The sequence below is a fragment of the Lates calcarifer genome, linkage group LG12 (genome assembly GCF_001640805.2).
Source record: "Lates calcarifer isolate ASB-BC8 linkage group LG12, TLL_Latcal_v3, whole genome shotgun sequence".
Lineage (NCBI taxonomy): Eukaryota > Metazoa > Chordata > Actinopteri > Centropomidae > Lates > Lates calcarifer.
The window spans coordinates 19,281,174-19,566,979 of NC_066844.1; the positions used below are offsets into that span (position 1 = coordinate 19,281,174).

General features: G+C 40.5%; 18 protein-coding genes and 8 non-coding genes across 38 annotated transcripts in view; 18 read left to right on the forward strand and 8 right to left on the reverse strand.

Annotated features, from left to right (window-relative positions):
• Window positions 1-4,481, reverse strand: part of LOC108889424 (adenosine receptor A1) — a 7,806-nt gene extending 3,325 nt beyond the window's left edge. The window contains exons 1-2 of the mRNA XM_018685864.2: window positions 3,530-4,481; window positions 124-418 (exon numbers count right to left, since the gene is read on the reverse strand). Of these exons, the coding sequence (XP_018541380.1) occupies window positions 124-418; window positions 3,530-3,870 (636 nt within the window). The 5' untranslated portion in view covers window positions 3,871-4,481. The remainder of the gene's footprint in view (window positions 1-123; window positions 419-3,529) is intronic.
• Window positions 4,482-26,804: 22,323 nt separating this feature from the next.
• On the reverse strand, window positions 26,805-34,843 carry LOC108889417 (zinc finger protein 285). 3 transcript variants are annotated; one of them, XR_001961985.2, is made up of 4 exons: window positions 34,504-34,843; window positions 32,433-33,357; window positions 30,505-30,652; window positions 26,805-28,588 (listed from the first exon to the last, which is right to left on the reverse strand). XR_001961985.2 is itself a non-coding variant. In XM_018685855.2 (3 exons), the coding sequence occupies exons 1-2, from the start codon at window positions 34,682-34,684 to the stop codon at window positions 32,438-32,440; spliced, it is 1,101 nt and encodes a 366-aa protein (XP_018541371.1). In that variant the 5' UTR covers window positions 34,685-34,843; the 3' UTR covers window positions 26,805-30,652; window positions 32,433-32,437. The 3 variants fall into 3 exon arrangements, 2 of the variants coding, with proteins under 2 accessions (XP_018541371.1, XP_018541370.1); XM_018685855.2 differs by having other exon boundaries at window positions 26,805-30,652; XM_018685854.2 differs by lacking the exons at window positions 26,805-28,588; window positions 30,505-30,652 and having other exon boundaries at window positions 30,828-33,357; window positions 34,504-34,842.
• Window positions 34,844-36,177: 1,334 nt separating this feature from the next.
• gnl3 (guanine nucleotide binding protein-like 3 (nucleolar)) lies at window positions 36,178-40,764 on the forward strand. The gene is made up of 15 exons (XM_018685859.2): window positions 36,178-36,280; window positions 36,479-36,537; window positions 36,724-36,864; window positions 37,049-37,168; window positions 37,254-37,334; window positions 37,440-37,575; window positions 37,680-37,783; window positions 38,258-38,408; window positions 38,625-38,712; window positions 38,841-39,018; window positions 39,142-39,284; window positions 39,506-39,642; window positions 39,910-40,049; window positions 40,310-40,379; window positions 40,477-40,764. The coding sequence occupies exons 1-15, from the start codon at window positions 36,268-36,270 to the stop codon at window positions 40,575-40,577; spliced, it is 1,662 nt and encodes a 553-aa protein (XP_018541375.1). The 5' UTR covers window positions 36,178-36,267; the 3' UTR covers window positions 40,578-40,764.
• LOC127143151 (small nucleolar RNA SNORA47) lies at window positions 37,960-38,096 on the forward strand. The gene has a single exon (XR_007814376.1). It is a non-coding gene; the product is annotated as a small nucleolar RNA SNORA47 (small nucleolar RNA).
• On the forward strand, window positions 39,343-39,416 carry LOC127143148 (small nucleolar RNA SNORD19). The gene has a single exon (XR_007814373.1). It is a non-coding gene; the product is annotated as a small nucleolar RNA SNORD19 (small nucleolar RNA).
• Window positions 40,765-41,518: 754 nt separating the features above from the next.
• glt8d1 (glycosyltransferase 8 domain containing 1) lies at window positions 41,519-45,899 on the reverse strand. Its single transcript, XM_018685851.2, has 9 exons — window positions 45,302-45,899; window positions 45,003-45,101; window positions 44,604-44,814; window positions 44,378-44,495; window positions 44,186-44,270; window positions 43,871-43,983; window positions 43,573-43,739; window positions 43,327-43,439; window positions 41,519-42,866 (listed from the first exon to the last, which is right to left on the reverse strand). Exons 1-9 carry the CDS (start codon window positions 45,315-45,317, stop codon window positions 42,682-42,684), a joined length of 1,107 nt encoding a protein of 368 aa, XP_018541367.1. The 5' UTR covers window positions 45,318-45,899; the 3' UTR covers window positions 41,519-42,681.
• A 106-nt stretch (window positions 45,900-46,005) lies between these two features.
• On the forward strand, window positions 46,006-47,284 carry spcs1 (signal peptidase complex subunit 1). Its single transcript, XM_018685852.2, has 4 exons — window positions 46,006-46,166; window positions 46,611-46,670; window positions 46,808-46,894; window positions 46,992-47,284. Exons 1-4 carry the CDS (start codon window positions 46,020-46,022, stop codon window positions 47,115-47,117), a joined length of 420 nt encoding a protein of 139 aa, XP_018541368.1. The 5' UTR covers window positions 46,006-46,019; the 3' UTR covers window positions 47,118-47,284.
• Window positions 47,285-47,513: 229 nt separating this feature from the next.
• Window positions 47,514-54,726, reverse strand: nek4 (NIMA-related kinase 4). The gene is given in 17 exon segments (XM_018685850.2): window positions 47,514-48,044; window positions 48,520-48,653; window positions 48,741-48,958; window positions 49,049-49,140; window positions 49,315-49,424; window positions 49,692-49,758; window positions 49,965-50,036; window positions 50,038-50,130; window positions 50,361-50,498; window positions 50,640-50,690; window positions 50,782-51,447; window positions 52,129-52,273; window positions 52,500-52,654; window positions 52,998-53,105; window positions 53,188-53,385; window positions 53,486-53,752; window positions 54,414-54,726. Coding segments are annotated over 17 exon segments (2,700 nt in total). The 5' UTR covers window positions 54,501-54,726; the 3' UTR covers window positions 47,514-47,945.
• A 1,592-nt stretch (window positions 54,727-56,318) lies between these two features.
• On the forward strand, window positions 56,319-93,960 carry camk1b (calcium/calmodulin-dependent protein kinase Ib). The gene is made up of 12 exons (XM_018685842.2): window positions 56,319-56,477; window positions 62,382-62,495; window positions 80,115-80,246; window positions 85,237-85,311; window positions 86,545-86,683; window positions 87,844-87,970; window positions 88,354-88,429; window positions 88,654-88,766; window positions 89,307-89,385; window positions 89,603-89,690; window positions 90,052-90,181; window positions 90,344-93,960. Exons 2-12 carry the CDS (start codon window positions 62,410-62,412, stop codon window positions 90,439-90,441), a joined length of 1,143 nt encoding a protein of 380 aa, XP_018541358.1. The 5' UTR covers window positions 56,319-56,477; window positions 62,382-62,409; the 3' UTR covers window positions 90,442-93,960.
• Window positions 93,961-103,523: 9,563 nt separating this feature from the next.
• Window positions 103,524-114,544, reverse strand: ccdc3b (coiled-coil domain containing 3b). Its single transcript, XM_018685861.2, has 3 exons — window positions 113,727-114,544; window positions 109,752-109,926; window positions 103,524-105,297 (listed from the first exon to the last, which is right to left on the reverse strand). The coding sequence occupies exons 1-3, from the start codon at window positions 114,083-114,085 to the stop codon at window positions 105,004-105,006; spliced, it is 828 nt and encodes a 275-aa protein (XP_018541377.1). The 5' UTR covers window positions 114,086-114,544; the 3' UTR covers window positions 103,524-105,003.
• A 244-nt stretch (window positions 114,545-114,788) lies between these two features.
• trnar-acg (transfer RNA arginine (anticodon ACG)) lies at window positions 114,789-114,861 on the forward strand. The gene has a single exon. It is a non-coding gene; the product is annotated as a tRNA-Arg (tRNA).
• A 359-nt stretch (window positions 114,862-115,220) lies between these two features.
• On the forward strand, window positions 115,221-115,293 carry trnar-acg (transfer RNA arginine (anticodon ACG)). Its single transcript has one exon. It is a non-coding gene; the product is annotated as a tRNA-Arg (tRNA).
• A 290-nt stretch (window positions 115,294-115,583) lies between these two features.
• On the forward strand, window positions 115,584-115,656 carry trnar-acg (transfer RNA arginine (anticodon ACG)). The gene has a single exon. It is a non-coding gene; the product is annotated as a tRNA-Arg (tRNA).
• Window positions 115,657-115,995: 339 nt separating this feature from the next.
• On the forward strand, window positions 115,996-116,068 carry trnar-acg (transfer RNA arginine (anticodon ACG)). The gene has a single exon. It is a non-coding gene; the product is annotated as a tRNA-Arg (tRNA).
• A 290-nt stretch (window positions 116,069-116,358) lies between these two features.
• On the forward strand, window positions 116,359-116,431 carry trnar-acg (transfer RNA arginine (anticodon ACG)). The gene has a single exon. It is a non-coding gene; the product is annotated as a tRNA-Arg (tRNA).
• A 4,196-nt stretch (window positions 116,432-120,627) lies between these two features.
• vamp3 (vesicle-associated membrane protein 3 (cellubrevin)) lies at window positions 120,628-130,750 on the forward strand. The gene is made up of 5 exons (XM_018685849.2): window positions 120,628-120,793; window positions 126,341-126,419; window positions 128,000-128,158; window positions 128,463-128,514; window positions 128,694-130,750. Coding segments are annotated over exons 1-5 (309 nt in total). The 5' UTR covers window positions 120,628-120,791; the 3' UTR covers window positions 128,711-130,750.
• Window positions 130,751-131,842: 1,092 nt separating this feature from the next.
• per3 (period circadian clock 3) lies at window positions 131,843-146,799 on the forward strand. Of its 2 annotated transcripts, none has more exons than XM_018685825.2 (22): window positions 131,843-132,004; window positions 136,042-136,464; window positions 137,422-137,582; window positions 137,677-137,795; window positions 138,130-138,328; window positions 138,643-138,694; window positions 139,119-139,270; window positions 139,481-139,559; window positions 139,683-139,789; window positions 139,935-140,091; window positions 140,321-140,429; window positions 140,707-140,829; window positions 140,931-141,039; window positions 141,147-141,258; window positions 141,362-141,501; window positions 141,613-141,777; window positions 141,904-142,155; window positions 142,243-143,111; window positions 143,256-143,448; window positions 143,902-144,091; window positions 145,131-145,281; window positions 145,368-146,799. In XM_018685825.2, the coding sequence occupies exons 2-22, from the start codon at window positions 136,178-136,180 to the stop codon at window positions 145,488-145,490; spliced, it is 3,849 nt and encodes a 1,282-aa protein (XP_018541341.1). In that variant the 5' UTR covers window positions 131,843-132,004; window positions 136,042-136,177; the 3' UTR covers window positions 145,491-146,799. The 2 variants fall into 2 exon arrangements, with proteins under 2 accessions (XP_018541341.1, XP_018541343.1); XM_018685827.2 differs by having other exon boundaries at window positions 137,425-137,582.
• A 98-nt stretch (window positions 146,800-146,897) lies between these two features.
• LOC108889402 (matrix remodeling-associated protein 8) lies at window positions 146,898-157,552 on the reverse strand. The gene is made up of 12 exons (XM_018685828.2): window positions 157,294-157,552; window positions 156,496-156,522; window positions 156,082-156,387; window positions 154,972-155,073; window positions 154,746-154,879; window positions 154,439-154,618; window positions 153,177-153,318; window positions 149,442-149,600; window positions 149,331-149,355; window positions 149,157-149,242; window positions 148,996-149,067; window positions 146,898-148,908 (listed from the first exon to the last, which is right to left on the reverse strand). The coding sequence occupies exons 1-12, from the start codon at window positions 157,343-157,345 to the stop codon at window positions 148,886-148,888; spliced, it is 1,308 nt and encodes a 435-aa protein (XP_018541344.1). The 5' UTR covers window positions 157,346-157,552; the 3' UTR covers window positions 146,898-148,885.
• Window positions 157,553-158,340: 788 nt separating this feature from the next.
• Window positions 158,341-158,412, reverse strand: trnae-uuc (transfer RNA glutamic acid (anticodon UUC)). Its single transcript has one exon. It is a non-coding gene; the product is annotated as a tRNA-Glu (tRNA).
• Window positions 158,413-159,083: 671 nt separating this feature from the next.
• Window positions 159,084-162,822, forward strand: psma5 (proteasome 20S subunit alpha 5). Its single transcript, XM_018685829.2, has 10 exons — window positions 159,084-159,202; window positions 159,496-159,546; window positions 160,068-160,134; window positions 160,255-160,381; window positions 161,217-161,284; window positions 161,373-161,480; window positions 161,626-161,684; window positions 161,784-161,886; window positions 162,127-162,213; window positions 162,465-162,822. Exons 2-10 carry the CDS (start codon window positions 159,518-159,520, stop codon window positions 162,540-162,542), a joined length of 726 nt encoding a protein of 241 aa, XP_018541345.1. The 5' UTR covers window positions 159,084-159,202; window positions 159,496-159,517; the 3' UTR covers window positions 162,543-162,822.
• A 446-nt stretch (window positions 162,823-163,268) lies between these two features.
• LOC108889404 (sortilin) lies at window positions 163,269-180,126 on the forward strand. The gene is made up of 20 exons (XM_018685830.2): window positions 163,269-164,603; window positions 170,676-170,738; window positions 170,855-170,928; window positions 171,042-171,144; window positions 171,288-171,449; window positions 171,638-171,711; window positions 173,060-173,109; window positions 173,186-173,313; window positions 173,750-173,894; window positions 174,361-174,516; window positions 174,732-174,844; window positions 174,928-175,030; window positions 175,126-175,294; window positions 175,433-175,617; window positions 175,712-175,901; window positions 176,041-176,157; window positions 176,401-176,509; window positions 177,285-177,397; window positions 177,496-177,622; window positions 177,714-180,126. Exons 1-20 carry the CDS (start codon window positions 164,295-164,297, stop codon window positions 177,726-177,728), a joined length of 2,505 nt encoding a protein of 834 aa, XP_018541346.1. The 5' UTR covers window positions 163,269-164,294; the 3' UTR covers window positions 177,729-180,126.
• A 428-nt stretch (window positions 180,127-180,554) lies between these two features.
• On the forward strand, window positions 180,555-187,854 carry mdm4 (MDM4 regulator of p53). 4 transcript variants are annotated; one of them, XM_051074528.1, is made up of 12 exons: window positions 180,555-180,761; window positions 181,307-181,394; window positions 181,487-181,561; window positions 181,736-181,869; window positions 182,539-182,588; window positions 183,029-183,093; window positions 184,305-184,401; window positions 184,489-184,649; window positions 184,843-185,025; window positions 185,149-185,217; window positions 185,313-186,421; window positions 186,505-187,854. In XM_051074528.1, exons 2-11 carry the CDS (start codon window positions 181,323-181,325, stop codon window positions 185,880-185,882), a joined length of 1,476 nt encoding a protein of 491 aa, XP_050930485.1. In that variant the 5' UTR covers window positions 180,555-180,761; window positions 181,307-181,322; the 3' UTR covers window positions 185,883-186,421; window positions 186,505-187,854. The 4 variants fall into 4 exon arrangements, with proteins under 4 accessions (XP_050930485.1, XP_050930483.1, XP_018541347.1 ...); XM_051074526.1 differs by having other exon boundaries at window positions 180,556-180,761; window positions 184,828-185,025; XM_051074527.1 differs by lacking the exon at window positions 180,555-180,761 and adding an exon at window positions 180,827-181,064 and having other exon boundaries at window positions 184,828-185,025.
• A 7,713-nt stretch (window positions 187,855-195,567) lies between these two features.
• Window positions 195,568-198,101, forward strand: myog (myogenin). Its single transcript, XM_018685841.1, has 3 exons — window positions 195,568-196,367; window positions 197,019-197,118; window positions 197,243-198,101. Exons 1-3 carry the CDS (start codon window positions 195,834-195,836, stop codon window positions 197,359-197,361), a joined length of 753 nt encoding a protein of 250 aa, XP_018541357.1. The 5' UTR covers window positions 195,568-195,833; the 3' UTR covers window positions 197,362-198,101.
• A 103-nt stretch (window positions 198,102-198,204) lies between these two features.
• ppfia4 (PTPRF interacting protein alpha 4) lies at window positions 198,205-252,648 on the reverse strand. The gene is made up of 30 exons (XM_018685840.2): window positions 252,230-252,648; window positions 251,740-252,040; window positions 217,131-217,232; window positions 216,746-216,910; window positions 215,984-216,058; window positions 215,312-215,383; window positions 213,658-213,879; window positions 213,026-213,160; window positions 212,134-212,268; window positions 211,859-211,942; window positions 210,959-211,090; window positions 210,739-210,801; window positions 209,753-209,844; window positions 209,513-209,642; window positions 208,875-209,050; window positions 207,926-208,154; window positions 207,727-207,762; window positions 207,521-207,642; window positions 206,980-207,095; window positions 206,808-206,889; window positions 206,596-206,677; window positions 206,211-206,411; window positions 205,615-205,677; window positions 204,144-204,170; window positions 202,549-202,724; window positions 202,231-202,328; window positions 201,440-201,615; window positions 200,724-200,792; window positions 200,448-200,634; window positions 198,205-199,751 (listed from the first exon to the last, which is right to left on the reverse strand). Exons 2-30 carry the CDS (start codon window positions 251,995-251,997, stop codon window positions 199,708-199,710), a joined length of 3,549 nt encoding a protein of 1,182 aa, XP_018541356.1. The 5' UTR covers window positions 251,998-252,040; window positions 252,230-252,648; the 3' UTR covers window positions 198,205-199,707.
• Window positions 252,649-257,032: 4,384 nt separating this feature from the next.
• On the forward strand, window positions 257,033-261,840 carry tmem183a (transmembrane protein 183A). Its single transcript, XM_018685860.2, has 8 exons — window positions 257,033-257,250; window positions 257,557-257,646; window positions 257,735-257,905; window positions 257,993-258,152; window positions 258,524-258,704; window positions 258,802-258,882; window positions 259,015-259,170; window positions 260,211-261,840. The coding sequence occupies exons 1-8, from the start codon at window positions 257,187-257,189 to the stop codon at window positions 260,394-260,396; spliced, it is 1,089 nt and encodes a 362-aa protein (XP_018541376.1). The 5' UTR covers window positions 257,033-257,186; the 3' UTR covers window positions 260,397-261,840.
• Window positions 261,841-262,598: 758 nt separating this feature from the next.
• The window catches only part of tfeb (transcription factor EB), a 28,061-nt gene continuing 4,853 nt past the window's right edge, over window positions 262,599-285,806 (forward strand). For 2 of the 7 annotated variants that reach the window (XM_018685846.2, XM_051074203.1), the window contains exons 1-7: window positions 270,697-271,006; window positions 272,965-273,056; window positions 278,047-278,151; window positions 278,613-278,792; window positions 281,235-281,333; window positions 281,536-281,724; window positions 282,463-282,552. In XM_018685846.2, coding sequence (XP_018541362.1) covers window positions 270,871-271,006; window positions 272,965-273,056; window positions 278,047-278,151; window positions 278,613-278,792; window positions 281,235-281,333; window positions 281,536-281,724; window positions 282,463-282,552 — 891 coding nt within the window. In that variant the 5' untranslated portion in view covers window positions 270,697-270,870. Of the gene's footprint in view, window positions 262,848-270,688; window positions 271,007-272,964; window positions 273,057-278,046; window positions 278,152-278,612; window positions 278,793-281,234; window positions 281,334-281,535; window positions 281,725-282,462; window positions 282,553-285,806 lie in introns of those variants that run through there. The other 5 variants (XM_051074204.1, XM_018685844.2, XM_018685845.2 and 2 more) reach the window with 5 other exon arrangements.

Genomic DNA, 285,806 nt, shown 5'->3' on the forward strand with positions numbered 1-285,806 from the left:
AGCATACAAATTGAGCTTTAGTCTAATCAGTTCACATCTGTTTTCATAGCAAATTGTCTTTAGTTTGCTGCATGTCCAGCAAAGTGACCAGGTTTGCCCTACACAAGAGGAAGAAAGTCTAACCTTCTTATTGAGCTGCTTGTGAATCATGTAGAAAATCTCAACATAGATTGCCAGCATGAGTAGCAGAGGGGGCAGCACCCAGCCAAAAAAGTTGAAATAGACCATGTAGTCCATGCTGATGACTGTCTCAAACTCGCAGGTCACCAAGAGGTCATCAGTGATCAGGGAGCCATTGTCACGGAGAAGCTGCAGGTTATTCCAGCCCAACATAGGCGTGAGGCCCACTATGATGGACACCAGCCAACACAACAACACGGCTGTGCCGGCTCGCCGAGGGGTCACGACCCGCTTGTAGCTATGGCAACAGAAAAGAAGATGAAGCATTGTGGAAAAAAAAAACTCAGGTAGACAGACACAGAGTGTACTATTTCTGAAAATGGACATGTGTTTATATATATATATTATTATATTATCATTATTACATTATTATAGGCAATATAATACAGCCAACCTGTTAATGGGAGGTTACCAAATCTTTGTGTGTAACTGTGTAACTTTTGTAGAACAGTGTCCCTCATTGCAGCACAAGTACAAGACAACGGTAGATGATAAAACATGGTGCAACTGCAGGAAAAGTGGGAATGAGTAATAAAACCAATACAATGGTTTAGTACAAAATTGCTAAGGTTAGGTAACATTTAGCAACCATAAGTTACTGATCATACCAGACCTATCAACAAAACTCCACAGGGTGTTGAACTGAGTGAAATATTTGGGGTATTCGGTTTGTATTCCACAAAATAATATCATAAATTGTTTTGATTATTTTGTGTCTTTTTGATCTGTCTGTGTAGCATGGTAACAGATGACACACTAACTGTTCAATCTTATTTGTCTGGGAGTCACTTACAAACTCAAACATCGAGCAGAAACCAGCTAAGACATTTCTGCCTTTCAGAAGAGGAAATCTCTGGGAGTTGTTGCCTAACATAACTGTCTGCAGTTCTTTGGTATTTTAATAGGATGTCACCAATCCCATCTCTCCCACACAACTGTCTGCCTTTGGACAGCTCCATGAATTAGTCATTGTCAAAGGGACTATGGTAGACTGTTCAACCCTTATACCTAAACAGTAAGAGCTGACTCAAAGCTGGTGAAAGAAGCTCTTTTCTCCTCTCACCTCTCACTCTCTTGCATATGTGAGACGCATTTTTTCTCTCTCTCTTATCACGCCGGCCCACTGGCTAACACGGAAACACACACCACAGGAGAAGTTGCCAGAGCCAAGCTTTCATATTTCTTCTGTTTTCCTCCCTCGTTTTATCTCAGTTGTCATTGCCTCACACAGTCTGTCATATAAAGAGCACACACACTCAGGGTTTAGCCAGGGTGAGGTAGACACAACACAGGACGAATGAATGAAAGGATATTTAAAGAGACCCTGTCTGGAGTAGGTCCTCCCAAATGTGACATCAGTTTTTATCTCGACCTGCGCGCTCATAACTCTCTGCACAGCTGCTTGTAAAGCTCGGCTGTCTGTCTGCATACAGATCAGCTGTCTGTCAGACAAAAATGACTCTCTAGATTTACCTGTTGTCCGTCTATCTATACTTTCCTGTAGGATTTTGCTCCTTGTCTCCCACCTGCAAAATCCCATCCTCCAGCTAAGCTCACTAGCAATACTTGGGACTTTTTCAAATCTCTGACAGACCACCCTTATTATGATAGTGGGCTTCCAAACCAACTCTGCTATAAAAAGCAATCAGTGCTTGTTAAACTGTGTCCCTCCACAGTTTCAGGGGTGGTTTAGGGAGGGGAATTTGATTTCTGGCTCACATTATCACTTTACCAGAAGACAGTAAAAAAACAATTCACTGGTGTTTGAACCTGTCCAGATGGGGGTCTCTGGTTAAAATGGCTTGTCAGTGAGGTGGAAATAAATGTTCTAAGATTTGTGACTATAAAATCTGGTTCTTTGTTTTTCCTTTCTGGAAAAACACCAGCACCACGTTTTATACTGGTAATTTCAGTCATGAATAAAAATATTTAAGAACTTCATACAAACATGATTTAAACTAATACTTTTACAGTAAAAATAAAGCTATAATGCAGCTTTATTTTATTTTTTTTAATAATATACATGGTTCTCTACTTCATCCTGTTTTGGAATTAGGCACATTTTTAAAAACTTGCTGTGTATTCCCTTATATTGTCACTACATGCAGTACACATTCATCACTATCTGAGAAAAATGGGCTTTGAGACCCTGCAGAACACTGATAAACAACAGTTAAACCTGTAGTTTTTATATAATTCAGGATATATTTCAAATGTGTCCTTTGTAGTGTTATTTTACTCTGTATTAATGTCTTCTCACTGGCAGAGTGCAGTGTGTGTACATGTTTTGTGTGCTGGTTGCCAGCTTAAGAAATTATGCAATCCATCAACCAGCCACCATGAGCCTATTGACCAGTCATGCATTCTCAACCAGGCTCTGCCAAGCTTATTGTCAAATGAGCCAACCTGCAGTGAAACTTGAGTGTTACTCTAAGTTAGATTAAACGGCAAGGCTAGGCAAAAACAAGAGTGCAAAAAAATATGAAGATATTCACAATTATAAAATCTCCTGTTCTACTCATCAGACCAAAATGCCGGTTTATACCATAATGTTGCCTCTTACCAATTCAGACCAGAAGGGATTAAGACCCAGCATGACATGTATGACCTTTAATATGCTTCTTGCACATGTTTAGTCTGAATGGGAAACAGCTCAAGTCCTCAGAGATGTGAAATTCAGCAGTTTTAAAAGCGCCAAATGGGCTTGGAGCTTCCTTTGGACCTTAAGTATCTCAATGTAAATACCACATGTATAAATACAATAAAGTGTCTTTTCGTACACTAAGATTATCTGTCTATCTATCTATCTATCTATCATGTATAAACAACCCTTTTTTATTTATTGGTTTGGTTTGGGAAGAGGACATGGAGTATATAAGATTGTTGTCTTCTTTCTGGTTCCTTCCAATCATAATATTTGTATACTGTGACTTTAGGGGAAATTATAGGTTGGAAATTTAAACTTAAGAAATTGAAAATAAATAACGGATGGATGAATGAATGAAAATTTCCTCCTATCGTAAAATCAGATAAGAAAATGTCAGAGTCTTAAAAAAGACTGACGTTATCACTAACGCTGTAATTTCCACCAGAGATAGGACAGAGATGTCAAAGCAGATTAATGCAGCCTGACATTAAGGTTACTGTAAACTAATTAAAATGACCAGATAGTCTTTTATCCAACATGTTACAATCATTTCTGGATAGACGCGAGATTAAAATCCTGCACATGACACTGTAAGGACCGTTTTGGTTGAGTGCCCTTGGTCCAAATCGCGTCCCAGACACAAAGGCTTTCACTAAATGAGACAAGATATTGAAAACTAAAGGAATTCACCTTTAGGCCTACCTCATGGGGATTTTGACTCTCAGATAGCGGTCGATGGCGATGGCCAACAACGCCAGGATCGAACTTTGAGTGAGGACGAGCACTGTGCAGGCGACCAGCAAGCAACTGTAGAAGTGCGTCTTGAGTCCGATGCTGATGGTTATGGCGAGGGGTATGACTAGAGCCCCGACCGCAATGTCAGCCAAGGCCAGGGAGACGATGAAACAAAACGTGGTGTCTCTCAGAGACCGGTTAATACGCACAGCCCAGACGACCATGACGTTCCCGATGACCGAGGACACGGCGATCACCACCTCCATCCCGATGTACACGGCTTTAGAGGCAGGCAGACCCGAAGTCATGATCACGGATGCTGCTGGGTGAGTGAGCGCTCAACGGAGAAACAGCCGAAACACGTCGTGGGAGTTCCCTGTTTGAGTTTGTGGGTGTCGACTGAGACCCCTTGACCGAGACATCGCATGTTTTATGTCCCGCAAAGGTAAAGAAAGTGTCTGTTGCTCTGAATTATTCTGGGATCTGTTCCAGGACATCGAGCTGCGCGCCAGACGCAGAACTTAGTCTCCATACGCTCCGAGGCGTTGATTCCGAGAATGAAGTGATTCCCTGGAGCCCTGCTGGCAGGACTGACCAGGGACGGATCAAAGATACTGTATGAGTCACAAGCGACTTCCCAAAAAACGAATTAGTGGTGTTGCTCTCCTCAACGTCAGGCGTGTGTCAAAGGTCGGAGAAATACACCCAAATAGTACCAAACAGTGTCCGTTCTTCAGAAATTCGAGTTATTTTTATCACTGCACCACCAGTCACTCCATTAGCTGTTATCCATCTGTTTGGATCTGTTGGCTCACTGCAGGCACGTATTTGTTCATGGATTAATAATCCCAGTTTAGAAACAGTGTGTTACAGTCAAGCAGGGAGTTCAGATTATTATTAAAACCTCCTTAAAACCACCTCTTCTCTCTGCAAAGTCATGTGTAACTGAAAGCTCGCCCTCTACGGGAGCAGACAGTCATGAGAGGGGGGGACGTCAAACATTAATTCATATGATAGGTGCATCTTTTCACATCAAAATGTCCACAGCTGTCATTGTTTAGGCTCACTTTCATGTGTTAAAAATACTTATTTAGACCAGGAGGCTCCCAAAAATGTGATTTTAAAGGGGGATTCACCAACAACCTCTATATACCTATACCTCTCTATATTCTTATGTTTTCCTCAGAGTGACTGTAGTTACAGGCTGTCACTCTGGGGAGGACACACAGAAAGGAGACAGTATGAAGACAAATGGTAATGTGCTTTGTGTTGGAGGGAGACAATACAACAATACAGGACAACATCAGTTTGTTATCAGTGGCAAACAGCCACACTTAGCTGCACGACAGATGCTCACAAACAAACCTGTATAGATGCAAATGAGACTGCAAACACATAGGAGGCATGCAAAACTTATTGTAAACACACACTTCATCTGTGCTTGGGGCACTTGGAACAAACTCAGTCTTTTTCTCCAAACTACAGCTCAACACTCAAACAAACTGTTACAGTAACAGACACAAAATGATCAATGTCGAGGTCCCTTTCTATCACCTTGACTACAGTGAAGGACTTTCCCCTGACAGAGATTTATGTCTGACTGTATCCTCAGTCAACCCCTCTGTGACTTTCATCAAGATCACTCTGGATGAAAGCGTCAGAGCTGTTCAAACCAGGGACACCGAACTTATGGCCGCACTGGCCCAGATTTACCTTGATATCCTGGCAGCCTCTTGCTGATAAGTAAATACAACAATTCACTCCTCCTCAGCCAAAGACAAATTAGGAGGGGGTGCTTGCAATCTTTTGGCTTTATGATGTAAGAATGTGCACTCACAGTGTTAAAGGTGCACTCACAGTTTTCACAGTCAAAATGGTGAGAACTTGGCCAGACTGGTGGTAAAAAGCCTCATATGAGCTCATTATAACCCAGTTCTCTCTCTCTCTCTCTCTCTCTCTCTTGTCTAAGTTGTGATTGACCTTAAAACTGATGTTGAGACTGGGCTTGCTTATATTCATGTCAATACAATAATAAAATTTCATCCCTTTGATGTGTAGTATGTCTATTTTATTTCTTGTGAAGCTCAGTACTGAACAATAGTAAAACCGACTTGGACTAACCCCCCAGCTAGAGAGGCAATGTGTTAAAAGCTCTCATAGCTTTCAATAAGAGAGCTTTAATTTATTCATTAGAGAATATAAATATATAGTACAACAGCATGGAACTAAATACCTCTTCAAAATAAATTCAGCAAATGGTGCCAGGTGTGCCAAGTTTTGAACAAACTGAAGATTTTCTGACCCTGCAACTGAAAGACTGTACTGCACAAGGCTGAGTCATACTAGCTTGCTTCCTTTTAATGATTTGAAAATAATGACAATTAAAACTCTATTATGAATTATTATCACTAAATGACCTTTAGTGACCTTTAGTGAGAGTTCAGGGCTTCAAGCACATCATCCATGATATAATGTTTGGTTTTAAAATGAACAAAACTATGAGAGTGATGGTATGATGATAGGTAATTATTCAGTTCTATTTTCAATTTCCTGATGAAGTATTTGCATGTATTTTTGGCCACTGTAATCAGGATAATTTAAAAAATAAGATCTGTGCAACATTTATAAATAGAATAGAATAATTATTCTAGATTAAATTTAAGTGTTTCCTTGTAAATGAGGGCTTTGCCTCTCCCTAGCAGCTTTTGGGTGGTCTGTATCAGTGGTCGTCATCACTATGACTCTACATTAACTGAGGTTTTTTACTGTATATGTCGAGAAGATTGGTTCAACATATCTGAATGATGACACAAACTCTCCATTTCCATGTTTGGCCATTTATCTTAGTATATCCTGTGCTGCAGCCACCATCCCACTCTGTTCAGTGAGACGAAACACATGTGAATGTGCTCGAAGGGAAACAGTGTAGACATACTTTATGAAAAGTGATATGATTCACAGTGTCTGCTGACCTTCTGCAATTATTCACATCAGAAATATCATGAAAACTCACACAGATGAGCTTATAATTAACAATTCCTCACTCTATGACACATAAGCTCTTCTGAGAAATATAAAATATTTATTTTTTTCAGCAACAAAGAAATCAGTTTCTTCTGCACACATGTTCATATGTACAACAGCATTGCACAGGCAACAACCTCTTTTGTTCATTTTAATTTCTCCCACTGATGTTCCCTCCTGGCCTTCAGTGCTGTGTAGCACACAGGCCTAGAGTGAGACTAGACTAGACTAGAAACAGGGTACCACAGTAATCCCAGGAGTGACAAACTGTATGTGGAAGCTGTTTTGATTAAGACACCATCAAGGCGAGGACTATTTTTCTCAATCGCCCACTTCAGGTGCAGACTGTCAGCCCCAGTCTGCATCCCCACCACTGAGCCAACAGGCGCAGGTCGGCAGAGCGAGCGTGCAGGCTGGATGAGGCTGTCAAATAATATTACACTGCAACACACATCTGATTCAGACAGGTGCTCCTGCTTTAATCAGATGTGTGAAAGGAACTATTGCAGACAGAGTCGCAGGATAAAAGAAACAGTGATGCAGTGCATTTAGAAATGGAGCTAAGGTAATATACAGTGCACAAACACTCTCAGGTGATGAGTATTGACATGATCATTCCGCTCACTGTTTATTTATTACCTTTGTTGAATCCATGATTGACATAACATCCTTTTCCAATGCTGGGTGCATGGATATTTCATTGGACTGAAAGCTAATATGATCTTAATGTGAGTGTGACTGTGTTATAACCTCATCAAATTACATGCATTACATCTGTAATACAGCATTGCTACTCATTAACAGTCAGTCCATATGTTGCACTGACACACTTATTTAAAAGAAACTTTTCTAGTCAAAATAAAAAAATTGTTTAATTTAGCAGACACGCAAAAATTAAACTTGAGTTGAAAGATCACAATGTTAATAGTGGAAGAGGAAGAAGAGGCCATTGTTAGTGCTTGTTGATAATGATGCTGATCTGTTCTCTTAAGGTATACTGACTTATAACTGTATTTCTAGATCTGTTTTTCACTGTACACATCAATATAAAACAATACTTTATTTCCAAAAGCAAACTTTTCTCTGGCTTTCCAAGAAATGAGCCTCCACAGGCTCTGTGAATGCTTCCCAGCTTGCAGTGAGGTCCATTGTGTTGAATCTGTGCAGTGGCTGTTGAGGCATGATAATTTAGGGGAGAGAACGTGCAGCTCCTCATCTTCCCTCTACAGCACTAAATGGAGGGAATTGTTCAGACACTTCACATCACGAGCGCTTCATTTGCTGACCTGCAGGATGCATCACAATATGAGCAAAAACTGAAACGTGCAAAATGTTCATTTCTGGAGTCAATGTTTGTGCTGTTCATCCAGTCTCATCATATAATGAGCCTAAAATCTTTAATATATGAATCATTATGTTGGATTATCAGCTTTGTCTAGCTGTAAATAACTACAGTCTGTGCAGGTGAGACAAAAACACATATCTGATAAAAGTATCTCACTGATTGTTTTCTGATCATAATTAATTGTATATTTGTGAGGAACCTCCAGAAGTATTGCTGCACAGTAGCTGCTGTGCAGTGTTAAAAGTGACCAGATAGGAAACCATCAGCGTAATTCTGAAGACAAATCTTAATGAGAATTTATTCAGTTGTCTAGAAACAATTACCAAACATATTTTTTACAGGTATTTTTGCAAGTTTAATACAAATCAAGTTTACATTGGTACATACAGCCTTCAGGAAATAGCCATATCCTCATAACAAAAGCTTTCTGACACAATTTAATCCGGACTAGCTGCCTCTGTGACAGTATACCACTCCTCTCAACCTGGGGTCAGTTAGCATCTTTCCAGTGAAGCAGTACTCAACAAAATACGTCAATAAGAGAACAACAAACAAGGGCAATACATGCATTTGCGATGTTTGTATGTGAGGAAAGTGGTTTGATCCATTTACATCAACAAAGCTTAAAGTGGGTTTGATTTATTTGCAATCTGAGAATTTAAACATGTTAAGACTCCTCAAAGCTAACGTGTTACATTCTGTATGAGTGTATCTGATGATGAAAATGTCAAGTCAGCCAAAACTTAATTTTAAAGGATAAGCAAAGGGATCCTGGTTGATTCTGGTAGATGTGCAAAAAGTTGGCAGAAGAAAAGGTAATGGACAACGATAGTCTAGAGTCTATGTCTGAAGTGCTGCATTGTGACAAGACCATTATCAGTGAAGAAAAGTAAGATAATGAGGGTTTCGATCGTATTATATAGCACAATATGTCTGAAGAGTTTTAATGGGCATCTTTTGCTTTTTTAGCATCATGAAAATGCTCTTAGCATTTTTGAGAGAGTGCTGAGTCACTGTTTATTATGCTTCAAACCTCCTTAAACAGACATAGGTGTGAGAAAGAAAGACTGAGGTGCTATCTTATGATAGATAGCTGTCCAAAATGATTTTGAGGAAGCTAGTTGTTTGTTTTTAAAAGTGAAGCAAGTACCACAATAAACAACTATACTTCCTGTTTTTGCAGTAATATTTTGCAACCTCACTTTCTCATGCAAACCTAAACAATTCTTTAAATAATTCACAGTCATCGCTTTCTCACTAAACACTGAATCACCATCTTATCACGTCAGTCATTACGAAGCAAATTGCTCTGTCCCCTGTTGAGTTTGTACGCAAAGCTCAATGGTTTGCTTAAAATTAATCCTGAATCTCCTGAGACCCCAAGCTCCCATTTGTAGAGAATCAGCACAGCCCTCAGAATTGCAACACTGTACAACATGTTTTCTTTAATCCACTGTTTAGTTAATAAATGCCCTCTGTCTCTTGAATGTCAAAATTATACAGAATACAAATTGATGATTTTTTTATGTATTATCATCCTACTGTTGATATTCAGTATGGAGTGTGTTCAATTTAACTATGTCATTGCTTTCCTTGGAACTGATAAGACCTTTTTAAGACCTCTTTAGTACTGCAGAGAATGAAATTCAATACCCTTTTCATTGTCTGTCAAAGAATGAAGACAAAGTAAATTATTGTTATTTCAAAGTAAATGGTGTTTACAGTGGGAGGTTTGAAAAACCTGTAGCCTGACTGGCTGGCAGGCAAGTTTTATTTGGTGGGTAAAATTGCCCAGAACAGCAAATCAAACAGTCCTTTTAGGATTTTCTTAACAAGGATTCAAGTAGAATCCCCATTGCTGCTCTTCTGATGTCTCTTTGGTACGCCACATCAGTTGGTAACCCATGTGTGCTGTCAGTTCTGATCCTTTAATATCCTCCTCTACAATATGAACTAAAAGACTTATCATCACAATTGTTCCTTTATCACGGGAGTCCTGATAAAAGTAACTTGCGTGTTTTCAGCATTTCTTTGTTGTCACTATATTGTATAGGTTTTTCAGTGGAAACAGTCCTTTCAGCGAATGGGAAGAGAGCTGACTCCTCAGATCAGAACTCAGAGGTCCACCTACATCTGAAGTACAAGGGACTCTCATTTGAGGACAGCAATGTTCACATTTTGGCTAAAGACAAGTAGTTTGAAAGAGGAGTGGAAGAAGCCACCTACATCAAAGTGGAGCAACGGTCACTAAATAGAGTGCAGTGTTGAGACCCCTACCCAGGCAGCTCAACACCCATTCACATCACAACTCATGTGACTCTAACAACTTACATGATGGCCAGGTGGGTCAACAACTCTGAAGGTGTTAACAGCCTCACGAGAGCTTAAATGTTCGTGACTCTCCACCAGTCACTTAGACCTGACGCCTTTTGTATTGGCGAAACGTTTTCAAGAAAATCAAGCAGGTCCAGTTGCTGTCCTATATAGAAGTACCATGATCTGGATGACTGAGATTCTTCACAAACAGTCCTTTCAGCCATTGACATAATGTTTTTTACCTCACTCGTTTGACATGATGGAAAAAAAGGCCATTTTTTCCATTCATTTTTAATGGCCCCACAAAAATAATCACAGAAAAGTTTACTCACTCAATGAAAAAATTCATGATTTGTTTATTGCTCATTAATTCCCCACGAAACTAGATGACTTCTAAGCTCTACAAAATTTGACTTTTGCCGTGACAGAAGCTATGGGTATTCCAGAGGGACGCATTTTAGTCTCCCGAGGCTATGTTGACATACTGTTCAGAGTGTTTCTGCTTTCTTGTTGCCTGGAATTCAGTTGGAAATTACTTTGTTTTGGCCAACTAGTGTGAGAAAATACCAAATGCCAAAATACCTTAAAAAAATACTCTTTTTTTTTTTTTTTTAGCTTGCATCATTAAGAAACAAAGTATGTATACAGTATGTTCTCAGTGTTGCAAAGGATATAAAATTACGTTCTATGACTAGATCAGTAGTGGTGATATTTTTTAACCTCTTCTTAAGAAATTTAATGTCCATTTGCATGCTGCAGCTAGTAAACCTAGAGCAGACGAACATAAATCAAGCCAGAGAGTCTGATAACACTGGAGGAAACTGACCAAGGACATAAATAGAGACGGCAAATGCTCATTCTTCTTGTTGAGTGCTGTAGCAGTACAGTAGAGTCTCTGTGAGAAGCTGCCACATTCACTGAGTAGGAAACTTTGTTAGGAATTCTATGTGACCTTGACTGTCACAAGAATACAGGTGCCCACAGTAATCACCATTCAATACTGAAGGAGAGGAGTTAGCAGGCAGATAGCTGCATCAAGCTGGATTAGAGTGACGATGGAGAGGAGATTGAAAATGTCAGGGACGGGAAGAGCAAACTGGTGCGGGGCAGACGGTGAGTGAGGGAGATTGTTGATAGCAGATCCTTGTTTGTCCTCTTACGGGATATAAGCACTGTAGAACTACATGGTCTGAAAAACTCAATCAGGTTAAATTGATTCTTTATTTGTGAACAGAAAGGCTTTATATTTTTTACAGCCATGGTACATAAAACATTGGCACTGCAGGTGCGTCCTCAAGCATTAGAGACAGAGCAAAAGAGCCAGTGATGCGTGAATGTTTGAGGAGGCACGAGAAGCTTGATAATCCTGAGAGGAATGTCTGCTGTTGAAGTCATGGAAATGCTGAAAGATATGAAACATGCCTGGGTTGTCAGACCTCACACTAAAGCCGTGTTTTATATTTAGCATGTTTTTAACCCATTTTAAAGGGGCATTCCACTGATTTTATTTGAATGTGATGTACTATTCAGCCTGTAAAAACAGCTGTAGAATGTATTCTGTGGCTCTAGAGGGGATATCTATGCATGAAAGTAAACGCATTTTTCTCCACAGGGGGCCAACTAGTGTGAGAAAATACCAAATGCCAAAATATCAAGCCATAGAACAACTTTTTTTTAGCTTGCACCATTAAGAAACAAAGAATGTATACAGTATGTTCTCAGTGTTGCAAAGGATATAAAATTACGTTCTATGACTAAAACAGTCTTTCTTCACAGAAAAGGGGCGGAGAACCTCCTTTGCTTTAACACATTACTGAGATGATGTTACCATCTTTCAAGTTTGACTGTTCAATTTGAGAAAGATCAGAGAGAATCATATATCTGCGCTTGGAGTCTCTACTTCAAAAGAGGCTTTAAAGGAATGTCTGGCAACACACCCAGAACACCAGCATGTTTGTGAACATGATTATATAGGAGAAACTATGTTCATTAGAGTTTTCATTGGATGCTAAATCTTAAGACACAAAACTTAATTATTTCCATCAAGCCTAATGCTTAACAAAGCTTCATCAATAACATGTTAGCTTAAAAGATAAAAATGGGGAAAAAATTATAGTATCTTGATAAGCCTCAATGGATTCTGGTTAGATCAGATGCACAAGTCTTGAATAGTTTGGGACTGAATTTTTTTTAGAATTTCCCAGAACTCCAAGGGTTCACAGCTGCAACCCTGATAATATAATCTGATTAGTTTTTATCCATTTTGGAATCAGTTCTGCACGTGTTTTGACTTGTGCGTTGTATTAAATAGAAAAGCAGTGATGTTCCAGAGAAGAGATGTCTCTTCAGTCTTACTTGGAGGAATTAAAGAGCAAATCAAAATGTGTGTCTTTTCATTTTTTTAATCCACAAATTTCAGTTAGATACTTCTTAATTTTGCTGATGAGGACTACAAAACTACAGCCATGCTAGAGAGTATATTGTTCACCTTGTCAACCATTTTAGTTTAGCATGCTATTGGACAAATTAAAATTTTGACCTAATGATAATTCTGTACTCCCATTTTAAGGTGAACCATCCAGTAGAACCACAAATATCAGCCTCATAGTGGTGCTAGGGGAAAAGTCATTGGATCACCAAAGTCACTGGGATTCATGTTACAAGAACTATGAATTTAATGCCAATCCATCAAATAATTGTTGAGATACTTCAGTTTGGACCAAAGTTTAGTTTTCATCAGTGGGGTCACAGCATGTGTTGCATGTAATCTCTGTGCCTCTGTGGGTCTCCTCTGCATGCTTCAGTTTCCTTCCACTGTCCAAAGACATGTTAACTGAAAGATCTAAATTGCCTGTAGGTGTGTATGTGTTTGTCTGTTTAAGTGTGTGCTTGTCCTGTGATTGATTGGCAACCTGCCCAGGGTGTTTCCTCCCTCTCCTCCAGTGCATGCTAGGATAGATTCCAGCCCCCAGCCCTCCTGACCCTAGACATACTATACAGTTTATTTTAATGTTCAGTCCTTTACATAGTGTGTGTTTAGCAAATAAACAGCAAGACACTTCATCATTTAGAGTCCAAAATGCCTTGCCTGGTGGCTAAATTTCAGACTTTAAATCTTCATTAAATATGTATTTATTAATCTAACTACTCACCTTGAGTACAATCAAGTTTTTTGTTTCTACACTTAAGCAACTGGTACACAGTTAATGGAAGATGTTCTTTCAGCTGAGCTGTTAAATAGACAGTAATGCTGAGAATGTTCAATAATATTTTTCAACACAATTTATTTTTCACAGCCACTGTTTTTTTTTTTTTTTGTTTGTTTGCTTTTTTTTTGTTTTATTATTATTATACCCACTCAGGATACAGGTTGTTTTATGTGTCAGGTTCTGGTAAACAACACGGTAATTATGCATCTTTGAGCTGTGCTGTGTTTACAGTGTGTCTTCAGGGGAAGCTGATCCCTTCAGGAAAGCACAATAATGAATAAACACCAGCTTTTAACTTGCTTTTTCTTTTTTTTTTTTTTAAAGGTTGTTTGTTTGTTTCACATTTTCATGCACCTCAGGCCTCCTTATCAACCCTGTGTCCTTATATACTACTAATTTGTTTTGCTCAGTATCATTTGAAGAGACAGGCTGGCCTTGGTGGAAGCTGAGGTAATGTAATAAATTTACCAGAAACATAGTTAATGATTTAGGAGCGAACAACTGGCCAGCTGCCAGGAACTAGAAACCAAAGCATCGAGCTTCACAGCTTTTAGCTATTTGTCAGTGTAATTCAAGTAGTTAATTTAACATTGGCATATGATGAAAACACAAATTTACTCATCGTGAGAAAAGTGAAGTCATGCATTTCAGTATATATGTAAATGCTGAGCTCTGAGTCAAGGTTGAGTTAGTGCCCAGTCTGACTTGGTAATGACATTCACCAGTGATCTCTCTGGGCTGTGAAAAGCTCATGTTTTGGATCAATGGTCTGTGAAAAGGTGATCTTTAAATCCCTTCAAATCCGTTTTCATGTGTTTAGTGAATACCTCCTGACAAAGATAAGAAACGTAAACACACCTAGTTGATCATAATAATTGTTCAAAGACTACTGATTATCACAGAAACATGTCAACATTAGCTTCAGATCAAGAGATTAGCAGCTCATTAAAAAAACACTAATAAAAATGCACCTCTCTTTTCTGCACTGTAAATATTTGTGTTATTTTACTCTCTCTTTTTCTTGAACTTGTTCTATCTTCTTCACTTGTTTTTGTCTATTGTAACAGTGCAGGTGTCTCTTCACTGCTTATATAACATTCTATATCTCATATCTATTTTGGTGTACTCACATAGTATTCTCATTTTTAAACATTTTCCATTGCTACAATTTTGTGTTATTTCCAAAACAAATGGGGCATATTTGCTCATAACATTGAAATTATCCCATGTGTCAATGTTGCATTGAGCCTAATTTTTACCTGAGTGAACCTCTTCAGTGAACCTCTTCCACAGCACTCATCACACAGCACTCATCTGACAGAACAGAGTGTTAGTCGGATACAGACTGGCAGCTGAGCCCTCACTGGTCAGCTCTTCTCCTGATGAGAATAAGGAGTGTGTGTCCTCTGTTCATTGTTAGTCTCCCTAAGCAGAGTGCACCCCTGGTGACTCATTCATCAGTCCACTCCATCTCAGTCTCACAGAGGTGTGTGAACAACAAACATGTGGATGATGGAGGGAGCAGGATACATAATAATCAAGACTCTGATAGCCTCAGTGGGACCTGGCAGATTATTTGCAGCAGGACTGCCCACTTGTATTGCACATATTATACAGTCACAGCAGTTGGGATATCATCATCACCATCATCGTCATCAGTGTGATAAGAGAGATTGTTGGTAAGCCAAAGATTTTACAGAGATGCATACAAAGTAAATCTGGGCAGCTGTAGCATGATTCACTGTGACAGTTGGCTGTTAGCATTGTGTTATCAGAGGTTTTAAATGGTGGGTTTTAAATAATATTTTTCTGTGTGTGTGAAAACAGTAACTGGCTATAAAGCTAAGTAAAGAAGCACAAAACAGTCAACTAGACAGCTAAGAGTAGAGCGCTGTATGAAGTGAAAGCTAGGGCTAGCTGAGAGCAAGCTAGCCTTAGCTGAAAGATATTTTTTTTCCCTTACCGCTTGCCGTAAGTGAAAAATATAAACTTTTACAAACCAACGTCAATTCCCTTTGTTCCACAGCTACATGTGCCTGAAGCTAAACCACAATGATGAAAAAAGGGGTAACTAGCCTAGCTTTGCAGAGTAGTGGTAACCTTTTCCACTTGCATCCACTAAAGCTAGCCCAGCCTTCACCAGTAATTTTGGGGTTAAAACTGTCTGAAAGTTCAAATGAAAGCATTACAACCTTTCTCTAGGTGACAGTTTGACAGCTAGGCTGAAAACTTTGAACCCCTTTTCTCAACTCCAACTATAGTTGGTGCTGTCTGCTTTTGTCTGGGAGGATAAATCTCTTGTCTACTTTCCTCACTGAGTGAATCACTTGAATTCTGATATCTGAGATGAAAGGTCAGGGCAACCACGATTTCTGTGGAATCTTTAACCTCATGCAGTTGACCTTGAAGTTTGACAGGAGAGATGACACCATGATCTGACAATAGGTTTTGATCATGCAGATGAAATGTGATGAAATGCTTTTCCAAAATCCTGTTGGCTTGCAGGGGTGCAACTATTATAGAGATTGCCTTTAATTTGGAGAGTCAGTATGTTGCCACATTTGCTCGGGGCAGCACACAAACGCTAACCTGCTGAGTTAACACCCCCACCCCAAAAGTAAAATATATCTGGAGGCTCATAAATGCCCATAGCTATTACTATGGGTGTGAGTAAGTGTGATGAACCAGCAACTTGCACAGCATCTTTCTCTACACCAATTAAGATCATACACAAAAAACTATAAAAGTGCAATAACAATGCTGGTTTTGATGATGCCTATTACATCATCTGTGTTTGGCTCATTGGGAAGGGAAAGTGGCCCAGGCCAATCAGCCAGCCCTGCTGGGCTTTGTAAAGGCTCGCTAATGCCTGCCAGCCTGTTTCTTGTTTGTGGTTGTAGCAAATATGAGGTCTGCTCCTGTGCTGTGTCCTGGAAAATTGAAAGGATCTGCTGCTGGTCAGTAGTATCAGTATGGAGTAAAACATTTATTCTAGTCTTACTTGTTTCTATCATTTAGCTTTGGGTGTCAAACTTCTCTCAAGGCTTTTACAAGTTATTTTTTTTTCTATTTATTCAGTTATAATAAGTGCATATTATCCCATTTTATACATTTTTAAGTTGTCTGAACAACTTAATTTTCACCCTTGACATTTCACTATAATATCCAGTCATCATGTCAACATTTAAGTGTGCATACATAAATTAATAAAGGTAGATTTGTGTTTAATTCATTCATTCATTCATTTGGTTCATTATCACACCTTCCCTTCCCTAGCTTTCTCTTGTTCTAGCTTCATTATATTGTTTGTACGCCTGAATGAATTTTAAAAGCCTTGAACACTACGCAGTATGATCAGTTTATTTGTTATGGGGATTATTACTGACTGTGTGAAAATAATTGTATATTGTCATCTGTGGCTGTGGAGAAGCTTTGTTTCTCTCCTCTGACATGGGAGCAAACAGTCTCTTTTGTCAGCTGATAACATCTTCACCTTTTCATACTAGAAGAAGTGAGAAAACACGTGCCACTTTGCTTGCTACTTTATTCTGCTGAGCTTGAATTTTTGTTTGTTTGTTTGCTCTGTTTTTTTTTTTGGTGTTGAATATTTATCAGTGTTGTTTAGAATGAGGCTCAATGGCATCTCCCATTATTAATGCCTAATCTGAACATCATAATATTATTATTGAGTGACTTCATGGCCATGCATATAAAGAGAGACAATAAATTAATTATCAGAGGAATAAAAGTGAAGAAACACAACAGAGACTTAGGACCTCCATGAGTGTGTGCATGCTTTCTGCATCAGCCAAGCTCTCACGGAAACCTGATCAGTCAATGAAGCCACAGCAGCCCTTTGACCTCAACAATCATTTTAAAATAGCTGGCACCCAGTCTCTCTTTTTTTTTAAAAAAAACTGGCGTGACAACACATTGCAATAAAACAAAAAACATTCCCTCCCTGCCAAGCGAAGTTCATGTTTTTGCATTCCTTAAATAGATTTCTGGGCAGTTTCTGTACCACCCTGTCTCTTCTCTCTCCCTTTCTCGCCCAGAGTGAGCTATGAGGCTGTGGTTTACCTTGGCACAGTCCATCTATCATTCTGATTAGTCCCCAGGTCATGAGTTTGCTCACAATAAAGGATACCGGGCATTAGTGGTTAAGATGTAAATAGATTTATATTCTGATTGATTTTGTTTTATTTCATCACTGTGCCTCCTGAAGTCTTAATCTCTAAACTGTCAGCCACAAGGCTTTGAAGTTCCAGTCTGTGACACCTCTGAGTCAGATCGTCTGAGGTGTGGACGTTCAAATCATAATGATGGAAAATTATAGCTGTCTTACTAGAACTTACAGCTGTACAAATTAACATAACCAGTATTGTAACTTGTGCTGCAGTTTCAAATTCACATGACCCGATCTGTCAAAGTGAAGGCATTTACGACTATTTATCCCTGGAAAAGAAAACAAGTAATTTACCTACTTTACAGATTAATTCAGAGATTTCAAAGCCTATACATAATGAACTTTTTTGGATGACATTCATCAAGCTTTCTCATCTCATGTTGCTGTTCAATTCAGTTATGGCTAAAAATAGCTATTTTCTTCTCCCTAAGAACAAATTACAAAACTGTTCCTGCTCTGTGGGTGCACCTTTATAGCCCTGCTGCTGCTCCAACATATTGCCTCTTAGCTTAGTATGAAATCCTGTCGCAACCTTTCTCCCCCTCAATGAAAAAAGCATAAAGCCAGGTTAGTTTTTTTTTTTTTGACGACGTCGCAGCAATGTCTATTAAACTGAGCAAATGGTTCTAACATTCATGTGGAGCAATGTATGAAATTAGACTACAGACATGGTTAATGAGACTATCACATTGACAAAACAAGTTCAAAATTCTCAAGAAACAGCCTGATTGACAAATGATTTGAAGATGTTGCCATTTTGATTTGCGGCCACATGAGGGTCTCAAGAGGGCAATAAAAACAAGCTCCTATACCAGATTGTTCCTTAAAGCTTTATGATACAGCATCAGTTATGAGCACATGTTAAACCAGTCAGAAAAATAAAAACATTTTTAAATTAAATCAATAAAATAGAGGCTTACAAGCTTCAGCTTCACAAAAACAAGTCTTTGTTTCTCCGTTGCTTACTCTAATACCACAGACTTTTCATTTTAATCAGAGATGTATGCAAATCAAGTTGTAATACAAACAAAATCTTGCTATGCATTACAATATCTCTGCTCAATCACACCTCACAAGGTCGTTCTGTGCACAGCATCTTTTAGCTGAAATCTACTAGGGGCTGCCAGAATATTAAATAAATCAGGCTCTAGCCCCGAAAAAGCCTTTGACATTATATTCCCCTCTAAAAGATATTGCAGGACGGGATAGATTAATAAGCTCATCCCCTATTCATTATGCATTTTAGTACACCATGTGATTCATTTTGATCATTCTAAAAGCTGCACTCCAAACCTTTTACTGATTAGAGCTTTGAATTGTTTCTCTTTGCTCTTTCTTTCACAGGCAGTTCAGGCCGTCTGAAAAGAAAACACACATTCAGCACCAAACATAGACAAATGAATGTTAATCTTCTGTGTGAAACCCAGAGTTACACATATCCCAATAAAGTAAGCTGTCAAAAAATCAATTCTGTATTTTCTGACTGTAAAAGAAAAGTTTGGCATTTTTGGGAAATAAACTTATCCATTTTCTTGTCAAAAGTTAAATGAGGAGATCAATAGCACTCTAATAGCTAGATATTATTGTATTAAGCTTGAGCAAATAGCTTAGCTTAGCATAAAAACTGGAAAAAGAGGGGAAACAGTTTGCCTGGCTCTTAATGAAAGAAGAGCCACCTACCAGCATCTCTAAACCTCACTAATAGAGACTCAAAGTCCTGACATCATGCCCTGGCTAGCCTCTGCTCCTCCTGCTATTAATGCCCATGTGTACAGTTGGGGTGGTTGGTTGGTGTATAAAGCATAAAACTGGAACATCAGACCCCAGACATACTTACACTCATCCATAGTTCTGTCTGTGGCAAGTCCTGTGATTTGCAGCCTGCAGTTCCTAAATCCAGACAGCTGGGAATGATACTGTCAGATACTGTTCTCCCTGTGTTCAGTATGAAAGGAAGATCACATTTCTGTCAAATTCATACTGGTGATTTGTTTCCACACAACAGCTTGGGTTTATGCAACAAAACCCCTTGGGTTAAGGCTAGGAAAAGATGTGGTTGTTTCTCTTGTCACTATGGACTTTTTCTGTAAAAAAACAAGACTGTGATCTTTCCCTAGCCTTACCCAAGTGCTGTGAGTGCATAATTATAAGAAAGTGTAGTGATGCTGTAGTCACTTCAAGTGGATAATGTACTGCAACACTGGATATTTTGGAAGAAACAAGGGTACTTATGTCATCATTACTTGGTTTCCATATATCCATAACATCCTCCAAGGTTTACATAGAGTAATATGAACTCTTTAGCTGTAATCTCTGCTGTCTAATAACTTCTATGCCATTCAGTCATCTCTGTCCTGCTATCATTTGTTTTAACTCACTGCAGCCTCCACTATGAAAAGAAATATAGAATAAGCAACAATAACAGAAAGTTTATTTTTTTAATTCCTTATCTAGATATACGGTATGGAGTGAATCCAACAACATACTGCTGAGTAAGGTTACAGTATGTTCCAGGGCTGGTTATTTGCATTGTTCCAAATGTCAGTGGCATTTTGAATGAGGTTTTTTTTTTTTTTTAATCTGGACAAAAAAACAGACATTTTACTTTACTATTAGCATGTTATACCATATATTGTGTAATTCATACAAAAACAGAAAAGTAAAAATGGCATGTTGTAGTTCTACAGGGTTAGGGTTATTTCATGGAAACGCCAGGATGTGACCATGTGTAGCCAAGATAATTGCTTTTGTAAATGTCGAACCATTATTTAAAATCCAAACAGTACTGATTCAGCTCATGCGTACAGTTGGCTGGCAAAAGCAGCAATTTTACTGAAGGTCAGTTTCATTAACTGCTTATCTAAGAGACAGCTGCATCAACACGCTATCTTGAGTCACCATGTTATGGCACTCTGATGTGAGATTAACGTTCGGCAAACTCAGCCCACACAAGTCCACACTGTCAGCAGACAGTTACTGTCCAATATAGGCCTTAGTCCCAGAGCTCTGTCCACCTACATTGAAGAATCTGTCTGAGCTGGTTGCACATGTGTGTCAGAGAATATCAGAGTGACGCAATCAGTGAACCGAAATAAAATGTAATCATGGAAGTTAATTAGAATATTTTGGTAGGAGAGAAAAGAGAAACTGTATTTGTCATAAGAAATTATTTCTTAATCAGTCAGTTTGTCACAACAGATTATTAGTGCAATGAAAAGAGACTAGCTCTTATCTCAGTTTGCTATCTCTTTGTTTTATCTCTTTTGTTGCTTATAATATTCTCACTGGGAATAATCCAATCAAACGATCAAGAAAATCTGAATCAATACAGAACATGAGCAGAAGTCAGACAGAGGGTAAACAGACATTTACCTGCTGGAGTTTCTCTCTACTTCAGCTCAGCTCCCTCAGAGTTTTCAGTCACTCCTAATTCTTCTCTCATCTGCCCCCTTTATTTTACCTCCCCCTTCTTCTATTTGTTTCTATTTCTTTCCTCTGGCTCAAGTATTGACTCAGACAGACTGAGAGCTGAAGCTCATTGTGATGCAGCACACAGCAGCAGCAGCAGCAGCATCAGCATCAGCGCTGGAACCGAACAGCATCCTCACTAACTGAACTGTTCGGGTGACCTCCATGTGTATCTGCAGTGTATATGGATGTCATTTATCATTTTTTATCTCTATATTTTGAGTCAAAATACCCACAGAGTCACAGATTTCTGACTTCCTGTGGACAGAGAAGCTTGTGTGCACCTGTCAGCAGAAAACCATTTAATCAAAAAAGATCTTAAAGGGTTTCAATTAGGTTGGTGAAGCCTCACATCTTAACACAAAAGGTTAGTAGCATCTCGAGATTAAAAATACATGAATGTCACTCACTTAAGCAAGCTTTACTGACAGCATACCATCACTTATCTACGTAGGTTCAAAGGCTTTCTGTTATGTTTATATTTCAAAGGATCCTCCTAAATGTCAATAAATGGGCTCTGTTGGGGCCAAGAGCTTATCTAAGCTACGTGGATTTTTGGCATGTTGACATTCTGATACAACAAAGTCTTTTTAGAGCTTGAGATGATGTGTCACTCAGCCACAGTTAACTTGTGAAAACAGAGTTAACATTAAAGGAATAGTTCAATGTTTTTGGTTTTCTGGTTTTCTTGCCGAGAGTTAGATAACAAGATCAATATCAGTCTCATACATGGGCAAAGACATTTTATGCTCAGTTTGTTCTGGTTGTTAGACTGTGTCAAACCATCAGGAAGTCAGCTTTATTCTGATCTGTATGCAGCCATGGGAGGTGAACGGTCGCTGTCCCTGCCAAACATTTTTGGATATTTGGGCAGCAGAAGTCCATAGATGACATTTTCTGAACGTCGCCGATTAACATTATATAGCAGCGAAACTAAATGTCTGTGTCCCTCTCTCCCCAGGACTTGCAGGACACGAAGAGGGCAAAGTACATGTAATATCCATCCTAGTGACCTTTAGATTTGAAAAGGTTGATTGGAAGAAGAAGTAAAACATAAATCGTGTCTTTGTTTATCTACACTTTTACAAAAAAAAAAAAAAAGATTTATCTCAAGTGAAGATAAGGGAAAATTAACATTTCAAAGTTAAAATTCACCTGAATTCTAAAAAACAAGGGGGTGGGGGGGGGCTCATTACATTTCGCCATATGCAGTTTGGAGCTCATGGCAGAGGCCTGGGTGGTTACACAGAGAAAAGACAGGGCTGAAACCCTGTTAGTCTGGACAGCTGTGGGCTCCAGAAGTGTCACTGCTGTACACGTGGCGTGTCAGTGCTCTGACATTTTTTGGTATGTCACTGCCTCAAAGAACAGCCGGGCTGTTCATGCAGAAGCACACAGCCATGACTGACCGCTCCTCTCTGAGGAGCCAAAATGCTCACTGACTCAAAGGCCTGCGCTAGTCTTGCCTCAACTTGCGCCTCCATTTCACTCTGACATTTTGCTCGACCCCATCTCAGTGACTGACCAGACCTAAATGTAGAATTACCTCTGAGGATACGCTCCGGGATATTTGTATCGATGTGATCGAACTTACACTGTTAACAAGGCTGTTTTTACTTTGTCAGCTTGTCACGTTTTCACTGTCTACTCTCGATAAAAATGATCATTTTAAAATGTTCTGGAGTTTATGATAATGTAACTGTTTTTTTTTTTGTGGGTGTGTATGTTTTGATAGGTCCTCTAGCTTCTTAGGAAATACTGTTCTGACTAATAGGCTAATATGTTTGTTTTATAGATCAAACTCTCTTTTTTAATCAACTGACTGGAAAAATATGCATCTGTCATCCTTACATAAATGTACCTTGTAAGGGGACAAAAACATTATTCTTAATTAGCCAGAAAAGATGCCATTTATCAGCTGAACAATTTAAAATACATTCAGTACAAAATGTAAGGAATCACATCCTGAATCGTATATCCATGTTATATACCCCATATACTTTAGTATAAGGCTAGCAATCGGGTCTGTATATTTGCGTTATGTGGCAGCTGGAAAAAGAAGACGAGAGATCTCCTGGAGATAACAGCAGGGAGAGTGAATACATACAGCATAAACAAACTGGATTATCTCCACTCAGGTTGTCTGAGGACTCTATCCTGAGCCAAGGTCACTATAAACATGTTGTTGGGCAAGTTTATTACTTCAATAGAAATCTCACTAGAGCTCTCCTGCGGTAAAGTACATTGATGTATAAGGCATGTGTGCCTGGAAATGATACAGAAGACTTTGAAACTACGTAGAAACGATGGTTATTTTGATCTTATCAGTTGTTTTGAATATTTTCTAAGTAGCCTCTAATTGCATTTCATGCTGCTCAGATGTATGAACCCTCCCTGCAAGCATGATTAAATGAAGCCTCACCGGTGGAAAAGCTGCAGTCTCTAAGACAACGGTTCATAAAGACTGTATGTTATATTTGAGAATTAGCTGTTTCCTAAAGTTCATGATTCCATATTTCAAAAGACAGATGAGCCTTTATTTCACAAGACAAGACTTAAGATAGGTAGTATCTGCAATTTTGTTTCAACTTTCTTTTACAGGGGCAAAATAAATGAAATAACATTTTATCTCTTTTTGGCTTTATGCCAATCAAGTTATACATATTGTCTTCTAATCATCATTCAGCTCTCAATAGTTTTTAAGAACCCAGCTTGTGGCAGGATGCTAGAGAAAGAGTGCAGTAAATCACTTCTATCACTTATTATGCCCCTAAAGTCCTTTATCCTCTCCTGGAGTACAGCCAGTTCGTTTAATGGGTTAGTCTATTAATCTTATTGATTTTCAGGACAATTCTTTCATCGGGATGAATAACTTCTAGAAACAACAGAAGAACCCCAGGGACCCGAGTGGGGCACCCCTGATCCTGATGCATTCATTCAAGCCTGTACTCTCTGAACCTTGGCGCCCCAGCAGGGTCAAAGCACCAGGGTTGTTAGCGAGTATCCTCTATTATGAAGCCTCATCTCTAATGAGGCCCACTAAACTCAGTGCCCAGTGAACCAAGACTCCCTCACCCTCTCATTTGCTTTCTCTCTGTTTTTCTTACCTTTTATTCACTCCCTCTCTTCCCCTGTAAACAAAAAGTAGTAGACAGTCTAAAAGTAGACAGTATTACAATAATTCCAGTAATTTATCTACCTAAATTAACTTCAGATAAACCTCTGCCATGGGAAAAATGACTATTTATTTAAGTTATTTTTGACAAGCTTCACATACTCAAGTTGTATTACTTGACCAGAAATTGCTTGTCATGACTAAAACTGATAAACATCTCAAATTAAACAACATGCTGAAGCCAAATTCAATATTGTTAGGTAAAATGATAAATGATATTAAATACCAAGAATTTTGGTTGAAAGGGAAACTAAAGCTGGATCAGACCAGAGCAAACACTTGGAGGAAGTTGTGTTAGTACAAACAAATGACTGGCTTCTGTGAGTGACTCATATTAATGTGTTACATCCCTCCCTCACATCCTGCACGTCACTTCAGTGAAGCAGAGAGGCCATAAAAAATCTTGTTAAAATACAGGTTTTGTAGACTATGAATACATATCCAACAAGTGGTAGACAGCAACATGGACCAATAAAATGATGATCTTTAAGGCTCCCTTAGATACTGTTGCTACGCCCATAGTTTTTCAAAAAAAATAAAAAAAAATAAAATAAAATAAAATGTCTGTCTGAGATGAAAATTATGCCTGGAAGATTTTATGAGGTGTAGCAAGCTAACATAAGCTAACTCTGAACCATGGCTGAAAATGCTGTCATTATATGTATCATTACATTATACAGTGCTAATAAAAATGACACTAAAGCCTCATGTCCCAGGCAAAAAGTCAGCAGTTAATGACCATGAGCCATTTAGAAGAGCTGGCACATAAAGGAGAGGCATTGTTGATGTATGTGGGGTAAAACTAGTTAGCCCCTGCATTATGGTTTAATAAATAAAAAAAAAAAAAAAACATTATTATAATATTCTAAAATAATGGGATGTTAAGAATGCTTTGAAAAGCAAACTTAGAGTGTGTGTTGATGTCTGTATTTTCAAACAGTATGCTTCACTTTCACATGGGAAAAGGATTTCAGGATGGAGAACACCCGATGAGTTTGTCAAACATAATCTAACACAAGTTCAGCTAGAGTTCCTGGAGTGCAAACTTCCCAAAACCAAATAAGCAGCAAGACTTAGCTGTTATCATTACTCTTAGTTCTGCTATAGTAGCATTGTGGTACCCACATGGTGGATGTTCCTGTCTAAAAACTGGCTTTGTAACTCTGAACAGCACTGAACAGGCTCACATAAACTGTGACCTCAATAATATTGTAGTTTGGTAATGATGTGTTTCTTGGTTTTGGAAATAACGGCGCTAGGTAATAAGCTAGTTAGCCAGGCATGCTAACGGTTGCAGCTAACGTTAGAGAAGATAAACACACAGTTAGATCACTCTGTAGAGCCTCATAAGTGCTGCTTTAACATTTTGAAATGTGGAGAAACCCATAGCTTGACTGGTCTGCCATGTTAGAGTTGCTAAACTATGATTTCTAAACTGCTGTTCAGGGACAGGTTTTGCTATGTCAAATTTATGCTTTTTTATATGTGAAACAGCCATAGTACTCTACAGATCTTTATTTGTATTCATTTATCTGGTTTTGGAATACAACCAGCAACCCTCTGTGAGTGTTTGATATGCCTTATTAAACTCCAGGTGGTTATAAAGAGAGCCTGATACCACCTCTGACAATGTATGTCTAATGCTTATTTTTGTCACTCCCTGTTGATTTGCCATCCCTCACAACATCATAAAAGACTGAAGCTGGGTGATTTATTTTGCCACTTACAGGCGATCACTGCCAGTAGGCGGAAAAACACACAGATTTCCCTGTTTGCCTGGATAGGGAGATCAGAAATATGACTGTGCATGTAATCCTGGAGACTTATGGCCTCAGACAGTGCATGTGCACCAAGGCCGATGTCAGCATTAAAAGACCGCTGTGAAATATGATGACAGGGCCAAGAGACAGCCAGGCTGCTGGGGAAAGTGAGAGTGGAGGAGGAAGTGATGGATGGGGGGAGAGGGATGTTGAAAAGGTGTGGAGAGGTAGAGAGGGAATAAATAAAAAAGATATTATCAGCATTATGTAAGGAAAGAGGTGAAGATGAGGTTAAACAGAAAAACAGGGGTAAGAGCAGAGGAGGATGAAAGGACGAAATCCAGACTCAAAAGTTTAAATTGGCTTCAGCTTTACTAGCTACCTTTTTGTATTATTTGCAACATATCAGTGTATCTGATCTGTTGGACACCTGACTGAAAAACCACAGATGCTTGATGCTGCATTCTTGTCTTGAATTCCTGTTATATTTGTTTCACTCTTGGGAGCCTTTGAACAACTCCAAACCTGGCAGCAAAATGAAGAAACAAAAGTGAAGTGGGTACTGCACTGTTGATGGTATTTGTGACCGAGGGCTGTAATCCCATTATGGACAAATTAATTTCCTGTGATGCTTATTATGAATTTTCCAGTAGATTATATATAGTAATTAGTTCACATGCCAAATCATATTAGTGTAAAGCCACATTTTTTTTTATAGCACAAGAGACTTTGGCAAAAATGACAAAAGGACAGAAGGACTACTCAACAATTAGTCTTTGATTTTAATCTCAAAAACTGCTTTGACACTTGCTTACTCATACAAATCTCTCTTACACCAATCTGTTCTCTTCCCAGTTGCAGTTTAAGTGAGACAGTATTCCAAGAAATATTATCAGTCATGTGAACAGTCTATTTCTGTCACCTTAATCTGAACTCCTTGTTATTGTGAAGCACTTGCATGGTGGTGTTTTTCATGTCCACACTTGACTAAAAAAGAAAGAGGGAAAAACAACGCATTGCATGATACACACATTTGAATGGAATTTGTGAAACTTGTGTGTACACACTGTACAATGCCCTGTGACATAAAAAAACAGACACTGACCAGTTTTCTTGTACTAGTAAAATCATTTTCACAATTTTTAGTTAATTTGTATGACAGATGGATACATTTATTACACAATAACACAATTGAATCATCTTAACATGGACAAAATAAATCAGTTATCGCCATTTTAAAGAAATTCATTTTAATAGGAATCAAACGTTTTCATTCCTGATACTGATTCCAGTCCCTTAAATCAGAATATCTGACAACTCAACAAATAAATTTCAAATCTGTTTGCCACAAGATTGCTGTTGCATTTACACCAATCTTCCATAAAGTTCAATTTTAAAAAGGAAACTTATCTACCTAAGAGATATATCCAACACATATTTTTTTAAAATAATTATGTTATTGCATAACATATATATCTACTTCATTAAGTATCACTCTCAGTGTGTAAAAATCTATAATGTTCTGTGCAGCAACTTCCACATTTGACCTGTGACCCCTCTACACTGAAGCACCTTGCTTCACATTAACTACTGAGTACACTGGCTACACATCTCTGCCTTACTGACTACACATTAGTAGTTACTGAGGAAGCATTACTGATGCACCTACATCTTTTTCACTGGCCCTCAAATCACATAAGCTCCTGCCAGCACACAATATATGCTTTTATTTTCCACAGAAAGAGGCAGTGTTGCATCTTGTGATAAAACCAGGATCATACAGATAAAGGCGTAATCCAGCCGTCTCCTCTTTGTTGTGAAGAACAGATCGATGTGTCAAAGGGAAGTCAGACAGAAGCTGCAGGATATGTTAGATGTGAGAAACTAATGGCATGTGATTTATTTTAGTTATTTATTTATTTATTTTTTTTTACATGAATGTGTGTGCACGTCTCTGATACCACCTGACATAGCTTGGAAATTAAAACAAACCAGAGACATCATGTTTTCCACTCTCATTATTTGATGGATTAGTTTATCTTCACAAGGAAATAATATATCATCAGTCCAGATGACAAGTTCTTTATTTGTACTTGAAAACAGGGAATTGTAATCTGTGAAGTGTGGTTTTCTATCAGGTTTTCTGTCAATATGTTATGTTGGTGGTGTAAATTTGAGACCCAGCTTCATTTCAGCTGAGAGCTCTGAATCACCAACTGTTAGTTCATAAGCATCTGTCCAATGTTTCTGAGAGAGGTCTTTCCATGATCCATCTTGACATACACAAACATAACTTACAAAACAGTGTCTCTTCTGCCTTAAATTATGAAAAAAACTCTATATGGAGGGAATATATATATACACTGTACAGTGAAAGACTGTTTACATACACAGTGTTTTCCAGCAAATAAAAGCACAGACTGTACTGATAGAAACTCTGGTCTCCTGGACAGCTCTGGAGTGGCTGCATGCAGGGCAGGGCCACAGGCAAAAAGTGTACAGGCTCCCTTGCAGGCTACACTGAAGAGATGAACACTGCTTCCCTGGAGTGAAAGAGAAGTCGATAGATGTCCAGAAAACTCATGTATCTGACACACAAAGCTGGTGTGCAAGAACAAACTGAGGCAAAAACAGGGACAGAGCAGCAAATTCATGTACGAGTAAAAAAAGTGCACACACGCAACTGGTACTGTGTGTTGTTTATTGTCCATGCCTCAGGCCTCTGAGTGGAAGGCTTTCTTCTCTTCTGTCCTGTGCCTTAGATTTAATCCTGGAGGATGACATTCATCTCTCATGTCTGCTATGTCCAACCTATATGCAGCTACTCGCCACGGAGCACTTCATATGTATGCCAGCCTCATGGGTTATGAGTGGCTACCCTCCTAGAATACTTAAACTGGAGATCCATCAACATTTGAATGAGATCCCAGGAGAACACTCTTGTCTCTCCGCTCACTCAATCAACCAACAGCTGTCGGACACTGAAACCCTCCTGTGCTCATAAAATATCAAGGCTCTCTGCTATTTTTAGATATTAAGAACATGGTGATTGATCAAACGTCTGCTTCACAGGAAGTCAGGAAACCACTGTGTGTTTCTACAATTATTTTGGATAAAACTGTCAGTCTACATTGCCTTTTTCAGCTGGCTAGCTGCACGCGAATTAAATTAGTTTTTCCATATGTTATTATTGTTAGTAGTGCTGCTCTCCACTGAAAGCTTGATTTTCTTTTGAAATATAGTGACTTTATTAGGTCTTTTTGGTTTCCAATATCATATGCATCTTTATTTTAATGGCAGGTAAAGTATATTGTGATTATTATAAGACTGAGGGACAGAAAAGTATCTGATTAGATCAAAGAGCAAACGCTGTCACTGACCGAATGACCGAAATTCATCTGAACGTACATCAGGGTTCTGAATTGATGGCACGTGACTGGGTAATGTAATCGTACGGTAACAGACGGTAGCGTGTTTAACCGGATTGCTTTATAGTCACTATATTGATCTGCATAAAAGGGAAAGCTACCTCAATAACTCCTGTTTGTTTGATATGAACAAAATATTGTATATCAGCTACATCTCTCTCAGTCCCCTGGCTTCTTTTCACTGGACCTCCTGGCTGTTGCTGCTGTGTGTATCCACCATTTCCTGCCCACACCTTGAGGAGATGTGGCATCTCAAAGCAAATCACAAAGCAGTGTGCAAGTTCAATCTCCTACAGAAGGTCTCCTTGATTTTGTGATGTTACTCTCAGTATTCGTGGCTGCTGGCAGACACCTTTATTGGCAACACAGAAACAGAAAGCAATGTTATGACTGTGATTAATATCACAGCCATAACATAAGGCATACATCATGAAGATGTCATTGCAAACATATTGCAGCCGGTTCATAAACCTTGTTATGGTTTTCATTGACTGTCTGCCTCTTCCCTACTCCAACATATCAAACTAGAAAGCTGCGATGTGTAATAGAGTGTTCCAGTACAAGGCTGCTTACAATAATGATAAATGTAAATTATGTGCTGTTACAAATTAGGTTAACTGTAACATGTTGGTAAAGTTGTTACAGTTTCTAGTTGTTTCACTGACAATTTATTTGATTTCTTTAGGTATAAAAGTAGACATAAGAGTTTGCCAATTACACTGATTTTATTCTTTTAGAAAAAAAAACTATATTGAAAATTTTATAGAATTATTTCACCTCACACAATTTTTACATTTTTGTTGACTGTCAAGTACTCGCATGAAAACCATTAAAATGGAAAGTACCCCACCAGGTGTTGTATATATGTTACTACACAATAAAACATGAGTGGATCCTTTACCAGGAACCAATGTTTGTTTTTACACACTCCAAATCAAGATACTTAGTACCTGCTGACGTGTGCTGTGCCTGAGGATTTTGTGTAGTTTGAATATTTGTGAGATTTTTTGATGTATAGCAGGGGGACTTACATTACAGCAATTGAAGAAAACGTGCAACAGGCGTTCTTCGACTTGTCACAGTAGGAAAACGTGGGGAAATTAGTTGATTTATGGCAAACCAACCAAACTCTTTTCTTAAAGTTTACTGTCCCCATTATGTTATTATTTTAACACTTTCCTGAAATGACAGAAGAGAAAAAGGTATCGTGTTAGTTTTTGGTAGGCATTACAACGGAGCTGAAATTTAAAAAAAACAAAACAAAAAACAAATTGGATTCTCAAAGTTTAACTTCATACTGGACAAACTCCTGTTTTTGTCCACTTAAAACAATAAGTGACAATAACAACAGATACTCAATGACTACTTTATTAAAAAATAACATTTAATACGCAATGATACAACACTGTACATTAGAGTATGTGTGCAGGGGAACAAAGGTGTCCCAGAGAAGACTGTGAGTGAACGGTTGCTGGTCAGCTGTGAGGACGTGCTGTAGTTGTCTCATGCTGCATTCATCACATGTAGAGGGGATAACTTGGGCAGGACTTGGCATCCTAAGTAACTAACTGAGCTCTGACACAGTCTGAAGGTTTCATTTTATTTAGTTCATCTTTTTTTCCTGCAACAAGCAAGGACAAATCCAATAGGAAAACTCACAAACCCTGAGTTTCTGACTTACATGACAGCTGTGTTAAGTCAGATGTTAGTATTTCTGGTGTGCCCTCATGTTATGAATGCAACATTAGTCCTGAGAGGAGAAAGGTAACTGTAGGGTCTACTGTTCAGGAGAGGGAGTGTATCAGTCCAGGATGGGCAGAGGAAGTACCTGATTCAACCACAGCTGAGGCCACTCCAAAAATACCTCATGTGTAAATGACTACTGTGGTGGAAACAAAGTAAAACAAAAATCTTTGCAGACTGAGACCCCTGAAAAACCACAGACACGTTCCGCTAATACTGTATGGCCCTATTATAGAGTGAATTTCTGCATCGTCTTGGAAAGATGCCATAGTGCATGTCATTTAAAAGAGAAAAAAAGACATCACAATATTCCTAAATGTATGGTAGATTGAGACTAGTGGTATTTTACAGAACATCACATTATTTCACAAAATAGTGGAGCAGTCTCACTATAGATTTGTCCATATTTCAATGGACAACATGAAGCACTGACGATGTGAGATGGCAGTATTTAGCTCTGCAACAATGTTACAGCACTGAGAAGAGGTGAAGATAATGACAAAAAAACAGAGACAAGTGCCAGATCAGACTCCTCCTTGTAAACCAGTCAAGTCCACAGTCTGTGGGGGCTTCTTGTTTACCTAATTTATTTTTTATTTTTTTAAATTGCTACATAAAAAACAAAACCCTACTGGCAGTGCTAAGACTAATCCAGATAATGCACAGGCTTTACTTGTCAGACGATCAATTCTCAAGTTAGAAAATGAAGATGATTTCACGCACATACTGATGCTTAATTTTAGGCCCCACAATAATGTTTTCGATTTTAAACTCAACTGTGAATTTATGGATATGAAGTGACTGGTTAATAATGAGCCGAGACTGTGCTGAACATTGTTGCATTTCTTAATGCATCTCAGTTTCAAGGCATGTGTGGAAGACTTCATCATGCTAATTATATGACTAAGGAAAGGCTAGATTATTTAAAAAGGCTAGCTAATAACCCAAATTGTGTCTTAGAGATTTAATACTCAGTGACAAGTACAAAATTAAGTAAATGACATACTAAACTGGCTAATACAAATTCTATTGAGGGACTATGGCGTGGAGAAGTATTAGGTTAGATTAAAAAAAACTTCTCTAAGAGTTGCAGAATCCCTAGTTCTTGGAAAGTAGGAAGAAAAAAAGCCTTATTTTAATGGCAGCGTTTTCAGCTTTTTGTAGAAAAGTTTCCCACATCAATATGATTCACAAACTGGGTTGTTTAACAACACACCTGCATCATTGCCCTGAGAAATATGTTCCCTCACGGCTATGGGTCTGGAGATGCCTTTTGATTTTGTCAGAGCGACTGAAGCACTTGCCACACACAGGGCAACTGTATGGCTTCTCCCCCGTATGGATCCTCATGTGTACTTTCAGGTGAGCCATCTGTGTGAACCCCTTTCCACAAATCTGGCAGCGGAATGGTTTTTCTCCCGTGTGGCTACGCTGGTGCTCCTGGAGTCTGCCGGAAGAGCTGCAGCATTTCCCACATACACCACAGCGGTAAGGTTTTTCCCGTGTGTGCACTTGTACGTGCACATGCAAGTGGCCAATGTGACTAAACGCCTCACCGCAAACCTTGCAGCAGAAAGACGACATGTGGCCCTGTAGTGGGGATTTCTGATGGGGGCAGTCAACAGCATTGGCTCCTTGGTTGCGCATGTGAGAGGCCTGGGCTCTGTTAGCTCCAGTTCCAGTTCCCTTAGCACCAACCATCTGTCCTCCATTCTCCACCCCAATAATGTCAATGTTGTTCTCATTTGAGCAGTTTGGGTTGACCGGCGCGAGCGGCTGAGCGCCTGTGTTGGAGGAAGTAGAGCCTCTGTGGCCTCCTCCGCTCTCCGCCTTCACGTGCCGGGAGGAGCCACGAGACCCTGGATCTCTCTCTCTGTTCTCCACACCCTGACTCTGAGGGAGGTTGGACGTGTGGGGGCCTTCCTGGGGGTATTCGTTTCCAACACGTGGAGGAGTGAACATGTTCTCTGGTGTGCTGCAAGAGCCATGCCCCCGAAGCTGATCATCTCCCTGGTTGGGGCGGAGATCTCTTTTATCCTTAATCTGAATAGGAATACGCTCTTCATGTCCCATGCTGGGACTCCACTCGCGCCGTGGATGCTCGCCATCCTCCTCGTCCAACAGCGCCATGGACGGACGATCTAAGAGACACAACATGAAGAAGAGCTTCACCTGAAAATGTTAAGTCCACTGTAGCAAACACAACTGCATCTGTGGTGTAGCTCAGCTGTCAGGGCACATGGATTTGGTAACTGCAGTGTCCTTCAGTTAAAAATCCCTTAACCACACAACGTTTTCTATTATAAAGAATAAAGAGCTGAACTCATTACTTTGTCATCTAAAACTAACAGATAATGATCTTAATAGAAGCATAGCAGCTGTGGTTATATACAACATGCCTTAATTCTAATGAGTTGGTTAACATGCAGTACCAGTGTTTTCCCCCAGAAAGAGATGGTAAACAACAGACACACTCATTGAATATATGACAGTTGCTGTGCATAAAAGTACATAAGCCAATTTATCACAATGGTTAATGCTTCATTTCATAAAAGTGCACTACTTTTTATGACAGTCACAGATGTTATAATATCAAACAGGGTCACCCAACAGTTCAGGAAATCTTAAGCAACTCATAAGTAACTCATTAAATCATAGCAGGTGACATTATTTTCACTGCTAAGAAAAAGACTGATGTTAACTGAGAGTGTAAGTGAAGAAAATATGTACAAATAGACAAAAAATTAAGAACCCATTAATTCTCTATGAAACACAATAACTAATGTCACCTTTGGAAGCCCTTTAGCAGTAGTTTCAGTTGCAGGTATATATAGATGAACATTTTTAAAACTGGAGTAAACAACACTACAACTTAACTCTTTGGTACAACGCCTAGTGCGTGTTATTGTTATTATCAGCGTTCAATAGTATCGGTCACTGTCAAACAAAGTTAGTGCAATGTCTATGTCAACTTGCACACAAGAATTCAGATGTAGCTGAATGCTAACTGCTAGTGTATGCTAGACGGCTAACCTAGATGGCTGGCTAACGAACAAAGGTTGCTAACGCGCTAGCCGCTCCACAACAACAGCAGCTAGCTGTTGTCAACTAGCTCACTAACGGTTAAAGTTAACTTGTTTGGAAGTGGAGCAACATTATTTTAAGGCAATTTATTGCGCAGTTATATCTGCCCTGTATGCAGTTACTTCCATTGCACTACCTAATGCTACCCCACAGACTCGACTGGCTGGACATAAACTGCATCGTTAGCTTTCAGCGGAGCTAACCTGGCCATATTTCAATTCCAGCGTCTCGCAGCCTGCGTCTTAGATGGTCGTTCTCCCGCTCCCTGATCGCTATCTCCTCCTGGTACTCCAAAATCGTGTCCTCGACAGACTTGTAAATCTCCTGCGCAGCAAGCATGAGACGCTCAGTCAAAAAGACGTTTAAAAACTGCAGTTTGGTCATTTTCTTGGGTTGCACGGAGCTCTTGCTATCATCCAAAATGGACCAAAAAAAAGATGCTCGACCAAATCACGTGACCCTGAGTTGACTCTTCTTCTTCGCCCTCTCCTTCCACATCTTTGCCCCCATCGAAGACTTTCTGTGACCCCGCACTTTGTGGGTACATGAACAGTTTCAGTCTTGACTAAATAACTTTCTAGTTATAGTAGCAAAGATGGGGGGTGTGGGCTAATCCTAGTTACAGTGGAGGAACACAACTCAGAATTTAGTTTTAACACCTGCTGCTCTAAAATGGTACAACAATACAAATGTTGAAAGGTACACTATTTAAAAAAAAAGCAAAATATTGCAACAAAGTGGCGATATATTTCATGCTAATACATGTCTTAATTATGTGGATTTTTCAGCACATAAAAATTAAAAAGCTGTTTAATGAAAAACAAACATAAAATTCATCAGTACATTTATTGTCAGTATCAACACCACCCCCAAAGTCTGGAAGCAGATTTCAGAACTGGCTAGAATATGTTGGTTAGAGAAAACTGAATGAATGCATCAGACAAGTAAAAAGATATTGAGACATGAAAAGTAAATGGGACACAAGCTGTCATCAAGATTAATAGAGGAAGCAAAACACAGTCATGGTTTGTGCAAGTGTAAACAGTTGCTTCTCACTTTTTAAGAAGAGAGAGTGAGCACAAAGGGACACCCCGTTGCAAGCACCCACTATAAGTTTTGACATTACTGCATGAAGCCCGAACAAAGAATTCTGCACCTCTGTGTGAAAATATGCCTTCTGAGTAATAATAGAAGTCCTAAGTATAAACACCCCAGTATGGCATGTAGCTACATGATACACACACATGGCCTACATTTACACTGTGTGTGTATAATGAATGGATTACACTCTATACTGTATCATGAACTCACTCAACATTGGAGAGTACAGGAGTTCAAGGGAGTTTTTTCTGTCATTGCCTTCCATGATGAAATTACAGTTTCATCTCCAATCATGTGCAAAGTTATCATATATAAAACATGTAGAGAAAACAAAATGCCAAACAGGGAATATCAAATTTAACAATAAACTAAGAGCAGTTAATACCGTTAAAATACAAATGTCATCATGTGAATATCATGGTATAATATCTAAGCAGTGAGGAGTAAAATTAATATATGCTAATAAAATATATGTGAATCTGCAAAATAATGTTAGAATATCATGAATGCTATGATGTCTTCAAATTACTTTTCAAAATAAGTTAATTTTACCATGTGAATTTACCACCAGTAAAGTCTCTAGTGGCAAACCTAGAGGACTGCGTCATTTCACTTGATTCAATGTTAAGTTCACTCAGAAAAGAATGGCTGTATGAAGAAACCTTTTAAATACATACTTTTAAATACTTATAAATACATAAAATAACAGCATCACCACATCCATTATTGCATTAATACTCCAGATCAGGAGGTGGCGCAACATGAGCTCCGCGCCGGCAGAAGCGGAAGTGACAAAAATCTCACACTTGTGCACTCCTCCACGTGTGTAAGCGTTTCAGTCACATTGGCAGGTCCACCACAGCACCATGAAACGACCGAGTAAGTAAACACGTATTGCATGTTTCAATAATATATGAGTTTATTTAAAAAAAAAACAGGTATTTTGAGGCTTTATTGTTCGGTTAATCTACCTGGTTAATAAGCTAAGTGCTAACCGCCGCCGCTGTTTGGTCTACACTAGCTTCGTCTTTAGCCAGGTGTTCAGCTAACTTTCAACTGCTTTATTTTTGTCTTCAGAGTTAAAGAAAGCAAGTAAGCGGCTCTCATGTGCCAAGCGTTATAAAATACAGAAGAAGGTGAGTGTTCTACATTTTTTAAAGTTGACTTTCCATCATGACGTGATGGAAGATAAACGTTTGCAGCGTAATGGACGATGAGGCCATTACACTGCATTTCTGTTGGCTACTCCTACTTTCTAACACGGTTTGACTCCTTTTAATCTCCACGAGAAGTTCAGTCGCATATCTGTGTTTGATTTTTAGGTGCGGGAGCATAATAGAAAGTTGAGAAAAGAGGCAAAGAAGAAAGGAGTGGGCAAACGAGTGAAGAAGGATCCCGGTGTGCCCAGCAGTGCTCCCTTCAAAGAGGAGGTCCTCAGGGAGGCAGAGCAGAGGAGGCTACAGGTTGGTAGCCATGAGCCCTCTCATGCAGTTTATCACAATAATGAATGCAGTGTTACCTCCCAGACTAATGCATAAAGCTTATCTGGACTCTGTAAGTCAAGATGCTCCTGGGAAATAGGGCTGGACAGTGTGTTTGTGTGTCTTTGTGTTGGCGTGGTCTTTTAAACAAAATCTCATCTCATAGATTGAGGAAGAAAAACAGAGGAAGAGACAAGCCAAAATAGATGAGCGAGCCCAGAAGAGGAAGAAGGAAAAGGAGGCTGCAAGTAAAGAAACCGAACCCAAGGCCAAGAAGGCTCGGCAGGTAAAAGGAAGACACAGCAGTCGTCAGTTCTGACTTTCATCATTTTAATGTTCCCCAACTTACTTTTTTGGTCTCTTTAAAATAGGATGAGAATGGGAAGCATCCAGAGAAGCGCACTGCCCCAGACAGAAATTCAAAACAGTTCCTTTGCGGTGAATTAAATAAGGTAGGACAACCCAGTCTGAGTAATTTTTTTTCAGTAGAAAGAAACTGCCTCAATGCTCTTTAGAAATTCATCTGTTAATGCTCAATCTGATCTCTCCCTCCTCAGGTAATCGATGCATCTGATGTAGTGATAGAAGTCCTAGATGCTCGTGACCCTCAGGGATGCCGGTGTCCACAACTGGAGGAGGCGGTGCTGCAGAGGAGCGGCAACAAGAAACTGCTCTTTGTTTTAAACAAAATAGGTAAATGGACATGAGATACTGCAGATTTGTGGTCTGTTGTGAATTTTGAGTAGATTGACTATACCTTAAGTCATGTTTGTTATGTGGGATTTTCTGTGTTGTAGACCTGGTACCAAAGGAGAATGTGGAGCGGTGGATACAGTGTTTACAAAAGGAGTTTCCGGTTTTGGCGTTTAAAGCATCAACACAGATTCAGGACAAAACAGTGGTAGGAGGTGCATTTTACACATTAGTGATCAAAAACCAATGTATATAGTGCTGTAAAGAAACAATGTTGCTCTCGAGTTGAATTGCCATATCAAATAAGTGAGAGGTCGACCACAAACAGGTGGATTTACTTGATAACTGAGAAATAATTGATGCTAATGCTGTGCCAGTGAAATATGGAGGACTGAGAAGGTTGAGCAGCTTGTGTTGTGCTGTTATAACTGGTTATAACCTCCAAGAGTAACAAACAAACCACAAAATTTACTGGCTCTGTTGTAATAAACAGAGCTGATGTGTGTGTTTGTGAACACAACTAACACTAAAATAGATATATTTTCCCAACATCTATATGTTGTATTATTTAGACAGTGGGAGGGAGCTTCAGACACTTGAGATACAAATTAAAAAAAATTTCAGTGTTAATTTGTGGACGTACACTTAAGTAATTTTACTCATCTGGTTCTGTCTTGATCAGCGAGCCAAGAAAAGGAGGATAGTGGCCTCTAATGAAGTCCTGGACAGATCCAGAGGAGCAGCCTGCTTTGGAAACAGCTGCCTCACTGAGCTCCTCACAAGTTATGCAGCTAAAACAGAGACTGAAGCTTCACTCAGAGTGGGCATAGTTGGTAAGTATAGCTTTTCTTGGTCTAAAACTACATTTTATTCCCTATTCTTTCAGCTGTAGCTTTAGATGAAGTTATATTATACTTATGTGAGGATTTCAGATCCTTTCCTATCTCATGCAGCTCTGTAGCATAGAAATACTATATTGTTTCTGGGTTCTTTGTGTTTGTTCAAACTACTTTGTCTTCAGCTTTGACACAATCTTGTTTTACCCACAGGTTTTCCTAATGTAGGGAAGAGCAGCCTCGTCAACAGTATGAAAGGGATCCTGGCCTGCAATGCCGGAGTCAAGAGAGGCATCACAAAGTAAGTCCTGATCATAACTATAGCATTTTCTGTATGACAATAACTGATTGTGTTACAGTTTTAAAAAAGTTGGTTTGCATCATATTCCTTAGACACTCCTTTTCACTGACACTCTCACAACCCTGCAGGTCCATGCAGGAGGTGCACATCTTAAAGAATGTGAAGTTAATAGACAGCCCCGGAGTCGTGGCTTCGCCGTCCAACCCACCAGCCTCTATGGCTCTGAGGAGCCTGCAGGTGGAGGAGGGCCAGGAGAGTGTGCTGGAGGCTGTTAGGACTCTGCTCAAACAGTGTGACAAGACTCAGGTAGGAGGAGTTTCCATCACAAAAGAGAGATGTTATGGAGCATGCAAACTGATTTGATTTATTTGGGTATTCTCCTGGAAATGAATGAAGGCATTTTAACTAATCTTGTCTTCACTGTTTCAGATCATGCTTCAGTACAACATCCCAGACTTCAGAAACTCTCTGGAGTTTTTAACCTTGTTCGCCAAAAAGCGTGGTTATCTACAGAAGGGTGGAGTCGCTAACACGGAGCAGGCAGCCTCAGTTTTCCTTGCTGATTGGACAGGGTGAGTTTGTATTTACCTAAAGGTTTGAGAACTGATGGGCAGTTGCAGTGCATCAGTGTGGAAATGAGGACAAAACGCAAGTCTGGATTTCATTATGAAGACTTCTAATCCAACTCTGATCCAAACACTGTGCCCGGAAAACCGCAAATATGTGAATATAATAGAGAAGAGCTTGATCGCGATTCATAAAATGTAATGTTTCTGTCCTGATGTCTTCACAGAGCCAAGCTGAGCTACCACTGTAAGGCACCAGAGAACAACAGCCTCCCCTCATACCTGTCAGACGCTGTGGTTGCTGAGATGCAGAGCGGCTGGGATTTAACTAAACTGAAAATGGGCAACGAGGAAACTCTGAGAGGTACTGGCATGAAATTTGAAATATTTAGATAAACATTTTGTCAAGTTCTCTCGAGGCTGATAGAGGTTTTGAGTTAGTGATGATGGATGACCTGTTTTTCAAAATACAGCAGCACTGATGGTCAGTCAACTGTATCCACTTCACACTTGATGTGAAGAGCACAATGGTCTCCTGGGCCCACTTATTTGGCTTTCAGGCTCTAGACTTGTCCATGTTCTGTGAAAGAAACAATGTACTCACTCTTGTGTCTGTGTTTCGCTCTTGTAGGTGTTAAATTCCCAAACCAGGCCAGCAGTATAAGCTTTGTCTCTAAAGGCCCGACTGCAGGTCTGCTGAATGTCAACGACATCACTGAGGAAAAACCTGTTGCCAAGGCCACAGAGAGAGAAACAGTGCAGACTGATGAGGTAACTATAGATGGAATTTAAGTGGAAGTGTTTTGGGGAGAACATTCAGATAATACAGCTGCTTCAGATAATGCTAGCAGCCGGGTCTGAACCCAAGCATGGAAATGAGGACAAAAATGCAAGTCTTGATTTGTTTTTGAAGACTTCTAATCCAACTCTGATCCTGCTGGCTGGACCTTTTTTTTAAAAAAAAATAGTAATCACTGTGTATCCTGAGGATTGTTGGAATTTAAATAGATGAAACATCTGTTTTTTTGCAGCCTGAAGAAACTGCTGAGGAGGTAAATAAAACAGAGGAGCAGGAAAAACCACAGAAGGCATCACTCAAAAGTAAGTTCTGTTTTTGAAATACAGTTCCTTTAATTTCAGTATTAGTAAAATCCACACCCGGTAGGTCATATTTTTACATCTTGCCTCGTCTTTGCAGAAAAACCCAACAAGGTGCAGTTCCAATCTGTCCCCATTGACATCAACCTCGCTGCAGCTACATCAGATGATGCCTATGACTTCAACACAGATTTTAAATGAACTTTGCCTGCACACTGTTCCTGTGCTCACGTGGTATGATGGGAACACAGACCTGGACTTGTCAACATACAGCACATAACGATGCTGATGTATGGAATTGCTGTCAGGGCGCTTTTGACTATCTCTGCCTATCCCAGTGCTGTCATTTATCACTGGTATCAAACTGGACATAAGCTAGTCTTTAATGTGTCTTCATGTGGCTATGGGCCTTCCCTCACTGCTTAAACCTGGAAGACACTGAAACAGTTTTCCAGACAAGGACTAATCTTTATCCCAAGACTACAGTTTTCAGTTGATAGCACTGAATTTTGTCTGTCCAAGGTTAATCGTTGTCCAGGAATGGACTCAGTATCTATTGTTATGTGGTTATATGTTTAATCACTGACTTCTCCCTTCAAATGTCCAGAGGTCATTTGTAATATTTTGTGTCATTGCAGAATAATGTATATAGGAGACTTACTATACATGTAATAAACCCTCTACAAAGCCCACATCTTCTTACTGTATTTTCTCCAAAACACAAATTTAAAAGAGCTGAACAGGTTTATCTTGTAGCAACATTGTAGCAACTTTCTTTCAAATATTTCTATTACCGTAATTTCCAGACTATTGAGTGCACCTGACTATAAGCTACACCCACTAAATTTAAAAAGGAAAAAAAAAAATTACATATACAGGCTGCACTTGTCTATAAGCCGCAGGTGTCTAGATGTTTTTGCGGCATGAAGCCCGTTAGCCTGTAAAAATCAATTAATAAATTAGCCGCATCATTGTTTAAGCCGCAAGTTTCAAAGCGTGTGAAAAAAGTAGCGGCTTATAGTCCGGAAATTATGGTACTTCCCCTTCAAGGTACTTCTGCAGAAAACTGAACTGCATGCAATTTTTGACAGATCTCGAAAAACACTAGCTTTAATACAGATAACTTAAATAAAACCACAAGATTTAAATGATAAAAATGTAAGCTTTATTTCACGTACATAACAAAAGTATTTACACCAGCAAGGTGAATGCATTTTAAAGTCCTGACAGTGAAGGGATAAAGCATGAGAATTTTGTGCAAATGTTATGTTCTTGTGCTGAGGTGCAGTTTGCATATAAAGTCATACACAACCACCCTGTAACAGCATGGGAGGCAGTACAATATTAAAATAGTGTTCATTTATGGCATAGCTATCAATAGCTGGGGCACCATTAACCTGACTGCATTTAATGATTTATATTAATAGGCATCATTTAGAGTACTGGGTTTTTAAAGTGAGAAAAATTTCAAAAGCATTTTTGCCTAACTGTTGGAAATGCTGAAGTGAGCACAGACCACTGTTAAAATATGTTAAAACTAGGGTCTGATTAAAAAAAATCTTATGTGCAATCGAAAATAAAAAAGTTCATTACTTTTCCACAGGAAGTACTGAATTGAGGTAACAACATGATGCATTTGCATGGCTAATAGGATTATAATTCAGACTGAAAAATCTTGAGCCTTTTCATGGCAGTTATAAACTGTGGGGCAGCTGTTCTACACCATTATATCTGAGGTAACTGTATAAAACCATTTAGTATTCAAATAAAGGAATCATTCAGTTGCATGTAAACATACCTACTTAAGTCACAATGACTTTGGCAATGATTGCGTAAGTTGTACATGGTAATCTTGGCATACTGTTAAAGTATCACATGACTGCTGACTGGGACTGATGCATACATTTCTATTAAGGTCATTAAGGTCATACCGTTCAGATGCCACACCTCGCTGATGATGATCAGGATGAAACACTGGACAGAGAAGACAGTCTGCTCCTTTTAAGCAAAACTGTCCGGTGTCAACAGTTTTTCAATCAGATGTTTTCGAGAAATGTGAATCAAAGCAATCTCAAGAGCGACAAGGTGTATATAAAAAAAAAAAAGAGGTCAATTCTTCGTGTTCAAGGGAAAATGAGACTACACAGGTTTACGTGTTCAGAGAATGGTGGCGCAGTATTCTTACACAGGGGGCTGGCAAGTGAAAAGGCCTGACTTAGTTCCTGAGATATCATGAGGCGTGGTCCTGCTGGGACAGGGCTGGCTTGGCTGGTCAAGAATGCTTCCTGAAAATCCATTTTTCGGTTTAGTTGTCCCCTGTGTGTCTTCGCACAGGATGAAATTTTCCTGTGGGGTCTGGAATGAACCACTTGTCCCACACATCAGAAAAAGAGGATGCTCTCCCCCAGGGCTTGTAGTGTCCATTCCAGTGGAGGAGTTTGGCAGCTTTTACAAACTGTGGGGAGTAGCGGTTTCCAGCACCGGTATTGCCTGGAAAACAAAGTTCAGCCATCATATGATTCACACTGAATTTGAAAACAGTCAATTAGACAAGATTGATCCAGTGGTATTGTAATTAAAGGAATATACCACCCAAAAAAGTCATTTAGTATCTTGTAATTCTTGTAACTAGCATCCTTCACAGAAAATGGAGCTACCAAAATCAGTTATTTCTAGTGCACTTAAACTGGAAAATGATGATAAACTGCCATGAGTCCTTTATCTTTAGAAACTCTCTAAAAGTTTCTCAAATTACTCAAGCAGCACACATCTTAGGAATTCACTCATCACACTCACAACCAGTATTGTGGGTATGTATACACAGACATTTCACACAAACCTCCCAGATAACAGTTGTACACATGTTAAATCAGTGTGATTTACAGCAGCCACTGGTTTCCTTGAAAAAAAATTCTCACTAGTTTTCTGTCAGTAATTAACCAGAACTTACCGAGGTGCCTGACATGCCACATGGGGTCGATGGTGGAATGACGTTTGTAGAAAACAATGAGGAGAGGAGGAGTGGTGATACTTTCTGCCAGTGTTTTACTGTACAAATCCTCCCTGGGGACAAACAAACAAATTTAGTTTTAATGCTAACAGAAAGAGTCCCGATGCAACTAATTCAGTTTTTTCCCTCCTGGTTGTCTAAATTTAGCCATATCCACCCTTCATTTCACCATTGTAACTAACTTACTGCATGTTAAGCTCCATCCAGTGCTCCAGCCGCCCGGTGATGTTCTGGTTCCTCCACTCAGTCAGGTTGGCGATGATGACCCCGGGGTTGAAGGAGCATGTATTGGCCCTCATACCCAGCTTCTTGATCGCCACCTTCTTGAAGTCCAGGAAACCTATGTAGTTATTCTATTGGAAAAATGTCTATTATGTAACCGAGTGCTACTGTATTGTGCAAGAAATATTCCACATTCAGATACTGTAACTTTTTTTTTTTTTTTTTTACACAACTGAAAGCAGCTTAAGTAAAAGATGCACACCTGATTTCCAGCTCCTCGAACGATACCCTTAGCAGAAGCTGAATCACAGTCATCTGAGAAGGCAGCTGCATGTCCTGGCTTGAGGTTGGTTTCATAAAGCTCCTGAATGTCCCCTGAGATCCCACACAACAGGAAAAATCCATTTATCAATTCCCTTCCAGACAATCTTTCTTTTACTATGATAACATGAATACTTTTGGGTTTAAGAGTGAAATGGTGCATGGAAAATTTTGTACTGAGTGGCAAGTAGCCGTAAAATAGTCTTCATTATGTTTACGGCCAAGGTAATTCTCTTCCTTTATGGTGGTGTCTTACCTTGTATAATGATATCATCATCCAAATAGATGGCTTTCTCTGCCTCGGGTATGTATGCAGGCAAATAAAACCTTGCAAAAGTCAACTGAAAAATAATCCATTAGAACATAGTTTGCATGAGATAGGTGACATGGGAAAACAATAATGTAAATATTTAGTCAGCGGCAGAGATAGTACATTCTGTTGTCTCACCGGTTTTGCAACCTCAAGCATCTGAGGATCTTTGGATATCTTCCCATTGAGGAGCTCAGGCTTGAAAATAACTATCTTGTATTTGACATTTTTTAGCTTTGTATTACTCAGCCACACTCTGTTGGTAAAACAAAAAAATGGATGTGTCAGACAAAGGTTACTTAAGTCAAATAGGCCCAAGGAAATACAATATATGTTGCAAGACAGACTTGCTTCAGTGTCTTACTTCAGGTGGTCCACTGTGTCATTCAAGGTCACAATGGTGAAGACAACATTGGCTTTACTGTTCTGGTAGATGCTGTTCATGGCAGCAATTACAGCACCGAGTCTCTCCTCAGCGGCGGTGATGAGGACAGGGATCTCCTCTCCTTTCCTCAGCGTCTGTAGTCTGATGTCTGGAGAGAACTCGGCCTCAAAAGGTAGAATCACCCCTGCATCTGGGTAAAGACACATTTGGAGATTTCATCCATTGCTTCCGTGGCTTCATTTGAATGTACTGAACTTGTCTGATGGGATATACACAGCACCAATACACTTGATATCCCGAATGGAAAACCCAATCCGTCATGTAGGTACAGAGCAGTGGACGCTCAGGATACTACTCCCAGTACAAAGATGAACATACCTGGGTTTTCCTTGTGTAAAAAGTCACTGAGGTTGAGGAGATTTCGTTGAACAATGATCAGGAAGGCTACAGCCAGCAGCACAAGGATGACCACGTTTACTGAAAGACACATTTAAGAACTAATACTTGCAGAAGCGCAGGTACACAGGCAAAAAATATACAGTGGACTGTGAAATCCACAGAGATGATAATTTAACAAATTAAACTATTGTTTTCCATTCACAATGTCCTATCTAGTCATGATGACATGCATGTTTTAGAACGGCAAATAAGCAACCGTTTCAGCAAAACTGACTTACCCCTCCTCAGTGTCATGACAACAGCCACATTCGTCTCTCCAGCGCGTTTGATGAAAATCCAAAAAAACAGGTAAAAGTTGATGGGAGTGCAGCCCGCGATGTATCAGCTCGCGGACTTACCAGGACTGAGGTAAACCCAGCGTCTTTGGTGAACCCTAATTGCTGCTGCTGCACCGCTGCGTGGCGTCCGCATAAGCATAAAACGACACCGTCTGTAAACCAGTTGGCTTTAAACTATGTGTTAATACGCTTAAATCTAAAAAAAGTATACAGCGCAGGTGAAATCAGCTCTGACAAGAAACCAGATAAGACAGCAAAAGTAATTAACGCGAAAGCCAAACTGCCAACTCAACATCAACAAGTTTATCCTCTATCGCGGTTGCACGAAGAAATAACTGCCTATGCGTTTGCCTGATTATAAAATTGCATTAGCGTGTAGTTTCTGGAAGACAAGCAATTATTACGAGTTACATTTCATTATTTACATATGGTTTAATGACTGGGAATACATAACAATACGTGTGTGTTTCAAACATAATAGCTAAAAGTGGCTATACATACTGACAGGCAAGCGGGCACATCATTTAGGCAGTCAAAGCTTTCCACGAACACTAAACCAAATTTCTCAACAGACCGCAGGACTTGAACCGATCCCTTTTATTTATAGATCTGTGGACCTGCGCAGTTAACACAAGTTATAACACCCGGGAGTACCCGGATGGGTCTTTCACAAAACGACGTATCTTTTCTGAGACCGGAAGTCAAACTGCTTCGGTTTGTAACCGTTAGAACCAAAGTCTGTCAGATTGATCTCACTTCAAGTGGAAAGATGCTGGATATATTCAAGTCCATTCCCACGCACATGGTAAGATTTAAACAGATAAATCGTCGTGTAGCTGTTTAGTTATGTTAGCCGTGTTTCATTCATGCTTTTGAGTCATGCTAACGCTAACCTGTCCAAAGTTAGCTGGTGGATGCTGTGGTTACAATGGTAACAGCTGCCAAATAACGTTGTATTTTATCATCCGAAACCAGCCAGCAAAGTTTGCTAATGCAGCAAAGTCACACACTAAATGCACAAGCTCTCTAAGGTGTCAGTAGCTGTTAGTTGTCGGGTGGTATTTCTGTGAATATATAATTCGCTAATATGATTAGTGCAACTATTTGAACAAATTCATCAGGCAACATGTAGATTTCAATTGCAAGTCATTGTTCACAGACGGACCCATTACTCATGCTAACCTTAAACTCTGCTGACTTTGTGTCAGGTGTTGCACTCAGATGTGTTTGGTATGTTTTTGTGTTACAGGATTACAAAGGCCAGAAGCTGGCTGAACAGATTTTCCAAGGAATAATACTCATCTCAGCGGTAAGTAACCATGACACATGCAAACTAGCAGTTCAAAACATCCCACTAGGATGACATTGTTTTTTGTTTGTTTTTTGTTTTGTTTTGTTTTTTACCCGTAGTTATGTTCACTGATTTCCCATGCACTTTCTTTCCAGGTGATTGGATTCGTGTATGGTCTGATTATTGAACAGTTTGGCTGGACAGTGTACATAGTCTTGGCTGGCTTTGCCATATCCTGTGTGGTAAGTTTTTGCTTGCTTTGCTTTGTGTTGTTGTTTTCTTTGTTTGAAACAACAGATAACATTAAATATATACATTTTTCTGCTTCTTTGTCTTTAGTTGACCCTGCCCCCGTGGCCTATGTACAGAAAGAATCCCCTGTCTTGGCAGCCAGTTCTACCAGAGACCAGTGGAGAGTCCAGCCAAAAACCTCAGGAAAGCCTCAAGAAGAAGAAGCACAAATAACTCAGAGCTACCAGTGCCCAGCTGTTAATACATCTTTTTATATCAAAAGAAATATGTTTTTCTCATGGTTCATATTTGAAGCATTTATGAAGAAAACTTTGTTACAGTGTTTATTAGTAATAACTAACTAATACTTGTCTGTCCAATAATAAACATCTGATACTCTATATTTTATAAATGACATGATTTTTTTTTTCTGTAACTGAAATGCTTGTTTTATTTTGGTTCTCAACAATAAGGAAAATACAGTAGGTGTAAACAACAAAAAAACACATTTAGGATTTATTAGAAATAATTCAAATGTTAATATCTACAGTGTATCTATATTACATTATTTTGTGTATAAGAAAAATACAACAGAGCAGCATGAGTGAGATGTCTTCAAAGATGCAGCATAGATGAAACAATTATTCAGAGTTTGTCTTGAATTATACAGCAAATAGAAAGACAGTGCTATAACATGACTTAAACCTTTGCATAGGCAGGATTAATTTCAAATCCTGTGTTTGTGCTAAAATGAGGTGAACAATATTTACATATCCCTCTAGATGTCATTCCATATGACTGCCTACACAGGGTCAGCTGTACTGTGGCAATTCTATGACAAAACCTGCAATCAAATGATATGCAGGTTTCATGCAAGCAGGAAGAGTAAGGTGAAAATACCTCACAACCATGGCGGTATTTTGGCAGGACCAATTTTCACTTCAGTCTCATGTATCATGTTACGCAAGAACTGTTGAAATGTTTGCATCTTGTGAGCAAGTTCTCACAAGTAGTGTCATGACAATGTAAATGTGTACTCTCCCCTCCACACATTGTTCCTCTCTAAACCTTGAAAGCAATATCCTCAAAGAATTTCAGCTGCCTCACCATCACAGCATAAGCTTGGTACTTCTCATCCCCCATCTGGTCACGAAGGCACAGCTGCGGTAAGAAAAAAGACACCAGCTGATGTTACTTAGGAAACAGGGCAGGTGAATTAACTGCTTGGGTTCTAGGCAAACTGTTTTGCACAAATTAAATACACTGTGCATGGGTGAGTAAATCTGTGATATGAAAGGAATATGAGTTCAAGTTAACATCATTTTGAAGTGGGTCTCATTTATTAGTGAATAAAGGCTTTGTATCTATGATTGCATATGAGAGACCTCTATTATCTGCTTTACTTCTAATGTACTTCCTGGTATAGACATGCACAATGTATTTCGCTTAGTGAAAGTAATATCCCTGAGTATGTGCAAAGCACTTGGCACAAATGAAGAAACCAACACATTGCTCCAGCTCCTAATTACAGTTGCTGCTCCTGACCACTTGTTACTGAGAGTTTTTAGCAGTTATAGCAGGGGTATAATACAGTATATGATTTAGTATGTTGTGTTTTACTTCTTTAAAACCATACTTCTCTTTTGGTTTCATCCTCCTCCTCCATGATTTCCAGCACTCTGTCCAGCAGCTTGACCCCCAGGCCCTTCACCACATCTGTTCTCAGGTGTTCTATGGCTCTCCTTATCTTGGCTGGACCAGATGTGGAACCTTTCGGAGACACACAAATTTGGTAAAACACAAGGAAGTTCCGGAATGAGTGACTAATGACAACAGAGTTTGATCATAGTATCTAACCTATTGGTATTTCACCAAGTGACAGGTTCTCCGCTTCATCTCGAGCCTTCCCATGAATCACCAGGGTGTCCCTGTACTTCCTGTTCAGTTTAAATTCTGGAAGAGCAGTAGAGTCGAATCTGCTTCCATCCACCTTGCTCGCACCTTCTCCAGCATCCATTCTCAAAGTCTGGGTCATCATGTGGACCAAATCCTGCATGTCACTGGATTCAGTCTTCCTGCAGATGACCCATAAATCATTGATTATCCAGTGAAGTGACTATTTTTAAGTATATTTGGGCTGAGGTGAGTTGCATTTGATTTCTCACCTCTCTCTGCAGTCTCCCTCTGAACGCTCTGTGGAACTAGTAGATGAGCTGTATTCTTCGTCATCAGACCTTTGCTCCAGCACCTTATCCTGCTGTAATGAAGCATATTCCACTGTTGTGACAGATGATTTGACACAGACTTTTGACTTAAATTCACTCATGAGGCATGCTCAGCTTTTTTTGTTTTTTTTTGGTCATATTGGTAGAAGTCATTTTCTCAGCTGGATGAAGTACAACTGAATGTCATGGTGGTGTGGTGTCAGTACCTTAATGTTGGTCCCAGTGATGTCCGAAACAGATCTGGTAATTGGGGCGCTGTAGAGCTCAGTCTTGGTGGAAGTGACATCATAAGATGCCCTTCTTGCAGCTTCAACACCTGGGGAGAGAGTATAGAACTAATCAAGGGGAAAAAAAACAAATAACTAATCCTTTTTGATTCATAATGGATCAAGTATTTCCCTTAAATTGTGCATCTACACATTTGTTTCTAAGTGTAATTACGTGTATACATGTGTATATAAGCAAGTGCATTTTCTTGAATTACTTTTTTTCTCTATTATTTAATTCAAACCTGTAACTTAAGTTTTACTGTTTTTTATAGGTTTTACCATGAAGTTGTAGCTTCAGTTAAGACAGTAAGTACCTGGCTGACCAGCGCTGTCTTGGGACTGCCTCAGCCTCCTTCTCTCTCTGGCAGACAGAGGACGATCCTGAAAATAAAATTGATCCATGTGTTATGAGATAGATAAACTGCATTTGCTGACTTCAGCAAGAACAGACCACTTGTCCAAAACAATTAACCAAGAGTAGAAAAGCTCTTGGAGGAAATTATTTTAGGCAAAATGGTTATTCAGAAATATTTACATAGTTGAGCAGTAGTGTGACTTATACAGTATGAGTGGAAGAGCACTCTCACCTGTGGCAGTGGTAACAATCCCTCCTTGTAGGAACTAATTGATGTAGTGGTTGCAGCTGCATCAGTTTTCTTGACTCTCCATGCCCCTCCTGTTCCTCCTCCTCCCCTCCATGGCTCTGCTCTCAACAGGAGGTGGAGGTAAAGGTCTCGGAGCAGCCACCTTAGACTAAAAGAAGATAAAAAAAGATACAAGAATTATTGAATTAACCTCTATGAATCTGGAGGAATATACAATGGGGACAAAAATGTTTCTCTTATGTTTCTCATGTTATTGTTACATTGTTAGAATTATATTAAGTTAATATTACATTATGTAATTCTATGACTAAAGTGCTTTTAACCCTACAAGTGTCTGAGTTTCAGCAACCTAATATTGACTCCAGTATCGATCTTAACCTTGTCCTGATCCCCATGTGTCCACATTGTGTGTCTCCCTCTGTGCTGCTGTGATATAGAAGGTTCTGATGAAAACTGTGGGGGAGTTTGGTATGGGGTGGTCTGACCTGGCTCACTGGCTGGTGAGGGGGTTTCCTCCTGATCAGGTTAAACAAACAAACAATTATTACACGATTACACAATTCCTCTCTCTTGTCCCATTGGGTGTTAGCAGCGTTACACATGGGCTTTATTCTGGCAGGAGTTCACATGAATGAGGGCAAGAATTTTAATTCTTACCAGTGTTGGAGGGAGGGGCTCTAACAGTTTTTCAGTAGATTCTAAGTTGTCCTACAAAACATAAATTAACACACATAAAAGCAAACAACAACACTTAATTAGAAAACAGTAAAAGTATTGCTCTGTTGTTATCAGCACTTACTTGGATGTCTGAGGTATATTGGTGTTGTGTTGGAGCTCCCTTTAGAAGGGTAACGGTGTCACTTTTATTGTTCATATTCTCTTCTGCAACTGCTCCGATATTTTCTATATTAGATTTGTGTGCAGATCTCCTCTCAGGAATAGAAAAAACTGCTCCTTTCTCCACTTCTAACTTTGGGTTCTGCATGTCAGCCTCTTGAAGTAATTCCATGGTATCATCCTTATTATCCACATCTGACATCTGCTTCCCCCCGGCGACAAAAAATGTATCCCCAGGGTTTGGCGTGGCCTGAGGCTGGATGTCTAACAATCCATTGGGTGCCCTTCTCTTGTCTCCTCCCCTACTGCCAGTACCCGATATGGACTTCAGAGGGGGCTTAACGGGGGAAGGAGGGGGAGAAGGATCTGGTTTCCCTCGTCCCTTGCTGTCTTTGTGCACACTGGGAGTCACATGTTCATTACCTGCCCGGTGGTGCACCTGTCTCTTCAACACGTCCTCATCCTCCTGCTCTTGGACATCAATATTGATGTTGCTGATGGTTGCCAGGGATGAAAGGCTGCCTTTGAGAGCATCGGGTGAAGAGGGTTTGGGTGATGGAGGTGTTTGGACTGGGGTGCAGTCGGTGGCACCGTTCCAAACTTTATGTTGTTGTGATTTCTCTTCTTTCTGCGGATGAAGGGAAAAAACAAAAAACATAGTAAACACTGATGATTCCCTGTCTGACATGAGAACAGAGGAGACGGGGTGAACAGCTTCAACTGTGTAATAATCAGAGCAATCCACAAGACTGTTTTTGACATCTGACTACACATTAATGGAACCTGAATTAAATGTCATGTATGTGACTGATCTGTTGATTCTGTGTCAAAATAAAAAGTATTTTTAAAATGCCATTTAATCCACCTACACTTGCTTACAGCTTGTCTACTAAGGTCAAAAACTGAATCAAAGATAAGTTTGAATAATGCTTTTGAGAACAAACAAAGAAATGTAAATTAATTAAATATCCTTAATAAGATTAATTAAGCTCACAAATATTATACAGTTTGTCTTTGCCTAGGACAGCCAAATGCAAGCGGCAAATAAATGCTTTCCACTTTACTGGGGGAGCATTTTTGCAAAATACTGAAAAGTAATTGTAGAATATAACAAAAAACATATTTATGTCACTATTTGTCTTAAACAGTAATATATATCAGAAAATAATATAATCCATTTCAAGTGAGTACACAAAAATGTAATACAGAGTGACCGAGAAGTAACATGTCATTAAATAATAATAGAGATGATATTAAACATTTAACACCTTCTATATAAAATCAGCCTTGCTATTGGTCAGTCACTCACCCGTTTCACCCTGGCAACAGGTTCAGGCTGAGGACTTGGAGGCAGCTTCTCAGGTTTTGGCTGAGATGACACCACAGACGATGCATTGTTGGCCCTACAATCACCACTGCCACTCACAGCTTTCTTTCTTGACTTGGCAGTTTTTCTGGTGTGGAAAGGAAAACAAAACAATCATAAAACCAGCTCAAATCTTCTTTTCTAATGCATGCAAGAAGCACCAAAAAAGGGGGTGGACGGAGACATGTGATAGTTGAGGTACACTGACAAAGAAAATGACAGTAAAAGACGCTGGGTAAAGTTTTGACATAAAATGACTTCCTTTGAAGAATTCATAATTAATAAAAAGGAGGACCGCTGTCAGTGACACCTACTCTTTGGTGGCCTCAAGGAACATAGCAATTTGTTTTTTGATATAGGGCTGCCGGAGGATAACTTTGACATCAGGCCTGTCTTCAGGTCTCTTACACAGCATGCTCTTGATTAAATCTCCCAGCTGGGGATCATATCTACTGGGCATCTGTGGCAGCTGATGAGAAAGAACCAGATGAAAAATGTTATGAATTACTGTCAATATACTCTACAGTAATATTTCTAAAAAATGGGGGTTCAGAAAAACAACGTGCTGTCTAATTGGACAAGAATCAAGTATTAAAATCCTGGACAAGATTATTGAAGTCACCAATCATTCCCACATTTATTACTTGGGGGCAGGAACAACCACAGGCTGTGATCGGAGCTTTAAAAATGTCAGAACTCTGCTGACATGATCACAAAATGAAGTCAAATGTATTGTGTAACTAATTATAGTTCAAACTTGGCTTGAATTGCATACCAAATAAAATGCACATTTTTAAAGAGATGAAACCCACCTTTCCTTCTACTATACGATACACCAGTGAATTCATATCCTTGGCGTTGAAAGCGTGTTTAAGTGTGGACATTTCATACACACAGCAACCCAGGGCCCATACATCTGACTAGAGAAAAAAATACATCCAATGAAAAGCAACTCTCATCCAGAAATAAACTACACACATTAATACCAGATAATACAAATACCTTGTGGTTATAGGGTTTATTGGAGAAGAGCTCAGGACTCATGTAGTAAGGGGTTCCTATGAGGGTGCTGGCCATATCATTCTGGTTCTCCAATACTCGTGCAATGCCCAGGTCCCCAACTTTGATGATGTTGGTTTTTGTCAGGAAGATGTTCTGTGTTTTAAGGTCTCTGTGAAGAATGTTCCGCTCATGCAGGTACTGTAAAGCAGAATTACTTTAAACATGCTGTATTCATGTGAATAAAAACTTATATTTTGCTTAACCTGGACCCCACTTTCAATACAGCAATATACTGTACCTGGAGTGCCATGGCTATCTGGACAAACCACTCCACCACCTGCCTCTCGGGTAAGAGTTCCCCTTTCTGCTGTTTAAGTCTGTGATAGAGGTCACCACCTTCACAGAAACCCATCACAATGTACAGTTGGCGGTCATCTCCTTCCCAAGATTCCCTGTATGTCACAATGTTAGGGTGTCGAAGCTGGGACAGAAGCTGCGCCTCCTGCTCTGCAGCGCGTCGCTCTCGCTTAGTGGAGGTGGTTAAATTCAGCTTCTTTATAACATACTGAAACAGAAGCACAGCGCAAACTCACTTACCGAGTTACAAATTAAGGAAATCCTACAATCTGTATCATTTGTGGACATGAAAATTTCAGAGATCAATATGCAAGAAAGAGAATGTAAAGTCACCATGAGATGGACAATTATTTCCAGTCAGATGCCAATGCACTGAACTCAGATTTCCTCACATTCACATATTCACATTGTTTTAGCAGTTAATGACTGGTGTAAATCCGGAATTTAAAGATTTTGTTAATGTTAGTGATTCACATATGAATGGGTACATGTGTACACAGCCATGAAACGTTGACACGGGCACTCCTCAGCGAATAATAAACAGCAGCCAACGTGGCGTACAGTACTATCAATTAATTATGCAATTACAGTTTTCTAAGGTTTAACTGGTTAAATTAAATAGCTCCTCAAATCTTTTAAGGACTTTCTGGGGGACTCTGCGCTTTTTAAATCTCAAACACAATGCTCAAGAGCGTAAACAAATCAGTGAGGATGTTTTAGCTAAGTTTGGCTAACTTTAAGCTAGCTCTTTGTAGCGTCAAATCTGGTCGTTAAGTGATGTAAAACGACTACAGAACGTTTGTGAAAAAAAACTAAAGGTTGCGTATTTTAACTGCTTGTGTTGAACCCTATACCCTCTCGCTTCTTACCTGTTTTCGGTCTGATTTGTGTTTCACCAGGTTCACCTCCCCATAGCTCCCCTTCCCAACGACCCTGATGAAAATATAATTATTCATCACTCCTCATAACTCTTCATAACGCGACCTGAAACGCTGAAACGTTACACGACGCTCCCTGCGATATAAACAGCGTTATTTCGTCTCATACTTCAGCTGCAAAGACGAGGTAAACATACGAAAAATGTTCAGAAAACTTGGCGCTAGCTGAGTAGCAGCGATGAGATTTTGAAAACGCAGGAAATCAGAAGCAGTCGATAGTTTTTCGTCACTAGGCAACTGGCGGCTCACTGTCGACGATGATGATGAGAGGGTCCAGCTGGACCTAAACACAGCTGCGTTTACAGCACAGCGCCACCCAGCGTCCACATCTAGACATCTTTATTACATGGACATTTTGAAGCAGTTTCATAAAGAGACCATTACTTTCGCTCTTTAATCAGTAATTAAGCTTCTGGTTAGACTTGAATGACTAGTTGACGACTAAAGTAGACCGTTCACCTTTCCAAACATCACAAGAAATCATATTTACTGTGGGTGTGTCACTTTATCAATGCTTAATTGAATCCTATAGAAATGCTCTGCTTTTACTTGGGAAATTCTTTAGTTTTACAAAGGTAGAACTTACAATAACTGGAATCTACCTTTGCTTACCGGGAATCGTAATGACAGAATATTGCATGTTATTAAAAGGTGGAGCCCTGGTTGTAATAATAACAACACGTGTAATTAATAATTTCAAATATGCCTAAAAACGCGGCACTTAGATGAAATCTTCACTGATATAAATCATCTGAAATAACTTAATGACATGTCAGTAACGTTCACCATGAAGAGACTCCAAACTTTTCAGTACATGAACATGAGGAAAAAATAGCAAGTGGTCACTACAAACATCGCTTTTAGTACCACAAACAAACAGATCTATCCACAAGATCTAACAAGAAGAACAACTGTTTAATGTTTTAATCTCATAAAGGATATAGGCAACTTTTTGTCAGTGGAGGACAGCTACCTTTTTCCACATAGCTTATTGTGCCCGATGAATACACTGGCCATGAATTGGTTTGGGGTCATGTAATCCACTAGATGGAGCACTAGACAACCACAAGTTGACACACTGAGGGAAAAATCACTGAGTGATATGCACCTGGTAAGATGAATGGACATGAAGATGTCAGCTGTGTGGCCTTTACTGTGGCTTGTGGTCTTTGGCTCTGGGTTTGGTTTTATTTTGTTCTTAAACAATATACACATAACACACTTATCCACACAATATACACAATAAAAATCACTAATAGCTAACACAGATTCAATAGAACATGGAGTATGGACATCAAAAATGAAATAAAATAACAATAAATTACATCAAATAGTCTAAGTGAATAAGAATAAATTGGATCAACACAGGCATAAAGCATGACACAGGATAAAAAAAAACACTATAACTGAATGAACGGGCCTTAAAGAGTACCTGCTACTGAGGAAGAAGGAAGTAAAAAAAACCCTCACTCGGGATCAAAAGAAAGTTTGTAAAACCGTATCTCTTGCTTTGTGATGTAGTCCAGAGTTGGGGAGACAATGCAACCACTGCAAGACCTACACCATCATTCGGGCTATGAAATATAAATACTGTCATTAGATAAATAAAGTCACCACTGCTGATGTGTTTAAAAGCGCTGTAGTAACAACGAGACTGGTTTCGTTTTCAGCAGGGGGTTATTTACTGTACCCACTGTCAAAGCTGCACACTGACACCAGCTCACCTCCAAGGCTTTCATTCTATAAGTACAGCACAGGGGGAGTTACGGATGAGGAGAGTCTGACCAATAGCGTAGTAGAACTGTTTACCTGTGCGCCATAGCTCGGGCGTTGATTGGTCCGTTAGCCGTCCTGCCTGAGGTGACGTCAGGAGAAGCGCTGCTGGTGAGGCTGCCAAGTACAGATTCAGTGTGAGAAAGCTTTGTGGTGGAGAGAGACACAAACGGACGGACGCTGGACCTCGGCTACGGGACTTCACTGACCGCTACATTTCAGGTAGGAGCGGCCTCTGCTAGGCTGTCATGACACAAACTTTAATGTCTGACTCTTCCTCAAAGGCCAGAGAGATGTTGGAGCGCGTTTTCGTGCCAGCCGGGTTTTGACAGCTCGTTTTTCAAGCAACATTCATCAGTGACTAGCGTTAGCTATCGTTTACCGGCGCTTTGCATTGACTTTTCATTCTTTTACATGAGGACCCTTTGCGTTGTAACGTTAGCCCGAGAAACGTTTGTAATGACTTTAAAACTATAACTCGTTTTAGCGTTACTGGAGGAGGGAGCTGCTGAAGTTAGCAGCAGCAGCCGTTAGTCAGGTTTGCAGATGCACTTTCATTCACATAGAAGGGACCTCTGTGTAACTGAAACTGCAGTTTCGAAGATCAGATACTATCATGGTATACTGTATATTACTGACTGAAGTCATAGCTTACTTGTCTTTTCTCCATGCAGACCGACACAACCAGACTGACCTCTGAATTACTGTAGATTAAGACAAGCTTATGCAGTATGGTCTGACCATCTCCAAATAACTCCAGATTATCTTGAGAGAGCCCTGGCAGTGTTATTGTCCATATTTTAAGCAGAAATGGTGCAAAGGTTTTCTCAGTAAACATGACATGATGTGTATTTTTCCACTGCTTTCACTGTGCGTGAAGTGCCTTAAAAGTATTTTTAGTTTTTATCCTTTCCCTCATTTCTCATTTCCCCTTCTCTTTATGTTGCTCTGTCTATTTCCCTCTTTCTCTCTCTCTCTCCCTCCCCTCCCTCCCTCTCTCTCTCTCTCTCTCTCTCTCTCTCTCTCTCTCTCTCTCTCTCACACCTATGGGATCTTTTTTAAGGAGAAGTCTGCTTATCAATTAATAAGCTCACTTTGAGAGGAGATTTGTGTGCGTCATTGACAGCAGCTGACCAATTGGACTGCTGTCAGTAAATCTCTCTGTTTGCCAGTCAGCCAGTGGGTGCATGAGGTTGACTAATAGAGGAGGTTGGGGGTGGTGGGGTGGGGGACACGCAGTTTGGCAAGGCATTTGACATCTGGTAAGGGAGCGATGGTGGAGATAAGTTGGATAGTTTTCTGACTCCTATTATAGTTAATGTTGACAGATGTAAGAAGTAGATAAACAGTGAATCACAATCTGCCTCTGCTCTGCTCTCTGTGTGATTGTGCTTTTAAACACACTGCACTTGGCTCGTGGGAAAAAAAACTTGCCCACCACTGTGGAGCCCAGGGATCTTTGTCAGTTCAAACCATTTGATCGTATGAATCATTTTTATTTGTTGCGCTAAAGATGTGAATGGAATTTTGTTTTGCATCTCATCCCGGTTTTGATGTGCATATCTCTGCTTGTCTACGGATTCCTGAGAAACCCCAGATTTCCAGACAAGAGACAATAACAGATGTAAGTAAGGGCAGGCCAAAATCAATATTTGTCAGTGTTTAAAGACGAAAGAGAAACAACTTGTGAGTGTGTTAATTTGTTATTAACGCTTGAACATAGACACGAGCTACACACTTTAGAGAAAACAAGTGGATTTGTCCAGAGATGTGTTCAAGAGCTCAAGTTTTAATTAAATATTTAGACATCTTCTTTTTAACATCAGCTGCAGAAGTTTGTCTGTTTGTATGTTTGATTCTCTGTGCGTGTTTGCAAGTGTTGCCAAAAGTTTTAACACCATTGCACTAAATTTCACGCTCACAAAACCACAGCTACCTGTCATTTTGTCATGTTTAATTGTGGTCGTGTGTATATGTGTGTGTGTGTGTGTGTGTTTCTTCTGTCCACTGCATATCACAGGAATGGGAAACCAGTGAGTACAGCGACTCTCTCTGTGTATACCTTAAACAAGGGTGAATGCTGCATGTCACATAGTACTAAGGGAATGTGGTTATGGTATTGTGTACCCCCACCCCACACCCTGCTCCCCCCAATCTCAAGCCTTTTCAGTCCTGTTGCTTCTTGGATTCTGAGCAGCTTGATCTTCACCCACTGGCCAAAAGTCATGTCATCAGTGGACATGGACAGGCTGTTTTTGGCCTTCTACATGCTCATCCAATACCTGCATGCATGCGACTCTCCTCTACTCTTCCACATTTTTAAAAACTTGCCCCTATCTGTTCCTGCGTGTCTTAAACTTGAACTTTATACTGCTGTTTATAGCATTCGCCTGTTTGAAAAACAGGCCTCCTTGCTCAACTTTGAGAATGTCCTTCAAGCGCTAGTGGCTTGAAATGTGTTGTTCCAGATGTGATGTGGAGTTGCCTAAAACCATATCCAGTTGTTTGTGCCACTGAAGTGAAATCCAAGTGTTATGAAGGAGATTTAGATTTAGGTGCATGTTGGTATTTCCTGGGTGTAGAGTTGCTACCTGTAGATTTCTAAAATGAACACGACTGGTGACAAAGCAAGGGCTGATGAATTCATAGATTTTAAATGACTTTGATGTTTAGATGACTTTGATGTTCAGTATCACCTATTCTCAGTGCATGAATTAACATGAATCTCCATGAATCTCCATATGAGCAAGGTGAGATGCTACAAACAAGCAGTATGTAAAAGGTGTTTTCTCCAGCCTTGGTTTCCTTAAAACAGTCTTGTGCTGTTGCGGTTATTTTTAGCCTAAATAAACTCCTTAAACACAACAACTGTGACATCCTGCTGAAATAATGCTCATCAGATTGTGGAAATAAGTTTAGAGCTGCACCTGTTATTTTTATTCTTGATTTATCCATGTTGATACATCTTTTCAACACATCAATTAATAATTTAACCTGTAAAATGCCAAAAATAATAACATAGCTCCTTCACAGTTTATTAGAGCCTAAAGTAATTGCCGAAATTGCCTTTTCTGACCATTTACTCATTTGACAGATGCTTTTATCCAAAGTGACTTACAAGTGAGGCAACTTGAGGTTCAGTGTCTTGCTTAAGGACAAACAGACAGGAAGAGCTGAGGATTGAACCACCAACCATGCGATCAGTGGACAAACTGCCTCTACCACCTGAGCCACATCTGCTATTTTTGTGTTTAATCAATGTGAAATAGAGAAAATCAAGCAAATCCTCAGAATAAAGAGGCTAAAAACAACAAATGATTAGCATTATTTTCTTAGTAAATGATTATGAAGTAATTCCGTATCGACCAGCAAAGCAGTCGGCCAACCTCACCTAACAACCAGACAATAGAAAGAGTCCCAACATGCCAGAGCATACAAAAATCACCCTTTTCATTACACAGAAATGGTTGTGTAGTTTTCTATCTGTTCAGACATTGATTAGTACTCCCTGACCTACTCCAGATCATTTTTCAATGAAAACACTGGAGGAAAAAAAAATCATGCCTGGTAATGGATCCTCAATTTCCACAGAAAGAGACTGGTGTCAAGTTGAAGATGTTCTCAGGAATAGAGTTACAGCCTACGATGTATTGTTTGTTTGTCCCCTACTGTAGTTATTAGACTCAGTGGCCACAGGATGGAAAAAGCCTTTACATTTGACTGGACTTCCTCTTACTACTTCCTCTAAGCATATTATTTTGCATAGACTTTTTTCATAATTCAGAGATACTTCCTTTTACATCAAATGCTTTAAATGGCATTCAAAACAGAGGAAATTATGTACTAGAGAATGACTCATATATGCATTTAACTGTTAACAGTGAGCTTTGTTCCCAGTGCTTCTGGTTACATTGTTCTGTAAGTTTATATCAGATGCAAACAAGTTGTACCTTCAATCATGAATGGTCAAAGTACTACCACTAATATACACTGTGTGTGAACTGATATGGCTTTTAAAATCAGGCAGTGCCTGTTCAATGGTCATCTGGAAGCATAGCTAATGAATTGTACTGTATGTAGTTTATACCTGATCACATTATGTCATTTTTTTCACTGTAGTCCTCTGATCTTTTTGTGCAGTTTAAAAAAAAAAAAAACTAAATATACTGCAGCCAGCCATTGAAGTGACCAGAATGATTTCCACCTTAGCTGCCACCTACCATTAGACACTAAAGCAATTTAGTTTCTCAGATACCATAGCAGTTCCTTTGGGTTTCCATGACAACTCATATAAAGCCGACTTCTGACATTAGTGAAGGCAGCAACGGGGCCACTACTGTGTGTGTGTGAGAGACATGGCACATGTGAAGAACGGTCTGTGAATCTATGCTGGCTTGTGCATGTATGCACCTCAGTGCAGCCTGAAGAAGCCATATCCAATTAACATCTATTCTGATATAACTGCAGTGTCTATCGCTTAATGCCACACATGCACACAGTTAAGCATTTAAATGAGCTGACTGTGAACTAACTGGGAGACGATTAAGTGTGCTATTATATCACCTTTAATAAAACAGCACTTGTACAGTCAGTATAACAATATGTTACATCATCTCCTATAGACAGACTGTGAAGTTGCCAGGCAGGCAGCAGGAACAGAGGAGGAGTGAGGCATGCTGATATGAACAGGGCTATTTTAGTCTTCGTGGTCTTGAGTTATAGGCACTTTCTGGGTTTAGAATGATGATAGCTGTGACAGCAGGGTCCTCTATGATCACTACCACTCTTGAGAGTATGGTGAGGACAAACATCTGGATGTTAACTTCTCTTGAGAGATTTGAACAAGTGACACAAAGGTGAACAGGAAGCAACCAAAGAATTAACATTGTTTGTACTGTTTTATAACACAGGTTAGCCATGTATTTATACTTTATACTTTGGCATATCTGATTACAAAGCTAATTTGTAACACCTCACTTAAACTTGAGTATTAAGCTTTGTTTTGGCTCTGTTCAACAATGTGCTTCTTCAAACAGAAGCTCATCTTAAAGTTTGAGTCATCAATATCACTGCTGCAACAAAGTAAGCAACAGAGAAAACTTTTCTCAGGAATTTGTCATCCTGAGTTACGTGATCTGGACCCAGAGCAAACTGTTCACAACCAGGGCTTTACGCAGCTCTGACACTGAGCACTGTACAGTTGAACTCATATACTTCTAGAGGGTGAGACTGTAGTTTACTTATTAACCTAGTTGTTACTGGCCATGACTTTTAGCCCTCTCCACCATAAATACCACCCTTGTTGATTATAAAGATACATAACTTCATAACAAGTTCAACTACAGGAATGAAATCTCTTACATTTAGAGCAGATCCTCTGCAATATCTGCTGTGTTCAATCCACGCCATAGCAGCAACCACTTTAAATGACATACGCAGGCTGAGACTGATGTTGAATATGCTGTGTAATATGATATGTTTTGTGTGTGAAAATGATATTTGAGAGGAAGCAGGGTTTACCACATTCTTTAGTCACTTTAGAGACACGGAGTTGTTGCAACTCTCAGTTTGTCAATAGTGGTGACTTTCTGACAAACTGTAATACTGTAACTGGCAAGTTTGGGATGATTCCTCGCCTGAAAGTGTGAAATACAATCCTTTTGAAACTGAAAATCTTAATTTGATTGGATGCGACATTTAGTCAGGTTCTCTTGCTGCAATCCTATACACAAGAACAACATAATAATGGCCTCACACAGCAATGATACTGGCCACTAACTAGCAGTTATTACACATGGTTATGTTAAAGTACTTTGAATTACCAATAAATATGCTGTATGAATATACCTACCTTGCTTACAATGTTAATAGATGGATGTTTTTTGGGCTACAGTATTTCCCAACTGGCACTGTGTATTGCATAATATTGATGTGTCAACACAAGTGACAAGTGACAAACACTAATCTCAGTAATCCATAAGAAAATATATATATTCACATTAAAACAATCAACTTAAAGAAAAGTGAGTATTATAATTGTGGGATTCTAATTACTGCAGGTAAGGGGGTGGAGGTTGTTATAGTGTTGTTAATGAGCATTTCCTCCTTATCCCCTTTTTCCACTAGTATTGTTTCTGGTCGTAACAACAAGAAGATGCCACTGGGTGACGATTGCCATGCCTGGAAAAAGAAGACCACAGATGTGAAGGAGAACTATGACTTCAAAGAGATCTTGGGAACGTAAGTGTGTCAGTGCCAGCGGCAAAAAAAAAAACCTTTGTGTTTCAGTTTTGCATGATGGCTTTTTCACACTCTGGGAAACACTGCCACGATTTGAATAAAGGGTGTGCGTTTTTTACATATTTAATGATGCATTTCATTCGTATTTGTCAGATGTCCTCTCAGATGGACAAAAGATGGAAAATTTGCATTTGTTTTGTTTCCCAGATCCCAGTGCTTTTGTATGGAAGTGAATCTTTTACATCATTATGCAAGTATTTGGGTGGATAATTATTGCTGCTACAGTAAATGACTGTATATCTCAGTTTGGCAAGGAGTGATGGGTCATGAATTTATTACTGTCTTGTCTCTTGACAAGGTTCTGGTGTATTTGTATAGATGCTGCGGTTGGACGTATATTTATGGTCTGACCATTTTTTTCTCAGACCACCTCTTACCACAAACAGCTATTTTTGTGCTTTAGTTAAAACACACAAAGACTTTATTAAAACTGTTTCCTTCAGATTCCACATTCATCCAGTGAAATCGTTTTGGGTGCAGGAGGTGTCTGCAGGATTTGTCCTGAGCACCACTGCACATCTTGTGACATTTTTCTTTGGGCAATACTCCAAACACCATTTCTCTGAGTAATCAGAAGGACATCAAAGGAACAGGATTATTTGGGAGCAGTCAGTGTATGGAGTCTCATGTAATTTGATACAATAATCCTGTGGTAAATTTTCAGCAATAAAATAGCACTACAATATACCTCTGTGAATCTTATAATGCTCACTTTCATTGACACTGTGTTGATTTACCTCTGATACATTGTCAACAAACCAGTCACAAAGCATTACATTACGGGCTGATATTCTGCTCCCTGCGTGTAGATGGAACATTAGAAATGCCTGTTAAGGAAATGCAGTTCACAGCGAAGCAGCACCACTAAATATACAGCCTCATAAATTACCATGGAGTTGAGTCAACACCTCTGACACTGTGTCAACGAAAACTGAACATGATACACTCGACAAAGATAAGAGTTATTGCTGTGCTGCTGTTTTGGCTTATATTAGATTCTACTTAATGAACTGGTAACTCTCAAGGATCTCTCAAAGGACAATGACACAATTAACTAGACCTAACAAAGTAACAATAAAATTTATAAAGCTGCTCTGGCCAGAAGAATTGTGTCACTGTGAAACACGTTTTACAATACTAAACCTGACTGATGTTGCTGCTAAGTGGAAAGCATGACCTAAGAAATCTGTTATCCTGTCTTCACTGTTCCTTATTTCCAACACCTTTAGTGGGAGTTTTTGACTTCTTTTGGCATTAGTTCCAATCTTCAACTGCAGCCACTCTGTCTTTCACTGTGTGCTAATGTGTGGTGAGTAGGGAGAAATTGGACAAGGGGGAATGGCTGGTTTTTCACTGTGAGGCATGAGTTTTATTTTTGTTTTGAGGGCAAGAATTTGTTTTTGCTGTGTTAGTCTTAATGCACACCTCTGTCAGCATGTTGGGAAGTAGCTCAGTTAAGGGGCACTGGTCATTGTTTCCAGTCTTAGGTGCATGCTGGGACGAGTGCTGCTCAAGTCACTCCTGTTTAGGTCTGTTGTGGAGTAATTCATTTCAGTCAAAGGCTTTCAGCCTTCACCTGGCTCTAAAGTGAAAAATGTGGATGGCGGTGACCATGTAAGATAGTGTTTGCCTCCTTGCAGGACATTAGCAGGTTAAATCCCATTTCTGAGAAGAGCGTTACTGCAGAGTACTGTCTGGGTATTTTGCCCTGAGTTCAGTTGGCTGTGTCTTTGTGCTGTGTCTCCTTATTTGCTGCTCTGCTTTTCTTGATACTTTGGAATCTCTCTTAAACCTCTTATGTTTTGAGGACATTGTATGTGTGTGAGCGTGTGTGTGTGTGTTTTCCATTTGTCTCAAAATGGTCATGCTTGGTTTTTGGAAAGCATGGTGGCATGCCTATTGCTTGTCATCTGTAGAACCTTAACTCATTCCCTGCATCTCCCATGCCTGGCTTATATGGCAGTCTATGCTGTATTTATGCAAGTGAGTGGGAACACCACTCTGATAGCTATATAGTACACTTGTCTAAATCCAAATGCAATTTGGCACTCAGAGCATATTCCATCAACAAGGCAGGACCGCTTCTATCCTCCTGAGTTCCTCCTGGGGTTGACTTGGTCCTCCTGTCTAAATGGTCCTGCTATCCATCCCGCAATGAAACATCTACCCAGCTTTTGGATCAATAGCAATTTGGATCCTACTTTGTTCTCAAAGAACAAATTGCTCTCAGTGTGCACAGCAGTTAAATATCACTTTTAATCCTACTACTCTTTGTCTTATGATTCTTAATCATAGATGGAGAGTGTCATAAGGCAGGATGTTTATCCAAGGTGTCTTACTTGAAGCACCTTTTACATACACCCACATCCTTGTTAGTCTAGGATTAAGATGTGTGAACACTAAGTGGATCCAAGGTGAAACCTAAGCTTGTTTTGTGGTCTTATGAAACCTTTCTTTGCCTCTTCACTTACTGATGCAGAGGGTGGAAAAAAATATTGCGAGGACCTAATGAAAAGGACTTTTATCACAGTCTTAATCACAAACATTGCTAGAGTCAAGTCAGTTGTGGCAGCTAAATGGCCACTTACAAATTTTCCTGTATTTATCTTTACTCTAAACTGTGTAATAAAGGCAAAGTCCCACCCAAACAAATGAGTTACAAATGCCAGATAATCTGTGGCAAAATTGTTCAAAAGAGTTCAAAAATGCACAGTTACTTCAGTTTTAAGGGGATCAGACTTAAAATCTGTGGACAGCATATACCTAACACAGACAAACAGCATTACAAAAAGTAATAGTTGACAGTTAAAAGAAGGTACTAAGGGTGACTCATAATGCTAAATTCTAAGCAATCTAAATATTGCCTCCACATTAAAAATTGGTTCCTGAAATGTCTTTTTTTGTTGCACCCTACATACATAAACAAAAGTGGAGTATTATGCATAGGTAAATACAGGAATATCACACCAGATTAAAGTTGAATAAGTGTATAAGAACATCTGATATAGGAGCATATATAAAAATACTCTCCTATCTTTTCAACCCTGTCACTGTCATCCCTCCAGTTTTCCACCTGCCCCCGGTTTGGTGCTGAGCTTGTTTATGGAGAGATCACCAGCTCACCGCATCACTCAGCTGTGTGCCACATTCATTTTGCCATTGCTGGATTGTTGTCTTGGTAACAACAGGAGACACTTTCCATAATGGACTCAAACAGTCACTATGGAAACAAAGTTTTTGATTTGCTATTAATAATCCACCACCGGGTGCATATGTGTGCATTGTGCAAGAGATAAACTCGCTCTCTTTTTTTTTCTTACAGGAAAACACTGTAAGAAAAATAAGACACATGTATGCACATTTCTATGTAAATGCGCTCATGTTTATGAAGCCTCCCTCGTGATATTTTGACCATGAAGTGTAGATGCCTTCAAATTTTCATCATGTCTTAAATATAGAAGCCTGTCTTGAACTAATGCAAAAAAGTAATTGATTAAATACAAAATAATGTACAGTACACTGAAAAACAGAGCCAAATCAACACACCTGTCCTTCACAAACAAAGTATGAGATCTGTTATCTTGTTTCTACATTTAGATGTAATAACAATGTTTTCAGTGCATGTTAACACATGGAAAATACACCATCACAAACAAATAGTTTTTACATTTGATGATTTCTGTCTTAAGTAACAGAAGTATCAGTGATACTGGTGTTCTAAGTTGCATACCGGTGGCATGTGGGGGTTTGTACTGCGTATCCCCAGCTGCAGCCACATGTTTTTGTAATTAAACCAGACGGGGATTAATAATGCACAAACAGGCAACAGCACTTTCACTGCAATCAACTCAAATCCTCTCTCGCCTTGCTTCTTTTCTCATTTCTGTTACTTATGTTAATCCAACCCCCCACCCCCCTCTGTCTCTTTCTTTCTCTTTTTCTTTGTGTTTGTGTCTTTGTCCAACCCAGCCCAAAACCATATCGCTACTGTCAGAAATCCAGCTACATTTTGGCTCCCTGTGCCTGTCACCTGCTCTGTAACTGTTTCCTGGCTTCACACTGTGTTCGCTGTGGAACGGGGGATCCCAGCGTGTCCTGCTGCCCTTTGATTTTCAGCTGAAATTAAAGCCTTCATTATGCAGGTAAACTAAGGACACACAACTAAGTGTAAGACTGAACTATTGCTCCCCTTCAGGGTTCAAAAAGACATAGTGTACAGTCAAACAGCAATCTGCTCTTAATCATTTCAAGAAGGGCTCTAAATAAACCCTTTTTAATGCCATGTCATGCATACACACACACATACACGTACAAACCCACTCGTCCAGATCTTTTTGCTTGTAAAATTTGGACTCCCTTGGCTTCCCTGGTGCTTCCCCTGGCTTTATTTCAAATATCGACTTACCCTGCACTGTCCAACGTATGTTGTTCAGTATGCCATCACTCAAACCCTGGTGGTTACAGCCTCACAGGTCACATATTTGGAAAGTCGATATTGATATTTCCTGTTTAAATGCTGTAACTCTGTTATATGACAACACCAACTATTTTTAGCGTCCACTCTGTCCTGTTATTATATGTCCTGTACTACTTTTCTTTCCATTTCGAACAACTACCATCTCACAGGTCCATCCATCCATGGTCCTCACTGCATTGTCACAGTTTTTTCTCCATGTTTCTGCTGTTTAGATGTTGATATTTTATGTTAAATGCCTGGAAACAGCTCTGTCTTTTTCCTTTTTTTTCCCACACTCAGCCGCTGGTTTCAAGATCTCTATCTCTCAATGACAAACTGCACAAATGGGCCATGTTGCCTTCTTCTGACATTTAAATGGTTGCACATGTTCACATGCCGCGAGCAGTAAGGGGAAATTCTTTGCATTTTCAGCCCAGAATACATTGCAAAACACAAAGGGGATGGAGCAACAAGGGAAAGAATAGGCGAGCGTGGCGTAATCTTTTAAAATCATTAGGGCTAATGGATTGGACCTGCCTGTCTCTGTCACTCATGTCGAAGTGACCCAGTGCCCTGTGCCCTCTCTGGTCGTATGATCAGCCATTGGCCACAATTGATTGTCGAAGAACTGTGTGTGTACGTGTGGGTGAGGGAGAGACAGAGAGAGAGTGGAAGGGTACATAACAACAAAACTTGTTTTGGTATTTTCAAGAGCACATAAAGTACATTTGTAACTGACGGCAAGTTGTTGTCCATCTCTGTGTTAAGTCTTTTTTATTACCTTTGCCTCCAGTGTCCCCATCTCTCTCTCCCTCTCTCTCTCTCTCCACCTCTCTGAATGAACACTTAGCACCCACTGGTCACACATCTTCCTCCAAAGGAAGGAGCCCTCTCGCCCTCTCGGCTGTTATTTTTGATCTGACAGACTGAAGATCTCTCATTCAAACTTTTCTCAGGCTTTCTTTCTTTCTTTTTTTTGCGTATCATGACTTCAGAGTGACCTTATCTTCCTTGTTGCCTGTTTATCCATTTCATTGGATTAAAGACCACAAAGATGAAATACTGAAGGTTCTAGCGCTTGATGTTTTCGTTGGACAACTATGCTGAAGCTCTGAATGTTTTTTCTTGCAGGTGCTTTAAATCTGTCAAACCTGCTGACAGGTCAAACCTTAGACCCAGAATCAACTCAGATTTTTGTTAGTTTATGATACAGAAATTATAGCCTGGGCTCAGGCACAATCTGGTAGTCAAAAGAGGAAACCTTTTGCTCCACTTGTTCCCTCATACCCGTGCCTCACGGCTACATTACACAGGCTTTAACACTGATTTGCCACTCTCTCTGAGGGCTCTCTGCTTCTGAGTGGAAAGGTTCAATAACTCCACACTCACTGGGGTGTATGTGTGTGTTTGTGTGTGTCAGCGTGTTGTGTTGCGTGTAAGTGTTAGCATGTGCACTCATACTTGCAGATGCATTGTGAAGGACTATAGGCTGTGTGAGGCTGTGACTCTATGCCTTAGTGTTAAATGCACTAAATTAAATTATGACATGAAGAATTATTTATCCAGTGCAGCTGGGGACTATCTAACCTCTCTCATTTTACATTTTACTTCATCAAAACCAGTATATTGTACCATTTCCAAGTGTCTGGAGTCAGTGGAGGAGATGAGCACAAATTCTGCTGCATGTCAAAAGCAGAAGAACTTTTTGCCTGCCAGAACAAAGTTTTTCATTTTTAGCTATAGGTCACATTCAGTAAGACAGGTTTTTAGGTTTTAGTTTAAACTCAAACAGATTTAAATTGTTAATATAAATTGATTATTGACTGAACTTAGAAGTTATCCTTTTTATTAAGGTGCAATATTTGTTCACATGTGCAGTATCTGCATGGCTCTTGTCATAGGTGCAATATCTTGTATCTTGTATGGCTCTTGTTTTTTTTCTTCTTGTTTTACTAGTCCCTTAATTTAATTTAATTTAGTGTTTTCGGTGTGCTGCTGCTGTAACTAAACAATTTCCTGTCAAGGATCAATAAAACTATTCTATTCTATTCTATTATGGACAAAATGTATTCAAAGAAACAGTCATTCAAAAAACAAAATGCATGATGTTGCTATTATTATTTTTAGTTACATTTAAGCAATTACTGTGTCTTTTTTGCATGATACCAATAAGATAAACTACATTACTTTAGAAGCCTCTGAATTTGCTTGGTTACTTTGCTGTCTACCTTCCTGATCTCCAGATAGCGAGCCTGTGACCACCCATCCCTCTGTCACCACGCTTTAATGTCAGCAAGCACTTCTGAAATTTAGTTGAGGTGTAGACACAGTGAGGAACCAAGAAATGGGATTTTAGGGAAATTCAGCACAGACTGACTTTTTTTGTTTTTTTTCTGGGGGTACTATTTTTGTGTCCTTCTTCATTATTCAGTGTTTGTATGCTGAGTCAGAATCAAATGAATTCAGAATGATGATTAACAAAGTAGTTCAGACAAAAGGAAACAGCCACCTTTATGGAGCAGATGAGTCTCCCAGCATGAGAGCTGTCCCACTTCATCTATTTTTCATCTGTCTCTCGCTCTGTGCCTCTCTTTTTCTGTCTCTGTCCCAACTCTCCCTCCCTCCCTATCATTTAATACTTAATCATATTCATCCCATTGTATTCCTGTGATATCTCTTATTATAATCTCAGTTGTCTTCATCTTGCCCTAATCATGTCTCTGTTTCTCTTCAGTGATCTCCCACATATATACCACTGCAATGGCCTTTCCACAGTTCTTGGCTTTGCTTTTCGTAGCTTTTCTTTTGCTATAAGGTTTTATTGTGTCTAAACTGTAGGATGAGGTAGAGCTAAGACTTCCCCTCATTGAAGGGGAGGAGGCACACAGCGGCCTGCTCCTCTTGGACCTCAAAGCACAGAACAACATGTCACTGTGTCTGCCCTGGTAATTCTGTCTCAGCCACTGATAAGTCTATACAGGAGTTATGAGTAAGGCTTATGGCACGCTACTTTCTCTCTTTCTCTTCATCTGTCTTCTCATGTCTTCTCCCTCCTCTTTTTGATTAAGTGCACAGACATTCTTTGTGCTCAGAAAGTGCGCAGATACCCTGCTGGTCACCTTTAAGTTATCAAGCATAAGAAGACACATTCCAGAAATAACAATCAAGAGAGCTACCAGTTCATTCCGAGACTGAATACACAATTACTCTGACACTCGCCTGAGTTTAACCCTTCTTTTGCAAAATGACAACTTGGAACTATCTCCAAGTCTGACTCCAAGTCTGACCATTTCCAAGTCCAACCCAATCCTGAAAATCCATCCCTGCTTATGGCTCCCTCAGCCCTTCAGCCCTGCCCTGACCTAATTCGTCTCAGCACAGCACAGCTCAGCATGGCATAGCCTGCAGTTCCTGGAATACACACACACATGCACACACATGCACACACACACACACACACACACACACATATATATATGCCCACTGTCTGGCCCACTTATGCATCTCCATCTGCTCACAGCAATATACCCCCCCTTTAACAATTTTAAGTACACTTGCAGGCTTATCATGTACATCTTCCCACAGTCTTTCTGCATTGTTATAATCCTTTATTGCACATATTCCCCGCATGACAAGCTGTCCACATATCAGCAAACTGGTTTGAAAAGACTTCACTTGTGCCTTTTATCTCCAGTCACAGAAATCCTTAGGGAAGCATGTTCTTTACTTTGCGGCTTAATTACAGTCCACTGTACCATTTGGTTAGGGATTTTGTTTTGTGTGTGTGCATTTAAAAAGAGTTCCTTTCAGTAAGTAGACATAATACGGGGATGTTGGATCTATTCTTCTTTTGAATGGAAAATATAGCACTTGAAGCTGCATTAATTGATACCACTAGACGACTGATGTGTTAGCAGACCATTGCCTGCTCATTCGCCACAGACCAACATTAATTCTGACAAATTTAAGTCGAATGTCTCTTTAGAATTTCTGTTTAGCTTGCTTGGTGTTTGATATTCTTTAGTAGCGTCCTGAAATCAACTGCCCATTTATGAAGTCAAAACAGCGTTAAACACTTAATGTATGTATGCCTAGATTTATAGCTGTTTGCATTTTAGATGCTAACAAATGGTAAGCAGTATATAAAACGTGAAAATGTGTTTTGTGGATGGCTCATAGTACCTGATGTACACACCAGATGTCCTAATGTAAATTGTTAATCATTCCCCCACTCAGATTTACAGAGGGACAGAAGTGTTTGTGAATTAAGTTGGGGAGTAGGAGCCCAGTGTCACTGTCTACTTTGCCATCACCATACTCCCACTGGAACTGATAACAGTACACAAGCACTTTAGGGGCAATATTTGTCCAGAGGTATTAGATTGATCACTTTACTCCTGCTACTGCACCTATAAATTGCTCATTTTATAGCTGGCCAGTTTTATGATATGGTCAAGAAATGTCCTCTTGGTGAGTCTTCATGTGAAGTGCATTGAGGTGTTCAGCCAGTGGCCCAGTTACTGGCAGTGAACCAAACATACCTGCACCATGGCAACACACATATTAAGGGATTATTAAGATGAAAGTGAACAAAACACGATGGTACCAGCAGATTATGTTTGTTATCAGTTAAATGTAAACTAAATTAATCCCTTTTTTATTATAGTTATAATAGTTGAGGTGTAATGATACATTCATCCTATTCAATCTGAACCATTTTCAGTTCAATATGCATCCAAAGCAGTAATCAACACCACAAGAATGTTTACTACTTCAGATATGCAAGTATACTTATGCTCAGAGTGATTCAGCACCATTGTGATGTTCCCTCACCTGTATATAGTTTATAGATAAATTAAAGCAATGCTTACGAATTGTCTTTTTTGTAGTTTTTACTGCCCAAACACAAATGTTTGATTGGCTTATTTTTACATAAGAATAATGGCCCACATGCCACTAGGGCTGAACACAGCATCTGGAGGAAATCTAAGTTAATGTTAGCAACTTCATTCTAACAGTTTCTCTCATCTTCTCTTCTCTCTCTCTCTCCTTCTCAGTTCAACTGGGTATGTTGCAACTTTATAATATTACAGCAGCGGCAATGATTTGCCCGCAGTGGACTGCCACAAGAAAATGTATATAGCGGAAACACTGCAGATTTAAAGTTGGTGTCTTGGCCACAACTCAGTTATCTCTTGCTGACCTGCTGACATTGTCAGCCAGTTTTAACTTATCATAACATCTGTAGTTTCCGCCTTAGATGTGTCCTTTCTCGCGACTAGCATGCAGCACTGAGCAGGTAGAACTCACCTGACATTGGGGTGGAGGGTATCGGAGTGACTCACACTGCCTACATCACGCTATCGTTCTGCCCTCCATTTTCATCAAGTCTCTCTGGAGACTAAGATTTGGTTGTAAAGTTTACAGCCTGTTGCTCTGTTGCTCCTGCGGTGCTCTGTGTGTGAACTGTGAGGCAGCTAAAAAAAAAGTGTAACAACTTGTCCACTGACATTCTGGTGTAAAAATAATTGCCGTCTTTGCAGTTTGCAAATCGCATTAGTTCAAATCGCGATCTCAGTTAAAATTTGAGTTCAGTAAAAAAGTGTTATACTTTTATAAATAAATGTAAGGTATTCAGATTCCTGAAATTGATTTGTTTTTTTTTTTAATTAAATGCCTTAAAATGACTCAGTAAATAGTGTTTCCTTAGATAACCCTTAACCTGAAAACCTGCATATGTTGATTTTTTTTTTTCCTACTTGAGGGAACACAAATGTTTGCTTGTTTACATATTCAATAGACACAAGGGAACATTAACAGTCATTTCAAGTCTTGTTTCTGGCCACCTGTCAAATATTTATTTTTCCTATAGCTCTGTTTTTGGTGTCCACCAACTACCTGGGCGAAATATCTATTTTTTGATTTGGAATTTTTGTGCTGGAACAGTAAGTGTACAGTGAGTTTTTAGAGGTTGGTTGCATTAAACACCAGCTTGCTGCTTCTGGAAACTGTGCTGATGAGAGTGATGAGAGTGAACCAAGACTGTAAAATTGCAGGCTGATGAGCCCAAGACAGTAAGCAGAGAGACCTTAAAATGCTCTGTAGAGCTGAGGTCAAAAGTTGTGTCAGGTTGATAATTATCTGTGAGTTCATCACTACTGGCAACCCCTTTCACAGTACACATTGTTCTTTGTTAATAGAAATGTTGATCATAGCAGCTTTAAGGTCTTATTCTCTTACAATTATATAACTATATAAATCCAGCTTTTGCTTATACTAAATTGTTATAGAATGAGTGAGTTCTCAAATATAGAAAGCGATTGTGGTATGGTTGTGCAGATCCTCATGTTTCGAGGGCCCACAGAGCAAAGATGGTCTTTTTATGTTTCAGGGCCAGTATCACAGTTGGGTAGCTCTCAGCTCTGATTGGACCAGATGGTCCTTCCCTATGTCTCTCTGACCTTTCCACAGTTACCATTTTGTCATCTGTTTGCATACCTTCTTGACCAATTTCTCAGCAGGACAGATGGTGCAATTGGTTGGAGTTGGTTTTATCCGTGTCCATGTAACCACATATATCTGTTAGCACATGTTTGCATTTAAGTTGTGACAATGTGTCTGTTGCGTGGGAGTGAACACAAAAGTATGCATGACAGCATGTGAGATTATAATTCCTTGGTTTAAATTCCTTCAATGCACTGAGTGAAGCATCATCGGATACACACATGAGAACGTTCCTTTAAGTGACAGAAACTAAGCAAGACCAAGTCTGTATTTTAAGCAAGCAACTTACTCAGAGACAGAAACTGGTGTAAAGTGTTTGGATACAGATTTTGTACACAACAGCACTATGTTGATGCTGTCTCAGTTTTGTGCAAATATTTAGTTTGTTTGAGGCGACACATTTAAATTTTGTTCCTGCGTGTCTATATTTAAACTCTTGTGTAAAGTATTTGCACAGGGAATTTCTGAGAACACGCCCTACTGTGTGGACAGTTACAGTAAGCGTGTCTTTATTGAGGTGTTAGTGGCTAATAGCTGTGCAGTGGTACTGTGTGTGTTTGTGTGTGCATGTATATCCTCTTCCTGCACACAGGTCTCATGGTGGTGATAAAAATGTCCTGTTAAGAACGGGAGGAACAGGAACAGCTCAGTAAACACAGTTGTTTACCTTATAATCCAGTTGAAACCTTTGCTAGGATTAAGTTTTCAGCAAACTCTCCACACTATTCTGAACCCATCAAATATTCGTCACAATTATACTCGTCATTTTCTGAGCATGCACTGTGTCACAGTTTTTCTCCATTAGAAGATATGTTTTACCTTTTCTTTCTAATTTTCTGGAACAATTTGGCAGGCGATTCGTAGAGATCTCAAATAATACATTTGCATAAAAGGTATTGAAAAGCTTGTGGCACTAAGATTAGTGTAACATGTGTCTCACTACTGGATACATGCAGCAGATTTCTTGACATTCCATACACTACTCATAGGAGTATAGTGCTTTTCTACAGTACAGTCTAAAAAAGCATTTGGATGAGTGAACCTATTTCCTATTTGCTCATGTAAACTTTTCAGCAGTGTCTTATTTTTTTTATCAAAAATGAGCTTGAGTATTATTCTCCTCTGCCTCTTTTTCATGTCCCTCATCTCCATCAATGCTGTGTGAAAATTATTCTTATCTCAGAATTGATCACTCAGACAAAACAACAGTGAGTTCTTACTGTAAGCAAATGTCATTGACAGTTGAACTAAGCAGACCATTGCCATTGCCACTGTTGCTATTATTATTATTAAACTCAGAATGTACATTGTCATTGGAAAAAATGGCTTGTTTTATGGATTGTGTTGCACAGTCCACAATTTGTGAAAACCACCTTTTAAGGTAGGTTATGGTATTTTACTCACCTTATTGAGTCAGTTCACTGACTTTGTTATTTTTTTCTGCTTGTGCTAGAGTTACACAGCATCTTATGCCAGGGACACGCTGCCTGTGTTGCATGTGCATGGCGATGACGTGCCACAGCCACTAAGCATGAGTTGCACCTGTGTTGCTGCTCAAACCTGTTAACATGGCAGTGGAAATGAAAAGGAAGTGTGTCCTCAGCATTAGCATTCTGCAGCTAATTGGACACTTGCAACACCCCTGTTCAACAAAAGTTTTACAGTCTAACTTTTAAAGTGAGGTGTTGTGTGAGGTGAGCACTGCAGCATTGCCCATTGAAAACATTGCCCTACAGTTCACTGACAGTCAGAAAGAAGAAAGTACAGGAAAACAATGTCCAGTGACATTTGGTGACAGGGAGTCAGGGGTAAAAGGTTTCTCTTTTCGACAATGTTCTGTAGCCTCTGTCTGCTGTGTAGCTGAGCTTGGCTTGTTGTTTCACTTAATTTGTAAGTGCAAGCGATGATGTGCCAGATGTTCAAACAAATTAATCACTTTACACTCCCTTCAACCAGTGAGGCCAACTCATCAGATTACACTGGTTCCATATAAATATTTAGAATAAAGTTATCTGACACAGTTCATATAGATAAAATTTGCTACAGGGTGTCATTTTGTCACTTGACAAAGATGTCACGCTGGTAGCAGTTTGCAAAATGATGAACAGATAAGCGGACTATGCATAGTAAAAGACACATTAGTGTTCTCAGATTTTCTCAATGTTTGTGTGAACCACTGTTTGACACTTCCCCAGAGCCCCTTGGTCTGTCATTGGGTGCATGGAGAATGTCAACTAAATCCTCCAGATGCTGCAGAGGAATTTGCAGCACTGACAACCTCCTCCGCACAGCTGGAATCCCGCCAAAGCTAATGGCCTTTCTGTGGCAGTTTTACTTTCTTGTTGAGATGTGACCACAAGGCCTCACTCCCAGGATAATTGTTACTTTGATCAGGCAATGGGCTCAGTGTTCTGTTAGCTTTGAGGTTAATAACACTAGAGATGCATGTGGTGTGATGTATGTGGGTCACTGTGTATAAAGTATGTTATGGAACCAGAGATTAAATATACTTTTTGAACACTGCAAATAAGTTTCATATAGTGTTGCTTTTACATCCACCTAAACATAGTTGTACACCAAACCATTATGCTGTTTACACAAAAGTAAATTTGACTTGCATGTCAGAGAGTGCATGCAAAACAGTGAAACCACCTCAGATAGCCTCTTATTTGTCATAACTTTAACTGTTGGATTGTCAGCAATCCTGAACAAGCAAAACAAACTGTTTGCTGAATTGTGGATATCAAAGGCTACTGTTAAAGAGGCATATAAACAATTAAGTGACACTGGTTGGTGAGAAGTCACTATCATTTGTCACTGCTGTAGCTTATAATGGCTTTTCTAATAGTTAAAAACATCAGTTTCTTCTAACAGTCATTTTTTCATTGGTTTAAAACAATTGCTCAGGCAAAGTGTTGAAACTACAGCCATGACTATAGAGTTTGTCATAGTGGATGGTGGGACAACAAAACATAACTAAAACCTGGGGCTGTGAATGAGCCAAGAAATATATGTTTGTGTGTATGATGCAAAATAAAACAAACATGTTTGAATTATTCCAAATTAGCGGTTTCCCAGGTTGGTTTGCTTTCACCATGCCACGCTCAGCCAAGTTGCGATGACATGTATTTCCACTATAGCCTCACAGCACCGTGTTGCTGTGGTCCTGCTTGGTAGCATGGCTGACCATGGTCTCTTCCCCTTTCCTGGGTCTTCAGCAGCTAATATGTGTCTGTGCTGGAGACAAGAGTCAAAGCTTGAGAGGAATCTCTGTGATTTGTAGTTTAGTTTCACTGCTGTGATCCTGTTTACAATTGTTTACTGATAAAAAAAGATCAAATCAACATGTGCAGATTCTGTGCTATTTAATCAGCAGATCAGTTTTAGATATTGAAGGCAAGAATAGCACAAACAGTAACAGCCACAGTGAGCTGAAAAGGGCAGCAGGCTCTTACTGTGGTTTGTGATCAGCACACCTCCAACATGCCACCAGTAACCACCGACACTGACTGTCCTTCCTCGTTTGTAAATGATAATGTATCTGCAGACCTAGTGACTGGATGGTTGTGTTTCCTCTCTGCCCACACATACTGCTGTCTGTGGCCACAGAGATACTGTACTACACAAACTGATAGCTGACACGCACCCCTCACACACAAATAGATACATATACAGCACATATAGTATATACACACACTCTAGAGTTTGCAGAAGTGCACAAGCAAGTACTGGTGTAAATTCTGATTAAGGCTTATATTGCAGTTTCCCACATGTTTTAGGGAGACAGAGACATGTCTGAACATGGTGATACTGCCAACATCCATTGGCAGCCAGTGGGTATACTGATTAGATAATGGCCTGCTCCAAAACAAACATGCATTTGTTCGGCATAAGCTGATGTAGAGTGAGTGACTACTGGGTAGCACAACCTAAGAGGAAGTATGAGTGAGATCTGATATGCAAACTTCCTCGTAAAAATGCCACCGCATTCATCCACAACTATTGTTCTCTTCTGGTTAAGAAAGAGAAAGAGTTTTTTTTTTTTTTTTGCGTTTTTTGTGGTTCCTCCTTTGGTTAGAAGGGTGTGGTTCCCTCAAAAACTTTGGAAGGGAGCTTATTTCAACAACAACAACTGACATACTTCAGCTTTAAGCTGATTTCAGACAACCAGGTATATAACAATATTTGAGTTGTGGTGTGTATCAATCCAGTGCAATGCTTTTGAATTACAAATGTTTTTCTGCGAATTAATAAAGCTGAGAACATTTTTATTGGCCCTGTGGTTGGCACTTGCTCTGTCTGGAGGAGGCAGTTAATTCAAGCAGCAAGGAGGGCGAGGTAGCAAGGTTTCATTTCAGCTACTAAATACATTTTTATTAGTAGATTTATTTTTGGTGAACTTAGGTGACTTCAAATAGAAATGTAAGATTTTTTTTGATATGTTGATCCTGTTGATTTTGTGGTTCTGACTAAAATCATCTGACAATTGTAGTAGCATTAGTTTTTCCTAGTGTCATTGTTTATTGCACATTGCAGTTGTGTGTAACTTAAAAAATATATTTCCCAGCTCAGACTTTGTTCTAAATTGTGTCCTACCTTTATTTGTCATCCATGAGACTAAAAACCATGAGTGTGATGTTGCGTTATAATGTCATGTCTCAGTTGCAGTAATTCCCAATTTCAACTTGAAAATAGTTTTTACGTTAATATGCAAATTGTAATTAAGACTGACGTTAACATCTCCGATTCATCCAGCTTGGCACTTGATAATATGGAAATGCCTGAAAAGCAAACAAATGTGGATGCCTCATGTCAGCCAGTTCACAGCATTTTTAACCCTCAAATGGCCAACTCTGCATACACACACATCCGTCTTGAGTGTCCTGTTGTCATGAACGTTTGCATGAGAATCTCTCCCATCTCTACAGTCTATCCTTAATGACATGAATGCAGCATAAGGTGTTGGTTGTGGGATACACAGATGTTTTGCATTGCAGCTAATTACTGGAACATCTATATATACACTTCAGTGGTCCTTCATTCTCTGTTGGCCCTGTATGCCTCAAGGGTCTATGACCAAAAGTGTATGTAGTAAAATAGAGAAAGCAAATTCCAGTGTGTGGAAGCTCTTCCTCTTGTTTATTGTAGTAACAGTGAAATACTGTCAAACAAAAACAGTAGAATAGTATCCATATAAGTCAAAATTATACCCCATCACAGTTTTAAGCAGCTGTGTGTTTTTGCCTAATCCCACAGGGACTTTTATGCATGTAATAAATCTGAAACCACTCCTTCTGTAAACTTTATTTACCATTGCATAAACAGAGTTGTTCAGACTGAGATGTTAGACAATAAGCTGTAGCGGGGCTGAGCCTAGAGGTAATGTAAGCTCTAATGCTGCTTTACCTTCAGCAGCAGTATTACTTTCACAGTTTGCTCACACTTGACTGAAGCAGTGTTCCCGTTAGAAGTGTTAGAAAGTTCCTGTACTTCCCAGTGTCTCATTGCTGTTACACTACTAATCTTAATAGTGTGGCATTGGGTTAAAAGCTAAAATAGTGGTTCAGGAATCCGATATAGTTATTGTACAGCTTTGGCTCTGAGTCAAACATATCTGGACCTCAGCCAAAAAGCCAGAGGTCGTAAGAAAAGCCTGTCTCTATTCTTAAACGGGTCATGGGAATGAAAAAATTCTTCACTACTTTTAGTTGTGTTGCTCTACTGTTATTATTATTATTGTTATTATTGATTTTAGTTGTAGGGAGACATCTAGAGAGAAAAACAGAAAGGAATGTAGCTGTTTAACACAGAAGCCATCAGGGCAGATCTAGTTTATAATTCATTCATGCATATCACAACCTAAGCACAAAGCTGTTGTGCATCTGCGCACATATGACAACATACAGAACTAGATGGTTAAATATATGTATGTTAAATACCTGGTGTGTCATAGATGAAGATAGAGAGTCCACATATATACACTAAAATATAGTAAAACATTGCACTGCATGAGCGACATTCATATACACACAAATTTATCAAACATTTCACAACACTTCACCTGAAGCTTTTTCAGTATTATTATTACCTTATTATTATTACTAGCATGTTGAAAGCTAATGTGAAACAGAATGTCACATTTTACTGTGTGATCCACAGAATGATAATGTACACTGTGGCCATCCAGTTGATTGATGGGCATCATGTGGTTGAGACTTAAAATCTGAAGCAGTTTTGTGCTAGTATCAAGATTTGTTGATTTGAGATAAATCTCAGCTTTTGATGTTGGTGTTTCCAAATCATCCCACTGAATTGTAGCCACTCCAAAACTTGACTCAGCAGCACCCAAAGACTTCAAGGAGGAGGCTGAAGGTAAAAATAAACACTGCCTGCTATCAGTAAACTAGAATTTCTTCCAGTGCTTATATGTTAAATAGCCAAGTTATCAGACAAGTTTGGCCAATTTAACATCAAAGCAGGAGTTTGCTTTTCTGCCTCTCTCTCTGCAGTGTCACAGATGCACACGAGGAGCTCTCCTTAAACACCTGGTGATAAATGGACTTGGGTCTGACATAATGACCTGTGTATTTGTGTTTCAGGGGAGCGTTCTCTGAGGTGGTCCTGGCCGAGGAGAAGAGGACCCAGAAGTTGGTGGCTATCAAGTGTATCCCCAAGAAGGCATTAGAGGGGAAAGAAAACAGCATTGAGAATGAGATAGCAGTCCTGCACAAGTAAGTGGACTTCTCTGATTAAAGCAAGCAAGAATAGACCCTATATTTCTTCATGACGCAATATAACATGACGGTAACACATTTTTGAACCAGTCTTTGTTGAAACCACAAACCTTTAGTGATGTCCAGCATTAGCCTGCATCTGAAATACTATCTACAAGGTTCAAGATGGTAAATTTTTCATCACTGTATCTCCATTACTGCATCATGTATGTTGGATCACATTACTAGATATCATATATGTTGTTTATGACTGTTATAATATGATCTACTGTGATGCATGTAATATGCATCATGTCTTACAAGTCACTGTAGTATTTGGATTCTTATATTCCAGCAGTAAAGACACAGTCTCTCAGTAGGTAGAGTTTAAAGGCCCAGTGCCCCCAAAGAAAACTGCAATTGGTGTATATTCCATCAGAGTAACGTTGGTTATACTTGGACCCAGTGCAATAAAGGTGAATTCATTTTTTCATACATGGTGCTCAAATGGGATTTTGAAAAATTATTAACAACTTGTGTTCAGGAAATAATGTCCTGGTTAATCTGGAAAAGCCACATACCTCAGTATGATGAGTTTTCAGTGGCGCTACTTTCTACTGAAGAAATAAACATTTTAAAAACAACATGGATAAATGTGGATTAACCTGAGAAGCAACTTCTGGAAGGAGATACTGCTGGTGTCATTTTTTAATGCTGTATCATTACTGTAAACACAATAGTATTCGCTTCCATTGTATTGTGATAACAGAGTGTTTGGGTTTTTGTAACTTGGGTGAACTTACCACAAATAATAATAATAACTATACACGTATCAACCAGTCTATTTAGTATTATCAACTTAAATTAGCTTTTGAAGTTCATGGTGCTGTGCAGCTTGTTTTGTGATCTGCCCTAAGTAATGCACCTTTAATTCCTGTGTGACTTATCATGTTGCAAAAATACATGGTTTTGCTTGTAATATGGAATCATATCACATTAAATGTTCACACCTACAAAAACTACTATACATAATTGCTCTTCACCCAGCTGATGCACAAGACTTCTCCTTACCTGTGCATGGGATATAAGGTTTTACTATATTGAGACAAAGGCAAGTGACGATAACACTCCTGGTAATTGTGGAGCGTTTCAAATGTACTTCTCTTTAGATGTGGGGAATTACAGGCCATGGTGAAAATGGCTGATCTACATTGGGTCCCAAGTTATTTTTAGAGCTCTTGTTGCCTGGGTTACGTGAGACACACAACTCTAGCCAATATACAGCTATGATCCCTCCTGAGGTGAGGATGGTGGAATGAGAAAGCAGTTTGGTTACAATTCTGACAAATGAAGTAAACTGAGGTAAACTTGGCCTGAAAATCATGGCCTATTTGCTCTGTCTGAAGTTTGTATAGACTCATACAGAGATTTCATTACTCATTTTAACTCGTCATCTTCAAGTCCCCCTTGACACGCAGAGCAGGGGACAGAGCGCGAGTGGTACTTTGAATAGGTGTAATTTAAGCAACAATAGTGTCATATCTGTATCTGTAATATCAGATCTTCAGACTGAAAATATATTTCCTCCCTGTGGGTTTTTCCGTCCAGTTAAAGGTGTAGTCACAGCCACTTGTTTGAATACAGCAACAAGACCCAACTAACAATGAAGAGTAATTTATCATGACCCTGTGGAAATGTTGATAATCAAATCCCACTTTTGTGTCAACAGTGTACTACGCCCATAAAATGAAACTATTCTTATCTTTTTTAATGCATAAATAATTTAACCGTACATTTGTACAACACTGTGACGTAAACCCGCTCTCTTGTTTTTGACCACAGGAGACAGCTGGAACACATAAATGTTATTCTCTAAGAAACACTCTGAGGCCGCTCTATTTCTGCAGTTCCTTCCTGTGAGGCCTTGGCCAAACTTGTCATCCTGACTTGTCTTAAATGACTCTTCTTTACTTGTCTTTATTTAGTGTTTCCAGTCTGCATAACGCACTTGAAACACTGTTTTGATTTAAATTCTACAAGTTTATTTATTATCACTTTAGTGTCTAATGGCTCTGTTTGTGTTTGTGGGCAGATACAAAGCCAGAAAATCCTCATTGGACACACTCACTCACCTCTTCACTAGTCTAATTACTGTTTGTAAGATGGCTGCCCAGCCTAATGGTAGTTTGATATAACGCTAATGTAGCCATGTGATATCATCACATCAGCTAGCTGGCTGTTCATCCTCTTCCTGTCTCATCCAGACCAAACATTTACTCAAACGCAGACGTGCAAATACAGTGACTAATCTCACACTGCTAAGTCATTTGTAGCCGTGCCAATCAGAAGAGTTGGTATGTGAAGACGCTGCAAAGGCTCTGTTTAAAATCTGAAAAGGCTTATTAAAATAGCTGTGTGGCTTACCTAAAAAACATTTTTGAGCTAGAAATGTCAAGTGGATCTGTCTCAAGTAATTGTGTTTCTCACTGCAAGTCCATTGTTCATAATGTTTCTGGCCTGAAAATACTACTTTCACTGACTCCATTGTTAAGAGGTCAGGAACTTGCCTCTTAGGAAGGAAGTTGAGTTGTGAGACACTGGGCATTTATTACTCAATATCCTGAAGATGTTAGCCTATTTTATGTCTTGTTCTATACATGCACATGAACCTAGGCAATTGTTTCACCACTTTCTGCAGTAACCTCAATTCTAAAACATCATGTAAAGCAGTTTTCTCTTGGAGAAATCTGATGCTCTTCACTTCAATGAATATATCTCTCCTGACCTGAAAATTTCATTATCTCTGTGATTACTCTAAGAGAGATCAGAGGTTTCTGTGAAGAAACACTCCACAGAAACCACACTTTCCCAACACAGGAACTCTTAAGATCCTACACATATTGTAAAAAGTATTCATTCATTCATAGCCCACTAACTGCTTTTGGGGGAGGGGGAAACATTTGTGTCACAGCTGTAAGGAAAACAAATAAAATACAAAATGCCAAATGTGTAAAAAATGAAAAATAAGAGTGATGCCAGATGACCTGAGGCAGTTAAAAATTCACAGATATAGTCAGGCACTCATCCAACACTTTCCTTAAACAAATCAATAGAAATGTGTTATTATTTGAGAAACTCAGCAGAATATGGATTTAAGAATCACTAGATCTGCCAGTTTCACCCACATGTTAGATGCAGTTGTTACTGTGTAGACAAGGCTGTTCTCTAATTTGCTGACTTCTATGTTCTGATGCCTTCTGAGACCTACGGGTGCTGACAGAGGTCAACAAATGACTCACCAGACCTCAACAGACATTTCAGCACTCTGACAATCACCATGACCAGTATCCACCATGTCTAAGTTCATCACCTACACGAACACACCTGCACAGAAATCCAGCTTAAATGCAGTAACTTGACTACATGTAACTGACCTTCTGTAATTGCGTGTGAACGTGCCTGCTTGAGCTCACACACATTCACACGTGTGTGCTCACTCGGCAGATATAATCCATCATTCACCCTTCACTGGGTCCATCTCTCCTTTCTCACTGAGCTAAGCAGATGCATGAAGGTGTCCATGCACCGTTACAATCTGGATAAGAGTCATTGCTGTAATCCAGCGTGAGCTGAGGCTGACACATACAGTTACCTCCAGTACAGCTCAGACACGTGGCTTTGTGTTGACATTGTCTTCCTGCCTCTAAGTCAGCCCAGTAACCTTTGCGTGCACAGTACTAGGTACTGTAGGTAGTACTGAGGTAACCTAAATGAATTGGTTACACACAAACACACAGAATGCATGAAAAAAGAGAATATAAGAAAAGTTAGAAATCTAAATGCGTTAAATGCGTCCCGTAGAGTTTTTGACTGCTTGTCATGCTATGGAGCGATGTTTTTACATGTGGGCCCCCATTTTGTTTGTATTGCACACACACATGAGGACATATATACAGGGTGCGAATGGCATGTTCCACATCATGTCATTGATTTGATGCTTTTCCACTGCAAATGCATTAAACACACTCATTCAGACTCCTCAAGGATACATACAGTGCATTTTGGTGAGTGACACGGACTGTAAACATAACTTTTATTTGTTAACAAGAAAACTCACAGGTGGGAAAGACACACACATGCATCCAGGGCTGAATATGGTTTTACATTTTTTAATACTAATGCTGATGTGTCACCTGAGTTTTGATATGATAGTTAATTCAGCTACGAAAAATGTATATATATACACACACACCATATATATATACCATACCTTAAAAAAACGATTTGGAGTTGTTGGTTTTTCCTAACAAAAGAGCACACCTCTCAACACAAGCAGAAATACATAAATTTGTCTAAATTGGCAAAATTTATGACATTATGTCCCATATATCCTATGATTGCTGTGTTTCCTGGTGCAAGAAGACGCTTATTCCTGAAGGGAGGAGAAAACCTCAGAAAATGGCTCTAACAGAAATGCAAATAAGCTGCTCATTAGTTCCTCCAAATACTTTAAAAACAGGAAATGATAAATAACCAAAAAATGCTTGTAATGTTATTCATCATCAAATGTTGATATTATGTGACCCTTGACTCATTTTGTTATACTGCACATGCCAAATTGAAACAAACATTATGTGTGAAGAACATGTGCTTATGGGACAGATGTTTGTCATGGCACAGGTACAGTAAGAGCACACACTGGTCAAGCAGAGCAGTACAATACCCATCTTGACCTGGTGAGTCATTTTCTCACCCCTGTCAATGCACCCACGGGTCTCAAGGGGCAGCAGAATGCAGAGTTTGGCCAGTTAGGGAGCTGCATGCCACCACACAGTGTAGCCTCCTCTGCAGCCAGGAAACAGAACATGTGACTGTTGGATGATCTGGGATCATACACTGATGTACCAACCTTATCTTGTCTAGAGAATGACTGGTAGAGTTGTGGGTATATAAAAAATAAACAACTTCATTTCTCATCTTTTTTTTTCTTTTCTTTCCCTTCTCACAGGATTAAACATGCCAACATTGTATCTCTGGAAGAGATATTTGAGAGTAAATCACACCTCTACCTTGTCATGCAACTGTGAGTATTCACATATGTGTGGGTTTGTGTGATCTGTCTTTGTGTGATGTGTGTTTCAAACTCCCTACTTGCACTATCTCCCACACACTGCATGTCACATGCCATTAATTGCACTCTGTAACACACTTACATGTGCGTGAACACGTACACACAAATATACTTGCAAGCAAACACTGTACTATGCCTACTCATGAGTACCAGTGGGGAGTTCGCCCTCACACCTGCAGCCTGTCAGCCTCCCACCCACCTCTGAAATGTCAGAGAGAGCGAGCAAAACAGAGAACTCAGGATCATGAACGCAGTTAACTGAGAGGCTCCTGAAAATATCAATCATTTATGTAATAATCACAGTCATTTGCAAATCAGAGACATAAAAGACAGAGGCAGAGATGGGGAGGGGGTGTACATTTATAAAGGGAAGCACCAGTGGGGAATTCTTGTCTTGAGTACTTGTGTTTCTCAAGTTATTTCAAACCCTTGTGATACAGTTGTCTTCCCTCATAATAGAATTTACCTTGCAAAACATTTCGTGTTCCCCCCTGATTCAAGGTTTTACACTCACACATTTCATATAACACCTAATGCTTCACCGTGGTAAAGGATCTGCTTTTTCAGTTTTTATATTAACTTGACCCAGCAACATCAAAACGATGTTTCAACAAGATGTAAAAACTTATGTGGTAGTGGCACTGTATCATGAGGGAACTGAAAGTATGCAGGCAAAGTGACACGGGGGGAGGTACTGTTGTCTGACCAAGCTATTAAACACAGAGGCCGAGTCACTTTTTAGACACATACTTGGCTTTTCTTCTTCTCCAATCCTTTATTTCTTCATTGTCTCTGTCATTGTCCGCCTGTCCTTCCCTTTTCTTTGAAGTATTTCCCCTGTTTACGCTAAGTTAAAAATATCAAGTGTGTTTAGTGTGTCTGTGTAAGTGAGTGGTTGATAGTGGAGGCTCAAAGAAACACACCCGGTATGCAGATGTTCTGTACGCAGAGTGAAGTCTCCATCTAGTGGCCTCTGAGTCTAATATCAAGCAGGCATGAGCACACTGTATGTGGTTTTACTTTTATGGATTTTTAAAAAACACTCAGCAATGGTCTGTTGTTCAAGCATACTTAACACTCCTTTTCATATTTTTGTCACCACTCCTCTCCTGCATTCCTCAACCAGTCAACAAATCTTCATTCATTTCTTCACTTTAATGAACAAATCACTCCCTCTCCGTTTAGGGTATCTGGTGGGGAGCTCTTTGATCGCATCATAGAGAAGGGCTTCTACACAGAGAAAGATGCCAGTAAGCTCATTCAGCAGATTCTGGACGCTGTCAAATACCTCCACGACATGGGCATTGTGCACCGTGACCTCAAGGTCAGTTGAGAGTCAGAGATATGATTGAAAAGTTAGCCTGTATATGATTTGTATGCTTTGTTCATGAGCTAACCACACAAGAGTAACCACAACTCACAAACCCTGTTATCCCCCAAACTGAACATGTTTTCAAAGTGTGTCTGTGTAGGTTCTCAGTCATCCAGGTCATGTGCTAAAGCTGAAGGGAACTGGACTTCTTTTAGATTACTTGAAAACGTTTCACCTCTCATCCCAAGACACAGTTCTGAAAACTAGTTGGGGGTATTTAACCTCTGGGAGGTGGTTCTGGGAGTTGTGAACCCACCCTGACGTTATGCGAGTCGTTAGGGTCACATGTGCCCAGCTGTGACTCGTTGGTGGGTTGTTGTCCCACCCTGACATCATGTGAGTCGTTACGGTCACATATCTCAAGGTGTGAATGGGAGTAAAATCACCTGGGCAAGGATCTCAGGACTGTGCCATAGGTGGCTGAAAGTTGGCATCGTAGGCCACCACCTCTGTTTAAAGATGGACATTCCAGATGGACAAAAATGGCTTCTTTTACTCACCTTTCAAACCATCTGTCTTCTCTATCCACCAACTTTCAGCCAGCTATAATGTAGTCCTGAGATACTTGCCCATACTTTATCCCCCATTCACAGCTTGTGACACGTGACCTTAACGACTCATGTGATGTCAGGGTGGGGCAACGACCCACCAACGAGTCACACCTGGGAGCATGTGACCCTAACGACTCACATAGCAACAGAGTGGATTAACGACTCTTGAGGACCACCTTGTAGAAGTTAAACACCTGGGACTCCCCAACAAGTTTTCAGAACTGAGGAAGCCTTTCAGATGAAAGGTGAAATGTTTTCAAGTAACCTAAAAGAAGTCCAGTTGCCTTCAACTTAAGCACTTAAATTTTCAAAGTATCTGTAATTTTCCACTATACTATGGCTTTGCTGAAACAAACATTGACTTTTGTCCTGTCTTTGTAATCCTGTCTGTACAAGCATATAATCCTTTTAGTGAGATTAGTAATTACAGTGTGTTTATTTGTGCATGTGGCGGTAGTGGAGGAGTTTTGTGCCTTTGTGTGTTTAGGAAAGATATGGCATGCTTTTTAAAAAAATCACTACTTTATTTACATCCCCCCGTTGTGTCCCCTCTCTTTGTAGCCAGAGAATTTGCTGTACTACAGCATGGACGAGGACTCCAAAATCATGATCAGTGACTTTGGTCTGTCTAAAATCGAGGGCTCTGGCAGTGTGATGTCGACGGCCTGTGGAACACCTGGATATGTTGGTAAAGACAAAATACTGTCTAAAATGTAAAAAATCTGTCTGTTAATTTATCACTTTTTCATGGCAGAAAACACTGTACCATGCAGTATTAGCACTGTGCCAATATAGTGCTATATTACTTGAAGTGTATTATTGTTTTTATACCACAGTTTTACTACTGATAGTTGTGAATGACATATCACATACACATAACTTTTAAGTGACTCATTATCTTATATAAACATTCAACAGCCAAAGTTAATTATGGCTAATTTTGGTTTTGGTTGGCCTACAGTAGCCAGCAGTAGTTTGTAGGATGCTAGAGATTTTAAAAAGGTAAGATATAGTAACTAACATGGTATTTTTTTTAATCATAACTGAAATATCTTGTCTTTATTGTTTCAGCCCCTGAAGTATTGGCTCAGAAACCCTACAGTAAAGCAGTGGACTGCTGGTCTATTGGTGTCATAGCCTATATTCTGTAAGTACACTTTTAAGACACAAACACAGCCTATAATGGCCACAATATTTTAATAGTTATGTAATCTTTATTTTGTTCCAGATCAATCATGATTCAGTCATAATTGCCTCCATGTTTTACATCCAGGTGCTTAACATTAGTATTAGTATTGCTAATCACCTAGGAGGAAACATCCTGTGGGTCTGTGTGGAAACATGACACCTGTCCCCTCTTATGTGTCCCAGGTTGTGTGGTTACCCTCCCTTCTACGATGAGAACGATGCCAAACTGTTTGAGCAGATCCTGAAGGCAGAATACGAGTTTGACTCTCCTTATTGGGACGATATCTCTGACTCAGGTATCAATCATCGGAAATTTGCCATTTAAATTTGTATACATCCTTTTTTCATCTGCTTATTGTAGGGGGTCACAGCGACAGCAGGGAACAGGGTGATAAACTTGTTAATTCCCCCCAGCTCTTTCTTGTTCAGAGGGTGATGATGATGTTTCAGGTTTTCCAAGCCAGTAAATATTTGGTTTCCTACCAATCACCTCGCAGGTGTTGAGCCCACAAGCCATGGCAATGATCCCATGCTGATTTTATTCCCAGTCCTGGCCCTGAGCCTGGGTCCTTGTTTCCCTGCTCTGGGCAAGGATCTCTCCAACTTTTAGGACAAATTATTCAGTTGATGCAGCAGCCAATTTTCTGGCACACCGGAATTACCTCAAGATGTGTTTTGTCTTGTTTTTCAGCATTAGACATTATTACATTAATAAGCTGTATCCTGTCTAACTGATGTTGTAGCATGGGCCTTCATTAATAAACAGACTACACCAATTCTTTGCAACTAAAACATCACTGATAGTGTGTTTTTTTAATCTCTCTTGTTCGTTACAGCCAAAGACTTTATAGTCCACCTGATGGAGAAAGACCCCAACATACGTTACACCTGTGAGCAGGCTCTGCAGCACCCCTGGTACTGGTCCTATACTCCTCTATCACAGGGCAATCACAGACTCACATTACAAAGAACACATTTCTGATTAAAACCATGATTATCCAACTTCAGGGATTTGCCTAATGTAACCCTTGGTGCTAATGAATGAATGTTACTGTGGCTGACTTCTGTCTATTGCAAACACACACTAATGCACAGACACACTCTTGTGTTTCCTGTCTCATCTCTTTGTCAGGATTGCTGGGGACACTGCCCTGGATAAGAACATCCATGAGTCTGTCAGTGCCCAGATAAAAAAGAATTTTGCTAAAAGCAAGTGGAAGGTGAGTCAGATATCCAGATTATTTTGAATACACTCTTTTTCCTTATATGCATAATGTATACTGCATTGTTAATATCCCTTTTAGTATTCATGAAGAGAATACAGTCTAGCTGTAGTTAAAGGTTTGGTCTCGGTCTGAATCACTCATTTGCTTTACTTTGCTACAGAAGTCGTTCAAAGTTCAAAGGCCTGCTTTTTTTTCATTTTAATTGTGGAACTTTTTTATTAAAAACATTCAACATTTAGGATGGTCAAACATCTTTAGACTACAGTTCAGGACCCAGATGGTCCCAATTGGTGTCAAACACTTGAGATTCTGCTTTAGCTGATGTTCAGATGTGTCTGTGGCCTTTCCTCTGCAGCAAGCATTCAACGCCACAGCGGTGGTTCGTCACATGAGGCGTCTCCAGCTGGGCACCAGTCATGAGGGACCCAGCCCCACCCTGCCCAGCCCGTGCCGAACTCATCTGTTGATGCCAGAGGAAGATGCAGGTGCCAGGATGTGGTTTTAGTTCCTTCCCTCTGAGTTATTTGTTTATCTCGCACACACACAGTAACGAGCAGTGTAAATATAGCGTCACGTGTAATGTCAACACGTGTCTCAATTCTTTCTCTCTCTCTCTCTCTCTCTCTCGCTCTCTATCTCTCTATCAGAGGCTTGTTGCGAGGGAGGGTGCTCCCAGAACGTTGACGGCGGGGCAGACCCCCTGTCCAACTGCACCTACCGCTGCCACCCGACCAGCAGGGTGTGATCCCCCCTCCCCCCTGCACCTGCTCCACTTAACCCATCTAATCAACCCCAGTGACTTTCCAATTTTAATCCCCCCTCGGTGGAACCAGAGGCACCATCTCCCCCATTATCTGGTTAGGAATACAGCGTCATTCCAACCTCTCGCCTGCAGGGGGAGCAAGCCTGTCCAGCCTGAGAAGGAAGACGTGAAAAGGGATGAAAAGGAGGAGGAGGGAGACTTGATGATAATGATGATGATGAAGCACCAGAGAGGGTCTTTTCTTTTTTACAGACTGGGCTGGTAGTTTTGGATGAGTTGAATAATGGGGAGACGACGATTCAGAGGAGGGGAAGACAACCTCCTCCACCGGCTTGTCAGGTGGATTGTTTTTGCTGCAGCAGGACAGAGCTTGTTGGACACTGATTTTATTCATGGTTTTTTATTCAACCTGTCTCTTTGTTTGTTTTATTGTTTTATATATTTTTGTGTCGTCCCTTTTATCTTCCTCCTAGACTTTGGAGTGTAAATCCAGAAACAATATCTGCATGATCAGGAGAGAATTTTTTCCCCCATGCATGTTCTGTTATCTTTAAAATATACCCTGTTGCAGAAATGCAGCATTGCAGCACCATGCAAATGATGGAGTGTTGTGTGCAAAGTTTGTTGAGGCAGAGAGGCATAGAGCATTTTGATATGTTGCAGTATTTGAAAAGAAACTGAGTTAAATCTTGTAATTTTACAGATCTGCATTCTATGTCTTTAAGTCGTGCTTTTAGACAATCAGTGACATAATAGTTTATGCAATGAAAACTCCATCAATCTACTATGTAGCCTTTCTTGTGGCGATATAGTGTTTCCATGCAATGGTTAGGCTTTAAGTAAAAAGGCTTCTCCCCTTCTCTGTTTTCAACCCCAAACCTCTTCAACCACTCGAGCACAGGGATATATCTTTGTCTAAGGTGCCTTTAGGATATATAGTATGATGGGTTTATTTTCAGGTAGCTGCTGAAGTGTTTTGTCTTTTTCTGCAGCACAGACTCTTACTGTAACTTCATATTTTTTGTATGTTATCACATTTTCAGCTTTAAAATGCAGTTTTATGCTTTTTGTCTCAAAGTTAAAGTACTGTAATCTCAGAAGGGAGGCATGTGCACATACAGTACCAGTTGCCATTATTGTCAAGCACGTTTTCTTTTCCATAAAATACTCTAAATGAAAACATTATTACATTATGGAATGGGTAAACCAACAGTAATATTTTGAAAACCTGTCTGGGGAGCATCATTTATTTTTAAAAAAAATCCATCAAATAAAACTTTTTCAGAAATATTTTCTAGTATTTTGCCTTCTCCATCTATGACACATATTAAAGAATTGTGTTCATGTATCTAAATACATTTTGTGCAAAAAACAAACAAACTTGCAAACCTGAGAAAGCATTGATCAGTGTGCTTCGCTATTCTCAAGACTTGGCTGATTTAGTAGGATTTGGTAGGTTGTGTGAATGCAAACAAAACAAAATTTGATATGCATTTCTCACGATGTACTGTACTTGCACCACCATCACAGTCATTTTCTCTTTTATTGGCACATTTCCTCCACATGCAGCCTGTTTAGAAAGAACCTGGATTAAAGAATGTGAATATACATCAGATTGACTCACTTCATCTTTACTGTACATCCATCACTGCTTTCTACGCTGATAATCACAGAGTATGTGCTCTGTATTCATTCAACATTAGTTCACTCATTTTACTTTACTAGGTGCACATAAATAAACATGCTTGGCAGAGTTGGTTCTTTTATTGGCTTTTCTAAAGAATCCAATTATTTAAGGTTTTTTTAGTGGAGAAAGGCATCGAGGAACAGATGCAGGGGGGGAGCTTTACACGCATTTGTTTGAGTCTTGTGTTTTGTTCTGGAGCCTGTTTTAATAACTGTCCTTGATAACTCACAGGGCCACTGATGCTGCCATCCTCCATGAGCTTCATCCATCCTCTGATCACTCCGTCCTAATCTTGAAAGTATCACAGTTTCTTTATTCACTCTCTCTCTCTGATACAGCAGTATAAACATCTGGTACTGATGTGATTTGGTACTGATTACGTATTTTTGCATGATGTGGCTTGAAATTTGTGAATCCCATGACTAACAATGAATAGTGTGTACACCACTTGTGATAATGTTACAGTTGCCATGAGATGAGCTGGTGAAAGGAGAAATTTCTGTCAGATGTTTTACTCTTGCACAAGTTCAATATTCTCTTGAAACCGTCATGCAGATGAAGTAAAGAGCAACAAAAACTGTAATAATGTTTCAACATGTCAAAGCAAATTCAATGTGCTGCTTCAGAACGTATTTTTGAGCTTTATTCTGCATCTCTATTGGGTAGGCTTTGTAGTGTATTTGGACAGTAATGTAACTGGTGACTCCAAATTGTAAAGCGTAGTTAAAAGAGTGATTATTTTTTCAGGGAACGTTTCGGTGTGAATTGTTTGTACATCATGAGTTACTGTGACAGTGAGACACCCAGAAAAGCACAGGAACACTGACGCACAGAGGCAGTCATCGTCCACGGTCTTATTAATATTGGCAGACTGAGAGTATCACAATTAATCTCCTGATGATGAAAACAACTCTGCTAATTTGATACATTGCCACAAATGCTGATCATTGGCCATGTCTCCTGCACCCTCATTTCATTTAGCTGTGCTTTGCCTTCTGATGATGATGGATTTTATTGTATTAATATAGTAAGTTTTTACATATTCCAGATGCCCAAGTAGGTTCAATGCACTCTGTCCCAAAAGTACTCGAATTACAAATGTTTCCAACAAACCCTAAAAGAAAAACATATTTCAAGGCAAAAGATAGTGAAAAATAGAAAGAGAATTGTTAAAATGAACAAACAAAACCAATTTCAAAAACTCTCCGAATGTTTGTTCTTTCTTTGCCCTTTGTTGAGGCAAAGAAGCTGGAAACGGAAAACTAAAGATTTTTACATTCCAGTGCAATGAAACAAGTGATTATGAAATACATAACCATATCCCATTACCTCACCACTCAACCACCTTGGTAGGAAAATAGCAGGGGTGACACTAGAATTACAGTTGAGGAGAAGAAGCCGTGCTGACCTTGCCCTCAAAGGTGCTTAACTACAGGGTGTTTTGATAACTTGCCACAGCTTTTGCATTAAAAGTGATCGTTTTTACAGCACACATATTTCAGTCGTGGATTTTGCAGTGCATCAGCCTGAAGGAAAGAGATGATTTGTGTGAGGGCTTCTTCTTTGATTGCTCATTAATCACTTGTAGAGAATGACCGGTGTCTGGTGAGATTTGTTGTACAAATGAGTATTTGTACCATAAATATGTTGCCTTTTAATAAATGCTGTTTTGGGCTACAGTACCTACTGTATACACAGATGCAATGCATCATGGGTTTCTGAAAAGTGACTACTGCTCAGTGTGAAAGCCAGTGACTTGTGCTTGGAACAGATTTGTAAGTGAAATATACATTAAAATCCCTGTCTATGCATTATGATACTGTCTGACTCCATTTGTACAAGAAAAAAAAAATGGTAAGCTTGTATTTTTATCATGCACAAATGCAACAATACATACTGAAAAAAGCATATTTTTAGCAAATGTATTATTGTGCAGAAATAGAAATAGAGTAACAAATACCAGTAATGCTTTAATTTCATGTCTTTATGTCTATCAAGACAAGAATAAAGGATAAAACTTAAGAATGCAAGGGGAAATTGAAGCATCAACACACAAGATGTGTTCTCTCAGGGTATCATACCTGTGATTATTACCTTTAAATGAATATAATAAATTAACTTTCAACTTAGTGCTTTTAAATTTGTAATTTCATAAGAGCTAAATCACACCAGGTCATGCACTCCACCTGAGCAAAATGCTGAGATTAAGCTTTAATAAAATGATATTTCTGTGGCATAAAAACATTTTGCATGGTAAAATAAATGCCAGATTGGATTCTGGTCTTAACTAAATTTTGACTTATTATGTACTGTGTAGCATTTTAGCTTTGTAGGGCAGCCTTGACATATCATGACATTTTTTGTTCAAGTCCCTCTCATCCTTTGTCAGAAAACAGAAACATATCATTTAAGCTATTATACAACAGCAGTGATGCTTTTCTCAATGGTGAAATTCTGCAACTGTTGATCTCATGAAATAGTTTTGTGGCTTGAGAGGTTTGTCATGAATGTTAATTTCATAGTCTGCTACATGAGGCCTCTCTCGTCCTCTCCAAGGAATGCTGGGTAATTGAGGCTTGTGGTTTGGCTGTTAGAGGGTTGCGCTGGAAAAGACCACAGAGCAGAGAGAGCAGAGAGAGAGAGAGAGAGAAAGAGGGAGTCTGGTGGTCGACCTCATTCAGGAGACAGTAGACAGAGTAAAAATTATGCGGTCAAACCAGGAACAAGGGACTGATTCAAAATAATGGGAGCAAAATTGCATGAATCACAAGGTAGTGAGTGCTGAAAGATGCAGGCAGTGTTTAGATGTGGACGAGTGGAAAAAATGAAGTGAAACATGGCCAAGGCACCGTGCGGAACAGGACAACTAAACCAAGGATGGGACCAGAAGACAGTGGGCCTACATCTTTGAGGCTAATATACATGTCTTTCTGCCTCCTCAAAACAAAAGCAGCAGCTCGCTGATGAAATTTGCGCTTAGTCCACATCCTCTTCACAGCACGAGTTTAGAGAGCTGTTGCCCATGCTTGCATGGAATGTGAAAGAGAGACTTTATAAATATGAGCCAAAAGTGAACCACACTGCTATGACTGAGTCAACTTTGTTGTTTGCAAGTTGATTTATCTGAGCAGTGTCAGTAATTTAAACCTTTAACGAGCACTGGGAGCAAATTGCTGATTTAGAAGTCTGCAAAGATTTATTAACTGGTTAGTGTCACATGGATGATGCACAAAATCAGTGGCACACCTGCTATGAGTGTTGCATGCAAACTGTGCTACAATTTTAGCAGATCTGCTTTAAATCTTCTGGTCGGGGGTGGGTGGTGGGGATTACATATTTGCATAAAATGTCAATATGTTTTCAAAATTTCATATCAATCCACCCACCAATAATTGCTGAGATATTTCAATGTGAATCAAATTTGTGGACCAATAATTAAAAGAACAGTTGGTCTTAGTGGGTTTCTGACCAGCACTGCTGCCCTACAGGTCCACAAACCTTTGTCACTTATTTCCAAGGTGACCTACTGTGTCTAGCTTAAAATTATTCTCCAGTAATTATGAAGATAACTGATAACTGTAGGTCATCGCAAATGACTGTATGTGAGTTAATTATGGCATTTTTGTGGGAAAAAAAGTACATTAGAAAGTCAAAAATCTTTCCTAAAAACCTTCATTATTCAAGGTTCATATCAAAGTGTTGAGTTGAGGTTCGAAATGAAATGTGCTGTGTGCACACTGAACACACAACACTGCTCTCCTGTCTGTCAGCAGGAATTTATTGTGCTAATATCTGTCAATGCTCTCAGGAGATTTATGTGCCCATTATGTCCACGTTGTCCTTCAACAAGTGTATGTAAGGAGAGTTTCTACAGGTTGTTTTCACTCTTTTTCCACTTTTTACTCCAAAAATTGAAGTAAATATTTGGTATATCTGTAGTAGGCTGGTCTATGAAGCCACTGGGCAAAGGAAAATTTTTAACAAGTGGAAAAGTTTGCCATTTAAAAAGTATTTACCTAATTATTACCAAAATCCTGGATTAATTGCAGTTTGTATAAGGATTAACTAAATGACATTTCAAGTGAATCAAATAAGTTCATGATAGTTCTGTATTATCAACTACTGTTTAAGTGAAATTGTGCAGGATCTCTGATATGTCAACCCTACCTCCAAAAAACTGGGTCTATATACAGCTAATTCATTTCGCCAGTTATGTTTTGGTGGAGACTGTTACACTTGCATACCACCCACAAGCCGTACATGCATGGTTGCACATCTGGTTGCAATTGCACAATGTATTAAATAATTGCGGCATTTTATGTTAAATGGTGCATGGAAGAATAGCAAATATGAAATGTCAAACACAAAACGAATGATGTTTTTGTTATGTGCAATATGGTGAAGAAAAAAAACGAATTTTTGCTTTTACTCTTCAGAGTTCAGGAGTTCTGAGCAAAGAGCTCTTTGTAGTGTAAATGGCTGAATGGCGACAGTTGCTTTACAAAGCATCTCCACAACAATTTAATCAGTTCTTCCACAGCCCATGGCTCAAATTAACAGCAAACTTCACTGAAATCTGAGTCGAAACAGACAAACAGATAAATGGAAACATAACCTCCTCTGTGGAGGAACCAACAAATTCAATGACACGCTATGTCTAGTCAGATATGCTGTTTATTTTCATGCAGGAGGACATCCAGCTTTTAATCTCATCAGGCACTCACTGCATGATGAGTGTGTAACACCATATGACATGCGGGATACAGGTAAACTATGAAGTGTGTGTGCGTGTGTGTTTTGAAAGATGCTGAGGTTTTGCAGAAGCTTTGAATAATTTGTTAAGTTTTGCTTTTCTTTTTAACAAGACTCTCTTTCCACAAAGGCTTGCACACACACACACACACACACATCTTACAGGCCAACATACACACTGTGGCATGCAGCCTGGGAGCTTGACTAACAAGTAGTTGTATGGATGGATTTAGAGTGGCTTTTTGGATAAAATACCAAATAAACACACACAACACACACCACACACACACACATAGAAAGAGAAAGAGTCATTCCACCCTCTTTAGCTAATCACTGACATCTTTTCCTTGTATGTCAGTTGTGCATTTGTTTTGGATGCAGCGTCAGATAGCTCAGAGCATCTTGGCCAAATATTTTCTTTGGACCGAAACACGGAAAAACAGACAAAAATCATTAATGTAAAAAGATTTTCCAGCTCCGTTTCTCCTCGGTCCCCGTGGCCTCACATTGTTTTAGGAGTAAAACCAGGTTGTTTGAGTTTGAACGAGTCAAAATCCCCCGAGGTGCTGGAGCACTGCGGAGGGCGAGAGACTTTGACTATACGGTGAGATCACCCTCCGCTTTGTGCCCTGGAGATGAGTGATGTGCAGTTTGCGAACAGTTCGTTCACTGTGAATGACTCATTACAGCAGAAGTTAGCAGGGAAAGACAATGTGAAAGCGTTTTTTTTTTTTTTTTTTAAAGAGATTCAAAGGCTGGGTTTTAAAAACCTGAATCTGAATCAGAGATCTCAATACATGGACTGAACGCTCAGCCATCATGGAGCATCAGCACAGAGTACTGAAGCCAAAGCGCTGCAGTTTATGAAAAGTTGCAGACCCTCAAAGTCCTGCATGACTGTGCAAACCACAATTGGTAATAATAAACAGGATGGAGGGTAGGATTAAAAAACGAGGGATGGAGAGTATCTGGCAGTATAAGGAGAGCCACTAATTTTCCACTTTTGGGAAACTTCAGCCTGCAATTAGGATCAAACATTGCCAGAAACTTGACATCCATGTTACTTGCATTAGTAGTACATCTGATACCGGCCTGTGCTGGGAGTTTACCCCCCGACTCTGTCTGTCAGACGACGGCAGATGAAAAGGAAAACACGCTGTCGGGAGGAAAACATGAAAAGAGGCAGGGCAGATGGAGAGGAAAATTATCAAAGAGTGTTTTTTTCCACACCTTTGCACATCTTAAATGGGATTTGACTGATTTTGTAGGGACAATGGATCAAAGAGGACCTCAGGCAGGATACGGAGCGGAATTCTGGGTCATCCAAGGTCACACTGGGGGGTCAATGTCGCTGAATATGCCAACAGAGAAATGTGTGAAATGTGTGCGTCCATGTGTATGACTTCCTGTAACCCAGTTTCATTCCTTCGTTCTTCCTGACCAGGTCACCGGTCAGTCGTATATCTGTTTCTGTTCATGTTCTCACTGGTTTTTAGTCTTGTTTACACACTAAGAGCTTGAAATTACCCTTTCTTAACATCTTGGCTCCCAAACCCTTCAATCAAACTGGGATGTCTGTACAAATAAGAGAGGTTCTCTCAGTTTTACCACTAGACAATATATCTAACAGACAGAGGGTTACATTCTCAACAAAACCCAGCTTGAGCAAACACCCAGAACATTTTAAATTTATTCCAGTCCCATCTACAAGTCATTCAGCACACACACAATGTGTATTTTGCAGACTGCAGGGTTGTGCTTATCAAAACCTTTTCTCAGGGAGTAATTTATGTCCACATAATATGCTCAGGCTTATTATACGGGATAGGTTTGTACTGAGGTGCAAGGAGTGCTGTTGATCAGGAGAGCTGCAAATGAAATCTGCTCTAACATGCCCGGTGACTCATGTCAAAGGGAGCTTCAAAAATATCGATTTCAAAACACCTTTTTATTATAACCATCAACAAAGATAACATTGTACTGAGTATTTCTCTGCCTCACCCCATGCATGCTAATTATTTAATCATTTCTATTTTTTGATATAAACTCACACTTTACTGATGCTCTAGCTTTACATGTCAAAAAATCATAATATGCCTCTAGAATGTAAAGGTAGTTCCACATGAACCGCACAGTAGCTGTATACGTATATGCATATATGTATGTATATATACAGTACATTATATAGCATATAACATCTGGAGTGGTGGCATAATGGGGCAGGGATTGCTACTGCTGTCTTAGCACTAAGAAGTAAACTAATGGGATTATAAGGTAAAAATTTATGGGATTCAGTTACAGTAGTGATATAGACTGTAGAGCACTGCCAATAGGCAATGTGTTGTAGCTAAGACTTGTATATACACTGATCAGCTGCAACAGCAGGTGAAGTCAATAATGTTGATCATGTCGTCACAGTGCAGTGTCCTACTGGGAAACTGCAGGGAACAGCACTCCCTGATGGCAGCGTCCACCTCCAGCAGGACAATGCACCCACCACACCCCAAAAACTGCTCAGAAATGGCTCCATGAGGACACTGAACTAGCTTCCAAACTCCCCAGATCCAAATCTAATCGAGCATCTGCAGGATGTGCTGGACCAAGCCAGATTCATAGGGGCCCCACCCCACAGCCCACAGGATCCAAACGATCCGCTGCCAATGGTCCTGCGTCCAGGCCCCAAAGCTGTTTTTGTGACACGAGAGGGATCCACACAATATGAGGCAAGTGGTTTTAATGTGGCTGACCAGTGTACATCTCATTGAGCTCCACCTCCAAATCTCCTCATCATTCAGTCATGGCTCAGCTTAGTATAATTCAGCTCCTCTTCAGTTCTGAAGAACTGATGAATTCATAACTACTCACATCTGAGATGCATGCAACGCCTCAGTGTTTATCAAAAGTAGAAACATCCATCACCAGTGACCAGTACACAACTGGTGGATTTAAAAAACAACAACCCACAATTTGTTGCTCCTCTCTCAAAACTATGTAAAAAACGTAGAATGCAGCCCAAGATTGAAACACAGGAAAGCCTCAACTCCTGAGCAATCACTAAAAAACGATGTAAACATCCGGGCTGGAAAATATGGCAACATAAACCTAACGTCACAAAGTCTAACCATTATATATAAAAACAGCTCTAACAACAAACACATGAAGTCCTGAATTCCTCCTGCTTGTCTTGTGGGCCACAAGTGAAAGATGGAGGGGCAGTGCAAGGGATGGAAAGAAGTAGGTTGTTAGTGAAGGTACAAACTGCAGTCTACCTTTAGCCAAGTGGGGAAAAAAGAGAGATGGAAAGAAGAGAAAAATGCCTCAACTAGAAGAACTTTTTTAGTACTGAAGTGAAACTTTGTGTTATGGTCTCTGGTAAGGAATTGTGAACATGAGAAATAATTTCCCAGAGTGAAAAAAACAACAGTCCAAATTCTCAAGTGTGAACCATGCCCTTTTTTGCATGCCATAACTGAGCCAAGGAATTTAATCTGGTGTTATGGTCATTATTGTGGCCTTAAAGTAAAATACTGAGCTCACTCTTTTTGGCACCCCAACATATTGCATTTGCCTCTCTGGGGTCTCAAAACTAAGCTTACAGTGCAGGGTTGGGGCTGCATCAGCAGAGGTCTCCAAGGGCAAACACACACATCAGTCATCCTTATTGAAACAGACGTGGACAGGCAACAATGAAAAATCACCTCCTCATTGCCAGAGTAAAGCTGGTCAAGTGTAAAGAGGCGATGAGGAAACATTTCCACTCAAATTGAAGCGATGTTCAAGGAGATGCTGGGTAACATTCACTTTGAAGCAGAAAACTGAATGAGAGAAGTGCCAGGAAAGTACAAACTGAATGAGAAAAGGTACTGCTAGGTATTGAATGACAGATTCTGCTCACATGTAAGTCCCCTTTTAAACCACACCAGCAGTTTGGCTCTGGGGTGGGTAGGTCGGTCTACTGCTTTGGTCCAAAACATAATATCTCAACAAGAATTTGATGGATCACCTTAAATTCACGTTTCCAAGAGGATGGATCCTATTGGTTTTGGTGATCCCATGACTCTTCCTTTAGTGCCTCTGTGTGGTTTACATTTGTGATTCACACCCTCTTCTAGGACAAATCATTATCCCAGTTGAAATGTGTATCTCTTTATGTTAATCTGAATTTAACTTCGACCCTATCATAATTACCAAAGAAAAGGAGGAGAAGTGGCATTTGGTATATAACTGAATACCCCCAAAACGAATGATAGTCCTAACAGCCACCGCTGTAGCGTACTTCATGCTAATGTTAGCATGCTAATACGTTTAACACGTAAGAGTTTGTAGCTACATGCTAAACATCTACATGTTAGCGTCGTTATTGTTAGCATGGACTGTACCAAGTGTGTGCTCTCTGAATACGGCACAAACTGGAACTGCTCTTTTTTAAATTCTGATAACGACACAGAGATAGTGGGTTTCCCACAGGACACATGCTTTAAAGGAATGCTAAACCAAAAAGAGAAATGATTTAGCTAACTACTGGTTAGCATCGTAGTGATACAGTCAACGTAAAGTCACTGATATCGTTGTGTGCTCAACCAATATTTCTGCAACGAATTACCAAAAACCAGTACAACAGAAGTATTTACTAAGGTAAGCCCTCTTTGAAATAACATTCATAAAACACATTGTAAAGTACAAGTATTGTTAGGGAGCATATTACTAGAAAGTCTACCATGGTACTGATTGTCCGACTATGAAAACAAAATTAACAAAAAGTAGAATTTTAAAGATGGTAATAGTAAAATATAGGAGTAACTAAAACATAATTTAACAGTAATAGTTAAAGTCAATGGCAAATATAATAATTAACATTGCCATGTTAGCATGCTAGCTTTAGCTCAAAGCACCACTGTGGCTTGTTTTAAAAGAATTGGGGTGACTGATTCAAAAAACAAAAGAGCTGCGCTTCTTTTCTTAAAAGGAAACACTTGTTCTCCAATAACAGACCTAAGCAATTACCTACAGTAACAATGAGGCCAGTGGCAGGTTAGAAAGCTCAGTTAGAAACTTCTCTGGTGGATTTCTTCATGTGGAGCGAATGAATGACAAGAGTATAAAACTAAGAGTAACTGCTTGAGATAATAGAACAGAAAGGGGGAAAGTTGAAGAACATATACTGTATTAACAAATCAGATACGTTGGGATTATCAATACAAAAAAAGAATGATGAAACCAGAGCAGCCAGAGAAAGTAACAGCATTTGAAAACATAAAACAGGGCAAGATAAATAAACCATGTCCACAGATAGCCAGGTCCTCTGGAAGGGACCACCACTGTGCAGACCCATTGCTTGACATCTGTTTTGCAGCTTGGCTGTGCACAGTGGTTTATGTTGAGAAAGCAGTGTGTGTATATCATCTTTGGCCCAGGTCCATGGGATTTTGACAGTTGGCTGCAGGCAAGGTTGTCTGATACAAAGGTTTCACTGGGCGAAGAGAGAGCCAACGAGGAGACAAGATGACAAGTGTGGAGCTGTTGTCTGCAACTTTGCCCCAAGAGGTCAAATGATAGGTGGGAAAAATGCTTGTAAATGTCTCCTTCATATCCTATTTCACTGCAGAACAATGCTGCATGAGAGTCCCCGACAAAACATGCTTAAAATGTGTCAATTTTTGTATTCCTTCTCTCTCTCTGCCATGCAAACCCTGCCCCTCATTCCCTTGCTTTTATGCGACAGCACCATATGGAAGAAATTTGGTTCAGTTCTCCTGGAAATTGTGTTGAAAATTTCATCTGCCAAGATGATTTTGCGTCTGACATGGTGCTGTGTTCTTTCTAAAAGCCGGACCTAAACTGGACAAGAGCTTGAGAAGTAAAGGTCAAAGTAGGGCCATTTTATTTTTGGGATTTATGTTGCTTTTGTAAAGCGGTGATTTATTAGCACTGAATCACACTTAACATATTGTGCTTGCCAGAAAGCATTTATCATTTCTGACTTGAGTACGTGGGGGCGCAGGAAACATTACAATCGAGGTTTGAAACTTTTCATTACCCCTCTGCATCACAGCTCTCTCAGTAGTCGCTTTCTTATGCTGTTTGGCCAGACACATTTATTTTAAAATATTGATGCTGCAGATGAAAGTAATTTTAAAACATTAAATAATGTTAGACTGTTGAGTACACCGGTATCACCATACACAACAGAATTGGTTGAAACTTGTACATGTGACCCATTTCTGTTGCTAATAGGACAAGTCTGGAAACACAGTGAGATAAAAGGATGTAATCATTTACACACCCAGATTACAAATCATATACTCCCATGTGTCACAGCTGTGACTGTGTTTCGTCCCTTTACCCACTATAGCGAATGTGGTGCTGCACAGGAAGTTGCTTTTACAACTTTAGACAGTATTGATTTGATTTTTATTGTTTGTTTTATGTGTTGAAAGTTTCTTGGATTCAGATGTTTTGATCACTGCACAAGAGGAGCTGCTCTGCAACTCTCAAGTGGGCTATAACCTGAACTTATTACTTTTTATACTGAAATTGTTCATTTCTTTTAAAGAGCACTGAAAAGCAACACACAGTACACTCGCATGTTATTCAGATGAAATAATCAGTGACAACTAAAAACCTCTGCATAGGAAGTTTTGTAAAACATCATTTATTTATTAAAAAAAACTATGATAACTGTTACACAAATGATTATGCTATTGGCAAAGCAAACCAGATGTTTATAGTTTGGAGAAGCAAAAATAATAACAAAAGTAAATATAGAAAGTATAATGAAGCAAACTCTCATTTCTGACACAGAAAAAGCCAATCCTGTACAGAGCCAGGCTCACTGGCTGTACTTAATGAGTGCTCAGCACCCTGTTTTCAAATACAAAAATTACACTTTCTGTCATTCAGTTTGTATGAACGGACTTGCATAAAGGAGAACTTGAAAAAAATGCACTCTTGGGGAAATAATTCACTGACGTTAAAGAATCACTACACTTTGGGATAATTTCTTTGGGAATAAATAGATCAAACAAGTAAATGAGAAGCAGGCAAAGGTAGAGAAGAATGATGATGTAACAGTAGGTCTTACAGCTTTTAAACTGACACAGCTGCTCCTCTGTAACTATACACTCACATACACAGATTCTGAACGCTCACTACTTGTCCACTCTACTTTATTACACTCAATGCAGTTATGTAAGAACTGGTTATTTGTGTCCCTTTAACTTTTGATCCCCAGTCTGATCGTGACTCATCTCCAGAGTGGAAACTTTAAATGATAAACTCCATCCTGTGCTGTTCAGACTGAAAGATGAAACAAATTTCTACACATATGTAGGTTGGATCTAAAGCATTTTAATGATAATATTTCTGAAATAAGAAATGTAATTCTAATATTTCTACAATGCATAATGTGTCCAGCACAGAAAAAAACAAACAATTTATCAAAAGAGATTTCCACTGCTTTAACATTGTCCACATATTGTTCTAACAGTGCATTTGCCAGCTTTGAGTTATGAATTATGTATAATGTCTGGAAAATGATTGTCCTGCCACTGAATTAAACTAAATGACACAGATAAAACCCAGGGGTTAAGACAGGTAACAGCAACAGTTATTCAGTAATGATTATATTGGACTAATGGGGCGAAATACGAGTTAAGGAGATTTAGATAAAGATCTCTTTCTCCTGTGAAACCATTTAAATCCTTTATCTCAGAGGCAGTTAATCCTTTGCTTTAGTTTGTCTGGGGACACAAAACAGGTCAAGTGAATACCCCTCTCCACACACACACACACACGCACACACACACACACACACACGCATGCACGCACACAGTTTATTGAAGTGTATGGATAAGGATGTAAATGGTCATGAATGGTCTCTTTGTAGCTGACAGTCTCAGTGTCACAGGTCAGTGTTACCAGGAAATAAAACTAAACCAGGTTTGTTTAGGTGAAGTTTCTTACAATTAGTAATTTTTTAACTACTTGCTGCTGTTGCTGTCACCTCCCCCCAGCTTTTCACTCAGTATCCTTTCACTCTGTTCTGTCACTGATGGTTCACAGAGAGCAAAACTTGGTTTACATACAACAATAGGAAAAAAAAGTGTCTACTTTTTTAACTTCTTGGAAAGGACCTTTTTGAGCGGAGGGTTCTTCTGGTCGTGGGTGGTGTCCTGATTCGGGTGAGTCTGGGGCATCTTTGAGTCGTAGAGCTGTTTGAGGTTGAGGGTCTGTTGCTCCTTCGTGTTCTCGCGTTGGGCCTGGCGCAGCTGACGTTTCATGGTCTTCACCTTTTCCCTCAGGTGGCCGTTGGCTTTCTCGAGGGTGCGCACCTTCTGGGAGAGAGTCCTCACCCTCTCCTCCTCCTCAAACAGAGCCTTCTGGACCGTGGAGCATAACAACTGTAAAAAGGTAAAAGATATGTTTGTTTATAAATTTGGAAAAACAATGACTAAGGCCACTTCAGGCAAATGTGATTAACTTTTTATATGTCAAAGCACTGATCATTCACTTTCAGGTTACTTGCAATTTACTGCTCCAAGAAACTCTGCAAGTTTTCCTTCTAAATTTCATCCTGCTTTGCCATTTGAGTGAAATCATACTTGGAGTTTTCTCCCATCGTGCCTCACACAAAATCTGTCAGATTTAATATATTTTTGTTACATTGATGACGTAGCACCCGACAGATCTCCTGTTTTTGATACTGGATTCCCTTTGGGTAAATCAAATGAGAGAATGCTTCTGGTGTGCTCTTTGGGCTGACAACCAGTGCCAACAGCTCATAAGTCTTTCATAATATTCCACTGTTTGTGTATGAGTGAGTCAAAAAGGAACTTTTTTGGGGCTGCTCGTTGCCTAAAAAGAAAGAGAACGGAAGGAAAAGTCAAGAAATTAATCATTAGGTATTTTTGAGATTGTAGCTTTTCTGTCTTGCTGTGGAACAGTCTGTGGAAATATATCTAAAGAATTTATCCTGTACCGCCTGCTCTTTATGCACCAGCCAATTTATATAAGCCAAAAACAACTTACACTGTAGTTCTAGATAGGGACTAAGGGACTAATCGGAGGTAAAGAAAACAGTCACATAACATTTTCTCTCTATTTCAGTGCGACACCACTTTGACATGAAACCCAACATGCCTGTGAACCTGCGACAGACGATCCGAAGGCCTAGACCTTTCCTAGGTGCAAAAATCACCTCCAGATGCGTCTGACTGCATGCCTGTCTGCCCGAGTGTGGATTTCCTCCACGGCTCCTAATGCTTCCACATGGGCCAGTGTGAAACACTGATGTAAATTCCCTGCCATCAGATAACAACCACTGAGAGTTTTGAGGAAATGTTAAAAATGTGCTGCCGGCTGCCGGCCCACATCACTGGTTAGTACATTACTCGCTGTAATATTAGCTGCAGACTTCTTCCCATGTGCTCTTGCATACATCCCATTGGGATTTGAAAGGAGTATGAAACTTTATAATGCAAAAGATGGAGTGTAGGACCAGAACAACCAGGTTATGTAAAACTGAAAGTGTAAAATGGCTGATCACTTTCACACAAACATGACACCTTCAGTCGGTTTCTATCTCCACATCTACACTGCTGTTTCAGGCTAAGCTGCAGCGTGGACGAATACTTAAGTAATTGCCCTTGAAAAAGTCTGGAGCAAAGAATGTGACCCAGATGCACCATTTAAACCTGACTCTTTTACTAATGATAAGCCTTTCTCCTATGTACATAGTATAAAATCTATGATGGGAATGCTTTTTTGGTACCACAAGAAAAGGTGTGTTTCCTTAGTCAGCTCTGGTGCATTGTTGCTGAAGCAGTAATCAACCAGGTGAAGCATGGGTCAGGCCTCCAGAGCAGCAAAGAAAGAAAGAACCACTGGTCATTTCATCTCTCAATCTGGGAAGGCAAATCGACCTCATCGTATACAACGTAGCGGTGAGTATTTACCTCCAGTCATAAACTAAAGAGCGAACATTTGAACTGAGTCTTATGGTTTATAAATGGACCCAGTAGCATGTCAATTAACCATATCTTAAATAAGCCTTCTCTTACAATTCATGGTGAAACGTATTTTGGTTCTGTAGAAAAAGTCAGACTTCTGACAGAGTTTACCAGCAACATTCTCTATGTGATATTTAAATAGGAATTCATCATCAAGCCAGACACAAGTTATTGTCATCTGTAGCTCTTGATCTGAAAAACAACATCATTAAATACTAATCTAAGTCTATTAAGAACAGCGTATCAAAGGCTGATTCAGTATCAGAAATTAAGCATACTGACAAATACTGTAGTAAAGCTGGCATATAAATAAATGACAAAACAGAGGAAACAGAATCATCCATATAAATGATTAATGGAGTTGGTGACGCATGCTTTCTATTAAAGATTTTTAGTTTCCAAGCTGAGATTACTGAAGGTTACTTATGCAATGTTGGTGGAATAAACTTCAGAAGACATTATAGAGGTATATAGGTCAAAATCAAAGCAGCTGAGGCTGATATCTTGACTTTTTGGCACCAGTATGTTTCAAACTCCAAAAACACTGGATCCTACATTTCCCACAATGCAACTCTGTTACATAGGCCCTCCCTGCCTGAACTTTGACACTCTGGATACCCAGTTTCGTACAGGTCCCAAAATGGATTCATGTGGCACACCCTCAGCAGGACTTAAGCACAATACTGATGTGATCAAAACTCAAGTGTTACACGGACAAAACAAAAGCGATTGTATTTCATGCAGAACTGAAGCTTCTGTACATGTAATTTCCCATCTTAATTTGTTTTGCCTCAGTGTACAGCTAACAGGTCAGGACAGGGTTGCAGCCCCTCACAGCTACTATTTCTGGGTTAGTGTTAGGAACAAAATCTGTGAGAAAACACAGCTTGTTAAAATAATGTTTTTATTGCAGATAGAGTCTGGTGTTGAATCTTAGGTTGAATACGTGCCATTTGATTTACTTTGGTTTGGATGATGTGATGTGTACGGCATGATCTGTTCTGATGTTTGGGTCGGTTGTCCAAACAATGGTTGCTCAGTCCCAGAAAAATCTAAGTCTGTTTTTTATTTTTCTAAGAGGAAATCTAATCATGAGAATGATGTAAGAAAGCACCAGTGATATCTAAATGTCACTCTGTAATTATAATCACAGGCCTGATCCAAAAGTTTGCTGTTAATGGAAATACAAACCATGTTTTCATTCTCTTTACCCATGGCAGATTTTTGCTTTTATAAGTAGTCAGCAAATGATTGGAAACAGACAGAAGAAGACTGACCTAAATCAGGGGGATTATGCCAAAGGTTTAGATTCATTAAAGGGGATAAAGCAGTGGTGAGTGACTGGAAATCATTTACATACTGACAAACGGACTCTGAGACGAACTGTGAAGTTCACAGAGTGAAGTGACACCAGGTGTTTGCCAGCGGTATCTGGGTGCAAATGAGCTTTGATCAACTAGATGCTGACAGCAAAGCATGGACAGTAGCTCAGTCATCTTAAAATCTGGCGTCCATCAATATGAATGTCAAAGTCTTTAAACAGAGTAGTGACTTCCAGATACTCTCACACTGTTATATCATCAATCTACATGCTCCTGTGTGTAATCCAGGAGCAATTTTGTGATTAAGAGTTGTAATTTACTTTCATGATGTATCCACTTTCCCTGGTTTTAGTTTAGTCAGTGATTTTCTACATTCCCATAAATTCCTTTCAACATCTCCCAGAGGAGAGTGATGGTTTTTCCAGTCCATCAAACTCGTCCTCCTCCTTCAGTATTTATCATGTTCTCTGGCTACACTCAGTTCACTACTGTTACTGTTTCTTCTGTGATGGATTTCATCTGAGGGCTGCAACAAATGATTCTTTTCATTGTCGATTAATCTGCAATGTGCAATCTTGATTCAGTTTCTGAATTGTGAAAAATACCTATAGCAATTTCCCAAAGCTAAAGTGGCACCTTAAAATGTCTTGTTTGTCTGACCAACAGTCTAAATCCAAAATATATTCATTTAACAATGATAGAAAACACAGAAAAGCAGAAAATCCTAACAATTGAAAAGCCAGAACCATTTAAGTAAAAATAGTCATTTTCTGTGGCCCAGTCCTCATCTCTGCTTGAAGCTAATGGCTTAATGCTACATTAGCTACCACTAACATAACACGCCCACGTCTGACCAAACTCTCAGGGGTCAAGTTGCATTGTGGGCTATGTAGGCGCCAGGATTTTATAAAGAAGAATGAGTGGAATAGAAGAAGACAATATGACAGAAGACAAAAATTGTTCTGCACTGATTCTGATACTTTTCTTAAAACTCCACTGAGCATTCGATATGGGAGCGAAATAATAAGTTGGTTAAAATACTCTCAACCAATCAAAGACCATTGTCTCCATATGATGTCACTCTTAGGGCTCTTGTCTTTGAGCATGAGAAAATACTCCATTAAACAAGAACATGGTTTGCCAAGGAACTGGAAAAAGCAATGTTTTTTTAAGTAGATTTTTCCTTTAAACATAGTGAGTTCTTTGTCTGACCAAAACCTCAGGAAATGTGTAATTGGTTTCCTATGCCTTAAGACGTTATTTAGCTCGCCAGCTTCTTTGTAGTATTTCTTTGAAAACAAGAGAATGTAATATTGAATCCTTTTTGTGTGCGCCACAATACTTCAGGCTACTGGGCCTTATTGCCCTCTATCCCCCAAAGTATGTGTGAAGCCACCATGAATCTGTAACCACTGAATCACAATATAAGTCATTTTCACTGAATGGGTATGAGACAGACGACTTCCAACATTTTGTCAACACTAGTAACTGGTTTGCGTTGGCAGTTCTGAGTGACTCCGTTACCCTGCTGTCCTCCTGAGCCTCCCACTCCGGGGCGAAGTTGTGGACCTGAGTGCCAGGAGTGCAGTTGGAAAACTGGAAAAGGCTGGCAAACATGCGATGGTTATCTACAGTGTCAGGGAAGATGGGGTCCTGGAAGTTTACTCCATGAGGGACGATGTTGTAGTTCTCATCCATCCTGCACGGCAGAAGGGGAAAAGGTGTGAACAATGGCAAAAATGAACATCTACAAACAGTTACCCATGTGTAAAAACACAGCTGCAGATGCTTTCTCGTCTCTGGTAAAACAAAAGTTGTAAGGTTTGAGCAACAAGAAATTGTGTGACACTTAACCCTGACTTTATTGAGAAGACAGATCCATTTAAATCAAACCAAATGAAGAGTTTTTACCTTTTTATCCCCAACTCTGTTTCAGTCTCTAGTGACAGCAGCATTCAAAGTTGGCAGATACATGTCAACAGTAAAAGTTGGAGCATTTTGGAACAAAACGCTCAAACATTTATATATGCGCAGAATTTCAAACAGAATTTCAAACAACTCAACTGGTCTATTTTTGTGCAGATTCAAACATTATGTAGATGACTCAAGCCAGCAAATTACAAGCCAAAGGGATTCACTGTGCATGTTTCATGTCTTCTCCTGCAATGTGAAGTGTGTGAGGGAGGAAGCGGCATGTTTTTCCATACATCTGGATTCCATCTCATATTCCACCTCAAGGGACGTCAAAAGTTTGGTTGTTCCTATCAGAGACTGTGTGTAGGTTTATATTTGTGTGTGTGAGAGGGGGTGGGGGGATATGTTGAAAGAGCAAGAAGAAAGCTGATGTTTTGTTTCAACGGGTCAAAGGTCAGATGTAAGCAGAGCAACCAGGAGGTCAGAAGATCTGTGGATCCAAGGGAATTTGAGTGGACTTAACAACCAAGGAAAAATAAGTTAATAGTAATTGTATAGTTGTTGGTAAATGGCACGCAGCCCATGCACACTTCATGTACGAGTTTCATCTCTTTTAAGGTTCTGTATTTGGTTGTTTTCTTGAAAGAACGAGTGAGAGATAGGCTTAAGGAGTGAGATATAGTTTAACATTTTTACAGCAAGCATATGGCTGATGCGGCGCACTCAATCTGTCTCATTTTAAAGTCCTGAGGGAGGTCCTTTCTTCTCCCCACTAGGCTCTGATTTGTCTTGTCCTGGGAGCTTATACTCATGATTGACTGGAAAAACTATTTTGGTCTGAGACGCTGTTGTTGAGGCTTTTACAACAGGAAATGTTCATCCACTGGAGACTGCGATGAGAACTTTTCAGTTTTGGCTTCCTAATGCAATGTCTGGAGTTGCGGAGTGGCCACAACAACACTCCTTAGCAAATCCAAACTGATCCGGTTTAGGTTTGTGACAGAGATTCTCATGTTAGAAAGAATTCCACAGTGCAGGACATGCAAAGGCAGTCTGTTAAGCAATATGTCATGTCTTTACACCAACTGATGGGCAATTTTCATGAAAGCTACTATCACTCCATGAAACTTTGGGTGCTGTGGTGCCACATAACACATTAGGTGACAGCAAACAGCACTTTTATCATCCAGACGTACTCAGACAATAAAGATCCATATTAAAGAAAAGAAAAGAAATACAATTCCAGTAGCTCAAGGAGAAAATGAAGGAATTGTTGGGAAATGCACTATTATTTAATGTCCATCGATTCCCTTTTATCCTTTGCGGAATAGAGTCTTCTGCAGAGGAAAATGTTTTTTTTTTTTTTGTTTTTTTTTTGCCCCATTACATCCGCTGACAAAACACCACTGCATTTGTTTACTGGCACAACCACTGCTTCTTAATTATTATCAGATCTGCACTTAAATGGAGCTCTATTGTGACTAGCTCCAGGAGGTTTCTGACGGTGGTCGCCTGGCTGATTACAGGGATAACGTCCGGATGTTTTCACCATCACAACAGGGGACGGCAAAGTCGTCCCTGCGGGTGTGATTAACCAAAACCCATTAAAAGCCTTTTAGCCATCATCCCAGCTCCACAATACACTAAATCACACATGTGAGTGTGAATTTTTTTGTGTATGTGATATGTAACATATGCTATAAAATATACTATTGATGTTGGCCCTGCTGCAGACCCTCATGTGGGACAGCCAAACATTAAACTTGAGGAATGCTTTTCAGTGAAACCCCCCCCCCCCGACTATCGAACTTTTCATCTGTTTGAGAGAAAACGCAGGACGTGAGAGAAATATCAGTAGGCCTGTCAGCACGCGTTCCCTTCATCAAGTGGTATACTGGTGTATTTCAGCAGTGCAGGGCTGACAAAAGGTGGTCCTGCCGGCCATTGGCATGCTGATAACTCTCCAGAGTGAAAAAAAATTCTTTGTAGGTTTACCTTCAAGCTGTTGGGAAATGTCTGGCACTGTAATTACACTGGCTGGAATGCAATAGAGGTTTCCTGAGCAACAGTGTTGTTTCTGTCCAACACAGACATTTAAGAATTAACCTGCCACATACTTTTTTGAAACCTGAGTGGAAACGTTGGCAGGTTATTAACTACGTTATTAACCTGAAATCAATATGGCACCACATGGACAGATACTGATTAAAAGAGGACGCGTGCAGACGGTGCCAGTCATCTGCCTCTGAGTGCAAATCTTTTTTTACTGGCTGACGATTGATTGAATCCTCTGAGAGTCTTTACATCCTTTCATGACAGATCTCAGCACGGGTTTGATGAGTTGCTGGTTTTCATTGGAGAGACGGGCCAGGCACAGAGAGGAGGTGAGGTTCAATCCATGGATTTTATATTATACTCATATTACGCAGGTGTCTTGGTGGACTAGTAGTTAAAACATATACAATAGCCTAGACTGTGATGGCAACATCCCCTGGTTTAATTTAGCGTCACTAACACCTCCTCTACAAACATGCCCTTTGTCAAATATATTACACTTAGAATTCTGCTCAAAATGTTCAGTCCTCTGGACAACCAAAGTATTGAATGCTTATCACTGATATTCAATAAAAATGTTTCTTAAATGCCTTTTCAGAGATTTCCCAATGGTTAAATACCACCTAATTGATGAATGTCCTCTCCTCCAATAAAACATTTTACTCTCATAGATGCGTAACACCGTGTCAGAGGGGTCCCAGACTCAGGAAGATCAGACGGTTGAGCCAGTGATGATGTAAGTGTATGACCGAGAGGTCCTAGTCTACACAGTCTCATACCTCATGGTCTGATCCCAAATACATTTAATTACTGTAAAATGTACATTTGACTTTCTGGTTTTTCACATTCATATTAAACTGTTTTTTTTGTTTTTTTTTATTTAAAGTGAAGTACACTGACTGGATATGGATTAGGATAAGCCTTTAGTGCCTCCCTTTGGAGAAATATTCAAGAAAAGCAACCATTCTTGCAGCATACAAACATGTCAACAGTGCAGGAGGCCCATCATTTGTATGTGAAATGATCAAATTATTTAAGAAAGACAATGTAGTATCACATGCCCATTACTATTGCTATCCCTATTACCCTATTGTTTCCCCTTTTTGCATTTCATGGTAATATTTTCTAACAGGAAATTATGTTGAAAATTTGTAGAAAATGTGTTTGATGTTTTTATTCTAGCTGTGAGGCACATCTGGATAAGTGGTGGTTGCAAGTGTTATCTCTTGGCAGCAGTCACAGAGACAAACTTTTAAAACTTTCAACAGATCATACAGCTTCTGACAAAATGATATGCTTGAAACCTTACACCAGATTGATAACTCTGCATAGAATCTATGCAGCAAAGTTTAACTGATGCAGCCTCAATGAACAGTTCCTCCTTCTTCTTTTTTCTTTAACTGGTGCATAAAGTGGTAATTGTCTGTTAGAGTGAGTGACTGAATTTCTTCACTCATTCTGTAGCCTGTGAAACTGACAAAAAAAGTGTTGTTTTTTTTTAACAGGGAATACCAGGGATTGGTCTCTTACCTTAGAAAGAAGTAGTAGTTGTTGTTTTTGGTCACACTGTAGGAAAAGCAGGGGAAGTAGCCCAGGCCGGTGACATTGAACCTGGAGCCGGCTGGGACCTCCAGCATGCTGCCCCACGCCTGGTCGCACAGCAGCTCGATCTCGGCGGAGAAGAGCAGGTCGGTGTCGTGCTGCCACGGCAGGTAGTTGTACACACTGTACGACTCTTTGTGCAGCGCTAACACCTTGGCAAATACTATGATCTCCGCCAGCTCGGCACGGCACGCTTCTGTCTGCGGTCTCCAGTCGTGGGGCAGCTGACATCCCCAGCTCCCATCAGGACCGGCCGTCGCTAGAATAAACGCCAAAATAATCCACATGATCCGACAGAGAGGAGACGACTGTGGGTCACTGAAGCGCACCGAGGCACACGGTGCTGCTGATGGATGTATTCACGAAAATAAAAACTGCAGACCTCTTACACCATGCACATATTCCACCAGTGCTGACTCAACTGATATTCACAGTAAGTGAATTTAAACAAGAAAACAGCCCCGAACAGTTGGTAACTTCTCTGCGGTCCCTGCTCCCTCCTCCAGCCACAATACCTGCGATCAGTGGATCAGCCCATTCACGCCACCAGCATCCCTTGTTAAAAAAAAAAAAAAAAAAAAACTTTGCCTCTCACCTTTGAAATGGTATCAGGAGGAGGAAATGAACAGCTTGCAATCGAACCTGCGCGTGAAATTGCCAAAATAAACTTCCGTGCAAAATTACAACAAATCCTCCAGCTACAAGATGTGATATTATGTGGCATTTAGTGCAACAAAAAGGGTTGTGAACCCCCTACCCCAAGCAATAAGAGACTATGATAAGAATTAGAATTTCTGAAAGATCAGTGGCGCCCTCTAGTGACTATATGCAAATACACATAGTAACTGGCAGTTGAGTTAGTACCTAAGTTTCACTAGATTTATTTCCCCCCTCCCTTGTCTGTGATGTAAAAACAGGGAAATATGTGAACCTCTACCGAAAGGCTCCTGAAGGTCATGACCTGGGGAATATACATCAGTGTCTTTTCGTGGGCCAGTGGCGCAATGGATAACGCGTCTGACTACGGATCAGAAGATTCTAGGTTCGACTCCTGGCTGGCTCGAGTTTTTTTTTTATTTTTTTATTATTATAACTTTTACTGTACATTTGCAAACCATACATAACATATAGCATCACAGGCCGTTATTATATGTGGTTAGACCCAGAGGCATATATGAGCACACATACCTCAGTATGCAGTAAAATGCTGCTCAGACTTGCGTTTTATCAGTATTAACAATCACAATCACATTTCTATAAAATGAGTGCTTTTACCTCCGATTCATTTTGCCATGATAGAGTATTTCTGTATTATTGCATTGGTACTTAAGTAGAGTAACTGAATATTTCTCGCACCACTGAGTAAAATGAAAATGGAGGGAAAATTCCAGAGAGCCAGGATATGGGTGTTGTGTCCTTGTAGGGCCAGTGGCGCAATGGATAACGCGTCTGACTACGGATCAGAAGATTCTAGGTTCGACTCCTGGCTGGCTCGACTTTTCAAACTTTCACCATACATTAAGTATCTATACATAGTAGATAGCATCACTGGCTGTTATTATATACATTGGTTCATGAGTATTAACAATCACAATCACACTTCTGTCAAATTGGTGCATTTAACTCTGGTACACTTTGCCATGATAGAGTATTTCTGTATTATTACTTACTTAAGTAGAGTGACTATTACGGCGCGAATGTTTCTTCCGCCACTAACAAAAATAAAAATGGGAGGGGGTCCTGAAAGCCATCACCCAGGGTATAGGCCTCAGCAGGTTCTTTATAGGGCCAGTGGCGCAATGGATAACGCGTCTGACTACGGATCAGAAGATTCTAGGTTCGACTCCTGGCTGGCTCGACTTTTCACCATCGTTACTGTGTATCTAACCATCTTTGAGTAACAGTAGAACATCACGGACCGTTAACATGTGGTTAGGTACGTGCACACTGGTTTTTAACAACTCTTGACTTAGTCAAAACATGTAGACACATGTAACCGTAATTGAACACATGTAGATAATAGACAATGTGTGATGTGGATGTGGTATAAATATTGCCTTGTTTCCAAACTCAGGGGGGAGAAGACAGTGGAGTCAATAGAGTAATGATTTAATATTGGTCTTCTGCTGAGCGACAGGACTAAAAAGATCCTGAGAGGCATTACTCGGGGGGCAACAGGTCCGGCTATCTTTCTGTAGGGCCAGTGGCGCAATGGATAACGCGTCTGACTACGGATCAGAAGATTCTAGGTTCGACTCCTGGCTGGCTCGACTTTTCATCATCGTTACTGTGTATTCAGGCATTTTTGGCAACATACATCACGGACTTTTATCAAATGCTGTCCGACCTAGAGCCATGTAAGTTAGAACTACTCTTTTAGTGAAAATATCACTCCTTTAATATGAACGATATGAATTTAGACTTTCCAGGCTGATGAATGTAACCTGAATTTGATATGTAGTTTACAATTGATAGAGAACACGTGAGAAGGGGAGACGTGATTTAAAAAGAGCCTGAGAGTCAGGACCCAGGGCACACATGACGCTTAACATTCTCTATCGGGCCAGTGGCGCAATGGATAACGCGTCTGACTACGGATCAGAAGATTCTAGGTTCGACTCCTGGCTGGCTCGTGTTTTCTTCAGCGTTACTAGGTATCCATGACACTTACGTAAGTTCTAACATCATGGAATGTCACTGTATCTGGTTCTAATAAAAAGTAATTTTTCACAGGACACCGAGTGAGCACAGCTGAGTACAAAAACAAGACCTTGTCGTAAAAGCACTGCTGGTTTTATTTCATAGCTTGCGTTTCAGATGGTAATCAGTCCTGGTCCTGCTATACACATTATGGTGTGTATAGCAGGACACTATACATCCTGCTATGAAAACCACTGCAGTGATAGTTAGAGCTACTGAACACATTTTCCCAAAATTTACTTTTTAAGTCCAGGGATTGATGTTTTTAATGGAAGCAGTTAGTTGATCGAGATACCCTGACTGAATAAGCTGAAAATGAATTTAACTTTTATACAGTCACAGTATATGGAGATAATTACGCCGATAGGTGGCAGCGTCATCAAGCATTAATGCTTTGTGAGTTGCATTTGGTCTCCATAGGTTTATAGGTAACTGTTTAACACTAAAAGATGTTTTCTCCTCTTCACAGTGTCACCATCATATAAGAATTATGTCATGAACAAGAAGAAGAAAGCTACAAGCACTGGCTCATGACATGTACTTGTCTGACCCACTGTTAATGTAAAAAATATTTATTTGTGCAGCTTAAAATGTTTCAGTGGCTACTGGGAAATTCCACTGCAGTCAGTGAGTCACACCATACTGCAAGAAAAGTTATTTACCACAGCAAATACAAAGTATACAAAACTGTCAATCTAAAAAGCTGTTGACAGGACAAACAGACACAACAACTCTCCATGATCGCTTTGGCCTTGAGAAACACAGTACTGATACAGTAGTTATAATGTGTTCCTCACACAGTGACACATTCTTTCCCTTCCCACTACTTAGGACAAATCTATCCGATGCCTGTTGTCCCCTTGGGAATGCTGCTGGGATGCTGGTGGGCGTGGAGATTTCTCAGGTGACAAACACAAAGTGCCAGGAGCTGGTGGGGGGGCACAACACTCGAGAGATAGAAGAGACTGCGTGAGGACATGGCTGCAACACTGCTGACTGCGATGCTCATGAGCAGCTACATCTGCGAGGGAGGTGAGACGTTTTCTGTTTTTTTGTTTTTCCTCAGAGATGATATGCCACTACTGATATTTCATGACAGAATGCAACCTGTCAGCTCTTATCTGGGAAATTAATGCATCTATGTCAACCTGTTTGCGTAACAGCACTGCTGAGAAAATCCACAGCATCCGGCTTCCTACAGAAAACCAGAGAGAAGCGTGCATCTGAGTGTGTTCCAGGAGGCTGCAGTACAGAGGTCAGCGAGGCTGGAGAGCTGGGAGAGATGGATGTAGGATACGTAAGTTCTCAACCATTCACACTCACATTTGATGCTAAAACATTTGCTTTTAGGTTTGGGAGGAACACAGTCATATTGAGAAGTTATGTCTTAATAATGTAATTCAGTACATGCTTTCTTGTCTTTCTGTTAAGTTATTATCTTTCAATATTCCCCTTTGAACTAATTAAGGTCAAGTTTTGTTTTACTATAATACAGTAAAAAGATATGTTCCAAACCAGAGTTATTTTAGAATGTACTCAGACTCTCATTTTTCAACATAAATGTAAATGTCAGTACAACTGAACTACAGACGATATCAACAGGAAGGTATTGAATAAAAGTGGGCCATTGCTCTGTTTGGGCAGCCGGGGTACCTGCACAGAGGGAGATACTATCCACGTGAAATTAGGCAACATGAATAAAGACCTCGTCCAGAACCCGGACTCAGAGTTTAGAAGCACTCTTCTGTTCGACAGGGATAAAGTGAAACTCAATCAAGCAAGTCACTCAGGCGTTTACCATTACCGTGTTCCTACATACCAGGCCTGCAGTCTGAAGACAGAGTGAAGGCAGGCTATTAACATCGACTTTGTTACTTAGTGCACCTGCTGCAAATATCAGATGACGAGCATGAAAGCCAGCAGAGAGCTGGAATGTGATCAACTATGATTTCTGTCATGTTGTAGCATTTGATCCAGCATACCTCATGGATACTACTGGAAATCAGAGCCTGTGTTGTTGTGTATTATGTACTAAGTTTGGAATAAATGGAACAACTCATTTACAGGAGGACACTCCCAGCCTGCTATATAATGGAGGTGCCGCTCAAAAAGAGACAAACTATGTAAGTTGTTAAAGTTTGGTGTTGAATCTTGTGTTGTTTTTAAATTAATTAAAGTTATAAATCCAATACAACTCTGCCTTAACTTTTGTTTTGTAGCTGAGTGCTGGACGGGAAGCTGCGGTGGTGGATGAAGGATCTGGGATGTAGCCAAGAAGGGAAGCACAAGATGACAGTGTTGTTGTTGGGTAAAAGAAGGCTTGGGTTTCCCAAAACTATCCAAGCACCAAGGGCAACTTTACTTGATACAAAATCAATTGAAAACAACACATTTACAATTCTATAATTACATTATAAACATAATCACAGAGATTAACTGCAATCTTTGAGCAAAGAATTTATATACTAAACAAGGTTGATTTGGATTAATTTGCATGCGTAATATTTTTTAAATTAAGTTAAAATATTATGAAGGTTGATTATTTAAAGAGCAAATTTCATGTATTACCTCCAGTTACTGTTTTACGGTTAGTACTTGATATGTTACTGAGGTAGAAACAGAAAAAATATTAAAGTAGATTTGAAAATTTCAAAACAAATATTTAACAAAATACAGATGTACATATTCCAATTCCCCAGGGATTTCAAAAGGTAGACTAATATTTGATTATTCTTGTAGTGTATTACAGCTAACATTAACAATGTAGTTGTCTTAACATGAAGCCTATGTACATGTTACATGCAAACTAACAAGTCTTAACAGTAAGCTTCATATAAACATTTTAATAAAGATATATTAATGTTTACTCGCTTTGTCTCATGTTATGTGTTGAATGGCAGATTCAGATGTGATGACTCTTGTGACCCCTTGTTCCTCCTCTATGTTTTTTCCTCTCATGTACTCAAGGTTGCTGTTTATTTGTTCCCTGTGTCTTAGGAAGCATGTTTATCCACTCAGTCATCCACTAACCAATATGGACATGATTATTTTCTGTACTGAATAAAGATGAATTTCACACAGTGCCCTAAATTAGATATCCACGCTGGGTGACAGTGGCAGTAGTAGTTAAAGAGGCAGTAGCTCTTTAATGTTGCCTTCAAGTGCTCCAAGACATAATTCAAACCTCATTTTTATAATTTTGCACTATATTGACTTGCTATTGCTGTCATTGTGAGAGTTGTCTGTGTAGTCCTCTATTCTGGGATTTGGACCTGTTTGTCTTGTATGTTGTGTTATTGCTGTGTTGTTTTGACGCTGTTTGATGCAATCTGTCCATCAGGGAATTAGTAGCCTATAGAAGCTCATGTTAACACTGGATTGATTATTTGGAAACAACTCATTTACTGCGAGGAACAACAGCACAGCTCATGCTCTGACCTGTAGCCTGTAGCTTTTAATTCATATTTGTGACTTCTGGATATTCGCTGACACAACAGCATGTCCTCTGTGTACTTTCTATTTATAAATCAGCCTGTAAGGAGGGCTGCATTCAGTCAACAAAGACAGAAAACATTTTATTCCTCTTGACTACGTTAAATAACAAAGTCTTGTCAGACTTAATTGCAGTTGTGAAATATGTGTCGAAGGACTATTTCTAACTTTGAAAATATGCAAAGTAAAGTTTTAGTTCCCATGGTCACATGCAGATCACGGGCTTAAAGAGTCGTTTTTTTCCTCGCACTAACATCTCCTGAACAGATGACCAATGAAATGAATGAAAGTTGAAAGTACACAGATTTGAGGCGTTACTCTTTTATTTTAACAATTAACGTAATATCTTGCCACATTTTAAAGCATGTGCTTTCTTTAATGTTATAACTCTAATGTTATGCGCCAATAATCGTAGTTATGCGCAAATGGCTACAGGCTACTGCCCCGTAATGATGCCTTAGAGTGCCTCTTGTGAGCTCTTACTTTTCCCCTTCAACACAGAATTTGACGTTACCCTTTAGGTTGTTAATATTAACTGTGCTAAACGTTATTCCGTAGAGTACATCATCTTAAATGGCGTAATATCTCGGTTTATCGATTAGAAAGTAAAATCTCCACTTCCGGGTTATATTTAGCACATTAATTATCTTGTGGTGTCTGATGTTGGCTTTACATATCCCATTTCCGATAGCACAGGAAGGCAGCACAACCGACGGCAGTAACAGTTACGGCTTGAGACGTTAGCTTTAGCTGACAAGCAACAAACAGCAGCGGTGTCGTCCAAAGAAATTTCATCTCACAATGTAAGTCTGTTATGTTTCTACCAAACGTATTTAAAAATCAATGCTGCTCGGTCAAACTTTGATGAACATACCGGCCTTCCGGGTGGTTAGATGAAATGAGACCACAAGGGAAAAAAGCAACGCCCAAAACTTTGCTACTTGCTACTAGCACGCAACAAGTGCTAGTACGTTTAGTTTTCGAGATGTGGCTAAGCTAAGCTATACGTAGCAACGATACACTAGAACTTTGATACTTGGTCCAACGCAAACTATGTCGACGTTACTTTGTATAAGCTTGGCTTTCTTCTGGGTTCGGGTTTGGTGTTTGGTTTATCTAGCTATTAACTACGTGCATGTATTCGTTTAAAAACAAATGTTGCTGTGTGTAGCCACTGTGATCAGAAATCAATCCAGTGTTAGCTAAATAAAATTAGTTGTGCAAAGCTAACTGGAAACAGGAAATGTATTGATGGTTAACTTCTCTGTTTGTTTTTAGTCAGTAATTGTGTAAGTCACGTGGTGCACTTAGGACTGGGTGGTCATCTATTGTTACTGTTTACTGTCTATCGACGTTATGTTAGATTAAAAATACAGAACAAGCCAAATCGTAGTTTCCTTGAAAAAAAATCTATTGTTTCCGTATTTCCATTAACCTCCCCCACCACCATTCCCAACCCAACACCACCTACCACCACTACGCAGGAAATCTGTCCAGATAATATACACATAGAACAAGATGTACAAATCAAGAAGATTATTCCAAATTATGTTGTAGCCCTGATCATATCTGTCCATAACGGCTCAGTACTTGTTTGGGTGATGTTAGCCCTTTTGCTGAACTTAGTTGCAGCTATAAAATATCCAAGGTGCATTTTATCTAAGATTTCGTTTCAGAGCATAAATGCAATTTTGCTTTTGGCTGCAGTCAAACTTGCAACCCAGAGTTTATCGATTATTTGATTAAATTAACAGTGTTGCGGACAGGATCTCATGTGGTTGCAATTGAATCAAGCATTTAATTATAGTTGGTTGATTCAGAAATGATCTTTGCAAAGTCAAAATGTTGACAGTATTGTTCAGCCCTTGGTGATGAAGTCTACTAATAATTCACAGCCACAGTATAGAATACAAGATAAAAGATCTTAACTGCCTAATATTGGAAGTTTGGCAGTAATTCTCTCCATTTTTACAATGCAGTTGAGAAGCTATGAGTACTACTACTTTATACATCATCATGAACAAATTAACAGAAAAACATAAAAGAGGAACTAACTCCTGTAATGCAATTGCTCTTGCAGTTGCTGTGACTTTAGAATGTTAGTGTAACACCCGTGTAGACATCTTGCACAGAGGTAGATAGCGATGGATGGGAGAGAAAAAAAGTACAGCCCTGCTGTATTCAGAATGAGATGGCCACATTTGCTGGGTCTTAATTGTCGGCACTAAAGCCTATTTTGTCATTTTGTTATTTTATATTCAACTGAGGAATTCTAAATAGCTCATTTTAAATATACTGACTTTGCAGTTTTATTAGAATCTGCTAGCAACCATCACTAGAACCAAGTTGGCAGTCAGTAGACCTTTTCCATGACATGTTGAAATGTCAATGCAGGGAAAGCACAGGCGTAATTTGTGGCACAAATGATTGATGCAGTCCATTTATGTCAGCCACTCACCCTGTTACTGTGCAAGCTGGCTCACACTTAAATGGAGTGGAGTCATCATTAATGTTAAAGTACACATGTGCTTGTCGTGGCATAATAGGTCAAAATATCTGCTGAGTAAAAGGTCAGTAGAAGATATGGTTATTCTTAAAGAACAGAAAGGATAAGACTACAAAGTCATGCATCTATATGTTGACATTGCAGAAAAAATGAATTATCTGGTTGTAGGTAAAATAGAAGAAATTCACAGGTTTTTGTCAATCAAATGTGAATATTTTCTGATTTTTGTCATCAATGATAGTAAACTAAATATATTAAAGTTTACATCTTGTTAAAACTAAGCAATATCTGAGAAAACAGTGCCATGTCATAGCAGGAAACAAATGGGTGTAATTAATTATTATGCATGCTGGTTCAGTGCCATGACTTACCAAGACACTTAAATGGAACTGAGGCATTGTTAACATTATTGGTTACATCTGTGCTTTCCCTACTATATTATCTTAAAATGTCTCCTTTGTAAAGGCCCAGTTGTAATTTCTCTGACCCTGTGCATGTACTGCTGGTGTATGTGGCATCAAAAATAGTATAAAAATGATCTCATCCTGAAAAGAATCCTCCTCTTTCCAGCCTTTTTTGTTTTTTGCTTAATAGTCCACAGAAGGCTACGTAGGTTGCGTATCTGTGTGTTAATTCTCTGTGGAGGTACGTGAGAGTCATTCATATTACACAGAATCATTTGATTCCATGTTAATGACACCATCAAGCAAAGCACTTGAAACCAGGCCCAGCCAATAAAATCCAATTGCAGAGCTATAGTATTGATTCACTCCACCTTTGGACCAGCAGTTCCAGTCTGACTTGTGGCCTCGAAGGTCAAGTGCATTAATAACAGCAGCAAATTAAAACATATGCAAGAATAGACATCGTAAGGCTTGCCATCTGCAGTCCGTGTGTGTATTAGAAATGAAAATTTGACACTTGCTGGAAATGTGTGTTATCTGCACGTGTTTGTTTTTAATAGGTGTGGCTTTGTGTGTTTTTGTGTGTCTCGTCTTACATTTGTATCACCTTTTAGCTCTAACCTTCTTCATCCTTTCATGCTGGACTGAGGGCAGACTGGATGCTTCAGTGACCCACTATTGCATATAGTGGTATCACTACAGTGGTATTACGAGACGGAATGGGAGGAGGCTAGTTGGTTAGCGTGCAAACTTCAGTAGAAGAAATGATAGAAATAGAAACAAAACAAGAATTAACATTGATGGTGCTTTAAACTTACATATAGCATTTTTAAGTCCTCAAAAACAGAAATAGTGAATAGGTTTGTTTTCTGTAAATTTGATGTTGTGTTGCTTTCATGGGGTCTTGGGTGTGTAACGGGGGAAACATAAGCAGATTTAGCCCATCCATTCACCATTGTTGGGTTTGGTGTTTCCCTTCCATTAGGAAGGATTTACGTCACGGATTGTTTTTCCTCAGGAAAGGAAGTAGGTTAGAGTTACCAGCATTCATCAGTGCAGTTTACATTGAGTGTCTCTGTGTTGTTTAAACCTTGACATCAGGAATGCAAGTCAGCGGGTGTATCTCACACCTAGACCTTTGCTATATTTAAAGTTGGTATCAACTGCAGTCACCTCTGCAATGCTGACAGATGTTTATACAGTCTGCTCAGCTGTGATGTTTACACACTCTCCCAGCCTCTCTGCTGTGTGTCAAGTAGGGGCTGCAGGTTTAACTGGCAGTCGGGCTTATGGTGTCTGTTTTTTGACTTTGTTATGCAGTAGTGTACATCATGCATATATTGATAAAAAGCTAAAGCACTGATAGTACGCTCCCTCATCTGTTGTATGTTCCTTGCTGCTTGCTACCTTTTCGAGTCCAGGTAGGGCTTGGGTTCGTAAAATCCCTGGGATTCTGGAGAGAGTGGAGTGAGTAGTCGGCTAGAATATGCAGAAGTGCGTCCTAGGTCAGCTTCCTCATTCATCAGTACCCACTGACTACTCTGTTATGGAAACAAATATACAGTATGTCTAACACAATCATGGTTTCATCTTATTAGCACAGTCTTGAAAATAACAAGTGCCCTCTTTCTGTAATACCAGGAGAAATAAGAGAGAGGTTGTGAGGGTTTGGGTCAGCAGACATCAGTGTCATGGTCAGCAGGTCAATGTAGGTGCATTTTAAGAGATGATCTAATTTGTTGAATGATAAGAGATCTCTTTGTGCTACTTATGATCAGGTTCTTTGCCCTTTTTTGGCTTGCACTTTTGTTCCATATATTGATTTTAATATTTAAATTTTTATAAGCAGCATATGTTTATCTAAAAAGTCATGATAGTTGTGCCTGTCCTGCTAAGAAATTTTTTTGTAGTTTTGTTTGTCACAACACATGATAAGGGATGTTTTGAACGTTGAAAATGTTTTGTGGGTTTTGGTGTACCTGCTTGCTGTGTGTAGTAACTGTTCTGCATGTAAAGGAACTGACCCCTCTTGGTTTTCTTTTAATGTGGGCAGATTCTAAGTAGTCTGACGTAAGAAGCCACATAGGTCCAGTTTACTGAGTCTGGTAACTGAGTCATAACAATCCCTGTATGATGCTTACAGTTTACTGTAGACGCCTTCAAGCCATCCTCCCAGTTTTAGTGATCTGTTGTCACTGAAGAGCAATGCTCTCTCAAGTCAGAGGGTGGCAGCAGCAAACTATTGTACTGTGTCCTTGTTAAGAACATTCTTTCCCAGGTTGTTAAGAAGGAACATCCATCCGTCCGTCAATTAGCTTTCTTTTAGGGTTTGCAGGGGGGCTGGAGCCATTCCCAGCAGACGTTGGGTGAGCAGTGGGGTACACACTGGACAGATTGGCAGTCTATCACAGGGCTTGAGAAAGAACAGACCTCAGAAAATAAGGATTAAAATGCGTGCTTGCAGTTTTAGATGGGTTGGGTGCATGACATCATGTCCAAACGGCACAGCTGTTCATTTTTTCCATGTGTTTCACTCAGCTCTCTATTGTCAGGTATTTAACTGTTATGAAGCATTGATGAGCACTAACCTTGCAGCATATCTCTCAACCATTTTTAAGCCATATCACAATCCAGTGTGTTTTTGCTTGACAAATTAACCAGATGTAATCCATCCTCAGTTATGATGTGATTATTATTTGGAATCACACCTCAGCCACCAGACAGACATGGACCTGACATGTTAGGGAAAGTACAAACTCACCAATTTGCTAAGTGCAGTTAGAAGTGGACAAACTAAACTACGAATTGATATTCACATTGATCAGCCAGCACAACATTTCCAACTTAGAATAGTTTGTTTTCCTGTATAATTGTACTATATCAATGAGGGATTTTCAACATTAACATATATACATTTTTGTGCACATGGCCAGCAATTCTGCAAGCTGGTTTGGAGTTACTGAATTACTAGTTTTAGTTTTCACTTTCAATCATCATGTAATTGGAGTGTCATTCCCTCAAAGTGGAGGTTATGTTGTGTAGCAGACATTTACCTCAGACAAAGAGCCCACCCTTGTCTAAAAAAAATCTCTTTTTAAAAAAATCGTTATTTTATTAAATGATTTAATGACCAGAAATGTCAGTGACAATAATTTGTACATTTCAGGCTGTGTTGTTTGCTTTAGCCTGACTCTTGACTGCAGCATGTTCAGTGAGGGAGGATCAATTCTGTCATATGTTGTGCAGTAGACACAGTGTCCTCTGTATGTGTTTTCATGCTGTACCGAAACCAAATGCCACTGACTCGGATTATGTGGACATTGAAATTGAAGTGACAGATGCCTTACCACTTCAGATGGAGATTGAGTTACATGGTATGTAACAGAATCCTTTGAAAAATCTCACAAGAGGCTAATATTTACACTTCATCATTTTACCAGGTCAGCCCTTGGTCCAGAAGGCTCTGGCGCAGCGCCAGGCAACAAGCGCCTGCAGCAGACCCAGGCTCAGGTGGATGAGGTATGATATGTGTGAATACTGCTCTCACATGAGACCCTTTAACTCTGCCCCAGTCAACTGTATGTTTTTTATGAACTCAATGGAATTTTTTACACTCTTCATTTCATCACACAGTCTAGACAGTTCCTTTCAAACTGGGTGGAAATTCTAGTCAAATTTTCCTAGTGTACATCATTTCTCTCATTAATTCATCTGCACTGTTTGTGTTGACAAGATATTACTTTGATATCTGCAGACAGCTATTAGCTTGTGACGGACTAAATTATTTAGAATCCATGTCTTCAACACACAGAAAGCTCAGATCAGTGTTAAGAGCCCAGAGATAGCCAGAGTCAGCTGACCACCCTGAGTCGTGACAGTCCTGTAAGCTGCAATGAATCCACACAGACTAATTATTCATGTCAAAGTTTACGAGGCTGTTGTGACTCAACATAGCCAGGTATCATCTTCCTTACTTTTTAACATTAAAGAACCATTTTTGTGCATGTTGTAATAACTCTAGTTGCACAAAGAAGACACTTTGCACATTGTGCAGCTCTAACTGTACCATTTTCAACAAGTAGCCATGAATGCAAAGATTGATCTTGGGATTTTTAAAAATAAAAATCATGATTAATCTTATCTAATTTTATTTTAATTTTTTTATTCAGCCCTAACCTCCACTCTGCTCTCTCTGCCACTCTCAGTGACTCCCTTGTTCCTTAATGTCTGTCTCAAGCAGAGACTTGCATAACCCTTGGCAGCAGTTTCATGAATCACCACAATGTGGAATCAGTAGCTCTCTAATGCTCTGCCTCCACATGTCAGCTCACATGCCAGGGAACATTCAGTGAGAGCCATTTCTTCTCCAATTTTTAGAAATTATATTCAAAACCATGTCAGTGAGGCCACTAGGTAGAAATGGCTGGCAAGTCTCTCCCCTCCTGTGGGTGTCACTCCTAACCCCCTTTCCTGTTCTCCCTCTCTCTTTCTCAGTTGTGGCCCCCTTGAGGTTAGCCCCTCCTACGCAGAACTTTAACCTTAGCGTGTCACACAAAGCCTCCAATTGGCTGCCTGAAGTTTATATAATCACTGTCTCCATGGTTATGTAAGGCCTGCATGGGCCTACACACTCCACTCCACCCTGCTGCTGTCTGGGAGGAGGGGCAATAGGTTGGGTTTGTGGATCAGTGGAACATATAGGTTATGTTACGCAGTGGTACTGTTTGTGTGCACATGCATGTCTGTGTGATTCAAGGTGAACTCTGTTATTAAGCTTAGATGTGTATATAGTTTTAATTATTCATTTATTTTACCTTGTAAGGCGTGGTCTCTCCTGATTGGTGGTCTTGTTTGGTAACATTTTTGGAGGTTACTTAACACTTAAAAGTACTGATGTCATCAATGCCGTTTGTACAGTGTATTGGTGCTTTTCCAATCATTGTCTCTGTCCTCTTTTAAATAAAAAAGAACTAATCAAAGCAGGGATTGATCGATCTCACACAATCTAACCCTAACATTTAGATCCTTTACAGCAGGAAACATTCATATAGTACTGAAATTCAACCAAATATTTTATTCTTGTGTGTGACTGTGAATAGGTGGTGGATATTATGCGTGTTAATGTGGACAAAGTGCTGGAGCGTGACCAAAAGCTGTCTGAACTGGACGACAGGGCAGATGCACTGCAGGCTGGAGCCTCCCAATTTGAGACCAGTGCCGCTAAGCTCAAAAGGAAGTACTGGTGGAAGAACTGCAAGGTGACTAAACACAGTTTGTTTCAAAAAAACACACTCTTTGTCCCGCTGGAAATGTTAATAAATGAACTCTGGAAGTGGTCTTATACCGCTCTCGCCCTTAAATGGAGTTTCATTAGTTTTAGCAACATCAGTGATAAATTGTCTGACCACACAACACATAGTATACATTGTCCATATATGAAAAATTATTAAACAAAATGAATAAATGCCACAAATGCTAATAGTCTTTACTCTTAACAAATGCACATTTTGATTCTAATTGAAGGGTAAAGTGCTGAATTTACTGTATCTTTACCTCATGCAGATGTGGGCCATCCTGATAGCTGTCTTATTGATCATCGTCATCATCATTATTAGTAAGTATGGAGCCTATAGTTGGTATTAAGTACGACTGCTTCATTTAACTACTTTACAGAGATTTCACTTTGATCTGGATTGTTGGTGTTCATCCAAATCTGTTAATTTAGTGTACATTTAAATTAAAGAAATTAATTAAAGAAGTCCATCATCTAAAAATTTCTTACTTCATTCACAGTTTGGGCTCGGTCGTAAAACCGCCACAGGGGAAGGAGGAGTGGCAGAAACAATGAAGAAGAGGAGAGGAGCAACGTGTATAATTATTTTCTCCGAGGAAGAGGTTACATGGTTACTGGCTACTGAGCTCCACAACATTTTTCCCCTCCCATAGGGGGTCTTCATTCCTTGTCCTGGATTGCCCTTTGAGTGTGTGTGTGAATGTGAGTGTGGGTGTGTGTGTGGGTGTATTTGTACATTTGCCTTAGTAAAGGATTGCCATAATACCAGAGTTTTACCCAGCAGTACCACACCATACTAGACCTCACTAAACTTTAGAGTGCCATGCCATATGCCAAAGAAAAGAGAAACACACCTACAGAAACAGGCTGATAATTAAACTCAAACTCAACTAAAACCTATAAAAAAACAAAATATAAATGAATCACCTTGACAGTATAACAAAGCACACACACACACACACACATTCCAACCTCAGGACTAGAAGTGAAGGATACTGTTGTAAACTCTCCTCAACTTATATTTACTTTTTTATGTTTTACTGTATTAATAGCCATTGATTGTGTGCTAGGCTAAGATAAGTGCCTTTGATGATATGCTGTTGTGTGTTAGTTTAGATTGTAACAGTGATCCTGCATATCATGGAAGAGAGACCCTTTTGCAACTTATACACATTTCTACTTTTCGGAGTGTAATGCCAATATTTAGATTTTTCTCCTCATTTAAAAAAAAAAATCTTGATTTGATGTTATGCGAATTACAGTTACAGTTTATTGATGAATAGTGGGATTCAATGCCTTATTTTATTTATGCACACAATTAAGTTCTCTGTATAACACCTTAAATTTAGGATCAGATTTAGAGGAATTTCTTTGGTCACCCAACAACAAAAGACTAACCTGTAACATGCTATTGAACCATCTGATACTACCTGTCTTTGTCCATCAGCCTTTGAGGTAGGACTTAGTGTAAAGTATAAGCTAGTATGAGCTTGTATTTAGGTAAGTGCCTATTCGTGTATTCATAGTGAAGACCAACAACCTCACAGCCTGACAATGGCTAGAGAAACTGCCACAAAGTGTAAAAAACAGAACAAAAGTTCTACACTGGGTCTATAAATGTGGGATTGTCTCAATCAGCTGCTCCCTAGGATGTGCCATAAAGTTTGCATCTGTAAAATATTCAAGCACAACAGTAAGAATATGAGACTTTAGACAGATGCCTTAATCGGTTTCTCCAATGGAGAACAGCCAACAACACAGCCATACCTTATTGACCATATTTACCAGCCAGTTAAAGAGTAGTGCCTTCTGACTGTCCTATCAAATACAGTGCTGCTTGCATCAATCAGCTGAGCTTATTAACCTTTAATAAGTCTTCTGTTGTTTCACACTGGCATTTATCCCATCTGTTCAATGTAAAATACTCCTCACGTGTGATATTTTAGTTTTATTATCCTTCTAACAATAGCCTTTTTTGGTGCAATCTATTATATGTAGGACTAATCTTGGTGCTCAGCTCAATGGTGCTGAGCATCATGGGTGTTTGAGTGTGGATAAAAAAACTTTGTTGGGCAACACCAACACAGAGTGATTGCTTTCCCTGCTGTTGCTTCCATCTTTATTAAAGGAAACCTGTTTTAATCAGACAATTTGGGATTATTTTGTACATCAGTTTAGTTCTGTCTGACATTTCATCCAAGCAGAACTGTTGATGTGTTTTTCAGTAGTTTTAAGACATCTAATTAATCTCTTAATTGGCAGTTACATATATATAATTGACCATACTATAGTAATTAAAATGAACACTAACACAGGTATGTGCTCTTTAGACATTTTTTAGTGTATAGATGTAGCTCTCAAGGAAATAGTGTAATATTTGCAAAAGCCACAGAAAATTGTTTTAGATGCTAGCCATTGATCATAGATGTATTGAAACGTCAACATCTCCTGTCAACAACAGAAATCTGAGGCCAAGTTACTTCCAAATAAGTGCAATTCTACTCTTTGGCCCTAAATGCCTTTTGCTTGAATAAAACAGATTTAACTTAAATGACAATATCTTGTCTGGGTGTTTGTTTGTTTGGTTTTTTTTTTTTTGGTCTGAAACAAACTGAATATCAGTAGTTACTCTTCCCAACTGAGACTCACTGTTTTGTCCAACTTAACAGATGGCAGAATAATCCTTGATTCATCTTTCACAGTCTGATACCTCATCACTATTTCAATGAAAATATTCAGTACGTCATACACATTGTAGAACAGGTCTGTGATGTCGGAAACACTTGTTGGCTATTGTTACAACGTCTCATTCAAGAACTCTCCAGGTAGAATGGGGTTGTGGTCTTTAATTATATACACCACCTGTTTACCTCAACAGCTTTCTCCCTTGAGCGCACCGACTATTAACCAGCCTCATGAGACACAGTCACAGCAAACTTTCCACAACAGGAGGACTTGTCATGTAATCCAACATCATTCAGTTTTATTTTGTGCAATGCTGTACTCAAGGCTGGAATGATGGACATAGGGCAAAAATGAGCTATGCAACTAAACTACCACAGATACAATATGGTGAAACTGGAGCCTTTGGTCCCACTGAGGGTCTGCATGGGCCCTGTGGCAGTTGTCTGCTATGCTCAGTTAGAAATCCAGCCTTGCCTGCACTATTATCACATATGTGAGTGACATAACAGACTTAATTGTATCAAAAGCAACTGTTTTCATGTTAAAGTTACCCTACTATCTGTTAAATATAATATTATATAATATCACCTTCACTTTGTTTGACCAGTGTTACGAAATCCAAACACATTAAGTTAACTGTCACAGCAGTCTAAGGCTAACGAGAAAGTATGTATAAGATAAGTGAGGTGCCTCAGCTGGATCTTGTAGCGGCTGTATTCATTCATTCAACAGCAGGGGGAAGTGGATGCAGGGGGGGGCTTGTAGTGAGTCGGTGCTTGCGCGGTTTGCTCCAGGTTGTTGTCTATCTGTTGTGTAACATGGAGATCCACGTGAACCGCCAGCAACCCGCTGACAGACTGCGGAGTTTAGACACACCCATCCTCGGTTGCTCTGTCCAATCACACGACAGATGCAAAATTCGTCTGTCCAATCATCGCGGAGTGGGCGGAGTTGTGATGTGCCGGCCTCACGTTGCACAAATGTGTCAAGCGCTCCGGAGTGGATGACGATCTGACTACGTGACTGGGACATAATTCAAATAAATGCCTCTAATACCGCCTGGCGATCAATTTGATATAATTTAATTTTTGGATATTGAAGTCGAATCATTCGTGTAGTCGAAAAGGTAAATATATCTCCAGAACACCAATAATTTGAAGTGTCGGTAGCGAGTTGGCTAACTGGTTAAGCTAGCTAACCACCTCGCCCACGGCACCAACCAGAGAGAACAGTGGATGTAAACAAATGAAATGTAATTGTTGTCTTGTAGGAGTTAGTACTAGTTTATTGTTGTGGAAGGGTATTGTTTAGTTTTAACGGGATGCTTCACCTCTCCACACGACCAAGTGTTTGGAGATGTAAAGCGCCCAGTGGTATGTAGCGTGTATTGCTACTATGTTAGCTTAACGACATGTCTGCCATAAGCCTGGGGGCTGCAGAAAGCTTGTGGCGCTGGACTGAGTAAGTAACAAACTGTAGCTAATGTTGTAATTTGCAGTGCATGAATAACAAGTGCAGTTATCATATCAATTTGTTACAATAGCCAGAAAGCTATCAGCTAACAGTAAAACGGTAATATTTAAAATGCCTGTTCTTAAAACCACTTCTGGCCTTACAATCTCAGTACAGTGTCAGAATTGACTAGTTGCTTTATTTTACACTTCTATTAATATGTATCACAAAATGTCATCCGTAGCTGCCCAGATATGTGGCAGTTTACATATTAATGCCACCACTCAGTGATGTGACGGTTGTGCTTTAGTCCTATGTGGCATAATAGTAGTAGTCTCTCCTGTAAGCCTTAACGAGTGGTGGGTTGCTGAGTTTATTGAGGTCATTGGGTTCATGCGGGGAGGGTGTTGTGAACTGTAAAATGAGTGTCAAAATCGTCATGAGTGGAATCGCGTTGTGGTCTGTTGTTGAAGTCTGAGAAGCTTTTCTTTTTCCTGTGGACGAACGCAGGTAAAACTGCTATCAGTGTTGACTTCAAATCCTTCCTTATATCCTGACCTATGAAGTGACCTATAAATGGGTGTAAATAAAAGCTCACGGTACCACCTCATAAATATTTTACTTGTCAGAAGTCAGTCAGTCAGTCAGCCCTGTGTAACCCCATTCCTCTCAAGTGATTTCCCCCATGAAATAATTGTTAACCTAATGCTGTATATAGACCACTTTTAGAATACAGTGTGTAAATGTCATTATTCCATTATGTAATACTGTGATTTCATAATCAAATGTTGTGGGCCTGCTGATGTATATATCCTGCCAGACAATTACTTCCATATCTGCAGGAATTGTGTGTGAACTGGTGTTGATGTGTATATGTAGATATAGCTCAGCAGAATTTTACTCCACCATAGACAGATCAAATTAAATCATGAGACTGGTGTGTGTCTGAGAGACTCTTTGAGATGACAAGATCAGTTCCTTAATTGCCTATGATCTATGAACTGTTGCATCCATATGTGATGAAAGTTGACGGTATCAGAGAGGAAATATTAAATTGTTATACAAACATTTTTGATAAAGACCGAGAGAAGTCATTTATAAGACACAATTCAGTTGAGCTGAGCACAAGCATTGCATGGCTCGTGGCTGTATTTACTAATGATATATATTGTGTGAAAAACTCTTTGCTCCCCTTAGAGGCCTGTTTGCCAAAATAGGAAATATTAATTGCCATAACAGTGTGTTACTGCAGACATATTTTGTGTAAGCCCCACTTTTGACAAGGGAGACAGGTTATTTAGTGCAGCAGAGACGCCAAGTAGGACTGGGAAAAATTCAATATTATCGTTTATAATTTCAAAAGAGTTACATTGTGATGATGTGATCTGATCAGTTCTGTTGTCTTAATTCCAAATTCTAAGCAAGGTGTAGATATAAATGACTAAATTAATTATTTAAGTTTTTGTTTTATTCATATGAAGTGTTTGACCTCTTGTAATCTTGTGGAACAGTTAATATTACTTTGAAACTCAGTTTCTTTAATTTTTTTTGTGATGTTGCATAGATTTTCCATATTGTGATTACGTCAGTATTAAAAAACCCTAGTTGTCATGGTGGTCATATTTGTCACCTCGAACATTTAAGTTCTACTTTTACAGGCAGCATAAAGCGCAGTCCTGCTCTATTCAACGTTTTCCATCTTAGTTTTGCTTAAGGCCTCATTCAGTAATTTTGATCATAGAAATAGTATCTGTAAACACATTTGCAATCCAGCAATTTGATTTACAAATGTATAGGAGTAAAACATTTTTAAAAGTTTCTAAACAGTTATACCTATGGTCTAGTTGTACTCCTGTATTCTTACGTTACTGATGTGTCAGAAAACATCAATAATTCAGATGTAGTTATTTTTTTTAGATATTCCTTGCATTGAATGACCGTCAATCAATGAGTGATAGTATGGTCAAGTCACCAATTTTAGTGGTGCACCTAACTATTTCTTTAAATTTGAATTACATTAGGCTTTGAACAAGAACTCAAACTCAAACTTTTCTCCTCTGAGAAGTGGTATAGAAAATCACAGATTACTAACCTGGCCTGGCACCCAGACCTCAGCGTGGTCTTATCTGGTCTGTTTGTGTGCTGTACAATCAAGGCAAGGCCAGAACATCATACTTACACCACAGCGATCATGTGTTTGTGTATGTATGTATGATGTCACCAGTAATGTGAGGATAGCTTATAGACTCTGAATTGAGCAAGCTGGTTATGTAATCCTGCAGCGACGACCTGATGAACAACACAGGTTATTTTCATTGGCTCCTGTTTGTGCCTCTCGGTCTGTCTCCTTCTATCTCTATCTCTGTGTCCCTCTTGTTAACGTCTTGTCTCATGGTTGCGTGCATGTGGTGGTGGCTGCATTTTGTGTTAGTTTATCGCTGGTGTTAAGAAAGCTGGAAAAAGGGCTAGCAAAAGGCAGTTGATTTGAGAGAGCAAACACATCATAATAATATGTTGAAAAATAAATCATAAAAGCAATAATGATGGTGAAATATATTTACTGGGTATGACTTGAAACCCATTTGAGAGAGCTTACTCTTCATCTGTAAATATTAGAATGAGACGTGTCACTTCTAAATGCCAATAACTCACAGTGGATCTGAGCTGCAGCAGATTTAGAGAAGAGACGGAATATTTCTCTGTGGGTATCAGCTATTATGTAACCAGGTATCACATAATTATTGTGTTATTTGCAGTGTGCAATGATTGGCGTTTGGCAGAGTTGTACCTGAGTGGTCTTGGCAGTATTGATGGATGAAATGTGTAAATCGTAGATGATGGGAGTGAGTCAGAAAGCGGTGAGTCAGTTTGGTGGTCAGATAGTCCAATAGTATTAGATAACACAGCAGATTGTGTTTGTTCACATTGGAGAAATTGAAAACATTGTCAAACTGCACAGAAAATTTTATTTGATGACATTTTTTAAATGTTCTATTTTGCTTTTATGTGTCTGTGGAGCATTTGCCACATAGTTGACACAGGTTTGTATTGTGTTTTTTCCCTGCCACAGTTGACATTTTTCATAGCAGACATGTCATAGCAGGAAAAGCACAAGTGTAAGTAATTATATTAGTGATGTGTCATCATTTCATGATGATTGTGTTTCATTAAGTGTCCCAGTAAGTCCCCAAATTTATTGCAAGTTATTAATTACACCTGTGCTGACATGATAATTCAGCATCATAGTATCCAAGTTTCACAGTAAATATAAAACATTTGGAAGAACATTTTGTTGTCTCTTTTTGAAAGTTAACTTAAGATTTAGGTGCATACATACATTTCATTACAGTTAACATCAGTTTTAAAACTGTATACGTTACATTCTACTGTCTCATTCCACAAAACAAGAATGGTGTGTGCACGGTTTTGTGGGGGTTGCTTAGCAGGTATGGTGATTAGATATTTCCTTTTTAGTATCTGAGGTTTTTAGGTTCCAGTTCCACAACCCCACACTCTAGCAGCCGCTGTTTTGAACAGACGACCAGCCTCACATTTTCAACTGGGTAGCCCAGAGCCCAGAGGCGCCAGTCCCCTAATCTCTTAGTTTATCTTAGCTGGTTGGTCACCACCAACTGCTAGTATATGAAATCCTCCATACTTTGTTCTGTTAATGTTTCTTATCATCTCACCTTTTTTCTCTCTGTCTTACAGCGCTCAGCACAGACCTGTACATCCAACAGCCCTGATTAGATGAGCACTTAATTCATAGACACCACATGGAACCCATTCCCTCTGTTGAACATATGAAGACCCTTACTGACCACTGTAATTGGACAAATTACTATTGATGTGTGACCAAAGTGCGGAGATGCCTGGGGGCGACAGCAGCCCAGATGGGGAGGAGCCTGTGTTATCTTCAGCCGCGGGAGAAGGCATAGGGGAGGAGAGGGTGACGTCAGGGCAGCAGGATGGAGGGGTGCAGTCCGAGGCCCTCAGGGGAGAGGAGAGCGGAGCTTCAGGTGGAGAGGTGGGACAGGAAGATGAGGAGATGACCAGCGGTTCACATGACCTCTCCTCCTCAGCCAATCACAGCCCCGGGAGTGCCACTGGATCCACCTCAGTTTCAACCAAGAGGTATTTGCCTGATTGTCTGTGTCCTGGCTTGTTGGTATATATTCACATCATACCATAGTGACCTTTTTTTGCGGTCATATTTCAAAACAAGTTTTAAAATGCACCACAGCATATCATAGCAGTGGCTTTGAGTATGTGAATATCAACTTACAGTGTTTTAATTCATCCTTTTGAGAATTTATAACAACATTGTTTTTATTTTTGTAGCTTTGGTCTCTGTGTCTATCATATATAACATTGTAGGCACCAAAGTAATAGCTAAGATCTCAGAACACAGCAACATGCTAAAAACAGGTCTAACAGAACAATACGTGGAACAGTCAGACGATCAAAGAAGTTGTGAACAAGTCAACAGTTTAGACAGATTACTGAGGTTACCACTGATTTTTGGAGGAAAAAATGAAAGTCAGCATGCCCATAATGTTGCTAATAGCACAGGAAATCTGTGAGTGCACACAGCACACGGCAAGTAGAGTAGGTCAAAGATGAACCAAGAAAACAATCTGTAAACTTTGAGTAATATTTTCAACCCTACAGTTTGGGTCATAATTTTAACTGTTTGTCTTTGTTTTCTCTTCCAAATAAGTTAATACTAAGCAATAAAGTTACAAAAATTCACAATTCATCCTTCAGCTGATGAAGATTTGGAACCATCCTTAAAAACACAAGGAAAGGTTTCAATGAGTCCCTTTCACAACTGCGTCACCATTCAGGGATTATGTAATGAGGACAAAAAGACTAGCCATAAAATAAAGTACTATAAAAGATCACTGTAAAACTGACTTTCCAGTCTAAAACCTTGCTGTTATCCTAGAAATAGAAATTAAACACGATTGGTGTTAAATAAAAATCATTAAAGCCATGCTGCATTTAATGACCACTAAATCTACTATGCTGGTTTCTGTATGTGTGTGTGACCTGAATAAGTTCACTGTTATGGTGTCTCTTACTGTGCAGCAGTGAGCATGCAGATGGTGGCAGAGGACAGGCCCACAGAGAGGTGATGATCACTGTGGCTGAGATGAAGAAGAGGCTTCCGTCAGACAAACGCAGCCGCAGCAAAGCCAGCACTGTGGAGGCCTTACATTACGCACTCAACTGTGTCAAACAAGTGCAAGGTAACCTGGTTAAACAGATTTTTTTCTCCACCAAGTCTGATATCATACAGTTTTTGTTTTATAGCATTATGTATGTTCATGTCGTCCTCTGTAGCCAATAGTGAATACTACAAACTGCTGATGAGAAGTGGCCAGGATGAGAGGAGAGATGCCACAGTTTGCACCCTGGAAGAGCTGGAAAGAGTCACCTCTGAGCACACCCTTAAAAACACGGTATACAGTCACATAACACACACACACACAACACACAATTATGCTATTTTTCTTTCTTGCCCTAATTTTGGCATACATTTATAACTGGAAACACAGTCCAGTCACGACAACACATTACCTATAGAGTATTGGTTGTGAGCTGTTCATATTTTTATTCAAGGCTCCATCACACTCTTGCATATATACATGCATGTGTACATTTATTTTTGCCTCACGCCTGGGCATGTGTGTGAGTGTATGTGTGTTTACTGCTTTTGTGTGTGTCTGTGACTTGGCTCGCGCACATGTGTGTCTCTACATGTGCGTGCGTACGTCTCTCCGTGTCCGTGTGTAGGACTCCTTCGTGGTGGTCTTCTCCCTGTCGAGCGGCCGTGTGCTGTACGCATCAGAGCAGGCTCCCAGCATCCTGTGCTGCAAGAGGAAGTTCCTGGAATCAGCCAAGTTTGTGGAGCTGCTCTTCCACCAAGATGTTAATGTCTTCTACGCACACACGGCTCAGCCGCACCTCCCACCTTGGAGCAACTCACACACAGGTGTGTTTGTACTACATTTTATAGATTTTGTAAGGAAAGGCCAAGAATGAACTTTCGGATGCAAATATTTTAGTGGCTAAGCTTTGTTTTATTTTTATTTTTTTTCCAGCATATACTGGCTAGCTTTAACAGGCAAATACCAGCTTACTGTGTCTAAGTATCCAACATCCAAGTCTACCATTTTATGTACTCTTTACCTAAACATTTTGATCCTTTTGATTTTATTTTATTCTGTTTTTAGTTGTATTTGAGTGTATGCCTTTGTGTTTTTAACAGGCAAATAGCACTCATTTTTCTGTTATTTGTCTCTACAGCCGGAGTTCTGTTTGACTGTGCCCAGGTCAAGTCATTCTTCTGCAGAATCAGGTCAGTGTCTTAAAAAAAGGGACTTTCTTGTGTTAAACCTACTATAGATATGTGATTTCACAGTAACAGGATTATTCTTGGCTGAGCATGGAATATGTGAATTCCACACATTCTTGTAGAAAAGTATCAGAAATGTTCTGAAGTTATTAAACTCTACCATTAGATGTCAGTAAAGCACAGCTGAAGGTCACTTTTCAAAGCTCTTCACCACTATGGGACTTTGTTCAAAGCAATACAGCACAGGTAAAAATAGAACAAGTCAAGACAAAGACAGATCATTGTTGTAGATGACACAGGTGGTGAAATTGATAGATATGATTGCAGTCAGCATTTGCTCATTCTGTTTATTGTGCAGCTTTCACTAGTGTTAATTTATTTTCACCTGTGTTCACAGTGGAAATTGAAATATGGGTATATATTTTAGGGGCGGGAAGGACCGTGACGGTGAGATGCGTTACAACCCATTCCGGATCACACCTTACCTGCTGAAGGTGCAGGGAACAGGAAGCAGTGGGGAGGAGGAGGAGGAGCCATGCTGCCTGGCGCTGGCTGAACGCATCATCTCTGGATATGAAGGTATAGTTATTACCACCAAAAACTGCACACAACACAAACAGCCTAGTTTTCTGCTGCTTGGACATGCCATGGTGCATTTAAAAACTCTTTTTGAATAGACTCATAACTCATGCACTCATCAGTATGCTGTGGCATATGCAGAGACATATGTGCTTCCCCACTGCTCCTCTGACGCAGTCTTGATACTTTATATATTATTCATTCACATAGCACCTCGGATACCCATGGACAAGCGCATCTTCACCACCACCCACTCCCCTGGCTGTGTGTTTCTGGAAGTGGATGACAGGTCAATACACACACACACACACACACACACACACACACACATACAGGTGCACTACCAGACTTTACATTGAGCTATTAAATGTCAGTGTGTTGATGATGCTAATTTAATGGTTACTATCCACAGGGCTGTGCCGTTGTTAGGATACCTTCCTCAAGATCTGATTGGCACATCGTTGCTGACTTGCATTCACCCAGAGGACCGGCCGCTCATGCTGTCTATGCACCGGAAAGGTAAATATTCAAGGAAAAAAAATGTTTTTAGATGACAACATTTCTGACGTTGCATAGTGAAATCAGATCAATATCAATAACCAAAAACACAAGTTATCTTTACACCTCTCTTGTTTTTTACTTGAACTCTTGATGCCATGTGTAGTGTTGAAGTATGCAGGCCAGCCTCCATTTGAGCACTCTCCGGTGCGTCTGCGTTGTCAGAATGGAGACTACATCACCTTAGACACCAGCTGGTCTAGCTTCATCAACCCATGGAGCCGCAAGGTGGCCTTTATCATTGGACGGCATAAAGTCAGAACGTAAGGAGCAACAGCATACACACGAAATAGAAACTTTTAGTGTTAATCCTAAGTGTCCTATTCACAGATAAAGACTGCTCTCTATGTGCTCAGGTATAAGGTTTGGTATTTGCATTGTCTCTCCAATAACCTACCTGTTTTACAGGAAAGTGCTGTTGCTAGGAAACTTTGTTAATCAAATGAAAACACAATATAGATGACACTGTCGTGCTTTCATCTTTGTCTTTAGGAGTCCGCTGAATGAGGATGTGTTTGCTGCTCGAACTAAGGAAGATTTTCCAGTCACTCATGAGGAAATAAAAGATCTGCAAGCAAAGATCTACAAGCTTTTCCTGCAGGTGGTTTCCATGCCCAAAACATTAACAAAAATGTTGATCATTCACATTAATGAAAGAAATGTTGATAACTAATTTTTGTCATTTATCAGAAAAGACAAGCTCATTCATACCAAGATTAACTTCCTGTTGTATTTATAGACACATACACACTTACACTTACTGGTACTAAATGCCTCCCATTCAAAGTTAATTCAAACACATCCTCACAGAGTGATCTTTTCTGTTATGTTTTTTGTATGTGAGAGTTTCCTCACTTCTTTGTGTCTCCTCTCCTCAGCCGGTCCACAACAATGGTTCCAGCGGTTACGGCAGTTTGGGAAGTTCTCACGAGCCTTACATCAGCGTAGCTTCATCAAGTGACAGCAACGGTAACCTGTGGGAGGACACACACCGAGAACCGGTGAGACATCACAGTGACATCACTTGTCGGGAAGGCAATGGTAGCACATTTGCTCTTTTCAAGGTTAATCATACTGATACATTGTGTTGGAATTCTTGCAGATGACTTTGCAGCAGATCTGTGCTGATGTGAACAGAGTAAAGAGTTGGGGCCAACAGGCTTATCTGGATTCCAGCCACAAAATTACTCCTCTTGGCAAACCTGCCACAGGTAACACAGTCCCATACTTACTAAATATAAAACATGAAGAATATGCTGTACACATTAAAGTTTGCAAATATTTTATTATTGGCTAAAATGACCCTTTATTCCCCCAGCACGTCTGCCTCCCACCGCCTCCAACCCTGAAGTCCGAGATCATGAAGAAAGCAGGAAGCAAACGCACATTCCCTCCTATCAGCAAATCAACTGTGTAGACAACATCATCAGGTGTGTGGTGGTAGCATCACTGTGCTACATCTACATAATTTCAGTTTATTATGTGATAGAGAACACTAATAATTTTGTGCGTGCACATGCTCGTGTGTTGCAGATATCTGGAGAGCTGTACAGGTCCGGCCCTTAAGCGTAAGAATGAATCTCATTCTCTGGCCACCTCTTCTTCATCATCCTCTACCTCAGAAGACGACAAGCCCACTGGAGCCACTGACACAGCTCAGACCAGCCCAGATGGTATAAACACACACATGACTGAGTTCTTTGTTATCATTTTTGTAAAACTCTGTAATATCCCTTGCAAAAGTAACATTAACCTCATCCTCATCTTGTTCCTCCTGTTTCCAGTGGTGGTGTTAGACAGTGAAGTGTCAGTGGGCCCTACAGCTGCAGCTGTAGTGGGAGCGCCTCTGACAGACATCACAATGTCCACCAAGGCCATGAGCGTGGTCTCTGTCACCAGCCAGTGCTCATACAGCAGCACAATCGTGCATGTGCCGCAGCCTGAGTCAGGTACACAAACAAACCCTTACATCCGTGTGTAAGATCGTGGAAGAAACTCTGATGCTCTTTTGCAGCTATTCTGTGGATCTCATATATTAACAAACTGTCTGTTGAACACTTTTGTTCTCTTCACAGAGGCCACGGCACTTGAGGATGCACCAATGGGCAGTGAGCCCACTGATGCTGCTCCCACCCCTGTCCGTCCAGCCCCAAGCCCGGCCACAGAGGAGCGCAGGTTTGTAGGTCTCACCAAGGAGGTGCTGTCGGCTCACACCCAGAAGGAAGAGCAAGAGTATGTGGATCGCTTCCGCCATCGCATCCTCCAGAGCCCCTACAGCTCCTACCTGCAGCTGGACAACAGCTCGATGGCTCACTCCCATCACCCAGGTATGTATTTACTTATTGAAATAACAAGTAGCAAATGAAGTAATGTTTAAAGAATGTTAAATAAGATTGGTGTCCTTCTCACCATAGGAGATTACCTACGTCCAGTGAGCGCTGGTGGTTGGAACCGCTCACGGAAGGGAAAGCCCAGACACAAGCGCCCCAAACCGCAGGGTTCGTCAGACAGCTACGCCTCTCCACCTGGCCCCCCTCGCCGTGTCCCTGACTCCTCCTGGCCCTCCTCAGAGTCCTCCCAGCCCCAGATGGGGACACCCTACAGCCAAACATCCCCACTCCAGGCGCCATTCTTCCCTATGATGGCAACTCAGCCTGGCCCAGAGCAACCGCCCAGACCACAACAGGTACCCGGAGCAACTCCTGTATTGCTGCAGCCTCAAGACCAAACCCAGCTCAGCTGCAGCTTCAACATGATGCAGTCTTCTCAGAGCTTGCCAGGCATGCAACAAATCCAGATGGACCCCATTCAGAACCTGCAGAGTATCCAGAACTTTCACACGGTGCAGCCCATGGCTCCAGCTCAGAGCATCAACCCTTACATGACTCCTGTCATGGCTGTCATCCTGCCCAACTACCCAACTTTCACTGCAGGTTATCCGTCCATGTACCCTCCATCCACTCCCTCTGTGCTGGCCCAGGCGCACATCACCATGACAGGCTTTGCCCCTGGCATTGCCCCCTTCCAGCAGCCTCAGTTCCAAACACAGGCTGGCCCACACACTCTGACCTCCCCAGACCCTCTGATGTGCTCACCCAGAGCCAGCTCCTCTGTCGGGGAAGAGGAGGAGGCAGCTGGGCCTCGTGCTTTATTCTCCAGCTCGCGCTCTAGTTCTCCGCTGCAGCTCAACTTGCTGCAGGAGGAGCTGCCCAAGCCGAGTGAAGGGCAGAGCAGCACCGGGCACAACTACGCTGAGAGCCTGCATGAAAAACATGTCAATGAGGTGAGTCTGATGTTGTCTGTCGACTTTTAACTCCAATATGCTAATTTCCTTTGTCAAGTACATCTCCTATCACTCAGTCAGTAGATGGTTTTTCAGTATACAGATCTGGTTTGGTTCTAAACATTAAACCTTTTCCTTGCTCAGGGTGACACCCCCAGTGATTCTGGGAACCATGATGCCCATTCTACATCCAGTGAGCTGCTTGACCTTCTGCTGCAGGAGGATGCCAGGTCAGGGACCGGCTCCAATGCCTCAGGGTCTGGATCTGGGGAGTCTGGAGGCTCACTGGGATCTGGATCTGGATCTGGCTCCAATGGAACCTCCATCTCTCACACTGGTAAAAAGAAATAAAACAAACACAGCCCCCTCATTTGGCAATATAAATGAAACACACTCATATTTGTCACAGTTAACGTAATGGGTTGAATTTTTAGCTGAGTGAAATAAGCAACAAACATGCTCACTAGCTTGGCTGTTATGTCCATGTTATTGCTATTTTTTTTTACAAGAACCTTAGGATCCACTCTTTGTTTAAATTAGAAATTATGAGAGCACTAGTAGCCATACAAATAATTTTGCTGCATTGTTGATCATGAAGTTGTAGTGTAATATTTTTTGTCAGCTGTCTGCCCCAACCATACTATGCTTCTAAAATGAAATTGGTTAAGTTATATTTGGCAATTCCACCTTACACATGCGCAGAAAATGAAAGCGATTTTTGGATTTATGGCAAATTCAAAACTGCAGCCAGGGGCAGCGAATGACAAGATGTCTTGATTGGGTTAAACAGGCAGCAGCAACAGCAGCAAATACTTTGCCAGCAATGATTCATCAGACACATCTCGCAAAGCTCGTAAGAGCCAGGAGGCACCAGCAGCAGAGCACCAACACAGCTTCGACACTCGGGTGGAGAACTCACTGTGGAGCATGATTCAGCACACACCTGAGAGAGTCATGATGACGTACCAGATCCACACCAGGTACGTGTACCGACACTGTTTTTAATGTTTCCACTTCATTCCTGATAAGCAAAAGGAGAAAAAACAAAAAGAAAAAGGCTTACAGCTGAAGGGAAACACCGGCTTTGGCATCACAGATTGAACTGTGTTGGAAAAGTGGAGAGATATCTTACCTAATTCAGAAATATGCTTTAATACTGCAATACTTACATTATATACAGATCATACTGAATAAAAGAAGACCCTTTTTTGCAATGCTTGTTTTTGGAAGATAAACAACTAAACCCATGTATCAGCATAAGCATTCTACATATATGTGTGTGTGTGTGTGTGTGTATACATATATATATATATATATATATATATATATATATATATATATATATGTGTGTGTGTGTGTGTATATATATATATTTATATTTATATACACACACACACACACACACATATATATAGATAGATAGATCTATAGATATAGATAAGTATATTTAGCTTTATGGCAAACTATGTGTCTTTATCTGTTGCTCCTGTCACCGGAGTTGTTTAGTGATTGTAGCTGTATAAGGCAAAAGAGAACACTTACTTACAGGTGCCATCTCCTGATTTAATTGTGTAATGACATCAGTGACTTGCATGAAAACTGAGGTGACCATACCACATACCCACAAACACACACACACAATGAAGTCACCATTTAGCAGTGGCTGGTTGTGACTCCGCGTGCAGCAGCCAGTTCCTTCGGGAGACCTGGTAGGCCCGCCTGTCTCTCCTAATAGAAAGTCTTTAACTTAGCTAGAAGTTAGCTAATCTAACATAATCATCTAACATAAATACTAGAATCTAGAATTGAGTTAATTGAGCTATCTGGGCCTCCAGAGCCCTTTGATTGTCAAAAGGTCCCAATAAGTTAAGACTTGTGGAAATTTGATCCTTGAATGTAAGATAATAGTTTAAATATATTGTCTTATATTTGCAAGTTGTTGTTGTTGTTGTTGTTTTCCCCTTACGTACAACTCAACTCCTCCTCTTTGTCCTCTATCTTGTTGTATTTTACTTAAAGGGACCAGACTGAGGTGCTAGCAGAGGACAGGGAGAAGCTTCGGGTGCTTCAGCCCCTCCAGCCCTGGTTCACCCAGGAGCAGAGAGAGGAACTGGCTGAGGTCCATCCCTGGATTCAGCAGCATACTATCCCACAGGAGATAGACACACAGGTGGGGATGTTCACACACTCAAAACAAAACAAATTCCTTCTCCTGGACCACCAGAAAACCACCTCTTACACGTCTGTGTTTCTCAGGGTTGTGTGAGCTGCAACTCAGGAGCAGGGGTCACCCATTCCTCTCACCCACCTGTCCCAGACAGCTCATCCCCACTCGACAGCCCTCAGGAGGACTCCATTGGACCCGTGGTGGACACATGAGAGACCCGGACCCAAAACAATTCACCACCCAGTTCACAGTGAACCAGCCCTGCCAGAGACCAATCCAGAAAAACCCACCGTACATCTCCTCTGACTAGTCCAGAAGAGTGGGCTCCTGTGCTTTAGGTTGAAGTTTAACTTGTTTTGTAAAGGTATCGGAGGCTGGACCAGGCTCTGAGGAACGGAGGAGGCAAAAGAGCAATGGCATTTTCACTGGCATTTTTCTCTCAGTCAGCCTAATGTGACTGCCTGTATCGGACCATGAATATTTTACCTCTCTTCTTTTTGTGTTTATAGAGCCCGTTTTGGGGTTTAGTTTGTACTCAAGACTGACCACATCCTTTGGCACCATGAGCCATTTGAGGCTCAAAATAGGAAGAGGGTCCCATGGTTGCTGAACATGAGCACTGTGTACTCAACACCCGGCCTGTTGCACAGGTGAGACTGGGTGATAAGACAAAGACGGCGCTGGTCCAAGTATCAGAACACACACCAGACTCTTCTCCAGTGTTGTGGAGATTCAGGTTGTACAATATGTGTGTACCACATCGACTCCTTCAGTGACATACCATGGATGTCACATGGTAGATTTTTTTTCCTGATGGGCACTAAGACAAAGACACAATTGCTGCTCTCTGTTTATAATGTTCAGATTCGAATCTTGTAAGTTAATCGTTATTGGAGTGTATTCTTTTATTCCATAGGTTGGTTTCCTCTTGTCCAGAGTTTCAGTTTTTATGTTACTCTGACTCATGAACAACAGCAAACACGCTGATCATTTCAAATTGAATTTAGTGCAACAATGTAAATCCGCCCCATTACTTCAAACGTCCCGTCGAGAGTCCTTTCTCCACCCAGTATCCTGTCTAGTCGTCACCCTGCAGTACCTGTAGCTTACCTCTAATTGTAAACAGACACAGCGTGGCCCCAAATTTTCCTCTGATCCTGGGTTTACTTACTGAATGAATTTCCTCTTAGACTCTGTGTAGCTGTCTGCTTTGACTTGGCTGCGTGTTTGTGTGAAAAGTTCGTACTGGATTCAGAATGCAGGTGAGCTTGTGAATGTATGCGTGAGCGTGTGCGCACTGACCGACTGAGAGCTGCTTCTTTCGACACAGTTGTTCAAGAATGCAGGACAGACCAGGGTTTTCTACCGTTTTTAGATCGAAAGTATAATACAGTACCATGTATTTTATAGAAAAATTATACAAAACAAACTTCACAAAGTGTATAAAAAAAGCCATTTGTCTTGATTTCAGGGACTGTTTGTTTGTGACACAAAGGAATGAATAAATGAACTACGACTTAACGTGTGCTTGAGCGTGATTGTCAGATAAAAACAATCCATAAAAATAAGTAATAGCTGTTGTTTTACCCACTACCATTTACAGAAGAAAACACTAACAATTGAAGTTGTACAGCTTTAATATCAATGCTTTCAGTAGGTGCAGGCTCAACACAGAACATTCAAAAAAGGCAGGCATCAGTAAAGCTTCTCACCACGACCACGGCTGTAGCTGTGGACACTGAGGTCACGTTATTTTTTAATTAATTTATTTATTTGGGGATTTAAACAATCTGCAAAATCAATGTTAACAAAAAATGCAGTTAACTTAAGTTTGAGTCATACTATCGACCATGTGGAGTGAGTGTTAAAATTAACAAACAAACAAACAAGATAGCTGAATGGTTAAATGAATAAAGAATGTGGAAAAAAACACAAAATCAGAAAAATTTACTAACTTCTTGTGGCTTTAATTAAGTTAATAAGGTGTGGGGTTGTGTGTTAGTATTAGGACTTAGCATGACCTCAGCAGTTTTGAAATCCTGGCTACAGCCCTGATCACACCACACATGATCTCAGCTGCATAAAGCTGCTTTCTTCACTATGACAATGCTCTGATCCTGTGTTAATGACAATATATCCTTAAGATATTTTATTTTATGTTAAAATATTACTGTAGTAGCAGCACGGTACCACATAGGTAGTATAAACGAGCCAGATGACAATAAACTGCAGATTAGTTAAATGAAAAAAGCAGAAGCGACAACACGTTGTGAAGTGTTTTTGTTGTAGTTTGTACTGAAGTTCACACAGTCCTGCAAGTAGTAAAAACATTCAATTTTCCCTGAACGGACACTGTATTGTTAATATTTTATCGTGCATAGTTAATGCAGTGGTTCTACAGCTGGGAGGTTGTACATTAACAGTAGAGGAAATGAGGGGTAAAACTTAAATTGACAAACATCCTGACTTATAAAACACAGATGTATCAAATAGCATTAATGATTGCAACGATTGCAATGCAAACACATCAGTCACATCCACAACATGAAAAAGTTGATCCTGCTCTGTAATTTTTGAAAAAAAAAAAAAATCATAATTGTAATATTAATAATAATGGCTGCATTCCATTTAGCTGCATCAGTTTCAGCTACCTATTGTACATGCTGGCTCACTGTCACACTGTTGTGGTTTAGAGGGACAGCTGAATAAAACAGAGCCATTGCTAATATTATTAGTAAAATCTGTGCTTTTCTGAGTGTGAAAGTCAAAATGTCTGCTGCGAAAAAGGGCCATTACCAAACATTTCTCCTGTCCACATTCAGTCCAAAAGTAAATACATTTACTGTGTGATATTTAAAAACCCATTTGAATATAAAGATGCTAGGTATCCCGTCTAAGTGCGATAAGCAATTTTGGCTAAAAAATCAGCATCAAACATTTTTTTAATTAAAAAAAAACAAAACAGTCTGAGCATCACAAAACATTTTTACATACACTGCTTCATCGGTCAGTTAGTATACAGTTAGTCAAAGTCAGAGGAAGCAGAACTCACTGATATTAACACTTCAGTGGTGCTTCGGTCCAGTCAGTTAAGCCAAGATGGAATATGTGAGTAAAAAGAGAAGAACAAAGTTTAAAGTAAAACATCAGTAAGTGTTTTTTTTTAGTTTAAGCTGAAATAACTGATAATTCATATTCATTCAGTCATAACTGAGTCAACTTTATTCAACTAGCATAAACATTCCTCCTCCTTTTAACAGTCAAAGCTTGGCTTAAACTCCCCTCTGGGTGGTGCTATGATGCCATGGACAGTGGTCCCAGACCCAGTCTTTAGTTTGACAATGAAGTACAATAAAAGAAAACAAAATCTTTTTTGTATGTATGTCTCTAACACTGGCATTTTGAAAACATGAGTTGAAAACATGTTTTTTTAGGTGTTTTTTTTTTTTAACAGTTTTTTCTGCATTTCACAACAAAGCATTTTGGCAACACTGAGTTTCTCTCCGTGGCATCTCTCCTGCCAGGACAGAAGGCAGTGTGTTTCGTTTGGAGTGCAGCCTCTGGACCAGCCAGTGACTCCAGTTTCACTTTTTCTGACATTTTTTTTTCACTTTGAAAATTTCTGCATCTCTGCAAGAAGTAAAGACAAAGTGAAGTTAGGGTGGCTGCAAATGTGAGATAACTCGCGATAACTGACTTTTCATGTGCATGCTTTACCTTTGTCAAGATCAATGACTTTAGGCTGAGTGTTCATGTGGACCTTCTCTTTCAGCAGGTTGTTCTTGTAGTCTGAAAAATCACATGGGAAAAAGTCAGAGTACACACACACAGTCAAGATGCTAGAGTGTGTTTACGCTCCACTCTTTCCTCTAACTCACCAAATCTTCTCTCCTCCTCATTACTCATGTTGACTTCAGTCACGTCCATCTCAAACTCGTCCGAGCTGCTCTGACTTCTGCTGGACCTGTCTCAGCGACAAAGAGATATTTGGGTGTGTTTTTAAAAGTAAGACCGTGATAACGTGTGTGTCTTTGTGTGTTCACAGCACTCACCTCATGGATGACTGAGGATAAAACTCTGAAAACAACAAGAAAATCAGGTGAGACTCGATGAAATTAAATAGAAAATCACCTACTATCAGACTTAGGATTTGCTGTTCAGACCTTTGACTCTACGCCTGCGTGTGATGAGGATAATGATGAGGATGATGAACGCCAGGAGCAGGAAGGATGTGAGGACGTAGCCAAGCGGCAGGAGAAAGTGGTGCCTCTGGTCGGGCAGAATAACGTTGATGACTCGTGGTGATTCAGCCTTAGTGGTGTCTGAGTAGTGCAGAGATCACAACAGTCAGCATTTCATTTTGCCTATTCTTCAACTTTTGTCTCACAAACAGACCCATGTGTCATCTTGAGGTTTACAAATGGAATAAACAAGGCCTGACCTTACACTGAACAGATGTTACACACTACATGAGTAACACACAAAAACAATCCATTTATCATAGCTCTCACTTGCTGTTATCTCTTCACTCCCTGTCTGTGGCTTCACAGATTTAGAATACTTTTAACTTAAAAGTTTGAAACAACACATTCCTCAAACAAAGCTTTTTCTAAAGCCTCAGTATGAGCAGTTCTTGTCCATTTTCATCTGTTATATAGTGTGGACTGAGTTCTTTACCCAGCTTACCATTAAGTGTTGTTGTAGTTTTTACAGGTCAAATTCAGGTAAAATTCAAATACAACACACTGTTATAGATTAAACCAGTGGTTTCCAATCATTTTGATCTCTGATGTCAAAAAGTAGTGTGTAGCCACTGTCACATTTCAGACGTGACTTGTTAACAGCTCCACTAAATAGTATTATTTTTCCCTCTAAACTTCTGTCATGGTTCAAGCATTAGAAAAAAAAGCCCAAAACAGATTTGTGAATCAGAGCTTTGTTCTGTCTTATCTCCTCTCCCATTAATCATCTCACAACCACTCAGCAGTGAAAACAGTGATATCCTGCTTATACAGTGATGCCTCAGTATTAATCATCTAATGGTGTCATATGTAATAATATATCAGTCCGATATACCAAACCAGTACTTTTACTTTAATACTTTTAATACTACATTATGCTGCTAACACTTGTGCAGTTTTACTTAAGTAGAGTTTTTAATGCAGGTATTTTACTTTATTTCTATACATCTTCCACCACTGGACTTTGGTGACCTTCTGACTTTTCCAATTATCCTGTGAAATATCACAACAGCTTGCCCAGACATTCATGGGTACCTGGTGAGAAATGCCCATTACTATTTCTTCATTAAAGAAGACTGACTTTCATTTTATATCTTTCATACGTGCATTTTTGTTTTGGGCTAAAAAACTGTATGTTTAAACGTAATGTCTGCTAAATTTAATCCCGTCTTTGTTTCCAGGGGAATTCAGTGGTTTGTGTTTAATGTGTGTTTGCAGTGGCAGACAACATCTAATGCTGGGAGACTTAACATGTGCTTGTTGGCAGAGATTTCTCTCCAAATCCCAAGGAAAATCGTTTTCAGTCTGTGCATCTGGCCATGTGTGTGTGTGCGTATTTGTTGGTGCACAAATGCTACGTAAGCTTTAACACCTTGCAAATTATTTTATGTTGCCTTTTTTCTATGCGATGACATTTCCTGGCTGTTAAAAAAAAAAAAAAATGCTGAACACATTTCCAGGACAGTGTGAAATAATTAGCCGGTCGGGTTTAGGTGATGTGTGCAGTTCTGCTGAGTGTTGAGAGGCAGAGGAGGGAGGAGAGAGCCTGGTTTCATTTTGCTTCATTAAAAAAAAATGCAAGGCAAGAAGCAGCTGTGGACCTCAGACTCAACATATTTGAGCCAAAATGAGATCCAGACAGAAAGTCATGCTGTGATTTACTTTTCCTGGCAGTAAAACACAGAGAAGTGAGGAGAGGAAGAGGAGTGAAGGAAGGACAGAGCAGGGGTGGAACAGGGGAGAAGAGCCAAGGGAAAGGAAGGGGACGGTGAGATGTTTCTCCAGAGGCCTGCCTTGCAAAAATGAGGCTAGCAAAGGCTTCGCCCGGCGGTCCTGACAGCACAAACTTCCAGTGCACATACATCTGCTTGTCTGCAGTGTACGTGAAAACAACGTGTTCGTTAACATCACGAATCCTCTGATCCTTCTATTTACTTTCAAGCCATTTTCTCCTGACTTGTGCCCTGATGGGAACATATGTACTTGTGTTTAGACTGGCTGCCCAGTCCTCCCCCCTCTTCCCAAACTACACAGAGAAATAACTCTGATAGAGGGAGGGAAGGAGGGAGGGGTGACCTACATCTCTCCTTCCCTATTTCATCAACAGACTCATTCGCCCCTCTCCTTCTCGCTCCCTTTGTGTATCTCTTTCTCGCTCAAAAAACTCATCCTTCTGTGTTTCTCTACATCGATCTCTCAGTTTGTCTTTCCTTCTGTGTGGCCAGCTGCCATGCATGATGAAGCATGCTTTCCTTTTGTTGTGCATAAACTACTGAGAAGACTTCTCTTTATTTATAAGGAAAGGCACAAGAAATGTAAGGAAAAGCACTTGGAAAAAGGAAACAGAGTGGACGGTGATGAAAATAAACAAACCGAGCATGTGGGATCCTCAAAGGGTGAAAAACAGAAAGGAGGCAGGACAGAGGGAAAGAAAGAGAGAAGAGAGGAGGAGAAGAAAGAGTGAAAAACTCCTCCAGGATGTCAGGAGCGGGCAAAGTCAACAAGGCAGCAGACAGTCAGAGAGGGCAACACAAGTGCAGATAAAAGACATAACACTGCAGTGGGCTATGATAATGTCTAAGAGAAAATTAGTTTCTAACTGTTGCATTTCCCATGGTGCAATCTACTGTATTATTGCAGCCCGGCAAGTGAAGGATTAATTGTGTGGGCAGAGCTGGACTTCAGTCCAAAGACTGTATCCGAGAGATTCCACTGAAATGAGATCGGTCCTTTTGGCATACGCACACACACACACACACACAGATGGGCTCGGCCACAGGCATTTCTCATTTCTAAAGCTCTCTCAATGATTTTCCCACATTGATACATCTGCCATTATCGGCTTTGCTTCAGTTACCTACTGGAAACGCAGACACATGCACCAGAAACTCTCTCATTCTCTAAGAATTCGAGGTAGGCAGCTGGCACGCCAAAATTAACATACCAGTCCTCTCCCCTGTCTGCCCCTCTCTCGTCTTCTCTCTTTTCTTTTCTTATATGCACACAGATTTTGTGTGGAGAAAAGTGTGGAGAAATGTGAACTAAACAAGTGAGAGAGGAGAAACTGAAAAGAGCAGAAAGTCAAAAAGTCAGAACCTACACACACACAAGGAAAAGAAGCAATAAAAACAAAAGTGTGTTGCGATGTGCCAGAATGATGAAATAGTGGAGAAGTTTTGGTCGAATAGAAGGTGAAAATCGATGAGGGTGAGGTTTGGGGGACTGGGTTGAGAGGGAGTGTGTGTGGTTTCAGGGGTCTGGCACCAGACAAGCTGACGGTGCAAGAAAAAATCCTCTCATGAAACAAACAGAGAACTTCAGAAATAAGAGTTTTTTTCTTCCCTGCTCCTCTCATCTCCTCTCTCTCTTCTGTTACTTTGCTCTTTGGAGAGTTTGAGGCCGAGACCAAACACAGCAAGGATGAATGAGGACAAAATGAAAAGCTACAGAGGGGAAGAGTGAAGGAAAGAACAGATGTGTGTTTTTTTCTCCTAATTGTATACATGATCATTCAAATCCTCTGAGTTATAAAACATCCTCTCTGCTAAAGCACTTGCATTGACCTATAACTGGAGCAGGAAGAGAGCTTGTGTATATGTAGTATTTGTATATTTGTTTGTGTGTGTGTGTGTGTGTGTGTGTGTGTGTGTGTGTTACCTTTGTCCTCACTGGGCAGTGCTTTGGCTGCCTGGGTGGTCTGAATCACTGGTGGCTCCACTGTGACCTGGAACTCTCTTCTCTCATGTAGACCACAGTAGTGATGGTGGAGGTGGCAGGAATACATCCCCTCATCTGTGGACTGTGAGTTGAATGCACACACACACACGCGCACACACACACACACACACACACATTATATTGTATATAATGTAATGTAGGTATGCTGCAGATGAATCTTGGTCAAATCCAAATGTAAAGAGACTGAGCATTCAATAACAAAATAAGACTGATTTTTAACATGAATATTAACCTTAAGGAGCAACTAAATCCAAATTATTATTTAAGTTTTTTGCCAATATTAAAAAAAAACAGACTATTTTTGATGGTTAGTCTTGTGATAAATGTGGACATAAAGGATGTACAACAATGACTAATTTTATCTTCTGAGCACCATAAATTTCTGTAAAATAAATCCAGTAATGTTAGCTATGCTTAGTCACACTGCTAACATGGCTAAAAATGACCACAAAAGACAAGTGGTAGTTTTATCCACTGATAAATATATGCTCATATTCAATGTAACTTAACTCATAACTCATAACAGCAGCCTGAAAACATGCTACACAGTTGAAAAAAGATATTGTGTTATGTCAGAGCTAATGAATTCTACCTTTAAATTTTCAAACATAAAATTAGAACAAAATTGGTCTGACTTCCAGCTGAGTGTTGCCTGTTGCTGACTGGAAAACTGGCCCCATTCCACAGTGTGGCTGTTAAACCCCGCGGCCTCCCGAGCCAGTATTTAACCTAACTGTTCTGATTTATGAGCTGTATCAAAAAACACTAGGACCCCTGAGATTCCCTCAAGTATGACTGTAAACTTTTCTCTGCTTTGTATTACAGCAAAGGGACTGGTCGGAAGTCCTTTCAGGCAGGTCTTGCATTGTTTGTTATGGTGCTGTTTTGATTAAATTGATGTGATTGCTCAACTTAACTGCGGCTGCCAACCTCATTTCCCAAAAGAGCAATAATGTTTTACTTGACAAGGGCTACATCACAAATGAAAGTTCCATGTGTTCTGGAAACACTGTATACATGTTCAACACACTCTCTCTAAACATTGCATCCAAAGTGCATGGGCACTCAGATTTAGAGCTTAGGGAAGTGTACCCCTTACTATAGAAGTATATTTAACCACGTGTACTAAAACTACCAGGCTCCTGTAGTGTTTTCTGTGAAGTTCCTCTCCTTTCACACACCTGCAGATCAGATATGGTGAGTGAGAAGTCTCCTTCTGAAAAGGCCTGATTGCTGATGTTCATCTTCCTCCGGAGGAACAGCGGTCCATAGCTACGCTGCTCCCCTGAGGCGTACAGGTCCACCAGCCGGTCAGCTCGGTCATGGCGGACTCCTGGGGACTGACGGTCCCAGTGGACCACCTGGAAACCACCAGTGGAAGGTAGGAGTTACATATTTTCAGTCAACATCATGTAATCCCTCTAAATTAAAAGTAAATCTAGGCTGAGAGTGATTGTCTGAGGAAACAAGCTGATGTAGTGCACACACCTGCTGGTCCTCCTCCTCGTTGCTCCAGTCTGTCCACACGTTTCGTCTGTTGATGCACGGCAGCACCACGGTGCTCCCAAGAAGCACCACGTAGACCGCCTTTTGTCCATCCCAGAAGCGCTGCTCTTTGCGACCTTTATAGTAAGAGTGCAAAAAGTCAAACTGAGTGAGCTTCAGAGTTCCTGTGTGTGGTAGAAGCTGACAGTTGGTACAGTGCGATACATACGCGATTTAGTGATGTTGAGCTGCACTCTGATCGTCTCATACAGGTGGCAATAGAGATGGTGGAGGTTACACGAGTACAGACCTCTGTCATTCATCGTCACATCTATCATCACATACAGAAAAACAAAAATGTTGAGTAACATCATTTGTGTCTACGCGTTAAACACAAGCGGTTTTGTGTGTTGTTAGCAGAAACTCTGAGCTTTTGAAGTGGTTAGATGATGCTTGACAGTGGACATTATTTCACCATCAGTTTATTTGTTATAAAATTGCATGAATGCAGTTGAGGGCTGGAGGACTGTTTGTGATTGGTGTGTTCATGTGTTTATGATGCTCTGACAGCTATGTCGTAATTTCAGTTTTTCATCTTAGCTGCTGGAGAGAATCATGGCAGGAAAACAACAAACAAATAATATCTGATTCTGCAAAAAGAATCATCTCAGTTTGTTTTGGTTTTTTTTGAGTCAGCTCCTAAATGCTGATTGTTGGGATTTCCCCACAAGCACTTGAATGCACCAGCAGGGAAGAGTTTTCTAAACAGCAGGGTTTCTCATATGTTTTATGAAGGAGGTGATAAATCTCTCCTGGAAGAAAAAGCATCTCTGCTAACATCATTAAAAATATACATATTAACCTTTAGGGGACAACGGCAAAGACACTACTGAACACATCAGATCTCTCAGGTTAAATGAGACTGTCATCGAACTGATGATTAACTGTCATGAGACAAGATGTGTCAGAATTTTGGTTGGCTAGAAACAATTCCTAGAGGGGGAAACCCTGTCCTTGTTTTCAACTGTATTTCTGTGGCGGAAATGTGACTTTTAAATGAATAAAGTTAATTTTATACTCACTGGTGGATTTTCTTTCTCATGCTAATTTGACTTTCATGCTGGTATGTACTGAATTTAATTTCTATGTGTAGGGTAAAAAACCAAAAATCCGAAATCTTAATGTATGATTTGAAAAGTGTAAGAACTTTTCTCCTGTAAGAGAGATTATTTATGAGAATCAAAGCAAAGCCATGGTGAAACAGGAAAACAAAGTCATGCTTAGCAGCCAAGTTATACCACAGCTACAGGCGTGAAAGTCAAAATGAGTCAGTGTTGACCTTTGATGACCAGGGAGAAGTTTCCATCCCTGAAGGCTGTTGGGGTGATGCCCACCCTGCCCAGGTTGTAGGAGTTGTAGATCCTCTGGTCTCCTGCAGAGAACATGTCCACCACCCTCTCCATGGCGTAGTCCGGGTGGGCCCGGAACAGGTCCCAGTGGACCACCCTCTGTCTGTCCCTCACCCTGTCCCTGGTCCACACCATGCGGCCGCTCACACACTGCAGCACCACCCTCGACCCAGCCGGGGCGCTCACGTTGTAGCCAGCCACCACCACACTGCTACTGCTGTCAGACTGACCCAACACTGAGGGACAGAGAGGGGGTGTAGAGTGTTCACATTGAGATGTCAAGCTTTTACTAAATCCTTGAGGAGAAATGCATAGAAATAAATCACATAGACAGAGCAACATACCTGCAGTGAAGAGGCAGGCCACAGGGACTGAAATAGAAACAGCAGAAAAAGTGAGCAGGATAATCACTTGAACAGATCCTGTCAGGCAGCCACTGCATGTTGTTTGTTGTGTTGAAAACTAAGTTGGAGGGAAAGAGACTCTAAATTCAGAAAACACTGCTACTGAAGTTGCTTTAATTAATAAAAATGATTCAAGATCAATTTAGCAGCAAATGAGATCAACAACAGACAATTTACTACAACTATTAAAAACTATGAATATGTGTAATTGGAAACAATAGTGGAAAGTATAGTCTCTGACTAATATTCATAACATGCAGCAAAGTAAATGACTTTCTTACACTGTCCTGATATTTTAGACACTGACTCAGAAAAGCTCATCTGACAGGAATGTGTCTGTGTGTGAATGTGAAGCTGCGGTGGACACATGAAAAGTATTGAGTCTGGTTTTAATATCAGCCTCAGGATCCTCAAATAAATATTATCTGCCTCCTCATATCAGCACATTAACACACTGAAGTGTTCTCTAAATCTTCAAATCAGCTGAACACCTCCAAAGTCTTCATATATTAAGATTAACCATCAGAAAAGGGTAAAAATGGAAAATACTAAATAACCACAGAAAATACTTTTTAGGTTATCCAAGTGCTGATGCAGATATTATGGCTTATTATTATACTAAAAGCCATAATATCTGCATGTATAAAGTTAAGTTATGTGTGCATACTCTGCATAAACTGTACGCACCTGTAACAGAAGTAAAACAATGCAGCAGCAACCAAACTCCAGCCTACTTACTGTGGATCAAGAGGAACGCTTGAAAAATTATGTTCTCCCTCTCGCTCTTCATGTTGATAATTTTAACAGTAACGGAGACTTGTCAAGGCTGAGCACCCGGCAGACGGTCCTGAGAGTAAGAAAATACGTGTTGTTTATCCATCCACCAACAGCAGCGGGACTTGTTTTGTTCAGATTTCAGAGTCTGAGGAAGGGACATCAACACGGAACCAAAACAGGACCGAGACGAGCTGATCCCACCCGGGAAATGAAACCCGACACGCACCGCACATACCCTCCTCTCACTAAACCCGCAACTTTACTTTTTACTGTTCAACATTTCCAGAGACAGATTTGTGAAGACAGGCTTAACATTTTGATAAAAGGGTAAATTTCTTTCTCCTTTGTTCTTTTGTTTCTGTCTTATTTAATTAAGGCCCTTGGACTAAATTTATCAAACAAATGAAAGTTTTCGTTTTAACTGAACTACATAGATTTGATGAATTGAATTATACATAGTGACAGGCTGGTGATTACTTGACAGCAGTGGAGGCATATTATACTGGCCTGTGTTCTTGTATGTATTTATATTTCACTTTTTAAGTAGCTCAAGTTTTGAATGCAGGCTTTAAAAAAAAAAATAAAAAAATCTAAATACTCTTTCCACCACTGCTTGATCTCTGCATGTCAGATCAATATAGAAGGAATAGACAATACCTATCATTCATGTGGCCGTAATAATCACCATAATTAGTTTTAGAAATAATTTATCATCTCCACATGTAAAATTTATAGACATATACCATTTTAAAGAGCACTTTGCATTATCTTATTTATCCAGTAAAGACATATCCTCAGATTTCCCCGGCTCCCAATGATGTGTCGTCTTCTTCAGCTCAGTGGTGACACTCAGTGGTCGACTCACTGCTATGACACCCAGTCTCACACATTACCAAACCCCTCTCACATCAGAATGCATGGTTTATTCTGGTGTAAATTATTATTGTCCTATTATGAGGGTGATGGAGTGGAAACATTATCGCACTGCTGTTTTAGCTCAAAAGCTCATTCCCATACCGGGAGTCGAACCCGGGCCGCCTGGGTGAAAACCAGGAATCCTAACCGCTAGACCATATGGGACTGGTGAATAATATCCTGGACAACCTGCTGGTAGAAATCTGGCTTTATTAAAGGCCAACCAGGTAAAGATGTCTACTCTCACTAAATTATTGGACCATATATGTTCTTCATAATATAATAATTAATGGTTGTTTTGTTTTTTTTTTAAGCTACAATTTACTGACAATATTTATATTGTAATAACGGCTATATCAATATGAAATCGGTTATTACCTAAAAAAAAACCCTCTATGTTCTATAACAGTTAGTATCATATTTTATTTTTTTTCCCTTTGTGATTATTTTAATCTGCCCTCCTTGATAGGGATCTACTCTGGATCTAAACTAAATCACATTAAGTGGCAGCTCAAATGACAAAACAGAATCATTTATTGTAAACCGCATCTTCTTTAACCTAAAATATTTCCCTATATATATATATATATATATATATAGTATATTAAATTTCCATCTTTAAATATATAGTAGAGTAAAACGTCTTCCTTTGAAGACTTCTTCTTAATAATTGGTCGTATTATGTTAAAATGCTAATCACAAATATGCGAAATATTTTTACCACATAGCCATATTAAGTTATGTTATAGAAGTATAACTGGTTGATAACTGATGTTTGAAATTGAGTAATTCTGTAGTGATACCATGGGAGTTGACCGTCCATACTGCTGGCCAGGGACATCTCTGCACACGCGGAACCTTTCTTTCAATTTGTTGTCAACTGACGTCTTTGGATGTTACTCCTCTGACGCTTCCCCTGAAACAAGCGAACTCATTCAAGGGTTTGTAGTTGAAGGTAAATCAGTCTTACAAATGCAATTATTTAGAAGAACGCTGCTGAATTGTCAATTTATATTCTCTTAAAAGTAGCTTTGATAACGTAATATTGATGTTGGAATTATATTAGCCGTTTTTGTGCGACTGTTTTAGCCTAGCCCCAGTTAGCTAGCACGCTTGCTCGGTATGGCAGCTAACTCTAGCTAGCTAACAACCCGGTGCCACGGTGAACTTAAAAACAAATAGTTGCCCCTTTTATAATCACTTCATTTTAATGTTATGGCTTACGTGCTTCATCTGCTCTCTTTGCAGGTCCTGTGTTAAACGTTAAAAGATGTTTTTGACAAGATCGGAATATGACAGGTAGGTGCAACTCAAACTGCTTTGTCATTTGTTGAACGCCTCTCAGTGAGAATGAGCAAACCCAGGAAAGCGCACTTATGTTAAAAAGTTGTCTGTGAGGCAGTTTTCTGTATTTTGACTGCTCAAAGAAATCTGCAAGTGCTTTTGATAGCAACCCATGTTGTAAATTTGTTGCTGTTTGTTGCAGATAGTTAGCTAGCAGCAAGTCGCTTTTCAACAAGTTAGTTTGCTTTCACTTTCGGTATTGCTGTTTTTTTTTTCTTTTATTTTAACCTTTATTTAACCAGATATCCAAAGTGACATTAAAAGTGTTTTGTATTGCTCCAGACAAGACAGCTAGTACAAACACTGCTCTCAATATGTGTTGGTTTTTCTTTAGTAATGACTCAATAAACATCCAGAAATACATATAAACTCAACACGGTGCCAGATACTTTTATTCATGGGCAGAACACATTATTTTCCAATGTTGGGTTGATAACTGTAATTAATAATTATCATTATTCATGTCTGTTTTGCAGAGGTGTGAACACTTTCTCTCCTGAAGGAAGATTGTTCCAGGTTGAATATGCCATCGAGGCTATCAAAGTGAGTATAATATACTGACTAATATGACTGTCCACCCCTGTATGATATTGTATACTGAAATTTGGACATGGTCCCGTCTGAAGCTTATACATTGTCTTTGGTCTGGCTTTGCTTTCCCAGTTGGGCTCCACAGCCATTGGTATCCAGACATCAGAGGGGGTGTGTCTGGCTGTGGAGAAGAGGATCACCTCTCCCCTAATGGAGCCCAACAGCATTGAGAAGATCGTGGAGATTGACAGTCACATTGGTATGTAAAAACAAACAAATAAAACAGAACTAAACAAAAAAATCTGGATCCAGCCTGAAAATTATTGATTGAAGACATACTGTATACTATCTTGAGAAAATAATATGCTGGTGTCTTTATTGTAAATCAGTAAACAAACTGATCATCAGATTAACATTATTTGTAGTCTGGAAAAACAAATTGGGCTTCAACTCTTAGCTGTGAAATGCAAACATTTTACACTCACCAAAAGAATAGGCCAGAATCTGCCTAAAATGCTGAAAGAAAAAAAAACACATAAGCATACTTAAAAGATGGAGGAAAAAAACAAAGAAATATTACTTTAAAAGCATTGATAAACTCATGCTAACAATAACATGACAACTGATCCAAGTGAAAGTATTGCCAAGTATTAATGTTTAGAATTCCCCTCTGTGATAAAAGGAGAAACACTGTAGTCAAATTGATTTTTAATTCAAGTGGACATTTACTGACTTTTCTCTTTCCACTGACCAAAAGTCTTAAGTGCGTACATTCTGGACAGACCTGAGGAGACTTTTACAATGGTTGAGCCTTCTCATATCAAATGCAGGCATGGCTTTCTCTTTAGCAGCATTGCAAAGAAAATCTCACCTTTTGATTGATTTAATAAGATACTGTGACAGTCATATCCCTTATAATGTCTGTTAGCAGTTGCAGTGATTAAACCCACATTTCTTACATATTTATGTCCCTTTAGTTGATGTGGTATGACATTACATTTCTCCCAGTTCGACAGGGCTGATTGCTGCATTAGGCTACAGCATCTGAAGGTAATGTGGTTTCTTCCTGTTCTGTCTTTCTTTCCACTTCTAAGGTTGCGCCATGAGTGGCTTGATAGCTGATGCTAAGACTCTAATTGACAAAGCAAGAGTGGAAACACAGGTATGAACGTTTAGCACACTGTAGTATAAGCAGTTCACTGACCTTGTGTTTAACCTGAAGTTAACCTGTATATATTTTCCCTCCACAGAACCACTGGTTCACTTACAATGAGACAATGACAGTGGAGAGTGTGACTCAGGCTGTGTCCAACTTGGCGCTGCAGTTTGGAGAGGAGGACGCTGATCCCGGTGCCATGGTCAGTCAGTTGGCTGATCTCTGTGTTGAAATACTTGAAATATTAATTTTCAAAGGCATACAGTTTGATGGTGTTTGAGTAAAGTAGCCTAATCCATATTCTCTTCTCTTCTCTGCTCTGTTCATCTGTGCTGACACCCGCACAGAGTCGACCATTTGGTGTAGCACTTCTGTTTGGGGGAGTTGATGAAAAAGGACCCCAGCTGTATGTAACAATTACAATTTCTGCACTGTAAATACTTAAAACATTTAACTTTTAAGTCAGACCACAGAGAGACTCAGATTTTATGTTTTCTAAATGCAGATACCACATGGACCCATCAGGAACCTTTGTGCAGTGTGATGCTAGGGCCATTGGCTCAGCTTCTGAGGGAGCACAGAGTTCTCTGCAAGAGGTCTACCACAAGGTATCCAGTGCACATTTATATTCAAACAGAAAATTAACTATGCTGTTAAATTGTTACATTTATAAGCTGCTATCTTGCATCTGAGTTGGTAAATTATTGTCTTTCAAAGATGATGTGGAATGAAAATGTTGTAGACAATCTTTTCTCAACCCATATAGGCACAAGACATCGAAATATAAATGTAAATCACCAAGTTGAAGAGTTGTGTCTTTTCGGTTTGTCTCTCTCTCTCCCTGACAGTCCATGACATTAAAAGATGCCATCAAGTCATCTCTCACCATTCTGAAGCAGGTGATGGAGGAGAAGCTCAATGCCACCAATATTGAGGTTTGTCTCTCATTTCTCACAGTTTCTGAATATTTGTTTTTAGTAGATCTTTCAAGACATTTGAGAGGTTGGTTTTGTCCATGAAAATTTCCAGTGCAACCCACATCAGCAGGGTTAGTTGGACTTTTGTTTAAAAAAAAAAAAAAAAAAAAAAAAAACTTGGCCACAGCAGTTTTAAGTTTGCACAAAACTGCCAGAGTTTAAATCCCTGGGTTTCATACAGACTTTCTTAATCTGTGTCTCCACTGTAGCTGGCAACGGTAGAGCCCGGGAAGACCTTCCACATGTATTCCAAAGAGGAGCTGGAAGATGTAATCAAGGACATCTAGAGCAGAAAAGACTGTAAAGTCTTGGTTTGAGTTCTGGACAGTAGAGGAGAAGGACGTGGAACTATACCTGGGCCGATTGTCACAACAGAACCACAACTTTCCATCAGCACATTTTCCTCCTTGCTGCATTCAGAATTTCTTGGATAGCATAAGAGGGTTATCTTTGTAATGTGCTAATTTACTCCTTTTCTCTCACTGTCTGTACAGAACTGTACAGAAGTCTGGCCAGCACTTGCAGCTGAGTGGCACACAATGTAGGGGTGGGATGGGGGGGGGGGGGGGGGGGTATTTTTTTGTTACGAATCAGTACTATGATTAAACTGTTGTATTCAGAAAGTGATCTTGACTGTGTAGTTTTTGTGTATTTCTTGTGTTCCAAGTATGGTCCCCTAACCTCCTACTTCTAGGGTTAATTAATGCACTGCAAGTATGGTGCTTTGTGGCAAAATCACATTAAGCAGAGACACCTGATTTAAAAAGTACATGGTGTATATAGACAGTGAAACACCTATTGTTTAAGTGGTAGGTTTTGGAAGTGTTTTGTACTACAAAAAGACTTAAGTTTGATTGTGTTTCAGGAACTTAAACCAAATCAAAAATATTAATCCAATCATATACAACTTTTTTGTGTTTCTTAAAACAAAAACAAAACTTATATAAAATGTATAAATATATAAATTAAATAAATATAAAAGAATTTTTAAAAAACATATAAACTCTTGATGAATAACTCAACAGCTGGTGGTGCTAGTAAGGACTTATGGATATCATGTATGGAGCCCCAAAACTGACAAAAAGTAGTTAAGGTTTATCAGAGAAGTCAAAAATATAACTTATTACAATAATGAAAAATGCTAGTTAAATAATTTTAACCTCCAGCTACCACCAATAAATTGATTGAACCTGATTTATTTTGCTGTTCTAGTTAGCTTTCACTTGGTCATTATATTTTTCCACCTATTTTGCCTTGTCTTCGGTCTTGGAACACATTTAATCATTTATCTTGTTTCATTTATCATTTCCTGTTTTAATGAATTTTACTACCGGATCAGAAGTAATAGCAAAAACTGTTTGTTTTACAAACAAATCTGATTGGAAATGTAGGAAAACTGTAAAGTTCTGTGTTTATTTTTACACTTCATATAAAATACTATTATTCAAAATATTATTTATTGATGTATTCAGTCATATTTTTGACTTCTCTGATAACTTTTATTTTGCCAATATTAGGACTTCATAGTTAGGAATTGCTGAAATACTGAACTAAGCGTCAAAAATCATTTAGAGATAGTGTATGAACTTTTAACTAGTGTTGAATGGTACGCTATGATATAGTTGTAAGCAGATGTAAGTGTTATATAAGATATTTGACACCCATGGATGAAGGCTGCTGTATAAACACAGAATGAACGGTAATCTAGTAAAATACAGTTGTAATGATATGTCTTCACTGTGTTACCAGTAAATTAATCCTTATGTTTGACAACGCCTAACCTTCAGACTGTCCTGCTTTTGTTCTGTTTCTTGGAATCATAAACAAATTCAAAGAATACATTTTTCCAGTAATAAAGAGTTTGCCGTTCGTTGCGCGGTCTTTCCACCAGGGGGCAGTTTAACACCAGAAAACATTTGACATCTCAGTTGAAGAAGATTCCTGCTGACCAATGAGGTTGCAGATTATTCTGGTCCTGACCAATCGCGTGCCACGGTGGATGGGCCGTGATTAAAGATGCATTCGGTGATGAGGGGGGCATGTGGAGCCAACTGCTGGGACAGATGAGTTTCTCGCAGAGTCCAAAGTTTGGGAGTCTTCCTGTAAACATGATCTCCGCATCTTGCATTTTGGCGCTCGGCTTGTTGTCGTGTGCTGTGCTGGGCAGAGATCTCCAAGGTGGAGAAAAGCTGCCAGGTTTGAAGAGGCTGCAGAGGCAGTCTGGCGGGGATGAAGAGCCACATAGTTTAGAGAGGTCCGACCTCTCGAAACGTAGCACAGGACTGAATGGACAGACATGTACGGCTCTGCCTGGAGTAGAGTCAGCCCTGCAAGACAACACCCATACGGTAAGTAGCTCATTCAGGTGCTTTTAAATCCACAATTATCTCATGAAACTCTCTGAGGAAGTCAAGTTCTCACTGTGAAGTTGAAGTTCACTCACACTTCAGTCTGTCTGCGGTCACTCTGCACATGGAGCTGCTTTTATAATGTCCACCACAACTTCCTTACATTTTCATAAGACAAATTATTAAACCTTTTAGATCCTTTAACGCAATCCTGCCCAATGCAACAAGATGGTTTTCTACTGCAGCTATGATTTGATATCAGTCTGTGATGTGAATCCTGCAATAAAAGCTCTTAACAAGAGATGAAACGATTAGTCAGTCAATCGATTAGTCGACCTTGGCTTTGATTGATGGCTTGGTTTTGATTATGGATTATATGTAGTCAGATTCTCAAGAAAAAATGGTTCAAGCTTCTCAAATGTGACAGTTCCTCAGTTCTGGCAAAAAACAAAAAACAAACAAAAAACAAACAAACAAACAAACAAAAAAACATTCTCCTGTTGTATAGGGCTGTAAATAATGGCTCATTTGAAATTATTGTGGTGAGTAGTTTTTCAATCAGTTGTCTGGCTTTTAAAATGTTAGGAAAAAGTTTTCCAGAGCTGAATGTGACATCTTTAAATTGCTGTTTTTGCCCACAGACAGTCCAAAACTAGAAGATATCCAATTTAGGGCACAGCTAACCAGTATCTGAATTATTAGTTATATTCTGCCAATTACTTCTCTGATTGAATATTTAGTCAATAAAATGTTAAGAAAATTGTGAAGAAAAACGCCATTTATAAAATCTCCAAGGCCATAGCGATGCCTTCAATTTGCTTGTTTTGTCTGAACTACAGTTGCTTGGAAAAGGTGACTGAAACCATTATAGTTGCCCTTGTATTTAATGTTGTTTGGCTTATTGATGAATCAACTAATCATCGCAGAAAAAATACTTAAATAATCTATTGTCAAAAAAGTTACACATTGATCTTCTGACCATTCTTTGTTTCAGCTCTGTCTCTTACACTCCTTTTTAACTGATGTGAATTAATGTGAGTCATCAGTCCAAGTCAGGTCCCTTATGCCTGGTGACTTTGGGTTGTCATGCTCTGGTGGACTAATGACTAATGCAGGATGGATGGAGTTTGTAACTACAGAAAGTAAAAATGTAGCTTTGTTCTTCTTCTGTTTTGTACCAGTATCAATACAAAGTAGTGACACGGTGATAACATGCCTCAGAGGTAGAATCTAATGCTCATCCCCAACTGGCTTGAAATTCTCTCATGATATCAGCATTTGAAGACAACCCACCTTTCTCACCTCTCCTTCATCCATTTCAGTCTCCATCTCAACCTTTATCCCACAACAGATTGAACAGCTCCTTCTGTTATTTTAGCACTGAACATGTTGTAATAGGAAGCACAACAAGAACAACCCTGATGTCCAGAGGAATGTTCAAGAATAACAACTTGGTCCAAAGCTGCAGAGCTCCGCAGGACAGTCTTCCTGTTTGCGGGCGTATGTCGGTGTGTGTGTGTGTGTGTGTGTGTGTGTGTGTGTGTGTGTGTGTGTGTGTGTGTGTGTTTGTGTTTGTGTGTGTGTTTGTGTGTTGGTGTGTTGGTGGTGGAAGAAAAAGTGGACGTTACATCATTTCTGTGGCTTAGACACCTGGACTAGCTTCTGAGCATGAAAACGATTTGGCATGCTCACATAGAGCAGACTCCTCCCGTCCCCCTCTGGGCCTTTCTCCCTCACAAACATTCCCTTCCCCACGTTTTTTTTTTTTTTCTTTTTGATCTGCTGAACTTGGTCTGAGCCCCTGTGTGGACTTAAATCTGAGTTTTCTGTTATCAAACAGTCAGTCAAAGCAGTGTGTTATTATCCACAGATCCAACAAGTCTAACCTCCTCCTACGCCTTTGTTATGCTATTTTAGTCTCAATAGACTACACAGGAAGTGTTTTGTAGACCAGCCAGGCTTTTCCTTATTTCCCCTTTTTTTCTCTGTTTGTATGAGGTTAATTTAGCTGACTCTGTCTGGTTTACAAACTAGCTTGCTGTTTCTCTCTCTCTCTCTCTCTCTCTCCTGACTCCATCCCGGTCCTCTATCCCCTCCAGCCAAAAAAACGTAGAGAAAAAACATGTTCTTTTTTTTTCAGGGTGAAGCGTAGCTGGGTCACAGCCAGCTGTTGGAGCACCAAGAAAAGCAGCATAGGGTTGATGTTCCACGCGGTGAAAGAGAGAAAGAGAGGGGGACAGAGAGCAAGAGAGAGAGAGAGAGAGAGAGAGAGAGAGAGAGAGAGAGAGAGAGAGAGAGTTATGTATGGTTCTGTTGATATACAGGCAAAGACATCCAGTGAAGTCAACAAAGTGCTGAAAATAGAGAGGCACTTGTAGATTCAGAGGTAGACTTGCACTTGTAATTTCTCTGAAACTAATGAACATCTTGATTCATCAGTTCATTGTTTGGTCAATAGAATATCCAGCTAAAGAGATATTTCAGTCTGGACCTACTGACAGGCTAACATTACAATCCTTGGAGCCAAAAATCTAAATTGTTACAGGCCAGTCTTTTGGTGATCAGCTAATTGACTGATCATTTCAGCTCTAGATTGAACTTGTGATGGGCATGTGATGAATCAGTGTGGCTAGCCAAAGTCCTCCACTTCTGTTCTGGTTTTCCTGAACAACAATAATCGAATGGACATTAATACGATCCAGCTTATGTCTTGGCCTGCGAAGCTTAGGCCAGCATCAGAGGATTGGTCCACACAGCTTCATGTGTTAGATCAGAGCCTGTGTGTTTGACCTCCTCTTCTGAAGTTTTGTGTGTGTAAACATGGCTGAAGCAGAAAGGTTAAAACCCCCGAGCAGAGGGAATAAGGAGCTCATTGTGTGGGTGTCCGACTTCTGAGAGAGGACTCCACTGTGCTCCCACGTACTGTTGGTGCGTGCTACTGAGTCTGCACGGGTGGATGTGTGTGTCTGTTCATGTACAGCCGCATGTTTGATACTCACTTGGGCCGAATACCCTGACACCCCATGAATGCCACAGCATCTTGAGTTGTGCTGCAGAGGATGATTAAGGATGCCTTTTCAGAGCAGATGTGGACCCTTAAATTCAGCAGTGATGCAGCATGAGGTCATGTCTGGCTTGTGAGGCCACGTCCAACCGGGTCAGACATTTATCTCTTGACTTTTTTATTTGCTGACTAGTATATATCTTTTCTTCTCTTTACCGTCTTCCTCTACCCCATTGTTATTCCCATCACAGAACAGGACAGGGTAATCTTTAGCTTGACATAAGCTCCCTTTCTCAGGCATTAATCCACATGATCTTGCCTTACAGGCCTCCATTTAGATAAAACAGCAGTTTTCACTCAGACACAGCTTTCTCAGCCTTTGTGTCAGTCAGCTGACCTGATTTATAATGCAATTGTTGATTGTTGGGGTTTCAGTGAACTGTAGCCAGTCGAGTCAACATTCGCCCAGTCAAGGTTTCAGAGGAACAGATGTGGAAAACACTCCCGCTGGTTAAATTTAACACAGGTGTAAAAGCAACCGGCAGAAACATTTGCAAATGCCAGATCCTGAGACAAGACACAACATGAAACCTGTTGACCTGCAGTGACCTTGGCGGCCATTGTCACTGTGAATGGATTTTTTAATTTGATTTTTTAAAATTAGATTTCAGGAGGTCATGTTTCTCTGGGTCCTTGCATACCCTGAAAGTGGCTAGTGTGTCTCTCTTGTGGTTGTGCTTTTCTGTTGAGATAATTTTATCCTGATGATTCTTTCTCTCTGTTTGCATTGTTTGCATTCTGATTACTTCCAGATTAAGAGTGTTTTCCTCTGATGTAGTGTAGGGTATGTACAATATGGTAGAGACATATTAAGCCGATACAGATAGCTTTAAAAATAAGATTTAAAAATAGCAGGTTTTCATTTTTTAAACATGAACATATAACATAAACAAAAAATTCTTTCCTCTCTCACTCCCATACTTCATTTCCAACAGCATATCTTTACAACATCATGAACAATTGTACAGAAAATATACAAACATTCCTGAAAAGTCTTGACAACTACTGGATTGCTTGCTATGAAATCTGGGATGAATTACATTTCCTCTCAGCACTATCAACAGGTCAAAATTTCAATACGTGATTTAACTTATGACAACCTCAGATTTACTTTGTGTTTGTGCTCATTAGCAAACATTAGCATGCTAACACCCTAAACTAAGATGGTCAACACTGTAAACATGATACCTGCAAAAAAAAAATAAAAAATCTGCATATTTGTGTTTTGAGAATGTTAGCATGCAGACGTTAGTATTTAGCACAAAGCACCAACCACTGTGGCTAAGCACTGCCTCACAGAGCTATTAGTTTAGCTGTAGCACACAGTGTTTTAATTGAATGTAATTAGACATGCTTTCAAGAAAGGCTTAATTAGAACTGCAGTAGTCGTGGTCATGTAATCTGACATACATGTCTACTGGAGCGAGAACTGATTATTCTTTGTGTTCATTGTGTGGAGATCATTTTATTGCTTATTACTAACAAAACATCTGCAGTCAGTTATTCAATTACTAACACTTCATAATGTGATCATTCACTAAATACAAACTAAAAGTGTAAACCTAAAAATGACATACAATCAGTCACATAAGTGCACAGATAATCAAATGAAGACAGTTTTGTTTAATTTTGGAAACTGGTGTTTCCACAGTTTTTGCAGCCACCTGTCAACTTTTTTATAATGTTGTAATACTAAATACTCTCAGTTTCATTATGACTCAACACTATGACACATCACCAGTTTTGTCAGTGGTCTGGGTGTCTGTACACTTGTCTGGATGGGAAAGCAGATAAATACTTTTGGCCACTCCTAGTTACCATTACACCACAGTGACACTGACTGTTATTCTGGTGTCAATTAGAAAAACAGGTGAAAATGGTTTTTTGTGCATCCAGACCTCACACTCACTCACTTTTTGGCAATAATGCCCTGGACAGATTTCAGTCAGGAACATTGTGGTTTAATGGTATGAGACTGCTGGGAAGACAGGACATGTAACGCCTTTTTTAAAAAAAAAAAAAAACAAAACAAAAAAAACGATCAACAGATTGAACAGATGACTGCAAAGGAAGAGAGCAGAAATTGTCAAACAGTCAAATGATCAAGATGTGAAAGAGCAGATGGATGCAGCGAGGGCGTGATGAAATGATTCATGTAGGGCAGAGATGGAAAGTTGTGTTCACACACTTGGACAGGCAGAGTAAGCCAGTTTCCACTGGACCTATTTACAAGGAGTTTTCCAGCAGGCAGACCTGGCCCTCTCCTGTGGCTTTATAGAGCAGCATGCAGACTCTCAAGGACTGGGCTCACCTTGTAAACATCTCTGCTCTGCCAGTTAAAGAGAGGAGGGCAGAAACCTTCCTCAGACTCCCAACAATGTGGACTGTGGCTAAATATGTTGCACAAATGACAAAACACTTGAATGTCACTCAGAATGAATAGACTGTAATTTTGTTTGCAGTCAGGGAACTAGTTGTGAAATAAAAGTTTAGGGCTGTTTTTTTTTTTAATTTATGAACTTTAAATCTACCATAGCTCAAAAATGTATGAATAAATGTCTAAGGCAAGCATTTTTGTATTTTGTTTATTGTCAGATTAATCTGCATTTACTGCATATGAGTGTGTGTACTGGCTGTGCTCAGGACATCAGTAATTGTCTTGTTCTCTGGCCTCAGCTTTGTCATTGAAGCGGGAATGTAGGTCACACATGCAGAGTGCATCCAAATGGCCAAGTTACTCTGGACAGTAAGAACAATTCATTCTGTTCTCTCGGCTGCCAGGTCTACTATGTAGCGACTGACAAAAACACACACAAACTCTCGTGTCTTTTGTGTAGTTAACCAAACTCTGCACTCTTGAGTGGGTGTTTGTTCCTCAGTTGATGTTCTGACACACCAAATACTTTTCAGAATCGTCAATCAGCCTACATGGGTGGTAGTCAATAAACATTTTGCTGGATTTTTTTCTAAAAACTTCCATTTCTGTTTGCTTTTTCCTCCCATTTCAGTTCACCTTCAAAGTGAGAACCATGGGTTCACTGTCACTGGCCTGGGTGGGAGATGGATCAGGGGTGAGCTTTCATGTTTAACAGTATATATATCATTATCAATATAAATATATATAAATAAATAATATATATAAATGTTGCACAAATGATCATGTAACTACTCCTCTCTTTTCTCCCAGGTGCTGCTGGTTTTGACAACATTTCAGGTGCCGTTGTTCATGATGCGCTTCGGTCAGTCAAACCTTTACAGGAGGTGAGAAATACCTGATGTTTGACTGCACACTAAATGGAAATGAAGCAGTAGATTATTTGCCACAACTATGGTTCTGTTCTGAGTATCTAACTGCGACTGTGTCTCTGTGTCAGTGAAGACTACGGGAAGACCTTCAAAGATGTGACTTACCTGATCAACCACACCTTCATCCAGACTGAGTTCGGTATCGCCATCAGTCCTGACCACTCTGGGAAGGTGAGCCATTTGGGTAAAAGAAATGTGTTATTCTTAGTTTTTCCATGTAAGGACACTAAATCATAAAGTTTCAAAGCTCCACTCTACCATGGCAGGACGGTGAAGCTCACCCCTGACTGTTTTCTGTCTGTGTTTGGTTTCAGGTGATCCTGACAGGTGATGTGTCAGAGATGGGGGGGTTTCGACTGTTTCGCTCACAAGACTTTGGCCTCACCTTCGTTCCAACTGATCTACCGTTTGAGCCCCTCATTCAGATGCTGTACAACCCTGGAGACTGCAACGCACTTATGACGCTCAGCATCACGGTAGAAGCCTTTGTGTTCTGTAAACCAAAACCTCTACTCCTGCCCTTTTTGTCAGCAGGCTAGAACTGCAGTGCAGTAAGATAAACTAGTGCTGGACTTTTATTTCACTCCTGATCAAGCATCAACTGAATACTCAGCCAGTGATTTTTTTTGTTGCTTTTTTAATTGATTAAGCTTTTTCCCTCCAGTTGGATCTGTGGCTGTCTGAGGACTTTGGCACCACCTGGAGGAAGATCCATGACAGTGTGTGTTTGGTCAGATGGTGAGAATTATCAGTTTGTTAATTAAAAATACCTAAGATATGAGGGTACTAGTTGTGATAAATTTGTTGCACATGGTATAATAAAGAACCAGACAAACAAATTAGGGACTGTAAGGAAATTAATAGTGAGGGGAGGAGGGGCTGAACTTTATGTTTCAGTTTTTAGAAAATTTAAGACCTGAAAAAAATCCATACAAACATAACGAATGTTGTGTGTCATTAACCCTGTATTCCCGCTCTCTATTTTTAATCCTAAGAGCCACTAATTGGACAGTTATCACAGCTTCCACTGAATAAGCGAACAGGGCAAATGTGACAGCTTTGTGGTAGAGGAGGGGCCTCATCCACTAGTAGAGCAGGTTGGGTTATAGATAGATTATAGACTAACTCTATAGATTAGAGCAGTTGTGTTCTTCTACAGAACAAAGTGCACATGAGTGTTTGCTAATATAAAAATGGCACTCTTTTTAGTAAGATTATCCCTATTAACTATAAGAATTCACATCTTCTGTTTCCCAAAACTGACATGGGATGAAATTAAATACATAAAGGAAACATTATACAACCCTCCCTTTTGCAAAAAAAACGTCCCCCTTCTCCCTTCTCAGATGACGCCTCTTCTAATAATTTTTGTATTGTCCCTTATTTTCTACTTGTCACATACATTTTGCTTTTAAATAAGTCACCTGTGTGCAATTGGTTTATACTCACAAAACCACGTCAAAGATGAATATAAAAACTGTCCACACTATTTAATGTGTGTCTTTGTTCTTGGTATAACAGGAGTGTGTATGTGTGTGTGTTGTTTGTCCGTTGTTGTTATTCCAGCTGTCTTTCTCACCACAGCTCAGATCACTCTCCTGACTCTGGTTTCATTTGAGCACCAGAGTTCACATGAGGTTGTGGTGTCAGCCTGCGGTTGTTAGCTCTGCATTGTGGGAACTTTGTGATAGCTCTGCGTGACCACAGCTGTCATTTAGGCCCAAGCCTAAATTGACTGCAGAGCGAAGGGAGCTGGGGCTGCTGTCAGAGTGAATCATGAGTCAGCAACGGCATTCTTATTCAGCCCACAGTCCTTGAACCAGCAGAATCTCCGCAGTGTGAAAACCTTCGTCCCCTTTGGCAGCAAACAAAGCCAGAGAGGGCTTGGAGTGCAGCCTGGGGGTAGATGTGAGGCTCGCTCGCGCAGCACTTAGGAGAAACCACAACCCTAATCTGTGATCTCTACAAATTCCAAAAGTGGATTTACGTTTGAACTCAGACAACTTTCAGATGTTAAAAAATGCGAGTGCAATTAGATCTTTCCCTCCAGATTCCTACCATCGCTCTTTCTTTTTCTCACATACAGGGGTCCAAAGAACAGCATCTATTTCACAACAAACTACAATGGATCATGCAGTAAGTGAAGACAGCGTAGTCACTCATTTGTAAAATTCAGTTAACACATCTGGTAACCTCACTTTCTTTCTGTCAGATGATAAAGGAATGCTAGAGTTAAGGAAGACAGCAGACTATGGTCGAAGTTTCCAGACCATTGCAAGAAGAGTTTACTCCTTCGTGCTGGGGGGGAAATTTGTCTTTGCTTCCATCATGACCGGCAGGGTATGTGTGTCTGCCTCTTTGCTTTTAATACTTCTAAGAGGAGAGTGTGTGTGTACTTCTGTGAATCTACCTTGCACTTGTGCATGTTCCTTGACATATTCCTGTGTATGTATAATGTTTTTTATGGACAAATGGTAGAATCCTATTGACATTTTTGTACCAAAGTTTACCTCCATTTGTGCATTTTAAGACTAAAGGGGCATTTCAACTATTCACCCTGAATAGTTTATGACTCAGTTTACACCAGGCAATAACATGCAATCTGGAAATGGATATCCCATCTAGATTAATGTAAGATGTAAATGCAAGTATGCATTGTGATCTGATAAGCTCAAACACATCTGGAGGTAACTTCACATGACATATCTGCACTTCCTGCCTTTATTAGTGAATATTATACCAAACAGTATCTTTGTGTTATGTGTGTGTGTGTTAGGGTACAGAGCGTATGATCCACGTGTCAGTGGACGGAGGTGAGGTGTGGAACATGGCTCAGCTTCCAAAAGTCAACCACGAGCAGTTTTACTCCATCCTGGCAGCCAATCAGGACATGATCTTCATGCACGTGGATGACCCTGGCGGTGAGTAAAAGCAGCAATCCCAATAATGAAGACTGATGTTGATGATGATGTTGGCAGTGTTGCTAGCTACTGATGATACTGATGATTAACAATAATATAATAATAATATATATAAAAATATAATGAGATAACAAGGCACTGTCGCCTCACAGCAAGAAGGTTCTGGGTTTGAGCCCTAGTTTGAACCTGGGGCTTTTCTGTGTGGAGTTTGCATGTTCTCCCTGTGCCTGTGTTCTCTTCGGGTGTACCCTGCCTCTCGCCCAGTGACAGCTGGGATAGGCTCCAGCCCCCCCTTAACGGATAAGCGGTATAGATAATAGATGGATGGATAACATAACAAGCAAAAAAAACAAAGAAACAGTGAAGCAGCAGAGAGTCTCGCTGTGAGGATCAGTAAATGTGTCACAGTGTATAACCCAACCGTGTGTGTGTGTGTTTTCTGTGTGTTGTGTCCTGTGTGAAGCAGACTCTGGCTTTGGAACCATCTATGTCTCAGATGACAGAGGAACCGTGTTCTCTAAGTCTCTGGAGCGCCATCTGTACACAACCACGGGAAGTGACACTGATTTCACTGCCATTACTTCACTCAGGGGCGTCTACATGACAAGTGCACTGACAGAGGGTGGGTCAACACGCTGTGTTACTTCATAATTACATATTTAAAAGCAAGCAGACTAAACGCATACTGTATTTGATTACTTACCTCATATAAATGTGAGATTTTGTAGGGAAATAGACTGTAAATCTCTTCTGTCTAGAAAGCCTGTAAAATTGGCTTTTTATTGTCTGCAGTCTATGAGCTCTACATGCAAAATTACTATTTTGGTTCTTTTGCAGATGGGGCAGTGGAGACAGTGATCACTTTTGACCAAGGAGCAAGGTGGCAGACGCTGCGCAGACCACAAAACAGCCACTGTGATACCGAGACCTCTACTAACAGGCCAAACAGAGTAAGAAAAACATATATCTATTATTCATTTTCAAACTCTGTGGCTACATAAGAACCCATGTAAAAATCACTGTGTCTCTACAGTGCAGATTTCACATCCACGCCTCCTATAGCACCACCATGAAGATGAATGTCCCTATGCTGCCGCTCTCACAGCCCAACGCAGTGGGCCTCATTCTGGCCCATGGTATGAAACACACTAACACACAAACATGAAGATCTCTTGATGCCAAATCATTTTACTTCACAGTAAAACCGTCTCCCCACCCCCTCTTTTTCTAGGCAGTGTTGGAGATGCAGAGTCAGCTCTCTCCCCTGATGTCTACGTGTCCGATGACGGTGGCTACTCGTGGCTGTTTGCCCTCAGGGGCCCTCATCACTATGCTATCCTGGATTCTGGAGGCCTGCTGGTTGCTGTGGAGCACACCAACTCACCTGTCAACCAGATCAAGTAAGGATAACTGATCATATTAGATGATTTCTTAATTGTAGTATTTGGTTTATTTCTTGGCTTTTATCATGTGTCCGTTTAACTGTTCCCTATTGTTTCTTTTCCCCTCCTTCCATTCCTTGTGCACACACCCCTTAGGTTTTCAACAGATGAGGGGCAGTGCTGGCATATGTATAACTTCACCAATGATCCGATTCACTTCAGCGGTATGGACAGTGAGCCTGGCTCTCGCTCCATGAATGTCAGCCTGTGGGGCTATAGGAATGACTTGAGTAAATGGGTGGTGATCACCATAGACTTCAAGAAGCTCCTCACCAGAGACTGTGAGTATGTGGGAGAAGATGGATGACATTTGGTCAGTGTTATGGCAAATGTTTAACCTGTAGACTTAGTATACATGCATGTATAAATGTGCAGGCACTGAAGGGGACTATGTACAGTGGCTGGCTCACTCTGCAGACCCCAGTGGCTCTAATGATGGCTGTGTGCTGGGCTATAAGGAGACCTTCTTGCGACTCAGGAGAGACTCTGTCTGTTGGAACGGGAGGGACTATGGTGTCACTAAGAAGCTGTCTCCATGTCCATGTACAATGGATGATTATCACTGGTATGTACTTGGTCCTTCCTTGTGTAAGATTCCCCTAATTCTCCATATGCTTTCTATCTCGGTTTTAGATCAAGATGCCCTGATCAGATGTTCTGTGATAAAACTTAATTCATGCACTTGACCTTGCTTTGTCTTACAGTGACTTTGGATATTACCGACCAGAGAACAGCTCGGAGTGTGAGGAGCAGGAGGAGATGAAAGGCAGCCCTCTGGAGTTCTGTTTAAATGGGACCACTGAACAGCTACAGACCAGTGGGTGAGGATGTCACCTTTTTCTAAAGCTTGTTCAATTTTCTTCTGAAGAAGAAAACTGCCAATAAAACTTTTAATTGAAACTGCAGTTTAGGAGCCAAGAAATTCAAATTTTGCATGTCCTGTAGTACCTTAGTAGCACATGTTCCCATCTCTACAGCTCTTTTACTTCTGCGTATCCCTCCCTGCGTCCTTCTGATTAAATCTTGTTTTATCTTTCATGGCACTCTCTCTCTGTCCATTGAAGCTACCGGAAGATTCCAGGAGACCAGTGTGAGGGAGGTTTCCAGCCAGAGAGGAAAGAGACTGACCTGGGGAGGATGTGCACCAGCAACGCCCTTTATCCAAATTCTCTGGTCAGTAGTGTTCAGGCTGAAAAGGTTTGATCTTTGGCATGACAAGCCAAATTTACAACCAAATTTAGTCTGAAAAAAATATTCAGTTGAGCAGAAGCTTTAGAGGACAATAAGTTACATGCTTCATGCATGTCAAGATATATAAGATTTATATCATTTATAAATCTATTAAGTCTGTTTCTATTGTACTTTGTTGCATTTTGCTCTTCAGTACGCTAGTTTTTCCACTTCTGCCAAGTGTAAAAAACAATACAATAATGATAGGCAGTATTTCACTGTTTTTAGGGAATTTCCTTTTCATACAGGTTTTGCATGGGCAAACTGAAAGTGCGCATTAAAACAAGTGGATGGAAACAGATTTAAGTTCAAACTTGAATACACTCAGATTGAGCTCTACAGCCTCAGGCTCCTGTGCAAAGCCTGTTGTACATACAGTAGCATCTAGTGAGGGCTGGTAACTTGCCAGTGACACAGAATTTGCATTGAGGTCAGGCAGAGTGAGTCAACAGTCACTGTCCATCTTCCATTCGTACACATGAGGTTGTGTGATCACCTGCAATGCACGGGTCCAGGACAGTGATGCAGCGTCAGCAGAATTATCTCAGTTACTGTGTATTTTTAAGTAATGATTCCCAACCTGGCCTCATCATCATCCAGAGTGAGCACATTTGCAGCTGAGAGAAATAAAACATCTGAAAAATCCTTAGTCATCTCAATGATGCTGTTTATTTCTTCACATTTCTGGGCCTTTCTCTTTCTCTTTCTTTTTCTATAGACTGAAACCAGTTCACTGAATGCTGCTGTCATAGTGATGGTCGTCATAGCGCTCCTCCTGACGAGTGCTGTCGCAGGTGTTTGGCTGGTTAAGAAATATGTCTGCGGAGGAAGGTCAGTTAACTGTGTGTCATCTTTACACACACACACCAATAATCACTACATGGATTTCTCCTCTTTGTGTTTCTGATGCGTCCTCCTGTCTTCATCAGGTTCCTTGTGCACCGATACTCTGTAATGAGGGAACACGTCGAAGCTAATAAGATAGAGGGAGTGGATGACATTGACCCCCACTACATGGAGACAGGAAAAGCACAGTACAATGAAGATTCAGATCAGGTATCTGATACTGTCTAAAATGTCCCCATGTAATTATTAAACCATTGTGATTATCTGTTAACTCAAGTGTATTGTTTGTGTCTCCTTATAGGACCTCTTAGAATAAGGCTCCTTGAGACAAAATTTAACACAGTCTTTCACGATGCCTGGGCACTCCTGTTGCTCCCACATGCTGATTAACATCTGCTTCTCACTTCTCGCTATCCCCTGGTGGCTGGAGGACTCGGCAAGCAGCGGGGCAACTTCTCACATTGCTTCCTCGTTACCAGTTGAGGCTCCCACAAAAAGGCGAAGCGGCGTTTTGGGAAGGGGTGGGGTGGGGTGGGGTGAAGAGGTAAACCCAGAAGAAAGCCCCTGGGTTCCCTAGAGAGCTTTTGTTGTTTCTGTCACAAAAATTTCTGTAAAGGCCGTTGAGTCTGAATTTGTTGCCCTGTATGTTTCCTTTCACACTGACCTGAGAAGAGACAGGTTTTCATATTGTGATGTGCTGAGAGGCTACGACGTGGATATATAGGCTTACAGGAAATTTCATCAAGAGCTAGGGAACAGCCTATCAACAGAGCACAGAAGATTATTGTCAGTATTTTAGCTCAGAGATTTTGTCTGCTGTCAGTTAAGTAGTTCTTGTACTCTGTAAATTTACATTTGCATCATACAGTCCAGTTGTGCATGGCCGGCCATTTTAACATTCATTTTGTCAGTTTCACCAGTCACTAAAATTAGGCTAAGACAATTAATTATTCTTGAGTTACTTTTCGTAAACTAGTTGTTTAGAAATGTGCAGTTTCCTTTTTAATAAAAACTACTACTACCCTCTTTAGTTATTACAGGTCGTGATCTGTGACTAATGATATTTGAATAGACGGTTTTTACAGGTAAAAACTGACCTGATTTTTAATAGAATCCCAACCGGTGATGCACATTAGATACAAACCTTTCAAAATGCTAATGGCATCTTTAAAAAAAAAAAAAAAAAAAAAAAAAAGTAACAGTAATAACAGTAAAGTAACAATAGTAACTATTTCATAAAGACTATTCTTTCTTATTTCACATCATTTCAACTATTAAAGGTTGGCAATAAATAATAATTACAAATATTTGAATAGTCCAATATCTTCATTCATGTCAATATTTTAGTTTTTATCATTTAATTATTGTAATTGTAACCACAGCATAAAATGAGTACAAATACAAGCTAGTGACAAGTAGTGACTTTGCTTACTTAAGAAGATCAGAACAACTTACAAGAAGAAGTGTTAGTGTAGTTTTTAGTGCTAAGTGAAACTTTTGGAATAAATGTTAGAAGAGCCTGCCATTATTGTGACTATATAAAATGTAGACAGTTTTTTTTATACAGTGCAGCTTCATACAGCCAATATCTTCTATTCCCCTTTATGTATGGTGAAAATGAAAGACTTGAATTATTGCCAAAGCACTTTTATTGTTTAGTTTTCTCATTTTAGAGGTGAGGTTACAGAGGTGAAACTTAACCTTATCCCAGCATTATATCGAGTGTGACGGTAATACTAATGCAAACCCTTTACTTGAACTCTGATATTTTTGCTCGACTGGATGCATCATTATGTTGCTGTTTTGTTATTTTTTGTTTTTATTTGGCTGATACATCCCATATCAGCCAATGCCAATATGCATTCATCTAATGATCTTAATGCAGGTGCAGGTGTACTTATCAAGTAAAGAACATGCTGGCTTTTTGCTGATATGACATTAGTAAAACATGCATAAAATTGCAGTGCACAATCAGGTAAATACTAATAATAGAAACATATCCAGAATTTTACTGATACTGCTTTTTAAGGCTACTATTTGCCAGTATTTGTCATTTTTCTCATATATTGATGCAACCAAAATAAATAATCTCACAGATGTTGCAAAATATCCACAATAACAGAACAAACTCTTAGTGTAATGTTTGTGGTGGCCACAAAGAACTTTATTCTGTTCATTGAAGTAGTTATTACCCTTATTATTTCCCTTCAGATAAGATGTTGGCTGCTTACCATTTCTGTTATCTGCAGTGTAACTTTTGACATCTGCAGGGCTTATGGCCAATGCTTGTGTTCTCCAGCAGAGGCAATAATATCCCAGCAAATAAGCTATTGTAATAAGCTGGCCTAATGTAGAGGCATATTCTCAAGGACTGTTGGGTAGATTCAGATATGAAAGCAAATTTGCATGCTTGATGCTTCTTTATTTACACAACTGTCAGTAAGAACAAACCCAGCTATTAACTGGATTCAATGATTTATTTTTGCACTGTATCCACAGATCTGTGAAAAAGTTGCATTTGTTCCTCCTTGTACATCTATTTTTTGTAAAATACTAGGGCCATGAGTTGTGATCTTCATTCCATCTTGTTTTTTTTTTGACTGTTTACCAGGACACCAGAGATGAGTATCTCTGAATTAAACGATTCTGTAGCGCAGATGTTTTATAACAATGTTTGCATTTACTGAATGAATAACACTATCTCTTTTACATCACTTAAATTGTGTTTGGGTTTTTCTTAATGCACAGTTTCTACAAATTGAATAATACTTCAATCAGATCCCTATAATAGAAAAAAAATACTCAAAGGTATATACAAAAATATGAAAAACAATATGTACAAAATCTACTATCCCCTAAAATGTAAAACATACAAGTAGCTAGTGCTGAGATGTGGCTTGTGTAAATTTGTTTTATTGCATTAACTGGTGAGAAGTATTTCAGTTAGCATAACTGCTCAATATACTGGTGGTGTTGTGGCAAACCTGAAAGGGTTCATCTTAAGCTCCATCTTAAATGTGAGTAAAAAGAAGCTGTTAAAGTATCCGATTATTTGCATGATTGCTCTCAGTATGAGTAGACAGTGCTGTATTTTGAAAATCATTGAGGGCATTTATGAACAGTAGGGGGCAGCATACGGTTGGCCTGTGAAACTGCGTATCCGGAACTTGTGTGTCCATAATCATCGTTTTGAATCTGTAGTTCAGTTAACCTGTTAGTTAGACATAGCTAATAGCTAATGTTGAAAATTTATGAGCTAAATGCATGTTTATAAGATGTCGTCTAGCTGTTAATGCAGCAGTGCGTGAGGAACGATGTAGCAGCGGTGAAGTAATGTCAACTCATCACGGTGAGATCATTTTCAACGGACGCATTGTTCAGGAATTGACGCCAGCTAGCTAAGTGAGCTAACTTAGCTAACACGTTTGCTAGTAACGATGAGCAGATTTGCCACCTGCCAAAGTTACCCACATGTTGCCGTTTAGACCCCAGTTGCCAGCAGTACCTGCAAGTGTGCGCTTTTGTTTACCTTATCCCTTTCTCTAATGTTAGCTAGGCTACACTGGCTTCGCTCTTCAAAGACAATAAGTACTGCCGCAAAAGGAAAAGTAATGGTGGTGTGGTGTAACGACTCTTTCCAGGCAGCTGTGTGGTAACGTATTCTGTCGCAGTCTGTTCAGCTTCAAACTAACTAGGCCGCCGACATTTGACGTTATTAAGTTGTTTTGGTCGCGTTTAACATTATTTAGTAATTCGGGCTATCGATAATTTGACATTGTTGAGTTGGCCTCGTGGGCGTCGGTGCAACGCATAACGAAAGTCGTTACATTATCATATTGATCGGGAGTTTGAAGGCTGGTCTATCTTAACATGTTTACATTTTGGATTTTGCAGACCTTGTTCGTTTACTATGAGCTCCCTATCAGCCCAGGCTCCGGCATCAAGCTCATCATGCAGGACACTACCTGGAGAGGGGAATCAGGTACAATGAAACAAAATCTATAGTGTATCAGCTACTTTGCTAGAACAACAGAATAAGATTAGTAATTTTTATTTTATGTGTTTCCTCCCCAGGTCCAACCAAAGGCCCCTCTCCTGCAGATTCTGCGTGTTGCCGGAGCCCAGGAAGAAGTCTTCACACTCAAAGAGGTGAGCTGTCAGGTGCAATGTCAAGTATGTGTATCAGTTTACAACCTGTTCTACTGGCTCATACCAAGATGTTACCTGCAATTAGGGTCATTTCAGGGTTCTTTATACTGGGTTCTTCAATCTATGTGTCACGCATGGTGTGTTGGGATATCTAATATGTAGTCTCTTGTGTAGGTGATGCACTACTTGGGTCAGTACATCATGGGGAAGCAGCTGTACGACAAACAGAGGCAGCACATAGTCCACTGCCAGGATGACCCCTTGGGAGAGCTGCTAGAAGTGGACAGCTTTTCCGTCAAAAACCCGAGGTATTCACACGCACCAAAATGGAGCCTCTGTTAGGGATGCACCGATACCACATTTTTTTCAATCCAATTACAAGTACATGTACTTATATTTAAGTACTTGCCGATACAGAGTACCAATATGAGTACTTATTAATGCCATTACACTTCGTACATTTACTTGAAAACATGTTTTATTTTCATCAGATATTGTTTCATTCTCTGGCTGTAAGAAATTGCTGTGACTGACTCTAACCCTAACCCTCTTTGAACTTGGCATTGTGTTGGTTTTTTAGATGTTTTATCAGATTGCTTGTGTTGAAAGTACTTGCTTTCGTCCCTCCTCTTGACAAGAGAGGATAATTTGCAATCCGCTTTACTTTTGTCACCATCATCCACTTTGAAATACCTCCACACTGCCGACATTGCTCCTCCTTGCTCTCAATTAGCACCTGACTGCCCAAATGAACATCACGCTGCCGTAAAGTGGTATCAGGTGCTGTGTTATTGGGACACTTTTATGAATATGAATACGAGTACAGGAAATGGGTATCGGATGGATACCCGATGCTAGTATCAGTATCGGTGCATCCCTAGCCTCTGTTCATATTCAGTAATGCTGGAGTATCCGTTTACATTTACATGTCTTAGATAAGGAAGTCCATTCAAAAATCTTATTTTGTCATTTTACAGCCCGGTGTATGAAATGCTGAAGAAATACTTGGTTGTGCTTGGTTGTGCTGGTAAGTTACACTGACATTTAATGGTTTATAGATTCCTCATGTGAAATTATGCTTTTGTGAAGGGGCATCAGTCAGTACATTGTACATTTGTGGTGACTTGAAATTCAATTGTCTTTTTTTCTCTTCCTTTTGACGACTTCAGTTCTTCATTTGTATCTTTACCATGGTATGTTTACAGGGAAGATCCCTGGGAATATTGCATTTGCCTTATTGCCATATTCCCTTTGTATATCCAAACATCATCTCTTTGGTTGCATACATTGTGAGTGAATTTGACAGTTCACATCTGACAAGGGGATTCTGCATTGGACCAGAAGAACACCATTTTCCAGCTTGTCCTACAAAACCATAGAAGAAGGCCTTAGTGAGAGAGTGTGTCATGCTATAATTAAAGGGTGGGGGTGTCTTTTTTCTGTTACTGTGTCTCATCTGAAATGCAGACGCTGCAGAGAATCTTTCTGTGGGCCGTGAATGTGTAGAGGGCGGAGTGGAGGATCGTGGTCAGGTAAAGCCGAAGCATGGTGCTCAGAAGAAACAGAGACCCCCCTCCAGGCTTTCTCACCTCACTATACACAACGTTGTGAATACAAAGGGACAGGTTCAGCAGACTCAGTGCAAAGCAAAAATACGCAAATGTATTTTTAATAATAAAGGATGTAGTGACCCTGCAGTGCTGGACTGAGGCACTGACTCACCAAGAGTTTGTCTTGAGAGTATAAATTGAGCTCCTGTCTGCTTGTGTGTAATGAGGAGGGGCTAGCTGGTAAGGGCTGCTGTCTTCGTTGGTGTACATTTGTACAGAGTGGCACCGTCTCTGTACAACCCCATCCTTGGTTTGATCTGGTGGGTGTTTTTTTTTTCATGCACTCTTTTGTGACCCACCAGCTCCACCCAGTGGATGGGGGGCAGAGTCACTGTCTCTGTCTGTCTCAGAGTTCTCTTCTCTGCTCCGAACTGGAGGATCACAGCTCCTGATCAGCCACGGGGCCTAACGATAACCCTAAACCTCTTCACCCATCCCCGTGTTCCTACACCCTTCTCCCCGGTTCCCTCCAAAATCCAACTTTGTAGCACTTACTGTATGTCTGCTTGTGTGCTCTCTAAACATCATTCAGCCACAGTCAGGCTTTATGAATCAAAGGAATTAACGTATTTCTAATTGCTGCATGTCATAAATCAGGGAGCTGTCAAATTTATGCTCTGATCATACATTAAGTATGTTTTACTAAAGTACATATTTCACCTGTAAGATGTAATCAGTAGTTACCAGTGGACACACATTAGATGCACTCTTAATAATTTCCTTCTGCTTCTGTTTCCTCTCTTCTTTGAAAACAGTATATTTGATTATGATTATGAAGACTGATATTTTGTATGACACATAGTGTTGATACGTTTATACTAGGTATCGAAATTTGTGGATTTAAAAAAAAAAAAAAGTTTGACTTACTAGTTTCCTCACTGTTTTAATTAGTACACTGGCTTTCTTCTCTGGCATTTCTCTGTCTTTTTTTCCACTGTCACTGTTCCTCTTATTGCCCAGATTTCTTTTGAACTCCCTCCCCACTGGCCCGTACCCTAATTGCCCAGCCCCTTGCTCCCTGAACCACCATCCCACTTCCAGAGGCCATTTTGAAAAGGAGCTGTGAGTCCTCCAAGTATTCAGTCATGGCTCTGTGTTCTAATTTTTGCCCTTCTCGTCTCTTTCCTCTGTAGATGTGCGGAGGTGTGGTCAAAGCAGGACTGGAGGCTTGCAATGATGGGCCTCTCCTGCAGACCCCCTCCCAGAGGCGACCTCGGGAGCCAGACGATGGTAAACAAACATGTTACATGGTTAGAAATACACTCAGGATCAGATCGGTTCAAAAAGCTGAATTTAACTGTTCAAAACCCTCCCCAGATTCGCTTGAAGGCCTACCACGGTCAGCCTGCAAACGGCCCAAACTGGATGTAACTCTGGACGACTGGGACCTATCTGGCCTTCCCTGGTGGTTTTTGGGTAATCTCCGTAGTAACTACAGCCGGAGGAGCAATGGCTCCACCGACATCCATACAAACCAAGTAAGAAACCTCATGTGTTGTTAGAAAATTTCATAACTACAGTCTTCAGAGTAAACAGAAATTGAGTCAGGGTTAAACCAGGGAGTTTCCAAGCTTAAAAACATCTAACAGACAAAGTTCCTTGTTGGAAAGTAGCGTAAATTGGACCATAGCAATGGTGGTCTGACTGATGTGTCAGCTGTCTCCTGCACAGGAGGAGGACACGGCCATCGTATCGGACACCACAGACGACCTCTGGTTCCTGACCGAGGGTGGGAGTGAACAGGTGAGCGTGGAGATGAAAGAGGCTGCCTTAGAGGAAGGGAGCGGAGGAGAAGGAGAGGCACCCCCTGAGGATGATGATGGAGGAGGGAAGGAGGAAAAGGCAGATCGAGAGGTAGGAGCTTGGTTTTTAGTCTGAAGATTATCAGGTTTGATTAATGTTTCTGCTCCGAGAAGAAAATGTCAATTCATCATCCAAAGTGAGGATAATATTCAGATGTCTTGTGTTTTTATTTAGATGCAGGAGGAGCCAGATGAAGACTCTCAGTGTCTGAGTGATGACACGGATACAGAGATCTCCACACAGGTTTGTGTATCTATATGTCATAGCTCTAGGTGTTTGTAGTTGTAGATTAAAGCTTTAAAATGCAGACATGTGACTTTATCTACCTTTTCCCTCAGGATGCATGGCAGTGCACAGAATGCAGGAAGTACAACACGCCTCTACAGAGGTACTGTGTTCGCTGCTGGGCCCTGCGTAAGAACTGGTACAAAGATGTCCCTCGACTCGCCCATTCCCTGTCTGTTCCTGACATCCCAGCATGCAGCTCCCTCACCACCCATGATGAAGAAGATGACAGCGACACAGGCATTGATGTCCCAGACTGCAGCAGGACAGTGTCTGACCCTGTCATCCTGCCCTCTCACTCCACAGCTGACCGGCCGCTGCCCCCTATGGTCATTGGGAAAGGCAAGGGGCCTCGGCCCTCGGGCTTCCACAAGGATGAGCAGCTCTCAGGAGGGGAGAGTCAGGAAAATCTGGGCATGGAGGTTGAAGAAGTTAGGCCTGAGGCACTGCTGGAGCCATGCAAGCTCTGTCGAGTGCGACCACGTAATGGAAATATAATACACGGACGTACGGCTCACCTGCTAACGTGCTTCCCATGTGCCAGGAGGCTGCATAAGTTCCAGGCCCCTTGTCCAGGGTGTGGGAAGATAATTCAGAAAGTTATTAAGATATTCATCCTCTAAAAATCTATCTCTCCCACACACCCACACACACACATTTGTCAGGCTATTGGGACCTAAATAGCAAAAACCTCAACACACATTTTCAGACTCATTTGACCATACAGCTGCATGCACTAGGGTACACACACTGCTTTTAGACACAGACATAAAATGTACACAAAGTATAGCACTTGGTGAAGCTTGCTCTTGGTTGCATGATTTATTTTGCATCACACTGCCTCTGAAGTATTATTAGATAAAACCTTGGACATAAGAGTTTTGTCACACCAAATGTTTGTTTGGGTGCCACATTTAAATAAGGGACACAAAGACAGAAGTATTTATTTATTTATTAGAAGATCACATAGATATGCACAGTTTGTGTGAACTATATTTGATTTCATGAAGGCTTGTCTTTTAAGGCTATGCCAATTTTCTCATTGGTTTTTGCATTGCATTTGTTGAATGGTGCCATTTTAAAAAACCAGTGTTGCTTGCCTTAGTTCCTTTTAGTTTCTCCATAGATTCACTTCGGTCATCATCTGGACAAAAATCTGCAGGTATGTAACTACAAGATAATTTTCTTTAAGCATTCTCGAGGCCATTTTGTTCTTTCTTTTTTACCTCTTTTGTGTCCTCTTAGGTATTCTGGCTCTGAGATTTGAGTTATGAAGACAAGATTGAAGGAAGAACAGGCGAGTGAGTCTTAAAAACCATGATTTTGTTTTCAGCAGCTGCAGCTCCATCAAAATATCCTATTAAGCTTTTACTTAAAAAAATGCGTTCTCTCAGCATAAGTGAATGTACTGTAAAATACAAATGTGGTGGCTTAAGTCCTGTTTTTCTCAAAATAGCAATTTAAAATGTAGAATTGAATTTAACCGGCTTGAGAATGCACAGCTGAAGTATTTACTGTAGTTTTCTCTCTGGGTAGTAATTTGATGTTAATATGTATTCAACATTTACAATTACCAAGCCTCTCATGACAGTTATGCCTGCAGTAAGTTATGTCAAATAATTGTCGGTTAATGTTTAAATGACATCATTCAGAAAGGGTTCTTTACACCCTTAGCTGAACTTAGATGAATTAATAATTTCTGTATATTTTGTATTTAATTTATTTATGATTGTTTTGTTTAGATGATCACCTGTAATGAAGCAGAAAAAAGGCTGCACTTGTTACATAGTTCTAATGTGTAATTTACAGCAAAAGTGTTTTCTGAGAGATAAACAGAAAGTCTTTAAGGAAACAGGCTAAGTTACTATATGTACACTCAGTGAAAATGACTGTGCAGTACTTATTAGGAGTTGTGGAGTTTGATTTAAGCATTACACTGCCAAGTAATGACTCTGAACCTTTGATTTGTACATAATAGATTTTATTTTAATGGTTCTGCATCATTTGAAGATTGTAGATACTATTTACTTTGAGTGAGTGTGTGAATTGTCTTCAAATACAGTATGCTCTTCAGCTTTCACAAGCAAGATGCCCAGTGACAGTTAATTCTTGGTGCTGCTTGGTGTACAGGGAATGTCATAGTACTTTGTTCTGCTCTTTACTTGCGCTTAATCTTTCTGCCAGCAGGTGGGGAGAAGTCTCAATATTGTATCTGGTGCATACAGAAGCTGTATAGTACCAGTAATAACACGTAACGCATATATAGAGCATGCCTTCTGTTGTGACTAGACTCAGCACTGGGCTGGTGTGAGAGCTATATTAGCTATATAAAAACTATAAAAGATTAATGTAGCCTGTTGTATTTATCACCATCACCGTGCATCCAGAGAAACAAACCACCTCTAGATAAAAACCTCATAAGAACGGCTTAGTACATATAGTACCAGTGATACTGGTCCAGAATGACACATAATTGTTACAATTATTGACAAGACTGTAAGACTACAATGTGCTCAAAACATGGTACAGCTAATATAGTTGTTGTTTTTCTACTGGTCATGGAATAAAATAAGTTGTTTTGTAAAGCAATAAAGATTTGTGAGTTTCATTTAGGTTACTTTCTGTCCAGCTGGACAGTTGATGTACAGTACCCACTGGTGAAGAGTATGTGTGTGTGTGCGTGTTGGCTGAAGAATAAGTCATTGTATGACAGGCCAGCTGTCATGTGTCCTCTCTGTCTTGACTGGGCTTCAGCACCTGCGACTCTCCTCTGCTTACTCACTGCTCTGCTGCTGCTTGTTTGTACCCCCCCTTTCTTTTTGTCCTCTTGGCGAGAAGCGGGACAGATGCCCTGCCCTCTGCAGTGTATGTTGCTGTAACACTGCTGCTATCTAACTGGTGCATTAATACTGTGACTATTTTACCCCAGGGTGTTATTTAGATACTGATTACTCATTAGGGGATATTCACCAAGTGTGGAAAGTCCCCCGTGAAGCTCTCTACCACCTGAAACCTCACAAGGGTTCACTAAAGCAGCAAAGACCCAGATACAGAATGATACAGCTTTCCATTATACATAACTACTTTATACAAGCGAAGACAAAATTATTTATTAAGTTCTTTGAAGCAGCAGCTTTCCTCAAAGTCTTGCGCAGTAGGGTATTATTCTTGATAAAAACAATCAGTGGTAGAGGAACTGTTCAGAATGTAAGTATAAGTACCAGTACCACACTTGAACTGCACAATTGCAAGTAAAAGTCCTGCATTTAAAATGTTAAGTTAAAATACACAAGTACTGTCCGGAAACTAGTTAAAGTATCAAATGGGGAAGTACGCAGTGCAGACTCCTGTGTATCATATCATATCATATTAAATTATTACCTAATAATCTAATTGTGTAAGCAGTAAATACCGTTGAAATACAGTTGGTTGGTGTAGAGGTAATTTAAAAAACTTTTATGTATGGCTGAAACTCATGACTATTTTCATTAATAAAAATCTATCACAGCTCCCAGAGCCTAAATCGATCTCTTTGAATTGCTTGTTTTGTCCAACCAGTAGTCTCCAAATTACTCAGTCTAGTCTAATTTAAGACAGGGAAAAGCAGTAAATCCTCACATTTGAGACGCTAGGCATTGTTGCTTGCTATGGGCTATTCAGTCACTAAACTGATCATTTCAGCTCTATATTAATGCAGTATTGGGTAGTTTAATCTACAATTTGTAGTGGAGTAGAAATGTTAAGTTTCTTAACATGGAAATACTTAAGTAAAACTCAAGAACAAAAGTACTTGGTTACTTTTTGCCACTAGCAAACACCACATAACAGGGAGGGAGGTAGGTACTGTCCTCCCTGTGACTTGCACTACAGCACTAAATGCTCCTAACATACCAAAATGCTTTCCCCCACTGCATCTAATTCAAGAATGGCATACTGCTTTGTCCATGGCGTCAGGCGCGTCACAGAGCGTAGAGACGAAGAATGGCATAACACCCCCGGTGACATTGCACCCAGAGCTTGGCAGCTCTCGAATGGCGCGGCTCAGGGAGTGGTGGGGATCTGCATGTTTCCATGGCGACAGTACCTCCATCCCAACATCCCAGAATAACTTAACACATTCTCCCTTTATCCCCTATGGCGTATGCAATACTTCCTAGAGGGAAAATAGTTAGGCTCTCTATTGAACATTGCTCCCATATTTTTGACTGTTTTATCATTTTATTGCTCTAGCTGTCTTTAATCATTTTTTATGTTCCTGTGTTTATGAAGCACCTTTAAAAATATACATAGTACTTCTGCGTCACTCTATTCTTGTGTCCTTCATCTGCATTCCTCCAGGATGGCGAGCCTCGGCTTGTTTACCCTCCTTTGCTTTCTTCTGGTTATGTGTCTGGGTATCTGTAACTATATCTGTGTGACCAGGACCTTTCCTCTCTCACCTCCACGCAGACACACACATACAAAGCACACATCACACACACACACCCACACACATTCCCACTGTTGTGTCCGACTATTTGGTCGCTCCAGAAACCAGGCCGCTAAATTTGTCCCACTGCTGACACGGGAGAAGGTCAGTGTAGCCAGAGGAAAACAAAGATAGGGATTATGGAAAAAGACATAAAGATGGAGAGATTTTCAAAATAAAGGTAGACCTAAAAGAGAAGGCCAGGCTAGGGATAGAGATGTGACACATCGGGATGAGATTCAAGGAGAAACAGAACTGAGCTCGTCTTTCCTTGTCCCCACAGCAGGAAGCCAGATATGACAGATGATATTGAAAACCTGAACTGACTGGGACCATGGCGCAGTTTTGGCATAGCTGTCCACTCCGATCTCACAACATCACTCCACAGGCATATACACATTACTGACCTCAGACAGAATTCAGCCGTGTCTCCTAAAGGAGCCATGTCGATTGTGGTTTACACTTGGACAATATCAAGGTGTAAATTGCCTTCAAATTAAAGTGGACCGATTTTATGAAGGCCCCAGCTTTACCCTGTCAGATTCCTCTCTGATTAATTGAAGTTAAACTGGTAGTGTCACAAAGATGGATGTTTGTGCCTGCTTTGAGTATTACACAGCCTGTAGCATTATTGGAATATACAGTATGTCATGTAAATAATCTGGTTGTTTGTAGCAGTGGAGCACGGGTTATTTACAGTGAATAACTTTGGGGCGACCATGTGCTGCAAAGTATGTTAGTGGGAAGTGGGTTATGTACGTAGGTATGAGTATGTATGTGTGTTTGTCTATTGCAGTGAGTGGGATGCCAGTGAAGGGAAGGGCAGCGGATGGTTCAGGGGCTCAGTCCATTCCTGTGATTTAACATGACACCACTTGCACTAAGACTGCGACAGCTGCGTATGCACATGCCGGCCATTCTGTTTGTTGTAGGGGATTACTCTGTGATAAAAGCCCCAGTGAGCAGAAGCATGGCTGGGCTACAGAACTACTGTTTTCCCCCCTGACTTTGAAAGCTTTCTCCAGGCTTCGAGAGCCCTGTGAAAACACAGGTGGGGCACTTCTTTCTGAACAGGAATGAATGGGAGTATTCTCCCGATGATCAGCCATGCCATAATAGTGTCACATCACCTTTAGACATCAGTCAAATGGTACAGCTCTGCAGCTTATGTAAGGTTCATTACTCAACAGAAATAGTTGGGGAGAGGCGTGTGGTAGTGTAGTAATCAGCTCTGACTGCTCCCATTCATTTGTTTCACAGTAGTAAAGTGATTGATTTGCTTTCATTGTGCTGCACGTACTGAGGATCATCAGAGAGGAGTATATTGCTTTGTCATCTTTCACTATTAATGTTGTATATTCAGTATATTATCAGCATAATCTCAGAGAGAAAAGCTCCACATTCTGCTGGATGAAAAATTAATATCAAAGGCTTCAATAATGGACATGCAGTTATCATGGTGAAAGTATAAAAACAGCCTCTGAGGCGACACACTCGGGCCTCTGTTGCTGTCACTATGGTGACCATGTCCTCTCCCAAAGGTACTTCATTCAGTCCATGATGTTGTTACATGAATCCAGAGTTAGGACTGTATTCCAGGAGTAATGCAGAAATGCAATACATTTCCCTTTCCCCATTTCCTTCCATTTCCATTCACTGTCAACTCTCTAAAATCCTTTCTCCCACCACAACAATGTATATTTTGTATGCAAGATGTAAGTTGAGGATAACTCCACTTAAAATTTGTCAACCCACTGAATTAAGAATGCAATAGAGCTTTACCAGCTTTTCTTAAGTTGAAAGTTAAATTAATGTAAACTAATTACATTAGATATTAATGAATTAATTCCATTTCAAGAGAAAATACCAAAAATGTATACATGTATAGGGTTCATATTTAGTGTCCTTAAATAATAGTCCTTAAAAGTTACTACTGTAAATGTATATTTCATCAAATCAGATCAAATTATCTTTCATGGAAATGTATTAAATTATCATTAAGAAAATAAAGGACCAGTAAAATAAAGCACCAGAAAACACATGTATTCCACTGATCTGTTTTTGTGGTTATTGTACTCTATGTTGTATCTCACTTGACCGAAGTCATTGTTTATCCATCTTTAATCAACTTCTTTACTGTTGTTATGTTATTCTCCTGTTACATGTCTGAGGTTTTCCTGACTGCGCTCAGATGACAGTTCTCCAGGTCAGTGATGATCTTGAGGCTAACCTGGGGTGAGGGGGACAGATCCCTCCTCCCCTTTCCCCCTCCCTCCAGCTCAGCTGTCCCACAATGTGCTGCTGCTTGTCAATGAGGAGAAGTGGAACAGTGTTGCCAGTGACAGGGCAATCCCTGCTACACACACACACACACACACACACAGACACACACACACACACACACACACACACACACACACACACGCAAACGTGCAAGCACACATACATAAACATGCACACATGGTCCTCCTTGGGTACTAGAGCTTGTGCACATACAAAGTGTGTTTTGAGTAGATTTTTTGTGTAACTAATTTGGTTTCTACGGCTTTGAACATCATCACAAAATTCAGTTATCACAGAATTTGTCAAACTGACGTTTTATTGCTGTTTATTTGGTTTGTCTCAGATGTTTACTTGTTCCCTCAATAGATAATCTAAAATCTAATGTAATTATAGTATTTTATATATATTAAAATGTATCTTATTTTGTGTTTCTCCTTGTATGTGGGTGATCAGGTATAAACAAATAACATATTAACTACTAGTCTTAAAAAGATAAAGACTAATTACATGCAGGTATAATCCCTGTTGAGTGAGTATTTTATTTAATGTGTATTTTATCAGTCCAGTTTGACTCCTTCTCTGGGTTTAATCTGACTGAATTGTGAATGGAAGATATAGTGTGTACAGTATCTGCACACAGTGAGTAAACACCAAGTCCTCCCTGGTTTACTGCATCTCAAGTGTTCACTTCAAAATGCTGAGAGGGGACTTATTCCTCAAACAAGACACAAGTGTGTGCCTGACACTGCTACAAAACACACACACAGACACGCACACACACGTTCTCCACTTCTGCTGACAATGGGTCAGGATGACAGAGGGTTATGAGTGACTCTGACACACTGCAGACCCCCTCCCCTGCTGCACCCCTGAGTCCAACACAGGCGTCTTTGTACTCGCTCCACCATCAGTGACCATCCGTCACAGACTAACCTGACAGCCCACCGCAGCCCTGCGCCAAGCTACAATTCTGCACTCTGCCTCAACCCCAAACCCGAGGCCAAAAGCCCCAGGACTAGACCATGACCCCGCCAGCCAGGCCTGCCAAACCGCTGCCTGGCACCCAGTCCTAGAACTGAAACTCTACTGTCTTTATCAACAAGTACTTACATTATGTTAGATAATTTCACTCACTTTTTTCAACAAGCCATTATTTTTGTTTTAAATATCAATGTTATCGTTAACACCAAAAAATGGAGAAAATTAAAATTAGATAAATGGTTAGATATATAGAAAAAGATGTAGATATGGGTAAAGGATATGATTGAGTAAATAATAGTAAATATAAGGTAAAATTAGAATTGTTAATTGTGAAATGTATTGAGTTTTTATAGGAAATGAGTATCATATGTATCAGAATGAGTATCATAATCACTCCAGACAACTGCATACTGCATGTTTGTCTCACTTGTTTAATATATATTTAGGTTTACTGTACACCTGTGTTTAATAAACTGATTAGGTATTTAATTAAGACATGAGAGCTTTTTGAAATGCACAGCAGATATTCAAACTTGTAAGAGCAGGAAAAGTGTATTCAGTTAAAACGATGACAGCTCTGCTCCATTTCGGTGTGTTAGTGAACTATCTCCTTGAGCAAGCATACACCATATCAGGACCCTGGAAACGACACACTTAAATGGAATGCAGCCATCATTACTGTTAATAAGAACAGTATTAATAACATGTCAAAATGTCTGCCATAAAAGATGCCTATAAACACGTCATTTTACTGCTATTCTGGATCAGCAGCCTGGTAAAGTTTGAAGTTAGTTGACTTCACAGTTACTTTTAAAATGACATTGCTCTAAGTAGAACTGGTGCTACAGCGGTGTACAGTGTATGGATGACTGACATTGCCTGCTCTGGCTTAGTTTTATGACAAAAGGTAGCTGTAGCTAGGTAGCTAGATGACAATGCTAGTAGGGTAGGGTAGTCACACAATCATCTGGCTGTATTCATCTTAATATGGTATTCAGCATATATCGTATTTGAAAACAATGATGATGCGAATCTTGTGAACAAAATTGGAAATATTGGAATTTAGCTAAGACAATAGAGGAGTAAAATAAATCAAGTTTTAATCAAGTTATAATTTAATAAATCAGTTAGATTTTTGAATCATTGACCTTTTGTGGATTTGAGAAATGTACCCTGACCAAAAAAAAAACAAAAAAAAAAAAAACAAGAAAAACCCTCATACGATTTAAAGAAGTGGTTTTCTCATAACAATCATTTAAAGAGTGTACATGAACCTATGGTGTTCTGTTATGATGATGTTTTTTTATAGCAGAAGATTGTTTTCAGCGTTGTATAACCTTTGTTGTACAGATGAAAGTGTAGACATTCTGAGAAAGAGAGAGGACATGTGACAAGTGTCCCAGGCTTGGCTTTATGTGTCTCTGGCTGTGGTATGCACTTGTGTCCAGTACGCCCCTGTGTATTTTATGTAGTGTGGCAACTAAAAAAATAAAGCAACCCCCCCATCTCCGGCAAACATTTCCTGCCAGATATGTGTATTACTGTAATTAACCTATGGCAGTGACATGGGATCCGCAGGGTTGCAACACATCTTGCACTATGCCTGTCATTCCAAGCCACTTCTCTGCTGACAGAGGTGTGTGTTTTGGCTGGTTGTCCATGCTAGCGGAAGCCCAGTCCGAATTAGATGGTGAGCTATGAGGTGAGACATGTCCTGGAAGGATTAATACCCATTGGCTAGGCTAGCTCTACGACTCACTGGAAGAGGTCAGGACAACGGAGGCTTTATCTCTGCGTGGTCGTCTCATCTTTGTCTCTTGATTTCAGAAAGTAACGGGAGCCGGTATCAACTTAGTGTTCAACTTGCTTTACTGTACTCTGTCTGTTCCTGCACAGGCCTGTCTGGCTCTGGGTCTAGTACAGCTCAGAAGGTCACTTGCATCACGCTGTGCAACCATCTTAGAAGGAAAGTCAGCAGATATGAATGTGGTTATATAAAACCAAGACTCAGTAACAATGGCAGGAGCTTTTTACTGTATGTCATCTGAGATTTTACACATTTCACACCAACCCTAGTCAATCACCCTGAACCTTCAGTCACAACAGTGTTTATCTGTGACCTAGTTTCCAGTAAACAAAAATCTCTGGCCTTGTTTCCTTCTCATCAAGAACCACGAGTCAAACAACTTCTTGTCATTGCACATCATTGGCTCCTAGTAGAAGTGACAGCTGTCTCCAGCCCCCTCCACCCCCACACCCTTCCCACTTACCAATGGCAGGGGGACATGTATGGTGTCATGGAGGGAGACGCGAGTCTGGGATTAGCTCATTAAGGCGGACATCTTTGATCCGAGGTTATCTCTCCCATTTCCACGGGAACTTGATCATATCCTGGCCTCTTAAGATACACACAAGCGCACAGACCCGCACAAGGGCACGTACACTCATACACACACACACACACACACATGCACGCGCACACACCCACACACACAAATGGGCCCTAGAGAGCAGGGCCCAACAGAGATGTGAAGTGTAGATGTGCAGCAACAGCTAAACGCCAGGTCAGGTTTCTGGGGGCTCGTGCTAAATTTAACCCTGTGATCTTGCAGCAGGCAGAGGGGTTTAAATGCCAGCCTACAGTTGCTCCACACCAGTTGTTCTCCACACGTCTTCCACTCATCACAAACTCAGGCCGAGAGACGAAGACAGGCACGCACACGTACACTCCTGACACACACACTTGCTCCAGGCGGAGGACCGAAGCCCACATACAGTAGAGCAGTTCCAGGGGAAGCAGGGATCTTTGTCCCCTTAAATCCAGACCACAGCATTGTCCAGTATGGAGCTTTTTGAAACCAACCCTTATTTCTTCCCTGACCAGCGCTTCTACGAGGGAGGGGACAGCTATTTCCCCTCTCGCCTGCCCGGGGGTTACGACCAAACCGGCTACCAGGACAGGAACTCCATGATGGGCTTGTGTGGGAGTCTTTCCGGGGGTGTTGGAGTTGGGGTCACAGGGGCAGAGGACAAAGCCTCTCCATCCAGCCTGTCACCTCACTCCGAGCCCCACTGCCCAGGTCAGTGCCTGCCTTGGGCCTGTAAGCTATGCAAAAGGAAGACAGTGACCATGGACCGTCGGAGAGCGGCCACACTGAGGGAGAAGAGGCGTCTGAAGAAGGTGAACGAGGCCTTTGATGCCCTGAAGAGGAGCACCCTGATGAACCCCAACCAGAGGCTGCCCAAGGTGGAGATCTTGCGGAGCGCCATCCAGTATATCGAAAGGCTGCAGGCCCTGGTGTCCTCCCTCAACCAGCAGGACACTGAGACGGGACAGCAGGGACTGCACTACCGACCCAGCCCGGCCCAACCCAGAGTGAGTAGGACAGAGGAGGGATGAGGAGAAGCAGAGGGTCAAATATTAAACACTGAGACAAACAGAAAGGACAGACAGGGAAAAGACATGAGACAGGAGATGCTGAAATAAAAATCAAAGGTGGAGTAGAAAAAGAGAAACACTAGATAAGAAAAAATTGGAAAAATGGTCAAAAATAAAAATGACTGATGAACTGATTCAGCCTAAAGCCTGCTTTGGAACTGATCGCTTGGGATAGATTTTGAGCATTCAGTTGTGGAGATAAACCCGTGTATCTGTAATCTGTAATTTTGTGCAATTATTTTCAGAGATGTTTTAAGTTATAATCCAGTTTCAGATTTTATTTTTTTTGCTTTATATCTGATGGTTTAAAAGACATCAAACAGAGTAAAACTGGTGCCAAAATATAGCAAAACATCAGCTTCAGTCAAAATTATATTGTTGCCATCTGTATTTTCTGAGGGGAAAATCTTATTTCTCCTCCTGATAGTCCTTGTGTAAGTTTGTCTCTGAGGGGGTCACATGATGGTGTGTGTGTGGTATTACACTGCACTGTAGTGTGTGCTGTATGTCTATCTGGGGCAGGGTGTGCCGTGTCACAACACAGAGTGAATGACAGCAACTTCTGTGTGTGCATCTCCATGGTAACAGGTGTCGTCGTCAAGCGAGCCCAGTTCAGGCAGCACCTGCTGCAGTAGCCCAGAGTGGAGCAGCACCCCAGAGCAGTGTACGCAGAGCTACAGCAGCGAGGGTGAGTGCAGTTCATACACACACACACACACACACACAGACACACACACAGTCTCATTAGACAGCACAGTCAGATTAGTGAGCCCTCACTCGGACGCTGAATGTGTGACTGGGTCTCTCTGCAGATCTCCTGAGTGCCGCTGACTCTCCAGAGCAGGGGAACATGCGTGCGCTGACCTCCATTGTGGACGGCATTTCTGCGGCAGATGGAGGTGTGGCCTTTCCCGTGGACATTCCCAAATAGACCCTCCACACATCAGACCCATAGGTTCACAGATATCCGAAAACAAAAAGGAAATTCATGGAATGTAGGCTGACAACCAATCCCAAATTCTGATTTAATTTATTCTTTAGCTCTACTGATCTGAGTGTTGTCTTATACTAAATTTAATTATTTATCAAGGTTGTAACTCTTCTGATCTATGGGTGTGCTTGCCAAACTGAATTCTTCCTGTTCACAATGAGGCCTTATTCTCTTTATTCCCTGCCTTATCCTGTGGTCCAGACCTACCTGTCAGATCTTCAGGAGCTTAGTCTAACTATAGATTCAAAGATTTTGCCGCATGAACCCAACACCTAGTTACTTCTGTGGATCTCTGATATGTCTCCAGTCTGATGGAGCTACAGAGGAATAACAAAACCTAGTTTTTGTCTTTACTTAATTTAAGTTTTCCTCTTTTCGAAACCTTTCCCTGATCTTTCATTCTTTTTGTGTGTGTTTTTAATGCTTAAAAAAACATGAGTTTATTTGTGGGGCCAATATGTACCATGGCAGTTTTGACCAAGATCTGCTTAATTTAAACTGGTTATGAATGCTAGTGATGTAAATACGTTCCCTTTTTCTACAGAGTGGTTTTGCCATTTTATTTTTTATTTTTTGCTAACTTATTTTTGACTTTTATAACTAAGATTGTTGTGTATTTGTAGATGTTCCAAAAAGTGATATTTTCTGTCCAATTCTTGCAATAAAGACCATTTTCAATACATTGCCTGTTTTTGACTTAAACTAAAATGAGACACTTTAATGTCAAAAGGGACACAACATCCAAAATTTTTAAAAAACAGCTTTACTTATATCTATATAGTGTCATAAATACAGTACACTTTTTTAAATAGCCAAATAATAAAATCTTGATTTGTCAGCATTGTTTCACACCTGGAATAAAGACACAGTACTCATAGCTGCCACATAGCACATTACACCTTTTAGACACCTTGGAAAAACTGTAAAATAAAAAATAAAGTGAAATAAAAGATTGTACACCCATCCAGCAATTCACTGGCTCATATGCTGTGTTCTCATTGGATGAGGAGTTGGTCAGCCAAGAGTACTGACTGCTCACTGGCACGTCTCTATGGCAACTAAATGGGAGGCAACGGGGCAGGATTAGACGAGCCCGCTGCTTTGAGCAGTATAACGTGGATATCGTTGGCTGATGTTGAGCAGCAGTTTACAGTTTGATTTGAGAGAAAAAGTAAGGAATCAACAGAGAGGAGCTACAGTGTTCACACTACCCATCCACAGAAAAGAGTCATGGTCACACGGCTGGGGTCGGCCTTTCACACACAACCTCTCCACAAGTCTTGAGCAAAGAGACTCACTCGTCCACTCACGCGCACATACACACACTCTTCATATTAAAGGATTCTCTCTATTCTAGGCTACATAGTGTCATACAGAAGGCGAGAGAGGCGGAGAGAGGAGAGGTAACAGCTACATAGTGTCAAAAGAGGAGGAGAGAGGGGGGAAAGAAAGAACTGGAGAAGAGGCAAAGAGAGAAAAGTCTGAAATTGGACCCATGAACCTGTGAAGAGTCCTTGTAGAAACACACCCCCTCCTTTGTGAGTCCCTCCCACTAACGATTCACACACTTACAGCATACAGCAAAAGACACACAAAGGTCCGACACAGAGAGAAAGAGAAAGAAAGAGAAAGAGAGAGAGAACAGTCACTATCGAATACAGGGCATTGGGTTTCATACAGCAATGATATTATATTATTTTCCATATATATTTCCAATATATATATAATATTTCTATAAAAAACATAAGTCATCCATTTTATGTACAGAGACGATAAATGAGTAATACCTTGCATAACCGGTAGAGGGGCAATATGCAGTGGGATCTGCCATTTATACAAGTATTCATCATTCCCAAATCCAAGTCAACAGCTGGTCACCTTCACTTTACATCTTTTTGTTTTTTACACTAACCAACTATTGTTGTTCCTACGACTCGATGACACAGCAAAATTGGCTTGGACTTGGCCATGTTGAGACTAATAGAACCAGGACAAGAACCCACAGCTGAGACCAGGGGAGCAGGAGCACAACACCACAACAACAAGGCTACTGGGAGCACTGGGGTAAACTGGGAGAGACCGGGATAAGTCTCCTTTACAGCAGCGAGCGCAGCCAATGAGCACTCTCAAGAGTTCAAAGGTCAGAGTTGGCCTCTGTATTGCACGTGTCCGAAGGAGAGGTGAGAGGTGAAAGGTGGGAGGTGAGGCTGGGCAACAAAGGGGTGAAGACCTACACCCCCCCCCAGTGGCACCCAGGTCTTCCTCTCCAGATTTGGCATATCACTCTCAAAAGGCCGCAAGCATGTGTCCGTATAGGTAATGAGAATGCACTGGAAGAGGAAAAAAATGAGAAAATGAGAAGAAGAATGGGAAGAAAGAGGGAGAAGGAGTCTGAGAGATTGTGAAACAACATTTATATCAGGTAAAATTAAAGACAAAAAAATCCTTTTAGATAATAGTGTCAATAATGAACCAAAAACCTGGGCCAAACAATATTTCAGTATTATCCTGACTGTCAACAATTTCCATTAAAATACCAAAATGATCAACCACAACTACTCAGTCTGTGGCACTTCCATGCATTGATTCCTACCGAAAATATAAAATGTTAAAAACATGTAGGTTCATTTTCATTTTCAATATGTTAGCCTGGTATTGTAAAGGTATTACCACATTCCTGCCTCATGCCACACAGCTGGGCAATGCTTGTTAAAAGCATATGAACCTGGAAGTTCAGCAGTTTCAGGCAGTGTTTTGTTAGCTTACCTGTTAGCATTAGCGCTCCTGTTAGTAAGCAGAGAGTAGTTAGCATGAATAGGTCCGCACAGCCGAGGGGTCGAGTCTCGGGGGCGCCGGGGGAGGAGCTTGAGAGGATGTGGCATAGAGGGATGTGGGCACAGCAAGACAGAGAGGACACAGCATGCAGTTAGTCAGTCAGGACAAGCAGAGAGAATGGTAAGCACATAGATAAACACAGAAATATACATATGCTGAGGTAGAGTAGTCTGGTTAGTACTGTAACACACCTTCAGGTTGGAGCTGTTTCTTGGGCATCAAATTCACAGAGGGTGGCATGGACATGGAGGGCATACGGAAGCCCGCAGGCAGTGTTTCCATGGAGCCTGCCATCATCCCCAGCCCCGCCCCTCCCTCACGTGCCCGAAACCTCTTGCGCCATGATGGAGAGCGTCGAAAAGTCTTGTCATCCCCACTCTACAGGGACAGGGAGAAAAGCGAGGTCAGTCAATTGGCCCTTCTTCAACAATATTGTATTTGATCAAAGCAGCAGCTTGAAAGGTCACCTCCTCTAGTCGACGGTCCGTCCCCAAGGCTAGCAGGTTGTTGAACTCCCTCTCCAAAACCTGCCGTGCCTGAAAAACAGTGCAGACAGCCTCTGTGAGCAGGAGACACAGTGACGCTGTGAGTTAAGCAACCAGGGTCAAAAATAAACAGGAGCTGAGGGCAAAATGTCAATGAATGCTCTTGAAATACCTGTGAAATTAGAAACAGTTCCTGATCTAATTAGAAAAAAAAACTCTATGTTTTTAATTGAACTGCCCAAAACAATCACCTATAAATATGAAATTGGGCAAGTAATCTGTACTGAAGCCTGTGACCAGGGAATTCTTTTAAGTGAGTTCTGGGCGAGAACAACTGAGTGCTTTTGATCTGAGAACAACTGATACAGAATCTGAAGCCGCAATAAATGCTGGCACCATGTTGTCAGGAGTAGAGGGAAATGCTTACAGCACAGAAACCACAGTGTCAACAAAAAGTAAATCAACTAATCTCATAAAAACCTCAACCATGACTGTTGGAAGATGGACTGGTTGGCCATTACGCCTGCTGTGAGCCTCTGGTACACAGCAGGCCTTTTAGCTAATATTCAATACACGTTTTATTTCATGATTCACTAGGACTCTCATCAAAATGGACCAAACTGATACCTTTCTCTCAGTCAAATCAGTTCAGTCAATGCATGCTGAATGTGAATGGTTATAGTTTCCTCGACAACCACCTGTGTGTTCTGCATAGGGATCTGCAGGATCAGCGCTAGGCTGCTGTAGTCGAAGGTCTCATCAAGAGAGACGAGCGCCCCATGAACACCACTTTCCAACAGGTTGCCACTGTACTCCCTCAGACCAATGGACTGGACCCAGTGGATCACCTGCTCGTTGGTCCACACCAACACATCTACAGTAAAAGAGAGTGGCTCAGATTTGTTATGCACAATGACGGAATATATCGTTAACAGCAAATAGAAGCAACTTGATGTAGAGAAAGAGAACTAGAAAGAGAGAGAGAGAGATAAAGAGATATTGTGCATGTCCACATATTGTCAACTCACTGGCACACTCTCTTTGTTCATTTAAAGCACAGCTGTCAGCCAGCTTTCCAAGTTGGAACAGGCGGTGTGTGTGTGTGTGTGTGTGTGTAAACAGGGCAGGATTGTGATGTGACACGACAGCTGAGTCAAGTTCATGTGCAGAACTCAAGGTCAAAAGGGCGAAAGGACTGGCTAGATCTGTGTGTGTGTGTGTGTGTGTGTGTGGACTACTCTTGGTATGTGGAGCTTTGGACCATAAGACTGTAGGCCTGCTTCAGTTGGCTTTTTGTCAGTCTAAGGTGCAGCTGTTTCAATGCTCAGGCCAAATTAACAATATCAGGCAAAACCACTAGGTGGTACTCTGGACCTGACGAGAGTTTGGATGTGCGTGAATTAGTGTTTGAATGTTTAAATTTGTGTGCTTGCTGCTTTGCTTTTTTTCAGTGTGTGTGTATGTGTCTCGGGGTGTGCATGAAGTGTACCTTTCATGTCGTGTTGGCTGTCCTCTCTCCGGCGCTCCAGGTCTTTCCTGTCATAATTGAGTCTCTTCAAGCACATAATCCCATACTGCAGACTAGCCCTGGTACAATATACACACACACACACAGACACACAACACACACACACACATGCACACACAAAAACATGATGGAACAAACAAGCTCACACACGCACACACAGAAAAGGATAAGCATATATGCATCATTAGCCTTCTCATCTCCATTGCTAATGTATCCTGTTAGCAGATGAAAGTAGAGACTGATCAAACAGCAGCTAAGCTAATCACCGTGGCCACAGACCTATGGAAACTGTCCACCATCTTGAGGTGGCTCCTCAGGTCCTTCTTAGTCAGGTGGTCCAGCATGCGTGCGTCCACCAGACACTCCATGAAGTAGGAGCGGTACTGAGGCAGACCAAGACTGGGCAGCCACTCGTTCCCTATCCACTCATGATTCATGTCTCCATATGCCAGAGTCTACATGGAGAGGAGAACATAATGCTACTAATTTGTACAAAAGAGAAAGAGAGACTGCTTTCTGTTTCAGGATTATACACCGTACATGTGTTCATTGATGTGAGACTGCAGATATACTTTGGTGCCAAAAGCTACTCAAGTGGTAAAACAAATGAAATTTCTGAATCATATTGTGCCCAAATTGCATGCGTAAACTCTGAGTGATTCAAGTGACTGAACCTGATTTCACTGTAGGTTAGTACAAAAGGTCTTTTTCACAGCAGACATCTTGACATGTCGCATCAGCAAAAGCACAGGTGTTACTAATAACATTAACATTATGCATGCCAGCTTACTGTCATTACTTACTGGGACACTTAAATCGAACTAAGCCATTGTTAATGTTATTAGTTACACCTGTGATTTTCCTGCTACCACACCTAAAATGTCTGATGTGGAGAAAAAAACTCTATAAAAGTTCATTGGTCCTATCTGAATGCTTAAACATAAATAGGGTGGTAGAGCTTGAGCACCTTAAGGCTCTGCTCAGGGGGAGCTGGTTGGAGTTTTGGACAGCAAACTCAGTGTCTCAACAAGCCTATTTCACAGCAGATGTGTGTTTTAACATTTCACAACAGAATGATGGCTGAATTCCATTAAGCTAGTTGAGTTTCAGTGTCCTTGTGTTGTACATGCTGGTTGAATAAAATGAATCTAATGGAGCCATCGTTAACATTATTAGTAACAGGCTTTTTCGTACTGTGACGAGTCAACATGTCAGCCTTGACAAAGACCTTTCAAAATAGGTAAAGGCATTAGCTGTCCTGCCTTATAAAATATGCAACAAAGCTAACAAGAGAGCTGGGGAGACGTCCATTAAGCATGGCCTGAGGTGTAATCAGGTAAGCTAAGGGAAAATACCTGTGTGGGTGGACCATGACCATGTGGGTGCTTTAAAAACTACAGCTCCCTGAGGCTTTGAAAGCATTCCAATTGCTAAGATAATGGTAATGCAAAGAAAATGACCTTCCATTTTGGTTAAGGTGTCATTTCACTTAAACAACGAAGATTTATTTTTCCACTCACACTTTCTGGCTCCTTACCATACAGATTTCAATGTGTCAAGGTTATGAGATATTGATCTCTGAGTTTACCGTTGGCAACCATCATAATGAAAGTGAGATTTTATTTAAAAAAAAAAAAACAAAACTCAACTGCAGTATATTTTACCTAAAAGAATATGTGTGTGTGTCTGTGTGTGTATATATATATATATATATATATATATATATATATATCTCATGTCATTTTTCATCACTACAGAATATTTTGCTGAAAGTGACTGAGATGCCCTTCAAATTCATGTGTATTCGAGAGGCGCGTGGGCACAGTTTCAGTGTGTGTGTGTGTAGACAGATGTTAGCAGATCAGTGACCTCACCTGTGCCCAGCTGCCCTCCTCATTGTCCTGAGTGGCAGCATGGCAGAGACAATACACAAGGTTAGAGAGACAATGGCTAAACAAACATGCACATACTGCACATTTAAACACACACACACACCATCAGGACCAGCAAGGTCTTCTCTGCTGGCCCAAACACCGTCACTCTGTATTAACACTGAGCTATATTTTTACATGTTTATTTTATTTATTTTTTATTTTTTGCCATTGACACTATATGTATTAAATCATTTCCAGTAGTGTATTCTCTTCATCTCATCTCATTTCCTCTTGGTTGTGCTGCTTCCAATTCAGTCTGTTTATGTCAGAACTTTTATCGAATCAGATTTCAGCTCCGCCTTGCCAGGTTAACAGAAAACTTTAAAATGAATGGCAATGAAACTGTTGCCTCGCGGATCCTTTTACCAATGAGATTTTGAGTTGGCGAGGACAGGGCCTTCTAGCAGGCCTGCACTAACATCAACATGTCATTTGATTGGATGGTCAGAGAGCGTACTGGTTAGGGCTAGCAAACCGCACGAATAGCTACTAGCGCAAGCTAAAAGACGTTAGTATAGATTTAACAGCTGTTTTTTTCAACCCACAATGGCTGCACGACGAGGAAGAATTCAATGGCTCTGCTGTAGAGATTGTCTGTGCGTCTCAGTTCCAACAGTAAGCCCTTTTCTATTGCTATGGAGACTAACGCTGAAAGTCGAGTCTGCCCAGTCGTACTTCTCGCACAAGTTTTAATCCGCGTTAGGGCTGAGAATGTCCTCTCGACAGCAGCAGTTTCGGTGAGTAAAATGCATCTTGCCTATATTTTAATGTTTACGTCTTTGTCATTTTATTAGTTAATATCGATGCTTCTGCTGGATATGATGCGTGTAGCGCAGCTGTGGCTGCAGTGTTTGGAGAATTATTGAGTTGTGTTAATTAAGTCTTTACAGCATTGCTTCAGTAATGGCATTTATTCTGGCTATGACACCATATGCAAAGTTCTGTTACACTGCGTTTCTGTATATCGTTGATGGTTTTTATAGCCGTGACATCATAATGACGGTATTAAGAGGTGGGTTAATTCAGGTGGGACACCAGTGAAGGCCTAGGTGTTAAATGCACGACCAGCAACCACTGACAGATACACAAAACTCTTTTGGAATTTTTAGACTGCAGTTAACCTTGAATCATACCAGTTAATTGTAATTACACATCAGCACTCATATGCTTAATTGACTTTTTCATGGCAACACAGATCGCATGACCACAGCTTACATCAGTTACATCCGACACCCACACACAAATACCAGCATGAGCACAAAATGCATTAGCATGTGATGTAGTAGGTATTTAAAGGGGTCTTCCGGGAGAGGACATATGTGTGTCGTGGTAGGGACAGTGTGAGTGTGAGAGAGTGTTTAGTGGAGGATATAGGGGAGGGGGAAGGAGGGAGCACCCAGATGGTACTGACCGCTTTGGTGGAAGAAGCCAGGTTCTCCATCTCTTCATGAGTCACCCACACATTTCCGGAGGACTGCTCAAGGGACGAAAACACACACACACACACAAAGGCAAACGCGCACACACACACATGCAAAAACACACCCAAGAATGCAGTCATGTGTATATTTTCACACATACCGACCCCCACGCACACACACATACGCAGACGTAGACAAACATGTACACACACACAGACAAACATTGTGTTGAGTGATGCCAAGGGAGGGAGTGTATTTCAGGCAGATAGCTTGTAGCTATATCTGGCACTATTTATGTGCCATTTTCCCACAGATCCCCCATGCAATTTATGGCAGCAGAAAAGGACAAGTCAACCCAGTCAAAGGCAGAAATCAGCCTCTACCGTGTTCCGAGCAGAAAAAGAGTGATGGGTCACCCCAGGGTGCAGAGTGAAGGTTTAGCCAAATAGTGGAGGTTTTTAGTGTAGTCAAGTTTTGTGCAAGGTAACATGTTTATTTATTTACTTGCAATTTGCGTATGCACGTTTATGTGCATGAAAATAGCAGTATGTGCGTTCATGAGTTGTATTTGAGTGTATTTTTTTACCGTTCTCGATGTGAGTGGTGCTGAGGGGCTGGTGAGGGAGACCATCTCCTGGATGGCCAAGCGCAGCTTGAGTCTGTGCAGAGGGTTGCTGATGCCAATTTCCCTCTGGATCTCTGTGTCTGACAGAGCTGACATGATGGCTCCGCTCTTCACGTTGGCACGACAGGCTGCCACATACCAGGCTGGCATACCCACCCACAGCTGGTGAGAGGCATCAAGATATTCAACATCACCACCATTGTTGCCATAAAAGGTCAGATAAGAGAAGGGTGCAGATAAGGCTGTTCCGGTCAATTTAGTATTTGATATAATTGTATTCCCTTCTGTATTAGATACAGTATCACCCTGACATAAAGACAGATATAGAAACAGATTAGTGGAATACCTCTAGCCAGGAGACGACAGTAGGGCCATCCCACTGGGCAAATGGCAGACCTCTTTTCCTGGCATCTTCTAGAAGCTCATGTCTAAAGATGGAATTTGAAAAAAGGAAGAAGGAAAGGAAAACAACCAATGAGAAGGCTGGGTTAATAACTAAAATGTCAAGAAAGAGAGAGAAAAAACACACAAATTCAGGGAGAGAAAGGATGCTTTTACTTTTTCTTCATCCTGCGGTCCCTCTCAGCCTGAGTGCCCAGTTTTCCCAGAGTCATAGTGTCACCGATGCCCATCTCAAAGTCTGAAATACAGCAAAACAGTGTTAATTTTGTATCTTTAATTTTGAATCTCACACAGTGTGTGGGACTATGATATGTAGTCTGCAGTGTACCTGATAAGGCCGGTAAGGGCTGTCCATCCCTGCTGACTCCTGTCTGGTCCATTCGACCCTTCTCCTTCTTCCCAAACAATCGGCCAATAGATGACTTGATGCCCTTCTTCTGCTTGCTGCAAGCAAATAAAACAGTGAGATCAGTGAGCAGGAACAAATGTGTGTTGTACAGTCTGACACATTATTACAAACTGTATATTTTATGTAAAGTAACAGACTTTATGTCTGTGCAGCAGACAAGGATTCATACTCTGCCTTAGCATCTATCATCACAGCTGCACATGTGCCAGAAAACAGTTACAACATATGTAACAGTACAGTCAGCCTCATTCAGTATTCATTGTTTAATTCATTGGGGTGCAGTGTACAATATAACTCAAAGACTATTGAGCTTTGCTTGTATCAGTATCCATGGTGACAGCTGTTTCCTGTGTATGGTGGACACCTGTGGGTTTATTCCAAAACCTACGTACTTAAATGTAAGGAGTTAGTGGGGAAGGAATCAGTCTGGGAAAGAGCTTGTGTCTGTGTGTGTTTTTACCCTCGACCATCCTCCAAACTGCCTGTGAATTGGGCAAAATTGGTTTCCAGTCGTAAACTGCGGGGGGAGGAGGGCGGTGATGTCTCACACTTGATAGTAGCTTTGTCCACCTCCACTGGAGACTGGAAGAGTCACAAAAGCAACTCAGTCGCAAAAAGCTACCATTGGTCAGTAAAAAAGCAGTACCGGTTTACTTCCAAACTTACTGCTACTTTCCTGCGGTGTTTCCTCAAGTCGCTTGGCTGTTAAAGGAAAAAAAACATGTGTTCGACATGAACAGTTTTTTGGCCATCAGCACAATCAGCGTGCATGTGTTTGACATGAACAGTTTTTTGGCCATCAGCACAATCAGCGTGCTGCTGTTTGTGGATATATATGTCAGATGGAATGTGTGTGCTATCTGACCAGAGTCATGATGCCTAGATGGTGGCTGGTGTTGCGTCCGTGGTGTTTAGGTGTGGAGTGGCCGCTGGTGGGTGGGGAGGAGGATGATGCAAGGGACTGGGCGGTGGCGGAGGTGGGCAGGGCCCGGGGTCGAAGCGTCACGTTGAGTCCGTCCATGCTCCCGCTGTTCACACGGGACTCAATCTCATCAGAGCGCAGGTCTGCTGACTCTCTCTCTACCTGGATCATCCTGCATAGACAAACATGCATACATACATGGTTAGGTGATCATCGTAGCGTAGTTAACATACTGTATATACCCTGTATTTCTGTATTGGTAATTGAAATGATTTGTATGCCATAATAATGGTCCTCATATTTTCAGTGATTTCTTTTGTCTTCCACAAATAGGGCTCAGCTTTTTATTTAATTACAACTATTTATTTAGTTGTTTAAAAAAAAGTTAAATTGCAATAATCTATAAAAATGTGGATATAAAAATACCATATGTAAGAAAAAGACTTTATTGCTTCAGGGGAGTCTGGCTCCTCTGTAGTGTAATCAGCAGCTATTTGCATTTTCTCTCCAGAAGCTTATTCTGAGGTGTCACATGAGGACCTTGTTTACTGTAAACTGCAATAAATAGCGTCCTCTCCCAGCAGGAAACAGTACTGAAAAGTGAAGAGCATTATCTCCATGTTGTCATCTCTGTATCTAATGTCACTATCAGTTCCGCTGCATCCTTTCTGGCCACAGGCCTTCGTGCATTGCTTTAACATGTAGCGGCACTTTTATTCGCTGTAGTATCTTCAAAATGTCCCTGTTCTTGTAATTATTTGTTGTATTATCTACAATACTTTGTTCCCCTCTTATCTGTATCCTGTTTCTTGCTGCTGCACTGACCCAATTTCCCCATGGGGGATCATGAAACTGCCATGTGCTGTAATCTAATGTGCCTGCGATGTGTCACCTTATCTCTTCATTGATAGCGTCAAGCTGCTCTTGCAGCATGAGAGCAAGAGTCTGAGCATCTGATTGGCCGCTGGGGGAAAGCAGGGCAGAGCTAACGTCGTCATCCAGGTCTGACTCGGCCTCGATGTCGCTGCCAAGGAGGTGGCTGACACTGCCACGCAGAGATGGGTAGTCCTGTTCAAACACCGCACACACCTGAACACAACACACACACATGAGCTTTAAGACAAATGAATATATCTAATATGCTGTATTAATGAATCCTGATAACACACACATGTAAATATAGGCCCACAATATGACAGTTGTGGAAGTGTGTAGCCAGTTATGAGAAGAAATGGATGAACAGGAAACTTACATCAGACAGCATGTCCATGGCAGCAGGTGAGAGAGAGAGACAGAAAGACAGAGAGGTTAGTAAAGAATGGTGAGGAGGGCATGAGGATAATCATAGACCAGCCAAGCACTGACACTTATTAGCGAAGCAGACGTGAATTTGGATACAGCACTGGTAAGGAGCTGTGTGGTTAGAAGAACTGCTGAAACATGATCTTGCGATTTGTATCTTGGTCATCCTGTTTAGTGTATGTGGAGAACTGTAGGGTTGTTTTGGTCTGATAAAGACATCATTTGCACCTTGTTTGGGTCGTCTCGTAGCGCTGACAGCCTGCCCTTCTGTGCCCGCCTGATCACAGTTGTACTGTAGTGGCCATCTTGGCCCTCCACCACTGAGAAGCGAAGATCACTGGAGCTACCCAGGTGAGACCTGGAATTACATACATAGAACAGATCACCATCAATAATGTCTGAAGCAGTACGTTAGAGGATGAGTTTGAGAGAGCATATGTGGAGGAGGTGTACTGTATCTGTGTGTACCGAGGGTGAGTTCCGTCTCCAAACACCCCACTGCGGCGTTTCAAATGGTCGATCTCATTTCTCAGCTTCTCGATCTCTCCAATCAACCGTTCCTAAGGGAGGGTGCGGCATTATAGACAATGTATTCAGATTGTTTACTTAAGTAAAAGTAGCAATACCTACACTATAATACTTCTCCATTACAAGTAAAGGTAAAGACTAAAAGTCCATGTAAAAAGAAAAAATCTAGCATTCAACATTTAACTTAAATAAAAGCACAAAAGTATTACATGTAGTATTAAAGTTAAAAGTTGCTTTGGAGGAAAATGTCCCCTGTCAGTGTTACATTGGTTTGACATTTGGGCAAACTTTACTTCGTACTGAGAGTTAGCTGAGAGGATCAATATACTTACTTACTTATTTACAATATACTATATCTTACATCTGTGCAGTCGCCACCAGCCGGTTAGCTAGTTTAGCAAGACTAAAAACAAGGGGAGAGATCTAGCCTGTCTAAAACCACCTGCATCTATCGTTACACTAGGCTTTTGTGGCTATAAGCAAGCAATATATAGATATAACATGTTAATTAGAGAGGTTTGAGGTGCTGGTAGATGGATTTTGTTATCTTCTGACAGAGCCAGGCTAGCTATTTCCCCCGACTTCCAGTCTTTATGCTAAGCCAAGTTATTTAGCAGACAGATGAGAGTGGCATTGAGGTATACGTATATGCTGTTCGGTAGCATCATCACTCATAATTTTTTTTCCATATGAATGTAAAATGTATTGCAGTAAAAGGTGAAATATTTCCCTCTGAAATGTAGATTAGAAGAAGTAGCAAAAAAATGGAAATAAAGTAAAGTACCTCAAAACTGCCTTTAAATATAGTGCCAAATGTATCTACCGTAGTTATTTTACACCACAGATTACGGGGCATATAAATTGCTGGTGAGGTGATGATAGCAGTGTCTCAATGGTTATAAATGATTCATTCAAGTTATACTGACCCTGGTGTGGTGAAATTCTTCAAGCTGTTTCTGGCAGTTTTCAAGGTCCTGAATAAGGGAGTTCTAGACAGAAAAGTCATAAAACCACGTCAAAACAAATCTGTGTTCCAAGTAGAACATGTGTTCATACTATATATTAATTTACTCAGTGAGGCAGTAACAACAACAATATGAGCTGCTGCTGCTTAGACGAATGTGTGTCTGTATGTACAGGCCTTGCCTTGTCCTCCAGGGCAGCCATGCGTTCTTTCAAATGGAGCTGCAGTCTTTCATTGGACTCAGTGAGCAGACGATCCACAGTGTCAGATAAACGCTTGTTGTGCTCCTCATTCATTTTCTCCCTTTGACGAGCCTGATGACCAGAGAGAGAGAGAGAGAGAGAGAGAACCAGACGGGTGGAATGACATTGTCAAATTTTCACTTTGACACAGACTCCATTTGGGTGTATTCATGAAGCTAATCACACATCTCTGCTTGGATTAAAGGATGAAGTGTGTATTTAGCCCAAGATCACCAGCTGCCAAATATAGGTCTTCTTGGCCAACAATGGATCTCACAGCCAGAACGATTTAATTACAGTCATTTACGTGATGATGAAAAAGGGTTAAAAGCCTTCTCTTAAATGGGAATCGCTGTGCTTAATATGTATTCTGCAGTAATTTCATTAAAGTAAATTAACACAGACACACACAAAACACACATCTGCATCCTCTGAGAGCTCCTTCAACTAAATATAGTCATGAGATCGCACAGAGAGAAAGAGAAATTAGCCTTGCGTGAATTATTCAGAGTCTAAAGATAGCAGCCAATCAGTCTTATGGGGGGTGGGGGGTAGGGAGGGGATGTGTTGCAGCGAGATATGTGGATTTGGTTCAAATTCATGCAACAGTGCACCAGGAAAATAGAGAGCTCTTCATATGTGTGTCTGTCCTGTGTGTTTGTGTGTGTGCATGTGTGTGAGGTGTATGCATGAGGGAACACAGAGCCAAGAGTCAAGGCGTCCAGCTAATGTGAAGCATCAGCCCACGCATACACACATAACACACACACACATCATAGCGAGAGGTCAGAGAGGCCCTGCAGGGCTGGTGCACACACACACACACACACACACACACACCCTTCCTAGCTCTTGGTTCTTCTCCTCCAGTTGTGATTCCAGCTGTCTGAGACGCTCCTCCACGTTGCCATGGCGCTCCTCAGCCTGCAGGGGGAGACAATTACATATAAGTACAACTGCCTCTATAAGCTCTCAAACTATATTTACATGTCTGGGTGCCTCTATATATTTTGTGACTATAAATCAGTACCACTCATTTTATTTTTATCTTGTGTCTATCTCTATCTATTATCTCTATCCTGTGTGTTGTGTTTGTTTGTATGTGTGTGTGTTACCTTGGAGAGCGCTGCCACTCTCTGTGCCAGTTCAGCTTCCACCTCTGGCAGAGTCTCTGCCTTCCTCATGGTCTGAGCCAGTCTCTGCTCTGCCATCTCCAACATCTCCTGCAGCTGGCGCACCTTCTCTTCACTCTGACACACACGCACAGATTCACACATAAAAAAGAGGGACATTAGTGCGATCACAAGAGAGGTGTAATTGGCATAGTGCAGCCAACGAGTAGCAAGGACACGACACACGGGCCCCGAATGGAGGATGTTGCTGGTATTCCCCATGTGGTGCTGAACTCAGATTCACCCTGAACTACACATGAACCTCTGAGTGGGATGTTTCTATTGTTTTCTCACTCAGTGACTGTAATATTCCTCAATTCTTAAATACATTGTCACACTTTTGAAAACCTCATTGATTTTCAGATTTTTATTACCATCTCAGCTTTATTGTGGATGACATGGTTGAAGTGTGAAATATTAAAATGTTGCAACAGAGAAAGAGAGGGAGAGAGCATATTAGCCTGAATCCATAACTCATGTCATCTTGTATCAAGATAAATGTGCCGTTTTTGGTGTCTGTTAACAACACATTAGGACTGTAACACATCCAAGGTAACCTGAACACAGCAGAATAATGACATAACACATTCAGAAATACTGATTCAGTCCTTATGTCAGGGTTCATTAACTGATTTGTGACAGAGCAATTTCCACAGAACATGTGCTTAAATCCCAATTGTGTTTGGTGGAATTGCTCAACTTAGTTTAATGTAACAGGATGTGACATTAAGGAACGCAGCCATCATTCATTTCAAGTTAACTTTTACAGCAGTTACAGTATGTCTGAATGATGGTTTACTGTTTTGACTGATGATTATACACTGTCTTATGTTACCTGTCGGTGCAGGGAGTCCTTGGTGGCCAGCTCATTCTCCAGTTTGTCATTGAGGTCGTGGATGTGTGTGGTCTCCCGCTGGGCAGCCAGGTAGCGTTTCTCTAACGTTGTTATTCTCTCCTCCATATCCTCTCTCTGCAGGTGCAAAAACAAAACAACAATAATACAACAGGAAAATCATGAGAGAAACACAAACAACAATGTGCACGATGAGGCCAAGAGCCATAACCGGTTTACTTTATGTCTACATGTAAGGCCAAAGTTCCCTGTTACATGATTTAGTGTACATTATCTGCATTGACCATCATAATATCATATATTGCATTTACAATACATGAATTGTATGTGCTTTACTGCTTTGTAGTGACAGAAAATGACACAAATGTATGTGAGTTACACTTATTCAGCCACTCTCAGCCATCATCATTATTGAGTGAGAACTCAATAACATGGGAAACAAAGGTGTATATTTTAAGTTATGATATAGTAATATATAGACCTATGTTTTTTTTCTCAGAAAACAGCAGAATGTTAAACTTTCTCAGCTTTTTACTTGAAAAGCTCCACGTTTTTGAAGCCAGCTGTTCTCTGTGCTTTCTCCCAGCACAAAAGAACATTTCCTTTACTCTCACCTCTCTCTGTTCCCTCTGTTGTTTGATTGACAGCTCCTCGCTGCGGCTCAGTTCTCGGCGTGCGTTTGCAAGCTCTGTCTCAAGCTCAGCCACACGGGCATTTAGAGTGGCAGAGTGCTCGCGGGTCTGGGCCAGCTCCTTATTGGTCCGATCCAGGAGCTCCTGAAGCTCAGACACCCGACTGCCGTCATCGTGAGCGTCTATGGAGCCATTGGGCAGTCTCTGTAACGTGGACACACAAATTAATAGATATATACAGTACATGCATTGTCACATACAATTGATCTTGAACTGAATAACACAGAAAACACACTTAGAGTTGTTGGGGAGCTGATAAAGTTGCGTGACCTAGATAAAAAAGTGTTGATTTTTATGCATACAAGGGCGGGTTGTGTGGGGTTAGTCTGCTGTGTTGTTGTTTTGATGTTGTTTCTCTTCTCTTCACAGCTCAAAGTGCAGTTAATTCCAGGGCCTTAATTAAACAAACCTTTGGGGACACATATTCAGGCAACACGGTGGGCAACCAAAGTTAGTAGGACCCCCTCTGCTCCCTCATGTTCCCATTTTGCCTGCTTATGAATACCTTACAGAAACAGAAACATACACACAAACAGTGGGGGAAATAGAGCTAAGCGGTGCGAAGCTGTGTAATAAAACACACCAGGTGACTGTGGCAATTGTGCTGAAGTGTAGCCACACAAACTCATTAGCTTTAGTCCCAGGGACATTGAAAACAGCATTGTACAGCCATTTGACTGACAATCTGCAGCAATAATTGGGTTCAACATCGACCTGAGATTGTCTTGATTAGGTTTCTAAACCAGCTTCCCTGAAAAACTACATGTGGTAATGATAATTTTATGGTGTTTTGAATTAAAATGCCCCCTAAAGGATGAACGTTGCAACATCAGTAACTCCAGCAACTGCCAACCGGGCAGCAGGTGTCTGTCTGGATAAAAGTCCTGACACACAGTTTACACCCTGAGATGTCTAAATAGCACTCTTGTTCTTAATGCTCGGAGTCTAGCCAATCCTCTCATCTCTTATCTGCCCGTGGCCATCCTTTGATACAGTCATCTCCCTTCTCTCATCCTTTCTTAAGGGTAAGTTATTGATTTATCAAGTTTAATTATTCTTTAAATAAAAACATATTGATGATTTTGGAGGGGTTGTTTTTTGCTTTCTCTATCTCGAAGCCAAAGAAACAAGAGCCAAAGTACATAAGTGTATCTTTTACTGTTCCTCCTCGGCTGCCCAGCCCGTAGAGAAGGAAGAATTCTATCCAGATACAAACAGGCTCTGCTGTTTAATCACGAGGAGGTTTGCTACTCCCTGTGGACGGACCCAGACATAGTTACATAATGTGCACTTGTTTCAGGGTGGCCCTCAAACCAGGGAGGACAGTGCTCACACAGAGAGCCTGAGCGTCAGGTGTTATCAGAACTATTTGGAAGGTAATGGGGGATTTATGCTACATTTAGCTCCATACACTTGTGTTGTGTATAAGAAGTGTATGTGTGAGTAGATGTGTTAATGTGTGGGAGAAAGCCAGAAAGAAGATACAAAGAGAGTGACCAACAGCCAGACAGACAAATACTACATGCAGACAAAAGTAAAGCACAGAGCAGAGAAACAATCACACAGCCAGGAAGACCTTCCATGTAGGTTTGGATCCATCTGTTCGCTCCACTGAGTCACCATCCTTCCTTTGTCTCACCATATTCAACTGTAAAGTAGATTAAAAAGAAAAAAAAGAAGAACAATGAACAAACTTTACACATTTACTACCTTTTCTTTTCCTTCAGTGAATCAAATAACAAAAACGCAGCCTCCCAAAGGGAAGCCTGGTTTCAGACAACGCGCTCCACCATACTTTGCATAACTACAAATGTGAATTACACAAGAGGAGGGAGGGAGGTTTTGCTTCAGTGAGGGTCTGCTCCTCTTAAAAAAAACTGTGATCAGTGCAACTTAACAAGCTTTGACTTTGAATCTTATATGACCCACTAGGATACTAGCTGCTTCAACTGAATCTGCTGTGAATACTTAGCATAATTTTATCTTTAGAGTGATTTCTCTAATGACATTTTTAAATAGATGAGTACAGAAGGTTAGCTTGTGTGTGTGTGTGTGTGCGTTTATGAGCAGAGGGCTGAGAAGACAGAGCCTCTCACCCAGCGTGACACTTGGAGTATATATCAGATCAGACAGGAGGCTTCAACAGATGTCTGCTAGGGACTGAACAGATGTTTCGCTTACCAGTAACCACACATAGGAACACACAGAATCACAAACACACACACACATTAAAATATGCACACCACACCTCTTGTGTTGTAGCTGCTAGCTGTCCCTCCAGGGTGGCCACCCTCTCCAGAGCCACCCGAAGCCTCTCACGCACCTGATGAAAACATAGACAACAGACACGTTAATACAAAGTCCGGAAACAGGAGGACGTGCTCATGTAGAAGCACAACACCAGTGTGACCTTGAATAAAGAAAAATGTAAAAACACTGAGAATTTTAATCTGGAAATAGAGGTATTTATTTGGTCTTACAATTCATAATTACTTAAATTGATTGTATAACATTCTCAAATAGTGGCTGGGGCCTTTTATTTACCTCAACTGAAAAGAGATGCAATTTTATTATTTTGTATTTCCCTGTTATATAACTAAATGATCATATTTTATTAGCAGCTCCTCTCTGTTTTTTCATCTGTCTCCAGTTGCTGTCTCACTGTAATTTGCTGTTGCTGTTGTTTGCTTTTAATTAAAACTCAAGACTTCCTCCATCTGTTTCATATTAAAAGCCTTTTGGCGATAATCTCTTTCCTTTCATGGAGGACTTTTACTCTGACACTCAGGAAGTGTTGAGGCTCATTAACAGCTTAACAATGAGAAACCAAACGGCACAACAGAACTGATCAGAGTTAATTGGTGAGACAGGACGGCAGTTCTGTTAAAAAGTCAAACTTGTGGAAATACTGTGACTTGAAGTTATCAAATGAGGCGTCTGCCCCTTGCATTTATTTGTCAGCACAGATTGCAGCCCTTACGTGTGTGTGTGTATGTGTGTGTGTGTGTACCTTTTCATCCAGAGCCTTGTGGTGTTCAAACAGCGACTTCAGAGCTTTGAGGACCTCCACTTCGCTAGAGACTCCAGATGGCGGGGGTGCCTGTCTCTTCACCACTGTCATCCTCAAACTGCGTTCGTGGCGAGACACCAGACACTCCAGGTGCTCCAACAGCAGCTACAGTATGTACACGCACGCACCACACACACACACACACCACACACACACACACACACACACACACACACATGCATGCACGCACGCACAACCAAAGAGAATACTAATTTCAAGCTCAGAAACATTATTTATTTTCATCAGAATCGCGTCACACTCACATATGCACATGCACACGCTCAAACACACGCACACAAACACACACACACACTCATACACATACCCTGGTGTTGTTCCTTTCAGCTTTCAGCTCAGATATTTCCTCCTCTTTCTCCAGCAGCTGCTCCCGGCATATGTTCAGCTCCTTCGTCAGGGTGGCAAACTCCTACACAACACACACACATACAGAGGTTAATACTATATCACTGATCAATAATGGACTCTACTTTTGTGAAACTGAGCTGCTGTAACCTTAGGGTGCAAACAGAAGTGGGTGTGGCTGAGCAGTTTTTGCAGTTTTCTGGTGACTGGAAGTATAAAGCACACTCCTGGCACAGGGCTGCGCAGGTAATTGTTAGTACCTGTGGGGGAAGAATACTTTATCTGCAGGTGAAGTTGGAGCAGACTTAAATAATGGGCAGTTCAGGCTGGTTTCCCCCGAAGAGAGAACAGCTCTTGTTTGAGAGATGCTGAATGAGAAATGTTTTCTGTGCACCTGCGATAAGAAGTGGTCTGAGTGGGTTGAAACCTCATGACAAACCAGGCACCAAAATGGCGCTGTGTTATCTGATCTGCATAAACACAACCTCAGCTGTGCCACTCTGCCCACCTCAGTGCTCACCTCTGAGTTTTTGAAGCCATAAAATTACAGTAGCAAGCGCAAAAACAAGTGGACTACATTTTTTTTTTTAACTAAAGCGATACATATCCGTGGCAGTGAATATCAAGTTGCAATGATTTTCTGAACATATCTTTTGAACCTTATGGACTGTTCTGATCAAAATGTAATGATATATTTCATTATATTGCACAAAAAGTATAATATGAATACAACAGAGAGAACTGAGAGCAGTGAGAACAGTGTCATCCTTTTCCCTCTGCAGATCAAACACATCCACACATAACTCTGGATGATGGACTTTTTTTCTATTAAACAGAGAGCAGATGATGCAAAATGAATTCTTAGCTGTGTGAGAAAAATGTATTTCACTGGAGAGCGGTCTGATTTATTGATGTTCATTCTTCATGCTTCTCAATGTTGACAGAAGGCTAAGCGCTTCGCTGAAGCTTTTAAGCCCTTGCAGTGCTCCAGATGTCCTTTTATAGCCACATTTGAAAAACTTGACCGATGAGTGACGTGAAGTTGGACCACTGTGGTTTCTGGTTGGTTGGGATCCATTCAGTCAGTCAGTCAGTCAGAAATGGCATGTTTGAGGCAATTTTCTTTTCTTTTTTCTTTGTGCAAACTGGTGGCACAGAACAGTGCGCAGATCCAGCTCTAAGATGCTACTGACCCCTTGGTCAATATGATCATGTAACATAGAGTTTGGACAACAGGAGTAATAACACACCTCCTGCAATTTAAAGGTTTAGCCCACACCAACATAATAATTCAGCTGTGATGTATACACCACTATGCTGGATGAAAAACCACCTTAGAATAATAATAAAAAGTTTGACATTTTGGAAAAACTTTTTTGCTTTCTTGGTGAGTTAGATGAGATGATTGACACCACTCATGTAAATATGTGGATACAGCCAGCAGCTGGTTAGTGTAGCTGTAAACAGAGGAAAACAGCTAACTCTGCTCTGTATAAAGTTAAAACTAATCCATCTGCCAGCACCTCTAAAGCTTATGATCGATACATTCTAGTTTGTTTAATTAACTTGGCTGGCTGTTTTTCTGTGTTTACAGTCTTTACGCTAAGCTAAGCTGACCAGCTGTTGGATGTAGCCTCATATTTACCATACAGATGTGAGAGTGGCTAAGCTAACAAAAATATATCTGGGCCCATTATTAACCTGTTACCGCACGTGTGCATTGTAATTACTTCATTATAAAAAAATGCACCTCTCCCGTTCAGTACCTCTACTGTTGTTGAGTGTGCAATGGATTACTTCATGAAGCCTCACAGCTTCTCCAACACTATTCAAGATAGCAGTGCCACCTATTCACGGCTCCACTAACAACCACATATTGCAAGTTTGATGGACATTTTATGTACGTTTGGAGCTGTAAAGAGATGGCTCCATTAACTTTAATAGTCTGGGAGAACGTTGTGATGGAACTGCAGCAGCATTGTGCTGTGTGTTTGGTTTTTACAGTATATAAACTTTAATGGCATTTCACCTGGCAATTTTTCATTTCGGGGTGAACAAGTCCGTTAAAATCACAGCGGTCAAAGGTCTGTGAAGACATTATGACTTAGTCCCAGCAAAAAACAAGTGATCTTAAAACAGTTGGCCACACACCAATGGTAGAGCATTTAATGTTAGCAATGTAGTGGCAGGCTGACTGACTATCTGATCTATCTATCAACCTGATGCAGTAAGACCTACCCATATATCACTGCAAGACAACATTTAAAACTGTTATTACGTCCGATGTCTGGTCTGGGATTATAAAGTCTCCACATCCTGTCCTGCTCAGTTAAATCAGAGCCGTATAAACTGATTTTAACACAGTTTTCTTTAGATCAGTGAAGAGGAGGTGAAATGTCACTCTCTGTCTTTGTCCTTCTTGTACAACCAATATTTCAAGCTCTGTCTTGCTGCTATCTATAAGCAGTCAGTCCTCCTCAGAGGGCTTTTTCCCAGTCCCCCAGCCCTACACTTAATCCATTTACCTATGTGATTTTGTCTTTCTCTGTTATTCTGTCTGCCATCTATTAGATTTATACAAGATGAGAAACTACTGCAGTTACAGTATACAGCAGAGAAGGAGCCAGTGACTCACACAGTTCCTGCTGGAAGTTGTTTTTTAAAATATTTTCTGTGGTTGTGGAGCAAAGATTGGGTAGCTGTTTGTTTACTGAAGTGTGTACATCTGTGTGAGCGCATGTGTATGTGTGAGTCTGCGTGTGCATGTTGTTTGAACATCTCTTGGTGCTTTGTTGGCATTTCCTGCGAGCCTGGCTTTAGTCCAAACCAATACCCAGAGGCTTATGCTCTCTCTGCTTGTCTCAAAACACACACACAAACACACACACGCAGTTGTGGTACTCCCTACAGCCATGACACTGCACTCTCCGACTCACATTTGTCACTGATGACCCAAACACTGGGCCTGACTGAGAAATCAGAATTGGTCCACGTTGCTACACTTAAACTGTAGCAAAGATGGCAGAGCACTGCGTGACAGGCCTGGTTGAGAATGCCAGTGCACTGATACACCTGCTATTCTCAACAAGTCAGGTGTAACCAGAACAGTTGTCACCCAGCAGCTGAGGTACCAAAAATGTTTCCAGCTAGGGAAAGGTGCAGTATATGTGTGCTTCATGAAACATTCTGATTTCTAGTTTTAACAGAGTTAAACTGGCTCTATTGTTATCATGCACTTATCCAAACTACTGAACCGAATGTGCAGAACTGGATGTGGTTGTATAATGAAAATTCCCATTTACTCTGGATAGAATGCTTTGATACACAGTCCCTATAAGATCATGGTGATTTTACATGATACAAGTATAAACTCAAGTCACAAGGCATGACTATAATGCTGAGGACTGACAAATACCATAAGTTATTGTAGGAAAAATCTGGTTCTGATGTTTTATCAGATTTTAAAGTATAAGCTCAGTATAAACTTCTTACTTCTTTCATACACTCCTGAATAATCTCCTGCAGCTTTCATTCTTTCATACTACAGAAACCATAACCACATAGAAACTGGTGGAAAAAACAACAACCCAAAAAAAAAAAAAAAAAACCCACGCTGAAAAGAATTACTTAATTTGACAGCACAGATTTTTTTTCTCCTTTTTAAAGATGATAGGCTGAGTACTTCAGGAGCTGATGGTGGATATTTCTTTGCCTGGAGGCTGAAGGATCTTAGTGGTGAGCTGTACACGGACCTGTAGTCTTTCACTATGTGCATGGGATATAAAAGCAACATTACATGAAGTCAGGGGGAGCAAAACACACATGCCTTGCCTCAGCTGAGTTGTCAATAATGATTGAGTAAATCAAAGAATTCAGATCTGAGAAAAACAAACTAACACACAAACAAACTCACAGATTTCTGGATCTCTATTGACCCTGCCCACCACGCTGCAAGCAAAAAAAAAACAAAAACAAGACAGCGAAATGTGTAGTGGTTGTAGGGGGGTGGGGGACTGAAAAGGGAAGAGAGAGGGGGAAGGAGCGTTGGGAGGAAAAGGGGGAAAATAGGTCAGCTTGTTCATTTTACTTTCCACTTTATTCCACAGGGGCGCACCAATAGACAGGAGCTCAGCCCAAATCCACCAGCAGATGTTATAGCTCCCTGTCTCTTCCAATCATGGCAAAAAGGCTCAACAGGCCACCTCTCGCGCTCTCTGCTTTATCTCTTCATCCTGTCATCCCTTTGCTTTTTGGGAGCTCCCTGCATCTTCCCCAAACTGTTTCAGCAAAAAGAAATTGAAGAAACACACCCTGACAAATCACTAAGAATAGATGAAGGTATGAGTACATAACTTTTGTTAGGAGTATTACATAACACGACAGAGAAATGTTATATATAAAATATAACATTTCTTTGTCTAGACAAAAAAAATCTATTTAATTTCTAATGAAGGTCTGTCAAACACCTTCCCTCTGGCAGCTCCTACTGCTTTTTCTTTTGTTCTCTCTTTCACGCACACACACACTATCACTGTGTGCACTCTGCAATCCTAAACCCCCCAAAACCATGTGAGCTTTGAAAATCCCAGGATGTTTATTCAACTTCGCACAACAGTCAGATACAGACGCGCCTCTTTGACAACACAACCTTGACATCTGTCAGAGAGCATATATCATATAGAGCAGAGAGAAGGTTCTGGGCGTCTGGAGGAATGCTGCTCTTCTGCCTCTAAACCACAATGTGAGATAGCAAGTGGGTACCAAACACTGCTGAGCCCAGACATTGTAAAGGGATTTCTCCCCTTCGCTTCCTTAAGCAGTTTGGGATTAAAGGATGAAAAAAAAAAAAAAATGCTGTGTGTGTGTGAGCAGAGAGAGAGAGAGGGAGAGAGATTGAAGTGCAGTCGGATAAAAAAAAAGGACTGAAAAATTGTACATTCAATCTCTCTCTCTCTCATGCACACACACACACACATGCACACAGACACACACAAAATCCAAAAAATATAAGGTTTGTTGTGAGTGTGCTTATCCGTCTATACTTGCTTGTGTGTGTTTGTGTGTGTGTATGTGTGTGTGTGTGTGTGGGTGGGTGTGTTTGGCCGTGAATCTGTGATCTGCACAGAGGTCAGCACCGTGGGGAGTTAACCTACACCACACACCTGAACTGTGCCCCCTCATTCACTCATTCACTGTTCCCTACATGTTAAAGAATATGAAGGGTAGAGTCTTTACTATAATAAGCAGTAAACTGAGGTTTGGGTACCTACAGTAGCTGCTTAAATTTTATATGTAGAATAGAGAAGTCAAACAAGCACAGTATTCAACATAAGTCAGCATTTTATTCCTAGATAGTTATAAAAATATGTGTATGAACTTATGTATGTGTGTGTGTGTGTGTGTGTGGATGTGTGAGTACTTGGAGGGCAGGTGCTGCAGCAGTCATCACAAATGACGTGATCTGTTTTTTTGGTTTGCCAGTCATTTCCTGTTTGTTATTCAGCTGTGGAAAACTGACCGTGAGTACTATGAGGACTTGATCATCACAGACATCCACCCTTCACTCCTCAGCCCACTGCCAACAGTATTCACTGTACTTTTAAAGGCTCTAGTGTAACCTGCTGCATCAGAAAGTCAGTCTACTCTAATTTTAAATTCCTCTAAATGTGTCCTGCTGAAGCTGCCTCAGTACATCACTTCTCAAAGTTAAAACTATTGTTTTTATTGCAGACCAAGTCCCAGGGCCGACTACAGGAAGGAGGTCCCTACAGGTAAATACTGAACTTGCCAGGGCTGCCTTCAAGTGTTTTACACTGTATAAATAGAATGACTTTTTGAACTTTTGCTTTTGAACTTTTGGCCCAAAGTAAAGTCATATCCCACTGAAGTAGAGGTCACAATCACATAAAACTGCACATGTCATGGAAAAGCTCTTTTAATTAGTTAATTTTTAGTTTAGTTTTAGTTTAGTTTTAATTAAATTTGATTAATTAGTTTAATTAGTTACTCAGTTACAGGGTCACTGTGAAAGGCCCAGTGTGGCATCCTGACTATAACTTGTTTATATGAATGTGTCAACCTCACAATCCCTCTCCAGTCCATAAAGAGTGACCATCACCTTAAGACAGCTCTCTCAGTAATAGACCCACAGTACAAAAGAGAATCCTCTTGATTGTACCATAATACACCCACTTCCCAATAATCACTGCCTTTCCTTTAGTTGAGAACAATTCATCCAAATTCTAAGAAATTTAGTTGGAAAATTAAAGATCTTAGAGTGCACTCAAAAAAGTGCCACCACAGCTGCTCAATTTACAGTTTATTTGTGGCAATGTAATTTTTACAGTACTTCTGATCACATGACTTGCAGTATTCAACCCAAGCTTTGTTCTTGCAGCCCCAAGGCTCTAAAAGACTGACAGATGGAGGAACCAGGACACAGTGTCACTTTTAAGACAATTGGGATAGAAGAAACTGACACAGTTTCAGTGTGATACCTACAGACGTTTTCCTTTTAATGTCCACTAAAGGTATAGCTAAATGAGCGACAGATTAAGTCAATGGATGAGGATGCAAGAGGTCGACCACATTCTCATCCATTCACTAAGTGTTAAGAAAACACGTACTTTAGTTGTTAACTGTGCTGCAGGCAATCTGCTGTGTTTCGAATGCAATATGTACTTTTCTCCTTTAGAAAACTCTCTCCCTCTTAACACACAATTGCTTTCACAACAGCTCTCTGTGCCCACACACACTTGGCAAGTTCACAACAGTTCTCGGCAGGTTGTTGAAGGTCATTTGCGAGAAACAGGAAATCACTGGCAAAATAGTAGACAACAAACAGAATAGTATATTACCACACTTCACTGTCAAACAACTGTAAAGCATCAAATATTACTGATACACTGGGTTAGGCTTTTACAAGAATTCATGCACTGAGCAACACACAGCCTCTAACTTTATAGCAACAGCACTTCTTCCGTGTGTGGGTAGATTAACAAGACAGGAGACTGAAGCCAAAACAAATATAAATCGATGTCACCTGTAGCCTGAGAACTGTGACTTGGAGCATCATCTCTGTGAGCATCAGTTGGTGGGAGGAGAGGAAAAGAGGAAAATATGTGACTAAGCAAGAAAGGAAAGAGACTGAAACTATAAACACAGTTATTAACTCATTCACACATCGTGTGTGATTCACAGGGTGGGGTTGTGATATCGTTCATGCCAATCAGAGGAAGATTACAGCTCAAGTGCACATCACAATCAGATTGCACTTAGCATCTCTAAAAACAGGAATACGTCCAAAACAAATTAACATTTTGCAGCATTTAAAAGGTGCTCATGCATTTGTAAGATTTGGCTTTTTCTGTGGTCAGAGATATTAGATATTATTGACTACGACATCCCAGAAAAAGGTGAGCAGGAACCCAGGAACTAGGTAGAAAGTGCGTATTTGAGTCTGTAGGAATGTGTTCTACAATGCTCTACAATGCAAATGCAGGGTAAGAATCACTGACAAAGATCAAGCTTCACAATGAAAACTACAGAAATGATGATTTGAGAAGAACAGAGATACCTCATCAGAGATCATGTATAATGACTGACCTCCTTTTAGTTGGGCGTACCAAAAGACACTAAATTAACTCTGATGTAAATGGTGGTAATTCACTAAGGAGTGCCACGGTGAAGATGAATGCAGGGTAGGGGACTGGAGAATGAGTGAGTCCCTGGGGAGACTCAGATATCACAGCTCTGTAACTCTTTACCACTGCAGAGAGAGAGAGAGAGATAGAGAGAGAGAGAGAAAGAGAGAGAGCGAGGCGGCAAACAGCGGAGAGGTGGACTTGACCTTCCTTTAACAAATCTTATCCAATGCACACGCACAAAGAAGAGCTGTGACACACACCGCCATCACCACCACAACACCTTGCCTGGGTGTTTGCCCTAAGAAGGCAGTGAGTAATCTGTTGCCATGGTGCCACCCCGCACACTGCTGCCATTGCCATGGTGACGGCTCATTACGAAAGTGAAGTGTTTGAGCAGCATACAAACTTTGCATGAGCGTTTCATCAGAGGAATCACAGATGTACGTGCATCCATGGGGGTGCACACACACACACACACACACACACACTAAAACACAAACATGCACTGAGAGATTTTCCTTCTGCGTGGCGCTGTGATAGCTCTTGAGACCAGCGAGAGAAGCAGCTGACTGCAGCGCTTGACAGATCTCCACCCTGACTTGTGCTTTGGAGGAACAACTCTGACTGAAAACTTTTTTAAAGGCTTCCCTTCAGGATGCAGAACATGAAACATAAAAAAAAGTTAAAAAAGGGCCAACACACTCATTTTTTTGAATATTCCTCATCGCTGAGACAGATGTAGTAAAATTAGGCCTCTGCATAATCACTGTGAGTCATGAGCAAATCAGCCTAAGTGAAGCACATTAGGGATAATGCCAAGACTGACTGAAGCTGTGCCAGCTCTGGACTCACTTCTGAAATGCTGATAACACAACAGAAAATACGTGCGGTGTAAATACAACTCAGTAAATCCCACTCTGAACACCTTCTTGGAGTTTACTTGAAAAATAGGGGATTTCTGTTTGAAATCCACAGCATAAGTGAATCTAAAAGAGTTCTAACCACTTTTGAAGGGCTTTAAACGAAACCTGGCAGAAACCCAATAACCCGTCACAATAAAAGCATGCATATCAACAGTCATTTAATATCCTGATTATTGGCCGTAAAGTTGATTGATGCAGCAAAAGCATTTTTACAGCCATACAGGGGGAGTGTAGCGCTGACACATCAGCTCTACCTCTGTTTCCCAAATATCCCTTTCTTATGCTTCAGCAGACAAAGAGGTGTCAAATCCCTGCAAGTTCTCCAACTTTCTCTTCTCTCCTCTGTGCCCATTGAAGGCCTGAGCCCAGAATAGCATCCATTTATGTATCCCAGTTTCCTTCATTAAAGCAAAGCAAAAAACCTGCACCATATAGAGGGACAAAGAAAGGAAGAGGAAGATGAGAGAGCACTTCCTCTGCTTGGATGAAAGGAGAAACACAAAGAGTTTTTGTTGCGCATCAGTAGTTTGCCTCTCGCACACGTGTTGTCATAAACATATGGTTGACTCAGGCACGCACCACAGTCACAGAAAGAGAAAGAATTCCCCAACAGTGCATGACAGATATTCATCCTCTCTACTTTCTTGGACAATTTGAGGTTGAAAAACACAAAACTAGCCACATCAGCCAGTGAAAAGCCTTAGTGGAGGAGGGCGTGCCGGCATTTCTAAACCGATACGCAATTTGCATGACTGTCAAGCATTAATCAGTCTTTGCAGGTTGATTGAGGTATGGTGGTGAAAACGAGGGAGGAGGAGGAGGAAGAGGGGAGGAAGAGGTGGAGAGAAGGCCATATCTCAACCCTAGAAAAGAGCCATCAGTGCTGAAATCAATACTCAGGCAAGGACATGTGGAGACTGCAGAGAAAGCTATTTGAGCTGAGACAATCCTTCACTGGTAATATCAAAAAAAAAAAAAAAAAAAGATAGAAAAAAAACTGCACGGGTGCTGCTTAGTCCCTACCTGGTACATGTAGGTGTTAAAGTGGGTCCCATTCTGAAGGTGGATCTTCACTGTTGGGTTCATGGTGGAGGCTAAACATATCAGATCCCTCAAACAGACCCCCCATAAAAAAAAGAGAGACAGAGGCAAGGGGGGAGGTAGTTGGGTGAGGAGTGATAGGAGGTGAAGGTGGAAAAGAGGGCTAGTTCCTCTGAGTCCTGGTCGACACTGAGAGTGTAGCAGGGCTGAGGGATGAGATTCCCCCGTGCTGCTCCCTCTGCCCTCCGCCGGGACAATAGCACTCCACTAGTCAGCCTAGGCTAACTACAGCCTGGGACAGGGAGACGGGTAAGGAGGGAGAGAGAGAGTGGGGGAGAGAGAGAGTGAGAGACAAAAGAGGCAGTAAAAAGATAAACAGGGACAGGCTGGGGGGGGGGGGTTTGAGGTAAACAAATGATTTTTGATCAGAGAGAGACAGAGTGAGAGAAACGGCGAGAATGGAGGGAGGAGGAGGAGACTTAGCGGCTGATGGAGGAAGGAAGGAGGCAGGGTTTTCAATAAGGACTGCTGGGGGCTCTGGCCACCTGTTCTCTGTTGCTCGCACACGTATGCACGCAGACTCACACACATACACACGCAAGGGGACGTGAAAGTTTAGGCACTCAGAGGGAGATTTTAAGTTACATTTGGAACTAATGCCAAGAATTAGCATGAAATTAAACGCTCTATTTCCTCCTAATAAAAACTCCAGTCACTGCTTACTCAACACAAATTCAAGAGACCCATTTTCCTCCAGCGTGACATTGTGCGTGCTGATTCTTTCTATTTATAAATGGCAGCCTGTTTCGTTCCTCTCTTCTCAGTAGGATTTCACAGTGCATGCACTTGAGTGGAGTCTGAAACTGCTTCTAGACCTGCAAAGAATCTCAAGTATATTTTATCATCATATTGTTAGTGTCATCTGCACACAATTCTTAATCTTCTTTGGTGCCATGGCACACCTGAGTATTATAGAAGAACACCTAAATATTGAACTGCTTTTTGTTAGTTACAGTTGGTAACATGATTAGGGGCACTCTGATGATTTTACATGTCAAGGTCAATTTACTCACCACAGAGAGTGCCACACATCCTCAATTAAGTTGCACTGGAGCAAATGTAGGATTGAGACTTTGTGGAGCTTGACCCATACCAAAAACTAAAAGTCTAAAAATATCTCTCCCCCTTTCTCTTAAAAATCTATCTCCTGCAAGTGCCCCATCTTTACTGAAGCTGGTTATCATTATTTATGAGTCCCTTCTCTTGTAATTTTGCCAATACTGACTCTGTTTTCACATATACACTGCTGTAGTTTTTTATATGCTTCTGATCTGTGTTTACAGTAAAATTCTACCACTCAACAACAACTGACATGAAGAGGAATTTCATGGGAATCTCTCAAACAGATGCACATGAGGTAAGTGCAACAACTTAGTGTGATATTAATTTCTGTCACATTTTGAGAGAGAGGAGGAGGACACTTAACAGACTATATATACTGGTTAAGCTCTCAATATATGCACACTGAAGTATTATATATTTAAACATAGGTTTGCTTGTTTTCTATTATTAGCTGTATGTCTCTATGAGTATCTCCTAACTATATTAAGAGCTACTGAGAACATCACACACATTGTATGTATGTGTCCACACTTGGCTTATAAAGTTGACTCTGATTCCAATTCTGCAAAGATACACCTCCACTAAAATGGTTTCAGCACAGGGTGTGAGAAGTGCATTACAGCAATAATGACTTCATGATTAAGTTATGAGCAGTTTCTAATTAGTCATAACCGATCTGACTGTTCATTAATTTCATTCTGCATTCTTCCTCTGTTCATTCAGTAATTCTCATCCCACTATTGTCTGCTTCATCACCCTGCACTCGCCTACTCACTGATTCTATCATCTATGTTCAATCAGAAAAAAAGAATGTAGAAAAAGGTTCATTCAACATCATAAGTATTGGGAGTGGCAGTGCACAAATGTAGAAAAAGAGTGAAAGTGGTTCCTGTCTATTTGCTTGCACCTGGTTGTCAGGGAAACAGGGGTTCACAGGAGAGAGAGGATGAATAAGTGAGACAGACAAGTCTGCACACATCAAAACATCCGTTAGTGATTGTGGTGACTTCCACCATTAACTGACAGCCGCTCACTGCAGGCTGGGGCCTTACATCCACTGAGTAGCCAAACACACCGGTCATCAGTGCCACCCGGGTTAGTTGTGACATAGAGACCCCTACTGGCAGAACAGGGTACTCACACAAAATAACGGCAAACTGAGTCATGTGTAAATTTTCACATACAAACAGGCAAAATATGTGTGTGAGGAGGCCGATTTACTTGTGTTTGACTTGATTCTTTAAACAATGTGAATGTGCAATAATTGCACATGAAGTCTATGATGAAAGACTGAGAGGAAGCAAGAAAACAAGAGTGACAAGATAATGCCAGGAATAATTCATGTATGCTGGTAACGTCTCATCCGTCTCATCCTTGACAACAGTGGGCTCCAGTCTTTATAGTTTTAGAGTCAGAAACAGAAACACAAAAACATTCAAACTGGTACTCAACACACCAACACAAACCACAAGGTACACATGCACATCAGCGGTACTGACAAAAAACATAAGAAACATGACACATTTGAAACAGCATTTTCTGCAGGAGAATTCACAGAAGTGAGAAACCTCTGACTTTTTTTAAATCTGACAGCCTCTCACAGTTTTCTCTCTCTTCTGCTTCTTCTCCCTACCTAAGTCTCTCTACTTGCCAAACTACACTTGATTACTTCTTTCACACTCTATCCACTCCAGCTCCTCCATGCTTGCTCCTTTATTCTTTTTTTTTCTTTCTTTGCTCTCCCTCTCTCTTCCTCACCTCTCTATTTTTCTCAAGCATTGCTTATCTCAGCTGAACCCTCCCTCGACGGAGAGCAGCCATTTTACATCTTAACATGGAGCAGAGGGTGTTCCCCCACCCCATCCCACCATCACCAGGTTTGGTTTCAGAAGAGAGTAACACCTGCACACTGAATACAAACCAAACAGCATTACTATACTGTTTCTTCCAAAAGTCAGTGTCATTGATGGGACTGGGACTCACGCAAAGACTCAATATAAAATATTGTCTTGGTCACTAAAACTTTATTTTCTCTTAGTCCTGTCTTTTGCTGCCTTAGCGCTGATTATTGTTCAATACTAGTGTGTTTTTAATGGAATATTAGAGGAATAGTTTGATATTTTGGGGAATACACTTATTTGCTCTTTTTCCAAGAGTTAGAGTCAGAGTTCTGCTGAGAGAAGATGGATACCACACTCATTTCTGTACGATAAATATGAAGCTACAATCAGCAGCCAGTGGAGCACCTCCAAAGCTGACTAATTAACATGTTACACAGACTATTTCTTGGCCAGGACCTGTAACTTCCTGTAGTCTGGGCTGGTTGCCTGGCAACTGCTTCCAGAAAAATAATGTTCTCCTGAAAAAAAACAACAAAATGCTGTTTTTCCATTTCAGTTTGAAGGTCCCATATTGTAGAAAGTGAGCTCTCCATATCTTTTTTGATTATGAAGCAGGTCTAAATCTACACGGTGGTTCGATTCCCGGCTCCTCCAGTCTGCATGCTGCAGTATCCTTGGGCAAGATACTGAACTCCAACTTGCCTCTGATGTGTGTCATCAGTGTGAATTAGAAAGCACTTTGTGTAGATCAAGTACTGTATGAATGTGTGTGTGAATGGGTGAATGTGACCTGTGTGTGAAGTGCTTTGAGTGGTTGAAAAGACTAGAAAACTGCTATATAAGTACAGTCCATTCATTATAGGCTACAGGCCATTACCTGCGGTTGGCCTGCCTGTGCATCACTCAGAAAACAATCAACCAATCAGAAGAGAGTCTCAGACACAAAATGCCAAGTTCTTGCTAGAGCTCCACAGGGAGGCGTAGGGAAGGAGATGTGAACTATACTGATTAGTGTGCTTTAAAGGCATTGATAGGCAGATTTTGTTACATTTGGACAGAGCCGAGATAAATGTTTCCCCTGTTTCCAGTCTTTATGCTAAGCTAAGTATCAATCTACTCATCTACATAACTCTTTGCAAAAAAACAAATCGTATTCCCAAAATTACTAACTCTCTACTGAAACCTAGGGCAAAAAAAGCCAATGAGTTTGTTGCTACTGCTCACAAATCTGTGAGCGCACTGCTAAAACTGAAGTGACCTGTATGACAATATCTGCATTTTTATCAACACAGAGCTCATCTCGATTATAAGGGATGGACGGAGGACACTGTTTAGAGAAATTTTAGCAGGTCGCTAAAATTGTAACTGTAACTGTAAAACTGACTGGAACAAAACTGTGAAATTACACCTTTGTTTCGCTATGCTATCTAGGTGTCAGACACAATCAGCATACTGGGAAGATTTATCCGTCTAGATCACCACCTTCCTCATCTCCTCATTCTCTCGCTCCTCCTCCGGCTCTCTTCATTTGTTTTTTTTCCTGTCACCTCCTCCCCTCTGCCCCAGCCTAAAGCACCTGTGTCAGCTCTGTGTCTCTCTCTCCTGCTGTCCTCATCACTCAGTTCGGAGCGCCATGGCTTACCTCCCTTCATCTCTCCTTCACTGTGTCCTCCTCAAGCTCCTGGTCAGTCCAGAGGGAAGCCTATTACTACCACAACGCCCGCAATCACTGCAAACAGCAGATGCACTTACAGGCTTTGTTTGTATACACAGTCACATCTGAACTCTACATGCAGCCTTAACTATAGTCTGTTATAGAAATGGGGAGATATTCCTCTCTTTCTATCTTCATAAAAACCATTAATCATATTTAAATTTATTCTGAATAAAACAAGATAATGTCTATGTAAAAACTATTTATGATACACACACACTGTTTCAGACAAGTCCAGATGATTAGTTGAATATATAAACCCCTACTACACACAAACACACTGATTTATTCACTGAACAATACACAAACTAACACACATTTACTCCAGAGACCACACAAACACACACACTCAGTCCATCCCAGCTGCTCTGTTTTGCAGATGAAAGTGTATCGTGGTTCTAGAGGAAAGCAGGAGATGCATCAAACACAGCTGTATTAATATTAATCTTCATATTCAGAGTAAATAAACTGCTCCAAGGGTATGCCCAGCATAATTTGCAATAATCTCCTCTCTTCCCTATCCTTCATGTAGCTAAAAATGGCTGTGAGTAATGAGTAGCCTAGGTGTTGTGTGTTTGTGTGCGTTGGTGGAGGTCAGGAACGTTGCTCTTGCCCTTCACAGGGTGCAAACTGCAGTGGCAGGATGTAACTCTACACCGCTGTGAGTGAGTGAGTGTGTGTGTGTGTCTGTCTACAGTAAGGCCACAATAATTGTAACTGTAATGACAGAGGCGCGACAAGCACCTCTCATGGTGCCTGAAAGTGAGGTGTCACGCTGCTGTGCTGTCCTTCTCCCACAGCTTCTGTCCTTCTTAGTCCGGAAAACACACGGACGGAACACACGGAGTGTGGGACTGAATACAAAACCATCATCAGTGCTCAGCTGGGGCATGGATAAAATGTCAAATCCAATTATTGGGAGGATGACTGCATTTATACAGTAGATTTTTAGAACAAAATTATGACTGAAATGTGTCACCAGTTAGTTCAGGTAAGGTTTCTGGTCTATCCTACAGGCTGGAAGTACAATAATGTTTCCCCACATACACTGTACTCTTTGTCCTCCATCTTGGAAGTCCACACATGCTATGGGGCAACAATATACCCTTGAGTCTGATCTTGTGCCAGGAATACACAGATTGCAGTTTTGCACTGGGGCTAACTCATGGCACGGATATGCATGTGCAACCTAAACATACTCAGTTTGGGTTAATTGTACATGTAATTAAACAGAGTGAGATGACTCAGCTTCAAATAAATATTCTGAATGAATAAACGCTCCAGTTTTTATATCCGCAAAATAATATCAAGAATACATTTTGAGAAACTGAATGATATAGTATATGTTACCTGCATTATGTAACAAGAAAAGTAAAAAATCAGATTAACTAAAATTGTTATTCTCAACTTAAATCCAAATTGTAAACAACAGAAGAAACAAAAATACCAAACAGTGAACTGAATATGGCTTTTGGCAATGGCAGGTATTACAGTGTCATACTGTTAACACAAGCTTTTGAACCCAAACCATGTCCACACTATAAATGATGAGGCATCGGTTTCAAATCAAACCAAATCCAGGCTGAGAGGTTTCATTTTTAATGCTTCAGTTTGGCCACATCTTTCCAGAAACTTCTCCATGTGGATATGTGTGGTTTGTAATTATGCTTCTTCCTTTAAAACAGATTGCAAATGACTTTTTTTGGTGTGAGTAACTTTTTATATTCATCATGTGTGTGTGTGTCCAGCCCTGACTTGTAGAAAATAAGAAAGTCTATTTCCATGCCATGATGGTAGCTACAGTCTATGGAAAATCCAGCTCATTTGGATACCACTGTAACCCCAGTGTAAAACGGCCATGGCTGAAAATGGGTAGTGAGGAGGAAGACTGGAGGAAATGACAGAAAATGGTCATGTTCTCTACAAATAGCAGGGAAGGAGAAAGGTACCTGCAGAAGGTTGAGATTACTTTGGTCGTAAACTGTGCACTGTATATATTTATCTTCTTCATTCTTAATCAGTTCGTTGTAGACTTTTATGGCTACACACTATACATGAATAAGCTCAATATGCACTATGTTCTTTTGTTTCAAAAAGAACATAGTGCATATATAGAATGCCTTTAAAGCTGCATCCACCACAATAAAAAGGAAATAAATAAATATTATGCAGCAGCCCACAGCTAATATCATCACACCATGATGAAAAGGTATACTTTATTGAAACAATGCTGCTTTATTTCGTGCCATAGCTACTTTATTATACATCCACGCCGCAAAGCACAAACGTTTCACAGACCTACTCTCCTCATTTTTGATATTAAAATATTTCCTATGCACGTTGCCATTTGCTGTGATAATTTTTTTGCTCATTCCGTGCTTTCTCAACAAGGGAGTCGCGAGCAGTGGCTGATCTGATGGGTTTTCTTTTTTTTGCATTCTTCCATCCATCAGTCCTTGTCCTTCTATCAGCCTTCCACACTTCATCACTAATCAAGTATATCGTGGGTTCCTCCGCCCCTAAGGTCCTCATTCAGCCAGTGAAACTTATAAAACTTCTCATTCAACATCACAGTCTTTGGGAGCGTCAGTGTATGAGAGGTGGCAGCAGGAGGAGAGAGGGGAGTGAGAGATAAGGCGACAGAGAGATGCACCGAAAAAATAGCACAAATGACTTTCTCTCACGCAGGTTCCTAAAATACTCTGCTTTTCTTTTCATAGCTCAGAAAACACACACACACACACACACACGCTCTCTCTCTCTCTCTCTCTCTCTCTCTCTCTCTCTCTCTCTCTCTCTCTCTCGCACACACATACAAACACATATGATACTGTATACTGGCCCAATGTAAAGTGCAACAGTAACTTTATACAGTCCGATGTAAGCATACTTAACCCCCCGCCCCCTCCCCACCATCACCACCACCACCACCACCACCACACACACACACACACACACACACACACACACACATCGCAACAGCAGCTCGGCTCTTTAAAAATGATTCGCCTCTAATCTGGTCTGTACTATGATGGCCATGGTATGAGGCATCGCAACCTTGTGTGTGTGTCAGTGTGAGTGTGTGTGCGCACGCACATTCATCACAAGGCCCTGGATGATTTATTTATGAAATGTGATTTTTCTTTCTGGAGCTCTCCAGCCTTGAAACTCAAACTCATTCACTCAGTCACTCGCTCATATACTCAAACACACACACATACGCACACACAGTTACACATTGAGACATGCACACATATGCACTGTGGTCACTCTCAATCATACTTTGCTGTTATACTGATGTACAGTAATGCTCTACCAAGAAATGATTTTGTTTATTTTGGGATATGAGGATTTAAATCTTGTGTGTTTAATGTGCACATGTTCAGGGGGAATGGGGTCACTTACTGTGTGTGAGTGTGTTTTTGAGCCTATATTGTGTGTGAGTGTGAGTGTGTGTGTGAGTGTTTGTGTGTGTGTGTGTGTGGGGGGGGGGGGGTTACTGTAGCAGTCCCTTATTTCCCCACAGGTTTAATCCCTAACAAAGTACCATTCCTTCTCCTTATGACTCATACAGTGGCAGCTCATTTTCACTTAGAATACAGATGCTTTTAATGTCACAATGCATGTGTGTGTGTGTGTGTGTGTGTGTGTTTCTCATATTTTCATACTAACAATAATCCTGAACTGAATCAGGGTCGTTCTGACTGTAGTAATCGCTGAGTATATTGTGATGTCGGTATTGTCAACTTGTATGCAATGCACTCTTCAAGGCCAGTGGGTGAAAAAAAAGAGGAAAGACTAGGAAATATTTATGTGGATGGGTGTGGCATGGATTGCGTGAGTAACTTCTCTGCCACTTCTTTGCTCTTTGTGTGTGTGTGTGTGTGTGCATGTGCAAAGTGAAGCCAGTCACAGTGAGTGACTGAGTGAGCTCATCTGTTCTGGGGGTCTATAAATATTGTAGATGCCATGTGCCTGCAGTAGACCTTCTCAGCGAGCTACTGTATGATGTCATCTTGGCACACCTCTAAACACACAGCTGTGCTGCCAAGGCCTAATATCCATGGCAACGCTAGGGTGTGGTAGGTAGGGATGCAGAGTCCACGGCTGTTTCATGAACCCAGCAGCTCAAACACTAACATCCTTAAACTTCTTTATTTCCCTCCCTCTCTTCTTCTTTTCCTCTTTTTTCTTTTATTAATTAATTGACAAATTTAAGTAAATTGTTAAGCTGAAATTCCAAAAAAACTGTTTGTCATTTTATAGACTAAAGGATTAAGAAATCTTATCATGGTACTGGAAGACGGAACCGTGACACATCCCTCACTCCTACCCCCCACCCTCCCAAACCTTCCAAACCTCCCAAACCTCAACCCCCTTCCCCCACTGCATGTGCAGCCTGTTAAGCTTTTTCTTTTCTATTTAAAGTTGTATATTTTGTACATAGTATTGTCTTACAACTGCGTGTATGAGTGTTTTGGTCCAATTATGATCGACTGAACACACCTGCAGTAAACGTTAGCTCAAGATTGGTAATAACCCTGAGATCACAGACCCCTGCCCAGGCCCATTCAAGTCAGCAGTGTGGGGACTGTGGATATGGAGAATAGTTACACCCCTAATATAAAACAATAGAGTTTATAGACATAAGATTATATGTCCTCACAGTCAGTCTCCTAGTGCACATTAGGTACTTAACAAACCGTACAGATAAGTCCAAGCTGATATGTTTAAATCGCATGCTTTATCAAATGAACAAATCAAAACTCAAGAAAACCTGCAAGTATTCATAATTTAGGAGCAGGAAGAAGTGAACTGTAGACATTATTGCTAAAAAAATTTACTTAAATGATTCAGTATCTTCTGTTTAGAATGAATCTCCACAAAGGACACAACTGCATGCTGACTGACAGCGGCTGCTTGTTTTAGGGTTAGATGTGATTTGTTGTTGTGCTTTTGGGTGCATTACAGGATTTGCTCTACACATTTTAAGTTAACTGCCCGACCCCAGGTGATGGAACAAAGTAAACAGAGGATGAAACGCGGAGTACATCCAGTGCAGCATCTACACTCGCTTCCTCATGTTTGCTCTCTCCAGGGCCATCACTGCTTTCATCCTCCTGTCCCAATGAACAGGGGATTCCTCCACATAGTCCTTCAGCCAGACCCACTAACACACTGAGCCGCTTAGCTTTGGCAGCTGATCAGAAGCAGCAATCAAGGTTGAGGCTTCACATGCCAACAAATACACACACACACATACACACACTCAGACACACACACACACAGACAACCTACACACATTAAAGACACAGGAACAACAGCCTTGAAAGTGTCGAACTGAGCCAACTTGAATTTTCATCTAAGGAAGCTTTCATATACTTGCATCTGGAGTTAGTAGTGTAAGGCTCATGCAGGACAGGTTGCGTTTATAGATCATACTAATCACATGAGACGAGATAAAATGCACACACGCGCAAGCAGACACACACACAGAGTTGCTGACAGTTGGTGTCCCGCGGGACAGAAGGCGTCAGGAAGTCAACATCACCCCCCTCCCTAACTGACCCCCCGTTTCCATGGAGACCGAATTTGCAGGGCTTTGAGAGGTGAGAAGGAACGAGAAAACCCTGAGTCTGCACATTAACGCACACACACATGCAAAGCATATATGGAGCTGGACTGACCGAAAGCAGAGTTGTTGAGTAGGGAAAAAGGACAGACTGCAAGACTGCAGGATCTCAATGAACATTCAGTATATGTTGTGTGTCGATGCATGTAGGTGATTGTGGAACGCGTTGGCGTCATGCCCACAGGGCGAGGGGGGAACACTGGAGGGATGGACATATATTCCATTGGGTCAGCATTAAACAAGCGCCAACTGGATCTGTGATGTATTCCCACTGGGGTGTTGTGTAGAGTCTGTATGTTTGTGTGTGTAAGTGTGAGCATGTGAAACTTTGTGTGTGTCTGTGTGTGTGTGTGTGTGATAACAATGATGTACCGGAGGGATGAAATGTCATTTGTATCGGGCAGGGAAGGAGAAGTAATTTTTGCCAAATGACAGGAATAAAAATAACCTGACGAAGATGACTAGGATGGAATAGATGTGCTGACCTGGCATACACACACATACACATACACACACACACACACTTATGCACATTTAGATGATATTGCAGTAATAATAAATGCCCATTATTTGACATTGGAAGCAATGACAGCAGCTTTTAAAAGGAGCTTTCATCTGTATTATTCAATCTGTGGGTAAAAACAATGTGCTTAGTTATGATCTTATTTTCATGAATGAGGAAAAAAAAGAGAATAAACTCTGGCTTGCCAAGCAGTGGAGGAATTCCCCAGAGGGTGTGTCAGTTCAAGTGCTCTAAATCAGCCAGATTGGAGGGATTTAAGCAGCTGTTTATGGAGGTTTGCCAATCAAGAGCAAGTAGAGTAGTGCTGCATTTACTGTTAATCTGAGACTAGCTGTAAAGATGGCTGGCGTGTTACAACAGCAGCAGTATTAAACCTAACTGATGCATCTAAACGGTGGAGTGGCTCCATTAAATAGATGCTTGATGATATCAATATTTCAACTTCATAAAAACACTATGAAAGGTCTTCCTTACATATTGTATCACCGTTATATCCTGCTTCTTGTGTTCTCTTATTATCACTTGCCCTCGCTCTTCAATATGTTGAGGTCTATTACTGTAATTTGGCAACCATGGAAACAGAATAGAGTTACAGAACAACAACAGATGACAATATTTTTAAAAGAGAGAGACTAGGGAAGAAGAAAGAAATATAGAAAAGATGTCAATGTAAAACATGTACTCTCTCTCTCTGAGATGCACCCACGATGCACCCACGGCCCTGGCATAAAGTCCACAGCCAATCTGGACCAATTAAAGCACAGATCTGTGGGTGCCTGTGTGTGTGTGTGTGTATGTCTGTCTGTGTCTGTGTGTGTGCGTGCATATTTGAGTGTAAGCTCCCTCCACGGTGCCCCACCCCACCCCACTCAGCTCACGCAAGATGGAGAGAAGAGAAAAAAAGAGAAGAGGCTGCCATTCGTTTGCTGACACAGGATGCTGACATGCCAGCATTGGCTGAGGGAGGGCTGAGAGAACGAGACATGGAGAGAGGAAGCACAGGATCAGATAGGAGGAGGCAAAAATGAACAGATCGCGATGACAAAAGGATGCGACTGAAACTGGAGAGGCAGAGGATGGAGAGGAATATAGGAGGATGGCAGCGGAAGTGGAGGGGGTGGGGGCTGGGGGGCTGGGGTGGGAGGAGAGGTGGCACTGTCTGATGCAAGCTGCAGATATGACCTTTATGTAACTCAACTACAGGCACTTCCTCTCCGTCTCAGTTTTTCTCCATCTCTCTTTCACAGTCGTCTTCACTGAATGTCTAATTTTCAAGAGGACAGATAATGGTGTCAAAATTAAAACAGACTTCCATGAGGGCTTTTAGCCACCTTCACTAAACTTGAGCAGAGGGAATAAGTGCACACCCACTCCTCCACTTGCCACCACACCATAGTACACAGTGGTTGCAATTAAAAAAAATTGTAATGTTGTCCCTGTGAGGTTTTAAAAGGTGTTAACTGACAGCTGCCACATTTGTAAAACAGCAGTGAATAGCAAATGCATAGATTCATTTTTTGCCATGGTTATGCAGCCAGTTTGACAATGAGAGACTGGCTCACTTGGTTGTAATTATGATAGGTGTATCTAAGGGGTTGGCCGAGAGACTGCATGGAATATCATGCATCAAACTGAAATCAACTGGTTTACATAAAAAAGATAGCACTCACAAGTGTCATTTAATAGCACAGTCTTCCCTATTACATACACTGCTAGTAGTAAATTGATAAAAGTGGTAAAAGGAATTGTAGAAATAGGTATGATAGAAATGGAGAATGTGGGCTATTTTTAAGAGTGACCCACAGAGTTGTTAAGTGGGAGGATTTACTTTGGACTGTTTCAGAAATAAAAATCCTATTCATTTTCTGCAGGGGCGAAGTTGTAGTTTGTGAATGGCAGAGGAGCACTTTCAAGGCTTTGATGGACATGAGGACCTCCAGGTTGAATTAAGCAGCTATGTTAGAAAATATCTGGTTCTTTGATAAAAAAAAAAAAAAAAGTGTGTGCATTAAAACAAAGTCAACTGACTCCCAAGGTGAGAAACATCCAGTTGCTGAGCTGAAAATTCTGTGACTAATGGTGAGTGGAAGCTAAAGTTTACCTTTTGTCATCTTTTAAAATCTGTTCACTTTCAGATTCTGGTTCAATTTTGCATGAATTTAGCAACAATGGTGAGTGTTTTGCTCTGAACTACAGCAACAAAGCATTTTGAATTGGCTAAAGCTCTGACTGACTTCTTACCCACAGAAACAGCAGCTGAGGCTTATGGGTATCAGAAGTGGTACTTAGAGCCATCCGACTATACCAAACTGACTGAAAAAACATTATTCCTTAGGAATAAATTTGAAATAATTAAAACTGAAAGCCATAGCCAACTCCTGACAAAAGCTTCCAGGGACTCCTTTGTTTCTGTGTTGAGAAACATTGGCAATATTACACCAGTAAAAGAAAACTTTTACACTCCTCCCACCTCACAGTGCTATTGGAAATGGTCTGAATCACTATCATTAGACAATAGTCAATGGTAGCAAACAATACACTGTGTATGTTTGTCTAATAATTGATATTAGCACAATATGTTACATGCAAAGATTTAAGTGGTTGCACGTTCTTGTGCTGCTGTGTTTAATGAACCACAGAGAGCCCCATCGGAGCCCCATCTAAGAGCTCAGACCCATTTTTAATCGCAAGAAAAATTATGCCATGTTCATATCTAATCTAAAATAATTATGAAATAATTATTTCATTTCAGTAACATTTTAGAGGAACACTTATATGACTACCACTAAGTCTACTACTTCTACTGATATATGTAGGCCTAGTGAAATTAAAAGTTGAAAATTTCTCTATATGTAAGGGTGGCTTTGCTTCTTAGCACTGTATATCTTATAAAGACTGCCAAAACACCTCAGTATTACAAATATCACAGTATTAAAAGGTATCTATGAACTGCAAAGGACTCCCTCCAGCAGACCCAGTGTGCTGTATGTTAACAGCAAACAGACAGAGCTTCTGTCAATTGTTAAATCAAACGGAATGTTGTCGACTACAGGTGCCTAATTATAGTAATCCAGATCTGGGCCATTTCCAATTGCATGTACCGTAGGGCGTTTCCAATTAAATAAACAGTTACAATCACTTTTCAGTGCCCTTATATTTTTTGTTTATGTACTCTGCTGGGTGTTTACAATGAGTGCTTTGCTTGAGGTTTAAACTAAGCTGTTAAAATGCAAGGTGTTCAAAAACAGCTGAGAGGCATCTGATGTGATCGGCTCTGTGAGTCCAGGTTTGTGCAGTTTAAGTCTGATTGTGTGCGTGTACTACAGAGTCAGATTGAGCGAGAATTAGCATAAATGAAAGGGCTATTGGAGTGTGGAACTGAGGGCAAGAAGAAATGGTGCGGGGCATACGGCGACAGAAGAGAGAGGAAAGCAGCAAAGTGTGAATGATGTTCTTCTTGCACTGGGGCAGGCCATGTCTCACAGCCCCCATTATTCTAATGGGGCACCACAATGCTTACTGACCTTCATCACTGACAGACAGAGCTGGCCATGGAGATGATAGCATGAGTGTGTGCATCACTTATTCATACAATTACAATATGCAGGAGCAGTCCAGGCTATTAGCATTGTAATTAGATGTAGTACATGGACTATACAATGCAATCCCAAAGCAAATGTTTCCTTGGTAGCAATGAAACAATGGGATTCTGCACTGCAATACTTGTGTGGATGCACATGCATACACACACACACACACATATGCACATATGGGCATACCCCCATAAAACATAATGTAATGTTCTCAGGCTACTATGGAGATGTGGAGACTCACTGGACCTCCTAGTTTAATGAGCTGATTTAGGTCAATTCAGCACACACACGCAATTGCCAAAGGACATATACACTTCCACTTGATATGGTTTATAAACCCCCTTAATAAAACAACATTTTGAGATTCATTCATTGCACCAAGAAAGTGGAATCAATCATAAGCCACATCCAAAAATTGTCATTGGTCTTTTAAAAGAATGTGGAAGTTTGTGCCTCAATATAACATCTCAGCCGCTGTGCTCCCACCTAAAGCAGTCAGGGCAAAGCCGTAAGTACAGTGAGCTAGCTGAGAGATATGAGGCATTATCTGACAGAACGATAGCTAACTAATAGACCTCTCAGCACACACGCTTAAAGCCATCACCGCTGATAAGACAGAGAGTGAGGGAGCGCGAGAGATAGAGAGACAGCAACACTGAGAAAGAGAAAAAAACGGGGAAAGAGAGTGAGACTTTGAAAGAGACCAGATCAGTGTGTGTTGGTAATAATAATATGAATACTGGATCTTGACTGAGTCATCTCAAGTGTATTCATAGAGTGATTTTAAAGAACTGGTTCTTGTTTTTTACTGAAAACAAGGAGACAGAAAAACTAATTAAACCAAAGAAGATAACAAAACAAAGCAGCAGAAAAACTTTGCTGCAAATCTCAAAGAAATAGGGATAGAGCTTGAATATGTGTTTGTATAACTGTGCACACTCAGTTTTGGGTGTCTGCACCAACCCATGTGTCTGTGAATGGAGTTGGAAGTAAATGAATAACAGACTGCAGCTGAGAACTGAGGCATGTTGTAGGTGGTGCTGAATAAACGGGTCTTGATTTAATACCAACAAAAGACGATCTAAGAGCGTTCTGTAGATGTTCGTGTGCCAAAAATATCTAATTAGTTTCTCTAGTACGTACTTTGTGAACTTATGCTGTTTAAATCAGCCTCAAACAGGGTCCACTCAGTGGTGTGAAGTCTGTGTATGCCATCATGTATCTATCAAAGACTATGCTCAGAACACAGTGTATTTTGGTGTCTGGCCAGCCATGATAGTGCTCTGAGCTGGCTCATTGACATTAGCACATATTTCTTCCTCTGTGAGACACATCCAAGTCTGAGTGTGTTGTACGTGTGTGTGCACGTATGAGTGTGTGGCCCTGTGTGTGTGTGTGTGTGTGTGATGTATCAGCCCAGTTGAACATTTACAGTACCGCGAAATGCTTACTAGGTGTGGGCAATTCATCACTTGAACCATTTTCTTATGTAAGATTTCAATACCAATTGCATCTGTTAACAAGGAGCAGTGAATACTAATGATAATTTTCTGTGTTTCACAACCTGGGTCTTTGTTTGAAAGTCTGCCATCTTTCCTATCACATTTTAGACACACATGTACTCCATCTCTGCATTTAAAGCAAATGTGATTCAACAGAAGAAGACAAGGATGACAATGCAGATTAACCCACACATGTAAATAATTGGTAGAAGCCCACTTTTGGTATGTGTTAAAGTTGAGTGTTAAAGCTGCACTATGCAATATTTTTATATTAACAATGGATGAAATGAAAATGTGTATCATGAACCATGATCACTCATAGTGTCAACATGATCACTCATAGTGACAAACCCACAAATAATTATAATGACACCTCAGCTCTACAGACAGACAGATTTTAGCATCTTTTAGCTCATTGTTTTGGTTTTATGGCCTGCAACTTTATTGTTTCAGCACAACTCTGTTCAAGCTCCTGTCTGTAACAACATCAGGCAGCTGTTTTCAGTGCACTGCATGCCACCTGCCCAGCACCAAACAGCAGATAGACAACTAGCTTGTGAGCTTAGTAGCATATATAGCAGCTAAAGAGCCAGATATTTTCCCTTAGGAATTGGTGGAAACCAAAACAGTGTAAATTGGAAAATGTTTGCTCACATTAGCCTTATCAACTTTGATCTTATGAACTGAGATAATATGTCAGTGTTTACAGTTTACTGCGTTGCCCCCAAGTGGACAAAAAAATCAATTAATGCTGCCTTAAATAGACTTGATGAAACTTGACAAATCCTCTCATGTTGCAATACCCCATATACACATTAATAAAGCTGTGTCAGTTAGTGTCACACACACACACACACACACACACACACACACACATATATATATATATATTCTGCAGGCTAAACACATAACATGCACATAGAGAAAAACATGCTTCACAGGAGCCATTAGCTACATACAGCAGTATTTGTCCTACCACTGTGTCCTTCTTCCAAATCCTGCATTTCACTTGCACTGCCACGCTCTCTTAGATCTCTGAGTGAATATGCGTGCGTGTGTGTATGTGTGTGGGTGCGCGTGCGGGTGTTATTGACAGACAGCAGCGGGGGGGTGTGTGTGTGTGTGTTATGTTGTGAGACACTGACAAGCTGTATTTCATGGAGCAGATGAAGCATTTTGAAGTTCTTTAAATCCCTTTAAGGGTCCAGCTGGGGACTTAGCTTCTGATGCCACCGCCTCTGCTGCTGCTGCTTAAGTCTCTTCCTGAGAAAAACCGGGGTCTTGGAGAATGTTGCCCCTACTACTGTGTATATGTGTGCATTTCTTTGTGAATACATGTGTTCATGAGAGGGGTCGTGTGCATGTCTTGTCTCGATTTCTCCCTTCAGTCTTTGCATATGTGGGTCACATGCAAAGTCACCCAGGGTGCTTACAATTTTCAAGTGTATATACCCTTGAAGTTTATAACCTTGGGCTTCAAGACCCTCCCACTCTTTTTCAAAACACACCCCTTCTGCCCCCCCATATCCCAACCCCAAAGCAACATCCACACACCCCCTTGCCCACTGATGCCTTATTTTCTATTCTAAGGGAGTTGCAGGAGGGGGAAAGTGAACTGACAGAGTTCCAATAGTGTAGTTGTTAGACATGGCAGGGCCGCTGTGGGCTTAGCTGCTGGCTGGAAAACTTCATCTCACATCCCCCTGCTCCTCCTCCTCTACCTCCTCCTCTTTCTCATTCTGTCCTTTCCTGCCTCCCTCCTTCATTACTCTTGCCTTCCCCTCTGGTGGTCCTGCAGCTCCAATCACTCTGCTCTTATTACAAGGGAGAGGGAACTCTCTCTCTCTCTCTCTCACACACACACACACACACACACACACACACACACACACACACACACAGTGACTATGCGTTCTCCCCATTACCTGAGCATGTCCCTCGCTGCTGGGGATTGTCAGGTATGCTTGATTCTGCTTTTTTCCCCCTGACTTATACTCTCTTTTTGTCTCTCCTTGCTAAATCTTCCTCTATCTTTTTACACTGTATATAAATGTCTCTCTTTCCCACTCTTCTTCTTCCTTCCCTCACTCTCCTTCTCTCTCCCAGGCAGCCAGGGGGACAAATTGGCGCCTGGCTGAGCTAAATGTGCCTGGTGCTGAGAGCCAGATGGTACTGGCAGAGGGATGGAGGGAGCGAAGGATGGATGCTACTGAGAGATAGAGTGCTGAAGCCGTGGTGTGGCAGGGCAGCGTGGGGGAGCTAGCTTTGCACACTAATAATCTATTAGTGCTCAGGGGCCCGAAAGATGTGCACAAGCCCTTGCCAGGGGCCAGTTTGACCTGATTAGAGCTTTTGGGTATTGCTTGATACAAGTCTGGACAAAATGCTTGTGAAGTAGAGGGTTAGGAACTGTTGAGGAGGAAAAAAGGCTGCCAGATGATGTAAAGCTGTCAAGATACAGCAGGAGAGGAAGAGAGGATGGAGGCACAGAGAAAGAGGTGTGATGTCAGTTAGCTGCTGGGAGGTAGATGTGTTGTTAATTAGCCTCACCTCTCACTTATTCTGGGGTTGTTTGAGTTTGTCTTGTTCTGTCTTGCAAAATTCTTAACACAATTATGGGCAAAAGCCTTCTAACCAAAACTGAACGTTAGGCAAAGGCATGAGATTAAAGGACACATTATAAAAATGTGGATTTCATTTTTGTAGTTCATGCTCCCATTTTAATCAGTAATAATACTTTGTACCAGTGAAATTAATTGCTAATATCTGTTAATACCGCAAAATTAAAAAATTGTCTAACAAGGTAAGAAACACCAGCAGTCAAGCGATCAAACAAACGTCCAGGTGAGCCAGGTCAAGAAAGAAACCATTTCCCTGCCTATCATTAACATCCATCACAGTACATAGTGAGGGATTGCTAACATTTCAGATGTGCTGGCATACAGCTTTACCACAAAGTGATTCAGATAATATGGATAAACTTTTGACTTCTTTAAAACTAGTCCTATTTGTCTGACTGTTTGTGTTTCCATCTGAGTTCTTCTTAGCAATGTTGCCGCGTACATTCCAATATCTCAGCAATTAACCTGGTGAGCACAATGTTACTATAACCAAAAGAAATGACAGGAATGAAGTGGTGAAATAAGACACAAGTTTTCTTCAAAAATGACTATGCTTAGGTATTAGACTGATAAGATGTAGATGAGTAGGTTTAGTGGAAAATTGTCATGTTTAAGTTAAGACTGAAGGTTGCTGTGGTGCCACCAGGGGTTAAGATGTTGACCATGAATCACATTGTCCCTGATGCGAATCCGGTCTGGGATCTCTTTGCCATGGTTATTTCCTATTGTCTCTTCACAGTCTCTCCTATGTCTGTAATGAAGACTGCCCCAAAACATACTTGAAAGACTAGAGAAAGGTCTGGAGTGGGCATCCATCTCTTGAGTCCATAAGAACATTGCTCTCTCTCTTTCTTTCAGTCTTGTACCCTCTCTCCCTCTCTTTTCTCTCTCTTACAGGGTTTCTTGGTGACATTCAGCTGCTCACTTCATGCTCCACTTTCCTCCACATCAACCCAAATTCCAGTATTTGGTGCTTACATAACACATAGCATAAGATTTAGGCTTCAGTAGCAGACCAATGAGATGTGGTAATTTTCCTTCTGACTTTGCCCACCCTCCTCAATATTCTCCTATCATGGTGCACAAAGCTGCCTCAGCCATCCATGCATAAGCAACACTAGCCGTGGGCATATGGCCTCACACACACACACACACACACACACACACACACACACACTCAGGATGACATGTAGACAGCGCACGCTGACATTTAAGAAAACACAAGCAGTGTATGAGAGTATTATTGTTTGTTCATAGATTTGTGCATATGTGAGTAAGTGTTTGTGCACTGCTGAATATTTGTGTGTCTGTATATCATGATAAGCTCAGGCCACCTCCAAACACTGCACTGGGGGACCTTGGAGCTCCTCTTCCTTCCTCTGCAATACAAGATATATTAGCTTTGACACTCATTCGCTCTCACACTGTACCTGTAAGCAAAACACACCTCTGGTACAGTAACTATGATGGCTGAGTACCAAGCCTGCGAGGCTCCCCTCTGTTGGCCTTGGTTCAAGTAGTGTGAAATACCCTGCTCTCTATTACCCAACCCAGTTATTACCATATAATAGGAATGGGGTATTAAGTCCATATATTTATTCATTGCACTACTGGGGTTGATTAAGGTTGATCACTGCCCTGACCACACCTAGTACGCTGTGGTAGACTTGTACATCACTGCAGCAAGGTGAGAAGCTAAACCACTGTAGTCTGTCAGCAAAAACAAGTAAGTAAGCTTGTGTAAGGTTGCCTGAGCACAAGCACTTTACTTGAACTTTGCTTAAATGGAAAAACAGTGCAAAACACAGTGCAAAACCATCTGATCAAAGAATAAGTTAAGAAGAGTATGAACATGAGTGAGCATTTGATGTCTGCTTTCATTTTAGTTCAAGTGCAGAGTACTGAGTTATGCCCAGCCCCAGTTATATCTTATAAGTTTTACTGTACCTTTTTAGGTAAAACTACTTAAGTTCCTGATTTTCTGTATGTATAATTGGGCTAATTAGGCTACTCAACCCCAGCTTATTGTTCTATGGCAGTACAACAGTTCATCTCAATATATCTCACCATATCTTATCATATGTCAAATTCAACCAAATCTCAATTTAGACCAAATGAGGAAATAGCCAGTGCCTGGCTGTTCTGTTGTAACATAGACACATGTGTTGTGTTGCAGGGTAAGATCAACTGCAAGAGTAGGTGGGGGCCACAACTGTCTGAAGGAGCAGTTAATGGACTACTGAGTTATTGATAAGTTTGATTAACAGAGGGCGAGTGAACAAAAGAAAGATAGAGAGAGACAGAGTGTTTAGCGATAAGGCAAGGAGGACAAAAAAAAAACAGGGAGGAAACAAAAAAATGACACAGACTAGTGTCACATCAAGATTTCTGGAGAGCATATGCCAACTTGGAAACACTGATACCTGTGACTGGGAGAGGCTCATACATATGAATATATATGCATACATGGTGTGTTTGAATTCGTGTTTATGTGTCTGTGCAAGGGTAAGCAACAGTCACTGCCATGAGAAGTCAAAGGTGGAATGTGTGAGGTGAAATAAACAATGCAAAATACAAAAAGTTGTGTGTATGTGGGTGTGTAGCAGTTGGTACAGAGGGGTTCGAATTTAGAACAAGAGGCAGTTGTTGTTTTGGAAGGGCAGCGAGGTGCGTGTGTGTGCATGTGTGTGTCTTTCTCCCTGTGTATTTGTATGCTGGCAAAAAATAGCCAGTGTTGTGTCTGACTGGAACAGGTGTCCAAACATCACAACATACGCTCACACACCATCAAACACACCATGAAACTCACATCCTGCCATAAGGACACACACTTCATAAAAAAAACACAACAACAACAATGGAGAATTAGAGGCTATTGATACAGTGTAACCTCAAACAGGATATTAAATTACACATATGCTGTGTTTGTGTGGAGGTCTCTGACTGGAAGCAGTGAGCTTTGTTGGTGTACGTCTGTGCTTAATATATGCGTTTAGTGCAGAGCTACAGTCTAGGGAGGTGTTAACCTAGCTTAACATAAAGACTAGAAGCGGGGGGAAAACAGCTACCCTTGCTGTGTCAAAAGTTCAATAATTTGCCTATTAGCACCTCTAAAACTCAGTAAGCTAATTACTGCATTGTTTCTTGTTTTTTTAATCTGTACCCTAACAGACATGTCAAAAAGATAACTGACAGAAAGTGGTATCGATCCTGTCATCTAACTCTTGGCAAGAAAGTGAATTTGTTTATTTCCGAAAATGTCAAACTATATCACCCCTTTAACAACTGTACCTTTCCAAGTCCTTGCACAGATCTTAGTAATACAATATAATGATAATATACAGAAATATAGTGATCGGAGAGGAACAGTGAACTGCAAACCCACTGTTTGCTCTCTCCCTACACACATATGCACAACCACTTGCTTTACAACACATTCTCTTTGACAGTGTCAGAACAGTTTTTCTCACACCAAGGAGGAACAGGCATGAGTGTGTGTGTGTGTATATAAGCATTCCTGTGTGTGCGCAAGCATGTGCGCGTAGATCTCTCTATGTGTGTTTAAGACCTAATTTGTCTATGGGCAAGCCCATCTCTGAGGGCTGTATTAGAAGCATTATACACTGTAATGGGCTGACATGTTAATCTGAAACTCTATTCTCTGTAGCTAATGAACATATCCATCCTAGTCTCTGTATGTGTGTGTGTGTGTGTGTGTGTGTGTGGTAAAATGGCAACATCGTCCCATTTTATGACGCTGCTGAGGCAAACATAAATTTGAACACTGATACCAAGGTATGTGTGTGTGTGTGTGTGTATAATATATATATATATATATATATATAATATATATATATATATATATATACATATATATATATATTTATATACATATATTTATATATATATATATAGGAGAGATTTGACAGTTCTGGGTCAGACCAGTCCCATGGAGTCAGGAAACCTACAGAACACACAACAAACAAACAAACACACACATGCACACACCTAGTAGGTGAAGAAGACAAATGTTTGTTAGGCAAAAGGAAAGAGACGAGCGCTTAGGTTTGGGCAAAAAAGGCTGTCGTGCTGTGCCAACACTCATACATCAGTCTACACCTTAGGAGCAGAGAGAGAGCTGAATACACACAGTGTAAAAAACACATCTCACATACAACACACACGCAGACACAGCTGACTGGAGGGCTACACAGAGGAGGCAGCGAGAGCAAACACGGAGCTGTTATATTGTAGTGTAGTCGAGGGCATAAACACACCAACTACAGTCGTGCTGAATCAGTCTAATTACCACTGACACATATAGGATAGTGGGGTCAACAGCATCACCAACTGCTACAACACTGCTCTAATATATTCATCACACCCAAGCTTGAGATATCAGATACAGTATGCTTTTTTTTCCCACACTTCCCCCTCGTCATTACAAGATGCACCCTGCAATTTCCAATGATGCATTGGGTTCAGACTATCCTTGCTCTTCAGCTGATGAGGAGCGAAACTGAGGAGAAGTCAATCCCAACTGAGATTTTGTTTCATTTCTTAGTATTGCTTCACCCACTGTCCATTGCATCATCGTCTCCCTGCTCTGTTGGTTGGTGTGGAAATGACCGCTGCTGTGTATGTTGTGTGTGTGCGTGTGCATGTGTGTGTGTGTGTGCATGAGTGTGTGTAGTGAGAGAGAGCTAGAGCAGGAGACAGCTTATGCATATACACGCCAGTCATAATGTCTGCATAATGTCCCCAAGGTCTATGACTGTATAACTAATACTTGTATTATTGCTAGAATAAAACATTACGCTGAACCAAGCAGGATTAGAAAAGAAGCATGACAGTCTCTTCCCACTCTCTCCTCCTGACACACATACACACATTCACACACACACACATTCACACACATGCGCAGACAGACATGGGTGCATGTGTGGCAAGCAAGCAGCCCAGGGCCATGTACACTAGCAAGCAGCCATGTTTCTTTCACAAGAGGCTGCAGTGAGGCTGTCAGCGTCAGCATGGTTCTCTCCCTCACTCTCACACACACTCAGAGACACACACACACACACAAACACCGTACGGTGACATCATTCCACGCATTTAGACTTGAGGGTCAGAGGGTAACACAGCTTTATGTGCTGAGGCTTCATTGTCGTCATGCTTGGTGACTGCACCAGCCCTTATTCAGCTCTCTTTCTCTCACACACTTGCGCACACACGCAGGGTACTAACGTCAAAGATATCCCGGTTTACCGTCAGCTCCTTTCACTTACAGTACATTACCACTGACAGGCAGACAACCACGTACAGAGGTGAGGTTGTTTCAATCCAGATAATGATAGGTGGGGCCTGCCCTCCTCTGTGGACAGCATGGCTCTCAACATCTAGCCCAGACCTCTACGATCAGAGTCAACACTCTTCTGGTGAGTTTAAACCCTCCACCCACTTCCTACCCACCTTTCAACCTACTACATTACCATTCTACCTACTAGACACTCAGATCCTCCTTTCTGGCATGCTGCCACTTACAAGCTTTTGAAGTGGTATGTGCCTGTATATCCCCATCATCTTCACGGTTATTCTCATGGTGATATCCCAGGACATGCAGGAGTGTTTGAGGGGTTCCCCCACAGAGGTGTATACCCAGGAAATCTGAGACTACTAAAGAAATACTGCTCTGCCACCCTCTTTGCATATTAAACAATACGATTCAACTTTTTAAAGTCTAGCTGTGGCAAGGGTTTCTAGATTTGTTGCTGTCTTTCACCACTGGCTCTGATAAAAGCCAGTGAAAAAAAAAAAACAAAAAAAAAAAAACAAGGAACTGTGTCATTTAATTTTCTAGAAATCAGGTGAAGTAGAAGAAGTAGGTGAAGATTAAGGAACCCTGGTTTAATTTCTGTGCAATCTGAATGCTTTTTCTACACAAGATATCACCTGGCCCTGGATTAATTTAGAAAAATGCAACATATGGGCACGCATGTATAATATACAAGTCATATAATTACATTCAGACTTATTCCCTTTCAAGACAGTGTTTTAAGATTAGGACCCACCTTAACGCCGTTGCCATGTCATTTATTGTGTTATTCATTCATTTTATTATGGTGCATCCTCCCAGTCAGATTTCAAACATAGTCACACAAACAAAATGACCAACATGGAGTAATAAGACTGGAACCTTCAGGGCTGCTGGACTACCAGGGCTCAAGGTGAGTTACCTGCTCTGCCTGGTCAATGATCCATCCTTGAACTCAAGACTGTCCTGTCATCTTCTCACAGTCTACAGCGTAGACTCATATCCACTTCAATATCATGTTCCCAACGACAAACAAAAGCAAAACCATCTCGCCCCCCTCCCACAGCCCGACCCTCCCCCCTGAGGCCGATCTGCTCCTCACCTGAGGCAGCGCGGCGTTGATCTGCCGCTGGAGCACGTCCCTCTCGTGCAGCGCCCCCTGCAGCTTAGTCTGAGACTGAATGAGGGTCTCCTGAGTCTCCCTGAGGGACTCCAGCAGCTTGTCCCTCTCGTCCAGCATGTTGACCATCAGCTGCTCGAAGTTGGCCTCCTGGTCCGAGCCGTTCGGGACGCCGCCGGTGCCTCTCGGAGGACCGGCCGAGTCTCCCTCGCTGATGGTCGGCATCACCTCGCACATCATCTTTCCTGCTCTGTGGTCTGGGCAACGCTATAGGACGGTGTCGCTGTCGGGATTAGGAAGGCAAATATGTGGGTTACAAGCGTGATAAACAGACTTACAATAACTGATAAGAGGGCCTTTTAACGCCCCGTAGCAACGGACAGCCTGTGCAATCGCTGATATGCGCCTTATTCCCATTCCATTAAATTTCCTGTGCATCAAACGTGCATCCTTAAGCTTTATATTGCCTTACCTAATCAGAGTGATTGAAATGACGAGATGGTGATTGACCTTTCATCCATATTAACCGGCGTTTTTTCACCCAGTGAGCAGATCCGCCCTGCCCGGCGCGCCATGCACTCACATGTAGAAATCCCGGCGTGATATGATTGACAGCTCAGAGATAGACGGGTGCGTTTGGAGGGGTGGTGCCCGAAAGCGCGACGGAGATCATAGTACATCGGCAGGAAAATAATAATAATAAAAATACGAAAAATATCCTTAGGGTAGAGACGTTTAATCTGCGTCCTTAGTCCTGGGGACAGCGAGAGCGAGTCTTATCTGCATCCGCCTTCCCCGCTTCCATCTCTCCACACCGCCACCGAACCGACGCTCACTCCTCCTCCCACTCTCTCAGTCGTTCTGTCATACACACACACACACACACACACACACACACACACACACACACACGGGAATCTGCAGTTGTCACTACCGGGCTACAGCTCTGGAAATAAGGGACCAACTCCCCACGATCAGCCTATAAGCGTTTTGCACCATATGCGCATGCAACAACAGAGGAGTGAAATTAACTGGTCATTCATGTCATCTCTAATCGTCGTAGTTCTACTCTTATATCATGTTACAGCAGCGAGCGCAGACTTGACCCTTACTTGGTAAAATGTAATTAACTTTTCACATCAGCACCACTAAGCACGTTCATGACCTGACAGCTCCTGAGAGACGATGAGCGTTCTGGTGGCACCAGCTTAAGCCAAACCATAGAGGCAGGTTGTGCACTCAGAACGTGGAGCGCACCCTGCATGATTAGAATAAACCTTAAGATTATGAATATTATTAATACAATGTTTGAGAGACAAGGCTGGGAAAACATGTGACTCCTGCCCCACTCTTTGGTGGCTATCATTCCACACCATGCCAAGACCTTGATCTACCCCACACTGCGCCACTGATCACATTGTGATGGCCTTTTTAATTTATGGGTGACTTTTTTGTGAAGTTTGATTACTTACTTTAGCAACACAGTAAAAAAAAAAAAAAAAAAAAAAAATATGTTGGATCAGATTCAAACAGCAGTGCCTATTGTTTTAATGTTGAATGTGTGAGCACTATAGCTGTTGAAAGTTTAAAGAACAAGAGCTTTGAAAATACACATAACTGTGGGGCATGAGTATAATCTTTTAATTTATTGATAAGAATATTGTTTAGAATGCCAACAATACACTTGGTAATTAACAAAACCAATGCACCAATGTAATTTTCTGTTTTATTTTAACTGATTTTTGTTGCATGTAATTCAGTGAATTTAAGTTCAGTTATTCTTACTGTAAAAAAAAGAATAATTCTAGGTTGGTGTTGTCGTAGTCCGGTCACTGTGTCTCCTGCAAATAATGTGTACATGTTAAAGAGGGCTGATTTTGTCATAAAGCCCTGCAGCATTTGTATATTCCTAAATTCTCCTAACCTCATGGCTGATGTTTTAAAACTCTGAACTGGGTTAGTTTTAAGGGAAAATCCACAGTGATGGCTGGTCGACAATCTCTGTTCAGTGTAAAGAGAAAATGATTAATAACCTACATGGGAAAGTGATGACTAAAGAGCACACTATAATCATATCTATGTACTTAAATGATACTGACTCTACTGATGATGTTCTGCAGGGGTTTGACTGCTGAAAAAGTGAAACTGAATGTTATTGAGATAAAAGTTGTGAGAGTTTAATAAGAGTGTAATTTCATACATTAAAATCAATTTTAAAAAGTAACAAAACCAGACACTGTAAATGAAGTGCATTATGTGGTCTATTTTCACCATTCATGTATTATTCCCTGGTTATAAAACAGGTCTAAACCCTCAAGTCTAACCTTGCCTGATATCTCCCTGGCTGCACTCACCTTTGGTTGCATTTGGATGATGCTTTAAACACTAGATATGTGTTTTCATACAGTGTTATCAAGTCATCAGATCAAGTGAGTACTTTGTCTGAAATGTAAACAGTGTCACACACTCAGGTTTTTTCTGTGTCCACATCAGACAAGATTTCATTCATTTTGTCAATATTTTTTCTTGATATATATGGTTTTATTAAATACATACATTATTCACATAATCAGCGCACAAATGTGAGTCTGAAAGCCTTCTTTCAATTAAATTTCAAACGTGATGCATTTCTAAGCAGCTACAAAGATTACCTGGCAGAAACAGAGGTGACTTTATGTTGCCACCTAGTGGTTGGAACATTTACTGAAGCAGTGTTGCAAACCAACTTCAGTATTTTCAATTCTGACCCCTTCTGACCTTAAATGATGGGCTGTTGTGTGTGTGTGTGTGTGTGTGTGTGTGTGTGTGTGTGTGTGTGTTTTAAGTAAAACTAGCAGTGCTTTAATCTGTTCAGTATTTATAACCCTGGAGCTTTGTTGTTTTTCAAATTACAGTTTTCTTATTACATGATCAGTTGAGGCAGTTAAGACAATTCCTTGATTAGTGTTGCAAATTATGATTATTGGATGGTGACTGGAAAATTCTGCCATTACCAGATTTTTTTGAAGTTTATGGTTTAATGGTAATAGAAACCGTTGAGAGTGTAATCAATCTGATGTATTTTCCCTTTAATTAAAAAAAGAGTTATATTTTGTACACATTGTGGACATAAGAGGGAGTTCTGATGTGTTGAGCTGACTGAGGCCAAATTATTTGCATCTGTCAGCCAGTGAAGGTTACTCTGACTTTAATGATGGAGATATTTGTATTGTATTGTATTGTAGGTTGGAGGAGTAATGATGAGAATAGATTGTGCTCTTGTTATTGATACAAAAGGTCTTGCTATACAAGGACAGACAGTCTTGTTCTCAGGAGAAAACCTGGTGAATTGTTTCCTTCAGGGTGAAATCAATATTCTGTGTTAGAAGAAGGGGAGATGCATAGTGGTGACAACACTGAAGACACAGACATCAAAGAGCTTCATGCGAGAACCAGACTTCTCCTGAATTTTCTTCCAACATATCCCTAAAGATGGAGGAAATGAGAAAGTCACTGTGCTGATTGTTTAATTGTCAGGAAGTAATTTCTCATGGCTAGAGGTCAAAGCACCACCTCTGCTTTTTTGGTCTTCTTTGAACTGCAATGGAGGTTTCTCCGAAAACTAATTTTGTTTTAGAAATTTGCCTTAGGAGATGTGGCTCTGTGCCATTGAGTTTTCAAGGTCTTGACAACCATGTTGTCAACAGCCACTCTGTGATACTGTGGTGGCCTGCAGCACTTTTACAAAATACTTACATAGGTCAGTGAACACATCACCTTTTTTAGCATTCTGATTCTTGAGGCTGATAACATTGCCAGTGCTAATAATTTCTGCAAGTGTCCTCTTTCTCTTACAGATTATTATCAAAGTCTACCTGACTCAGTGATGTCTGGAGCAACTTTAAATGTGTGCATTAATACCATTATGAGAAACCGAGTGACAAACTATCTGTATCATTTCCTGACATGGCTGTTGAGTGGGGAGTAGATGTGCCGATGAAACAAGTGACAGAGAAACAATGTTGTGGCTCCTCAGTAAAGTGAGACAGTTATTAGGTTCTGAAGGACTATTATGAGGATGTTTCCTCCAAAGCCTTCAGTTTAAGATAAGATAATCCTTTATTAGTCCCACAATGGGGAAATTTATAAGTTTCAGTGGATTCTTGATTGATCTGTGTGTGTTTGTGTGTCTGTGTTTGTTAACCAGTTCTTTATTTCTTCATTGGTCACCATCATTGAACCCCCACCATCAGTTAACATGATAAACATTTAGTGAAAAAGATGTTTAAAAAAAGAGGAGAAATTGATTTCTGACTAGAGTCCTAACTTACAGACAGCTCCTTATAAGATACCATCTTATAAGATACCATATAATATGATAGATAACATCTGTGCCCCATCCCACTGTGTCACTTTATCTGACCAGTCATGCAGATAAAGCTTTGAGGATTTGGTTGGTTATTCAGGTCAAAAGTCAAAGAAATAAAGAAGGGGCAGTATAAAAAATCATATAATATATATGTGTAATATAACCATATAAACCACGCTCATAAAGTAATAACATACCAGCAACATTTAGAAGGACCATATGAGCACCACAATAATCAACTATACTCTCACATTGAATAGGCAGGAGGAATAACAAAATCAAATAAATAAAGAGCGCTAATACAAGAAATTAACAGTGAATCGAGAGTTAAAATGCTTTCTCAAAAGTACATTTAAGCCTAAGTGGTTGCAACACATCAGGGGAAGTAGCCCATTTGCTTTAGTGTGAATTACTGTTTCTCTAGAACTGCAAGTAAAACAACTGCAAGTATATATATATGTGTGTCTATGCACACACACACACACACATATTTATATATATATATATATATATATGTGTGTGTGTGTGTGTGTGTGTGTGTGTATATATATATATATATGTGTGTGTGTGTGTGTATAGACACACATATATATATACTTGCAGTTGTTTTATTTGCAATTCTAGAGAAACAGTAATTCACACTGAAGCAAATGGGCTACTTCCCCTGATGTGTTGTATATATATATATATATATATATATATATATATATATATAATTAAAGCAAGGCTCAGTTTGCAGATGATGTAATCTTAAATCTTATTTGGCCGATAAAAACAATATGGCACACTCATTCACTGTATAAAAAAAAAGGCAACCCTCAAATTTCTACCCTTGACCAAAAGAAATCATTGAAGTGTTCATAGGTACCGACAGATGGCAGTAAAGCACCAGAAGGGGAAAACGATGACGATATTCTCGCGTTAACTACAACTTCACGTCATTCCATGATGGCTGAAGATCCCGGCGGAACATTTTTCAATTTCTCTCTCATTTTTCTTTCTTTCTCTCTACCTCAGCTTGCCATAGAGACATGGCAGGACTCACAGCCCCGTTAAGCGTTCGCAGATCATTGGTGTCGACATGCCCAAGAAAGGGAACCGAAAACGGCTGAAATTTAGAGCCGGGGACGTTTGTTCGGAATCAGGTAGGTTACGTTTATATTAGCCAGCAAGCTAGCCCGCCCACTGTTAGCGCCCCAGAGTCAGCTGGATTTGTAATAGTTTAATCCCTCCTTTTACAACGAGTGTGAGGTATTTAACTCAGATGTTATACGACAGTACTTTGTAAACGATATTAGCTAGAGCCGTAATGTTCTGTGAGAGGCTGATAGACAGGCTGTGTGCCTAACTTCCTGTAAATAGTGCTCCTAAGAGGCTTTGCTGTATGTTTTTAAGAAAATAACTCATTGGATGCTATAAGTAATAGAGATAATATTATGTTTTTTTCTTAGTGACCGTCGCTGATTATGCTGATGCCGACCCAGCCGTTGTGAAGTCGGGGAGGGTGAAAAAGGCTGTTGCAAATGCAGTTGCAAAAGAAGGTGAACCTGTGATTGTGCATAGCCTCACTTGGCCTCGTCTAGAAAGTGGGATCCAGGTGCTTAACTTATCATTATATGTTTTCTCTAGTAAAATTACTCTGCGGCCTGGAAGCATCTCAGGGTGCTGTGGAAGAAGTCCTCTCGTCTGCAGTGAGTGTCAAAACAGACGCTTTGGACAGCAGTGATGACCTGGACCCCGAAGAAGATGGGGAAAATGAAACCAAAGTGACCCGCAAGAAGAAAAACAAGAGGAGAAAGGGTATCTGTTTTATATTTGAGTACATTAATGGACAAAGTTAAATGCAAGACTCTTTCCTGGTTATTTACATTGATGTTGTCTTCACAGAGAGCAGTGAGAGCAGTGATGGGGAGGAGTATCCAGTGGATATTTGGTTAGTGCTCTCTTCTTATATTCGGCCTGAGGATGTGTGCAGATTCGCTCTAATCTGTAGGAATGCCTGGACAGTCACCTGCACTGCAGCTTTTTGGACCAGGCTGTATAGAAGGTGGGGTCATTTTTGTATTGATCAACTGCATGCACTTCAGCTTTTTTAACCACGTGGTGGATTGAAGGCAGTTTTAATGGGATTTTGGTTGATTGATTCGGTTTAAGGGTAATTTGCTAACACACTCAATGGCAGGGGCTGAGAAATAATACAAAATGTCAGAAGATAAATACAGCTCATGCGAAGTTTATGATTTATTGTCAAACTGAGGACTTTATCAGTCATTTGTAGTTCCTATGATAAGATTAAATGTCTTGAATACTAGTATGTGTAGTAAATATACTAGTATGTGTATGTATGCATGTATGTAGCGCTAATATATGATTAACATGTTTTCTTAACCACCCACCCTCTGTTTCTTTTTTTTAAAGACACTACAGGATTGATGTTGATCTGCCGTTTCGTCTCCAGCCTGACTCTATTGACATGATGCGCTGTCTACGGGCCCGTGTCATTCGCTCCCTTTTCCATTTGTATGAGCCCTTCAGCTTGCGTGTCTCAAAAATTCCTGCCCTGCCAGAATCCACGCCCACAACTTTGCTCAACTCTAAGGTAAATAAACAGATTTGTTAGAAGAAACATATTTATGCATGTGCATGCATGCATTGTAGAATCTGCTGTTATATATGCATTGTTTTTCCTGTTGCAGTGTTTACTGTTCTGGGTCAAAAGAGTGTCAGGGACTCGACCAGAGGCATTGTGGGAGTTCAACTTCAAGTTTATAAAGCAGGTAAAGGGCTTCCTTAAAACCAATTATACAACTTTCTGAAGAGATTAGCTTTGTAACAAAAGGTAACAGCCTACTTTGGCACCTGCTGTCATGCTTATGCTTTGTATATTTCTCTGGTTATCTCCATCACAGCAGGGACACAGTAAAAATGGTTGTGCCAACTCCCTGCATTTTCCCAGACAATACAAAGATGTCCACACAAACCCAGACTCTGACTGCTATGTGCTACAGGTCACCACACTCAACTTCATCTTCACCCCTGTGGTCATGGGCATGACACTGACCCTGGTTAGTATCTCTTGTTTTTTCATGTTTTAAACTGTTGATTGGGATTGGCTGTAAAAATCTTTGATTGATTAAGACAGTTTTGACTGAGGGAAAGTAACTGCGTAGTGCCTATATGAGAAAAGTCCATGGCATGCTCAACCAACCAGTGGGTTTTTTTGGTTTTATTTAATGATGCAATCTCCATTACTATTTCTTCCCGGAAGCACCACAGATGAGTAATGTGTAAGATTAGATAGAGCTTCCCATGTTTTGTGATAATGCACAAACCTCTAAATAATAAGTAGGAGCAGAGACTTTTAATCTCAAAAAACTTAGTAGATTTTCAGTTGGTGTTGGTGAATCGTCTGTATCAGGGTAGTGCTGAGATCAGGCAGGCTTAGGATGGAACCCTGCCCAGTGGCTGTAAGAAGGTTTAGAGACTATTAACAGATCTGTGTCTGCTATATTCTGATCAAACAGCAGATTGGGACTATGTCTCTTATCTGTCAGCGATTCGCAAATGCCTTTTTCTGTTGTGACTGACAAATTTCCACAACACCTTGACGAAAACTCTAGCATGTTGGAGTTTTTTGTTTTTCCCTGCCTAGTGAGACATCTCCTGCTACGTGCTACTTCACATTGACCAATAGGATGACAGATGTTTACAATTTCTTAACCCTCCTCCTTGATGACTCACAATGATGCAAACAATGATAGGTTGAGGTCAAACACAGTGACCATCGTGAATGAAAAAATAATTGTTTACTCTGATCCTAGCAAAACACAAATCAACTATAAAGGAGAATGGTATTTCTTTTTATATGAGCTGCAGCCTTTAGTAGTTTGTAGGTCTTACAATAACAGCCTCATAAGAGCACACAATAAGCTCAATAAAGAAAAGAAGTGCTGAGTGAATAATGCCAACGTCACCCAGAATCTCCCCACCTTATATGTGATGTTGTTTTGTTACATGAGTAATAAGAAAATGAATGTGTGAACCAAGTGTTAGCTCCTTAACTCCTCTCATAATCCACACTGGTCTCACTCTGTCTTTCTCGTAGTTCACTATCAACGTCAGCACAGACATGCGCCACCACCGTGTTCGTCTGGTGTTCCAGGACTCGCCTCTCCACCGGGGGAAGAAGAGGGGGGATCAGGGTGGGACCCAGGTGGTGTTAGATCCTGTACATAGTGTGAGGCTCATGGACTGGTGGCATCCGCAGTATCCCTGTGTCAACTCCACGTAGGAGTCCTGCCCTCTCGGGTTCCTGTTGCAGCAGACCGTCGCTCACAAGAACCCTACTGTTGATTTCATCCCTTCAAACAAACAGAAAAATTATATTGGATGATTCTGCAAAACCCTGGATCATGTTCACGTTTTTGCACACTCACGTCGCATATAAATTGTTTACTGCAGAATCCTCCAATATGAACATTATTCCTTGGCAGACTGTGCTATTTACATATCTGCCAATGTCCACATAATGACACTGGCAGTCCCTCTTGTCTTTCAACACTCTTCAGCTTCAGCAGTCCCCAAGTCTTTCTGATAACATGGAGAAGTAGGGCTGGGTAACATGGAAAAGAAATAAATATAATAACCAGAAGACATGATCTAAAATCAATACTTGTTTTGATGTTGTCTAATAGATTTTTCTGATTTTGGAAAGCAGATTATTGCCAAGTCAAACTGAAGCTGTGAGTTTCAGATGAGAATTTCAAGAATTGTACATATTCTCAAGAAATCTAATTTAAAATTGTGTTCACAATGTAGAAAATACTGAGTACGATTACAGTTATAATTGATAGATATGTTACCCACCCTTACACACATGGCAGAGAGGAATGTGTATTTGGCATTACTGGTTACATAAAATATTTTAAGTCCATCATTCTCCTACACAGACTACATAGTTGCATGTTGAATCTACATGTATTTTAGAACTCAAGGATTAACAGGGTGGAACATTTGTATTGCCCTCCCATAGTCTGGTTTATGCTCAGTCGAAGGTTACTTTAAAATATTTAGATTTTTACATTGGTTTGAATTTTGACAAAGTCACACCACATAGTTGTGTTACTCTTTTAAAACCATATTATTTTGATGTGTTTAATTCAAGGCAGCCTCTCTTAGTATTATGTGAATATTAATGACACTGCTCTACACTCAAGGGGCCAAAGTGATGATTTACCTCAGATGTCGCCCACTCATCTGCTGATTTGGGCAGTATTTCTTTTTAGTGTTTCATGGCTAAAAACATCTTGATTGTCTCTTTGCTGATTATGTGAGCCATGAGCCCTACTGCCATCCTTGGAATCTCAGTCTCAAATTTGAATGACTTAAGGTGTTTAAAGTGGTCTGTCTTGTGTGTATTGAATGTGAGTGGAATCATACTATACACATGCTTGATTGAGTGCTATGGAGGGAAATCAGACAGTAAAAATAATTTAACTTGGATTAATTTGCACATATGCATATATTGTGAAGAGAAAAAAATCATTAGATTAGCCACCTACAGTTTACACTTCTAGTATAGCTGATGGCAGATCTCCATAGTAGAAGACAGCTGGATGTTTTGGTTAGCAGCAGTTGATTGTTTAAATGGGTGGTCAAATTTTATCAAATGAGAGTTCCACTGATAGACAAACTTACACTGCACTGAAATAAAAACTGAAACTGCCCATGATAAACGCCTCTAATCCTCTGTCACAAAATGCTGATGTAGAATATTGTAGTTATTTTTGCTTCCCACTTCTGGTCTTACTAGGAACTAACTGATCCAGACATCACAGTAATCCATACTTCACACATAAGTAGTAGGCTTAGTAGTCACTTGATAATACAAGGCCTTCCTTCACATCTCTTTTTAAATGCTGTTAATGTACTTGCACCATTTAACATGCTATACACTGGAGAAATATTGAGAGCTGGACTATCAACAGCCTGAGATACTAACAGCAGTCACATTATCACCCACATTAGGTTGTCTTTAATCTACGGAGATATACCCATGCCTGAAGGTGTAATGTCAGTGCAGTTTAAAATGGGCACAAATGTGAATTTGGAAATTAAAGCTGGATCAACAGTATGTGGACTACAGAACTGACTAAAGAAGGTGAGGAAGACCAGTGCAATCCAGCTTAAATCAAAAACTATGGTCTCACTCAGTCAAAATGTAAACTTGTTGCAGGACTATTTAATGGATTACATTAAATTGCACGAGGTTATGTGAATAGTGCAGAATAAACATACATACATATCACTGATCTATTACACAGAATCCTAATTAGGACTAAATCAAATGGCGCGCAGATATGTCGAATAGAAATAAAATAAAAATAAAAATACCGCCCGTGGCAGGCGAGCCTGCCATAAAACTACATTTCCCACAACCCCGTTTGCGCTTTGCCATTGGTGGTGGCACAGGTGACCGCAGACGCTCCGAGTTGTGACAACATCTCGACGGTCAAAACGAAAACAAATTAGCCTCCGAAGTTCCAGCGGTTGCACACGCTGTAGCAGTCCGTGGAAATACAGAGAAACTTAAAACACTCACGAGTTTGTTCTTCTTTAACACGACTTTTTCCCTCTTGTTGTGCCTGACAAAATCGGTATTATCAGAGCGTGTGAAGAGAAGCGGGCACGCACTTTCCCTAAACCCGACTCTTTACTTCGTACTGTCTGACCTTCAGAGCGGGTAAGTGATATTTCACCACAGTCGCTGAAATTTAGCTTCTGCTAAAACACCAGCACCTCTGGAAGCACCGCGAGTGCGAATTTTAAGTGCGTATTTTTCGCTTCGAATGCAAAGTTTTGTGTTTTATTGAATTTAACGTGAATTGCAGCCAAATTATTATTTGTCCTCAGGGAATTTCAGTCAGCATTGTCCCGTACTTTTCAGTTGAATGATGTTAAATAATTTCAAAATATTTGAATAAATATTTCTGCTTGACTGTTAGAAGCTGTGCATGCTCACAGCCATACTTTACCCTTAAGGTTACCATATAAGCTCCGAGCATCGCAAATCACAGTGCACCACTGAGTACCATTTGTTATTTATTATGTATCTGAATAGAATAATTGTAGAAAGACTGAGACATTAAAGAAATACACGTTCAAAACAATTTCATGTGCTTATGTTCACATGTTGTCAGTTCAGTTATAGTACATTTTCTCAGATATTTCAGAGTACATGGATTTACAGACATAATAGTATAAAATAAAATCTGAAATACTGCTGTTTGCCTTTTTGATGGGGACACTTGTATTACTTTAGGGCTTACAGAATTAGACCATAATGCACTGCTTTCCCCCTTTCACTGTCATCTGCTAGTCTCTGCTCAGAGCTGCCCCTTTTGCCATTTATAAGCAGGGGCCAGACTGGTATCAGTGACAACACCTCAGCCCAGGGGTATGTTGCTATGTATAAGCTGTGACTGTAAAGTGTACAGACTGTAATACTCTGCTGCTTATTCCGGTACTTTGCTTGAAAGTCTGGCATAGTGCCAACACAAAAATAATGAAGGCCCCACCGACTTCGGCTCCCCCCTCTGCAGAGTGGGCTTTATTTACATACCGTGTGTTTATTATTAGTGTGCATGCGTATTGAGTGGAGGGTACAGTTTGTTATGCATGTTGCTGTCCAGTAATGCAGTGTCAGTATATTATTCTAATAATGACATATGCCATGTTCCTGGAATTAAGTTGTAATTTTAGAAGGAACCATAGACTATTTTGGTTTACCATAGACTATGGTCTGTTTGACTGTATGAAAGTGTGAGTGTAGTAGTCCATGTAGAAATCACTTATATTTAGTGTGGTCCTGATGTTTTTGCCATACCAAGTTATTTATCTTGATCACTGTATATTTGAAGATTTCCAGTCTTATCAGAGTGGTGCTGACAATGATGACGATTCATCCTTCTGCTTATGTTCATGACCTGTCTACTTTCATTCTTAGTACATTTCTTAGAAATTTCTCTTCTTATCATTATCATAGCACTAATCCAGTGGTGAGCGTATTGTGTTATAAAAACACTGTGTTGAGCAACATGACTTGCCAGAAATAGAAAATGAAGACCTCAGCTACCCTATTAAATGAAGTATATGATAATTTATGGCATAGGCTAGATCATGGGAGGTGGATTTTAAGGAACTGCAGCCATGGGAAACTGCAAGAAAACCAGAGCAATAAGGAAACAATCAGCAGTCAAGAAGTATTTGAGTGACTCTGGGTTGGTAGAAATACTTTTGTAGAAATATGTTTTATACACAGAATGTGTATGAGTGCTGTGTGTGTGTGTGTGTGTGTGTGTGGGGGGGGTCCATTAGAGTTGTTTGTTAGAGTGTTAACATTAACATATGTAAACACACACGCACACACACACACACACACACTCAGTGGATGTGTTTAAACCGTGCTGCAAACTCTGAGTATTTTTCCACATAGTATTGATGCAGAATTGTAACACGTGAGTTAGTTAAACAACAGTTATGTCATCACATGGTTAAACCAGAATTACTGTTCTCCTGTAAAAACACAAAACTCCTCCATTGTCTCTGCTTGGTTTGTCTCTGTCTCTCTCTGTTTTTATCTGCTTCCCTCATTTCTGTGAATCCATGAATGAAAACATTTCTGTTGTGTAACCAGATCAAAAAAAGATAGATCTGCTGTTCAGTAGCATTGGCATGCATGCAGGCTGGCAGTGCTACCACATGTCAATAAACCAATTTAACTGAATTATTGTCTTGTAATTTTATCATGTGCCTCTTAGCAAGTTTATATAATGTCCCTAATAATACCTCCGAAGTAAAATCTTGTCAAAGAGATCATAGAAGATTACTGTAGATATATCTGTTGCCTGTTGTATAACACAGTGTCACAATAGTATCTGCTGATAAGACTACATTTGTACATAATAATCAGCTGTGTAAGTGTAGCTGTTTAAACCTTTACCTGCACTGAGCTTCCTCTCTCATTGCCAGAACAAGTGTGTGCACAGTGCTGAAGCATAGTTGAGAATAGGACAGATGCACATGGAGGAGTCAGTGGGGTTATGGAGTGCACTCAGTATGAAAGGTCAGAGGTCAGCAGACACACTGAGCCATGAGGTCACTGTCAGCAAGGTCAGAGGTCACTGGCCAGTATGTAGAGCAGCGTTTGACGCCTGACAGGGTGATTGCGCTCTCCGTCCAATAGTGCAGCTGCAACCTGCTCAGATGGCTAACAGGAAAGGAAAACAGAGTCGGGTTTCAAACACTTAAACCTCACAGGAGAGGTGACCACTCAGACCAACTGTTGTAATTAAGATCCTAATTACCAAAGTACTGGCTGTATTGGAGCATTTCTCTTCCCTGGCTCTTGTATATAAGTGTATGTGTGCATTTGAATGTGCGACACATACAGCCTGATCGCCTTGTCACAAAAGTCCACAAATGAGCACCAGCTTTTTGTTCTGTGTGCTGTTTATATGGAAAAGTGTTGTGTGGGTTATATTTTCAGCCTCATTGGACTCGCATCCGCTTGTAAGTGTTGGTGATAGGGTTAATTTTCTTCAGGTAAACAGAAACAGCCACACACACACACACACACACACACAGGTCACTGGCAGAGGCTCAGTGGATGTACTCTAGTGTGAAACAGCATCAGGTGTGTGTAAACATGGCTTCATCCATTTGCCATCTGGACAGATCTCCCATGACCTGCACAGTTTTCTTGCCTTTTCGTGACTAGACAAGGAAAATGTGTATGAGGAACTGTGTCTGTGGTAAACCAGGTTTCCCTTCAAACAAGACAAACAAAATACTAAACCATGATATAAGTTTGTCACTGACGGTTGGAGTTTTTCTAGAAATCCACCGAAATGACAGCATGTGCATGTGCTATGTGACAACATGACCCATGATTTATCAGGGGTGAGTGTGGGTGGGACATTTTAGGGCATGTGCTGAATGTGTGACTCTACTTCCTCATCTCATCTCCATTTGTTTCATATCCCCTTTTGAGTGACAGACAGTAGTGATGGTCTAACGCAGTGTCTCTTTTCTCTGTAAGAATGGCGTCTCAGCTGCATCTGTGAAGCACGCACTGCAGCTGCCCTGTTGTGTATGTTTGGACAGTTTGCTTGTTAGTATGAACTGCAGGGGTCATCTGTAGTTTGTTATCCTCAGTTATACTCAGTCTCCTTCTATGTCTTTAGATGATGATCAGGCATTTCAGCTATAAATATAGAGACTATTCTTGAACATATCACCCTAAATGTTATGATTGTGACAATATGCCACAATACAATACAGTAAGCTCTTATAGGTCACGTTTGACCGACCTGTCGAACTTACTGTTTTGAACAGTTCCAGTCTGGTTGCAGGGCTTCCCATGTAAAAAGTGAGCTCCTATGAGGATGTTGAAAAACCCACTCGTGACTCATGACATGACTGTGCCACATTTATTCATCTCAGGTCTTATGTTTGCCTTTGTTTAGGTAGACCATGACTTACTGGTTGCCCTGAGCTTATGGTTGGTTATTAATGCCAGAGCCCTTAACTGGTATTGATGTTTTATCATGTCAGTCTTTTCAGTTCAGATGGACAATTTTTGTATCCTGTTTAGTTAGTAGTTAAGCTCCTTTGGGCTCACATAAGGCTCCATCTTTGGTCACATTGCTCTTCATGTTTCCTCTCCCATCATTCAGAGGAACAGTATTTCCTTCCACTTATCTTGACACTTGGATTTCAGTTCAGGATCAAATACAAGCATTAACAAATGGTGTTGGCAAACAGCGCTACCATTAAATTACAAGGAGGAAGAAGAATTAATGTAACCTTTTGCACTTTCAAAATCATCAACTTGTGCTGTTGTTGCAAATACTTTTTACAGTAAGTGACATGACTACCTATGTCACTGAGATAAACAGTTAATACAGATGTAAAAGTATCAAATTGGCCCTGATCGATACTGAACATCATTATATCAGTAGTAAACCTGTGTGATATCACTGCTCAGCTGAAGAACTGAATGAATGCTCCTTCAGTTGACAGCAGGTGTAACACTGAAAACCTCAGCAATTTTAGCAGCAGCTAAAATCAAAAACTGTCCCCATATTTGGTCAGAGGATAAGAAATGGATGCTGATCTGGTACACACACACACACACACACACACACACACACATACACAAAGTCCTTTTTAGGTTTATCTAATTGATTATCACCCTTTTTACCCTCTCTTGAACTCTTCCCATGTTTTCCTTTGTTCTGGTCCTTTCTCTCTTACCTCTCTCTCTCTCTGAACTTCTTTCTCTCTCCCTCTCAAAAGACAGCAACATTCTTCCCACTTAATGGTAATTAGTTTCCTATATGTCTACACACTGAAGATGAACCCTGGAGAAAGAGAGTAAGGTGAGGGGGAGTGGAAAGTTTTGTAAAGAATCAGGTTTTGGTCTGTGACGGTTATTGTGAAATTAAATTTGTGTGTGTGTGTGTGCACGTGTGCCTTATCTTCCAACTCATCTCCCAAATGCCTTCCATTCCATCTCCCCGTACATGGCGACTCACCCATGCAAAAAGAAATGCTGTACGGCTGGTTGGTTACTGCATGACTCCCGACTTAAGCACAGATTCCCACTTTTGTTTACTCAGTCTTAATAACAGATCATTTATATGCTCTAAATAGAAAAAGGGTAAACATCTGGTAGCTTAACTTGTGATTGGGACAGCCAGCCATAGCAGCCTATGTTATGTATCTATTCTAGATCCTAGTGTATTTTTCTGTTTGTAACTCAACTACCACTTATTTGTGTAAAATTTGCAAAGTTATGGAGGAACAATACAAAGATCCATGGAACTGTAATCAATGTTCATTTTATTTGGTTAATATCATCAGAGAGACGGTGAGATGTGTCATTAAGCCACAAAAAAGGCTTAATATGCATGAACACAACTTGAGGTCACCTCAGGCCCTATGATGTAATACCTTTACAATAAGGAAGTGTTTTTTTCATAATCACAAATCAGATACTGAATACTTAAAGGCTTATGTAGAGGATAATGCAAGTAAAATGATGTTCAGTATGTCTTTGATGACTCCATTTGATGGGAGGCCATTAAAAATGGCATTTGTTTGATTATATTACTCAGTGTCAGCAGCATCATGTAGCTTTAGATACACTGTAAATATACAGCCAAAATGTTAGAAAAACTTTAGAAATCACATTTGAAAATTTGTGTTTAAATAGTTAAGTAGCAGATGTATCGTCTGCAACTTTAACAATAACTTGTCTGGTATATGACAGCACTGTTTGTCCTACTTAACAGAGAGATAGCCTAAGGTTAGCATAGCTGGGTCAGACTTAGACGTATCGTTCGATGCTTTCAATAGAGCTACAATGATGGTCTATTTATGTCGTATTTGTTTGCAGCCTTCCTGCAACCATGGTGATGGATGGAGTAAATGATGGGAAACTTGCCCACTGGACAAGTAGAGAGGGTCTTGGGTGGTGTGTCTGTGTGTGTATGGACGTATGCGTGTGTGCTTGTGTGTTTTTGGGTACGGCCTCCTCCGTAGGCCATTGTCAAAAGAGTACAAGACTGTCTTGGTCAATGATTTCCCCTCCTACACATATGTCTTATGATTGGCCAGACTTGACAGGAACGCAGCTTTCCCAACCAATGAGCTTAGGGCCTGGAGGGGTCCTGCCCCTGGACCAAAATAACCCAGTAAATACACTGCGAGCACTATGAGAACTGGAGCTGGCCCACTGGTGAATGCTTTGTGTACAAACAAGGGATGCTTGTCAGTCCAGTATCGCTGAAACATGCTGGTCAGTGTTCTCCTCTGTAGTGATAGGCACAACTAGCTTAGTGACACTTTACCAATGTTTACCAATATTTGTGTTCTTGCATTCACTGACACAGGATGGAGGGCATATAAGAATTGAGCAGTATTAATAGTCTGGTTAACATGGCAATAAGTCATATCCCAGTACCTAACACACCACACAAACAAACTGCTGCATATAATGGACATTATGCATGTGGCCTTTACAGTATATGTGTGTGGACACACTATAACCTGAGGCAGATACAGATTGATTTGCTGATTGATTTTAAAGCTGGTACTCTGTATTCTAGTTTAATGAGTCTAGCTTACAGTCACGTCTAACAAGGAGGAATTATTTCTGTACAATACAGTAACATTTTTTGAGCTCAGAAACAGCAGAAGTCAGAATCCTGTCAGCTCATAAAGAGGTATAACAGATAAGATAAGCAAACACTGCTGATTGCTTATTAAAAACTTTAAAAAGTTGTGTCCTCTGAAGATTTTATCATGCTGGTCCTAGAAATCAAACATCCCCCTTTTTGACCTGTCCATGTACAGCATTCCCACATACTGAGGTGAAAATGTTTTGCCATTATGCATGATCTCACCACTAGGAGGCTCCTGTAAAAGCTCTTGCCAGCAAGTAGTCCTCATCCCACCTTTTGGTGTTTCTTTAGTTGCTTGTCTCTCTATATATCTGTCTGTATATTTTATTCAACTTGTATGTTTGAGACACTAGTCTGCAGTTGTGAGTGTTTTGCATGTGCATACATAAAGAATGAGTGCACAAGCATGGAGGAGAGATGTTTCAGAGGAAGTTTTGTTTTTAATCTGAACTCACCAGCTGGTCACAGGCCTTGTACAGAACAGCCAGTCGTGTGTAGGTAAACTTATCATCCTATAGCTCCACTTAAGTTGAAAAAGTATATGATTTTCAATTGTATATATAACAAAACCAAATGGAAAGCCCCTGCATAGCCTTCATATGAGCAGGTATGAGAATTCATGTGTGGTTATAGCCCTGTGTGTGTGACTGAGAGTGTGTGTCGTACTGTGCTGTTGCATCACAAAAACATCTTCTCTTAATTCGACGAGATAGTGTTTCTCATGCAATCACATAAGGCTGCAATCGTGACATCTATCTGAATCTATTTGTGTCAGTCATTAGATATCTGCTGTGATTTAGCACTCTGTGGTTGGTTCACCTGTGCATATTTTTCAAAGTGCATCTTTTTTTGTTGTTGTTGTTTTCTTCACCCATTAATTCATCTTTTAACAATGCAGTGACCAAGACTTTCAGCAAACAATAACAAAATCAATTAACTGTTGAGGAATGTGCCTTGTTCCCATGATAAGGCATAACTGTATGATGACTAACACTGAATGGACACAGATTATCTATGACACTCAAATTTGTGTGTGCATTTGCATGCGTGGGGCAGGTCTGTGGAAGTTCAATTAAAGAAGTAAATATGCTGATTCACTGCCATATAGTCCAGAAAAACCCACCAACACATGATGACCTGGCAGACAAAATAAGGACTTGCCTTCAGGGTTTGTATGTGTTAAGGCACTTTTGTAGGTGTTACTGTATGCAAATGCTGTGCACTGCTTTAAGAAGGAGGCTGGACTGAGGGAGGAGTTCCACATTAGAGAGAAAAAGAAAGAGAGTGAGAGAGAGAGGAGTTTGCTGGACACAGAGCTCTCCTTGTTGTTGCCCCAGACTACAGCATTCAGGCTAATTTAAGGGAAGAGGAGGCGGAGGAGGAGGAGGAGGAGGAGGAATAGGAAGCTGAGCTGGTAGTTTGAGACAGGGAGGAAGGTGACTAATAGTGAATGTCACTCAGCCTACTGTAACTCGGTTGGTGGGAGGAGGAGTGGCGGCACAACCAGTGAACCGGCATATGTATGCAGTAGTTGGTCTCACCCAGCCAGCAAAAAACTGTCTGTCTCTGTCAGAGAGTGTGTGTATTGACACGTGGAGAAGCAGATATCTCTTGGATACACTATGTTGTCTTTGGGATAGCTGGAGAGTTACCGGTAAGAAAAATTATATATTATAAGCATCAGCAGTATTTCTCTCTGTCTGGCTGTTGGCTGTCTTGTCAACCTGAGCTTCATTCATTCTATTTTGCTGCTGGACCAGAAATCAAACTGAAAGTATCTGAGCAGATTTTGTGTTTTTAGTGTTTTTAGTATCATGCAGTTAACAGATACAGTAACCGCAGCAGAATAAGCATTGGTTAAATTGCTGTCAATAATAAACTGATAACTGACATTTCAAAGACAATTGTTGTTGTTTAGCAATGCATGATTGGTTATGTGAGGCTAAATGGAGGCACAGAGATGGTACTGACTGTGTGGCAGTGTGGTGAGGAGACAGTGAAAGTTACTACATGACAATACAGCAGTTTGTTTGTGTGACAGAAGGAATCAATCTAATAAATAGAAATAGTAAACTGTGGTCAGAGTTCTGTTGTGTTTTGAGGCCTGTTGTACTGCTGTAACAGGTTGACTAGGTGTATATCTCAAGATCTGAGTATGACTATCTGTATGTACATGGGTTTGTGCTACTGCATGTTCTCTATATGACCTGTGTGTGTACCACATGGTCTTGCATGCGTCTACCCACTTTGGTTAGACAGGGAACAGCCTACTGATTTGACATTTGACAACATTTACTTCATTTCAGATTTTTTCTTTTCATTGTTCAAGTATTGTCAGTTAAATGCCGGTCGGTATCAAAACAAGCAAAGATTTACGCCTAAAGCACACCTCAGTTGTAGACGTTGTGGTATGACAAACAGCTTTTGTTCTTTCCCTGGGTTGCCTACAGAGGAAGTTGCTTCACCCCTGACAAAACTAGGAGTTGTGAAAACTGATGGAAGGAAAGGGGAAGTGATGCATTGCGGTTATTATTGATGATGCTAGTCTATTGTCTTTCCTATATGTCATTGTGTTGTACTTGGATTAGGTATGGCCGAAAGTGTGTTTGTGCTGATAACCTATTGTTGTCCTTTCCTTACATCAGTTTTATATCACTGTTCTAATCTATGATCTACGAAGCAGTGATCTGGGGAAAGTAGGTCTGATATGACAGATTCACCCTGAGCAAGGGTCTCTTATGGTCAACTATATATAGTCTGTGTTTAGAAGGTGACAGGCATTGTGATTCACACACAATGTTGATGACTTATTGTGATTCATTCAGATGACCTTCAGAAAGTTGGTTACTGAGCAGAAATGCTTGTTGATGGCAATTTACATCAAAGGATTTTCAGAGACATACTCAAGTTTCTGTCAAGTAACAACTCACTATTTTACATGTTGTCATGCATCCAGCCATTAACCTCAACCATGATTAAAAAAAGGAAGAGGAGTAGTATATATAGTAGTATAGTATAGTATAGTATTTTGATTTTCTTACTTGTGTGCACAACTCAATTAGCCTTTGTATTATAGAAACCTTCTACCAGAACACAATTAAACCTCTACTCATTCGAAAATTGGAGGTGTTAAAACAGCTAAAACAAGATATGAGAGTGCTAAAACCCCTCAGAGCAAACTTGACACCATGAAGAATCAGCCACAAAAGAATAGCAGCAATCTACTGTATGATAAAAATAGAATTACAGCTCAACATTGAAACAGTCGAGAATATCCTCTCTCAGTGCATCTGACCATGGTCTGTTGCTTCCCTTGCTTCCGCCATGGAAATTCTTCTCTTCTCAAAGTTCGTCAGTGTGTGTTGCACACCTGCTGCTTCTGCTGCTGCTGCTTCCCCCACTTGAACACTCCACTGCTCCTCTGCTGCTTCTCCACAGCTACCACACACATATTTTATATTACAGCTGTTCATTCTGGCAGTTTTCATTTTAACCAATCACCTTTGTTTCTTTGTTTTTGTCTGTGTTTTTGTCTGTCTTTGTTTTTTTTTTCTCTTGTGCACCACCATCACCTTTCTTCATCCCTCTCTGCCTCATGACCTCCTCATGCAGATTGCCATCCACTTTCTCCAGCCACCAGACATGTAGTCAGCAGCTGTAAGCAGAGCGTTTTCCTCTTTGTGAACTCTTTTCTTCTCAAACAGGTAATTGTACTGTACATTGTGTCTGTATGGCTGTCTGTGTACATTTCTGAGCCTTTGTGTATGTGCTATCCATTCAGTGATTGCAGAGCTACCCAGCGTTAACACAACAGGCAATCCTGTCTTAAATAGAAGTAGAAAATTATTTCTAGGATCCTTAAGTGACCTCATCCACTCTGGTCCCTAGAATCAGTTGTAATTAATACAGATGTGAGGTAGTAACAGAGAGGTTTTTATATCTAAAGCAGCAGTTGACCCAACTGAATACCAATCCTGAGTGTTTGAACATGATCTGACTGTCTGCATATCCATGCAGAAGAGTTCGTTCTGTTCTGTCACTAAGGAATACAGCTGTTTGTGTGTGTGTGAGACCAAAGAGGAAGGGGTAAGGACCCCATACTTGCCATGCCAGCCCTGACACATAATCCTACCAACCTTACTCGTTGAGTGTGTGTGGTGGCGGTGGTTTAGGAATATTGATACTCTAGGTCTGTTTATGTGCCAACAGACACTGTAGAGTGGTAATACACATGCACACATGGTCCCCTTTCAACCCCACCTACCCACAAACACACATGCACAGATGCATGCAGATACACACACACACATATGCACATAAACAAAACAAAAAAACACACTAAGGCTCAGGGGAACAGGGTGTTCCTGAAAAGGAGAACAGAGAGCAGGGGGATTATTTTAGTCATTAGAGCAGGCAGACAGATCGCTTAATGCGGAAAGGGTGTGTGTTTGTGTGAGTGCGCATGCTTCTGTGCAGTGATGGGAAAGCTAGTGAAGTGCATAGTGCAGTGTTACATTTGGAACGTCTTTGAGATCAACAAGGAGTCGGACTAGTTGTTTAATAGTTTGAAACCTTTACCAAGGATTACTTAAACCTCCATATCTAAGTTGGCCGAGCAAGCCCTGGCCAGGTTAAACTCACTTTGTGTTGTCAAGGGATGTTCAGGCATTTGTGTGACCTTGAGGAATTTCTTTCGAGTCTCATGTCTCATATACTACTGATATTGATGGCGAGATAAAATTTCTTTTTTACTTTTTTACTTTGCATTTGTTCCACCACCTTTGGAAAACATGGCTGTAAATTGTCTTTGAATTTCATTGTGCAGCTGTAGCCGCATATGTATGAATGCACACATGCATTTTAGAGGGCACCTGAGTGTACGTGGGTATGTAGACACATTTAACTGTTGGCTGTCAGAAAGGCCTTCCTTGGCTCTGCACAGTCACTTCTAAAAATACATACCCCACAAATTAACACCGTGTCCCTGAGCACAGGTGCCATGGCCTCACACTCCCCGCCCAAGTGTGCACTGTATGTATTTGGTGTGTTTGTGTATGTGCTACACTATAGGAAGGAACTAAAGCTGTCATCATATTGTGCACAACAGGTTGTGTAAATATGTTTTACAGTATGTTTTGCACACCTCTGTGTATTTTTTTGCATATTGCCGGCATGTATGCTCATGACTAATCCGTGGCACAATCCAGAGTTGACCTCTGACCCAGGCTTCCTCCGCTCTGCATCCTCCCACTGGCTGTCAGTGTTTGAAGTGAAGGGGCCGTGACATCACAGCGTTGGACACACAATGGTTGCTGTGTGCTCCTACTGCGTCACAGATGCCTGCTTACCCCAGTGGATGCCAGGCAATGGGAAGGCCCATGTGGGAGATCATGCTGCCTGGTAGCAGTGTGTCACCATATGATATCAGGAAGTGATATCCTGTCAGTGTGTGTTCATGTGTTATGCTACATGTACAGTGTACATCATGGCTTAGTCACAGCTAGAGGCTATATGATACATACTTCATGTGTTGGAAAGTTAGGTAGTGTTATGTAATTGCAGTTAGTCTTTATTTCCATACATTCTTAATCTAAATTGATGTATTTGGAACTTATTTACCCATACATAGGGGAATCAAACCTGTGTCTAAGAACTTAACTGTGCCAATGCCACATAAAATGGAAATGTCAGTGTGGTCTTGTATCGGTCTTTGTATCGGTCTTTGAAAAGTACCCCTGCTCCACATTTGTCAGTTAACCAACCAGATATTGTCCTAAATTCTGTGTTGTTGATGTGTTATGGAGTAGTAGCCATTGATAAGTTGGAGAAAGGTTGTAACTTGACTCTGTGTAGCATGTTAAGATGAAAATCTGTAGTTTAGGATAGTTAATTTAGCATGGATACACTTGATGACTTTTGATTTAGAATCTGAAGCTTAGACCTGTACAGTGGAACTTAATGTGGTTGGGTATACTCCATGGTGGAGGTCAACTCATTGTTATTTTTGTTTATATAGTGAAAATATACTGCCTCAAAGGACTTTATAGTCTGTACAGCATGCAGGTCTATCCTTAGACCCTGGAAGCATAGAGCACACGTCCTTCTCTGGCTGGCATTCCTACCTTGCCGATTGAGTTTGGAGATGTAATCGCCCCATTTGTCAGACTCTATAAATACACTGTGCAGCATTCCACCACCGTGTGTATGTGTGTGCACACACTTGTTTGTCGTTGTTAGTATTAAGCAACTTGAAAGATGCAGTTACTACTGTTACTCCCCATCTCCAGATGTTAGCAGTGGCTACACAAGTTCTTTCACCAGCATCAGTAGTTGTAAGTGTTAGAGAAACACACTCTTGTGTCTCTACTTCTGTACCTTTGCTTTATGGAGATAGAGTTTTTGAGGTTTGAGGCTGGTAGAGTGGAGTCTGTCTTTCCTTGGGGTCCAAGTTCTGGCACATGTTTGTGTTGGAATGTGTGTGTTTCAATGTGTATCTCTGCATGGGTGTGTGTTTTTCATGTGGGCCATCCAATGGGCACAAAGCGGGCAGTGTGTGCCCCCTCGGGTGCTGAAATGTACACTTCGGACAACAGGCGGCTTCAGTCCTTCTCAATAGGAGCTGCCCTTCTTATTGTACCTCACACACAATGAGCTTTTCTCTCTCTCTCTGTCTTTCTCTCTGTGTCTTTCTCTCTTTATGACCATATACAGACAGTGTTTCTGATGAGAGACTGGAGGAATCTGATTCTGAGTGATGTCTCTGTCACTGCTTTTCTGTATCTCATCTCACAACAAATCACAATCAGGAGGTCAGGTTCCCAATCTCACCTTTATTGAGTCCAGAAGAGCTTAGTCATGCAGGGAGTGAACACAAGTCATTGCAGAAGGGGAAATGTCAGTCCTGGGAGTCCCCACTGAGTGTGTGCATGTATGCATGTTTGTGAGTGTGTATACTTGAGAGAGAAAAAGGAGGAGATGCTGTATAGGGGTGATGGGTGTTCCCCGTGGTCTTTCTGCTCATGTGATCACCCAAGAACAACAGGACCACATGACTCCCACATGACCTCCCCACCATTGAGGAAGTCCTCCTCAGTTTGTCACTTTTTGGAGGAACAGAATTGGGGGCAAATGATTTACTGCTAACATCCTTGGCCCAGTGCCCTGTTTTGACTGACTAGATATGGCACCACCTAATAAATGATGTCAGAGTGAGAGACAGAATGTGCAGATGTTAGCCTGGAGATGCTGTTTGTTTTTGTTTAGTTGCTGTATTTGTTCCTATATATCTGGTACTGTGATTTAAGCATGACCACTTGATCATTTAGCTCCAGTGGGTTTTTACTGTTTTCCCCTCAATTGTCTTTAATCCTTTCCTCAGTAGACTTAAAAACAGATCGTGAAAAGGTGCAGGTTCATATAGTTGTAGGTTTTATCTGGTATTACTACATGTTTCTAAAAAACATAAATTGATACACTGATACATTTCAGGAGCTTATTTTGCTGATTTACAAAGGTTTTAAAGAATGGTGTGTTTTTGTATTCTGCAAACACTTCGACAAGCCGTATTGTCTGTTTCCTATATGTTTATGCACAAGGCAGACATCATGAGTACACTGCACGTCCTCTAAACAGCCTGATCTACCCTAGAGGCAGTTATCTGAAGCCTCGTGCAGACAGAAAGACACATTGTGGCAGTAAATGCTCTAGGACATATACACTTAGCAAACAGACTTAGTCTGACAACCTGTCTATAAGCAACTTGTAAAAAATTGACTCAGTTCCTTTGATTCAGTAGGAACACCGAACACATGCGAGTGGAAGACAGGTGATGAATCCAGTTTGCTCAGTGGTGCATACCTGAAAGTGGAGTGGCCAAGGTCTCAGAGCTGACAGATGGAAACTGTTAGCTCCAACATATGTGCCTTCCAATAACTCCAAAGCTTTTTTTATTCATATGTTATATAGAATCTTGTGTATTTTAAAGGTTTTAAAAAAAATAAAGTTATTGTGGTTGTAGAAGCAGTCACTCAACAGTGGAGTTACTTTTTGACCAGCAGCAGCTGTGAGCAGTGGCTGCTATAACCCATTAACATACTGATTCAGATATTTGTTTGTTTTTGACTCTCAGGGGATAGAATGATGGCTAATAATAAGCTGGTGTGTATTTCATGACATAACTTGGATTGGACACCTTGCAATAGCTAGATCTCTGATTTCAGATTTTGACCAAACCTCTTTGAATGAGTGGACATATTTTCCTAATTAGCATGAACCTGTGTTGTTTTTTCATGATTGTTATCTTGAATTGAAGAAGGTGATGCACAGACTACTTTGGCTCTCCATTTCATTGTTAAACAACCACAAACAAAGCCAATGCTTACGACAAAGTTAATGTAAAGAGCACCTAAGCACAAGGACACAGCTCAGTAAACATATTAAAAAAAAGTATATACTTCCCTTTCCCCTCCCACGCCCTCCTCTTCTCACTAGTGCTCGCATTTACAAATAAACACGGAATTACTGCAGATCTCTGATAGGGAGGACTACTTTTTGCAGCAATCGGATCCAACTTTATCTGCAGTTCTGTTCATTTCCATCATCCTTCTCTGTTTTCACCTCATTTTTTCCCCTTTCGTTCTTTTCTTCCTCTTGCCGAACTTACTTTTTCTCTACCCTTTTTCTCCTCCTCCACAGCTTCTTCTACCTCTCGGGCTGGACTGCGGTGCACTGACGTCGGCTCGCCCTCCCCTGCCCCCTCGCCCCCCAGCAATGGCCTCACGCATCGGGCTGCGGATGCAGGTACAACACAACTACCCTTCACCATCCAATATACAGTACATATAGGCCTTTTACTGGACATCACAGTCTGTTTGTAGTGGTATTTTATCGAGTGGACTCTGGGGAGGAATGTATTCTGGTCAGTGCATTTGGGTGTGTCATTTGTTTGAAGGGCATCTGCATGCAGCAACCAGTTTTTCCACTGATAAATTTGGCCATGCTATTTGGCCCCTGCATATTTTGATATATGTATATATATATGCACTGTACATACTGTTCATACAGGATGATTTAATAGGTCTGTGAGTCACCATTCATTCTCTGCTAACAAGCTGCCAGCCCTTCATGTCCACTCCTAAAAAGGCAGAGGGACAGAGAAAAAACAAAAGCGACATCACCCATCACAGTCAGTTTATAGGTCAGAATGCTTTAATGAGCATTCCCTGAGATGTATGTATGTGTCTGTCCCTGTGTGTGTCTAGCTGATGCGAGACCAGCTGCATCAAGAGGAGCAGCGTGAGCGGCAGCAGCAGCAGCAACAAAATGCATTCCTGCAGCCCTACATGCAACAGCAACGCATGGCTGGGCCACCTGCACCCACCCCAGCCATCAGCACCCCACAGCATTACCAAAGCATGCAGGTCCCCGTGGAGGTTCTTAAGGTCAGTAGGGATACTACAGATGCTTTTCAGTATTGATTATTTCTTTACTTTTGCTTTCAACTGATTTGTTATCTAACCAGTTGCTCAATTAGCCAAGAAAATTTCAGAAAATGGCACAAAAATCATAGGTATTTACAATAATAGAAAAACTAAGAAAAGCAGCAGATGCTTCGTTTTGAGAAGCTGAAACCAGCAAATGCCATTTTTGCCTGATTAAAAAAACTGGTAATGCAATTGCCTTTTCTGTGGATATACTGATCACTTAATGAAATTATTATTTCAGGTTAGTGCGTGAATATAGTTCTTTTGCAAAGCATGACTCATGATAATCTATTGAGAAGGAAGTATTTTGGCAGAAAAAGAACAAAAACTTTCATGGGGATTTGTGGTTTGATCCACTGAACACAGAAACCCCTCTATCCTTCTACATGCTCTGTTTTTTTTTTTAGACCTGGACTGGACTGCCGTGCAGTTTGTGGGAATCAAATAATGAGCATGGTGACATCTCTGTTACTCACTTCAGGTCAACTGTACCACAAAGACAAAGTGCAGATTTTAGTGAGGACAAGGGGGTGCAGCACTTCTGATAATCCACTCACATGTTGCAGAGAAGGGGACAGGATCGGAGAGCATAGCAGAGACTTTGCTGGACGTCATAGCCTCTCACACAGCAGCGCTGGCACGCAGGAAAAAAATCAGGGACAGATTTGAAAAAAGGCAAAGAGAGAAAAATGCGGTGGAGCAGCAAGCAGGTAGGGAGACAGAAGAGGGAGGAAAACCGGTAGATAAGGGAGGTTTGACATGTTTTGCGATAGGACAGACAGGAGCGATGTAGATAGTCTGAGTCAGACAGGGACAGATAAAGCTGAGGTGACATTTTGCCCGATTCCAAAGATGCCTGTGTGTCTTTATCTTTTATGGTGTGTTTGTGTGTGTGTATGGGTTTGCGCAATTCTCCATTATGTGCTTGTGTGTGTTGCTTGATGGTATTTGAAATGGTAAATCTACAGTTTGTATGCAGTGGTAACAAGTGTGTGGGGCAACCTGATGTATGGACAGTTTACTGTGTGTGCATGCACGTGTGTGTGGGTGTTTGTGTGGAATGATGTTTATGAAATCTCAGCATTTAGACTTGTCAGTTGTTGTCCTTCATGTTGTAGATAAGGTGAGCTGTCTGTCCATCGGGCCCCCTGAGCCTGTCATACCTCCTGCACTGTGTTTCTTTAAACTTCATCTGTGCTGACAGAGCTGGGTCAGATAGGTCAAATAGTTATGACTGGATAGTTGTTTTCTGCCTTATGAGACCCAGACAACAGAAAATCAATTATACCAAGATTTGCTGTAAATAAAAACATATACATATACAACATAGAAGGCGGGCATAGGAATATTTAGGTATTGAAAAGTTTCTGGTTTATTTGATATCTGGCTGGGGGTTTAGAGGGCTGAGGAGCTGAATCTTTCCTCTGTTGTAATGGGGAGCAGTCCTGCTCTCCACTGAGCTTTACTCTTTGATGTGAAGGAATGAGGCCAGCCCATCGCTCTTTGTAGCCACACCAGAGGATTTAGTGTGGCTTTACCCCTGTAGGCATTACTACTGACTTAATGCTGCTATGCCCAAGTCCCATCACTGGGTTAAGGGACAGGGATAAACAGGTTTACATCTGAAAACTCAGTGTTTTGCGTGTTATGTGTTTCAATGTCAACGTCAAACTACACTGGTAAATAGGTTATAAAACACAATAAACGTTTATATAGAATTTTAAATGTAATTCTGATGATAGTCATGTGTGTATGGGAAAGGTACCATTATTGGTTTGTTTTTTCCACTGGGACTTGAGCTGTGGCAGAAAGAAAAAGATGCCTAAATATCTGGCTTAATTTTATAAGGGGAATATTTGTAAAACACTGATTTCAAGCAATTGTAATACCAGCTTACACATTAATGTATTTACTTTATATGGCTGGTGTCTTTCACAGAAGGGCTGCCTGCCATCAATTTAATGCTAGTGAATCTATAACCTGACCCACACAAGCAGCCTTAGCTATAGGAATAAGAATACCTACATTTTTTACTAAAACATAAAATACTCCCATTTTCTACACTATATTGTAAGTAGCAGTCTTACTCATAGATAAATTAGTTTACTGTCAGCTTTGACAAGTTTTTTTTCTTTTTTAGCTTAAGTTTGTTTCTACCCAATCATATTAAAATCCCTGTAATATTATGACTGTATAAGTTATACACTGCCTGTGTTAGAAGAACTATCTTATCATTTAAGGTCAGTCAGTACAGCTCTGGATCACAAATGTTTTTTTTTTTTTCAGTAATGCCAAATTACTGCTATGACCTGTATATTCTGTGTCTCCATCAAACAGTTCAAATATTTATGTATGAATATGAATTGATCACATCTTTTTTACTGTCTCTCTTTCATACAGGTACAGACCCACCTCGAGAATCCTACAGACTACCACATCCGTCAGTCTCGGAGGCAACAGGTGAAAGAATACCTGTCTACCACCTATGCCACCAAACAGGTACCTTTCTGGATGCCTTTAGTATTGTACTGTATATTAATTTATTTGCATCTGTAACTCATTAAATCAACTCCACGTACAATATATAGGGTCTGTCTTTATTTGTTTGTCTGGTATGTCAACAATCCACATAGTATTGCAGTACATTTATTTATGTCATTCACACCATCATCACTCTCTCACTATCTCTCTCTGTCATTAGACAGTCCACGCAGTAGCAGGACCCGTTCCACCCTCTCCTCCCACAAACATGGGACCCACAGGGGGATCAGCCTCTGCCCCCCCACCCCTCCAGTCCCCACACATGCGCACCGAGCAACTCATGTCTGGCAACAGTGCACCCAACAGCCCCATGGCCATGCTCAACATCGGCTCCAGCCACGAGAATGAGGTAATCACCTGCAATTCTGGGCGGACAGTGGCAAAAACATAACTCCTTGGTCATATTATAAAGTACATTTTACAAGACGCAGATTGAAAAATATCCCTGAAATATGACTTAATTACACTCCTATATAAAATTCTGAGGATTAAATATTATCCCTTAAGTGACATTATCTCTGCATTTTATGAAAGCATCGTAATGATTTAATTGGTCTTTGGTTGGCTGGAGTAGCATTTGTAAATACACGGGTGTTAATGTGTTATGTGTACAGCAGGCGTGTGGATGAATGTGTTGACTAACTAGCAATAACTGACATTTGCTATCATTGGAATTTAAATGCTCCATTATGGCCTTGCAACAGTAATTACAGCTTAACAAGTGACAGAAAAACAGCAGAATGTAAGGCCCTTTGACCCTGACAGACTTTGACCAACTCTCCTCCTCCAACGCTCGACCTCTTCTTTCTGTGTCTCAGAGAAAAGTGTTTTACCAGTTAGCCTTCATGACATTGAAGTCATCTTTTCTCTTGAGTGTCTGCACCTGCAGACAAGTTCCTACTGAGACCTACATGCCACCAGGCCACAGATGCTTTAACAAATGTACGAGTAGTGACAATATTTTCAGTGTGGTATAACATATAAAATAGAAATTAAGTGCAGTGTCTGTCTCAAAGTTTGACATTATGGTTCGTTAAGCTTTTCGTATCCACAAAGGTAACACAATTGCCCTGCTTTTTGTTTTCAGATGGATGAGGTTATTGATGACATCATCAGCATGCAGTCCAATTACGATGATATTCAGGCATACATTGATCCTGTCCACATGCCCAACACAGTAAGTAGAGCCAAAACAGAAGAGCCCAAGGTGCACTTTTAGGAACACTTAAGTTTTATTGTCTTTTATATGACAGATGTACTTTGCATCCAGCTGGCTAGCTTTTCTGTCATATGTTTTAGTTTGATTGTCACCATAGATTTACTACAGTGGGTGGTTTAGGGACGATGGATACTTTGTAGCAAAACTTATCCTTTCCTCAGGCCGGCACTTTGAAAATACAAATATATTTGGTAAACTATTGATGAAATACTATGCTAGTGTCAAGTAGAGTAAAATACGGATTTTTGAGTTATTCACCTTCTCAAGAAAATTTTTGAACTAGTGAAAATTGTTAAATGAAATAGATTGATTAGTAATAGACTATGATCAGCTATTTTAACTTTTAAGTAACATTTAAGTAATAAGTAAATGCATGATTTGTATTGTTTGTTTGAAATTATGATTTATTAGGAATGCATCACAAATCACAGTGTAACATACTATGTGTGCATTTTATGTGTAGGTTTACATGGGTTGTACACCTTTAATGCATCACCTTTAAAATTCCCAAATACTGTATTCACTGAATATGTAGCTCTCTGAAACCCTGATCTGCTTCAGGGCTTATTTTGGGCCCAGTCTGCCCTAAATGAGTCATAGCGTTGGATATGCAGAATCATCGGGAACTGAGACTTTGGCTTTTCAGTAGTTCCTAAAACCACTGCTCCTGCGTCTGTTTAGTCTCTCTCTCTCTCTTTGTCACCCCCTCATTTATTGTTAATGTTGTTAGTTTGTGTTGCTGTTATTAGGGACTCTGATGGTGTGCAGACAGTTGTTGTGTACAGTTCTTGTTCAGTGTTGCAAGGCAGCCATTGTCATTTTTTTCTAAACCTGCTCTTTTGGTTGTCAGTCTCTCCTTGCATGTCCCCACAGGAAACAATAGTTAATGTCTTTATGCACCCATACACACAAACACATACATACATGCAGAAGTGTATAATTAACTTAAACCCTAAACATTCCACCCCTAAACCATGTTGGACATAGTTAGAAACTGAAGGAAGGACATGTTAGATGAGGACTGTACAGCGCTTTGTGTTTGAGGGACCAAACTCAGAAAATTAACAATTAAACTGCCAGTAGTTAGAGTTCAACTTGTTTACAAGACATTTGGAGAGAGAGGGAGGTGGAGGAGAGAGGGGGAGGAAAAGAAAGGAGGAGGGAAAGGGGGATGAAGGCAATTTGTGCAAGGGGAAAACAGGCTGAAAGTCCAGTTAGGGGAAAGTTCACTCTTGTTTGGTGGGGAACAGAGGTAGAAGAAAGACAGGATCAGTGCTGCCGAGGTCATTCTCCCAGGACAAGGGTGGCAGTGCTAAAGACAGCTGTGTGTGCTGCTCGTGTCTGAGAGTGAAGAGGAAAGAGCGCCGACCAAGTGAGGGAAGGAGTAGAGGATGAAGGAGATGAGTAAGACGTATGCCATTGTGGAAGTTATTGAAGGAGAACAGATTCAGCTGGTAAGACACTGAAGTGCTGTTGTTTGTTTGACTGCCTAAATGTGTGTTGTTGATGTTGTGGGAGTAGGCTTCCATTTGAAGTAAACGTTTGGCCACTTCTTCAGTTTGGACTGAGGAAGTGGCAGCTCTTAACTCCCAGCCTCGGGTCCCTGATTATAAGATGAGCCAGCGGCGGGTGGAGTGGAGGAGGCTTATTTCTTCAAAGTTTTTTTTCCATTTGTGGGAATGGGTGTTATTGCACAGGAATCAGGATTGTTGCCCGGGTTTGAGTTGATGTTGAGCATCTTGTTGGGGTCTACACTGTTGCAAGCCCAGGCACATTGTGTGGTCTGACATACTGCTTCACAGCTGTGTGTGAGGGTGTGTGTGAGAAAGAGAGAGACAAGAAGAGAGGGAACGCAAACAGTCTCCCGCAGCTTTATCTGATAGTATGTCTTCTGTGGTTGATTGGCTTAATCAGTGGGAGTTTGTCTACATGTACTTGTTTGTATGTATAACATCACACTGATTGATTAGATTGGGTGATTGATCAACCCTGAGGATGATCAGTGTGGGTGAAACTGGCACAATAAATTGACTGAGATAGAAACTACAGCTCAAATGATGGTGGGGAGCATTTTAAGAGCTGATGCTTTGTAAACTTTGATATGGAGCTGTGTTTTGTGTTTAAACACACTGGAAACAACTCTCCGACCCTTATTCCCAACTGACAGACCAGCGAGTAAAACTCACCTACTAATCCTGATGCGGATTAAAGCAGCAAACTCCATGGAATTCTTGGAATCTCAAACTTTAGTTAGAGCCGGGAACACCACTGAATACCAGGCACAAGTGAGCAGTTTGACTCTTAAATGTGTGAGTGTGTGTGTATGGATGGTTACACTGAGCCATACTGAGTCCCAGTCATGCTTGCTTGTTCAATTGAGTTAGATGGGTTCTTATTGGTGAGAGGAAGGCTGGCTTGGCCAGGATGTGGGGGGGGGGGTGTCAGTCCAGAGACATGGAGGAGGCTGGGAAACAGAGTTTTCTTTTTTTCAAAGTGTGTGTTTTTTCATAACAGGATGATGCATTGTATTATTTCTATATGGGATTTTGTCACTTATCATGATGCACAGATTTTAGAAAACAGTTTACAAGCCACATTTTTGTAGTATTTTAGAATGTCATCTGAAAACCACAGTTCCTGTTACCATGAAGTGATTCTCCCCACTTAAACAGCACAGATCTACATCAAAACAATATCATATCCCCCTTACAAGTGAAGATGTATCTGAGTTCTTTAGATCTTTTGTGAGAATTCTACCGGAACATATAATTTACATACAGAAGTCAACCTGTGGAGATCTGTGTGTATATTTATGTGTGTGAATGTGTTTGATCTCACTGCACACACAGTAGCCAGCAGATAAGGTATCTTCTCCTTTGAGTTCTTTATCTTTCAGGCCTCATTAGCAGCGTCACATTTGCCCTCGCTTCAGGGAGTGCGACACAGCTGGCAACAAGGCATAAAAAGTCCATTGCACTCATTAAACTATACAATTAAAAGGAAATCATGTCTTTTTATCAGTCCATACAAAACTAAATCTCAGCTGTTACACAACGTCTAAAGTGCAAGAGTTAGTAGACCTCTCCACAAGTTGACCCCAGATGTGGAGAAGACAGAGGAGAGAATCAAGCCATAAAGAAAGATAAGATAGATAGCGTGATAGTCAATCATTGCTGTGTGTTTGGCACGCCATTCTCAGGTGTGATATTATT

Bases quoted from the DNA above. Each gene is read 5' to 3' on its own strand.
- psma5 (XM_018685829.2), top strand. From the start codon at position 159,518: ATGTTTTTGACAAGATCGGAATATGACAG. The intron at 159,547-160,067 runs GTAGGTGCAACT...TCTGTTTTGCAG, and splicing joins ACAAGATCGGAATATGACAG to AGGTGTGAACACTTTCTCTC. The intron at 161,887-162,126 runs GTATCCAGTGCA...TCTCCCTGACAG, and splicing joins TGCAAGAGGTCTACCACAAG to TCCATGACATTAAAAGATGC.
- ccdc3b (XM_018685861.2), bottom strand. From the start codon at position 114,085: ATGTGGATTATTTTGGCGTTTATTCTAGCGACGGCCGGTCCTGATGGG. The intron at 109,927-113,726 runs GTAAGAGACCAA...TCTGCCGTGCAG, and splicing joins AACTACTACTTCTTTCTAAG to GATGGATGAGAACTACAACA. The intron at 105,298-109,751 runs GTAACGGAGTCA...ACCTTTTTACAG, and splicing joins AGGCTCAGGAGGACAGCAGG to TTGTTATGCTCCACGGTCCA.
- spcs1 (XM_018685852.2), top strand. From the start codon at position 46,020: ATGGGTCTTTCACAAAACGACGTATCTTTTCTGAGACCGGAAGTCAAA. The intron at 46,671-46,807 runs GTAAGTAACCAT...CTTTCTTTCCAG, and splicing joins GAATAATACTCATCTCAGCG to GTGATTGGATTCGTGTATGG. The intron at 46,895-46,991 runs GTAAGTTTTTGC...CTTTGTCTTTAG, and splicing joins GCTTTGCCATATCCTGTGTG to TTGACCCTGCCCCCGTGGCC.
- LOC108889417 (XM_018685855.2), bottom strand. From the start codon at position 34,684: ATGACCAAACTGCAGTTTTTAAACGTCTTTTTGACTGAGCGTCTCATG. The intron at 33,358-34,503 runs GTTAGCTCCGCT...TGTGTCTCTTAG, and splicing joins TGGAATTGAAATATGGCCAG to ATCGTCCGTCCATGGCGCTG.
- LOC108889402 (XM_018685828.2), bottom strand. From the start codon at position 157,345: ATGAAGAGCGAGAGGGAGAACATAATTTTTCAAGCGTTCCTCTTGATC. The intron at 149,243-149,330 runs GTGAGTGCTGTG...TCGCTGAGACAG, and splicing joins TATCCTCAGTCATCCATGAG to GTCCAGCAGAAGTCAGAGCA. The intron at 149,068-149,156 runs GTGAGTTAGAGG...GTGATTTTTCAG, and splicing joins TGAGGAGGAGAGAAGATTTG to ACTACAAGAACAACCTGCTG.
- mdm4 (XM_018685831.2), top strand. From the start codon at position 181,323: ATGAGCTCCCTATCAGCCCAGGCTCCGGCATCAAGCTCATCATGCAGG. The intron at 181,870-182,538 runs GTATTCACACGC...GTCATTTTACAG, and splicing joins TTTTCCGTCAAAAACCCGAG to CCCGGTGTATGAAATGCTGA. The intron at 183,094-184,304 runs GTAAAGCCGAAG...TTTCCTCTGTAG, and splicing joins GAGTGGAGGATCGTGGTCAG to ATGTGCGGAGGTGTGGTCAA.
- ppfia4 (XM_018685840.2), bottom strand. From the start codon at position 251,997: ATGATGTGCGAGGTGATGCCGACCATCAGCGAGGGAGACTCGGCCGGT. The intron at 216,911-217,130 runs GTATGTGTATGA...TACATACTGTAG, and splicing joins CTGAAAGGAACAACACCAGG to CTGCTGTTGGAGCACCTGGA. The intron at 215,384-215,983 runs GTGTGGTGTGCA...TCTACTTTACAG, and splicing joins TAGCAGCTACAACACAAGAG to TTGAATATGGTGAGACAAAG.
- glt8d1 (XM_018685851.2), bottom strand. The intron at 43,984-44,185 runs GTAAGACACCAC...GTGGGATCTCAG, and splicing joins TGATGATATCATTATACAAG to GGGACATTCAGGAGCTTTAT. The intron at 43,440-43,572 runs GTAAGTTAGTTA...GTTTGTCCCCAG, and splicing joins TGGATGGAGCTTAACATGCA to GGAGGATTTGTACAGTAAAA.
- per3 (XM_018685825.2), top strand. From the start codon at position 136,178: ATGTGTGACCAAAGTGCGGAGATGCCTGGGGGCGACAGCAGCCCAGAT. The intron at 136,465-137,421 runs GTATTTGCCTGA...CTTACTGTGCAG, and splicing joins ACCTCAGTTTCAACCAAGAG to CAGTGAGCATGCAGATGGTG. The intron at 143,449-143,901 runs GTAAAAAGAAAT...TGGGTTAAACAG, and splicing joins AACCTCCATCTCTCACACTG to GCAGCAGCAACAGCAGCAAA.
- vamp3 (XM_018685849.2), top strand. The intron at 126,420-127,999 runs GTATGATATGTG...GACTGTGAATAG, and splicing joins CCCAGGCTCAGGTGGATGAG to GTGGTGGATATTATGCGTGT. The intron at 128,159-128,462 runs GTGACTAAACAC...TACCTCATGCAG, and splicing joins ACTGGTGGAAGAACTGCAAG to ATGTGGGCCATCCTGATAGC.
- gnl3 (XM_018685859.2), top strand. The intron at 38,409-38,624 runs GTAAGTATAGCT...TTTTACCCACAG, and splicing joins ACTCAGAGTGGGCATAGTTG to GTTTTCCTAATGTAGGGAAG. The intron at 38,713-38,840 runs GTAAGTCCTGAT...ACAACCCTGCAG, and splicing joins GTCAAGAGAGGCATCACAAA to GTCCATGCAGGAGGTGCACA.
- myog (XM_018685841.1), top strand. From the start codon at position 195,834: ATGGAGCTTTTTGAAACCAACCCTTATTTCTTCCCTGACCAGCGCTTC. The intron at 196,368-197,018 runs GTGAGTAGGACA...CCATGGTAACAG, and splicing joins CCAGCCCGGCCCAACCCAGA to GTGTCGTCGTCAAGCGAGCC. The intron at 197,119-197,242 runs GTGAGTGCAGTT...GTCTCTCTGCAG, and splicing joins GCAGAGCTACAGCAGCGAGG to ATCTCCTGAGTGCCGCTGAC.
- camk1b (XM_018685842.2), top strand. From the start codon at position 62,410: ATGCCACTGGGTGACGATTGCCATGCCTGGAAAAAGAAGACCACAGAT. The intron at 62,496-80,114 runs GTAAGTGTGTCA...TTTGTGTTTCAG, and splicing joins TTCAAAGAGATCTTGGGAAC to GGGAGCGTTCTCTGAGGTGG. The intron at 88,430-88,653 runs GTAAGTACACTT...TATGTGTCCCAG, and splicing joins GGTGTCATAGCCTATATTCT to GTTGTGTGGTTACCCTCCCT.
- tmem183a (XM_018685860.2), top strand. From the start codon at position 257,187: ATGCCCAAGAAAGGGAACCGAAAACGGCTGAAATTTAGAGCCGGGGAC. The intron at 257,906-257,992 runs GTATCTGTTTTA...TTGTCTTCACAG, and splicing joins GAAAAACAAGAGGAGAAAGG to AGAGCAGTGAGAGCAGTGAT. The intron at 258,705-258,801 runs GTAAATAAACAG...TTCCTGTTGCAG, and splicing joins CAACTTTGCTCAACTCTAAG to TGTTTACTGTTCTGGGTCAA.
- LOC108889404 (XM_018685830.2), top strand. From the start codon at position 164,295: ATGTGGAGCCAACTGCTGGGACAGATGAGTTTCTCGCAGAGTCCAAAG. The intron at 173,895-174,360 runs GTGAGTAAAAGC...TGTGTGAAGCAG, and splicing joins GCACGTGGATGACCCTGGCG to ACTCTGGCTTTGGAACCATC. The intron at 175,618-175,711 runs GTGAGTATGTGG...ATAAATGTGCAG, and splicing joins GAAGCTCCTCACCAGAGACT to GCACTGAAGGGGACTATGTA.